Source organism: Gymnoscopelus microlampas (assembly GCF_963454915.1).
Source record: "Gymnoscopelus microlampas genome assembly, chromosome: 9".
Lineage (NCBI taxonomy): Eukaryota > Metazoa > Chordata > Actinopteri > Myctophiformes > Myctophidae > Gymnoscopelus > Gymnoscopelus microlampas.
Genome location: NC_139946.1, coordinates 41,642,672 through 41,931,029, shown reverse-complemented (window position 1 = coordinate 41,931,029; position 288,358 = coordinate 41,642,672). Strand labels below are relative to the sequence as shown.

General features: G+C 41.9%; 6 protein-coding genes across 17 annotated transcripts; 3 read left to right on the top strand and 3 right to left on the bottom strand.

The window, feature by feature from the left end:
- Positions 1-37,026: 37,026 nt before the first annotated feature.
- Positions 37,027-51,651, bottom strand: cherp (calcium homeostasis endoplasmic reticulum protein). Of its 3 annotated transcripts, none has more exons than XM_084066700.1 (20): positions 51,498-51,651; positions 49,446-49,619; positions 48,055-48,093; positions 46,096-46,262; positions 45,702-45,839; positions 45,393-45,544; positions 45,126-45,237; positions 44,898-44,987; positions 44,147-44,378; positions 43,728-43,891; positions 43,004-43,267; positions 42,360-42,573; positions 41,988-42,229; positions 41,417-41,550; positions 40,805-40,891; positions 40,549-40,695; positions 40,008-40,160; positions 39,694-39,788; positions 39,327-39,536; positions 37,027-37,826 (listed from the first exon to the last, which is right to left on the bottom strand). In XM_084066700.1, the coding sequence occupies exons 1-20, from the start codon at positions 51,520-51,522 to the stop codon at positions 37,789-37,791; spliced, it is 2,877 nt and encodes a 958-aa protein (XP_083922826.1). In that variant the 5' UTR covers positions 51,523-51,651; the 3' UTR covers positions 37,027-37,788. The 3 variants fall into 3 exon arrangements, with proteins under 3 accessions (XP_083922826.1, XP_083922827.1, XP_083922828.1); XM_084066701.1 differs by having other exon boundaries at positions 39,351-39,536; XM_084066702.1 differs by having other exon boundaries at positions 39,351-39,536; positions 43,013-43,267.
- A 4,092-nt stretch (positions 51,652-55,743) lies between these two features.
- On the top strand, positions 55,744-66,400 carry LOC311052657 (eukaryotic initiation factor 4A-II-like; the record flags this gene model as incomplete). 2 transcript variants are annotated; one of them, XM_084067735.1, is made up of 11 exons in its annotated part: positions 55,744-55,772; positions 56,589-56,637; positions 58,866-58,998; positions 59,535-59,686; positions 60,331-60,499; positions 62,549-62,658; positions 63,710-63,853; positions 64,610-64,747; positions 65,133-65,222; positions 65,433-65,512; positions 65,708-66,400. In XM_084067735.1, 11 exons carry the CDS (start codon positions 55,744-55,746, stop codon positions 65,850-65,852), a joined length of 1,239 nt encoding a protein of 412 aa, XP_083923861.1. In that variant the 3' UTR covers positions 65,853-66,400. The 2 variants fall into 2 exon arrangements, with proteins under 2 accessions (XP_083923861.1, XP_083923860.1); XM_084067734.1 differs by having other exon boundaries at positions 56,577-56,637.
- Positions 66,401-67,374: 974 nt separating this feature from the next.
- On the bottom strand, positions 67,375-72,678 carry rfc4 (replication factor C (activator 1) 4). 2 transcript variants are annotated; one of them, XM_084066637.1, is made up of 11 exons: positions 72,538-72,678; positions 71,410-71,534; positions 71,064-71,142; positions 70,662-70,741; positions 70,350-70,469; positions 69,869-70,012; positions 69,656-69,776; positions 69,372-69,497; positions 69,062-69,142; positions 68,770-68,883; positions 67,375-67,983 (listed from the first exon to the last, which is right to left on the bottom strand). In XM_084066637.1, the coding sequence occupies exons 2-11, from the start codon at positions 71,523-71,525 to the stop codon at positions 67,888-67,890; spliced, it is 1,077 nt and encodes a 358-aa protein (XP_083922763.1). In that variant the 5' UTR covers positions 71,526-71,534; positions 72,538-72,678; the 3' UTR covers positions 67,375-67,887. The 2 variants fall into 2 exon arrangements, with proteins under 2 accessions (XP_083922763.1, XP_083922762.1); XM_084066636.1 differs by having other exon boundaries at positions 71,410-71,530; positions 72,529-72,672.
- Positions 72,679-95,491: 22,813 nt separating this feature from the next.
- mcf2l2 (MCF.2 cell line derived transforming sequence-like 2) lies at positions 95,492-219,848 on the top strand (the record flags this gene model as incomplete). 6 transcript variants are annotated; one of them, XM_084067837.1, is made up of 32 exons in its annotated part: positions 112,796-113,045; positions 123,325-123,408; positions 128,068-128,182; positions 130,281-130,371; positions 131,161-131,280; positions 134,113-134,229; positions 135,586-135,735; positions 136,886-137,010; positions 138,027-138,141; positions 140,440-140,559; positions 140,912-141,103; positions 141,436-141,627; positions 141,715-141,892; positions 142,363-142,466; positions 144,240-144,328; positions 168,961-169,027; positions 171,264-171,379; positions 175,263-175,332; positions 176,399-176,491; positions 177,004-177,096; positions 178,611-178,733; positions 180,694-180,774; positions 180,945-181,085; positions 182,866-182,958; positions 183,980-184,058; positions 188,227-188,272; positions 191,562-191,659; positions 203,388-203,459; positions 204,601-204,711; positions 205,340-205,449; positions 208,198-208,313; positions 215,510-219,848. In XM_084067837.1, coding segments are annotated over exons 1-32 (3,327 nt in total). In that variant the 5' UTR covers positions 112,796-113,020. The 6 variants fall into 6 exon arrangements, with proteins under 6 accessions (XP_083923965.1, XP_083923963.1, XP_083923964.1 ...); XM_084067839.1 differs by lacking the exons at positions 112,796-113,045; positions 215,510-219,848 and adding an exon at positions 95,492-95,676 and having other exon boundaries at positions 208,198-208,317; XM_084067838.1 differs by lacking the exon at positions 215,510-219,848 and having other exon boundaries at positions 131,161-131,274; positions 208,198-208,317.
- Positions 149,370-150,942, bottom strand: b3gnt5a (UDP-GlcNAc:betaGal beta-1,3-N-acetylglucosaminyltransferase 5a; the record flags this gene model as incomplete). Its single annotated transcript, XM_084067846.1, has 1 exon — positions 149,370-150,942. The coding sequence occupies one exon, from the start codon at positions 150,940-150,942 to the stop codon at positions 149,734-149,736; it is 1,209 nt and encodes a 402-aa protein (XP_083923972.1). The 3' UTR covers positions 149,370-149,733.
- A 4,510-nt stretch (positions 219,849-224,358) lies between the features above and the next one.
- ect2 (epithelial cell transforming 2) lies at positions 224,359-283,826 on the top strand. 3 transcript variants are annotated; one of them, XM_084065691.1, is made up of 26 exons: positions 224,359-224,712; positions 226,508-226,674; positions 227,956-228,032; positions 232,598-232,687; positions 234,281-234,454; positions 236,679-236,768; positions 237,976-238,083; positions 239,664-239,737; positions 240,547-240,677; positions 241,909-242,024; positions 244,099-244,161; positions 245,112-245,334; positions 249,588-249,715; positions 253,188-253,307; positions 253,840-253,908; positions 256,780-256,890; positions 257,970-258,066; positions 259,365-259,446; positions 260,714-260,792; positions 261,811-261,930; positions 265,066-265,204; positions 265,908-266,062; positions 267,747-267,854; positions 273,120-273,248; positions 277,535-278,274; positions 282,260-283,826. In XM_084065691.1, exons 2-25 carry the CDS (start codon positions 226,542-226,544, stop codon positions 278,234-278,236), a joined length of 3,318 nt encoding a protein of 1,105 aa, XP_083921817.1. In that variant the 5' UTR covers positions 224,359-224,712; positions 226,508-226,541; the 3' UTR covers positions 278,237-278,274; positions 282,260-283,826. The 3 variants fall into 3 exon arrangements, with proteins under 3 accessions (XP_083921817.1, XP_083921818.1, XP_083921819.1); XM_084065692.1 differs by lacking the exon at positions 232,598-232,687; XM_084065693.1 differs by lacking the exon at positions 277,535-278,274.
- Positions 283,827-288,358: the final 4,532 nt, after the last annotated feature.

Here is a 288,358-nt window from a genome sequence, read left to right as displayed (position 1 = left end):
GTGTGTGTGTGTGTGTGTGTGTGTGTGTGTGTGTGTGTGTGTGTGTGTGTGTGTGTGTGTGTGTGTGTGTGTGTGTGTTATTGTTATCATCGTAGGAATCATAGCTTGTGTCCTTTCGGCCAGAAAGTGTGGCGTTGCTGATCTAGCCATGCTGATCTAGGTTTAAAGGGATAGTTCACCCAAAACATTACTTTTTTTCTCTTGATTAGTCACCCCATGGAGACTTGAATTGATGGATATTTTTTAGTTTTTGTCGCATTCCTAAGCCAATAATTTGATGACCAGCGGACTGGTAGGCAGCGGTTCCGGTAGGAGACACAAAGGAGACTCTTTGTGTCTCCTATACCGGAACCGCTGCCGGTCATCAAATTATTGGCTAAAATATAAAAATATCCAGGAAGTCAAGTCTCCATGGGGTGACTAATCGATAGGAAAAAAGTGATTTTGGGGGTGAACTATCCCTTTAAATCTGGACGATTCTGTCTTTACACTCTCTCTCTGTCTGAGACGTGAAATAAAAAAAAAGCATGAAAACAAAGACACGTGCCCACACTGTCCACATATACAGCAGCATCTTGGACAGCCTGCAGCGGCTTCTGTCAGGACAAGAGTGAACACCAGCGCCTCCTATATGTAGATCAGTGGTCCAGCAGATAGTTTATCTACCATGATGTTGAGAGGTTTAGAGCAGGGGTCTTCAACGTTTTCAGGCCAAGGACCCCCTAGAGAGATGAAGCAGTGACCCCCTACTCTATATTGTATAAAATTGTGTTTCAGATTATTTTATTTTTTTTACTTAGTCTGCTATTTTTTCCCCTCTACACCATAGCCTCTTTGCCAAAAAATAGCAGATCTACAAGCTCTCAACGCCTCGCAGCGCGAGGCGTTGAGAGCTTGTAGATCTGCTATTTTCAGCTAATATTCCCCTCAGAAAAGGAATTCTAGGGTTCAAGTGGTTAATGTAAAAAACCTAAATCCTATCACACAAAGATTTGGCGGACCCCCTATAGTAGCTCTGAGGACCCCCTAGTGGTCCCGGACCCCCTGTTGAAGACCCCTGGTTTAGAGTTATAGACCCTTGGACGAGTCAAAATGATGACCCGAAGGAAAGCCTTACTGTTGGTCAGACTTGTACAGTAGGTTTACGGATGGACTGATGCGTCTGTTTCAAATAGCCTGTTAACATTATTGACTTAAATCAGTGGTTCTAAAACTAGGACCCATTTGCCGCAGACCCCCATCTGAAAATATTTTGTGCCAGGGACCTCCAAAAAAAGGAGGGAAAAAAAACGAAAGAAACGTTTTCAATACTAAAAAAATATATATAAATAGCAGATCTACAAGCTCACAAAGTGCCGCGTCACGATGTGTAGTGGACCTTGTAGATCGGCTATTTTCAAATAGCCGACCTATACTGTATAGCAGGGATCTTCAACGTTTTCAGGCCAAGGACCCCCTAGCTGAGAGAGAGATGAAGCTCTATATTGTATAAAATTGTGTTTCAGATTAAACTTTTTTTGTTTACTTGGTCTGCTCTTTTTTCCCTCTACACCTATACCTCTTTGCCAAAAATAGCCGATCTACAAGCCCACAACGCCTCGCAGCGCGAGTCGTTGTGAGCTTGTAGATCGGCTATTTTTTGGCTAAAGTTCTCCTCAGAAAACAGATGCTAGGGTTCAAGTGGTTAAAAAAAAAAAAAATCATATCACACAAAGATTTGGCGGACCCCCTGTAGTAACTCTGAGGATCCCCTAGGGGTCCCGGACCCCCTGTTGAAGACCCCTGCTGTATAGAGCTAAAGTGGTTAAACTCATTTTGATGCTGTATTCACTCGTTTTGCTAGGGACCCCTTGGAACCTCCTCAAGGACCCCTGGGGGGTCCGTGGACCCCACCTTGAGAACCAGTGACTGTCTGGACAGTGGACACGCATTGACGAGGAGAGGAGGGGCTCTTAGTGTATTTTTTGGTTACCATGGGAACGATAGGAGTACTTATTATTTATGCTACGTGACAGCCCTTCAGTGCCAAAGGGAAGGGCCACACACACATGGCTCAGTAAACAATGACACAGAGCCACTGCTGAGGGGACCTTTACACCAAGAGATAACATCGTGAAACATTAAGATAGTGATGTATTTTAAATGAGAACCAACACACACAGCTGTGAGGGCTCGTTGCCAATCTGAAACGTATCTGAAGCTATGCTGAGACATAAAGATAAGAGCAAATCCATAAATAAATGGACCGCCGTTTAATAAATCATTTACCATATGACTCAAAAAGCAGGTTGATGTTATACTGGCTTTTGTGAAAACCTGGCACGGAACGCAAGAAAAAAAAGACTTTTCTTTTTCTTCATACTGTATCCTGTCCAAACCCCAAGCTTTCCAAAATAAAACATTGAGCAAAGATTTGGCTGCGAGTATGAAAATAGGAAATGTGAGGACACCTGTCCGAAGACATGTGTAGGTCAGAGACCTGGCTGAAAAAAGACATGAATCCTTTTCCTCCTCGCTTCCTTGCGTGTGTTTTTTTTAACTGTTGGAATCCTAACATTAAGCCTTTAAGACCGGGAACGCATCTGTGTCAATATGTAGATTTCTTTGGCTATTCAAAAATAGCAGATATACAAGCTCGTAGCTTGTATATCTGATATTTTTGGTGTTTCGTGAACATCTGTGCAAATCTTTGAATTATGTATATATATATTTTTTTTTAAGCAAACATTTGTAACTCAAATCTTTGCTTCTGGAGATTCTACAAATGTCTTCTAAATCCTGCAGTTTTTTGAAAAACGTATGTTTATATGTCAAGGACCCTCAAAATTATCTGTATTTAGCCGCGGACCCCCATCTCAAAATATTTAGTTCCAGAGACCCCCATGAAGCAAAGATTTGAGTTAGAAATTTTCACTTTGCAAACATTTTCAAGATTTTTCAAAAATGTGCAGATCTACAAGCTCAAAGAGCGGCATTCGGTGCCGCACTATGAGCTTGTATATCTGCTATTTTTGAAGTATAAAAATATAAAATATAAAATATGGATAAAGTGGTCACACACAGATGCGTCCCCGGACTGAATGGATTAAGTCTTACAGATGGCTTGAGGACTTTTTTTTTTTTACAAAAGCCAACTCTCTACACACTGTTCTCTACAGCACATTAACATGCTGTAGAGAAAAGGGGGGATTGAAACAATGTGTTTGGATTGTAAAATGCATTATTACGTTGAACAAGGCTCTCCTCTCAGGGCAAGGCAGGGTTTAACAACTAACAGTTTCACAAAAAGGTCTGCCGGTTACAACTAACCTCTCATTTATTCTGCAGGGCATTTTTAGCAATCACAGAGCAGGTGCATCATTTTCATATTTCTCTGCTGATGTGCTTAACATATATAGGCTACAACGATGTGATAACAATGCAGCATTCACAAAGGTTTACTATTGTTTACATAAGAACAAATGCAGCTGGTTTTCACATAATGTTCCCAATATAAAAAAAAAAAACCCTATGAGATTTATATAGCTCATTGTGTGAGATTCAGCTGAGTACAATATGCTATTGACTGTGGCACACTTTAATGGAGAGCCACGGTCTAAGGAATGTCTGGACACAGTACAAACCACTTCTGGCACTGTCTTTTTGGTGGTGTGTGCGCACGTGCGTGCGCGTATGTGTGTGTGTGTGTGTGTGTGTGTGTGTGTTTCAACAATATCTGTGTGGTGCGGTTTTGTGTCATTAAGTCAGGGAGACCCAATGCTGTGAAATCACTTCCTGTGACACATTCCAGCATTGGCTTCCCAAACACTGTCCATTGATAGCTCAGGATGTGAATGAACACACACACACACACACACACACACACACACACACACACACACACACACACACACACACACACACACACACACACACACACACACACACACACACACACACACACACACACACACACACACACACACACACGCACACACGCACACGCGTATCCTTACGGCACACATTCACAATGTTCCCCAGCAAGTTTTGTTTTTTCACATTGAGATTACCTAACCAACAGATCATAATGAAAGTAAGCCTGTTCTGTAACTGTTAAAGGAGTAGTTCACCCAAGAAAGTACTTATTTTCTATCAATTACACACCCCATGAAGCCTTGAATTCATAGAGATTTATTAGTTTTTGTCACATTTCTAAGCCAATAATTTGATGACCGGCGTGTACACAAAGAGTCTCCTACTGAGTCTCCTATTGACCGATGACCCGGTCATCAAATTATTGGTTTAGGAATGCGACAAAAACAAATACATCTCCATGAATTCAAGGTTTCATGGGGTGTGTAATTGATAGAAAATATTAAAACGTTTTGGGTGCACTATTCCTTTAATACTGTCGATCCATTTAATCAAAAGGGCATTCTTATTTACTAGAGTGAGAGGTGAACTACACCTACGTCACACGCCGTTCCGACTGATATGCCCATATATGGAGATCTCTCATGTCATCAGTATATGCCCATATACGGGCTTTTCCACTTTTGTGCCCATATTATGGAGCTGACTGGTTTGTTTGCGCCTGATGCCATGACAACGCATTGAGGTCAGACAACACACAACATATGTGGGCATACTGTAGCTGCATTGGGAACTCCTTATATGGTTATGGATGAGTCATGGTGACATGGGCGTGACGTCAGAGGTCTGCCCGCCGGCCAACCAGCGTCCTCACAATTTTAATATAGGATAGGATACAACTATCCACGTGGGAAGGAAGTAGATTTCCACTCTGTTAGTATAATTTATCTGAATGCTAATTAGATTGCTATAAAAAGACCTCTGTCTAGAACATGGAAATATTTAGACTGAATCAGAGAGTATGCATAAATGTTCCCTCAGAGAATAAACCTTTATCACACAAGTTACAGAGTTAAATCTTTCTCAACCCTTGTAGTAATGACACCGGTGCATGATGAGTCATGACTAATTTAAGTTAATATCTTTGCACTAATGGCATGCGTTCTAATCAGCCGGCCATACCTTCCACACCTTGTCTGCGTCTGACTCCCACGCCACGTTAATCTGACAGGAAACAATACAATGCTAAACAAAAGAGACTAATAAATTGTTACACAAGTTGCCTTAGAGTCTGCTGTTTGACGTAAATCATAAAAGCAGTGTTTCTTCAGTGGTGGAAAAAGTACTCAGATATTTTACTTGAGTAAAAGTATCAATACTGCAATATAGAAATACTCCGTCACAAGTAAAAGTCCGGGATTCAAAATGTACTTGAGTAAAAGTACAAAAGTATTGTTATCAAAATGTACTTAAAGTACCAAAAGTAAAAGTACTAATATGTTTGAAAATAGCAGATCTACAAGCTCACAACGCGTCGCGATGCATTGTATGGATGCAATAAAATAAAAATAAAGTGAGATGAATGAGGCAGGCTTATATTTCCTGATGCGTACATTCAGTTCCGTCATATGCAAACTATTCTTAGTGTACTGTGATAGACAGACATACTGTATGGATGAAGGATTTAGTCTGGACAGTGGGGCAGATAAACACATACACACGCGCAAATGCACACACACACACACACACACACACACACACACACACACACATTAGGTTTTAGTTCAAAACAAACAAAAAACGCAGTAGAAACCCTGGGAAATATCACTCAAATTCTAACCCATAAAACTACTTTATTGGTGTTTAACATATTCATTTCCTACAGGGTAAATAATGAATGATGACATACAGAACTATAGGCCTAATCCACGATATATAATCTTACATATAATATAATATATAAACCTCTTATAGTGATCATGTCTCTCCTGGTCAAATTGAATCACTATAAGCGGATATTAACCAAAAACATGTCTTTCCTTTCCTATATGTCTCATGCAGAATTGACATTTGTTTATTTATTAAATGACTAAAGTAATGAAAGGCACAGCTATTTACTCGTCAGTCCTCAAGCCACTCATGGTGTGACACCATGTCAGCCTCAGCAGCCTCCCTGTATAGTTTAATATACACCAATATTCTGTTTTTAAATAACTCAGACCAGCCTATGGAAACTTTGAAAACGTCGTCTCCCAGGCTCACTGCCAATTCTTCTGCCTTTTCCCTCGCCAAGGGCCCTCTCTCAAGGGGGCATTACGTGACCGGGCATTATCAATCCACTTGAACCACAGGTGCTTTCCTCATGCACATTCATTGTCTGCATCCATCACTAGCAGCCATGACTGTTTCTCGTTGTTTGAGTATAGACTTCACAAGGTAGCCTGAGGAGCACCAGGTTTCACTGCTGCAACTCCTTGGCTTATTTTTGACAGTTTGTCATGAGCTTTGATTAAACTATGTTTTCCCCCCATCAGGATTTCAATGAGCACATATGGCAAAGTATTATGGGAGTAAAGAAAAGAACAGAATTACTGTCGTTTAAAAAAAAAAAAAGGGGTGCTCAGTGGAGCACATATCTCTGCCAGGCAGGGTAGTCTACCCAGGGCTGTGTAAGTCGTAGGATGGAGCTTTCAGGACCAGCTGTTCTATGACAATATGGTTAGAATGTTCACGTGTGGCAACCCCAATGGACAGAAGTGAACACTTTTGGTGGTGTGCTCTATTAGAAGTCCCGCAACAGGCAATTCCAAGTTGAGGTTGACTGGATGTTGGGTTCGTGATATTTGGTATTTTTTGTAAAACAGCCCTCTCACAGGCCCCTCTCACTAATTTTGGGAGCAAATACAGATAAACAGTATGAAATATCAGTCTGGTCCATCCATTCTCTGCTGTTCAACCATCACTACTGGGTTTGCAAATGGTAAGTCTCGCTAACAAAAAAGAACAGAGAATTACACAATTTTTAGGACATTGCGTTCTATCACATTATTCACCAGACTGTATGAAATGATGCTGCAGTGGCACCTGGTATTATTAAACAACTTATTGAAACAGGGAAGTGGCTTTTTTTCTCCACAATGTTTTATATCTCTGCTGTCCAGCAGGAACCAGCTAACTCCAAAATGTTCATTTTTCAGGAAATGACAAAAACAAAACAAAAACTGGAGTTTTGTTCATTGATAAGCTGAATGGACCTCCAAGCTCACAATGAGGTTGGAGGTCAAAAGGGGGTGGAGCCTGGAGTCAGCAAAACCAGCTAACTCCACCCCCCTTTGGTGGACTTAGCTGGTTTAGCAGAAAGTTTGAGGATACAATGGAGTTAGCTGGTTTTGTCAGAGGCGCTTTTTGATACTTTTCATTGGTTCAATATTTTTTGTATCAACAGACAGACGTAAAGGGTGTTCAATAGAACTGATTTATGGAAAAAAAATGTAAAAGCGTCAAAATGGAGTTAGCTGGTTTCTGCCGGATAGCAACGATATGTACTTTTAATTATATAAGTAGAAATTGCATTCCATGAAAGAGGGGGACCCAATGACGCATACTAAAAAAAGAACAGACCTAGTATAGAGACCTGGGGGACTCCGGTCAACAAAGTATATACCATAGGGTTTATAAGGTTAAAGGAGGGTGCATGATCAGGTACACATACACAGTAAAGTCCTCAACTGTAATTTATCCATTTGTAACTTTGAGAGGAAATAGGGCAGGGAGAAACAAGAGGTCAGTGTAACAGATATGAAAAGAGAAGTTCTTGCCCTTGCACATTAATCTCAAAACCAAGAGAAAATGGCCCTCAATGTCAGAACGAAAGCCTTATTTAATCAACGCGAAGAGCCAAAAACAAGAAACCACTTAAGCATAATTTATGCTTTATCGGACAATGGTGACGCATGGCGTCGCGTTTTTCGCTTGTAAATCAGCCCACCGTCTTGCGACCAAGTATAAATTAGGCTTTACAACCCCCAGGGGGTTCACACCCACCCACTCTAAAACCAACAGATGAAAAGATAACAAGAACTAACAGCTCAGAGAAACCCAGAGCAGGGATGGAATCAGGAGATGACCGAAAAACTCCACAAAGGTGAGAAAATCAATAGGACCAGGATTCTCCTATGGAAGCTGTGTGGATCAGTGGTGGAAAAAGTACTCAAATTCTTTACGGAAGTAAAAGTACCAATACTGCAATATAGAAATACTCTGTTACAAGTGAAAGTCCAGAATTAAAAATGTACTTGAGTGAAAGTACAAAAGTATTGGCATCAAAATGTACTTAAACTACCAAAATTAAAAGTAGTAAAATGTTTGAAAATAGCATATCTACAAGCTCACAACGCGTCGCATTGCGACGCGTTGTGAGCTTGTAGATCGGCTGTTTTCAAATAGCCTAGGTATAAAATAGGGCTAAACTGGTTAATGTATGTTTTATAATGTCATAATTTATATCTGCAAATTAACTAGTTACTAAAGTTTTCAAATAATTGTAGTGGAGTAAAAGTATAATATTTGCCTCTGAGATGTAGTGGAGTAGAAGTAAAAGTACTGAAAATGGGAAATACTCCAGTAAAGTAAAAACTCCTCAAAAGTGTACTTAAGTACAGTACCTGAGTAAATGTACTAAATGTACTTTACACCACTGAAGCTGTGTGCCTCCAAAAGACATGAAATCCAGAAAAAAAAGGAGTGAGTGAGAGAGCATCTTGGGGCATGGTGGGTGACGGGTCTCCTCATAGCAGAGCAGAGTGTGTTTGTACTAGAGAGGAGGTGGGTTGCCCCAGTGCTATGCTTGGCACTGGTGCTGGTAAATAAACATCTTAAATGGACAATAAATGTACAACAGGAAAAACACGCGCGCGCACACACTCACCCACCCATACATACATACATATATACAGTACATACACAGTTAGGTAAACACACAGACACACAAACTCACAGACACACACACAAACGTACAGCTGGGTTGAGTTTAGTGGCTGCTTCCCTGGCCAAATTCTGACTACTTGCTTATCTTTTAAGGAATCTCAGAGTTTAGAGTAAGGGTTAGCTTGACATCCGTACACACACACACACACACACACACACACACACACACACACACACACACACAGGTGTCACAGAGAATATGAGAGAGAGAGAGAGAGAGAGAGAGAGAGAGAGAGAGAGAGAGAGAGAGAGAGAGAGACTACAGACAAGTTCAAGTAGACAGAATCGTCCAGATTTAAACCCAGATCAGCATGGCCTGTTAATGGAGACCGTTCCAAAGCCACACTTTCTGGCTGAAGGAACACTAGCTATGATTCCTACGATGATAACAATAACACACGTATACACACACAGACAGACAGAGGTTTTTTTTTTTGTTATGGAAACAGAGCTATGTGTGCTTAAGGTTAGGCAGGGGAGTGGTGAAACAGCTCGCCCCTAAAGCTCAACGTATCTGGATTTCATTTGCCTTAAATCAGATCTGCTTTAAGAGCAATTAGAGACAGAGCCCTATGGCAGGCTGGTGTTTCTGAGGTTGCTAGGGGCGACCAGGGGCACTCTGGAAACAATAGCACAGCTGTATAGTAAAATGTGCTGGCATATCTGTAATTCAGCTAACATGCGAATGTGGGTTTCGAAAAATTACCTGCCAAATTCTGTTAAGCGTGGGCTGTTGCATGCCAGATACCACATATTGTTGTTGCACACACACAGTGTCACACACACATGCTTATAGAGAGACACACACACACACACACACACGCACGCACGCAAGTCGCACACATGCAAGTGCGTGCGCGCATGCACGCACACACACGCACTCACGCACACACGCACACACACACACACACACACCAATTCCTTATACCACATGTCAACTGAAACGCTTTTTCTTTTCTTTTTTTTTCCATAAAAGTTGGATCCCAAATGCATTTCTTTGTAATTAACCAAATCCTTTGCTTCAATCACTGGGCTGAAACATTGTTCTCATGTTTGTTGAAAGTCTATCAGGCAAACATGGAAAAAATGATTTGCACGAATCAGTCAATCGTGAAGTGTGAAATGCGAAACATAACATTACCGATGCCAAGAATGTGCTTTCATTCAGTCTGTATAACTTTAATAAACTCTAAATTCTTGGTAGGTTCTTGAAAGCAGAAATAAATTAGGGTCAATACAAAAACACGCAAGGACAACACGTAAAGAAAGTAATTTACATGAAGTTAAGGACATTCTATTGTATACAATCACCAGCAGCCTGCCCTGCATGCCATTAATCTTCAGGGCATTTCTGCAACATTAGGACTACAGGACATCTCATTAAAACCCTTAAAAACTGTCCCAAACACTTGTTTAAATTTTTGAACTTCAAAGTTCACCACACACCACCCTGAGTGTAACAGGAAATATAGGGGAGGGGGAGGGGGGTGGGATGAAAGAAGGGGGTGGCATGCAATAACGTCTTGAACTGGATTCGAACCCATGACGTATATACGGTATATGCCTTGGCCTGTTGGTCGGCTAGGACACCCCAGACTGCTCGTCTATTTCTAATTGCAGTGTAGCGTGCCGTACACACTTCACTGGGCCAGACAATGAATGGACTCAAACCCCCTCCAATCCCTCCAACCACAGCATTAACTGCGTGTCCTCTAACCATCAAACACAGCGGCGGGTTTCCTACAGGGCTTTGGAGACGGAGGGAACATGAAAGGGAGGAGAGGAAGACAGCTGAGGTCCCCACTTCTCCTCTGGATGTGGTAATAGATGGGTAGGGCTGATGGGTGCTGGTAATTGGTAGGTTGGTGTTTAAAGGGGGGTCCTTCAACTGCAAAACCTCACGGGAGGTCTTTAATTTACACGCAACTACCATACGCCCCTCTCCCCCTCGCTCTAAGCACAAGTCGTGTGCAGTGCAGACGTGTGCGTGTGTGTGTGTGCGTGTGTTTGTGTGTGTACACTGAGCGAAGACTACGCTTTCTTCCACAATACAAGTAATTGTTAATACACATATGCACATACAGACACATGATAATATACGGGCATGCAAGCACAGTGCTGAGTCAAGCTTCTGATCTGGGCAATGTCACACAACTATACACACACACACACACAGTATGACATGCCACACGTTTCCGTGGTCCACAACTGAGTCTCAATAGTTCAGGGGTGAAGCCACAGGTTCATCGGGGTGGCGTCACCATGTCACACCACACACACACACACACACACACACACACACACACACACACACACACACACACACACACACACACACACACACACACACACACACACACACACACACACACACACACACACACACACACACACACACACACACACACACCCACCACTGTCTGCCACGTGCCATCACTAGCAGTATGCGGGCCCATTAGGGGGCTGAGCCACATCAAAGCTAGAGGCCCTTGCAGTAAATTTGACAAAGCTGTTCAGTTGGTCCCTCTAGACCGCTGCATTGTCTGGCGATTTCAGTGATAAGTGCGTTCAGGTTTTAGCTTAACGTTTCACTAGCATAAAGGAGTCATGGAGTATAAGCTGTACATGAAAAGACTATTTTTTTGGGGGGGGGGATTTATTTTTGGCATTTCTATGCTTTATTTCAGAACAGGTCAGTAGAGAGACAGGAAGAAATACTGGGTTTGAGTCGAAGCCGGGTCCTCCTGCTATCTAGGGGCATATAAACAGGGGTGCACATAACTTTTTTGGTCTAGTAGTGGTGCCCTGTGCTGCTTTTATCCGCCAGATTGGGACGTTCACGGCATATTTTGCACCATCACGGTGCGTTCATCATCGGTGACGAGTGCCTGGAGAGTCGTGCGACTGACTATGTCAGGATTCGAGGCAACACTCACACAATCACGTGCACTGCAGCATGCGTCCCCTCCACCTCCGCCCCATGGGTGTGTATTGTGTATGGGCGTGCATCACCGTGCATGTGTGAGTGTGGCTTCAGGAAGTAAATTCCTAGCCTCGATCTCCAGGCTTTTAGTTTTTAGTTTTGCTAAAAAATAAAAGCTTGGAAATTCCTGTCCCAGCTGTTGGTACGCAAAAGCGCCTCGCGTTGTCTGATGTGCCGCGCATTATTTATTTTGGGTGTGCACCGTAATATTTAACCAATTCAAAGTATTGACACGAACCTGTCACTATATAAATAATAATTAACTAAATAAATAATTGCAACTGCGAAAGTGCAACAGTTGCAATACATCCATAATGGGCGATTTGGAACCCCTGAAGGGGTTACATGTCGGCTTTCCGACATGTCGGCTTTCCGACGGTTACTAACCCTATACCTAACCCTAACCCTAACCCTAACCGCACGCGGAAGCCACGTAGTCGGAGTAGTGGGATGTCGGAATGGAAGGCGGTAATAGTCCTCATTTCACTATAGGTTCTTAAGATATTACAGTCAAAAACAGTGACTATTTTAGTCTTGTTAGCGTAAATCAACACGCAACGCAAAAAAATCTGCTCACTTAGTTTGCTGGTTTCTGGCATTTAGAGAGTGATAACGTGTGAAGGAACAGAATAGCATTCCCCCTGTAGATAGAAAGGTGATGTTATCCCGGTGTTGCGTTCAGGCCTCAGGCATTCCACTACAAACATGGAAAACAAAACTTGGCACAGAGAAGAGAGCATGCATATGAGGAGGTATCATCTTTTAACGCCTTGTCAATCCTACTTCATAATTAGCAGTGATGTGATCTTCAATGTGCCGCGGGTTTTCCACCAACAGATTATATCCTGTTCTACTCTATTTAACACTTTGATCATGAAAATAACATGATGGAAATAATTAGCTTGTGTTCTAAAACTCAGGGGCTCCTGTTGTTTGAACTGGGTGAACGAAACACAAGCTACGCATTAATGAATAAAACAACTGACAAGGTAAACTGTGAACTCTGATGAAACTGGTGATTGTTTCCTAACCTTTATGTTTTCCACAGATGCCTTGACCTTCCTCATCATGTAAAATTTAGATTTGTAGGTGTCATATGATGTCCAGCCCAGGGGTCATCAATATGTCCGTACACGGACAAATGTGTCTCCGCGGCAAAGACTTGGTCTTGTCCGCATGTTTTCTTCAGAATATGTGACACTTATTTACTATGACACTATGTATGGCACAGTAGGAGTCCACTAGTACTAGTGGTTCTCAAATGTTTTATTTATTTGCAAGGACCCCCTTAACCCATTAAGACCTGAGGCCGATTCTACAAAATGTATTTTTAGAATGTCTTCTAAAAACTGTTTTTTGAAAAGACTTATGTTACTATGTCAGTGGTTCTCAAACTTTTTCATGTCAAGGACCCCAAAATGTATATGTATTTGGCCAAGGACCCCCATCTCAAAAAATGTTGTTCCAAGGACCCCCAGAAGCAAAGATTTGAGTTACAAATGTTGGCTTGAAAAACTATATATTCAAAGATTTGCACACATTTTTACGATTTCTCAAAGAAATAGCAGATATACAAGCTCGCGCTATGAGCTTGTATATCTGCTATTTTTGAATAGCCAAAGTGTAAAATAATGCTTTTCAGCTTTTCAGCTTTTCAGCTTTTCTCCCGGTCTTAAAGGGTTCCATTTGAACACTCTCAGAGTTACAGACCCGTTTTGGTCATTCTGGTCTAATAGCTCTTTATGTGTTTCTGGTAATATTATCGTCCACTAATTTTGTATGTCCGTGGGGAAAAAAATGAATTTCGACAAAAATGTCCACCACACGCCAGCATGACGATGAACCCTGTGTCCAGCAGTTCAAATGTTACGGCATGTCAGAAGAATCGACAAACTGAGATCACTGTGTGTGTGTGTGTGTGTGAAGCAAAGTCATACAAAATAAAACAAATAATAAAAATCGATTTCATTCAAACAACATGTTTCTTCGATAACAACTCCCAACAACAATCTAACAAGGTATTTATCGCCTCCATATGCAGCTATTATGTAACCTGCCGTCACCATGCACTCCACTGTGTTCTTGCAGGAAAAGTGCAATGAAGCAGGTTTTGTGTCTAAAATACAAAAGCACGTGCGTAATCATTGGACGAGTAGTCGAAGAGGACCTGTTTTCCCCAGCAGACCGTAGAGAGAGCTGGAGCCATGGCAGATTTGCACAGGATTAAAATCGCTAGCAAACCCCAGCAGAATTACAGATGACTAGACATGTCCAGGTAATAGCTATAGTTCCGCGTGAATAGAACTATAAAGCTGTATACTGACAAACTAACCCAATGTAAATACATTTCTAAAGGGTTTTTATTTTGTGTTTGTAAAGCATAAAAGGTCCCTGAGCTTGACGAATTAATGGGTCGGCAAATATTTCACATCAAATTATTAATTTGGTGGTGCGTCATTCATCATACAGGTTGATGCTTTTATTTTTGCGGTGTAACCACCAATCTCATTTGAAACATAATTACGTCACTTTATCGCCGTGTAATATTTGCGCTCCGCGTGGAGGCACATTACTCATGACACAAACAGCAGTTTAAATAAGCGCTCCATGTGTAAGGACTTTAAGGCTTCTAAAAGAGTGATGATATATCTGATACCTAAAACTCACCATAGCAGTGATGTTGCCACCTAAGCCTCTCAGGCGACAGGATTAGCACAGGGATTATTACACTCCTGTGATCATGGATATGTCTGTTGGGTAACAAAATATTGTGTCATTCTAAATACTTATCTTGACAGCAGAGTATGTGTATTGTGTTCAGAACATGAGTTTCACAATAAGACTACATTTTAAGCTTTCAGGAAATTGACACTTTTAGACACTGTACAGTATACAGATCAGACTTCAAAGATGGTTTGGAGATATGAGCTGCAACAGTGGTTCTCAAACGTTTTCATGTCAAGGACCCCCAAAATGATGGGGTTTTTTTTGGCTGCGGACCCCCTGTCTCAAAAAATATTTTTGTGCCAGGATTTTTCAAAAATAGCAGATCTATATCTGCTATTTTTGAATACCCAAAGTATAAAATATGGTTAAAGTGGTTCAAATGATTGTAACGCCATATTAAATCATTTTGCTGGGGACCCACTGGTACCCCCCCCCCCAAGGACCCCTGGGGGTCCCCGGACCCCACTTTGAGAACCAATGGGCTACAATACATCAGAGAGAGGTACTGGCAATGGAACAAAAAATCTGCAATGTAAAATATTCAAATGACACAACACAAAGCTTTGTGCCTGTTTGCATGAGAAAACAGAGTCACAACTTGTGTGTTCAAACTGTTCATGGAGCGGCAGAGCAACAAGAAAAGTTTGTGAGCACAAAAAGTAATTACTGTATAAGTACAGGAAAGTACCATAAAATAAAACAACATGTTGGCACCTTTCTCCAGTAATAACCCTGGGTCCTACATCTCTTTCATATTAACAATGCTTAGCCATGGCCATCTGCAGAGCTGTAATGTGTCCAGTGATCCACCCACTCTTAAAGCCCTGACCTCCCCGGTATGAAATCTATGGTCCGCATAATATTCGAGACATAAGTCATCTAGCAGACTCACTCGCTGCTTATTTTACTAGATCTTATCGAGTGCTTTAAGCCAGAGAAAGAGAGAGAGACAGAGAGAGAGAGGGAGAAAGAGTGAGAGAGGAAGAGTGTGTGAATCCACACACACACACACACACACACACACACACACACACACACACACACACACACACACACACACACACACACACACAAGAAGAGAAGAGGAAAGAAAAAAACTATGCTATGTATCCTATTCATCCCGTGAGTCTCTATCAGCCCCAGAATTCCCCTTCTCACATGTGTGAGCATTCCTAAATCATTCCTTGGCCGTGCGCTCTGGCAGCAGCCCCAAGACGAAAGGTAACATAAACATTTAGGAGCGGGGCCGTGCACGGCCGTGCAGGGGCTAAACGCACGTGGGTTCCCTGTGGGCTTGCCTACATTCGTCATTCGCTGACCTATGAGCTAGGGATAGGTCATAATTGCTGGCAGGAAAAAGAAGTGGAGGGCCTTTACTGTGCTTTATACAGACTTTCTCTCTCTCTCTCTCTCTCTCTCTCTATCTCAGGTTTTCCCTGCTCGTTAAATTTGGATGTGTTTTTCTGGCCGTATAAGTGAGAGTGTGAAAGGCCCGTCTCTATTATACTTCATGCTTTGAGTGTTGTGATTGTATGAACGCCAAGCCTCATCCTGGATTATGGCTTCTGATGAGGTTCCAATAGCTTAACACTTCTAAATGTGTTCCTATACTTGATCATCCACACTGTCAAAGTGTCCCCTAAATGTTAATATTAGAGGGATAGTTCACCCAAAACATTACTCATCAATTAGTCACCCCATGGAGACTTGAATGAATGGATATTTTTGTCGTTTTTGTCGCATTCCTAAGCCAATAATTTGATGACCAGCGGACCGGTAGGCCAACCCGATCTGACACGACTTAGTATACATTGCACGGAGGTGTCATTCCGTGGATAGACAACTGGAAAATCCGTGCATAGCCGCCTCGCATCTCCCCCATTGTGACTAAACCATTTCGGAGGCGCGCAGTCTCAAGGGAACTGGAGCCACGCGAGGGACCACCGAGCGAGCTAAAGCGAACCAGTCACCGTCCCGAACGTTGCGACGTTCCCTTGAGCCTACTCAGCGCCGTTTGAGTTATGTACCGATAGGCACAGAATCGTATTTTTTTTGTTGTGGGGACTGACTCTGCTTCCAGGGTTTTTCCGGGTTGCAACTGCTTACGCCCACCGCGGGACTCGCCGTACATACTGTAAATGCACAGATTTTCAGGTTTTCTAGGCGACTATGCACGGAATGAGGTGCACTGGGTCCGTACAATGTATACTACATTCTGTGAGATCAGACTGGGTATGCAGCGGTTCCGGTAGGAGATACAAAGGAGACTCTTAGTAGCTCCTACCGGAAACCCTGCCGGTCATCAAATTATTGGCTTAGGAATACGACAAAAACAAAAACAATCACACCCAGTGTGAAGTGGGCGGTGTGGTCACAGTGGTCATCACAGTGATGGAAGTGATTCACTTAAAAAAAACATATAAGTGTTTTTTTAAAGTGCATAGTCCTATTTATAGGGCTATGCACATGTGTCATGTGTTTCTAGCCAATCACAGTCCTGAATAGAGTCATGGTGGCCAATCACAGTGCAGGGTTAGGGGGGTACAATGGTGGCCAATCACAGCGCAGGGTTAGGGGGGTGCAATTGGGTCGATGTCCAAACCTCACTTATAGGGGCGGTTGCACCGCCCAAAAATATCCATGAATTCAAGTCTCCATGGGGTGACTAATCGAAGTAATTTTGGGGGTGAACTATCCCTTAACATAAGCCAAATGCTGGTCTTGCTGTGGATGCACACATTCTACAGACTACCTTAAGAGCCAACATAGTGTATTCAGTCTATTCTTAAAAGGACTAAAACAGTTATAGAAATGTAATTGTCAAGTGAAATAATGGGTGCACTTGCTACAATGGCACCACAAGGGAAAAGGTTTCAGTTTCATGTTCTGCCTCTGGAGGGAAAACCCTCATTCTCTTTCTGTCCATGGCTGAATCCTGCTCTCCTTGTCTGTTTGCCTCTCCTTCACTCCTTAGTTTCCCTACTTCTCAACATCTTTCTCTCTTTTCACTCCCGGCGGAGCTTCAGACCTTTTCCCCCTCCTGTGTTTTTTATTTTTCTCTAACGTTATTATCCTTTCCTGAAGCCTTGCAAAAGATTGTATCAATGTCAGAGAGTTGCAGCATCATTCTTTTAACTGCTTCAGCATGTGGCGAAGAAGCTAACAAAATGATTGGCCCGACTATATATAGTTAAATAACCACACACACAACAAATGGAGCTGGCCGCTTCTTCAGGGATTTGAAACCTGGATTTAGGCAGCCATGCTTAATGATGGCTCTTGACTCAACAGATATTGTTAGAGAAATCATTTCAGTTCGTTTTTTATGTCGTTAAGAGTGAATTACATGAAGTCAGACATGAAGTATAGTTGGATTTTACTGTCGAGTCAGTTTCCAAGTTCACTTCAATTTGACTTTGTGAGATAAACTAGAGCCTGAGCGTTGTTCTTTAAGCCTCACGTAGCTGGCTGAAACACGATTTGAAATATTGAAGCGTTTGTTTTGGCTGGGCTTAGAGAGAGGACAGACAGGTTTGCTGATTTCAAACCACTCCATTCAGAGTCTATCGCGTAGGGGAGGAATTCTCCATGAAATACCATAGTCATGACCCAAGCATATATACAGACTATTATACTTGAAATCCTTCAAAATTTGATTTGATCCCTTATCCTACTCTCTCGCTGACCCACGTCAGGCCCTGACCATCAACAAACACTGAACCTTGACCTTTGGCCTGCAGTCTGACATGTACAAAGGGAGACACAATAGGCCCACTCAGTGCACCACCCTCTCCGTGTTCCTTGCAAATCCAAACAAAGTCACCCTGCAGTAAAAAAAAAAAAAAAAAAAAAACCCTGTCTGTGGACTCAGGAGTAATGTCTTCCTCTGCCTGATACAAGGAGCAATTAATAGACCCGAGACAAAACCCACAGGCTGATCCAGTGCACAGTAAAATCCTCAGTGTTCATTTCCCTCTGAGAGAGTCTGCAAAATGTAACCAAAGGGACCCCCGTAAGGAAGGGTCCCTTTGGTTACAACAGACTCTCAGAGATACATCTGGATAAATTAACAATGCATGGGGGCTGCCTGTCCAATGATGAGATTGTGTGTATACATGTGGGTGTACTTAATACACACGTGTGCATATGTTTATGTATGCCTGCACATGTGCAAACATACTGTACTGTGTCCGTGCGTGTGTGTGTGTGTGTGTGTGTGTGTGTGTGTGTGTGTGTGTGTGTGTGTCTTTGACAGCAAGCGAGTACTTATTTGGGTGTGTGCGTGTGCGTGTGCGTGTGCGTGTGTGTGTGTGTGTGTAAAGCAAAGCAAAGTTTGTTGTTTACCCAGGGTGTCGGACTAAGTACGAAACTTGTTTCCAGCCGGACCCTGCATGGAAGCCTTGCTCAAGGGCTATTCAGCGGTGATTCATGATTGATGTGATGAATTGGGGAATCGAACTAGGGACCTTCCGGTATCAAGGCCGCCCCTCTAACCACTAGGCCACCGCTGCCATTTGTGTGTGTGTGTGCGTGTGTGTATTTGACAGCAAGCGAGAACAAACATGTATGTAAACTTATTTGGGTGTGTGCGTTTGTGTGTGTGTGTGTGTGTGTGTGTGTGTGTGTGTGCGCGCGTGTGCGTGTGTCTTTGACAGCAAAGCGAGTACCTAAGCCAAGAACAACGCTATTGCCTGTCTGCTTCCTTCCTGCCAATCAGGGCTTAGAAGGGGCGGGTCCTCCAGTGATAACCTTCTCAGGAAGTCCTAGAGAGCTGCCAGTAACCACCATTATCACTGGCACAGATGTTTGGAGTCAAAACAATGTCAAACAATACGATACTCCGTCCAGTGGTTTAGCAATACTGACCCTGAGTGGCTGGCTGATGATAAACCTATACGGAATATAGAAGAGGGGGAAACAAGTGCTTGACAGAGGGAGAGAGAGAGAGAGAGAGAGAGAGAGAAAATGGGTGTTTTGTGTGCGTGTGTGCGTGTGTGTGTGTGTGTGTGTGTGTGTGTGTGTGTGTGTGTGTGTGTATGTATTTCCTTACCTCCATTCTGATGATGTACCTGACCCAGGTCAGAGCCTGGTAGCCTCTCTTCTCAATGATCTTCGAGGTAACGCACCTGTCGAAACAAAACAGGGAGACAAAATGAGAGGGTCACATTCAGCACAGCAAAGCTCCTATAACTTTTAACTCCCTTGTGTGTTTCCTACATTTACGAGAGCCTGCTGCAAAGTCCTGGCAATCATTGCATTAACCTTTGTGGATTCGTAACCATTTCTAAGGTTAGAGAATCACATCTGAATACTAACGCGGGGGAACATAACACCATTACACTATAAATTTGTGTTTCCCATCGTGGTTGCAAACTGCATGTGCATATTTCTGCAGTGGTGTAAAGTAACTACCGTAAGTATATTTACTCAAGTACTGTACTTAAGTAAAATTTTTAGGTACTTTTACTTTACTGGAGTATTTCCAATTGTCTATACTTTTACTTCTACTCCACCACATCTCAGAGGCAAATATTGTACTTTTACTCCACTACAATTAATTGAAAACTTCAGTTACTATTTACTTTGCAGATATAAATAATACTATGTAAAACATACATTTACCACTTTAGCCTTATTTTATTTTATACATTTGAAATTAGCTGATCTACAAGCTCATAACACGTTGCATTGCGACGCGTTGTGAGCTTGTAGATCGGCTATTTTCAAACATTTTAGTAATTTTACTTTTGGTAAGTACATTTTTATACCAATACTTTTGTATTTTTACTCAAGTCAAATTTTAATTCCGGACTTTTACTTGTAACATAGTTCTTCTACATTGCAGTATTGATACTTTTACTTAAGCAAAACATTTGAGTACTTTTTCCACCCACTGCATTTCTGAGATTTTGTATTTCAACTTCAAATTGGTTTATCGTGTTGAGCAACAAAGCTTGATGCCAACAGGAACTGCTTGCAGAGAGTAACTTTCCCACAGAGAGTGAAAGGGCAGGACTCAGGGCTGGTATGAAGAAGTGGTGAATATGAATAAACCAACAGAAGGAACTGGTACTTCTCAATATGCTGGGAAAATTTCATGTCGGTGTCCTCTTGCAAAATCCAAAGTGAACAGCTAATGCATTCAACCCTCACATGGAATACAGCCACCAATTGCATAATAATCCATAACAGATTTTTTTTTTTCTTAACAAGATGCACCAAACCACAATCTACATATTTCAGTGTGAGCTGAGAGTAAACAGCCCAACGCTCTCCTGGGTGTGTAGAACCTGTCTCTATAGACCCACTGTTTCCCAAACAGTGGATCGGGACCCATCTTTGAGTCGTCATTTTTAATCATACATTTTTATGGGTCGTGAGTAAATATTTCCCTTTTTTTTCCAGTTTCCTTCTGAAAAAACTGCTCTAGACCAGGGGTTTTCAACCAGTGGTCCTGGGACCACCAGTGGTCCTTGAGGGGGTTCCAGGAGGTCCCCAGCCAAATGAATAGTTAGGAACTAAATTGACCCTTATATGTATGTAACTCTGAGAGTGTACAAATTTTGTACACTCTCAGAGTTAAATGAACACTGATGATGGTGATACAATGTTGATTGGGACCCCCAATAAACCTAAATGGTTGAGTCCCTGGCATATCTTTTCAAATAGGGGTCCGTGGGCTAATATGTGTCAATTTGGGGGTCCTTGGCGCGAAAAAGGTTGAAAACCACTGCTCTAGACCACTGTTTCCCAAACACAGGGTTGCGACCCATTTTGGGTAGCGGAACTGTTTTTTGTCAGGGGAGAAGAATATAATCAAAACATTTTCAAAAACATTAAAAAATAGCAAATCGAGGCCTGGATCGCTGGCGTAGCGGTCCAGGCACCTATAGGCTCAGAGTAGCCTGACAGCGTGTCGCGGGTTCGAGACCCGATCCCGACGGCCTTTGCTGCATGTCACTCATCATCTCTCTCTCCTAATTTCCTGTCAGCCTACTGTCCTGTCAATAAAGGCATAAAAGATTAAAAAAATAAAAAATAAATAGCAAATCGATAAGCTCCCAACACGTTAAGATGCAAAATGTTGTTATCTTGTACATCAGCTATTTTCACTATTGTTTTTAAACAGGGCTTAAGAAGAGATTAATTCATGATGAACGTATTATTGTAAGTTTAGAAATGTTCTCCTTTGAACATGCTGAAAAGGTTTGGGAACCCCTGCTCTAGACCAGTGGTTCTCAAACTTTTTCATGTCATGGCCCCGGATAGTTGTGCCAGGGACCCCCAGTGGCAAAGATTTGTGTTAAAAATGTTCGCCTTTTAAAAAAAAAGATTTAAAGATTTTTTCAAACATAGCAGATCTACAAGCTCATAGCGTGGCACTGAGTGCTTGTATATCTGCTATTTTTTAATAGCCAAAGTATAAAATATGGATAAAGGCCAAGGGGTTAAAGTGATTGTGACGCTTTATTAACACATTTTGCTGGGGACCCCCTGGTATCCGCCCCAAGGACCCCTGGGGGTACCCGGACCCCACTTTGAGAACCAAACGCTCTAGACCTCCATGCCAAAGCCGCAATGCCTTGAAAACGTCACCAATCACACTAAAAAAAACAACAGAACAGAAAATAATCAAGACGGCTTAATCATAAGGAAAGGGCACAGCCTCAGACCAGCTAAAAAAGCAAGAGAAACATCTTTAACACTTTAAAAAGGAAAAAGCGACACAGAGAGAGAGAGATAGAACAAACACAAACACCAAAGGAAACGGAACAATAAAAAAAACAAAAGATAAATATACAGAAACCAGAGAAGGGGAGGGGGGGGGGGGGGTGTTGGGTGAAACGGAAATCTTTGCGTTCTCGAAACTTCACCGGAGAATAAAGCCTCTAAGAGAAGAGTCGTCTCTTGCCAAAGAAATGTCAGCAGTTACACCAAGGACAATAAAGCCAACATACCGTCGATACAGAGAGCGTAGAGGAATGGAGGAATGGGGGAGGGTGGGGGGGGGTGGGGGGTTACATCCTAAATCTTCACCGAAGATAAAACGTCTGGTCTGAGACCGGTTCGGTTCAGGAAGTTATGGCAGTGGAGTGATGTGACAATGTGTATGAATGGCCTCGGTACTCTGACGGCCCTAACATATCACATAAATATAGTTGATATTTTTTATCCGTTCCATATGGAGGCAGATGATTTTCAGCCCTGGGGAGCGGAGCTCCTTAACCCATTCAATCCGGGAACGCATGCTACAAATGTCTTCTAAAGTTTTCTGAAAACCGTATATCAGTGGTTCTCAACTTTTTCATGTCAAGTGTCATGTAAATTAGATGTATTTGGACCCCCAACTCAAAATATGTCGTTCCAGGGACGCCCAGAAACAAAGATTTCAGTATCAAATGTTCGCTTTAAAAATATATATATATCTTCAAAGATTTGCACAAATTTTCACGAAAAAAAAAAAAATAGCAGATCTACAAGCTCATAGCGCGGCACTCGGTGCCGCGCTATGAGCTTGTATATCTGCTATTTTTGAATAGCCAAAGTATTAAAATATGGATAAAGTGGTTACACATAATGTGTTCCCGGTTCGAATGGGTTAACGCAAGGGGAAACATCCATCTCGGCACTAGAACGTCTTAAGAAACGCACATAACAGGCAAAATGAAGGACAAAGAAAAAGAAAGAGGAAGTCCGATTTGCTAGGGGACATTAAGTTTATAAATTCAGCCTAAATATACGAGAAGAATCGAGGCCTGAATGTCACCGTGAGATTCGCAACTATTGTACCAGAGCTGAATGAGGCGAGCGGATAAACGTTTGTCTGCATGTTGCTGCAGCTTTGGCTGAAGTTCCTAGGGGGACAGTATAGAGTATCATATCGTATAACATTGAGACGAGTGATCTTTGTGTGTGTGTGTGTGTGTGTGTGTGTGTGTGTGTGTGTGCGTGTGTGCGTGTGTGCCGGTAGACTCGGTACAACCGCATCACTGGACCTCTCCTTCGAATATGTTTTGAGTTTGACTGTGTCAAGTGTCACATCCATAAATAAGTCATGTGTTGACTTAAATTTCACAAGAACCAGTAGACACAGAAGGCACTTCATAGATACGAGGGTGTCTGGGCCTGGATTTTTGAAGGGACTGAAGCTGATCTGGCCTGCGTTCAACTGTGCCTCAAAGCGACAGCCGGGGGCCTTGCAGCCAGATGTCTAGAAACGCACATCTGTCACTCTTACTATCTGAATTAATCCATTTAGACCGGGAACGCAGCTTTGGGCTTTGGGCTATTCAAAAATAGCAGATATACAAGCTCATAGCGCGGCACCGAGTGCCGCGCTATGAGCTTGTAGATCTGCTATTTTTGAAAAATCATGAAAATGTTGTGCAAATCTTTGAATATATACTTTTAAAGCGAACATTTGTAACTCAAAGCTTTTCTTCTGGGTATCACTGGAACAACATATTTTGAGATATTTTGAGATATTTTGAGATATTTTGAGGTATTTTATATTTTATATATTTTATATATTTTTTGTATTTTTATATTTTTGTATTTTTATATTTCTTATGTAAAAAAAAAAAGAAAATAGTATTTAGAAAACATTTTTAGAATCGGCCTCAGGTCTTAATGGGTTAAAGCCATGCAGGTTATATGGATTGGTGATAGAAAAGGACAACATGGGGCTAGCTAAACAGAGAGGGGTGCGCAGTAAAAATCCTCAGTGCTCATATATCCACCCGTATGGGTCCGTTTGGTATACATTTTGTACACGCTCAGATTTAAAGCTCAGAATATGACCGTGTGTTGGCAGCATTCCCCCTTCCTGGAGACTGGAGAGTGTCTTTTATCCAGGTATATTAGTACAAGGGCCATAGAGGGGGGGATGTAGTCACATTTTTAACTCAAGAGTATGTAAATCTGTCAGCGGTTCTGAAATACAGACCCAATCAGGGAACACCTTGACACACCGTCCATACGCCAGAACGCATAACTCTACGTGTACTAGGTTGGACTCGACAAGGTGCACTGAGAGTGGCGTCAATCAGCTGACTACCACTGAAAAGAGTGGCGGGGGGGGGGGGGGGCTGTACACATAACCCTGTTAAATGAGGTATAACACACACACACACACACACACACACACACACACACACACACACACACACACACACACACACACACACACACACACACACACAAACATATGCACACACACAGTTGTTGTGAAGTGAATGGGCATTAACGTAACGGATGGGCATTGAAAAGACACCATAATAAAAAATATATATTTCATTTAATTCGGTACGCATGCGCACATATTACACACAGACACAAACAGACGTACACACAAACCGGTATAGAGCAGACTCATGCACTCTCTCTCTCGTAAATACACACATAAAATGAAGAATTTACACACTTTGCATGTTAATTGATCAAATAGACACAAGGTACAGGCACACACAAAACAAATAAAATAATTCACAATGAGTTGTATAGACAACTCAGTTAAGTAGATGAAATACTTGAATAAAAAGAGAAAGGCTGCCCTATGAAGTCACGCACACACGCGCAACACACACACACACACACACACACACACACACACACACACACGCATGCACGCACACGCGCACACACACACAGGCTGCCCTATGAAGTCACACACACATACACACACACACACAGTGATGAGATGATTATATGATCCCTATGAAAGCAAAAGACTTGTGAAGACAGAAGTTGAGTTTATAGGAAGCTAGTGGAGCTCTGCCTGTCAACATGTCTTTGATTCGCTCGACAAGAGAGAGAGATCATGGCCAAGACGCTAAAACAGAAACACTACTAATCCATGAGCTCTATCAGCCAAGGAACAATGACACACTTGTTTCAGTGGCTCTAATGACTGAACACCATCTGCCAAGGCTGTGCCTTTTTTTTATTATGTTTCACCTATAAAGCATCTGCTTATGTTTATATCAGGAGAGGGTTATGCTAACTCATTAATCAGGCCCAATGCCAGACGACTGAAGATGCCGGGAGCGTTTATTTCGTGCGATTTCATTCGCATTAATTAAAACTGCTGCTTATGTTATGAGTACATCCACACTGAATGGAAATATTATGCTGCGATAAAGCAACACATTTATTTTTTCGAAACAAGGTTGATTTTTTTTACAGCGATTAAACTCATCCAACTGTTTCAATGAGGCATCACCAAATTAATAATTTTCGTATAGTCGCTCCTGGTGTAAAGTAAGAAAACGTTAGTGTGTGTATGTGAGGTTAATGACTTTAATCAACTATTCAGTTTTCTGGATGGTCAAAAAACATAAAACTCTTGACAACATAAGAAATAATAGGAACAATAAGACATCTGGTTTGTGTGCATCAATATGATGTTCATTTGTGATTCCATTGTTTGACCCTTGCTCATGTCACTTAATGTCCCACTTATAAGAACCCAGATATGATGCCACCCTGACTCTGAGAACCTCAAATGACAAAGCTGAGATACAGTACTACTAGCACAGATACTGAGTCATGCACACATCACATTAAATCTAATAAAAGATCTCGACTCCCTACCCAAACTCAAAACTAACCTAAAAGAATGACTGACCTTAAAATAAAATGAGCTCTATGCACACCAGCTATTCACCTGTTTCCTAGGCTGTGAGTTTTCCACTTCCTGTCGATTTGATCCAATGAAATCCAATGAAACTGGTCAGATGACCAATGATATCCAATGAAATCGACAGGAAGTGGAAAACACACAGCCTAGGAAACAGGTGAATATTGGAAAAACTTTGGGCCCCTTCAGTACTTCCTTCAAGGGTGTTACCAATGATACTAATGAAGGCTCTGTTCCATTTCTGATCAAACAGAGTCAGGGTGCTGATATTGTGCATGTTGGCTCACTCTGCTACACCAGTGGGTCTCAAAGCGTGGTCCAGGGACCCTCATGGTTCCTTGAGGGGTTTCCAAATGGACCCAAGGGTTCCATTTGTACTCTCTCAGAGTTATGGGGGTCCTTGAGATTAAAATGTGTCTGAACCACTGTGCTACACTACTGTAAATGGAGCAGAGCCTTCATTAGAATCATGGGTAACACAGGAAGAGGCCCAATTTCTTTCCAATATGGCTGCTGTGCATAGAGCCTATTGAGCAACTCCTAGGTCGTAGCATCCTCTGCCCACCACCCACACCCCTCATTTCTTTGTAAATATACCTTTTGATGCTACAGGGTTTTCTACAGATATGTATATTGTATTCAATTGCATGTATTACTGATGAATTGAGTACAATGGACCACAATGGAAAAAAGTTCCCTGGGGCTTTTTGTTTTCCTTTTAGCATAACCTTTGAATGTACTGCCTGTACTATTAGCAAACTTGTTAATAAAGTATTCAATCAATCAATCAATCAATCTTGTCCATTTTCACACAGCTCATCAGAGCAAAATGTACTGCTCTTTTTCGTCTCATGGCAATATTCTGAATATTGTTTATTATTCATATTTATGTATTCATATTTATTCATATGTATTATTCATGTATACACCTAAGACAGGCGGCCTCTGTGGGTAGCTTTAAAGCACAGCTTTAAGATTTAAAAATCAACCAAAAAATCAACTAAAAGCAAGAGTGAAGAGGTAGGTACCTCTTCACTCTTGCTTTTAGTTATTGCCTTTCGCTATTATTTTAATGTTGTTTTATGCTTTTGCTTTTCTTTTTTTGCTTTATTGTGTTAAATTAGTTGCAATTGTAATTGTATTCTTGCTCTGTAAAATACTTTGAGCTGCATTTCATGTCATGAAAGGTGCTACACGAATAAAGTGTATTATTATTATTTACAAGGACAGTATTCAAAAGATTGAAACACAAACAGCTTATCTCAAATGAGATTTGAAATGACACGAGGAACTGCATTTTAATGAGCAGGCCGTGCATGGTGGTGCACAGTAAGTGCACAGAGGAGTTGGTGGGGAAATGGGAGCAATTTCCTAGATGAACAGATGAATGGATGTATGGATGGATGGATGGATGGATGGATGGGTCCTGATGTGGCTTCAAACATACTTCCAGCAAGCAATAAAAACACTCATACGTGCGCACACATAATCACACACACACGCGAAACTTAACCCACTGAGACCGGGAAAGCATCTGTCATTTTTTTTATTTGAACCACTCTAACCGTTATCTTATACTTTGGCTATTCAAAAAATAGCAGATATACAAGCTCATAGCGCGGCACTGAGTGCCGCACTATGAGCTTGTAGATCTGCAATTTTTTTGAAAGATCGTGAAAATGTACGCAAATATTTTAATATATATTTTTAAAATGGAACATTTTTGACTCAAATCTTTGCTTCTGGGGGTCCCTGGAACAAAATATTTTCAGATGGGGGTCCGCGGCCAAACATGAAAAAAGTTTGAGAGACACTGATATTATAGCAACAAACATTTTTTCAAAAAATAACTGTTCGGATTTAGAAGACATTTGTAGAATCCCCAGAAGCAAAGATTTGAGTTAAAAATGTTCACTTAAAAAAGATATACATATATTTTTAAGCCAAAGATTTGCACAAATCTTCACGATTAAAAAAAAAAAATTGCACATCTACAAGCTCATATGAGCTTGTATATCTGCTATTTTTGAATAGCCAAATACATATAAGAATGACACAGATGCGCTCCCGGCCTTAATGGTTTAAACCGCTCCTGTGGTAAACTTGCCTTTTCTATCGTTGAGGGCTGTGGCGAGCGAGTGGGGGGTGGGGGGGCTTAATGCACATCTGCCCCCATTTGTGGATGGTGGCTGCATGTACAGTATGTGTACTGTAATGTGTACGCTTGTGTGCATGGGTAATAGCCCCTTGATACACTCTCTGATATACTCCCCTGTATAATTAACAAACTTACTTTGTGGTTCCTCTGTTTTAGAGGACCAAAATATACTGCCTGCCTGCACCGTACTGAGTTTGTGTCTAAGTGTGTGTGTGTGTGTGTGTGTGTGTGTGTGTGTGTGTGTGTGTGTGTGTGTGTGTGTGTGTGTGTGTGTGTGTGTGTGTGTGGTGGTTGGGGGCACATTGAGGGTAAATAGCCTAAATTCATCATAATGGCAGCAAAACATCAAATAAAACTAAGGAGAGACTGATCTTTATACCTCTAGCAATATCCACTTCCTCACTGCCATGCATGTGTGCGCACACACACGCGCACACACACACACACACACACACACACACACACACACACACACACACACACTTACGCCCCTCTCCCCACATAGTTAAATGGCATGCTCCCTTTAATAAGTACAGCCTGCCTAAATGCTTCCCTCACTCAGGAGTTGCTACCAGATCTCTGTGGCGTGAGTGAGTGCGGCAACGTGTGTGTGTGTGTGTGCGTGTGTGTGTGTGCGTGCGCACGCATGCTTGTGTGTGCGTGTGTGTGTAGCTTCACAGTGGTCTATATCTGCTGGTTCAACCACGGGGGTCCTAGCGGAGTTCAAACAGTCCACGAACACACCACAGGCAAAGAGGTGTGTGTGTGTGTGTGTGTGTGTGTGTGTGTGTGTGTGTGTGTGTGTGTGTGTGTGTGTGTGTGTGTGTGTGTGTGTGTGTGTGTGTGTGTGTGTGTGTGTGTGTGTGTGTGTGTGTGTGTGTGTGCGTGTGCGTGTGCGTGTGTGGTACTAGTAAGGACCTTGGGGGTCTTGCCTCAGGCCACATAATAGCTCCTCATCACTAGCTAGCTGCCAGTAATAGCAGCCCTCGCAGCGGCTAATGGTAGCATCTCTCTAATGATGTCTCCATTGATCCAAGTCTACAGAGAGCTATTCTGAGAAGGCTGTGGCTTCTTGCCACCCGCTTTCTGCCTCTTGTCTCTGTCTTTACAAAGTGCCATGACTTGAGGCTGAGCCACTGAAGTGAGTGTGGCCGGGGTTAGAAGTGGATCTGGGGTTTGAAGAATGGCTCATGATAATGATGAAAATGCAGGGCCTAATTGAAGGCTTCTCTACTATCTTTGGTTTTGACAATGTGTCCTGTTGGTTGCCATTTTGCGGGCCGCCCCATAATCATTGAGTGAGTCCCTAGGATTTCTTTCTAATCTGTTCAAAACCAACCGAAAGACAATGGCAGTCCTGTTATCTGTGCCCAAGTCGCCAAACTTAGAGACTAGAAATCATACTTGGCCCGTAAGAGCACGGCAGCAAAGGGGTTTCTAACCACAGAATTTTACACTTAACACACTTAAGCCCTATATATGAAAATAGACGATCTACAAGCTCAAAACTCGTCACGATGCGATGCATTGTGAGCTTGCAGTTCGGCTATAATTAGCTTCTGTTTTTTTTTTATTGTAAAAATTCTAAATTCTTTTTAAACTTTTTGAAATCTTTTGGCACTAGGTTGAAAGTCACAGATCCCACTTTATAACCATGTCGGCCTACACTTGCACAGCTGTTTCACAGTAGTGACCTCATACCCAGTCCATCTCTCGCCCAATCGTTTTCCTCTGAGGAAGACCTCACTAAATACAACTAAAAGGCTCAACCATACAGTATAAAACCCTTTGCCTTCCGTCAGTTTACTAATTCATAGTAGATTGGAGTGGATGACTACTAGACCGATATCTAGGCTAAATTGGGCCCTTCACAGTGGTCAAACTTTTTCATGTCAAGGACCCCCAAATTTATAAATATTTGGCCACGGACCCCCATCTGAAAATATGTTGTGCCTGCCAGGGACCCCAGAAGCAAAGATTTGTGTTCAAAATGTTCACTAATGTTCAAGATTTTAGAAAATATCATATCGGTGCCGCACTATGAGCTTGCATATCTGCTATTTTTGAATAGCCAAAGTATAAAATGTTAAAGTGGTTAAAATGATTGTGATGCTACATTAACTACTTTTGCTGGGGACCGCCCTAAGGACCCCTGGGGGTCCCCGGACCCCACTTTGAGAACCAATGCTTTAATTGACTTAATGTTACATCCGGGGTGACTCATTTTCCTTTTCATTCAAATTCATAATGAGGGCAACTACAAACAAAGTCAAAAGAGACATCTGGATCCCCACAAAAGGCATTGCATTTTGTATTCCATTACGTTGTTCTAAATTTGTATAGGTCGTCTGAACTTTGCATTGTGTTTCCACTCTCTTAGCGAGGAGTGGCCCTGTGGACACATCGCTACCTGCTGGGGTTGTAAAGTGATATTACCAGTGTTAGGGAACTGCACTAAACTTTTCAAAACAACACTTTCCCAACATTTTTATCGGGCTCCCTCAACTCAGAAGTTAACAACCAATTTTCTTACACCCCCGAGGAGCTTTCAGAGTTTTCCCTGCCAATTATTCTCCTAGGCATCCTTCCAAAAATCTAAATGTAAAATATTAACACTCAAACATCCTGTATTCCCCCTTGAAGGGGGGAATATGAATCATTTACAGCATTATCTGTTTTGTTTTTTTGTCTGCATAGGACACTTTCATGGGTTCCAATGAAATGCTTGTGTGTGGTTGTAAGCGTTCTCATTCCCGTGGTGTTTAAGTAACTAAGTACATTTACTCCAGTTTTGAGGTCCTTTTACTTTACGGGAGTATTTCCAGTTGTCTATACTTAACATCTCAGAGGCAAATATTGCACTTTTACTCCACTACAATTATTTGAAAACATTAAGTTACTAGTTACTTTGCAGATTATTACATTATAAAACATACATTAACCACTTTAGCCCTATTTTATACGTAGGCTATTTGAAAAATAGGCGACCTACAAGCTCACAAGCTTGTAGATCTGCTATTTTCAAACATTTTAGTATATTTACTTTTGGTACTTTAAGTACATTTTGATACCAATACTTTTATACCTTTACCTTTTTTTAAGTCAATTTTGAATTCCGGACTTTTACTTGTAACAGAGTATTGATACTTTTACTTAAGTAAAAACATTTGAGTACTTTTTCCACCACTGTCTCATTCCCTCGGTGAGTTGTGAAATCCCTTCCCCTGTGTTGAACCTTCCACTCCTGCTCCCCTCTCTCTGAAGCACTGTGTTTACACCTGGCTGGCTATCACCTCGGCTGGCACACTTCCACATGTGCTCCCAATGATCTCGTTTAGACCTTGACTGATCATAATATACTTCTTTACATGCAGCTCTGTGACTTTTTATTTTGAGGACAAATATCCTCGCTTTTTACCAGTTCATGTTAATCAAATACAAATACAAAAAGTTTGGACTTTAGTTGGTAAACACTAAATCTGTGTGTGATCTTCAACTATTTTTTCTGGTTTTGTTTTTGTGTTATAACAGGGCCATAGAGAGCTTTGTGTGGCGAGGCTGCCAATGGTGGATTTAACATAAAGATTGTAGGTTTGATGACTCTCAAAGACCCCACAATAATCTTTATTGGTGAACATGTGTTGGCCATAAAAACACTTAGGTGGGCCATCTGAGAGGTTACAATATAACTGCTGCATGTGCTGCTGCTGCTGCTCTCCATCTATTTGTTTTAGAACAGCGCCACCCTGTGGCACTATTGATCGCCACAGAGGCAATTACACTAGACAACAGCATCCCCTACTGGAGAACAATGGAACTGATCTGGACCTGGATGGAACATTTTACAGTGGCCTCGGAATGTAACAGAAGTGTTAGAGATCCTGGATTGTGAAGTCTCTTTTAAATGTATTTCAGAGTTGATTATTTGTAATAAAAAACATTTACTTAAGTACTGTACTTAAGTACAATTTTGAGGTATTTGTACTTTACTTGAGTATTTCCACTTTCCAATACTTTTACTTCTACTCCACTACATATTGGATCCAAATATTGCACTTTTACTCCACTACATTAGTTTGAAAACTTCAGATACTAGTTACTTCGCAGATATAAATGATTACATCACAAAACATACATTAACCACTTTAGTCCTATTTTATACCTGGGAATCGTCTTTTACTAGGAGTAGCACCCATACCTGGACACCAGAAGTAGTGAAGTAGGGGATCTCAAACTTGACACTGATAGGAGGCTTGCCTTCCTTGTGCTCTGCCTCGACACTGGGCAGGCCAAAGTGGGCTCTCATCAAGTACTCCTTACCACCCTGGGAGAGGAAACAGAACAATAGAAACACAGACTTTACAGCTGTGTGTTTCATATCCAGCAAAAAAATAAAAAGGAGAATATGTGAACAATAGCACTTCAAAAGACTTCACGATTTGACCACACACACACACACACTCACACTCACACTCACACTCTCACACACACACACACACACACACACACACACACACACACACACACACACACACACACACACACACACACACACACACACACACACACACACACACACACACACACACACACACACACACACACACACACACACACACACACACACACACACACACACACACACACACACACTTAATTAATTATGATTAATTCATGACCAATAAACATAAAAGCAGCACATGACAATAGAAAGCACACATAACTTACAGGGTGTGAACATGATGCCCCATTAAGACCTGCGGCAGATTCTACAAATGCCTTCTAAATCAGTACTTCTCACAAAAATGTTGAAAAATAGCAGATGTACTGTGAGCTTGTACATCTGCTATTTTGGAATAGCCAACGCAAAGAAATGACACGGATGCTTTCCGGTTTTAATGGGTTAATGGAATAAATGAACTGGACAGTGTTCAGTTCCATTCCCAAGTATATATAAAAGGGAATAACATTGTGTTTGTTGGTGTTTGTGACATACCAGGAAGGACTTGATAGACCAGATGATTTCACTGTTCTCTGGGATCCACTTGACGCTACCCACAGTAGTTTTACATTGTGGTGAATCAGCATGATTCAAAGGGCACTGGGATGTGTATCTCTACATTATTAGCTGTGGACCTCCTCTTAAACGGAGTCCTAGCCTGGTGGAGGAATAAATAGAAAGAAGGAGACAATTAACAGAAAGTATAAAATAGAATCAAATAATGGGAAATTGAGGAGGGCAGAGATAAAGATAGAAAGAGACAGTGAGTAAGACATAGAGCAGGGTAGAAAGAGCATTGGCTATCTGAAAACTCAAAAAAATCAACTAATGATAATCAATAGCTGATTTTACTGAGTGCTGAGGGGTTTACCTTTATCTGCTGTGTGAGTGTTTCTCTATCACAGACTCGATCCAGATCAGTGGCTTCACCTGTTGACAATAAGCATTGACAGGCATGCCTGAAGTTATAACCTGCTGAGAATGTCAACCACCATCACCACTGCCATCACTGACAGAGAGGTGAATTCAAAACTATTTCAAGAAGTCAGCAAATAGCAATACAAGCTATGACATGATTTTTAGAAAGTGTATTTCAAATATTTCATGACATGCAAAGCACTAAATACAGTGACTTGTTTATCCGAAAGAATTATGGATTCCCACTACATAGCAAAATTCTGTATATCTTTCACGATGCTGGTCAAACTAGAAATAAACTAGAAAATGCATTACGGTTGTATGCCTCTGCCAACCAGTTGAAGTTCATTGAAGTACATCCATGTCTGGCAAGAAGACTATAAGTATGGTGAAGATTTTGAAGGAAATTAATGAAAGTTTAAAAATGAAGTTAATCTTTTCGCACAATGCAAGTTGTCACTAATATCGACATGTATGAAATGTGTTTTGTGGGGTCACAATGACTTTGACCTTTGACCACCAAATTCTAATCAGATCATCTTTAAATCCAAGTGGATGTTTGTGCCAGATGTAATGTAATTCCCTCCAGGTGTTCCTGAGATATGGGATGGACGTGAGGTCACAGTGACTGTCACCTTTGATCACCATAATCAAATCAGCTAATCCTCCAGTCCAAGTGGATGTTTGTGCAGAATTTGAAGGAATTCCCTCAAGATGTTCCTGAGATATTGCATTTACAGCGTTGGGACGGCTGGACGTAAGTACGTACAGTACGTGCAAAGTGAAAACACTATGCCTCCAGCCACAGCTGTTGCTGGCAGAGGCATGAAAATAAAACAGGATTCCTTATTAATGTGCGAGGGATGCACTGATCATACTATATGACAACAGATACTGATTCAAAAGGTCTGTTATTTGCCAATAGTCTGTATTAAAGTACCACTTCACTCATTTACAACCTCTCTGCATATAATTGGTCCGTACTAATACTCATTATAAGATGACACCATTTCTGTCTACTCGTGCTGTGTCTCAGAGGAGGACTGGGGACAGGACAGTTAAGAAATCTTAAATTTACCTAGCCTACCAGTGACATCATCGGTAGGTTTGGCCATTTCAATTCTTTTTTTTTCATTAGTTTTCTTATGAATGCAAGAAAAATAGCTTCTAGACTATTTCAGCGTGCTAACCTTCCAGGAAAATAAAGGCTGTAGTTTCGATTAGCTTTGAGGTTGAGAACCACTGAAGTAGAGGATCTCAAACGTGACACTGATAAGAGGCTTACCTTTTTTGTCCTCTGTCTCCACACTGAGCAGGCCAAAGTGGGCTCTCATCAGGTACTCCTTTCCAGCCTGGGAGAGGAAACAAAACGGAAATGAATGAAGTAAAAAGAAGAAAAATAAATTAAATGAAGCAGGTTTCACCAGCAGTTTGACATTGTTAAACAACAGCTTAAAATTAAAATACTTTTAGCTGGGCTGGTAGTTGGTCAGGGGGCCTATGGATATCATAGGCCCCCTGACCGTAGTTAGTTAGTCAGTCAGTAGCTCTTGTAGATAGATAGGCCGAAAGACAAAATAAGTTGCCTATTATTATTATAAAGTGACATGCAAGATTCTGGAGTTCAGTTGTTGCTGTTTGTGTTTTGATGGGGAATGGGGATGTTGTCAACACTGAAATACACAGTAATATCCCCTCTGTCATTAGTAGAACTCACTAAATTGTATCAACTGAGAACATTGAACATAAACAAACTTTATTTCTAAACTTTATTTCTAATGGGCCCTGCTTTAGAAAACAGTCATAACAGCTGATAAAATGGCGGGATAAGTTGCAGGCTATTTTGCGTTGCCTTTTACCTTGCCTTTGAGGTCGAGCACAATCACATACGCACTTGCAGACATTTTTGGCCAAAAGCTCTAGTCCAGCTAACGTTCTGTACCAGAGCTAATAGGCTCTATGCACAGCAGCCATATTGGGAATGAATTGGGCCTCTTCCTTACTTCCTTCACAGGTGTTACCAATAATACTAATTAAGGCTCTGTTCCAGTTAGTGTGGCATAGTGGTTGTCTTATTTTCAAGGACCCCCATAACTCTGAGTGTACAAATGGAACCAAATGGACCCTTACGAGTCCATTTGGTTCCATTTGTACACTCTCAGAGTTACTCACCCACCATAAGGGGCCATTTGGGAACCAAAATGGAGTGTTTCTAGTGAGCCAACATGCACGATATCAGCACCCTGACCAGAATGGAACAGAGCCTTTATTAGTATCATTGGTAACACCTATGATGGAAGTTAAGAGGCCCAATGTCTTTCCAATGTGGCTGCTGTGCATAGAGCCTATTGCTGTCGGTGTATATTACATTTGATAAATTATCTACAAATAAACGTACACTGGCCGTTAGGCTTTCATGGGCTTATTTAGTTGACCTTGTATTTAAACTGTACTTTCATGTGCTTTACTTTTAAACGTACACTGGCTCTATTCTACAGTACTCACCCTGGTGCAGAGAAGGCGCCAAAATCTTCCTTGGAGGGCGCTGATGTTATCAGAGCAAGCAGGCAGGCAGCTGTGTTCCTCCACTGACCTCTGACCAGGCTCTTGGCACGTTCACCAATCAACACCAAAATAAGTGCTCGACTTTCGTCAGTGGACTGGACTTCAGAATAAGAGCAGAGCTGCTGACGGTAATAGTAGCTCTCGCATTAAAACGGTATGGTAATAGCTAAATGGCACACATTTCCCCCAATACATATTAGAACTACCTCAGAACTGGATCAGGAATGTGTTATAATGTAGCTTGAAAGGTTCTGGTCCAACTACAGCATTAAAATAACTCCTAACGCTATGGACCAGTGCTAGTTGTAATGTAGCCTAAACGATGAATACAAAATTATACATTGGTCAAAATGTAAAATAAATACATATAAATTGTAGTCATTTGTGACAATGCTAAATGAATGGATGACGATTACAACACGTCCACAAGCGCTTCAACCTTTTTTTAACATTCTTTAATATGGAAACTTATTTGGAAAACAAATCTCCCTAGTCCTACACATGTGAAAAATATCTGCTGTGTGTAGAGCTGGCCCTGAACAATGTGGTGCCCTTACTGCCCTCTGCTGGTTCAAATTGTAAGCTATGCAATGAGCTGGAGAGACAAACACAAAGTTGCACACAAAAAGAAAAGAAAGTCAGCAAAGAAAACAATTCATTTTTAAATGTTATAGGGTTTCAAGGAAGACAAACATCTCTCAAGGTGTTCAAATTCCTTTATTGTTCTGCATTGTGTGGTGTTGTGACAGGGAAACTAAATTGAAATACATTTTTGCCTTAATTATGACAATTTGTTTTCTGGGATTTGTTTTTTTAATATATATTTACAAAAGCTGAGTACTACAACTAAAAGACTTTCACGTCATGAGAAGAAATTACATGAAACAGTATCACAATTATTATCTGCACTGAAAAAAGCAACAACATTCAAACTAAGACATGTCAGCCTAGCCCCTTCTTCTGTGATGCTAAATGTTTCTCTTAATGGAACAAAGTGAAAAGAGAATTATGAAAAGTGAAAAGAAAACCAGATTATAAAACCCTTTTAAATAGGGTTAGGGGGTCTGTTGTAAACAAGAAAGAAAAAAAAACCTATGTCCAACACTTAGCAAGGAGTGCTGTGTTTCACTGTGGCTCATGTGTACAATGCACTACATTCTACTAGTATGAATGGCATTTCATCTGCAATACTTATGCCAAGTGAACATCAAAACCTTTCACTGCCTGATTCAGACATGCTCATGTTAAAAAGAGATTAAAATAAATCCACCTCGTTTGGGAAACTCTTTAAACCTGCATAGAGCAAAAAGACTAAGAGTCTTATTGAACTATTCCATTGGTTCCTTATCAAACAAAGTTTCAAAGAATGAGTGGAGCGCTGGTGTTTTGTTCAAAAATTGACGGTGAAAGAGAAATTTGGATCCGGGTGAAGGGGTGTGGCTTGACACATGTTGATGACATCACTCTGCAGGAGGAGCCTCCGTAGGTTCCCGATTCACTGCAGCATAAAAGAGAAGAAATTATTACTGTCACACAACAGTAAGTTGTGTTATGATAGGATTATTGACATCCATGAAATCAAGTAAAACAATAGTAATTTCTGAAGAGTTTTCTGGCCTCTTTTAACTCAAATTACAGGTCTTATTAATTATACATGTCTGTAGAAAACCTATTTTAAGTTGTGCTCGTATACTGTACATTTCACATTTAGTTGTCACACCCTGCCCTCGTAAAAAAAATATCTCTATGTAAATAAAGACATTACAGAGGCAATCAAACTGAACAGGGAGTACAGAAAGTATGGAATAACAGCAACGGATGGGTTAAAGCACAAAGGGAGCAACCATTTTTAAAGGATTTAGAAAAATAACATTTTCTCTGCTTAGTTTTTTTCTGTGAGAACAAGCTATATTCAACAGCCAATAACTAAAAAACGGAGTGTCGCGTGACACACTGTTTTTTTCTCTGATGGAAGCAGAGACACTGTGTCGATCGTCCTGGAGCGAAATATTCTGTGGCTCTTAGTAAAAATGCTCAAAAACGCTGGCACTGGCTGCAGACTGTTCTGAAAAACTCTAGCAGTGAATGAGTTAATGGCTACAAAAATACAAAATAAATCATATTACGTACTTTAAGGTCAAGATTTGATTAATTTGTATTATCGATCAATTATTTATTCTAAGTTATCTATCGATAATATTACATTTTTTTAAAATCAAATAATGTGGATCTTGGGAACGACATGGCTCCAATGTGGATCTCAGACTTCATGTGGGCAGCATGCAACGTCAGTCATCTATGATGCATGACAAAAAATGTGGGCACGTTTTAAGCCCGATTGGAGCTCCACTGATGTCCATTATGAAATGAAAGTTAAATATAAAAAAAAAACATAAATCATATGTGGGGAATGGAGATACTCGTGTGGCCTACTGGCATAGTATATTAGAATGTGTGTATATGGGTATATGCGCACATTCGGGTGTACAGTATATCTGTGTGTAATAGTGTGTATAGTATGAAGACATGAATGTAAATATTTAATATTTTCGAGTGTTCAATTATTGCGAACAACGTAAGTAGTCTTGAATGTAAGTACGAAATGTTTTGAGTGTTCATTCAATATGAACTTTAAAGCAACATATGTGAAGGATAGGCATAAATAAGCTTTGAGCTTCAGCCTATGCCTTTTCGATCAACCAGAATGGATTATTGGAGTACAGTGTGTTATGTTTTGTGATGCTGTTGATGTGGATCGAAATAAACTAAACTAAGTGTGAAAAATAAATGTGGCGCTGATCGTTCCAGCAGTTTGCGAGATCAGCTCTAGACAGACACCACACACACGCACACAAACCAACCCCTCTTATAGACAGCTAGCATCCAGCAGCGCCATGCCGTAATAACTGCTTGCCAGTCTAAAAAGGCAAAGCTGTCTTACCTTCAGCTGTACTGTTTGTATGCATTTACTATTTTAAAGCTACAATAGAAGAGTTACCATTACCAGGTGCAGGTGCTATACCTTCCTCCCGGGCTTTCATGCGGGCCACAAAGTTGTAGCTTTTGTTCCTGCGGTAGTTCTCATAGGGGTCGTCTAGTGATACCCCGACTCCTTTATACTGGTCCCACTTGTCCCTGATATCTCCCCCCTTGATGGGGTCCTGAATGCCCTGCTCCTTCGCCCCCAGACCACCGGAACCACTCCAACCTACAGACGACACATACAAGAGAGGGAGACAAAGGGATCTGATCAAAAAAAGGCACATACAACGTTTCGTTTAGTGCGGTTGAGATTTCCCCAGCACTCAAACGGGAGGGAAGGCTGAACCTCAAAACACACACACACACACACACAAAGAGCATACCCATCTTCATGAGCAGCTGATGGCCTTTATTTTCCTCCCCAAGCCTTGAATCAGGAGGAAGCTTAGGGGGCGCTGCGCCAAGTCCTGATGTGGTGCTGGAGGGACATGAAACAAAACTGGTCACTACTTAAGAACAATACATGTAGTAGGCATAATACCGTATTTAGCAGACACTTGGTCATTTAAGCTTACAAAGTTGAGTCAGGAAGTAAGGTGAACAAAGTTAGGGAAAGGAAGATGGAGACGGAAAATGAAGAGGTGAATGAGAACATGAATCGTATGAGAAAAAGAGAGAGAGAGCGACAGAGACTTACGGAGGAGATGTGCTACGTGACTTGGCTCCGCGGCGTCTTGGAGTCTTGGTGGGCGAGCCCTTGGTGTTGGTGGGCGTGTTGGTGGGCGAGCGAGAACGGGAACGGGATCTGGAACGTGAGCGACTACGAGATGATCTGGATCTACTCCTGGACCTAAAGAGATAAGAGAAAATATTGACATGCATTATTTCTCCAGTACCTTGGTCGCACCAAGTAAGAGCAAACACTGCAGGTGCAACTGTAACTGATTTTCTTTGTACAGTGGATCATATTTTGCCATTTACTGAATGACCATTATAGTCCTATGGAGCTAAATAGGGAGATCATAGCACCAACAATGCAGTGGTAAGGGATAAAGCAGGGTGCTAATGCCCGCACCCTGCAGTGTTTGGAGCTCCTTTACCACTGGGATCACCAATACGGTACTAAGCGTAAGCACCCATGGTACTATGAGTAACCTTTATATGCAAGTGTCCCTCAAAAAGCATTCATATGCAGCATTGACATGCTTGAGAGCACGTGCGTGTGTGTGTGTAATGACCTGGATCGGGAGTAGGAGCGTGATCGGCTGCGCGAGCGAGAGGAGCGTGAACGTGACCTGGAGGACTTGGAGGAGCGAGAGCTGGACCGAGACGAGGACCTTCCTCTGCTACGAGAACGACTCCTGGACCGACTACCTCCACGCCCACTAGAGAGAGAGAGAGAAGCATGGAGATCAACAAAAACTCTGAATTGTTGCCTCCCAGAGCTAATAAACAAACGTATGTGAGTGCGTGCGTGTGTGAGTAGAGAGTTACCTGTTACGCTTCTCTTGTCCCTTTTTCCTTCTGGCTCTCATCTTGGCTCTGAAGAACTCATACAGGCCATTCTGCTCCCAGCCCTCACTGAGGAGAGGTGCAAATCCAACCAGCTTTATAAGCCCACTTGTCTAACACAACACTTTAGTTGGCTAGCGATACTTCAAGGGATAGTTCACTCCAAAGAATATTTTTCCTATCGATTAGTCACCCCATGGAGACTTGAATTCATGGATATTTCTTTGTTTTTGTCGCATTCCTAAGCCAATAATTTGTTGACCAGCGGACCGGTAGTCATCAGTTTCGGTAGGATACACAAAGAGACTATTTGTGTCTCCTAGTGGAACAGCTGCAAATTATTGTCTTCGGAATGCGATAAAAACTAAATAATATACATGAATTCAAGTCTCCATGGGGTGACTAATCGATAGAAAAAAAGTCATTTTGGGGATGAACTATCCCGTTAACTGTTTACGGAAATCAGCTCAGCTGTGGTCAAAATGCCCTATATATATTCTGCTTTCTACAACTAATATAGTATATTGCTTATGTTTAATTACAAATGATTTAGATTAGTCCATACTAAGTAAGTAAGTAAGTGTGAATGTGTACCTGTTGCGGGGCCTGTCATGGGACGGGGGACTGTAGAAGGCCTCTACTGCAGCTAGCAGCCTGTCACTGGGGGGCATGGGAGGAGGCAGTCGAATGTCTTTCGGATCCAATGACTTGTAGTCATTATCCTCAAGCTGAGCAACAGGAAAGAGGAGAGAAGATTATCAACACTAGCTACAAAACCACATGCTGATTATTAGTTTATCGTTTATATGAGACACCAGATCTCAACCCATTCTATCCGGGAACGCATCTGTGTCATTTTAGCTATAACCATAATTTTATACTTTGGCTATCAAAAATAGCAGATATACAAGCTCATAGCCCGGCACAGAGTGCCACGCTATGAGGTTGTAGATCTGCTATTTTTTGGAAATCTTTGAAAATCTTGTTCGCTTTATATTTTAAAGCGAACATTTGTAACTCAAATCTTTGCATCTGGGGGTCCCTGGAACAAAATATTTTGAGATGGTAGCCAAATACATATAATTTTGGGGGTCCCTGACATGAAAATGTTTGAGCACGACTGATATAGATTTATTTTTTTCAGAAACCTGTGCAACGGGCTTACTTTAACCAGCGGAGCCATGAGGCCGGCCGGCAGATCAAAGTAGGGTACGTTGGGCACCAGACTGGGGTCGTCATGGGCCGGGGGCTGCTGTCGATGACGCATGTGGGGCGACTGGCCATTGAAGCCATGGGGTGGCGGGCCAAAGTCTTGGTGCTGGTTTCCACCCCAGGGAGGATGGTCCGGGCCCATGCCCGGGGGAGGAAGCCTTTGGTTGGGATGGTGGTGGGGTGGAGGCCCCATGTCTAAAGGAGGGGGACGTTTGATAGGACAAGATAAAACGTAAATTACAGCGAGTAACACTAACGTTGACTGATTTTCAAAAGATACTGGAAAATAGTAAGAGGAAAAGTATAGTAAAAAAGTTCCACTTGCCAACTTCACCCTCGCCCCCGGGATATCCCCCCTCGGCGTAGTCAAAGCGACCGTGCGGTGGGTACGGCGGCCTGTCAAAGTGGTGTCTGGGAGGAAAGTCGTCTTGCATGAAGCGCGGCGGAAAGCGTCCAAAGTTGTGAGGCGGTGGAGGGGGCTGGTTGAAGGGAGGGGGCTGCTGGTGGGGAGGGAAGGGCCCTCTGAAATGGGGAGGCCTCTGTGAGAGAGGAGTCAAGAGTTAAAAATAAAATACACAAAATCACTTTTTGTTTCTTGTATCACGAAACCACAAGTATCACATTTATTGATCTCACAAAAGATCAATAAATTAATTTTTTGAATGAGAGTTGACTGAGGTCTGAGGCTGACTGTCCAATACAAAACAAATGAAATAAAATAAAAGCCTGGCATGTGTTGCACTGTGGCAAATAGTAGTATTAAATTAGTAACATTTCTCAGATTGTTCACTGTCTATGCACACCAAATATTATGCTGCACATACTATTTGTAATCTCAATTGTGTTGTGTAAATGTTATGTGCACCAGCTTGCCAAATCAAGTACATGTACAGTAAATGTAGTTGCTTAATTCTAAAATCACAAAATTGTGTTGAAAAAGTAGGGCAGAACGAGCCAAGCCAAACATACACCACTTGCCTGCATGCGAGGGGGGAAAGGAGGTTCCCTCTGGCCCCAGGGTGGGGGCTGGTCCCCCCATGGAGGCTGCTGGTCATACTGAGAGTTCCAGGACGGGGGACCCTGGTCGGAACCACCCGGCCCACTCCAGGGACCTCCTTCTCTGGGCGGACCTCCGCTCCAGTTCCCTTGGTCCCTCTGATCGTTCCACATCCCCTCGTGGCTGTTCCAGGGTGGGCAGCCAGGGGGAGGCTGGTTGGGGTCAAAGTTTGGAGGCTGAGGAGGAGGAAACAATTATGGGTTAGGCAGGTCAGAGGAGACCGACTCTGTTAATGAGGTCACAAGATGCAGTCCAACCAGGACAACATATGAGAGTGCAATTAACGCTAATTTCTAACTTGGTCTTCAGACAAAAAAAAAGTGTTTGGAAGGAAATGCTAAATGGTGGAAGATCTAGTCAGGCAGAAATCAGTGGGGAATTGCATCATGAAAAGCAAGGAATCCAGGGGGAAGACGTTTGTTATTGTACAACCTACGGTTCAAGAGTTATAGGCCAAAACATGAAGCGGGCTAGTAAACTGCCACCATGAGGCTGGTTTAAAACATTTCGGGTGGAGGTTCTTCCTTGGCCTACTGGGAGTGTGCATGCAATGTTTCACGACAATGAGACGGCATTTTTGTGTAAAACAGGCCCCTCCCGCAAACTTTGGACACTCTGTGTCACAACGCTACTTACCGGCTGGTTCGGATTCCAAGGTCCCATGTGCTGGGGGTCATACCAGTTAGGCTTAGAGGAAGGGATGTCTGGGGGCCCACTTGTGTTGCTGGGATCCTGCTGTCTAGATGAACCCCCATCATACTCCCCTGGAGGAGGGACTGACATGGATGCCTTCACATCTCCTGTTCACAGCACACACAAATACACAACACAGCGTGTACACGCGTGGGTGCACACACACACACACAGATGATCAGAAACAGACAGGATGTGGAATTCCGCAAAACTGGTGGTTAAGAAGAAAATCATCCTTTAAAAAGAACATAGCGTGTGCGTTCGCCACCACAACTATTAACCCAATCCATCCAAGGGCTGTGCGTGACACTGACATTCTATTCGCGCTCTAAATACATCCATGCCGCTCTGTGTATTCTCACCGGCTTGCGTGGTCATGGGCGAGGGCTTTTCAGCCTCAGCGGCGGTGGCAAGTTGTTCCACAGCGGCGGCTTGCGCTGCCGCTGCTGCCACTGCCGCCACTGCCGCCTGCTGTTGCTGCTGCTTCAGGGTGGCCACAAACTCCTCGTGCTGAGTCTTCAACACCTGGATCTGCTGCTGGAAGGCCAACTGGACGGGCTGCACCACCGATGCATACTCAGTTATCAGAGATGCCTAGAGAGAAGGACACAGAGAGAGAGAGAGCTATATTGACTGAAAGGGTAGTTCTAAGTGTACTTGAAGTACTATTATTGAAAGCTAAAGTGAGAGTGTTAACACATTCCCCCAATTAAAAGATTGACGAGAAATTACGCTAGAGGGCGCTCTTCCGCAATCTATGAATGATCCCTTGATTGCAAGAGAAGAAATGGACGGACATGACATCATCCCAAAAATATTCACTTCCGTCCACTCCTATGTTCTTTTTTTTATGAAAACAAGCCATGTTCAACGGCCAATAACAGAATGGACTATCGTGGTAAAAGTGTTTTTGTTCCGGTGGATAGACGAGACCCTCCCCCTCACAGCCTTTGTTTACATCCGTGTCCACAAGGTGACTTCCGTGGCTCCCCGTGGATCGTCAATATAAAAGGTAAAAAACACTGGCAGTAGCAGATTAATTAATTAATTAATACCTGGCAGAGAATGTGTTAATAGGGAAATGGACATTTCCCAGAATCTTGGTTCTCTCACCTGGTACTGGCCCAGACCCAGAGCTGGGCTCTGGAGCTGTTGAATTGTCACGTCATCAAAGTAGCCATTCTTCTCCCAAAGCTGCAGCAGCTAAGAAGAATAGAGGAAAATCAGAGAGGGAACACAGTAGAATGCATAGCTCTACAGTGCATGGACACTTCAAATCGAACCGTTGCGATTATGTGGTCGAAACACTAACTACCCGTGTGTGGTTGTGTATGGAGTTACCCTGGTAATCTTCTGTTGCTTGTCTTCCTCTACGGCGAGGAAACTGGTACAGTAGATGGGAACCACCACCTTTTGCAGCGCTGCCAGCAAGTCCCGTTGCTGCTTCCGTTGGCTGGAAGGGCATTATCAAATAACACTCATTACAACATAATTATACAATGTGGCTAACTGCTGTAGAAAAACAAACAGCTATTCTGTTTGATTCCAGGTTTCTGTGATTGGGAGAAGACAAATCTATACTGACGGAAAGATGTTTTTTGCATTTACCAGTGATGGAGGACATCATTTGTCAGATAGATGAGATGCAAGCGGAGCTCAAAGTGCGCCGAGTCAGCGGTAATGCGGTTGCGAAGGTGTGCCGTCATCAACTCACAGTGCGCTGGCGTCTTGGCGTTGGTGAACATCCAGTTTTTCCCACCCTGAGATCACACAAGACACGCATGCGTCACAGACAGACAAACATATTGCTGCATATAGAGAGAGATCATTAAAAATGGGTAGGTTTCATTTATTGCATGTGAACCTTATAGATTATATATAGCTGAAGGTGCTCTTTAATATCTATTGTGGGCTTACAGAGATGGCATCTTTGGTACAGGTGTCTATGATGGGTTGCAGCAGGTTGTCAAACTCTGTGACATCCAGTTGCGTTTCCAACAGCAGTTTCTGTGTCTGCTGCTCCATGGCCAGAGCTATAGCTGCTGTCACTTGCTCCTACAGGATATAACCAATCGATAAATACATCAAAGTCATCATATCAACCGTTTGCCCATTTGGGTCACGTTTCACTGCTTGAAAGAATATGATCTATTCTGTCAACAGTATTTATGTTTGTCAATATGATGTTTAAAGTCTGACAAGCAATAATTTTTTTATGGATATGATATACAGCTTGACAATTCCCAGGTATGCTGAGAGACAGGCATTAAAATAAATGGGCTGATTCTCGGCAGGAAGATGTCCTTTCTACCTGTCTGAGAGTGAGCAGATGTTGTTCTTGTTGCTGGAGGTTCCATTCGCTCTGCTGGACGAGTTCCTCAATGGAGGGAGTTGCAGGGGGCGGGATTGTGGGCGTGGCAATAATGGGCATCGGTGGAGGGACATCGACCACTTCTTTAGCACCTGGGTTGTACATGTCTGAAAAACAGCAGTAGGCAGGCTTAGTCTGTCATTGTCTTGTTAGTGGTTAAGATTTCAGGACCAATATTCAAAACCTTGTGTAGGGGTGCTGAAGTAATGTAGATGCCACAGGATTATGTTATATCATGTCATGTTATGGCCATGTTGTCTTGTCAATGGCCATACAAGCAGCTTCAAATAAAATTCCCCAAAGTAGTCAATAATAGTATACTGAATACACTATACAGGCTTACATAGGGCAAGTGGAAGACATTTACAGGAGCAAAGCAGAATACTGATCTAAGAGATTTCATTGCATGCAAGCAATTTAATTGTTTTCATTCTTGAGGACTATACTGAAAGAAAGAAAGGGTTTTAAAACCAGAACATGTGGATTAGACCAGTCAACTACAGCTGGGCTGCACAATTACAAAAAAAGGACGTGAAAATCGCAGGCTACTGCAGTTTCCAACTTATGAGATGATTCAGTCTTTATATTAACTAGACCGGTGCCTTTTGGGTACCAGCCTACTCGGGAATGATTCAAGTTGGGCACGATGCAAATAGGGGATGTAATGTATGCCCCCATCCTGTTACGCAATACCCGTCATACCCGTTGTCAGAGAGTACCCATTGTAACCGTCTGTTTGTCCGTGTCCCATATACTGACTGTGAAAAGTCGACTGACTAACTAATCAAATGGCAGGTGTGCTAATTTGCCATATCAAGTTCAGGCTGGGGTTGCCATGGCAATCAATTGGCTCATTTGGGCCACAGGCCTTTTGTACAATTGCCGTTATCAGTCGGATTGGCAGTTCTGGACAACCGCTTATTCAACCAATTCCGCACCGTGCACTCAACTCCCTGGGGTCGTCTGCGACGTGGGTGCCGAATTTGAAGTCGTCGGTCAAATTGGTTCACGAGATACGTGAATTACAGACGTACGGACGGACATACATACGTCTGTACGTAGTGTAAGATTAGCAAGCAGAGAAAACTCCTGGGCCCCTATCTTGTGCGCCGCCTTATCACTTATCCCTGAACGTATTAGCCATATTTTACCATTTTGAAAAACATTTTAAAATAGTTCAACTAGCCGATCTACATCGACACATTGTGAGCTTGTAGATCGACTATTTTAATTATTTTAAAATGTTTTCAAAATAGTAAAAAAATGGCAAAAGAGTTTAGGGATAAGGGGTGAGGCGGCGCACAAGATAGGGCCCCTGAGGTCAAGCCCCGATACACAGTAAGGTACGGGGTATTTATTTAAGTCAGAGGGCCTAAAACAGAATATGAGATGTTTTTTTAGATACATGCAGTGCATTCATATTATCTAAATTGTGCAGCAGTTCACTACAGCGATACTGTGTCCGAAGCAACAAGAAACAAATCAGATTATTATGAATCAAACAAAGCCTTGCTTAAACAAAGGTCACCAGCTTCCCTTGTCATTTGACTTTGCTCAGCACAGGGATCAAACTTTGAGGAATCACGCATGAGGCATTCAGAACAACAGCAGCACATTCTTATCAGCACAATTAAGAAGATATCCCTAAGATATCTTCCATCACGTCAAAAAACAATATATATATATATATATATATATATATATATATATATATATATATATACACACAAACCTCCCAAAAATAAATTAAAACATGAAACGATGCAACGGAAAATGAACAAAATAAAATGCCTTCAAGCACAGGTGTGATAATGTCCAGCAAATATGTGCATAAAACACACTGTGACTTTCCATGTGTAATTCAAATTCATCTTGTGAAAACTGGTTCCCAATAAATACCTTCTGACTTATATTCCTCAAGATCGTGGGTAGAGGGATCTATGTGGAGAGAAGCAAACTTTAACGCATTTCAGTGGCATTACATGAGTACGGTCATAACACTATGCCACAGCAGGATTGCTAAACAACCAGTCCTCAGACCATTATCAGTTACAGTACACAACCTGAAAGCTTAGCAAGGAATTTAATGGATATTGATTGAAGCACAGGTGTTTTAAGAAGGGTTTTGTTTCGTCCCACAATCCACTTTTCAATTCTTTCATTTTTTCCCCATTGTTGTTGTCCTTTTACACCTATAACACAGTCTGCTTGGGTGTCTGTGCACATAGTATTCCTACATTCATTATCCCCACAGACAGAGCAAGCTTAGCTAGCACTACAGAATCTATGCAGGACTACTGGCCTGCTCTAACTTGATGATAGCTGCCTGTTTAAGCATAGCACGTCCGATCCCATATTGTGCAGGCAATGCTGGAATCTATTAAGAGAACACAGACAGAAACATAGACAGGAGAAGCCATGTGAAACCTTTTTACGACAACTTGTTGTGGAAAGTAGGCCAACAACAGCCAACTTTCAACAACAAGGTCAGATAAGGCGAGCCTTCAATCTTGAAGGCTTGTAGATCATTTGAAAAAAAGAACTGATCTACAAGCTATGCAACGCATCATTGGCTTGTAGAGCTGTTAGTTTTGGAAAACAGCAACTGTCGTCCAATGGAGTTTAAATTAAGCTTTTAGATTCCCTTTGACTGTGGCAAGCTCCATTTGGTCCTGTGGTGAAATAAATGGCTTGCAACAACACACAGCAGCTCTCTTCTGGGCTGTTATTCAGCTGCAGAAGAAAGTGGAAGTGTATTAGTAATATGTCACACTCGCTGCTGCAGCTGGTGTGCTGTGCTAGATGAAAAAATATATATAAATAGAAATGCATTTGTAATAACATGAAAATACTTAACACCCTGAAACTGAATTTGCATATTTTTGGACAGTTCAGTCTAGAATAGATGAATGAACATCTAATGATTTCCCAGAGCTCAAATCAAGAAGAATGCAGGTCTGTACTCTGATCTTGCTCTTGCAAGGAGCTCTGAAAAAGAGCAACTGCTAAATGCCTACATCAATTGTCAATTGTAATTGGCCAGAGGGACAGAATCAAGGATGATCTGAAAAAGAGACGGGTACATATTTATGTTTGGACAGTCATTTTTGGTTGGCAGTTCCAGGTTTAACTCTGGCTGACATCACATGTAAAGCTTTGATTCTTTAGTTCATTAGCTTTGGGAAATCATTATTCATTATTACACTAAATCTGACTGAACTCTCCAAGATCATATGGATATCGTTATGTGAATACAGTTTGGGGGCAGACTTTCTTTTTTGACTACATACGCTGCTGTTGCGCAAAAACAAGCTTGCACTTGTAGTAACCAAAGTATTCCCCTCCAAAGAGAAATGAGAACTTTGGGTTGTCCTTCTGTTTCTCCATCGTCATCTTCTCAAACTCTGGCCCATTCCGCGCCACGAACTGGGCCAGCTTATCAATGACATTCCTCAGCTCTTGATCTGCACAGAGGAAACAAAACAAATTGTAAAAGACAGACACAATCGCAAATGGCTGTCCTCCCAACTATCCTTTTACCTAACAGTCAGTGTTTACTTACTCCCTCTAAATGCCTCTGATTTTCAAAGTTGGGTACTACCAGTCTAGTGTAGTTCAGTACAGTACTTGTGTAAATAAATACTCAATAACATGGGGTGTGATAAGGTCATCAACCTTAAGTTATCACACAGCTGAACTTACATTATACATTATCACCTACATAGACAAATCATTATATACATTACTGTTGTGATAGTGTGGTGACTCTGTTTATTTACTTTTTACATAAGCTTGTTTTGTTTATTAAGAGTCCAGGTGAGCATGAGGACTAAAACTGGATGTCCATAAATTAAATAATTCCTAACAATTTCATTTAACAAATGTTATACTTGGCAAGTGGAATGCTGCAACCAGAAAAACAAACACTAAAATAATGCATTATTGGACGTTAGCCTTGGATCAAGATTATCATAGATGTATTTTATCGATTTTGACATTTGCATACATGTAAGCTAGACTTGATCAAATACATCTATGATAGATATAAGTCTTGATCCAAGGCTCTCCTCTATTCGGGATATCCTCGGTGGTCAATAGAAGGAACACACTGAGGACTCTAGCAGGAGCACTCATCCACTTCGACCATGCATGCACCTCTTGTGGTGCTATAGCTCCATAAAGAACCTCTCACTCCGCTATACAGCTCCGAAGCGGAGTGAGAGGTTCTTTATGGAGCTAGTGGTGCTATGGTATAGCACCACAAAGTAATTAAAAACAAAACTGCAGACCTCTCAAAAAACAAACTGGTCAGGCTACTTACTGCCTTACATCTAACACTCATCTAACCCCTGCTCACTTTGCTACGGTGGGATGGCTCAGGGTAGAGCACAGAGTACAGCAACTTGCAATGGGCCTGGTCTACAAGATACACTATACCTCAAACAAAGACACACACGCATGTACCTGTCAAAATACTTCAAGAGTGTAAAAGACACACACAGGCAAAACACCAGAAGAAGCCCCACTGATCTCTTAACTGAACCAAGTTTCGGCTCAAACAAGGGGTTAACTTCGTTCTACTGCTATGCCACCAGAATGTGGAATGCCCTACCAACACTCCTAAAAAAGTGTGAATCCTTACTCTCCTTCAAAAGCGCTCTCAAAGAGCACTTCCAGATAGATGGATGCAAATTGAAACTGGACCCTGTAACAAGTTTAAACTTAAGTCTAAACTTATCACTGGAAATGACCCCCCCTACTGTTTACTATTTGATTGGTTGAATACTTAATTAACAGTATGCAAAGACAAACACAGGGAAGTACAGTTCAAAACCAGGTCTGTTTTAAACCCAATAAAATGTTGCATATTATTGTATATATATTGCTGGTCTTAAAATGTCTGGATGAATTGAATACACAGGACCTGAAGTCTTATCTGGGTCATGATCCTTTTAGCGTTCTTTTGTATAAATCTGTGCCACCGTGCCTTGTTTTTGCAAACTGTTAATAAAGTAATCAATACATTTAAAAAAAAAGGCTAATTGCGCGCAGTGTTGCGCACTTTAAAAGGCAGATATACAAGCCTCTCCACGCTTCGCTCAGCGACGAGTTGTGATCAACAGCAGTGCAAGCTACAATGTGTATAAACTATGGCGGTACCAACGTAATGTATGTGAATGAATGGATTGATTGATTAGCCAGTTAGCTGACTGCACTAGCACTGCGTGCGTTCAATGCATTCACATCCACTGTTCCAGTTAGCAGGATGGCTAGCCTTGCTAGCTAAGCTAACGCTGAATGGGACTCTAACAACAACGTTACTAACGGTCCGCTCTGCTCACCTTCTGGGGCTGTAGGGATGTCCATGTCGGCCTGCAGTTACAGCTGAACCCGCTGAACGTCAACAGACTGCACTGATAATGTGATAAATGTCACTTATTATGGGATTTAAATATTGTCCCTAGAAATATGTCCAACATTTCCAAATGAAATGTATGTACTCCGGAAGTGATTTGTTTGTGAGGTGGTTGGACTTGGAGATGGTGGCAGCGCCACCTGTGGTCAGGCGGAGAACCAATGTTTTTTCGTTTGTTGTGTGTTGGCTGCATGGCAGTTAGCTAGCTCCGTTCCGTGAGCAGAAATTGGACTTCCGGTTTTCGAGCTAGCAGAAATAAAGTTTCCGGTTGCCTTCAAAATAAGATCGTGAATTTTTATGTTTTTTAAAAGACACAAATCTAATTTGAAAATACATTTATGATGTATGCCTTTTAAATGGCTCATACTAAAACACTTCTAAGTGGCAAGTTTAAAAAAAAAGACACAATTATATTTAAAAAAAAATATTATGATGTACATGTACAGTATGTCTTTTTAAATGGCTTATACTAGATCACTTCTAAGTGCCAGGTTGTTCCAGTTTGAAATTGGCTATTGACCCCCATTAAATGTGCACTTAGCACTGTTTTGCACTTTAACTGGATATTGATTTGTGTGTGTTACATATATGTATTGTTTTTGTATTGTTTGTCCATTGTTGTAATAATGCTGACTCTAGGCCAGGTCACTCTTGGAAAATGATGATGATATAATATTGTTTATTGCAGAAGCAAATAAACAATGATAAAAGAGACCACAAAATATGCTACAAATAATAATAGTAGATAGTGCAGTTATAGTCCAGTGTCCACTATTGTCTGATAATGGCAGAAAAGGGAACTTTTCTGACCTCTGACCTCACTGGACGGCCCGCCACACTTTTTTTTACACCTCTCCCGCTTAGCGGAGAGTGTGGCAGTGTAGAGGGGGACTCCCCGAACGTGTGTGTATGTCACAAGTGCTGGCATCGGCAGCCGTCTCCGGTCCAGTGTCCACTATTGTCTGAAAATGGCAGAAAAGGGCACTTTTCTGACCTCTGACCTCACTGGACGGTCCGCCACACTTTATTTTACACCTCTCCCGCTTAGCGGAGAGTGTGGCAGTGTAGAGGGGGTCTCCCCGAACTTGTGTGTATGTCACAAGTGCTGGCATCGGCAGCCGTCTCCGGTCCATTGTCCACTATTGTCTGAAAATGGCAGAAAAGGGCACTTTTCTGACCTCTGACCTCACTGGACGGTCCGCCACACTTTTTTTTTACACCTCTCCCGCTTAGCGGAGAGTGTGGCGTTGTAGAGGGGGTCTCCCCGAACGTGTGTGTATGTCACAAGTGCTGGCATCGGCAGCCGTCTCCGGTCCAGTGTCCAATTTGTATAGGCCATGCAGTCCTTTGAACAGCATTTATCCATTTAGATAATGTTTTAATGTTTTAAAAAACGTTTTTGTCACACAGAAACATAATATGTGTTATATAGCTTCGTTTAAATGCTTAATTTATAGTTTTAATGTGCAAATGAACCGTTTTTCAATGATTTTCAATGGTTTCTTTTTACTCTAGAGGATACTCTTATTCTGAAGAGATCGTCAACCGGAAGTTTTATTTCTGCTCCGTTATTTCTGCTCACGGAACACAGCTCAGTTAGCTCTGGTTCAGAGCGTTAGTGAGGTCCCTCTAACTAACGGTCTGAACCAGAGCTACATGGCAGTATACAGTGGTGGGAAAAGTACTCACGTTTTCTTACTTAAGTAAAAGTATCAATACCGCAATGTTGAAGTACTCTGGTACAAGTAAAAGTCCGGAATTTAAAACTAGCAACTAACGTTTTCAAATAATTGCCTCTGAGGTGCATTGGAGTGAAGATTGGAAATACTCCAATAAAGTAAAAATAGCTCAAAATTGTACTCAAGTACAATATTTGAGTAAATGTACTTAGTTACTTTACACCACTGCTTGTAGTGATCATGATAATCAGCTTACCAAGGGTTATAGTTTGTATATCCACATTATGAGAGTGGGATTGGGTTGTCCGGAACAGGAGCAGTGCTGTGCTGTCTGGGAAACTGTCCAAAGTCCTGCTTAAGTACCAGACCTGTAGTTTCTGCTAGACTTTTATCCGCCCTTGCCTAGACTTAACCCTACTGTTGTGTTGTTGCAATTCTTTATAATTTATTTGTTATTGTTGCCATGCAAATGTTGAGGAACCAAAACCAAATTATTTCTATTCTTGTGTAGGATAAAAATAAATCTTGAATCTTCTAACATTACAACCTTTTCCAATTTGTATAGCTCCATCCAAGTGCCAACCCTAAACCCTCCTCTAACACCCTTCTAACCTATTCAATTTCTAACACACAGCTCATTCCCTGTTTTATGTTTTAAAACCCATTTAAACTCACTCATAAACCTTGAGGTGCATTGTTAGCATTCACTGTACAACATTTACAGATGCAATTTGCCCTCCATAATGGTTCCTACAACACGAGATGCTGTCAGAAATAAATAGGCCTACAGACAGATGTGATATACTGTAGGCCTACAGACAGATTTGCACAATTTACCATCTCAAACTAAAGTAATATCTGTACATTGCAATGTAATATGTAATAACATAATAATAGTCTCTCTTCCCACATAACATGGAGAATTTCTAGGGGCATTTTAGTGATATATTCAGTTAATACTGAAATAGATATGGTACACTACAATTTGAATCATAAAGTTTTGAAAAGATAAATTAAAAAAAGCTCTGATTTAGGGTCAGTTTAAACTTTTTTTCCTTTCTTTAGTAGTGATAGAGTAGAAGTAGTAAGTAAATGTAGTAGTGAAGCAGTGAATTTAACATCATGTGTGTTGAGTTTTGAACTTTTGGATGAAGATATACCATCATATACAGTATACAGGAGTGGTTTTCAAAGTGGGGTGTTCCAGGGGGTCCCCCGCAAACTTATTTAATACAGCATCACAATCTTTTTAACCACTTAATCCATTTGGCTCATCATTTGGCTTGATTATTAATACAAAACATACATTAATCTCTTCAGCCCTATTTAAACGTTACAAGCAATGTGATTGTGATGGTTGTGAGCTTGTAAATCTGCTATTTTCCAAAGATTTGTTTTTTACATTTCAGACATAACTTGTGAAACGGGACATTCTGCATAATGAGTAGCCTACTTTTACTTTTGGTACTTTAAAGTATATTTTGATGCCACTACGTTTGTACTTTTACTCAAGTACATTTTTGATACTGGACTTTTACTTGGAACAGAGTATTTCTCCGTTGCAGTATTGATACTTTTACTTGGAGTACTTTTTCCACCACTGCTGACTGCCCCTGGTTTGAGTTTTAGGAAACCCCTTCACAGCTTTATTCCACTGAGCTATAAATGCTCCCTGTTCTATTTTACTGCAATATCCCTCCGCCACGGCATGTAGTTCTCACACATAAACACACTTTTAGTGGCTCTTCAGCAACATTTTGGCTTGCAATTAAAACTACGAATTTCATCCTCCACCAAAATAAAAATATTTTCGAGCTATATGTGTTGTTTGTTATTTATTATTACGCCTTTGTTTACCGGAAACCTAGCCATGGATCACACGACGGTCGTCTGTCACGACCGTCATGGATGAACTTCAACTTGGTGTTTACACTTTTTTTCTTTTTAACCCGTACACCTACATAAAAGTTAACATTTCAAATATAAAGTGCTTATTTTATGGGTGCAAATGTTGCAATTATGAACGGGTTCTCAAAAGTACCCGAATCTTCCGTATTATTCAATAAAAAGCATTTTAATTGCAATTGGTGGCCATTGTCTCATAGAGTTATAATGTATCAGAGTGCAATACACCTCCCAACCGATGGGGTACGTAGTTGAAAGCATAGGAAATACAGAACAAATGGCCACCAATTGGATTACAATACTTTTTATTGAACGACACAGAAAATAATGGTACTTTTTAGGGTTCGTACATAATTGTATTATCTATGGACATAGGGTAAGGACTTTATATTTGAAATTTGAACGTGTATGTTGATGTACGGATCGTAAATAAAGAAAAGTGCAAACACCAAGTTGAAGTTCATCCATGACAGTCATGTTTCAGGGCTACCGGAAACCGTAGTTCCGGTTGGTTGAGCTGAAGTGCCTGCTGTGCGTGTGAAGGATGTGCTTCCTCTTTAATCGGGCTCTGTAGCTTCGGCCAGGACCATGTCAAGCGATTCTGCGGATTACAACAGGTAAGTAAATAAAAACACAGCATAATGCACACATTATGATGTGTTTGCATTAATACTATCACAGTGAAACAGTAGTGCTGTGCTCATAACGTGTTTTAAGGACCATGGACAGTAGCCAGGCAATAACATATTGTATTCATTATTATTATTGTTATTATTATTTGTATTTATTCAAATTATTATTATTTTTATTTATATGATTATATTGCATAAATACTATCACAGTGAAACAGCAGTGCTGTTGTGCTCATAACGTGCATGATGCACAAACACTGTTTTTAAGCACCATGGACAGCAGCCAGGCAATAACATATTGCGTACAGCTTGTTAATGTAGTGCGTACTGCTGTCATCTCCTTAACGTTAGTTTACATTCAGCCTGGTTCTCATAGAAAAGATGAAGAGCTTACTGAAATGGAGAAATGTGTGAACTGAATCTTCCTTTCTCTCCCTTTGATCTGCCTTTGTTTTGTTTTTTAGTTTTTAGTTTTTTCAGTGTTTTTTATTGAGGTTCTAACAGTTCACATTCGTTGCAGCATACAATTTGTGTAGAACCACCCATTTTTTAACACAATCTGCCTTTTGTCAAAGTTTATTCCCCTCTGTCTACAGCAGTGTTAGGTCATGGTAATGTTGGGCTGTGGTGGTAGGAGGATCTGTCAGTGTGTGTATCGTTTTAATGGCTTTTTATGGCTGCTAAGAAATTCATAAGCCACTGTTGGCCTGCCCTGCAATGTACTACAGTCTGTACTGTATGTGTCCAAGCCTTTATGCCACTTATGTTCTTGTTTGTTTGTCCTGGAAGCTCTAAAGACAGAGACCATGATGGAGGCCCTGATGGGATGGAACCTGATGGTGTCATTGAGGTGAGGCACAACAACGTACACTCTTGTAAACATCACATCTCAAATGTAACATTTTGTGATGTTTAAAGTAATGGAAAATGAAATTATATTGATATACAAAACAAAATATAATTACAAAAGATTGTATTTATCATGAACCATATGATTTTGTACTCAGCTCAGCTCTTTGGTATGAAACCAGTTATGCAACTACCTGGGACGTAAACACACATATACAGTATACACACACACACAAGTTCACCTTCTGGGTAGAATGCAGTGTACTTTTCCGAAGCAGAGCCCTGAAGAGCACACCTGCACAAACTTGTTATTGCTTACCCTTACATGCGTGTGTGTGTGGGTGTGTGTGTGTGTGTGTGTGTGTGTGTGTGTGTGTGTGTGTGTGTGTGTGTGTGTGTGTGTGTGTGTGCGTGCGTGCGTGCGTGCGTGCGTGCGTGCGTGCGTGCGTGCGTGCGTGCGTGCGTGCGTGCGTGCGTGTAGTGTAGTGTATATTATACTGTATATATGACTAGCTCGAACAGACGGTGCGTGGAAATGCTGGTGAACTACAGTAGTATATATTGATTGTTTGATTGACTCTATCACTGATTCAAAGATCCAGTGCAGAAATCTAGGGCCAATATTTTATTTTGTTATTTCTATTATTATTTATATTGCTTTGGTACTTGATTCTTACTCTAACCTCTCATATGTTTAATTCTCACTATTGCTGCTACCATGACATCTGAATTTCCCTCCGGGGATCAATAAAGGTTTATTTTATCCTAGTCCTATACTGCCCCTGGGCTTGACAAACACGACTGTAATGCACCAGGATTTGGCGCAGGTGCGATTCCCCTGATTGCCTTCTTGGCTGTGGGTTGTCAGCTACAAAGTAGCAGAAGTATCAAAAAACACCAAAGGAAGTGGAAAGAAATGGCACTACAAATGAAGCCTTCATCAGAGCTCTGAAGAAGGCTCTGGCTGAAACACGTTAGCCTGATGTAGCATAAATAAAAAATGTGCATCTGAGTCATGCTTTTTCATTTTTAGGGGAATGTCTCTATTTCCACTTCTTTTGGTGATTTAGGGTTACTTGTTACTGATAAATCTATAACTTTTACTCCAATTCCTTCTATATATTATGTTTACACATTTCACATTTTAAAGCCACTCTTATAGCATACGGTATGAATATTGCATCACAGCTACAGAATAAAACCCATAGTGTTAATTTAACTCAGTGAGAGTGTAGAAATGTTACAAAATACACTCAGAGTCACAGATGCATAAATTACCTAATGCTGAGCATTTTACTGAGTAGAAGCAACACAGGTAAGCAACTGGCTTAATATTATTAAAGTACTTTTGTAATATGCAATAGTTTTCTTCTTAAATTACTAGAGTAGCCGTGCAGTGTGTGTAAGAAACCAGTTATACATCCAATGTAAACACGTCGACACACGTCTATACATGGGGGGATGAGAACCAAGCCCTGAAGCTAGGGCCTTGCCTCCCAGGGAGCAGCCCTTACAGAGACATTGACGCAAATTAGACCTTCACAAATAATGTCTTGTATTTGGTGTTATGAGATGTTCGCATAGATGATGCTAAAATTATTATATTAAAATACTTTGAAATGTATGGTCCCTAATTGATTTTTTTTTACCAATTAAATGATGGGGTAATGTAGATGAAGTGCAAGATAAAGTTGAACATGGATTTTCAACCTCTGAAACTTGCACTGTACAGAAGGACACTTGACTTGATACAGTATCAAGTGGCTGTCCTGTTCTATACACCGTAAAATCCTCTTCATTTAACTCTGAGTACAAATGTAACCAAATGGACCTGAGTTACAAATGGATAACTTAGTAGCCAACACCCGCTGCCAACAGCTCACCTGCCACCCTAAGCCCCCAAGAGGCGGTGGGGGCAGTAGCATGCCACTTGGACACAGGCCGGGGTCTGATCAGCCTCGGTCGGGATGCCTGGTGGATTTCTGTTGCAAGACCCAAAACACCCAGTGACTCCAGGAAACAACACTGATGATGTGTCCAAGTGTGTGCATCAGTAGATGTTTTGTTAACTTTACACTGAGGATTTACACTGGGAGATAGGGAGAGAGATTTTCTATTTTATCTTTTAATTTATGTATGGATCATACATAAGGTTTATGATTGAATTCAAATGTGAACAGATTTTTGGCCACTGGACTTAAACATTCTGTGTGTATTTGTATTTTTCAGAGCAACTGGACTGAGATCACAGACAACTTTGATGACATGAACCTGAGGGAGACTCTGCTCAGAGGTATCTACGCCTACGGTTTTGAGAAGCCATCAGCCATCCAGCAAAGGGCCATCATTCCATGCATTAAAGGTAAAGAAACATGTACAATACATTGTTCAAATGCACATTGAGCATTCAGGTGGAACTGTTGTGCCAAAAACGAGTAGTGAGCAATGAACTGAGGCTAACGCAGCATTAACCTTTACACACTGGCACTAGAGATTCAGTCTTAACTGTGGCTGGTTGATGAACCACATCAACCCTAGTGTGCCTTTTCTGGGTCATGTCATAATAGATGAAGATGTATTGAAAATAGCAGATCTACAAGCTCACATTGCGATGCGTTGTGAGTGAGCTTGTAGATCAGCTATTTTTGGCAAAGAGATTTTGTGTAGAGGTATAGATCTCTGAGGTATACTTTACCATCTTTTGGGAATTATCTCGTGCATAAAGATAGTTCAACTGTTTTCCATCACTCCAAATGCTAGTACGCCTGAAACATGCAGTTACTTGCAAAACCTGCACAGAGAAATGTTTCGTGTTGGCTTATCCACACCCGTTTTGTGTTGGCTTATCCACACCCATGGTGATTGTTGCTCTATTCATTCCCCCACTCCACTCCCAAGGCTATGATGTCATTGCCCAGGCCCAATCAGGAACAGGGAAGACGGCAACATTCGCCATCTCCATCCTGCAGCATGTGGACATTATTGAAAAGGACAAGGAGTCCTACACGCAGGCCCTGGTCCTCGCTCCTACCAGAGAACTGGCACAGCAGGTAGGCCACAGCATCACTCAGTTAGGCACACAGATAATAGCACAACGGATAGCCTGTCTAAAGGCCTCTATAGACCAACGTGTCATCACTCATCAGGCAATCAGGCCGCCGAGGAGCGTCTTTTTGTGCAATGTGTCCCACTCTGTTTGCGATAGTCAGATATTAGCCAGGTCAGATCTGCTGTTTGAGTATGTTGAATCAGCAGCAGAGCTTCTCAGAAAGGGAAAGCATTTCACCTGCATTGGCCCCTAAAAATAGATATGTTCGAACCATAAAAAGAATTTGGTCAGCATGTACCCAAGAGAGAGAGAGAGGTAAAGTGAGGCAGAGAGTGAGGGTGAAAAGCGAGAGAGACTTACAGGAAATTGACTAGGGCTGTTTGAATGAAATTCGGAGTCAAATATAATTAGAATCTGAAAAACTCCTCCCTTTCTTCATAATTATGACAACAGCAAAAGTGAATATATGTAACATAGTTTACTCTGTCGCTACAATGTGGACCTGTGGCTGTTTTAATAAATATATATATTTTTTAAACAACATTTCTCTGGAATTTCTGCTTTTTTGCTGTATAAAAGAATTACCAAACCGGGTAATCGTATCCAACCGAACATGTTTATATTGTTTGTTACTTTATATCACAGATTCAGAAGGTGATCCTAGCCCTGGGTGACTACATGGGAGCAACATGCCATGCCTGTATCGGAGGAACCAATGTCCGGAACGAGATGCAGAAACTTCAGGCCGAGGCACCACATATCATTGTCGGCACACCTGGGAGAGTCTTCGATATGCTTAATAGGAGATTCCTCTGTAAGTTCACAACCAATTGAACTACATAACACGTACGCACGCGCATGTGGGCACACACACACACACACACACACACACACACACACACACACACACACACACACACACACACACACACACACACACACACACACACACATTGAATAAACATACAGTATAGAAGTTAATATAGTGTTCGTGTAATGCCATTGTGATATATGATTTGTTCAGTCAAAATGCTTTTCTTCAACTAATCTTTTTTGTCACACAGCTGCAGTCATATTGTATGTTTTAATTGTGCAAAGCAGGTAAAATGATGATGCTGAAACAACACATAAACGTCTGCTTCTGTACGAGTGGGTGAAACTGGCAATGAAGAGGCTAGAATAAATATACCAAGGATTTGTTGGTTGGGTCACTGTCAATATGGAAGTGCTTCAGATTCGTTGGGCCCTTGAACCACAAAACGTTCTGGCTCTGGCTTTACGTTATCTATTGCTTGAGCTCGACGCCTGTTCTGTATGTTTTGATTATTCTGGAAAATATACCTGGCCTAAGACAATGTTAAAAACATTTAAGACATGCTGATTCTCTTGTGAAATATTTAGCTATACTATATGATATCCAATCCAATCCACTTTATTTATATAGCACATTTTACAACGCAAGGTTACCAAAGTGCTGCACAGAGTGCTGCACACACAGTGATATAAAATAATTGAGGGTATGAGTCAACTACTTTTTATTTTATATCATTAAATGATATATTACATATATGTAATGTTGTAATGTTCCATTCGGCACCCTAAGAATTGATATAATATCAATGGGGAGGTCCCTGATGATTCCTGTCCCTGCTCAAAACAGGCAACAGCGCCAAACACAATGCAAGTAGGAATGTGCATTTGACCACATTTTCTTGTTTGAAAAATGAAATCTATAATGAGTACTTGATATCTTAACAAATTAGGGAGCCTTCTCACTATACGCCACTTCACAAAGTGGTAGTTATGATGATGTTGATTAAAGTGACAATATATCATCAGTTAGTTAGGCTATCTGTTTATCCATGGTCCATCAGTTTATCTGCCCTGGTAACTATTTAGTTACATTTTCAGCATGTTGGTAGCCCATATTTCATTGTATTATTATGCACACAGTAATATTCTCCAAGATGCCCCACTTATCAATGGCTTTTTGCAAATATTCAGCAATGTTTGCTGCTGTATGCCGATCCATGTGTCAATATAGTGATAGGTGATTCAGTATGACCCTGTAGTAAGAGAAGTCCAAGGTTCTGTTGTTATTATATCTTAATCCATAGCACACATCCACTCTGTGATTGTTTTCCTCTAAGGGACACTGTACTCTGGCTCTTTAAGATCCACCAGATTGCCAACACCCTTACCCACAAAGCTTTGAGGATGCATGCTTTGGTTACCGCGTTTTAGAGATTAGCTGGGTAATGTACTCTGTCCTTGCAGACTCACATCAGCACCAGAATGTGCTTGTAGAAGACTTGTTGAGAGATTGCCTATCATCGCCGTATGTTTTCTCTAATATTTTTACTAAGGTTGTGAACGAGTACTTGAGTTCTCCCACCAATCTGTTGTAACGGAGTAACATTTGTTCCAACTGAGGGTTTCTGTGGATCATGGGGAGACTTTTAAAGGCATGCGAAATTGATACACTCAACTCCCAAAACTGATGAGTATTTCTTTTTAATCGATTCGGTAATGGGTAATAGAGGGAGCAGTCTTCTAGATCCGCCCGGTACTAATTTACACTTGACAATAATGACACACCCATTATATGCCAGTATTTTGGGGGAAAACTGTGTACACAACTGTAGAAGACTAGGAGTCACCATACATCCTACTTTAGTACCCATTGAAACGTTGAAACGTCATCCTGCTCATGTGGTGACAGACATTTTTTCAGTTGAATAACATAGAATTGTATTCAAGCCAGGAGTGTGTGGCAAGTGACTTTACTTGAGAGAGATGACATTGGGCAAAATGCAGTGCAGCTGGTTACCAACAAATGGTTTCCTCTCATTCTATTGCTCAGCTCCTAAGCGGATCAAGATGTTTGTCTTGGATGAAGCCGATGAGATGTTGAGTCGAGGATTCAAGGATCAGATCTATGAAATTTTTCAGAAATTGCCAACCAGCATCCAAGTGAGTTTGGTTTTTCACTCAAGTTGGATTTTCCTTTATTTTCCCTCTTTCTTTTTCTAGCCTTCTTTTTCAGCCTGTTTATTCATAGTATTGGATGGGGGCTTGAAATGGGCTTTGTCGGTGGCTGCATGATAAAACGTGGGGAATAGTTCCAGTTGTATTTCCTTTTGAAAAGGCGGTCCTGGATTTCAGTAATGTGTACGGATCTCATTTGGGTCTTTTGTGTTCTGAAGTAGAAGAAGAGTTGGCTGTGACACTCTTTCTTATGCTGTCTTCTGCTATTGTGGTGATTGTTCATGGGATTCATAAAGAAATGTTGCAGAGGAGAACGAGCATGGGCCATTGTGTTCCTCTTTTGTTGTTGGCCTCCACAACAAGCTGTCAATGTACAATATGTAATTGAGATTAAGGCATGCCCATGAGTTGTGCTCATAAGTTGTTGCTGTCCTTTTTATGGGAGAATGCTGCTCATTTGAACTATTACATTGCTATGCTAAAGTAACGTCTAGTCAGTTTTTGTGAACTCTCCCAAAGACAGAAGCCAGTTGACAAGAGCTGGTGATGTCAACAAGCTATTTCACCTGAATGTGCTTGCAGGTTAGCATGTGATTTTGGGAAGTAGTTGATAAAATTGGACTATCTCAGACAAAATGAGTATTCTACAGTACAGTGTTTTATTTGTCGCATTTTTTACAGGTGTAAATATTTACTCCATGGAATAAATGTATATTTTATGAGTGCCCATGTGTCATTGTAAAACGAAATGCATACACAGTATATCAGTCCTACATATCGGCATAGGCCATTATGCCTGTATATTGGTCAGGCTCTACGACAATGTTACTGCTGGGAAATGAGATCCATGTAGCGATGGGAAGTTGCTAACCATTTAGCCTATCATGCTTTCTGTGATTTTCATAGCTCTACATTTTTTTTGTTGAGGAGTACAACCTCCTTAAAGAGGGGAAATGTGATTGCTAGAACAATTAAAGTCACTGGACTTTAGCATAGTTCTTTAACGGTCCTAATAAATCCTGTGGCTGTCCTCTAGGTGGTGCTGTTGTCAGCCACAATGCCTGCTGAGGTGCTGGAGGTGACCAAGAAGTTCATGAGAGATCCCATTCAGATCCTTGTCAAGAAGGAAGAACTCACCCTGGAGGGAATCAAGCAGTTCTACATCAACGTCGACAGGGAGGTGAGAAATTATAAAGGAAGCAAGGAGGGAGTGGAGGATGGCTTTTTAAAGAACAACGAAGAAGACCTTGAGGAAATTGAGCAGTTGCATATTATTTGTTTATTTGTTTATTTAAACGGATCCCCATTAGCTGACGCCTTAATGTCAGCAGTCTTCCTGGGGTCCAAAACATTAAAATACATTGACAAAAGTATATAAAAATATCACAGTCTATTACAAAGAAATACTAAAAACAGCAACAACAAAAAATACATTTAACAAAAGTCGAGTATCACATAAAAAGAGATACCAGCAGGGATACAACAGATTTAAAAAGTAGCACTATCAATCTGGTATGTAAGAAAATATGTTATTGTATGTTTTGAGTGTACAGTATATGAAATCGAAGTTTCCTTTTAAAACAGGACTTTACCCCGGTGTTATGAATCTCACTTGGAAAACTATTCCAAAGTACAATTGACCTACACAATTTGCTTCAGTAGAGATGAGGTGGTTATGTTCAAGCCAACCTTTGATATGCACTGTCTACAGTATTATGTGGGGGAGATACTGTGATACTCTGATACTTAGATGGTTATTGATTTCAATCAGACAACAGTGACCTTCCTGTTAAAGCACTCTGCTAAAGCCATTCTGTCTTGAATCGGCCCTCATCAGTCTGGCCGGTGGGATAATGCCAGTATTAGTACACCAAATTGCCAGATCAATCTGGCAGTCAGTAACGTCTCTCCCTCCTACATCTGTGTTTATTACAAGGATTGGAAGCTGGACACTCTGTGTGATCTGTATGAAACGCTGACCATCACCCAGGCTGTGATCTTCCTCAACACGCGCAGGAAGGTGGACTGGCTGACAGAGAAAATGCACGCCAGGGACTTCACCGTCTCTGCACTGGTGAATGATATTCCTTATTCCGTATTCCTTATTCTTAGTCCCTATTCTAGGCATGTCATAAAATGTCAACATTCGGTGAACATTTAGTGAAAATAGCTGAAAATAGCTACAAGCTCACATCCTGTTGTGAGCTTGTAGATAGGCTATTTCCAGAGAAGAGATTTGGTGAAGATAAAAAAAAAAAAAGGAGGGGACCAAGTATAGACCCCTGGGGGGCACCGGTCATAGGGTTTACGTGTTTAATGTCAGTTTCAAGTCATACTTTAGTTTCAATTTTAATTATGTCTGTTTGCTCCCTGCCAGCGACGGTGCCTAGTGCCAACCATAAAGCTATAGAGGAGCACATAATAAACTTAAGTCAGTAACAATGATGTTGTATTCTCAGCATGGAGACATGGAACAGAAGGAGAGAGATGTGATAATGAGAGAGTTCAGATCCGGATCCAGCAGAGTCCTCATCACTACTGATCTGCTGGTACACTTCTGCTGGATTCAACTTCACATACACAAACACATACAGTAGTGTTTGGGCTGCAACACACAGATTATGAAGATTCTCTAAAATTGAAACGTGGACATACATACATATACACATACACGTATAATTTGCTCTGCATTTTAAACGTGAAGAAGTTAGAAGATCATATTTTCAGCAGTCCTAATGTTATATTTGGTTTGTGTGCAGGCTCGTGGCATTGACGTGCAGCAAGTGTCTTTGGTCATTAATTATGACCTCCCCACAAACCGAGAGAATTATATCCACAGGTGAGGTGAAATGTTTACATTCCATTATGAGAAAAAAACCTACATCTACAATAGTTTGGTCTGTATTTCTGATCTCTCTCCAAACACAAATAATAACTACAACAACAACAAAAAAGATTGGTCAGCTACCTGATTTACATAAGTTATGTAAATGTATTCCTAAAATGACTTTGGTTTTCCTCCCCTTCGTGACAGAATTGGACGTGGTGGCCGTTTTGGTAGGAAGGGAGTCGCCATCAACTTTATCACTGAGGATGATCAGCGTGTACTACGTGACATCGAGACCTTTTACAACACGTCTGTTGAGGAGATGCCGATGAATGTAGCCGACCTGATTTAGATGTCGACTCGATGAGCTGTTGTTTATTTTGGTTCCTTTTTGAATGCGGCACCCACACTTTTGCAGAATATACACAAGCATTGTGCTTATCTTATTGGAAGCAACTTATTGAATCTCTTTTTGTCTGAAATGCTGGAAGAGGATCAGAATTTCAGATACTGTCTCAGCGAAGCTAGCGACTGATCGTGGCAAGCTCTGGTGAAGGTGCGACGATAAATGTGTGGTTGTCTCTCTCCCCAGGTTTATTACAGAAGGGAATAGGACTCATTTATAAAGGTGATGGGTTCTCACTGTTGGTTCTCTGTTATGTATTCTTTTCCTAGGCCAATACAGGCACATACAGTAGACATTCTCTACCATTTGATAGCTTACTTATGGACTAAAAGATACAAATGCTGTGTGAAGTCAGCAGATTATGTAAAGCTGACGTATATAAGGTTATTATAGGAAAAAGGGGTCAGAAGCAAAAATGACCCCTTATATATTCAGCACTTTCTCATTGATACTTTTGTTTTGTGTGCAATGTATACAGCCTATTTAATCTCTTTTCCAAACAAATGGGGACCGAGTATTTATCTGTGACAAGCGTCTCCACAAAAATATAAGCTCGACTTTGAATTGTATTGGATGGGTTTGAAAATAAAAACAATCATGGAATGTGGTTACTTATTTCTCTTTCCTGTCTCAGAATGTCAATGACATTTATAATGTGACTACATTATAAAACACACACAATTCACACTGTATTATTGGTATCCTGGGACATCCTCATGGACATGCTAAATAGGCTGGTTAGAGATTAATTTAATAAGCCATGGAAAGTTCACAGCGCAAATTAACCTAGCCAGCCATCCATGGTCATAATTTTTTTGTTCTCTAGGCCAGTAGTTCTCAAACGTTTTCATGTCAAGGACCCCCAAATCAATACCTAAATGGAGGCTAGGGACCCCCATACACCATTTGTGTTGTAAAACATTCCACTTTTAAAAAAAAATCAGATTAAGTCAGATTTTCAAATGTATATGGGTTTAAAGTGGTTAAACTTTAATGAGTAAAGATGCTATATTTACTCATTCTTCCAGGGACCCCCTGGAACACCTTCAAGGACCCCTGGAGAACCAGTGCTTAAGGCTATGTGTCTAATGTGAAATTATCAGGATTTTCTTTTCTCTAGTCTATGTGTATAATCTAATGTGACACAATTGTTAAAAGCTATGACTCAACATAGACAAATACAGGAGTGCAACTATCTTAAATGCTATTTCAGTATTGTTCGGTACTTGTTTAATTACAGCTATCTGTATAGTAGCCTAACACTTCTGAACTAACAGAGGACAAAGATGGGAAGTTTTAATCGGTTTCAAACTCCAGTTTCAGAGCAATGTTTTGAAGGACTACCTGATGAGCATTAATTAATTTGCTTAATGTATAATTCTGAGAAACTTTGAAAACGGATTTAAACCCTAAACTTGAATAATGATTTGCTTAACACTGACAGAGGAGACAACATTGACAACGTAGACAACGTAGAAAGGATTTTATAGGCTACTGCCCAAAATTACAAAATAGTGTACAATGACTTGTTGGTCAACAGTTACATGAAAAAGTACAGCAACATTGGATTTATTACTGATCAGAAGGCCGATAGGGTGATGGTTAAATTGATAATTTAACATTTAGGTCTGTCAAGTATGAAAAAGCAATGTTTGTCTTGAGTAAACACAATCTGGTACTGTTCAAAGAAACTGACCGGTGCCTCCGATCACGAGCCAATTAGCTAGCCAACAAGCTTTGCAGCCAATTAGCTAGCCAACAAGCTTTGCAGCTTGTGGTACCAGTTCTAGTTGGTGAAGAATCACTGTGGTATACAACTTTGTTCAGTTTACATATTTTTTGTATATAGTATACATTAAGATGTAACACACTGTTGTTTATGATGGAATCAAATTAGGTTTTTAAGAACAGGCCCAATGTCTGGAAGTCTTCAGAGGTACGCTAGGAAATGTGATGTTGGCTTGGTCGAGACAGGAGTGTACTAGTTGTTCTGGGAGGCCTGCTGCATGATGACAGAACACAGACTCAGCATCTGCAGGTACTCATCTGCTCCATCTGCTAGGCACTTATCAACCTCCTGAAACAGAGAGAAAGATGGAAGAATGAGGGCAATGCAAACCAAGTAAGGATTCAGTTACAAGGAAGCAGCCCACCAGATGAACAATATTTTATATAATTCATTATGTAACACTAAAGCCTTTTTAAACTTTATCCCCACCATATCCTCCTAAATGGAAATGGATTTTGCAGGCCATCATGACTTGCCTTCAAGGTATTTGCTGACTGTACAGAACAAGAGAAGCTAGTTGACGAGAAAGGGTGCGTTATATGAGAAATAAAATTGAAGCAGAGTCATACATTTCCAGGACAGAGAAATATGGGGGTGATCTATTTTCCGAGGAAAACCTCATTGCACTTGTGACCAAATAAGGCAAGAAAATGTGACCAAAATGTGGTTATTGCCAGGTCCACCACAAACTGAGTTAACCTTCCAAAGTCAGTGGCACAAATTGGCACAGCCTGGTAATCCATCTCTGGATGATACTAGGACCGGTATTTTTCTGATTTCAAGCTTTCAACATTGCCCTTTACAGCCATCTTAAAATGTGAGCATATGGTCAATAAAGGTAATTTAATTACATTGACACGTATCTTTTCATTAGACTGACAGGCGACAGCCTGGACCAACACTGACGACAAATAGGGATGTTTTCAGATTTTGATTGTTGGTTATAATTTAGTAAATCTTTGCACTGTAGTTTTGATCAGACCAGAATACTCACTGCCTTGAACTCAAGTCAGTAAAATAGTTAAGTTAAAATATTCAGCACTTTGTGGGCAGAAGCACTATCAAAATACCTACCGCCATCTTTTCTGCGACAGCCGACTTCTGCTTGTCGTTCAGGTCTTGACCTATGACCGTCTCATGGAGCTGACCCAGGATCTGACTAGCTGCATAGCCTTCATCCACCATATTCTGTTGCATCGTGGAAGAGGTGAAGCGACACATTATAAAGAAGTAAAGAGAGGGAAATGGAGGCAGACATACAGTACATTAAGATAAAATCAAGAAAACAGTAAATAAAAAGTCAGACTCAATCTTCACCACAGGAATGACATTAAGAAGTTAGGAATATGAATAGATGGGTACTTACTCGCACGGCAATCTCTAGCTTCTCAAACGTTCCCTTGTAACAGATCTGTAACAAATTGTCAATCATCTTGGGAGGGACTACCTACAGTATGAGAAAGACGAATAATGATTAATAATTGATTGAGTGTTTGTGTCAAGGTTTTGAGGATCCATGCCATTTGCCTAGGGATGACACCAACAGGGCCAGGTCATTTTTTTTTATTTGGCATAAGTAACAAAAAATAAAAGTTTACAGACAGAGTGATAAAACATGTTTTAGAGGCTAGTGACTACATCCTAGATCCAGTACTAGAGAAGTAGGTCTCACCCACCCCAGCTATCTCGATAATAGCACTCTCTGTGATCTCCTTGTCCATGTTGAGACGAGCCGCACTCTGGAGGAAGGTGATTGCTTTTCGTAGGTCACCTTCCGACACTTTCACCAATGCTGCTATTGCCTGGAAGAGAAAGCTAGTCAGCAGCTGCCACTGAATTATTACATAACCAATGTAGCTTTTTTTCTCTTTTATTTGAGTACAAAGACAATATTAATCTCTCATTGGACATACTACATTCTCCCTGGAACAAAACCAGGGTGGTGCAGTGGTTAGGTTACCTCTGTGGAGTATTTAAGGTTCTCCTTCTGACAGATGTCCAGCAGGCGCTCTTCTTGGATCTTATTGGCTAGAGGTTTAAACCGGAACTTGGAACATCTGGAGGTCAGCGGCTCAATGATCCTAAGAACCACACAGTCAGAGACACAATGGTTAGCCACAGTAACACTGAGGGCTGCGTGTGCGTGTGCGTGTGTGTGTGTGTGTGTGTGTACCTGCTAACATAGTTACAGATGAGGCAGAAGCGTGTGGTACGTGACTCCTTCTCCATGGTTCGTCTCAGAGCGGCCTGGGCGGGGCCCGTCATGGAGTCAGCCTCATCCAGGATGATGATCTTGAAAGGAGGGCATGGCTTTCCACTGGGCAACAGCAACATAACAATATGAACATAAATGCATGACTGCAACAGCTAACAAAACAAATATTCAATTGTTGAGTGTAAGGATGTAAAATGGTTATTTGATCATTCACATCCAGTATTTGATTTAAAACAGAACATGTAAGCAAAGCATGTCACAATTTAGTCATTATCTCTTGTCTGAGTTGAACATGCTTTTGGAATTCACAATAACAGTACTGTATGTGTTTTCAATCAAAAGATTGCTTACATTTTTACCATTAACTGTTACTGAATTCCAATAATTTCCCATTCCTCTTAGAAAAGAAGATTATGGCATATTGGATACCGGTACTCACTCTGTGCGTCTCCCAGCCACAGTGAGCTGAGCGAACCTCTTGACCTTCTCTCTGACCACCTGGATCCCTCGTTCATCAGACGCGTTCAACTCCAGCACCCTCTGTTTGTAAAGTTCTGGACTGGAGTGGAGGGACAGAGAGTGGACTCATGGACAAGAACAAAGACATACTGTACAGAGCAAACCACTCCAGCTCCACCACTCTGGATCAGGACAACTAAACAATCCCTGAGATTATTTAGAAGTTTTTTTTTTTTTTTTTAGAGCAAGTCCACGACAACATAAACAAGTATCATAACAGAACAGTCCTCACCCGTAGAGTTCTCTGGCAGCTGCTAGGATGGTAGAGGTCTTTCCTGTTCCAGGTGGGCCATAGAAAAGCAGATTTGGGAGCTGGAATTACAACACAAACCCCTATGTATTAGTGTAAGTGGCCAGCCATAACTATGGATGTCAAACACGTCAGCTGTTGAAAGGCTTAACAAAGCCATCAAGAAACATTTCTAGAGTTCAAGAAACACCGATCCCAAAGTAAACTAAAATGAAACCACTTGGAATTGGTTATTGCGTGGATAATGTACGTGACAGGAACATTTCAAAATCAAGAACGATGTTATTTGATTAGCTAAAGGTTTGCTATTGGACAATAAAGTCCCAGTAAATGTAATGTTTGTGCTTCCCAGTAAATGTAATGTTGGTGCATGTAAATACTTACATCTGCCCCTTCCAGTGACTTCTTCAGTACTAATATCACCTCTTCCTGAAATGCCACTTCATCCACACACTTCGGCCTGCTGGAATGAACACAAATAAGGTCCGTCAGTAATAACATAATAACAATATGCAGCCAACAGTAAGAGTTTCAATGAAAATGAATGTAAGCATACTACACACAGAAGCATACCACTACAGACCATTATATGAACTAAAGTTTAAGTACTTCACTTTAGTACGGCAGTTTGATTTCGCCATGCAGTAATTACAGGAGATAGCAATTCTAAATGATGTGACCAGCCTATTTTGTAGGCACTAGGCACTGTTGTTAACTTGTTCACACTTACTATTTCTCCACCCAGGGGACAGGCTTGGCTTTCTTCTCTGTGCTGGTCCCTGGTGCTGCCTTGTCTTTCTGAGGTTTAGTGGCTTGGACAGATGCTCCCTTTAAAAATGCCTGCATGGCTTCTGTCTAGAGAGGGGAGCAACACATACACCAACAGGCACTATAGATCAGGATATGATATCACAATAACAAGGCCAGGATTTTCAACCCTTTTCATATCAATGCCATTATTTATTCAGCATTTGAGCCACAGACCACCATTTGATGAGATTTAGACTCTCAGACCCAAAGACTTAGACTATTTCGTTGTCGTTGCATAAGATTTTGTCCACAATTCCATCACGCTGTATTGATGTTGGCACCAATAGGCAAGACAACAGGCAAACGTTGATCAAAATAACAATTCTTCTACATTCTCTGATTGTGTAGACTTCTTGTTAATTGGGTAATGCCAGATGTTTAACAATAATTGAACTCTTGAGAGTGTAAAATTATTTCATGGTTTAATTTTACACTCTCAAGAGTTAAAGATCTTCGTTACCAACTCTGCATCATTTAGCTGGGGACCACCTGGAACCCCCTCAATGACCACTGGTGGTCCCCGGACCACTGGTTGAGAACCACTGCCGTAGAACATAAGCAGTGTATGGAATATCGGCCATTCTAGTGCTATGTATGCATGTGCTCTGTCACAGAGCCTCTGTGTAGGACATCCTACTACGACCATGTAATCCTGATGTTGAGTTTGGAGAATCAATCAGCCTTCAAAAAACATTTGAAGGCTCAATGTCGCCGTCTGGGTTACATAACTTATGTAACATAAGTAAACACTTAGATAAAACACAACACAGTGCCTGATAATTAAATGACACCATAGTGTTATGCGATTGGTTCTGTGCAAGTTAGCTTCTGCAATTCCAGATTTACCGCAAGTAAATAGCTCTTTTCTGAAAGCCTGCAGAGTAGCCGCGGAATGTATTTGATTTGATTACCAAATCGTGGTTCATATGGTTGTCTATCCAGCAGTTTTAGCTGTCATAAAATGCACCGCATCGCGCCAGCTAGTTAGCGACCACATACAGTAGTTCAGAATCTAGACGCCAAAATACGGACTGTATACTATACTTACTGATAATAATGAAGGCAACCCGTGATGCGAATAATCCGTTAGATCAGTCAAATGATATGATTATTATTATATCACTTCTTGGGACGAATATATCCAACACAGTACTGTTGTTGACATGTGAAACTGCACAATGATTTCGCGCCCTGCCGGAGAACATAACTTCCGCTGACGACATTGTGTTTTGTCCAATCATAGGCGCCGGGTGCTGAAACTGTCCTATAGCTCCACCCCTAGCTCTGGTCCATAGAGTTAGAAGGAGTTCTCCTATAACGCTGTGTTACTTACGAGCCGTTGCCCGCAACCCCCGGTAGCGCAGGCTACGCAGCCTCTCGTCTCTAAGATGTTGAAAGCCTACTTTCCTTAGTGGGAACACTCTGAGCCCCCCACCTTACGTCTAAAATACACTTTTGTGGCCAGAAAAGAAAATATTCCACCGGATGGAAAACATGTTTTAGTTGCTCCACTGCGTCCCCTACAGGTTTGGTCAATAGAATTTGTCTATTGACAAGATCTGTAGGGGGCGCAGTGGAGCAACTAAAACAACACAGGGAGCCACTCCACCCCCCGCCCCCTCCCATCAACCCTGACCTCTCATCCTCTCGTTTGTTGTGGCTAATCTACGTAATAGGTACTATGGTGTTTTTATTTCTATTTTATACATTTTCCATTGATTCACTTTCTTTAATGCGTTGAATTCGTAGAAGTCAAAGGACTAGTTAAACAAAGAACGACCAAAAAAGAAGCTAGACAGTGAAACAATTAAGATAATAATAATTGTTTAATTTATCAACAAACAAAAGCCATGTGATGTGAGTCTTTGGATCATGGTGTGGTGATGCTCTGTTCTGTGGTTTGTTGTTGCTGTGTCTACCAGCTGTCATGTCATCGATTCGATGAGGTATGTTGGAAAGCCTTCAAGTAATAGGCCTAATCTAATGCTTAATTTATAGGAAAATAGCAGACCTACAAGCTCACAACGCGTCGCGTCGCGACGCGTTGTGAGCTTGTAGGTCTGCTATTTTCGGTGCGCGACACCGCTCGTACGACTAAATGTAAAGCAGGCTTATAAGTGGTTCTGGCAGAGCAGAGAGGATGGACGCAGATGTCTCCTGGCTAATGGTGGTCCGTGGTGGTCCCAGGGGTAATAGAAAGATGATAATGCCCTGGTCTCGCATGAAAAATGCGGAACAGAATCACAGGAGTTGGTTCTGGTTGGCCTGCTCTGTGTCTGACTGAGAACACTGATGAATGAACAAAGGCAGACAAATCAACAAAGAGAAAGAAGAGGAAAGGGTGGCTGGTGGTATTGTTTTGTTTAGTGCGCCATGAGAATAATATTAGTGATGGTGGTTGCATTCAGTGTCTTTTTCAAGGGCGATAATAGCCTACAATTGACTCTAAAGTTGCTGGTTATAAATGTAAGGGATATTTCACTTGCTAATGAAATAAATATAAAAAATATTAAAAATGAATGGAAAAAGTAATGGAAAAATCACTACTTTCATTACTTTTTTCATTTATTTTTTAAATGTTTATTTAATTTAAAAGTGAAATCCCTTTAAGTCATTGTGTTGATAATTGCTGATTTACAACAGTATAGGCTGACTGGCCTGATACATTCTAACCATGATGATACAACAATAACTCATATTCTGTGTGTAGAATTATATAGTTTCAATAGAATTGGAATAATATATACCTCTAATTCCATTCCATTGACAGTTTGGCTCCAGGCACCAGGTTTTCTCAGTAAGACCTATTAACCCCCCCTCCCTCTCCCTCTCCCTCTCCCTCTCCCTCTCTCTCTCTCCCTCTCTCTCTCTCTCTCTCTCTCTCTCTCTCTCTCTCTCTCTCTCTCTCTCTCTCTCTCTCTCTCCCTCTATGTCTCTCGCCCTCCCTCCAGGCAGGTATAAGCGCCCTGTGATTCGTTTCCTGGTTAGTGACTCAGCTCGTCTATCAGAACAAACAGAGCATCATCAAAGCGACAGTGGTACCCTGCCCTCCTCCCTGAGCCAGAGGAGTCTCCCTCTGGTGTGTTATTGACTGACACACACAAACAACAACAGCAGCAGCAGCTTTTTATTATACATTTCCCATTTGTGGAGAAGCAACCTTTTTTTTTTTTTTTCCAAGGATCGTCTGAGCTCAAATATTGCCTGTGGAGTACATCTTTTTCTATTTGTAATGTAACAAAAAAGGTGTATTTTGAATGGAGCTAGAGTAGCCAATTTCTGGCAGCATCATGGAGAGGATTGCCTGGCTGGCTGACTGACTGACTGACTGACTGTGGCTGGCTGACTGATGACTATTGTCTGTCTGTCTGTCTGTCTGTCTGTCTGTCTGTCTGTCTGTCTGTCTGTCTGTCTGTCTGTCTGTCTGTCTGTCTGTCTGTCTGTCTGACTGGCTGACTGACTGACTGACTGACTCACTGGCTGACTCACTGGCTGACTGATTGGCTGACTGATTGGCTGACTGATTGGCTATTTACTGACTGACTGACTGGCTGACTGACTGACTGACTGACTGACTGATTTGCTAGCTGGCTGGCTGTGGCTGACGGACTTATTGATTGGCTGCCTGTCTGCAGGGATGGCTAATTGGGAGTGGTGATGCTTAATTGTGTTTATTTGGATTTGGAAGGAGTCCTCCCCTAGGAAGAGATGTGACGTAGGACAAAAGATAAGGGAGTGAAAAAGAGAAAAAAAGACAATAAAAAAAAGTCAAATTAACAGAAAAGAAGGAAGTGAAGAACAGAGACCATACTAAAAGTGAACTGGAAAGAATAGAAGTGAATGAACGAAGAGAAATAAGGAGAAATATTGATTGAAGTGGAGAGGAGACCAGAGAGGAGGCGTGGTAGAGGACGGGGGAGAGCGAGAGCGAGAGAGAGAGAGAGAGAGCGCGCGGTTAGAGCGGATGCAACACACACACCCTGAGATGCTGTGCTGGCTGCGAGAAGACGAGATGTCGGTCCAGGAGCTGCTTCAGAGGGTGGAGTGTGTCATCACACATATCGGTAAGTCACCTGACTGACACCTGCCCACATCCATGGCTTAATCACCTCATCCTCCCTGCGTTTCTCTTCCCTGCTTTTTTATAACATATTTATTCTAAAGATTAGATTAGATTTTCATATCACGTTCAAATGTTTTGGCGACTGTGGTTTGTTTCCACTGAGGGGTTACTTTACTGGGAAATCATACAGTACATTTCATAGTGAATCTTATCTTTCTCTGTTGGTTTTGCAATGGAATAGTTACAGTTTGATTGTGTCAAACACAATGTGTGTGTGCGCGTGTGTGTGTGTGTGTGTGTGTGTGTGTGTGTGTGTGTGTGTGTGTGTGTGTGTGCGTGTGCGTGTGTGTGTGTGTGTGTGTGTGGGTGTGCCGTGCATGCGAACGCACACGCGCTTGCATGCCTGCGTTTGTGGGTGTGTAGTGGAGGGTGTTTCACAGGACATTGTCAAAGTCACATAATTTCTCTCCTCAGCACCATGGCCTGAATAGCGACATGTGGAGGGCTATGCTCCACATGGGCAGGGATTTATAGAGAGTATGCTATCAGTATGTAGTTAGGGTATATTTGTTGGGCTACCATCCTCAAATAGTGTTAAATGACTGCTTTGCAGTGGTTTTCTCAGATCTTCATCACAGTAGCCCGGGGGTGGCACAAGGTCACCGGTGTACATGCATGGAACGCCAGTGAATACATGATGAAATGACCTTTTGGTTCTGCAAATTGCCCTCTTTACTGGGATTTTGTATTTGTTTATGTTTTATTGCTTTCACAGAACTAAGAGCTTATTAAACCAGGATTATGTGATTGAAAAATGTAATCTTAATAGGTCTTCCTTACCATTAATTATGTGTCAATTTAAATGCTGTCTCTAAAGGCACACTTATGAATGGTCATTAAAAAAAGCTTAGTTATTTGATCTGATGATCTTGTAAATATTTCATGGAGTACAATACATTGTTAGTCATTACTAATACTATAACCATGCTGAGCTGCAGAGAGAACAAGCGGTGCATTTCTAAACTCATACTCCCTCCTGTTATACTGCATCTACCTTCTTTAAATCCTGCTATCTCTACCTTTGTTACCTGCATGTCCATCCTGCTGTCTCTACCTTCTTTACCTCCTTTTCCATCCTTCTATCTCTGGAATTCTTTAACTCTGATTCCATCCTGCATCCTACTATCTCTACCTTCTTTGCTTTGCACCAACTCTTCCCTTTTTTTTATATCTCTCTTTCTCTTCTCCTCCAGACATCTTATTTCCTCTGCTTTTTTCTTGTATTTAAACATCCCCCTCTCCCATTTTCCTTCATTCCCTTCATCTCTACTCCATCTTTGCCCCAATCCCTCTTTCTTTCCTCATCTCAGCATTTCTCATTTCTCCTCCATTCCCTCTCTTCTTATCTCCTGTGTTCCTAATGCCCCCATTCCTCTTCTCTCTCTTTCCCCACCTTTCTTTTCCGCTATTTAATGTAATCCAATCTAATCTTATTACCCTCCCTCCGTACCTTCCTTTCCTGTGCACCCCTCCCTCTCTCCTCACCTTCCGCTGTCTCCACCGCCCCATTCCCCTCTTCCAACATCTCCTCATCCCTTCTTCCTCCTGCTCTCCACCAAGTATCCAGCGTCCGGGTCCTTCCAGCGTAGCAGGGAATGTAGGTTATTGTGCCACGCTGGAGATTGTCACAGAGCAGAGCCTCCATCATTGCACTTCCTACAGTCGCAGAGGGGGGAGGGGCACGGTGCAGCGGGTTGCCATAGAAACTGCATCAGCCTCTGTGAGTCCGAGCAGGCCCCGCATTGATTCATTGCAAGCCCAGCCTCGTATGGGATGGTGTGTCTGCTAGGGTACTCTGTTAAAGGGGGCGGCAGTGGCTCAGGAGATCCCGGAATCCTTCTGGCTTAATGTCCTTGAGCATGACAGTGAACCCACACTGATCCCTGGGCCCTTTTCAATAGATGCCCACTGCTCTTAATAGTTAGGATAGGTTGAATGCAGAAGACAAATTCCAGGTACAGTATCTGCACATGTCATGTACTTGGCCCAACAACAACTAAAGGTGACACAATCTATTTACAAGATGTGGGCTCTCATCCCAGCTTTTCATTCAGTTTCTTGCTAATAGTACATGTAAAATGGTAAATGGTGCATTTATATAGCGCTTCTATCCAAAGCGCTTTACATTGATTGTGCCATTAACCCATTCACACACACATTCATACACCGATGGCAGAGGAAACCATGCAAGGCACCAACCTGCTCATCGGGAGCAATTAGGGGTTCAGTGTCTTGCTCAAGGACACTTCGACACTAACTCTAGGGGAGTGCCCCAGCCCGGGATCGAACTGGGAACCTTGCGGTTTTCCAGTTCACTCTACCCGGCCACTCTACCCCTGAGCCACTGCCGCCCCCATGTAAGTTCTTCTCCTCTTTCTGAATCACATTGTCTCACTTGCTGTCTTTCTCTCTTTATTTATCCCTCTGCCTATATTTCACGCCTTCTGTCCAACACATTTGGGGCCAAAAATAATGCTGTTATTACGCCAGCAGGGTGCTCACTTGTTCACTCAACTGAACTGCTTACCCAATTTATTTCTGTGAACAACCGCAGCAAAGCTGCAGGGTCTGCTTTCTCCAGCAGTTGCGAGAATGTCCTTTCTGTAGAACACCAGCACAGCTAAATGCATATAAGGGAAATATTGATCTCTATGCATACCTTTTCAATTCTAAAGGTTGTTTGAGTTTAGTGGACTTGGATACACTTGCAATTCTGGTCACTCTATTGAATATAAGAGGTCTGTTTCATTGTCTGGTTGGAACTTCAGTGTCATGTTGCATGGAGAGGGTTGTTGGTAGGCTGACATGATGTGATGTAATCGATCTAATTGTCCATTCTCCTTGCTGTATCCTAAATCACTGAAGACACATTGTGGGAAGCGCTCCCCATGTCAATATGCAGCGCACGTACGCACGCACGCACGTACACACACACAAAACACATACTGTACTGTACAAACTCATGTTCTTTCCCAAGAGCTCAAGTGCAGTAGACCAGTACGTTGGCGTTGAGAGCTGCTGTCAAGAGACATCACTTTTGTACTCGGCAAAGTTAGAAATCTGTATCTGCTTTCTCAGATAGCTAAAAATATAGCTAGAAATATCATATGTCTATATTCCATTTCTAGCTTGTTTCTGGCTTCATTGTTTTTACAGTGTGGCTCTGCAAGAGAGAGTGACAACTATACTGTATGACAGGGTCTGTGTGTGTGTGTGTGTGTGTGTGTGTGTGTGTGTGTGTGTGTGTGTGTGTGTGTGTGTGCGTGCGTGCGTGCGTGCGCACGCGTGTGTCTGTCTGTCTGTCTGTCTGTCTGTCTGTCTGTCTGTCTGAAACTAAAAACTTTGTATGTACGCTCCCAGTAGACGGTAGAAGTACCTCCACTACTCTAGTATTTAAGTGAAATATAAAATATTAATTTTATAATGGAAGTCAGTAGGGCTGAACCCTTTTCCAAAGTTTGAGTCATACGTCATAGATATGTTATAGATTACCAAGATCCACACTGGAGCCCTGCTGTTTCTGCGTGGATTCCAAGATCAACATCATCTCCTAGTTTTTGTGCATGAGCACATGAAAGTAATGAAAGCACTGCAACATGGCTTTCAAAAGCTGGCTTGTGTGGGAGGATGATAAGGGCAGGTGTCAGCTGAATAAAGCAAGATTTATGCTTAGTCATGCAACATAGCAGATTTACAAACACATTGCGTTGTGAGCTTGCTGCAGGGCACCATTACGGACTATAAATTAGACATAACTCAGGCTATGGAGTTATCTTGATCAGCACTGCCACAAGGGGGAAAAAAACACTGTTCATTTGGATTACAACCAAGGAGTTCTCTCAAGGAAATAACTTTCACTGGCCCTATTTCACTATTAAATAACTGATCAAATCAGAGTTTGCCTGGAAACAGTAAAATAACATTACGTACTGGAAGCTGGGGGAACAGAGAAGTAAAGAAGCAAGATAAGCATACTGAGGCTATTCAATAATGGAAAGTATTTTATCAGAGTCCTGACTCAGCATACAATACGCAGAGTATTCTTATTTTCTTCTTCTTTTATTTCCCTCCCCAATTTAGTCGTTGCCAATTCAATTCCTCCATGTGTATAGACCCTGTCACCGCCAACTCCTACTATTGCTCTGGGGAGGGTGTCTAGGGGCGGCAATGGCTCAGGAGGCAGAGCGGCTGCTTGGGAAACAGAAGATTACGAGTTCGAACCTGATGGGCTCCCAGAGAGTTAATGTCATACTAGTGTCCTTGAGCAAGACGTTGAACCCCTAATTGCTCCCGATGAGCAGGTTGGTGCCTTGCATGGTTTCCTCCGACCGTCTATGGGTGAATGTAATGCACTTGGATAAAGGCGCTATATAAGCGCTATATAAGCGCTAATATCAGTTCCCCCCGCCACCTCTATATCAGTGGTTCTCAAAGTGGGGTCCGGGGACCCCCAGGGGTCCTTGGGGGGGTTCCAGTGGGTCCCCAGCAAAAGTAGTTAACATAGCATCACAATCATTTTGATTACTTTAACCATTTATATGTTGGCTATTCAAAAATAGCAGATATACAAGCTCTGTGCCGCGCTATGAGCTTGTAGATATGCTATTTAAAAAAATCTTGAACATTAGTGAACATTTTTAACACCTCCCTGGCACAGCATATTTTCCGATGGGGGTCCCTGCGGCCAAATATTTATCAATTTGGGGGTCCTTGAAGTGAAAAGGTTTGAGAACCTTTGCTCTATACCACTAAAGTCAAGTGAAACCTTACAGCGATGTGACTCACAGCTAGAACCCAATCTCATCTGCTATTGTTAGCTGATGATGACATCATATACATGACACAAACATGGATATATGACTCATTTACCGTAACATCTGTGTGTCACAGTAATGCAGCAATTCATCATGGCACGCAGCTTTTATAGATGTCAAATTCAAAATGGCCACTATGTCCTATTGAAATCTATTGTCAGGATGATTAGTGCTGACACCAATAAATCAGAGCTCATTGCTGGGAGGGACAATAGTATTCTTGTTCAGTTCAACCTTCTTTGAACTGAGCCTCCCCTTCCCTCCTAAGCCTGCGTGGACCCCCTACACTAGTGGCAATCAAAGGAGGGTGTGTTACTGCAGTCTTCATGAGTGACCCTCGGAGTTTCCAGTGGAGAAGGTCAGGTTCTAGTGCGGCTGGAAGCAGAGTGTTGCTATGTTTTGTTGTTGCCCCTAGTAACTGATGGAACACAGAAGAGGACAATGCCTCTTGTGTCCACAGGGAAATTGTTCGGACATAAACATGCTCCATATGGACATATAGGCATATAGGATATTAATAAGAACAACAGCCCCATTTCCTCAGTTTGAATGAACAGAATGGTAATGCAGTATTTATAGTAAATTATCAGTGAGAAGAGATGTTGCCAGTGAGTCAAGATGTGAAAATACAAGTTATATATATATATATATATATATATATATATATATATATATATATATATATTTTTTTTTTTTTTTTTTTTTTTTTTTTTTTTTGAGTTGCAGGAATATATTTGTTGTGAATTCGTTTGCTGTTAGAAAACCTTCAAATTGGCCCGCTCCGGGCACCTCGGTTACAATGTAGATTGACAGCGCGTCACAAGTTCGAGTCCCGATCCCGACGGCCTTTGCTGCGTGTCACTCTCCATCTCTCTCTCCCCATTTCCTGTCAGCCCACTGTCCTATCAACAAAAGAAAGCCCAAAAATCCATCTTAATTTTTTTTTTCAAATTAACCAAATGAACCTTAGCATCCCTATTCTGGACATGACATAATTGGTGAACATGTCCGGAAAACAGCAGATCTACAGGCTCACAGTGTGTCGCAACACGTCACGTTGTGAACTTGTTGATTGGTTAGTTTTGGTGCAGAGAGAAAGAGGAGGAGGGCAAGTACACACCCTGGGGGACACCTGTCAACAAAGCATATAGGGTTTAAGTGGTTAATTGCAGACATGAATAATGTGCTGGGTAGGGGCTTATATTCCCTCTCCTCTATAGCACTGGTTAGCTGTACCAGAGTTGACTGACAGAGTGAATGAAGGGCAGCCGTGCAGCATTGCAGTCATCCATTCTAATGGGACTAAGAGGATTATTAGCCCTGCCAGCCACTTAGAGAAACATACATCTGACTGACTGGGCGTGGGTGCAATTAACGTAACCAACCACTGTGTATGATTTGTTCATGTTTAAATTTGACATAGGCTATACACTACAGTGCATTCACAACTATTTACTATATGGCTAATAGAGATTCTCCCACAAACATACACCCACACCCACTGCAAGGAATGGGGGGTTGAGAGAGAGAGAGTGAGAGAGAGAGAGAGAGAGAGAGAGAGAGAGAGAGAGAGAGAGCACAAATAGGGCTTGAAAATGCATTAACATGTTTGGGTAATCGGTGCAGTATGTTGGCTTCAGAGGCATCAAGTACTAAGCATATTTTCAACAGATGTGGGGAATCTGCTCTGGATGCTATGTCAAAAACATAGTCTCCACTCTCTACAACATGCAACATCTGTACGTGTGTGTGTGTGTGTGTGTGTGTGTGTGTGTGTGTGTGTGTGTGTGTGTGTGTGGGTGAGTGTGTGTGTGTGTGTGTGTGTGTGTGTGTGTGTGTGTGTGTGTGTGTGTGTGTGTGTGTGTGTGTGTGTGTGTGTGTGTGTGTGTGTGTGTGTGTGTTGTGTGTGTGTGTGTGTGTGTGTGTGTGTGTGTGTGTGTGTGTGTGTGTCATGTTTGCATTTGCATGCTTGGTATGTGGGCACACGTTTTTTATATCCTACTATCCTACTATAATTCTAGTAACCTCTGTAGTGGTAGGTGAAGCTACCCGGTTCTCCTCAGTGGCTGGACCAATTGCTCTGATTTTGCACACAGCCATTGACCATTACCATCTGAACTTAACTGTGAAGCCCGTTTTTCAATTTCATCAAATCTCAGCTTCTTATTAGCGTTTATGTGTCAAACAATGTCGCCTCCCGGGTTGCCAGATCATGTGCGCATATCCCCCCACGGATGCGTCGACCGGGTATGGTCTAGTAGACTAAATTAAGGCAGACATTTTACTAGCTGTCCTTCTGTCTCTCTGTTGAGCAGTTGTATCTCAGACATACAAGTAGGATAAAGAACTTTGTTGAGACACTGTTGTCAGGATCTGAAGTCAGATTCAGATTATCCATAATCTGTCCTACAGCGATCATGGTTTAGATCCATAAATTGTGTCAACTACACCAATATGGTCACTGTATCTGTGCTCTGTTTTCTGTCAGCTGGCTCAGCAGTCTGTTGTCTGCAGCCTTCAACAGGTGACAAGTCACTGTCTGTTACAACTGTCATTAACAGACATGCATACTCTTTGAAGGAATATACCAGAGGCATAGTGGGGTACTTTAACCTTTTGACATTTTTCTTTACTTCAATACTATCGGAAAAAAGGTTTTACATTTTCTTCCACAGAAAGACATAAACGATTTGATCATTTCCAGTCTAATGGGTACTGTAGTATCTCATTATCTTGTGGGTAGTGATGCTTGTAGGTGATAATGGGAGGAAATGTTATAGAAATGCTATATACATCACCTTTCAGTAAACTGCAGTACTAAAGCAATTTAGTTTTTGCTTATACTAGTTCCCTGTTGGCAAAAATGACTGGCACGTGTTCAAAATGTCTTGCTACTAGTGACATTTATATGAACAAATGTACTGTTAGTGGAACATATTGTTCAGTCGCAATACAATAAAAAAACACTTGAAACTCATTCAGTTGCTGCATGCCAATAAAAGTGACTATTTTGCCCAATATGTTTCGGTTTAAAATGATCTTTCGTTAGTTAGTAAGTAGAAAACAAATGCTTTGGTGATTATGGTGAGCCAAACATCTTGTGGTCACAGTGAAGTAAGACACAGATTGTATTAGTGGTTCAGGTCCATTCTTATGTAATAACTGTAATAACTGCAATAACATGCGGGCCCTGTGGACAGATTGATTACATTTATAGACCTTTGTACAGTAGCTCTTGGCACAGACTGAAATAACTCATCCGCAGTTATGTTAGTACAACAGCTAAGAATGTGTGTATCTTTTGTTGTATTATTTCTGGCAGTAGTTGACACAGCAGACACTGAGAACTTAAAAGTAGTGCAGTGTTTTTGTCTCAGACACAGAGGTTAAGGTGTTCAAAGAGAAATACCAAACCTGCGGTGTGAACAATGGGAAGGTCAGCGGTGCGAGCTTTTCCAGCTCATCCTCGTACCCAGACAGCTGGGACAGATGGCTTCCTTCCTGTTCACTTCCTGGTTCACTGGTTACATCATGTCGACGAAATATCACTCTTGTCGTGAAGCAACAGGGCACAATCATAAAGATTCAATCCATGGCGATAGATAGCTGCCACACTCTCTTGTGTGGTAGCTATATAAACTACAGTATATAGTCTAACATTTTGAATTAATATTGTGGTTCATGCTTGTCTTCCAGGGGATATTGTATCTTTTCAGTAAATTGAGTGCCCTTTGTCCTTATTTATTGCCAGGGCTATTATTTGCACACCAGTGTACACTCCCAGTACTCTCCCAGTATTTTTGAAATGATGTTAAAATTGTCTTCTGTTTAAGATATCATCTCTGTCAGGCGGAAATGACCTTTGACATTTAGATCGTGTCAAAGGTCATGTATCACCTAGATACAGGATCTGACGCAAAGTTTGACCTGATGGTCAAGTTTCAATTTATCCCCTGAGCAAGCAGGCAGGCTCTATTAGATCACTGGTAAAAATGTCAGCACTTGAGCAGGAAACCGGGTTCAAATCCGGGGTAGAAGAAGAACGTTTATTATTTTTAATGCACTTTATTCTACTTCTATGCTCAAATTGTCTGCGCCAGGCCGAAATGCATGGTCGAGACTATGTTTTGCACCCTGTCTGTCCGTCCGTCCGCCCGCCGTCCGTCCGCCCGTCCGCCCGTCCGTCCGTGTGTGTGTGTGTTTGTCCGTGTGTGTGTCCGTCTGTGATCAGCTAATCTCCGGCATTACCACTTAAGCCCACTTAAGGCTTGACCAGGCTTGACCACCACCAGGCACCACCAGGCCTGATTGGCTAAGATTGGCTTCCAAAGTTTGCAGGAGTTCTCCGTTTTGAACAAAATGCCTCAAATCATGAACACAGCGTGCGATTTCCGCAATTTTTTTATATTGCTCCTAAAACTTTTGTCCAAATCAATATGCAAATCAATACACATTTTCCCTGTAGTCAAGTGATCAAGACGGATCCGTCAGATTGGCGAATTCCGAACATTGCTGGCCCACAATAACCTACCTGACCTGGCGGAGACCTGTGCTCCGAGGAGCACTTTTTCTAGTTCTCTATCTTTTAACTACATTGATGGGCCTGCACAATTAAGAATTTCACCCATGTTACTTATGTGATGTGACAATAAAGTTTGATTCTGATTCTGATTCTGAAGTTACATAGTGACGCAGCTTTAACCCATTAAGACCGGGAACGCATCTGTGTCACTTTTTGATTTGAGCTAAAAAGCATTATTTTACACTTTGGCTATTCAAAAATAGCAGATATACAAGCTCATAGTGCGGCACCAAGTGCCGCGCTATGAGCTTGTAGATCTGCTATTTTTGAAAAATCATGAAAATGATTGTGTGCAAATCTTTGAATATATTGTTTTAAAGCGAACATTTTTAGCTCAAATCTTTGCTTCTGGGGGGTCCCTGGAACAAAATCGCCTGACAGCGATGTATATATATATATATACAGTATAACACATATAACACATGTTGCCTGCAATGTTTTCCTGCATGTCAAGACGAGGGCTAATGATAGCAGGTATTGTTATTTTCGGTCTTTCCATCGGAGCATACATCCCAACAAGTATGTCCAACAACACAATGCCCCTCCATAACTCCCGAGTGTGACAGCCCTATGGCCGTTGTTTTCTCACCCAGAACCCCACTAGGCTTTGTTGCTATGACGTCAGAGCCGTATTCTCTTCTCCTCTTCCTCTTCCTGTCTCCGTTACGTGAGTAGGGGGTTCAGGAGGGGAGCGGGTCTCTCTCCATATCCTTCGGAAAGTGTTTGTCTTTCTTTTTCTCTCAGCCCTCCGTTACTTGGACACGAGCCCATGCAGCTGACCAGCCTGAGTCTCACCAGCTTATCCCATTAAGACCTGAGGCCGATTCAACAAAATATCTTCTAAAATCCTAACAGTTTTTTGAAAAAAACGTATGTTTCTATATCAGTGGTTCTTCAACTTTATCATGTCAAGGACCCCCAAAATGATATGTAATTGGTCTCGGACCCCATCTCAAAATATTTTGTTCCAGGGACCCCCAGAAGCAAAGGTTTGAGTTCCAAATGTTTGCTTTAAAAAAAAATATATCCAATGATTTGCACAAATTTTCACGATTTTTCAAAAATAGCAGATCTACAAGCTCATAGCGCGGCACTCGGTGCCGCGCTATGAGCTTGTATATCTGCTATTTTTGAATAGCCAAATAAATCTAAAATGACACGGATGCGTTCCATGTCTTAATGGGTTATGCCGCTTGTTCTCCGCTGGACCAGGCTGCTCCCTAGTAGCAGCAGTACAATAGAACAATAGCGTTGACCCTACTGGGCCAAAGAAGGAATTCATTTGAGGAGAACTCATTTTCTCAGGACAGTATAAAGGTCTTGCTGGACTGCGTCCTGAGAGATTTAACAAATGCCACACTCTATTCGGCAAGGGTCAAGGGAGTTTCTGATGCAGTGAAGGGTGGCATTTAGACAAGCAGCCGGTCTCTTGAACCACTGCAGTGATGAAGGTCACCACGTCAGGCAGCAGTTCCTCTAGGCTAGTTACTCTCAACCTTTTTTAATTTCAAGGACCCCAAGTCCATAACCAAGGTGGTAATATAAATAATTAAATGATAAATTGGTTGTGGTTAATATTCTGAAGGAATTGCATTTAAAATCAGTCATTGTTTTTAGGACTTTAGGACGAAAGGTATGGCCAAGACTATGTTTTGCACCCTGTCAGTCCGTTCGTCCGTCCGTCCGTCCGTCCGATTGCAGTGAAACTGTGCACACACACTCCCTGGATGCCAGAGCAGAACCTCTGCCCCAAAGTTTTCACATGGGCCTGTTACAGCGCCACCAGGAGGCCGAGTTTTGCAAAACATTTTTTTTTTGACAGTACTTAGATTTTGTCTAAACATCATGCAAATCGGTACACATTATCTCTATAGTCATTAAGCGAAACCGGTCTTTCAGATTTTTGAGTGGTGCCAACCACTCCTACATTTGACTTTGTCCGTGTGTCCGTATGTCCGTCCGTCCGTATGTCCGTCCGTCCGTATGTCCGTCCGTCCGTCCGTATGTCCGTCCGTCCGTATGTCCGTCCGTATGTTTGAGCACGGCTGATTGGTCAAGCTTCACGTGACACGTGACAATATGTTGTCACGTGTCACGTGACAACATATTGTTGCTGATTGTTGCGGATGCAACCAGTTACACTTTCAAAGGCACCACTCTCTTCACACTGGGTGTGATTTTTCATATTCCATCCTGATTGGCTAGGATTGGCTTCTAAAGTTTGCAGGAGTGGCGAAACATTGCACGCACTTTCGCACTACGTTGAGGAACAAATGCCACACTTTTAACATGCCTTATTATAGCGTCACCAGGAGGCCGTTTTTTGCACAAAATGTTTTTTCTTCTACAAATTTGTCCAAACATCACAAATCAGCAAATCGGTACACATTATCTCTATAGTCAATTGATCAAGACAGATCCATCAGATTTATCATATTCCATCCTGATTGGTGAATTCCCAACATTGTTGGCCCACGATAACCTACCTGACCTGGCGGAGACCTGTGCTCCGAGGAGCACTTTTTTCTAGTTCTAAATCATTTTATGCTTTATTTTAGAGAGAGGCAGAGAGACTGGAAAGGCAGGAGAGAGAGAGAGAGAGAGAGGGAATGACATGCAGTAAAGAGAACAAGGTCGAGGTCGGATTCAACCACGGGTCAGCTGCAGGAAGGACTACAGTATAGTCTTATTTATGTGGTGTGCGCTCTTACTCTGTGATCAACGAGGGCGCCACCTAAAGACTTTTCTTTTAAGCGGATACCTTGTTCTGGAGTGGCACTGTGCAATTATTTTCAAGTCAGTATTATTATGATTCATGGCTGTGTCTAGGGAGGAGCAGGAGGGAGCCGTTTTGTGGGCGGCCCAAGGACACGGTGAGGAAACATATGAACTGCCTCTATTCTCCTTTGCTGTCAACTTGAACCCGCTGACCCTGTCTGTGCTTTATTGTGCATGCGTGCGCACACACACAGACATGCACATACACGCCACACACTTATGCATATATAAGCATGTTTTGTGTGTCTTACATCAGTGGTTCTCAAACCTTTTCATGTCAAGGACCCCCAAATGGACACTTATTAGCCCGCGGACTCCCATTTGAAAAGATACATTTTAAGGACCCGCAGTTTGACATGCATTAGGGCTACGGACCCCCATTTAATGGCATTTCTATCTCTGGGACCTCAATTCATGTTGTACAATAAATGTTATCTTACATAGCATGTGTTGTCTTACATAGCATGTGTTTGAACTACATACCTGTACTTTTACAGTACAGAGTACAGTGTGTACATCTATCTTATTGTTCTTTGTGAAGGAGCTCACATTGGTATGTGCAAGAAGAAATGGAGGCTTCTTCGTCAGTTTCTTTGTACAGTAGAGTACAAGACGGACCACTAGGATCAATAGCACTGCAGATTTCTCTCCCAAAACCCCAAATCTCATCATTTTTTTGCAGTGCTGCAGTCTCAATAGGCCATATTAAGCCCCCCTGGGTCATGTGCAGAAAATCTTGTTTATTTCCTTATGCTCTACGCAGCAGATTCAGTAGAGGCAGATAGAGAGTATAGAAATATCTCTGTCAAGAAATACATTATTTAAATTGTCTACAGCAGTTTCAGAAACATCCCTTGTTCCTCTCCTCTAAGGTCAGCGGGTTGCTGGTGACCAGAAGGTTGCCGTTCATTCACACAACGAATGTGATTACATGCAGACTGCATGTTGCCTAGTACCTCATCGTCCAGTCTTTTTCTGGATTAGCAGTTATAAACATAAATTTGATTCATTCCCCATGGGATGTCTCTGAGATTTGGTGCTTCACAGCAGTTGTCCCTCTAGTGACTGTCTGACTGTGACTGAACACAAACCAGAAAACAACAGCTGCTCTCATTAGACTTGTGGGAACATACTGATCATTAACCACTTAAGCTCTCGTTGCATGACCAATAGCGGAAATACCCGATCTACAAGCTCATATTGTGTCACATCGCAATGCGTTTGTGAGCTTGTAGATTGAAAGTGGTCAATTATTCAAGTCGTGCTGAAAGCATTTTTTCTATGTACTGTGTGAGCATATAATAGTGTTGATTTCGTCGACTAAAACTATGACGAAAAATGTTCGTCGACTACCTTTTTTCACTGACGAAAACTAAATAAAAACTAAGCTTTGATGACTAAGACTAAGACTAAATATATTGACAATTTCGTCAACAAATAAAAACTAGACTAAAATGTTAGGGAGGGACTAGTGGAGAAGAGATCCAGTAGAACTAAAAGACATGTCATTTTATGTTTGGTTGCGCTCGGGGGTTGCGCTCTGAAAATAGCAGATCTAAATGCTCACAACGCGTCGCACTGCGACGCGTTGTGAGCTTGTAGATCGGCTATTTTCAGCATGCAACCAAGTGTAAAATCAGCCATTACGACGCCGTCAAGGCACCGCCAAAATACACTTTAGTCGACTAAATCAACTGTAGATTTTGTCGACCATAATTTTATGATATTTAGTCGACTAAAACTAGACTAACAGTAAAACATTTCAGATGACTAAAATATGACTAAAACTATTTTATTCAAAAGACTATGACTAAAACTAAATCAAAATGTGCTGTCAAAATCAACACTGGCTTATGATATGAGTAACACTGTTTATGAGTCAACACAGAAGGTTGATTGAAGATGATGGCGCATTAGAGGTGTAATACGTGGGTGAGAATGTGAAAGGAAAAACATAACAGACAGTGTGTCACGTGTGACACAATAGACAGTAGGACAGGAAGCAGAGTTTGTCTGGATCATAACGGGCTTGTGTCTTTAAATAAGTATTTGGCCCGCTTCCTGTTTAGAATAGAGAATAGAGCTGGCCAAGGCCCTCAGTGATGTCACCTCTGATGTAACTGAAGCCTCCTCCCTGCACCTGATATTGAGCATATACAGATCAGATAGCCAAACACATGGTTTTCGTCGTTGTTGTTCACTTATTTACTTGCGTACTGCTGTTAGAAACAATGGCTTAGTTAATCCATTAAGACCGGGAATGCACCTGTGTCATTTTCAGATTTACTTGGCTATTTGTGAAAAATTGTGAATGTTTTTGCAAATCTTTGAATATATCTTTGAATATTTTTTCAAGTGAACATTTTTAACTCAAATCTTTGCTACTGGGGGTCCCTGGAACAACATATTTTTAGATGGGGGTCCGCGACCAAATACATATCATTTTGGGAGCCCTTAACATGAAAAAGTTTGAGAATTATAGTACAAATAAATAAATAAATAATTGATTTATTTTTGTGGCATTCTTGGAGGGGGCGTGAAAAGGTATTTGAATTGTTGTTCTGTTGTTTTCATGTTTATTTTCATGTAAGATTTCATACTCTGCACCAGGCGTGGAAATCCCGGGGGGTACGCTCGCTTCAGATTGGACGGCCCCCAAGTCATTTAGAATAATAAAAATAAATGTTAAAATAATTAAGACTACTTATTTAATAGAACCTGAACCCACTTATGCATCGTAAGTAATTAATAATGAAGAATTAACATAACACAGTGTCAAATTAGCTAGATTAGAGGAAAATGAAAAAGAAAACCTCAACATGTTGGCGTGAAGCGCACGGGGGACCCCCTCTAGCCTCAACCCAGATTTGCACCGCTGCTCTGCACCCCAGTTTTATTAAGTTGGTTGGTTGGGAGGGGATCCGATTTGATAAGCTTGGCTCGATTGACCGACTTAAATAAACGGACCTTTGCCTTATTCAAAAAATGTTTTGTGGACCTTTGTAGTTGAGTACCCCTGGTTTAAAATAATGGTTATAGCTAAAATCTAAAATGACCCGGCCTTAATGGGTTAATAATGTTTCGTCATTTAAATGAGCTGTATTTACTTAAGCTCACCCTGTTGTGAAGTTTTTACTTGCGTTATGTAACAGTTGTTTATATGACATGCTCAAGGGGACTCCACCTCATTCTGGAGTACTCTGCTTGCTTCCCACCCTTCATCAATGCGTGTAGTCTCTCACCCGCTGATTTTTCAATCTCAACGGATGACTTGAATCAAAGAGCTCTGGAATCCTTTATTGCACCTAATCATTCAATTTGTTTTCATTTACATCGACGGATTTATGCTTCCACCACGACCAAATGTTGTGTGATGTGCGAAAAATGAAAATATGTTAAAATGCGTCTGGGATGCGTGTGGCGCTGCTTACGATGGCGTGGTTTTAAAGTTTGTTATTGGCCCACTTTCTCTCGCTCTCTCTCTTTCTGATGACTTTACCAAAAACACATGCAGAGACTAAAGAAAAGAGGGGCTGGTCATGGAGAGAATTAACTGCTTTAGACCAAGGGGGAATTAGAATGCAAAATACATTTTAACTTTAAAAAACATTGCCAGCTGTTTTACAAAATGTTTCCAGAGGCTGTGTTAGTCCAACTACTTCATCTCTGGCATAGGATGGGACTGAATCTGTCATAGTCATAGACCTGCCATAAAATCCTCCTAATGGGAGCAATTCGTTGTGTGGATATTTCTGCTCTTATTTACAAGGTATTTTTACAGCGTGGCTTTGCAAGAGGCTAGCCACCTATTAAATTAAAGATCAGGATTACTGCATGTTTTTTGTGAGGGTACCTACCTACCCTAGGGGACACGGGGAGAACATGCAAACTCCACACAGAAAGGCCCTTTCGCCAACCCCACCTAGGGTATGGGCACTGATGACGTGGAGGAGAGAACACGCCCCCCAGCGCCCACAGCGTCCCCGGTGGGAATCGAACCCAAGACCTTTTATAGCTGTGAGGCGACAGCGCTACCGACTGCACCACCGTGCCCATTTTTGGCCTTTTTATGCCTTTATTATTGATAGGATAGTAGGCTGACAGGAAACGGGGAGAGAAAGATGGGGAGTGACACGCGGCAAAGGCCGTCGGGATCGGGACTCGAACCTGCAACGCGTCAGGCTACATTGTAGCCTAGGTGCCCGGACTGCAACGCCAGCGATCCGGGCCCCATCGATTTCACATGTTCCTGCTACGATGGTAGACCACAGTTATGGCATGTCATAAAACATTAATAATTACACTGAAAAATACTGACCGGCCAGACAAAAAAATCATGTCTAGACATAACATATTGACTGAGAAATTTTAACCACAGCACACCCTTTTGAATCTGACTCCCTATTGTTTTACCATTCTATAAAGCAGTGGTTCTCATTCTCAAACCTTTTCATGTCAAGACCCCCATTGGCCACGGACCCCGATCTGAAAAATATTTTTATGCCAGGAAGGAACCCCCATACAGGATTTGAGTTGTTAAAATAGATCTGCTATTTTGGGAAAATAGCAAATACATTTTGCCGGGGACCCCCTGGAACCCTGCCAAGGACCCCTAGCGGGCGTCTTTGAAAGCCACTGCTATAAAGCCACTGCTATAAAGAGTGATTTGTGTGTGAAGCAGCAGTGGATAGAATGGCAACTGTAGAAGCAGCAGGAGTAAATAGCAGGGCTAAATATATAACCTTTACAATTACTACTACAAAGAGCCCTGTAAGAAGATTAACTACAGGTAGTAAGTAACCCGTAGAGCAGATAGAATGGAAAAAGTCTGAAGAGGTTGTGTGTGTGTGTGTGTGTGTGTGCGTGCGCGTGTGCGTGTCTGTGCACTTTCAGATTCAGTCTTGGACATAATGCCTGATTTATAGTTTCGGTGCAGGCACTGAAAATAGCAGTTCTACAAGTTCCAGCAGCGCAACGTGTTGGCAACTTGTATATCTGTTCTATCATCATTAAGGTATCAACAATTATCTTGTCTCATATTACGATATCGATATCATTGTTCATTGTTCATTGTATCATTGTTACTTGAGGATATCTGTTTTGTCAGAATTTTTGGATGAAATGGATTAGCAGTGATCGTTCGCGTTCTTAACCTTTAAACCCTTTAGTTGGCCAGGTTCGGGGTCCCTCAGGGGTCTACGCTCCTTTTTCCCCTCTACACCAAATCTGTTGGCCGAAAATAGCCAGTCTACAAGCTCACGTGTTCTGTTGCAGTGTGTTGTAGATCTGGTATTTTTGCTGAATGTTTGTGCTAGAATAGGGACGCAAGGCTTCAGTTGCAGTTATATATATATCCCTGCTCTTTATCCTCATCATTGCTTTTGCTTGAATATTCGGTCCCCTTGGATGTAGGGTTACCATAAGTCTCAGCCATACACAGTAAAATGTTGAGTATTCATTTAACACTCATGACTTTACAGCAGCACGCACGCGCACGCGCACGCACACGCACACGCACACGCACACGCACACGCACAGACACACGCACAGACACACACACACACACACACACACACACACACACACACACACACACACACACACACACACACACACACACACACACACACACACACACACACACACACACACACACACACACACACACACACACACCCAAAGATCAACAATAAGGAGATGATTTATTGAGGAAGAAGCTCTATTTTCAGGGATAGCCCTCTGACGCAGGTTGGCTTTAAGAGACTCACACTGGCTTGTGTGGGTTATGGAAGAGGAGGAGGAGGGGAGAGAGAAAGGGTGGAGAGGGGAGTTTCCCTCCCCTGGCTCCTATAGAGGAACCAGGGTGACAACCTCCCATGGAGACTAGGAGTGGAGGCAAGGAGATGCTTGAAGCACATGAATTCCTCACGGAAAACAAAGACAGTAGCCTCAGTGCAAGATGGTCACACAACTGTAACTCATATTCATGGCTTGTTCCCACAGATAAGATGAAAAAAGTAAATAAAAGCATTTCACATTTTTCCTCAGCTGGTGAGAACGAACCTAGCTTTGCTGTTTTAGAGTTTGATAGCCAGTGACAACATCAGAGGCCTTGTTGTGGGAGAGGAGGAGGAACAAAAAGGAGAGTTCCTTTAGAATTTAGAATTTTTACGCTCTCTGAGAGTGAAATGAACACTCAGAATTTCACTGTACATAGCTCCAGGGTGATTGCCGGAAATTGTTTATGTCACTGATTCTCAAACTTTTTCATTTCAAGGACCTCCAGTTTGATACAATTTGTATCTCTAGGACCCAAATGTACACTACGCTGTAAACTTTTATTTAACTCTGAGAATATACAAATTTAATTTGTACACTCAGAGTTACAGACCCTTAAGTATCCATTTGGTTCCCTAAATAAAATTTGTCCTTCAGCTGGGGACCCCTTGGAACTCTGCCAAGGGCCCCCTGGGGGTCCCCGGACTCAACATTGAGAACCAGTGGTTCAGTGGGAGGATGAGAGTGAAAGAACAGAGAAACAGGGGATGCCATCAAAACAGCCATCACCATGTGTGGCTCAAACCAAAGCCATTTAAAAGCTTGTGTGGCATTTCCCTTGCACCTCTCCTGTTTCTCTCCAGAGCATAACACCGATTAAAACTTGAAAGAGTCCAAAAGAAAGGAGCGTTAGGAGGAGCTTATAGAAATGAAGGAGGTGGCTGAGGGATGAGAAGGAGAGGAAAGGTGGGAGTAAGGGAGGAAGATGTAGGAAGTATAGGAAAGGGAAGTCCCCCCAGAGCCAGAGCGAGGCATTGTTGAGGGGATTTGTGTAAACTGTGGCAAGGTCTGCCTGAGCTGCTCAACTGGTCACAAGGCTGGAACTCACACACACACACACACACACACACACACACACACACACACACACACACACACACACACACACACACACACACACACACACACACACACACACACACACACACACACACACACACACACACACACACACACACACACACACACACACACACACACACACACACACACACACACTTGTGAGGACATCAACATTTTAGGGACAATTTTATGATTGATTTATGATTTTTTGGGGGCATTTTTAACCGCAAGTCTAAAGCCAGAAAATAGTCGATCTACAAGCTCACAACGTGTCGCTCTGCGACACGTTGTGAGCTTGTAGATCGGCTATTTTCCGGTGTTTGACATCGCCGCAACAACTAAGTATGAAATAGGGGAAAATTGAACCCCAACCCCCTAAACCTAACCTCTAAATGTCTGATCCTAAACCTAACCCCAACCTGAATCTTTTTCTAATTGTAAACGTATCTCAAAAAATATTTTTTTCAACCCATAAAATAACAATTTCTCTTGTGAGGAACACACACACACACACACACACACACACACACACACACACACACACACACACACACACACACACACACACACACACACATAGTCACACACCCTTTCTTTTCTCACACTCATGCACAGACAGACACACGTTCTCCATCAGAAACGCCCCCAACCCCTGTCTTTGCACCCCCCCCCCCCCCCCCCCATCTCTCTCTCTCTCTCACACTCACACACTCACTCACACACACACACACACATTCACACACATACTCAAACAAAGGCACAGAGTTGTCCGGACAGTGGTGTGTGGGAGTATCAAGGAGTCTTCTTGAAGAGTGGACGGGTTGTTTTCGTGGATTTAATTGGAGTGTTTGTTTGTATGTGTGAGTGAGTGTGTGAGTGTTATGCCGCCGTGCGTGACAGAGTGGACATTCCTTTAGCCGCGTGGATCGGCTCGTGGATTGTTTTGGACCCCACGCTGCCTGGAAAGCAGCACCATGGGATCAGTTATGTGTAAGTGTCTTATTATGCACTCCTTAATGTGTAAATGTAAAGGACATGTACGGTATTTTCATGAATTTAATATGTATGCTTATTTTAAGCAACTGCCATTGTGTGTTGTGTGCCACAGTAATGTTACATTATACACACTGGGATTCATAGAGCACATTTCATACAGTGTAAACTCAATGTGCTTCACAAAAAAGGATAGAAAATATGTATACACATTAAAATACATGAGTCTCTCCCAACTACATCCATCCACTCATTTATATGTAATACCTTGATTACTGGGGTAAGAAAACCCTATAGTCTATAACAGTGACAGTGTGGGAAAACTACAGTACACGTACAGTATGGGTTTCAAGCAATCTGCACAGCAATGATTTAATTTGATAATACAGGTGTCATGTTTTAACAGTCTTCGTAAGAGTTTGTGGGCCGTCTCTTTCATCACCTTCGTTGGCTTCCTTTGTAGTCTACTGGCATCCTCAACATTCATTCTTTCCTATACTGTCTATGCCAGGGGGTCTTCAATGTTTTTCAGGCCAAGGACCCCTTAGCTGAGAGAGAGATGAAGCAGGGACCCCCCACTACATATTGTATGAAATTGTTTCATAGACAGCTTGACTTGTTTGACAGCACTGTCATCAGTGTATTTTTTTGTATTTAAAACTCTCAGTACTTAGTAAACTTGACCTTAGGTACCTTAGGCTCTGTATTTCGTCTGCTCTTTTTCCCTCTACACCAAGTCTCTACACCAAACCGAAAATAGCCGATCTACAAACTCACAGCTGTGAGCTTGTAGATCGGCTATTTTCGGCTAATGTTCCTCTCAGAATATAGGGATGCTAGGTTGAAGTGGTTAATGTAAATAAAATAAAAAGTTCCTATCACACAAAGATTTGAAGACCCCCCTGTAGTAACACTGAGGACCCCCTAGGGGTCCCAGACCCCCTGTTGAAGACCCATAGTCTACTCTATGCTATTTCCGTCTTTGTGTCAGAAGGAGGCTTTTGGTCACTGATAGTTCTGATGAAGTGTTGACAGCTAAACAGACAATATGAACAGAGAGGCTGATTGTACAATGCAGTCAAGCTCTCTATCAAACAGGACCATTGTCTCTTTTGATATTGCTCAAGTTTGCTCACTGATGCTGAGAACTGCTGAGTTTGCTTGATTCAATTCTGTAACTCAGTGAATTTGCTTAATTATTTGTTCATGTGCACAAAAACTACAGAATGTTATCGTAAAAACAGTTTCATATACGTGAATTTCTACTTCAGTTTAATGTTAAAGTGTCGCGTTGCAACTTGTAGATCTGCTACTTTTGATACTTTTGTGTGAAGCTGTTGTGTGATCAAGTAGTAGGGCATTCATTTACGAAAAAGACCAGGGCAGGAATTTCAGGGAGACCACGAAGGCCATGGCCGTCGTTGCCCCTCAGTTTGGCCTTGTACCCCTCAAACAAATGGCATGCCCTGAGGCCACAGTGTCCTTAATGCCCCAGCTGACTGTACCACTTTCTCCTCTGTCTCTTTCTTGTCAATATGTAGACACCAGTGTCGCTTTCTTGTCACGTAGACACCAGTGTCTTTTGTTGAGATTCTGAATTCTTAACTCCCCTGAGTCCCCATCTTTAAACAAATCCAGTGACTTTGACTGGTGCAGGGCTGAGCATGGATCAGATTGTAAATACCATCATTTCTTTATTTCACTGCAGATAGTCCACATATTACATTTAAAATCATCCTTAACCCTTAAATTCAATTAATTCTTTCAATGGATTAAAATCGTGTTTTATTTGATGGCCTTCTTGCCCTGGCATTTGGCCTTTGTGCCCTCAAAAATGGACAACACCAATGGCCAAGTGCCTTGCCCCTAAAATGACGAAATTCCATTGGGATGGACTAAACAATATAATGTTCCTATAGAGGATATACCGTATTGTACTTGCAGTATCCTGTACATATGTACAGTACTGTATGTACAGTACCATATCTATATCTATCTATATCTATATCTATATCTATCTATATATATATATATATATATATATATATATATATATATATATATATATATATATATATATATATATATATATATCCTGTTTACTGCTCGCTTAAATCGTTTTTCCACTATTCAGTGCAAAAAAATGTTTATTAGAAGGACATGAGGATGCATGCATATGAACAGCTGTGATCTATTATGCTGCTTTTATGCAGACACTCAGTATTGTGCCCATATATTTTGGAGTAGTTACAGTGTCTGCCTCAGAAACCACATGTATGTCTGCTGGTTTGACAAGGAATTTTGCCAGAGCCCTGTTTCCTGTGTTGCCCTCTCAGGTTTACCATTGTCTCAATAAAAGGGATGTTCTTTCAGTCACTACATCTAAAATAGAAGGTGAATGAACTGCATGCTCTCCTTAGAAAAATAAAAAGAAAGAAACAAATCATACATATACATATACATCTCATTTTGTAGTGAAGGTGAGTTCTCCATTCAGATTTTGAAAGTGAATTGGTCATTTCCATCTGCATGAAAAACAGAAACTAAAGTAGCCTATAAGACAAAAGAATGCTAACAATAAAAATAGTAATAACAATAATCTGTTGTCAAAGTGTAAATCAGGGGTTGGCAAGCTAGTTTGGCCTCTCAGCCATTTCTTCATCAGCCATCAGATGGTGGGCCAGAACATAATTACGAGACAAACCATCTTACACAATGATAAATATATGAATTGCTATAAAAGTTAATAAATAAAGTTTTGTGTGTGGAATAACTGCATACTGACAGAACTATGTGTGTAATCAAATGTTACTGGTGCAGATAGAAATCATTTTGTGTAGGCCACACATAGATGTTGCACTTTTAGTTCATTCATTGTAATTATTTTAAAAGAATATTTTTAGAAGAATATATCGTACTCTCTTCCGAAAAGAGATAAATAAGCTCTTTCATAGAATAGAGGTCAAGGTCACTTCTTAGATATGGAAAGAAACAGTGTGAACTGTGGAACACATGCCTGACATTCACTCTCAACATGGATAAAAGCATTCTTCAGGTGGGGTTAGATTCTCTTTGATGATATGGGACAGTCAGTATATTGTTGACAGTCATGGCCCACGGGCCGGCTATTAATTACCACTGGTGTAAATACTGCAAATATCTTCCTGTGTTGTCATGGCAAGTGTCTAGTAAATATCAACAATGCAATGCACTACATACCGTTACAAGCTCTCTGCTACTCATCACTCTAAATGGTCAGCATTTCTATAGCGCCTTTATCCAAAGTGCTTTACAAAGTGTGTGATACATTCACCCATGCATCCACACACAGACAGAAGGCAACCATGCAAAGTACCACCCAAGTTGGAAGCAAAATAGGGTTTCAATGTCTTGTACTTTGACACAAAAGTAAAGAAGATCAGGGATTAAACCAAATGGCCACTCTACTGTACCTCCTGAGCCACAGCCGCCTGTGTCTCCTTTGTTTGCTTAATGTTTAAAAAGAAAGAAGAACACGAGGAACAGTGTCAGCTAAAGTTTTTAATGAAGAATTGAGGGTTTTACCTGATTTTTCCCCCATTGCTCTTCAGAAATTAGATACACTTGACAGTGGTAAAATTAGCCACCTGAGGACTGACTGAGACTGAGTCATGTTTGAAGCTTGATGGGGGGGATTGGGGTTAAGTAGTCTAATAGGCTTGTTGTCTTCTCTACGTAGATAGATTATGACGGAGAGAGTGTGAGAGAAAGACAGAGGACAGAGAGAGGTTAGAGGCACCTTGCTGGTTCTGTATAGGGACACATGCAAGAACCACTGCAAAGGAATGCCTGGAGGGGAGAACAGTGTTTGACAGAGTGTGTGTGTGTGTGTGTGTACAATGGGGTCGTGTGTATGTGTGTCTGAAAGGCACGTTTTTGTGGGAAAAGTGAGCACATGACTTTCGTAGTGACCGGAATTCTGGCAGAAGACGTCCAAGAGCGAGAAGCGGACAGAGACGGATGGAGAAAGGGTCAGACAGATCAGAGACAGGGTCAGCAGACAGAGAACGGAACAGCTCTGAGAGAATGAGAGGCTGACATTCCTGCCAGTCTGTTTGAATCTCTTCTTCTCTCAATCCCTGTCTTGTCTGTCTGCCAGTTGCACTTACTTCAGTCCAGTCCATAGGTCACCAGCAAGATATATCAGGGTTCTCAATAGATCAACAGGCAGATAGATGGAATGCTTGGATGAATCATGGACACTGAGTTGCTAGTGCTTCGTGACGGGATGGATTCTATGGGCGGGCCAGAAAATGGCACCCTTCCAACGCGCTGTCGCTATTGTGGGGAAGATGCACGCGGCTACTCAGGCGTGCGGATCTCACCTGCAGAGATGGAGTCCTACCACCACTTCCTGGCGGTGTGTCAGGAGACAGAATCTGCTGCGGAGAGAAGAAGTATGTTGTTGTTGTGCCTCCATCCCTCATATAGCCACCTTCCCTTCCTAGTCATTACCTCCTCTCTTAACCATCCTATAAAAATTACTTCCTTCAAACATCAAATAGCAAAAATAGCAAATTAGACCCATGTAATGTGCTCTCATTCTTACTGTAATTCAGCAACAGAGAAGGAATGTTTGCCTGTTGGAAGCTGGGTAAAAAAAAAGAAGAAAGAAAATAATCTAGAGAAAGGGGAGGTGTTGAAGGTGAAAATGAATCACCATCTGTGTTGCTGTTAGTGAAGGCCTATTTAAAAGAAAAATAACCTAAGTTGCATAAGAGTGCTATTAGTGTTTAGTTTTATACTGTGTACTCGAGGGAAATTATTGGAAACATACATCTTACATTCTTTTAAATGTATGCAAATAATTAGTCAAAAATCGGTTTTGTATAAGCATTGTACTTATTCTGAACTAGAACTACTGTAGTTCACTTTAAAATACATATGATCCAGCATCCAGTAATGACATATAAACAACAAGTAACTTGTACAGTACCATGGCCAGCGCTGCTTTCTGTAATGCGGCTGACCTCGTCATGCGGTAATTTTGCAGTGAATTGTTGTGGTTCCTTCGAGATTGCTGTCAAGTGGGAGGTCTTCATTGTCAGACAGTGCCGTCAAGCGCAGCTGGAACACAGATCGTATACACAGCTACATGCAGTCCATACACAGCTTTGATCGTGACATGTAAACAGAGTGTGTATGTGCTTGTTTTGTTTCCCTCTGGGGATGTAACGTAAACCTTTAGCGTGAAGTGAAGTGGCAATAACATTAACAGTAGACAGACAGAGGACTGTGACTTCCTCTATGCCCGCCAAGACCCACTGCGCTCCCCTGGGGCAAGTTCAAAGTCATATTTTTCCTCCCAATTTAGTGGTTATGCCAATTAATTCTTCCCACTGCCGTTTGTACCCTGCTGGCTCACCTGCCAGTGACGAGGCCCCCACTGGGAGGATGTACACTAGCGCCAACGTTCTACTCGTCTCGTTAGACATTCCCCGCTGACAGGTGCTGCCACAGCCCGTAGGAGTACGTGCAGCGACAAACATAACCCAACCCGCCCCGGGATGAAACCACACCAAAGCTAGTTTTAGGGTCTCATCGGCATGTTTTGTAGTGTTGTTTAGCAACATGTTTACTTGACTAAAGGCCTTTGTACACAGGGTGCGATTTTCCGCACGGAAAAAACGGACAATGTCATTTTTTAAATGAACACATGGTTCTCAATGGCCTCATGCACACCGGCTCCGAATTTACCGTGCGGCGATGCAATGCGTTTTTTTTTCTTCAATCGAACCCAGTTCGATTCGTGCGTCTTTTCGCATGTGATAAAAACGGTTTGACTAATCGCACCCTGTCTGCAAAGGCCTTCACAGTATGCAAAAGATTTGCCTATACCTCTATCTCTGTCTCTCTCTCCCCCATGCTCCCCTGCTGCATAAGAGTGATGGTGTCTGAAAATGAGCTGCCCAGAAGCTGTGGTGCATTGACAATCATTTGCAAATCTTTTTTTATAGCATCTTTAGTGAGAATTAACAGCCTGGCAGACATACAGTGCAGGCAGACATACTGTATAAATGAAGTATGTTTGTTATGCTCTATGTCTCTGGCAGTTTTCCCAAACTTTTGGGTCAAAATTTACAATGCACGATACATCAACCATGTGCCTAAAATGTGTCTACAGTACACATTCACTGTGTGAGTGTACTTACGCATACTGGGATAGGCTACCCAATTGTTTACAAGTTGGCTTTTATTGGCTTAGGAATGCGACAAAAACAAAAACATCTGTGAGTAGCCTAATCGATAGGAAAAAAAAGTCATTTTGGGGTTGAGCTATTCATTTAAGAAACAACAGTAGACCAAACACTGACCAAGCGAGATGAAAACAGTAGCTTGTCATTCATTACTGGTGGGGCTAGTGGGCTACACAGGCCAGAGGTCAAAGCTCAAGATAGGAGTCTGGGTGGTTTTGTGGTCTTTGAACTGAATCAGCACCAGCTGTGCTCCAGCCCAGTGTTCAACAAGCACTGTTTAGAGGGAATGAGGTGGCACAGATGTTACCCAGAAACACTCTGCTGTTTAAGAATAGCGATTCTTGGCACGGGTAGCTATGCATTTTATTTTATAGGATGGCCATGTCGGTCGGCCGGTCTGCTCCGGCCAACTCTTTGAACAAGTTATCAACTACTGGCTGGCTTGCCATGGAATTTGCTCTGCCTGTGCACCTTCATGCACCCCTTAGGACAAAATGTCCACTTGCACACAAGATATCTCCACATGGAATGTGTGGATTACTATTACACTTGCTGCATGCATTCATGATCCCTGGAGGATGAACCCTTATTGTTTGAGTGACCTTTCATCTTGTGCAACTCTCAGGCCAAAATATCAACTTTGCATACAATATATTATCTAATTGCAGGATTAATCATATCAAAAGCTTTGTTTCAAAAAAATCTAGGGGTTGCTACAGTAGTAGGGCTTTTTTACTCTTTGGTGTTGTTTACATAAATGCAGTATTTGGACAAAGCCAGGACTCCCTTACATGATATTCATTGAAGTCAAAGAAAAAAAAGGTAAATAAATTTAAATACAGTAGCTATGTCGTATTCAGCTGTGTGAGTTCCAATGTTGACTGGTTCCAGCTGTATTCAGATAAGAGATGAAAATCTCCACTGCAGCAGCAGGCACCACCATACCAGAAAGGGCGATAAAGAAGAGAAAAAAAAAGACATATGATCTTAAAATAGACACTCTAACCACGTGTTTGTCTTTCCAATATCAGAGGAAAACTGCAGATTCAGTTATGCTTTGTTGTTCAAAGTGCATTAAAATGAAAGAGCACATTGATTGAATCATTAAGGGTCAGATACAGTTAGGCGCTAAAGCTAATGTGGTGTGAAACAAATGGCATTCCTTTAGATGGGAATGAAGCAGCATTCCCTGCTGTCCAATTAACAGTTAAATACTTCTTGGAATTCCGCTCAGGAAAGATGTGGACATGATTTCTGCGAGGCAGCGACTGACTACCAGGTAACAGAATATGCCACTTCTCAGGAAAGGCCCCATCATGCAAATTATAAAAGTATTTTTTCTTTGATCCAATAGAATAACCAGACATGAGAGAGACTTGTATAAGAGCATTAAAACAGCTGTATAATTATTTTTAAGAGCAATTAAAAAACGTTATAATAAATATTCATGGGGGCATAGTGTACCTTCTTGCACTACTGAAAGTCAGTTATGTTGGCTGCATGTACATTCTATAGGAGCTTTTCTTGGTAAAAGATAACATCACTATAATCTGTTTGGTCTGCACATGCCTTTGTTAACCCCTATGACTACAGTGGTCAAGCCCATGCATGTTTAGGTTCATGCTAACAAAGGGCACGTACAGTATCCACACAACCTCCATGGAAGAATAATAATAATAATAGAGTGTTCGTGTGTGAGTATATTACAGTATTTAGCTTTTTCAAGTTTTTGGAGACACAGTTGTCAAGTCCATGCCTGTCGGTCCATACATGCCGTGTAGTGATAATGACAATGATATTGGTCATGAAGGTGTGTGTGTGTTAGGTGCGCGCGCGTGTGTGTGCGCGCGTTCAGCCCTGTTATCAGCAGATAAATGTTCCTGTCGATACACATCCTCCGATTGTCCTCTCTCACTGACGCCTTCTTCCTGAGAACCAATAGGAAGCCCCCTTCCCCTGGACCATGAGGACGTCGACCACCCAAAAATAACACAAGCTGTTTACAATGTGTGCATGTGCTTGTGTGTGCGTGCGCGTTTGTGCGGGCGCGCACGCGCATGTGTCTTCATAATGGGATGGCACATCACCCCTCATTACATTCTCTAACTGCAGGTACAACAGTCTGTGTTGTTCTCTCTGAGCTTGTTTTGAGCACACAAAACGTTTTCTAGTTAGATGTTGTGAAGAAGACAGTTAGCTGCTGTAACGCTACAATTTCCCTTCTGGGATTAATAAAGTATATCTCATCTCATCATCTCATACCAGTGCGTGCGGCCACCTTTTTGTCTCTTGAAGACTTGTCTTTTATGAATGTTCTGCCATGGGCTGGCACCGCTACAAGGACTTTGGTGTGCGTGGCATTCCTGTGCATAGTGTTGGGTCTAGTCTGGATCCGACCGTAGCTATAGCATCACATTGTATCAGACAGTGTTTTGAGCACAAGTACTTCTCAAATGGTGTTGCACACCATCGTTGCCTGAGATTTCTAAAGAAATTCAATGCACGCACGTGTGTGTGTGTGTGTGTGTGTGTGTGTGTGTGTGTGTGTGTGTGTGTGTGTGTGTGTGTGTGTGTGTGTGTGTGTGTGTGTGTGTGTGTGTGTGTGTGTGTGTGTGTGTGTGTGTGTGTGTGTGTGTGTGTGCCTAGGAAGGACAACTACATATATACTAAATTCCACTCATCTTGGGTACATTGGTGTATACCAAATGTGTGTGTTTTTTTGACTGAACCTGACAAGATAATGGTGTTTGCAGATGTCAGTGCAATGGCTGTTTCTCCTGACTGCTGCTGCCCATATGTTGCTCAGTTGCAGGTTATTACTCCCCAAGGGACAAGGGGAGAGCTGAAAACGTCTGGCCCTCTTCTAGCAAAACACTCCCCTCTCTCTCCCTCTCACCCTCTGTCTCTCTTTTATGAACTTCTCAAAGAAAACCATGCAGCGGCGCCTCTCTTATTCTACATATTTATTTTATTCATTTCATCTCTCCTCCATTAAACTCCTCCTTTGGCTAGCAGAGGTATAATGGTGTTTATCTCGTTGATATTCATATTAGTGATTTGATTGTGCTCCATTGTGTAGTTGATACTATGATGTGTAGTTGTGAAAATGCCCTGTTGTTGAGCGAGAAAAGAACAGTGTTGCTAGTTTATAACTGAGTTCCCCCCCGGCCGACACACGCACGCGCACACGCGCGCACACACACACACACACACACACACACACACACACACACACACACACACACACACACACACACACACACACACACACACACACACACACACACACACACACACACACACACACACACACACACACACACACACACACACACAGTAACACAGCAAGCTCAAAGAATGCATTTAGTATCAAAGGAGAATGTTTGTGCAGGCTTGTCTGTATGGGTATGGCTAAAGATTCACCCCTGTGTGTGTGTGTGTGTGTGTGTGTGTGTGTGTGTGTGTGTGTGTGTGTGTGTGTGTGTGTGTGTGTACGTGTGCGCGTGTGTGCGTGTGTCTGCAGCTAATCTCACATACTACCATGCCAATCAGCGTCATATTTCTTGTGTAATCTGGCAGCAGGCCAATTCTTTTTCTTCTCAAACATTACTCATCATTACTCATGTCATTAATCAGTCAATGACAACTATATTGTTTTTGTGAATTAACAATCTCAGAGCAATCAGAGATTGCTCTGAGATTTGTGCTCTACAGAGCACACCTCTCTGTTATCGTATCTGTGTGCGCACGCTAAGGTCTAGGGCAGGGCTCTTCAACGTTTTTCAGGCAAGGACCCCCTAGCTGAGAGAGACCCCCTCTATATTGTATAACATTGTGTTGCAGATTAAACTTCTGTTCTTTTTTCCCTCTACACCTATACCTCTTTGCCAAAAATAGCCGATCTACAAGCTCACAACGCCTCGCAGAGCGAGGCGTTGTGAGCTTGTAGATCTGCTATTTTTGGCTAAAGTTCTCTTCAGAAAAGGGATGCTATAGGGTTCAAATGGTTAATGTAAAAATGAATATCATATCACACAAAGATGTGGCGGGCCCCCCTGTACTAACTCTGAGGACCTCCCTGGGGGTCCCGGACCCCCTGTTGCAGACCCCTGGTCTAGGGTGCTGATATTGCTGTTGTTGGTGCAGGTCATAGGGTTTTCAAACCTTGCAGGCTTAGTGTTTTATAGTCACATGTACCTACCACACACAAACAGCACTGTGTGTAGACCTATTGATAGTAAGGGGAGGCTTTGCCCCACTAGTGCTGTTCCTGAAAAGGTTCTTTTAAGTGAATCCGTTCCACTTGTAGTTGTTAGGGCTAAAAACATCTAACGTGTCAATTTTAAGACAGATTAAAGGGGTTTTACAGTGTTGCTTTTCCAGGAATATCTTTCTTTTCTCTTGTGTTCTTGAATAAAATGTTTCAAATGTCAAAGAGCTATAATACCCTTGCTAGGCCTTTAGTGTGTTCATACAATTGCTATAAATGCATACTTTCATACAGGGGTGCAACAGCTAATCAAACTAATCGATTTAATCAGTTATTTAAAAAAAGATCATGATAATAAAATAAAATAATCGATCCCTGTTTTGGGCATGTCATCATAATTATGTGAAAATTAAAAAAAACTTCAATAACTATCAAAACTGTGAGCTTGTAGATCAGCTATAGAAGAACCGCCATGACTTTGACTCTTTACAAATCTGTTTACAAATAGGTATGACAGAAGTCCCGCCCCCTATAGACACTCTCTGCTTTAGGTCGTGACCTGGCAGCCTTTCTCCTAGGCAGATGAGTAAGGCTGGGAACGAGGCTAATCCACTCTGGCTGCCATGTGTAACGTGCATGGCTGATTATTAAACTAGCCAGTGCTACGTCACTTTGGTTTGTGCTCAGGGACGACATGATAGGCTCTATGCACAGCAGCCATTTTGGAGAGAAATTGGGGCCTCTTCCTACTTCCTTCACAGGTGTTACCAATGATACTAATGAAGTCTCTGTTCCATTCTGGTCAAACAAAGTCAGGGTGCTGATATTGTGCATTTTGGCTCACTAGAAACACTCACGCTACACCAGTGGGTCTCAAAGTGTGGTCCAGGGACCCTCATGGTTTCTTGAGGGGGTTGCAAATGGCCCCTTAAAAAGGTGTTTAACTCTGAGAGTGTACAAATGGAACCAAATGGACCCGTAAGGGTCCATTTGGTTCCATTCGTACACTCTCAGAGTTATGGGGGTCCTTGAAATTTAAAAGGTTTGAGAACCACTGTGCTGCATGAAATGGAACAGAGCCGTCATTAGTATCATTGGTAAAAACCTGTGAAGGAAGTAAGGAAGAGGCCCAATTTCTTTTCAATATGGCTGCTGTGCATATAGAGCGTATTGTGTTAGAGTTGTGAACTTCTCACCTCTGGTGCAATGTCCTCTCCACCGCTCAGGTCAAACAGAGAGCGGTGATTTTAAATGCTAGAGGAAAGGAGGGGTGAGGTTGCCGCTGGACATATCTATATTCACTCTACTTCCATCCGCCGTTTGACCTGAGGTGTTCACTAGGGGCGTGAATAGTTCAACCAAAAATTACTTATTTTCTATCAATTACACACCTCCTTTGAGTCTCCTACCGGATACATTAGCATCTTTCCGTCGGTAATCAAATCATTGGCTTAGGAATGTGACAAAAACAAAAACAATTCCATGAATTCAATGCTTCATGGGGTGTGTAATTGATAGAAAATTAGTTTTTTTTTTTTGGTGAACTACTCCTTTAATCGAACTAGATTTAATCGATTATTGAAAAGAAAGATTTAAAAAAAGAATAAAATAGGGAGGGGGAGGGGTGTGTGTGGAGGGATTGCTTTGGCAAAAATAATTTGGAGCAGTATGACAGATATTTTGGGGCTTTTCCTGCCTTTATTCATGGTTATTACAGGGTAGAGAGACAGGAAACAGGCAGAGATAGTTGGGAAGTGACCGGCAGCGAAGGTCCGGTCAGGTATCAGAGCCTATGTGTGGTACGTGCCTCAACCACTATTAGCGCCCCCATATGACTGTGTTTTGAGCACATTTTAATGTTCTCAGATAAAAATTGTGTCTGTTATTTCAGTTATTATAATGAATTAGTTGTACTTTTTTTCTATCATTATCAGCCACAAGAAAAAAACGACTGACCTGAAACTCACCCATTAAGCTTTCTTTATTGAAACAAGAGAGCACCATTAACCTGGCTAATAGTTCCCATTCATTTGATTAAAGAACGCTAATAATAGTGTTTCTGAGATGTTAACTGAAATATCAATACAAAACACGATTTAAAAATAAATACATTAAAACGATCATTGTATAATATGACAATGGATCAGCTTCATGTGACAGTCAGTTCTTATTGAACAGTATATTGAACATTTCCAGTAAATCCTCAATATTAAAGGTAGGGTAAGTGATATTTTTGGGTTAAAACAAAAAGTATTTTGTTAAAAGGTTAAAGCACTATATTCTAATAGTAATCATTGCTATAGAGTGTTTGTTCAGTAACAGGAGTCTCCCCGTCTCTCCAGCTCTTTAATAAACAGAAAATGCATTTTCCGGTAGGTGTCAAAATCTCAGCCAATCAGGAGAAAGTACCCATTTTTAAGCTTCATTTTTATAGTGTTCCAGTTCCAATTTTGTCTGCTCATTTCTTAGTGTCATCACTTCCAATTTCACTTGTTTAATCTATATCCTGATTGAGTTCTCTGTCCTGATTGGATAAAATTGGAAATTAAACTGAAACTAAAACGAAAATGCATTTTCTGTTTTATAAAGAGCTGGAGAGACAAGGAGACTCCTTTTACTGAACAAACACTCTATAGCAATGAGTACTATCAGAATATAGAGCTATTTAACACTTATTTTAACCAAAGAAAATCACTTACCCTACCTTTAACATGCGCTTTGGGCCAGTCTCAAGATAGAGTCTCCATGATGTGAGTGCCCCTGTGTTATGTAATGTATTAACACACACTCTATTGTCTGTGTGGGAGGTCTACTCTAGATGGCTGCTGCCAGCAGAATAGAGGCAAGGACTGTTGTTCAACTGGTACACATACACTATATAATCATATCCTGTTACCCATGACCAGATATGATCTGCTGAGCTGAAGCAAGCTAGGGCGCACTTTATCCTATTCCATTCAGCCTAAGCTTAGTTTCCATGGTAATATAACTATTCTGTTTATTCATATACTGTAGGTGTTCTTGAGCAGGACATGGGTACTGTATGTACAAACAATATATTCTGAGTAAGGGATATGAACCACTATCCTAAACAGTGAACATAGAGTGAACACATTGATTTAAAGTCACGTGACAGTTTGTGACACTGTTGCAAGCAATGTACTGCGTCTCAAAACCTGGTCCATGACATGTATCATAGATATAATGGCGATCATAACCCATTTTATGGACTCATTTCATGGGCAACAGTGTCCAAGTAGTTGCTACAACTAGAGCCTGACCAATGCCAGATTTTTGGGTCCTAGACTACCTACCCATTATTGATATTTTGACTGATAGTTGGGATAGTTAGTTAGTTGTCAACATTTAATAATAATAACAAGCAAGCCTTTTATGGTTATGGGATCAAGACACCCTAACTGCCCCCCCCCCTCCGCAATCCTCTGTTGGCAACACTCAGCAGGGTGAAGCTGAAACAGAATTTCCCCCACGAAATGAAATAGGTATCCAAAAAAGTATATAAGAACCTCTTGTACTAGAAATGAATTGATAACAGTGTCTGACTTCTTCAACCATTTCATTGCATACAACCATGCACGCACGCACTCGCACACGCACGCGCACGCACACACACACACACACACACACACACACACACACACACACACACACACACACACACACACACACACACACACACACACACACACACACACACACACACACACACACACACACACACACACACACAGATATACAGGTAGAGACAGAGAGAAAGTTCTGCTTTGCTGAGAATCTGACAGGATGAGAAATCCACATCATCGCCCTGCCCTGCACAGTTGCTGAGGTTACTGAACCTTTTATACCATTGTTCAGTGAGCCACGATGGCTTAGTGGATACTGTACACTGATGTTATTTTTACCATGACTCAGAGAACTAAAGCAATGAGCACCTGGGTCAATAAGATCATATCTACACTCTGCACAAAAGCCCTCTGCATCACTTTTATTTGTTTGATAAGCGACGCCTGCTTTTTAAACATTTAAACATGGCTTGAAGAATAATTTGACACTCACTTGGACACAAATTATTAAGCTAGAAATAATGTTGAATCCATTGTCCAGTTTCACAGTGAAGCCTGATTCATACTTCATCTTCAGGGACGTGCACAGATAGACTCTAGGTGGCGCTCACCTGCCCTTTGCCCTCTTGACCAGAAGTGCCCTTTTGAAGTGTGCCCAGTTTACAGCAGGGGTCTTCAACAGGGGGTCCGGGACCCCTAGGGGGTCCTCAGAGTTACTACAGGGGGTCCGCCAAATCTTTATGTGATATGATTTTTCTTTTTACCATAACCACTCGAAACCTAGCATCCCTTTTCTGAGGAGAACTTTAGCCAAAAATAGCAGATCTACAAGCCCACAACGCCTCGCGCTGCGAGGCGTTGTGGGCTTGTAGATCGGCTATTTTTGGCAAAGAGGTATAGGTGTAGAGGGAAAAAAGAGCAGACCAAGTAAACAAAAAAAAGTATAATTTACTTGAGCACCTGCCCCTCAAAATGACTGTGCACGCCACTGTTTATCGTAAAGCGTAGTTGTGTGCCAATCTACAAGCTTGCGCGCTATTTCCAGTGTGCGACTTCGTCGTACGCCAGAGTATAAATCAAGAATTAAGCATGAGCAATCAGTCAACTGATGCTTGATGAAGCTGCCACTCTGTGTAAAAAATGCGGACACAATGCAGTCACATTTGTAACAAATGTCATTGTGTGTGGTAATGTGGTTATTGTTGCACTTCGTTGTCATCACTCAGGCCAGCCTCTTATGCATGTGTCGAGTGGAATGTGCCAGAGCCTATAAAATAATAACGCTGGATGTGTGTTGAACCAGCATGCTTTGTGTCTTTGTTTGTATGACCATTGTTTGATGTCTCACATCATGTCAAACAATATGAAACCGCCTTCACTCAAACTCCCTGTTTCTGAACCCTGCATATGAGAATGTAAAAAATGTACATTCACACACAAAACACACACACACACACACACACACACACACACACACACACACACACACACACACACACACACACACACACACACACACACACACACACACACACACACACACACACACACACACACACACACACACACACACACATTGTTATTCATACAATGCCGCGCAGATTTGTCAACTGTGTTTTGGGAACTACTTCCTGCCAGAGCATAAACACTACAATATTCCCAGACAGAGGTGTGTGTGCGCGTGCGTGTCACAGTTGGTCTATGTGCTTGTGGGTCCCCATCAGTCTCCACCTGTGTCCATGTATGTCCATGTATGTGTGCCCGTACGTGGGTGTGTGTGTGTGTGTGTCTGTGCTTGCATTTGTTGTTATGAGAGTGTGTGCCTGCGGGTGTGTTGTCAGATCATTCCATCTCTGTTTTTTATATGCACAATGCATTCACCCACTAACAACAGAATGGACGTGATATGAGATGGGACTTGGTTTCAAATGAAGGAATAGGGGAAGAAGAAAAGAGAGGGAAAGAAGAAATATTTGATGGAACAGTGGAGAGGAATTGGTGGAGAGATAAAAATGAGCAGAGAAGGAAGGGGAAGGATGGGAAGGATGGGACAGATAGGAGCGAAAGAGAAGAGACATGAGTATGGAGAGGACTCATATAGCAGCCCTATACGAGAGTGACAAGAACAGAGATGAGAGGGTAAGGAGGAGGTATAGGAGACAGTGCAGATGATAGGGGGAGATGGGAAAGGACCGCAAGAGAGAATGTCAGGGAGGTGTCACAGGATAAAAGAGAGACCAGACAGGATAGTAAGGGGGGAAAAAGGGGAGGAGGAGGTGAAGAGGAGGAAGGAGGGACTGGGAGGAGAGAGAGAGTAGCCCTGTCTGACACCCAGAAGCCTCATAGTTCTCGACTTGGCCAAAGAGGTGATTCCCCTTTTGGCTGAGCAGTAGATGTTTGGTTTCCCGTATGGGAGACCCGGGATTGAATCTAAGGGGTAACATTGGGGGCTCGTCCGGGATCAGGTTTCCTTGAAGGGTGGAGGTCACAGAAGGATGTGTGTAGCAGAGTAGCTCTGCCTGATGCCCAGAAGCCGTCTTGCATGGCAAAGTGGCTCAGTGGTTGATGTTTGATTTCCCAAGCCGGAGACCCCTCAAACATGTACAACTGTGCAATATTGGAAGTTGAAAGTTTTGTATCAGATGAAAATGTGACTTTTTATTTTCTATAAATATGCAATTCACACGCATGCACACACGCACGCACGCACGCACGCACACACACACACACACACACACACACACACACACACACACACACACACACACACACACAGTCTTAGTTTCTACCCTCTCTCACTATCCCCTCCTACCCTGGCTCCTGATTGGCTCATAGCTACTCATGGTAGAGCAGAGTGGTGTTTCACTACAGCTGGAAAAACTGACCACAGATGCACACACACACACACACACACACACACACACACACACACACACACACACACACACACACACATGCACACACAGCAAATGCCGAAGCCTCAGCTGTGTGCATGTGTTTGTGTTGTGACACCGAGCAAGGAAAATATGAGAAAAAAGTCTGCCTGCGTCTGAGAAACTGCAGAAGCTTTGTGTGAGAAACTTTGCGCGTGAGAGGAGGTGGAGGGAGAGAGAGAAAAATAGAAAGGCAGAGTCTTGCGCTTGCCTTCTGGAGACGCGTTAATGATGAAGTGGCTGTTCTGGACAGAGTGGTTTTGCTGGGGGAGGTTTGTTTTTCCTTATTGGTCTGGATCGCTGTGAGACCATAATTAATCTGGATTACACTTTCTGTTGTTTTTCTGGGCCGTGTGTTTGTAGCGGAGAGGAGTTAGGATGAAGGGAGTCAAGCATGTCATAGGTAACACACACACACACACACACACACACACACACACGCACACACACACACACACACACACACACAACACACACACACTTTGCCTGCTTGCACTTGCATCTCTCTCTCTTTCTCTCATATGCACTGTACAATTCTCAACCACTTGTAACTCAGAGAGTGTACAACGGGGTCCATTTGGTTACATTTGAACACTCTCAGAGTTAAATTAACATTGAGGATTTTATTTTGTATAACAGTGTTTAGTTGTTGCATCTACAGCAATACCAGAAGCAGAATCATACACACACACACACACACACACACACACACACACACACACACACACACACACACACACACACACACACACACACACACACACACACACACACACACACACACACACACACACACACACACACAATCATACATGTGTCTCTCTAATAATTTATTTTTCTTCTCTCTCTGTGTGAAACAAAACACACTCTTCCATTGTCCCTTTGACTTTGGATGGCTGATAGTGCGTGCGTGCGTGCGTGCGTGCGTGCGTGCGTGCGTGCGTGCGTGCGTGCGTGCGTGCGTGCGTGCGTGCGTGCGTGCGTGCGTGCGCAAGACACACAGTCACGCACACACATATATTTGTTGTCGGCCACTCTGCTGCCAGGCTACTGTAGACATGTTTCCATTTCCCCAGTCTTCCATTACAACGTATCACTGCTGTGACTTATTCCACCAAGTATTTCCTCTCACTTTTAAAGAGCTGCGGTCGGGACTTCAGTTTATTCATCACGTTGTTAGCACATAATGTGGAAAGCTGACAGAGGACATCATTATTGACATGGCCAGTCCTCAGGGACTGAGAGTGACCATGATGTCCTGCCCAGTTTTGTCCAGTGGTGGAAAAAGTACTCGAATGTTTTACTTGAGTACAACTATAAATACTGCAATGTAGAAATACTCTGTTATAAGTAAAAGTCTTAAATTAGTACTTAATTTGGTGCAAAAACAGTGACATTTGTAGAATTAGTTGTGCCTCCTATGGGTGGAAGTGAAATCGCATTGGCTCTGCGTTTATTAGTGGCCCCTCAATGATACGAATTTGGGAAAGATAAGACGCTGTGTTCATGATTTGTGCAATTTTTTGCCAAGCGGACCCTCCCACAACTTTCAGGAGCCAATCGTAGCCAATCCGAAGGGAATATGAAGAATCTGACTGATTCCTCTTCATCACATGACCAAAGACAGAGTGTGTGCCGATTTGTGTGAGTTTTGGACAAAATCTGTAGGAGTAGTAGCAAAATATGTGTTTTGAAGATCGGAAAATTGAAATTGGAAAAGGGGAAAGTCCAGGGAAAAAATATTTTTGTTGCTATGACCTACGGTTCAAGAGTTATAGGCCAAAAAGTGAATCGGCCTGTTTTTTTAATGGATATTGATCATTGTATGGATAATTTTCAAAATAAAGTTTGGATCCCAAGGCTAGAATCCATCAGTACAGTAGGTCCTAAAGAAGCCTCATGCAAAATGTGGAGCTTTTATCCGCTTCGTATCGTTAATCTTGCTAAGGTACTCCACTATACAGGAGACTTGAAGCAATGCAGGCATGGTTGAATGTAGAGGGTGTCCCGGCTGGGGGCTGTTGCTACTGGGGGATGTAATTGGATGATAGTGGCTGAGGTACGCTGGGTTTTCATTGTGTTATCTACTGGAGCTGGAGGGTCCAATGTCTTCATTCAGATGAGTATCAGGGTAGAACAAATCATATTCTGATGTCTACTGAGGAGGGATTGCTCTATTGTTTAGTTGTTGCATTCACAGCAATACCAGAAGCTGGTTTGGGTTTGTTGTATGTCATGCTCAAGTGCTTGCCAATGGTAATCAATGTCAGACACACATAGACAGAGACACACAGAAACACACACAGAAACACACACACGCACGCACACACGCACACACACACGCGTGCCCACACGCACACGCGCACACACACACACACACACACACACACACACACACACACACACACACACACACACACACACACACACACACACACACACACACACACACACACACACACACACACACACACACACATAACTGAGGTCTGCTGTAACAGGGGTTGAAGAGGTCAGTAAAACTGACTGACTATGGTAGAAACCTGATCCTTCAGTATTTAGAATTGGCTCCATCAGTATTGTAACCATCTATCATTCAGACAGACAGACAGACAGACAGACAGACAGACAGACAGACAGACAGACAGACAGACAGACAGACAGACAGGCACAAGGGTTGAGATTTTAAGTCCCTGAGGAGGATTGCTGACACATCAATAGAAGAAGACTAATCATGACTTGGCTGTTGTCCTGACATGCGGTGTCAGGTCAGAGTGTAGGACTGTGACAATGGACCAGTGGTGGGAGAAGTAAAAGTAGCAATACACCACAATTTAGAAATACTCTGTTTTTACTTGAGTAGAAGTGCAAAAGTATTGGCATCAAAATATACTTAAAGTACTAAAAGTAAAAATACACAATTTTGTCTGCAATGGTTTTCAAAATCATTTGAAGATCTACAATCTATCAATGCAGATCAGCTATTTTTCAATAGCCAGATTAATTAGTTAATGTATGTTTTGTAATAATGTAAATCTGCAAAGTATCTAGTAGCTAAAGTTACTTTCCACCACTGCAATGTAAGTTGGGATGGGTGACCCATGTAAATTGTATAGTAGGCTGTAAGGAAAAGTGTGTTAGATTTCACAAAGTATTATTTTGTAGCAAACGTTATTAGGTTGCTGCATTCAATTACTTCCCAAGGTTAGGGTTTTATCTGTTTGATAATATCTAATGTCAGACGCATTATATCCCTCTGCTTAATACTCAAATTTAGAGCAAAGTGTATACTTGTGTATACTAGAGAGAGAGAAAGAGAGAGAAAATACCTTCTCTGTGTTACTGTAGCAACAGAACTCCTGTCACCTGGCACTACTTGGCACAGAATCAACCATTCTGTGTGGCAGAATCTAACAGAGGTAATCCACAGATTCCTTCCTTGAGCCCAGTGCACTTCAGTGAATGGTAAATGGCCTGAATTATATTTATAGCTTGTTTGTGCAAAGCGCTTTACAAAGTGCGTTACATTCATTTCACCCATTCAGAGGTAACCCTGAAAGGCACCAACCTGTCCGTCATGAACAGTTAAGGGTGTTTTATGCTTCACTGGTTCTCAAAGTGGGGCCCGGGGACCCCCAGGGGTCCTTGGGGGGGTACCAGGGGGTCCCCAGCTAAATTAGTTAATATGGCGTCACAATCATTTTAACCACTTAAACCATATTTTATACTTTGGATATTCAAAAATAGCAGATATACAAGCTCATAGTGCGTCACTTCGTGCTGCGCTATGAGCTTGTAGATCTCAAATCTTTGCTTCTTGGGGGGGGTCCCTGGCACAAAATATTTTCGAGATGGGGTCTGCGGCCAACTACATATAATTTTGGGGGGGGTCCTTGACATGAAGAAGTTTGAGAACAACTGACTTAGTTGCTCGTCGGTGTCGTGCACTGAAAATATCTGATCTACAAGCTCACAATGCGTCACAGATGCTTGTAGATCGGATATTGTCAGTGTGCAACACGGAGCACAACCAAGTATACGGTATATCAAGCGTTAGAGGTTCAGTATCTGGCTCAAGGACACTTCAGCACTTAAGCAGGAGGAGCCGGAGGAGGTCAACCGCTGTACCTCCTGAGACACTGCAGCCCCATACAGCAGTCTCTCTGTTTCCTAGAGCATTGGTTCTCAAAGTGGGGTCCGGGGACCCCCAGGGGTCCCTGAGGGAGTTCCAGGGGTCCCCAGCTAAATGATAGATTAGGCACCAAATGGACCCTTATGGGTCTATAACTCTGAGAGTTGAACCAAATGGACCTAACGGGTCCATTTGGTTCCATTTGTACACTCTCAGAGTTAAATTGACATAGATTTTACAATATAAATTGCGGTCCAAGTGATAGAAATGCCATTAAATGGGGGTCCGTAGCCCTAATGCATGTCAAACTGGGGGTCCTTGAAATTAAAATGGTTGAGAATCACTGCTAGAGCCGTAAAAATCTTCTCTTATGGGGGTCCCTGGCATATCTTTTCAAATGGGGGTCCGCGGGCTAATAAGTGTCAATTTGGGGGTCCTTGGCACGAAAAAGTTTGAGAACCACTGTCCCAGAGAGCCTCTCGATGTGTCAACGGACGTGTTTGGTTTTACTTTTGGCATACTGTGCCACAGTGTGACACTACCAAATCATGTTTGTCAGTATTGATGTAATCTCTCAAGACAGATTCAGAGCTCCACAGCTGAATCTGTCGGCAACTCCCATTACAACATGTAGAGTTGTTATTAGGAATGAAAACAAAGGAGCACCACCGGAAGAGGAGGGCTGAAGGAGAGTAAACGGGCCGACATGTTTTTTTTGCTGATGGGTTCCCAGATTGGTATGATGATGTAATATTGCTTTGGAAGATTACGAATGTACAGTTACAGATCTTTGAAAGCTCCTGCCTTGCTAAGCACCCCCTTGTGGGCCTCCAGCTAGGAGCAGAAAACGAATGCTATGTACTGGTTGCTATGCATGTATGGAATTCCCTTAATGGGAACAAACCCCATTTGTTTGTCTGGGGAGGGTGTAGATCCCCACGTCTCACACCCATGGAGTCACCAGTCGCTTCTTTTAACCTGACAGTGAGGAGTTTCACATAAGGAGGACCGTCATGATTTGCAAAAACTGGCCAAAAGCAGAATACAACCTAAGGCAAAGTCCAAGTGTGTTTATTGAAACAAAGGGTGGAATAGGGGAGATAGGTGGTGTCGGCTGGGAGTGGACATGGTGAGCAGGCCGAGGCTGGTGGCAGGCAGGCAGACAGACAATGGAGCAGGTTAGTATGGTCACTGAGGCAGAGGAGAAAAGAGAGAGTCAAGAGGAGCTCAGGTTTCAAAAACACTAATACTGGGATTCAGTGTATACACTAGAAGTTTACTGGCAAGAAGTATTACCAAACACAGGAGATTGTGAAATTATCTGGCAGTAAATACTGTGGAGGTTGATGAGCTGATGACAGGCAGGTGAGGGAGATGAGGGGTGTGCCAAGCTGGTAGCTGGAGCCGTGCCTATGCTCAAAACACACGCCCACTCTCTAAGACAAACACTGACAGAGACTGTGACAAGGACATAACGGATGTGGAGGAACACGCTGTCGTCCCCAGTTCTGCTCCCTGCTGAGTCTCTAGAGCAGTGACAGAGAATGCCCTCCCCACCCGGCTTTCCACCCACCACGGTGCCTCTCCGGCCAAGCTGGAGGCACCCATGGTATACAGTAGAACCCCAGTCTCCGCATTGACAGGCAGGTACTTTATGTAACATCAAAGTATAAAGTACACAATGACTATCAGCGAGCCAGTAGCTAATTTGACCTCTTCCAAATGTACTTAGCATGGATTGCTAATGTTTCCATCCCACATCAGGTGATCCCACCGCGCCCATCAATGTGTTTACATTGGAGCGCCTCCGCCGATGTGATGGAGCTTGACATAGTGCTTCCTGGATCTCAGGCTACGGGCCGCTGGGCCCCTCGGCGTGTTCTAAAACAGTGTGTGCCTGACCCTTGAACATGGCCCATACATTATGTCTGCACCACACCTCTCTGCTTTGATGTCTCAACAATACAGAAACAGAACATCCTCTCAGCTGGAGAGCTACTGTAGGCTCCTGTTGCATAACTCTTGATGTATGTATGGGGTGTTCCTGGACATCAAATGCCATATCCTTCTTTTTGTGCATTGTGTGTGTTGTGTGTACAGTATACCCGCTCCTTTATTTATTGTGCTCTTATTACAACCTGATGCTTAAGGAGATATCAGTGCTTCTGTCAGGATAGAGATAAGCAGCACTAACATGCTCTTGGCGCAGGTTATCCTTCCGCTGCCCATGAAGAGGTGTGTGCGTGTGCGTGTGCGTGTGCGTGTGCGTGTGCGTGTGCGTGTGCGTGTGTGTGTGTGTGTGTGTGTGTCCTGTCTAAATGTTGTACTTGGACTTGACTACTTGATATTGGGCGTGTTACATAACGGCTCACACCATATTACAACACAAACACGCACACAGAAATGTAATGGAGAGATGCCATGATGAACATCATTGAAATGCACAGCTACAGTATGAGATAAACCCAGATCGTTTATGCTTTTGTTCCCATAGTGCTTTTCCCAGCATATTCCAGCCCACAGGGACAGCATATTATATAGATATTATATGTGTGGATGCACAAGTTTATTGAAATTTCATGCATACAAAACAAGGGTATAAACAGACCTAACATATACCCCCCCCCCCAAAAAAAAAAATATATATATACAAGCAAGCACATAACAGAAAGCAATCATACAATAAATAAAACTGAAAAAAACGTATCCCACCACCTATCCTAGGACCAAGAGGAATGTGGGTGAAAAAACATAGATACAGATTTACCCTGTGCATGCACTGTCAAAGACATATCAGATCATATACAGGGTTTTGAGGTTAGGTTTAGGCATTATTTCTGTGAGGTTAGGGTTAGGGTTAATGGAATTGTTCACCCAAAAAATTACTTATTATCAATCAATTAATGCGTAAAGCATTGGTCCAACAAACTATTTTGGCTTCCACTTTGACTATTCAAGCTGCATAAGTAAAAAATAGTAGTTTTCAAGGAGCAATACTTTGATACAATGCAAGAAGGTGGTTTAAGCCGACTCGGGTGCTTGGGCTTTCTAACAGCACAACAGCGAAGTAGAAACCTACAAGACCCTTTTCACAGCATACATTTTGATGTGTATTCACAGCTGAAGGTAATAACTTGAATTGTGGGTGTTTGATTTATGTGTTTCTGTGTGCCAGCGTGGACAGCTCCTGTACGGTTAACTTTATGCTGACACACAGAAACACCTAAATGAAACACACCCACAATTAACCTTATTACCTCCAGCTGCAGTGCATTTACCTGTCAAAATGGCTGCTGTGTACAGGGTCCTTACCCACAATGCTTTGATTGATGTTCCTTTCATGGTGTGAACAGCATGTTTTCTTTTTTTTTTTTTACACACCCCATGAAGCATTGAATTCATGGAGATTTTTTTTGTTTTTTACGCATTCCTGAGCCAATAATTTGATCACCGGTTGTATTTCCGGTAGTACACTCAAAGAGACTCCTTTGAGTCTCCTATCGGATACATTAGCATCTTTCCGCCAGAAATCAAATTATTGGCTTGAATGCGACAAAAACAAACTCCATGAATTCAATGCTTCATGGGGTGTTTAATTGATAGAAAATACGTTTTTTTTTTAGTGAACTACTCCTTTAAGGTCAGGCATAGTTTTAGTGAAGTTAAATGTTAGGGTTTAAGCGCGATCAAGGCGAAACACCAAAGAAAGAGGGAGTCCCATCAGATCATACCCCTAAGCTCATCTGCAATCCGAGACCATATAGAGGCCCATCACATAGTCGATAATTCTAGATATACTGTCTGGTAATGTGAGAGCCCATTGATGGAAAAGCAATGACGCAGTTGATGGGAAATTGTTTACCTGTGTGGGGATGGGAGAAATGATTTTAGTTTTCATGGTATTATTATTGCACTGTGTGTCACGTGTTCTAAAAGGCTGTTTCAGAGGCCTTTCCTTTCCCAGGCCTAGGCAGTGCTTCATGGCGGAAACAGGGCTATATTGTGATGGTTTCTGTGTCAATAATATCCTTGATAAGGCAGAGCAGACTCAGCAAGACTGGTCCTTGACAAAGGCAGTATTAAATAGTACCTCTGTATTCTGGTTTTCTATCAGTAGTTTGGTCTTTCTCTCTCTCTCTCTCTCTCTCTCTCTCTCTCTCTTCCGGTACTGTATCTCTATTCCTACTCCTCTTATCTCTCTTCCCAACACTTCTCTCTTTACTCTTGCCACGTGGTTTCTATCTCTTTTTTTTCTGTCTTTTCTCTTTCACTCTCCCTCTGTCTTTTTCTATTTCTGCCCTAGCTGCCACCCCCAGCAGGGCATCTTGTTCCTTGATAATGAAGTGTATAGTCTGTGTTAATGGCCGTCTTTATTCTCAGACAAAGAGGGAGGATTGTTCACTGGTTACAGCTCCAGGGGCCATATTGACCCAATAATCATTAATGCAGGGTAGGGCTTATTGAACACACACAAAACATGTCTTGGTCTAGTTGCCTATATGTCAAAGCCTGTTAGAAAAGGGCAAAGAATAGATTACAGTCCATGACTGGTCCCACTGTACATGCCAGTGTTTCCTCAATGACATTGCCTCCATGACGTGGAAACTGCATTCAGACCACATTACACTAAAGCTCTTTATTTCTGTAACACTGCTATGGGAAGTCTTTCGGTGCTCGTTGGACTTTTAAGCCTGATTTAGGGCACGGTCACACATTACAGCATGATGTCAGAAACAGACGCGTCCCGTTCACTTACATTCTCTATAGGAGCGAAGGGGTGGAACTTCCTGTTACGGCGGTGGAGACAAAGATCCTTAATTTAGGAACGCCATACCATGCTTCGCCAATACGTAGGCGAACAGAAACTTCATAATGAAATGGTACACAAATGGTCTCCCTGCCCCCCATGCCCTCATCTTCCCCACCCCATTCACTACATTGAAATTAAGAAACTCACGACTAGTCACTTCTGGTCTCCTTAAGGGGCGGGCACCCATAGATATAGAAACCTAGATACCTCATTAGCCTCTGTAGTTTGTTGGAGCGACCTGTTTCGTATGGTGGCCGCCATATTTCCGGGGGGCACGGGCACTGGCCAATCACAGCGTGTTGACTACTGGCCAATCACAGCGCGTCTTTTCCAGGACTTGTCAGAATCTTGTTGTCCCGCCCCCACCTGCCTCTGATTGGCCTACTGAACACCCCCTTCTGTAACGCACGCGGAAATGTCCAGTTGCCGCCCCGGAAGCGGAAGCGCGCCCGCCATACAGACGCTTCACAGCCAGAGGAGGCGTCTACCTGTATATGTCTATGCGGGCACCTACGTCACACAGATACAGGAAGCCAAGTGAAGATGGCCAGCCTTAATTGCTTTCCTATTGTTTGTCTTTGGTGGAGTTCAACATTGCTGAACTTTGACCGGGCATCAACCAATAGGAAAGAGGTGGTTGACACCACTTAGCTGGCTTTTCGCTTGTACAACATGGGTAATTGACACATTCGACACCTTGGCATGCGTTGGTACTCAACTAGTACTCCCATATGGACACAAACTGTATGTGTGACCGTGTCTTCGTTGTGCGACGGGGGTCGCGTGCCAAAAACAGCAGATGTACAAGCTCACAATGCATTGCGATTAAGCATTGGTCCAACAAACTATTTTGGCTTCCACTTTGACTATTCGAGCAGCATAAGTAAAAAATGTAGTTTTCAAGGAGCAATACTCTGATACAATGCAAGAAAGTGGTTTATGCTGACTCGGGTGCTTGGGCTTTCTAACAGCACGACAGCGAAGTAGAAACCTACAAGACCCTTTTCACAGCATACATTTTGATGGGTATTCACAGCTGAAGGTAATAACTTGAATTGTGGGTGTTTGATTTATGTGTTTCTGTGTGCCAGCGTGGACAGCTCCTGTACGGTTAACTTTATGCTGACACACAGAAACACCTAAATGAAACACACCCACAATTAACCTTATTACAGTACCTCCAGCTGCAGTGTGTTTACCTGTCAAAATGGCTGCTGTGTACAGGGTCCTTACCCATAATGCTTTTATTGATGTTCCTTTCATGGTGTGAACAGCATGTTTCTTTAGTCTTTGTTCAGTGTGTGGAAAGTCATTGTCATCATTTGTACTTTGGTGAAACATTGACTCTTTGAACATTGGGTTCTCTGGTTTTCTGAAAATGTATAGTTTGTGTGCCTCACATCTTGAGGCATCGATCCAGCACAGTAAAACCCATCATGTTAATTGAATGCTAAAGGGTGTGATGCCTCATCACTGTTCTATTTTCCACTATCAGAGTTAATTAACACAGTATTTTACTGTGCAGTTATGAGCCTAGCTGATCTCTGTCTTTTATTTTTGTCTGTATGTTTTCTCTTGGTTCAATCAGTCTATATACATCTAGCCAGGCTCTTTTCTTGTGTTACGCCTCAAAGTGGATTATGCAGCAGGACACGAGTAACCTGTTGTGTCCATCTGTGTGGCGTGCCTCTCAGACTGTGTGTGCCTGTGTCTAAGTGTTCTCTTTGTCTCCTGTCTTAGATGAGATTATGCAGCAGGAGATCAGGCCCCTGCTGGCTGTCGACATCATAGAGCAACTGCATCGCCAGTTTGCCATGCTCTCAGGTACGTAAACAAACAGCCCAATCTTCCCTGTGCAAGCTCTGTTCTCCACATTAATGTCATGGCACATATTGTATAACAATAACCAGTTTTAGTGTTGATGTTAAACACACTCTTCCAATCTCAATATCATTTTCATATCTGAGTATTATTTCACCAGAACAGTTTTATACCTTGCATTCAAGTGTGTCTCTACATAGATTTTTTCCCCCATGCAAAATACAGATTGACACTTTTTAATAGTTAATATCTGAAAGATGACCATACCATACCAACTGGGACTCCAGTCAACAAAGTATTTAGGCCGGGTATAAATATTGTGGTTAAAGGTATTGACCACTAGAAGAGGCAACGTCTACCTAAAGTTTAACCAAGACTTTTATGAGGTGGTGCTCTGTATTTTTATTTATTTTTAAAATATATTGTTGGGGATTTTTCTGACTTTTATTTATAGTTTGTAGTAGAGATGGACAGGAAACAGGGGGAGAGAGATGGGGAGAGACATGCAACAAAGACCGTCGGGAACAGGCCTCGAACTCGCGGTGTGCTGTCAGGCTACTTATGAGCCTAGGTGCTCGGACCGCAAGGGCAGTGGTCCGGGCCTGCTCTGTATTTCATGACTGCAATCGAGGAACGGATATGAGCAACACGGCTCTTCGTTTTTTGTATTAATACTTGCGTCACTTAAGAGATATCAAACAATGATGTGACGTACTGTAGATAAGCTAGTGAGGAAATGTGTAATTGTTTAAGACAGTTCCCCACTTGACACTAGAACTTAACTCAGACGTGTGTCTGTGTGTGTGTGTGTGTGTGTGTGTGCGTGCGTGCGTGCATGTGTGTGCACACACATCTACCTTATTGGGTGCATTAATCATGAATGTGTTATCATCATGATGTAATTTATTAACAAATGAGGTGTTTCCTGGCAGACTGGCAGATATTGAATCCCTGGGATTATCTTCCCACGTGTGTCACCTCACGGCTGGGTTTTTACCCTGACATCAAATTGAAATTTAAACAGGATGTGTTATTGTTCAGTTGAACAATAATATCACAATAACTGTTTTGTTGCAAGTGTTGCTCGTAAACCAGCAGTGCTGTCCGTAACTCCGTATCTGGAGTTACAGCATGAAATATGAATATGAATGCATTATTGTATGACTCATCTGATGTCAGCCAGTGAGGAGGTATTGGTAATAAATTGTGATGTGAATATTGAGGTCCAAATGAAAATATCCGCTTGTCAGATCAAATTCAACCAAAATTGTATATACTGTTTTTATTTTATTTTCTAATAAGAAAATAAGAAAAAATGTCTAATAAAAAAATATTATTTAAGACTGGCTTTTCTTCACTTGGTAGTTGGTAGTATGAAAATGCCAGTGGCATGCAGACAGTCCTGCAGAGTCCCTTCCGCTGTTCCAGATGTGTTGTGGCAGCGTGGCATGCTATATGGCAGCGGTGGTGTCATTCTTCAGGGATTCCTGTCATTCCGTTCTTCCAGTGTTTTAAACCACAGAGAATCTGACCTCTCTCACACTGGGCACCCCAGAAAATCCATGTCTCAGCAAGGCTGGCCTCTAAAAGTTAAAGTTATGCAAGTTTTACTGTGGGGGAACAAAAACTTGTGCGCTTGCTGTTGCATGAGGGTGACACGTTATCCTTACTGGGATGTGGGTCTGTATCAGCCTGGATATTTTGGTATTTTTTTCCTTCATACATCATAAAGCCTGATGTGCAGAAAAAAACATATCTACAACAGTGCTGATTTCGTCGACTAAAACTATGACGAAAAATGTTCATCGACTACCTTTTTTCACTGACGAAAACTAAATAAAAACTAAGCTATGACGACTAAAACTAATACATTGACAATTTCGTCAACAAATAAAAGCTAGACTAAAAAGCTAGGGAGGGACTATAGAGAAGAGATCCAGTAGAACTAAAAGACAAGTAATTTTATCTTTGGTTGCGCTCGGGGGTTGCGCTCTGAAAATAGCAGATCTACAAGCTCACAACGCATCGCGTTGCAACACGTTGTGAGCTTGTAGATCGGCTATTTTCAGCATGCAACCAAGTTTGAAATCAGCCATTACGACGCCATCAAGGCACCGCCACAATACATTTTAGTCGACTAAATCAACTGTAGATTTGAAAAGTTTTAGACTAAAACTAAATAAAAACATTCTGTCAAAATCAACACTGATCTACAAGCTGTTATTTTCAGCATGCGACACCGTCATACAATTGATTGATTAAATACTTTATTAACATGCTTATTAACAGTACAGGTCATACAGTCAAAGGTTTTGCTTCCACCAGGGCCTTGTTTGTTGTTAAAGTCTCACTATCTATTTTGGACCACCTCCTTAAGGCCCCCGCATGGTACCAAATGAGGTGATCACCCTATCACCTTTTAGGTGATAGGGTGATTTGATACTAGGCGCTCATTTGATACTAGGCGATCACCCTCTCACCTAAAAGGTGAGAGGGTGATCACCTCATTTGGTAGCATGCAGGGGCCAACTGCTATTATTGGCTGGTCCTTATCAAATGTGAGAGCTTTCATAGACTTTTACGGAGAATTTAATTTGGCCAAGATTAAGTAAGAATAAGATTATTATTTTTTACCTACCTTTTACATAGGTACTTGTACGTATGTTTATTACACACAGTCTTCATATTGTTCCAGTGATGTCAGTCTAATGCACCAGCTCTACATGGTGGGATTAGAGTCACATTACAAGTGTGACATATGGACCACTCACCTTGTTCTGACATGTGATAGGTCAATATGACATACAGCATGCTTCAAGGCCCTGCTGAGTCCTAGCCAAGCTTTATGACACATATGTGGGACCATACAACATGTCCCAGCCCCCCTCCTCTCACTGCAGATATAGATTTTCTGCCTACAGTTAGAAGCCTGTGAGACGGGAGGTTGGATAGAGGCAGCATACTGTCGTGACTCGTGTAAATCCTCAGTGTTCATTTAGCATGTGTACACTGAGTGTACATACATGTATGTAAATACGTATGTAATATATAATAAAATGTAAATTAACGCTGAGGATACATTTGTACTGAGTTACACATGGATAAATTAACTGTGTGTGTGTGTGTGTGTGTGTGTGTGTGTGTGTGTGTGTGTGTGTGTGTGTGTGTGTGTGTGTGTGTGTGTGTGTGTGTGCGTGCGTGCGTGCGTGTGCGCGTGTGTGTGTGAGAGATGAGGAGGCGTACACAAATTATAATAGAAGTTTCTTTTTGCTTTTCAAGTGCTTTTATTTTATTCAGAAATATTTATTAAAGGATCCCCATTAGAGACCCCATGAATGAGCCTCTAGTTTTCCTGGGGTCCTAAACAAAGCAAATACAAATGTACGACTAAGAAATACTGACTGAGACAGACAGATGCTAAGTACAGTGAACCCTTAAACAGGGCCCTCAAGTCAGCCATCTAGTCTATCACCAAAATAAGTGGAGAAAGGTGGAGAATTATATATATATATATATATATATATATATATATATATATATATATATATTCAAGTAGTGAAAATAGCCATGTTGTGAGCTTGTAGATCTTTTGTGTGACACTCTTGTGTGAAGAAGTAGGGCATTCATTTACGGGAAAAAAAAAGTTTTGATTTATTTAGGCTATTTTGTTATGTGTGCGTGGTATTTGATCGAGGAAACATAAACCATTTGTACCCTCTCAGAGTTATGGTGGTCCGTGGTCTAATGCAGTGGGGAACGGGGACCCCCAGGCCAGGGCCCTATATACAGTACATCAGCTATTTTCAAAGAAATCTTGAATATTGTTGAACTTTTTAACACCACAAATCATGTATGGGGTCTTTTTAACACCACAAATCATGTATGGGGTCCTTGGCTACAAAATATTTTCAGATGGGGGTCCGCGACCAAATACACCTTAATTTAGGTGGTCCTTGACATGAAAAGGTTTGAGAACCACTGTATTAGCTAGTAACGTCAAAACTTCCTCTGAAACATGTGTATATTTAACTCAAGGCTGCCATCTAGTGGATATTTTTGGGAAGAAGAGTATAGCAAATTTCTAAGAGGCATATTCACATCAATTGTTTGAAACTATTTTGTATGTGACAGAGAAATGAACACTGGGCTTGTCATTAGGCAAGATTAGCATCATATATAGTTTTGTATTATATAAAGTAGGTGTGGGTTAAGTCATGTGGTTTAATTCAACCAATATTCTGTAGATCTTTATAACCCAGATGATAACCTACAGTAATAGGGCTGTAGTAGTTGATTGAACGAATTTATTTAATCGTGGAATGAAATAATAGTTTCTTTGGGGGATCGATTAATCAATTAAGTGAAAAAGTAATTGATAGAATAATCTCTCAGAAAATAGACAATAGTTACAGCCTTACAACCAAACCATTTTTATCTAACATGTCTGTTGTCCAGATGAAACTTTGAAAAAAAGTGAAACTAGATGTGATAAAATTATTCTAAAAAAATGGATTGCAGATTCTCTATACCAATCCTGTAGATATCTTGCACACTCTCAATCTACCATCCGACAAAAATATTAAGAATGACACTTTTGAAAAAGAGCGGCACATTTCAAGGATTGTAGACATAAGTGAACAGTATACCCTCTGTGTGTTGCAGGAGGGCGAGGAAAGGATGGCGCCCCGATCATCACCTTTCCTGAGTATTCTGGCTTCAGCGACCTGCCCGATGAGGACTTCATTAACGTGGTCACCTACCTGACCAGCATCCCGAGGTACACACACACACACACACACACACACACACACACACACACACACACACACACACACACACACACACACACACACACACACACAGACACAGACACAGACACAGACACACACACACTTGAAATATGTATTTATGTCCACATAAAAAAACAAAAGCACAACTATGCCTTGTACAGCGGACATAAACACAGACAATAGGAAAACAGCCAGTTACAAAGTAAAGAACATTGTTACAATACACACTTGGTTGGCATACTTGTCAGACACAGCAGACATCAATCATGGATAAAGGAAACAACGCCTCCTCCAAATTGAGCGGCTTCCTATAATAGCTGATACTGAGCAGTACCTTGCTACAGTAACTGTTTGGCCCTCCTTTTGGAGAGGCTGGCCATTTGAAGGCCCCTCACAACCAACTTGTGCCCTAGGCTACCAAAGATAAAAAACCAAAAGTTTACATCTGTAGCCAGCTAGCTGTGAGATGGTCTGCTTTAGCAGATGATATTTTAGTCTTTGGTTAGAAAGGCTTCCTCTAAGCTTAAATCAAAAGTACAGCCAACGAGAATGAACACCTCCCCATGGTTTTCATTAACAACAATGACATCAGGGGTGTTAGCTGAAATGTTAAAGAGCACAGAATCATCATTACACAGGCTAAACCTGCTCGGCATACTTATATAGCATGATGGAGGACCTGCAAATGGAAGAGATATCTTTTTATATCTCAGCTTTTATTGCTCAGTCCATTGTTGCCGCTGCCTTTGTTGTTGTGCCCATAGGAGGCGACCTCGGGCATTAGTCAGTGGAAGTTGGTGTTCCGTTCCACACACAGTCATAGTTGCTCTGACAGAGATACTGAGGTCAGATGTAAAATCCTCTGAGACAGCCACAACTTCATAGTTTGACCCTGCCCACTCAAAGGTCACTTCAGCCCAGCAGCACAGATCATTTAAGTCTGGCCAGTCTGACCACACAGAAGCCGGGTGAGCGACTGTCCAGCTTTCCACAGTGGGCCTGTATGAGCACACACAGGCCCACTGCCACGTATGCACTTGGGTGTGCATACACGTGTCCGAATAGCATTTTTATCTCCACTACTACGCATATATATCTAATAACTGTCTTGCTGTGTTTTTTTGTTTATATATATATATGTTTATATATATTACAGCTACGCTAGCTGTAATATAGATGTTCTGGGTTCCATTACCTTGATGGACTCGTTTCCAACAAGCCTGTAAACCACTTGGGAACAGCGGGGGTCGGGGAACAGGTTAACACTTTACCTAAGAACACATTACATGAAAATTTGACTTTATAGTATTAAAAGTAACACATTATTGGGTATTATGTGAAATGACGCATCACTTTCAGTAACTCTTTTTATTTATAGTTCATGCACACTCATGCAATTATGCAGTAATGCAGTTATATCTATCATTTGCTATTTAGACTTTTCTTCAAAATATATACTGCACCAATAGAGGGTGCTGTTTGTGTTTCATCATAACATTGAATAGTAGTATTCTTCCCTGTTACATTTAACCTACCCTTGTCGATTTAACATTATGCCTTGTCTTTTCATGATTAATCTGAGGGTGTTTTGTGAAAGTAATGCAAACGTAATATAATAATATGGTCAAGGCAGATGGCAGCCCACCCTAGTGTCTGGTTCTTCTGCCTGAGTTTTTCACTTGCCACGGTTACATAAATGATTGCTCAGGGTGGGGTGAACAACATTGGGTCTCTACTCTAGCCTATATTTAAAGTGTCTTGAGACAACTTGTTGTGATTCAGCACTGTAATACAATTGGATTGAATTCATATTAATTAATATATATAACATACTTTATTACTTTAATTGAAAGTATACAGTAAAATCCTCAGTGTTAATGTATAACCAGCGACATTACAAATAAAGCCCTTTCAGGTTCATGTAGTTTAAATTGTACACTCTCACAGTTAAATTACTACTGAGGAAATTTATGATGTAATAACTAATGCAGTATGTAGTGTATACTACATTTTGAAAACCTCCCCAACATCGTGCACACACACAGAATAGTACATGGAATAATGTCCACTTTCTCATTTCTCTAGCCTTGATGCAGCCAGCATTGGTTTCGTCATTATCATCGACCGACGGAAGGACAAATGGAGCTCAGTGAAGGCCTCTCTCACCAGAATAGCTGTAAGTACTGCAGGCAAGCCATTTGCTCCTAGCATTACAGCCCCTATGCAAATAAAGCCAGCATCCTGGTTTATAGCCAAAGGGGACATCAATCTGTCTGTGTAAAAACAAGTACACTATTGACAGATGGGGAACTGGTTAACTGACCAAATAAATCAGTGACAGTCTAGATGGAAGAAACTGGTTCCAACGTGCCTTAGAGTTTTAAACAATATCGAACAACAACGGCTGTATTATCTACCCTGGGCTTTTAATATTGGGTGTCAACAGGACTCCAGTAACAAAGCCACTACATCTGGCTGCTAAAGAACAAATCTATATTATTGGATCTCACATGTTTTCTATTAAATTAATTATTTATTCTCACTTCCCATTCAATCACACAGGCTTATTAGACAAAATGTTGTTTTTGGACAATTATTAAGTGTTACAGTCAGTCTGGTGTGCATTAAAGAGCCTTGAGAAGGATTTGGTACAGTAACAAACTTTGAACATCCATTTATTCTGAGAAATCTGACATCCTATTTTTATCATTCCTGTTACGTTTGGTTGTAAGGATAAAAATTGTACTTAGGTGTTTATAACACTAGAGGGCAGTACAAGTGAACGTAATAGTAGTACAGAATGATCCTGAAATAGTCATTTTAAATGCCAGTCTGAACAATGGTCCCACTCAGTGTAATGTAATTATGAACTATGCCCAGTGAGTGTAATGATGTAATTTGTGGCGATGCCCATGGCAAAGACTTGTACTGTATGTTAAAATCCTGTGTGTGTGCGTGTGCCCAGGGGGCGTTCCCAGGAAACCTGCAGTTGGTGCTGGTTCTGAGGCCTTCCAGGTTCTTCCAGAGGGCAATAGCTGACATTGGCATAAAGCTCCACAGAGACGACTTTAAAATGAAGGTACCGGTAAGCATGCTTCAGTACCAAACATGAAACCACACCTCTCGTCTACAGCTGTGTTTGCATGAAAACATCATTCCGTCTGTCTTTTTTTAATAAAAGTCAAGTTCCATGACCATAAGTGTCAATATATTAATGTGAGGTGTTTGTTTGGTCCTATGATGATTGTGGTTTTCATCGTGATTGCCCTACAACAACAATAAACTGTTTTCTTCATTTATCACTCATTAACTACCAGTTTGTGAGAGATCTATCGGCCATATCCAAGGCATAGTTATACATTCTTAACCAACTATTAACAAACATTTAACAAGCCATTAGTAACTCATTAACTAACAGCTTGTGAATGATCTATTAACTAGTTATAACAGATAGTTATTCTAAAGTGTCACGGTAGATCTACAAGCTCACTACGCGTCGCGCCACATACATTGCCCTCTATTATACATTTTTAAGTATAAAAGAGTGCTAAGCAGCTTGTTAAATGCTACATGCCATTGTGTAAACGATCCCAATATTCCCCTTCCCTTGCCTGATGTTTTTTTTGCAAGCTCACTGTTGTAACAGAACCTCTAAGGCCTATGAGTGGAATTCCGCTTCCACGTTCTGAGAAGGTGGCGTGGTTCCATGTATTGTCTATGGAGAGAAGCAGGGGTGTTCCTAGGATCTTGAGAGATTAGGGGATTAGCCTGCGACATTAAGGCAGTAGTTCTCAAACGTTTTCATGTCAAGGACCCCCAAATTGATATGTATTTGGCCACGGACCCCCATATGAAAAGGTAACTTTTGTGCCAGGGACCCCCAGAAAAACACAAAAAAAGTAAATGATTCAAAATGTTCCAAACATTGTCGATATTTTTCAAATATATTCGCAGCACGACACGAAGTGACGCACTGTAAGCTTGTAGATCTGCTATTTTTGAATAGCCAAATGGATAAAGTGGTTAAAATGATTGTGATACCATGTTAACTACTTTTTCTGGGGACCCCCTGGAAGCCACCCAAAGACCCCTGGGGGACCCCACTTTGTTTGATATTATCGTTTAAACTTTTTTAATCTTTTGAAATGTATGTAAATATTTTTTATGTAGGAAACGAAAACAACGGGATATTTACTCGCGACCAATGAAAATTGGTCCGTGACCCCAAACACAGGGTCCTGACCCACTGTTTGGTGTAAATGATCTCTGTATGACATGACAGAGTCACGTGCCTTGTGGTTCACAACCTCAGTGTTAAAACGGAACGTCTAACGCCGTCTAACGCCGTCTAACGCCTGTTCCCTGTGGACACAGACCATCTGCTGCATGCTGTGTAAAACCACGCCTTTTAGGGGAAATTGGAGAGTGAAAAAGTCTCTCATCACTTCTCCATTTTCAGTCCTTGTGTGTTCATGTATATTGTGTCCTTGTGTGTATAATGTATATTGTGTCCTTGTGTGTACATGTATAGTGTGTGTGTGTGCATGCATGTATTTGCCGTCTGCTGTGACAGATGCTGTTACACCAGATGGCAAGGTTGAAGTCGGTTCATTTTCTGTCAAATCAATGGATTTGATTTTTGTTTTTGTTATAATACCTGACATCCAAAATATATATTTTTTCTCTTTCCCTGGTGTCTACCTTTCGGAGCTAAAGTACTTGGCATAGTTCACAAACCGTGATGCCAAAAATGTCATGAACTGGCTCACATCATGACAAAAAGGGAGACGACACACAGGATTAAACTAAACGTTATTTGAAACAAAAAAAAAACAGGAACTGTGCATAAAATATGAGATGTGAACAGTCAGTGGTATCAGTAGTGTAAAGTGTATATGGCTGTGTGAATATGTATTGTATATGCGATTGCAAAGCAACTGAACTGAAACCAAACAAAACCAAGCAATGTTGCCTGTGTATAGGAGAGAGGTAGTATGGCCTTGGCCAGCCTGATTGTATACCCAAGGGAATGATTGGGACCAGGTGTGTCTTATCCCCAAGACGCATCCCAGCAGGCTGGCCCTCTCCTCCTACACAGGAATAGAGAAAAACAATTAGAATCAAACCAACACACATAACCCATGGGATGGGTTATCAGGATTACTGAGGACCCAGTTAAAAGGGAAGGAAAAATAAAAAAAATGTGTTGATATTCCTGTCATACTAGACAATCTAGGCTAATTTGCACTGTAGTGTAACTGGTATGTTAAACTGAAATGCTGAGCAGGTACTTTCATAGCAACACTATCAACTGCCCCATGGTGTGAGCTTGTACATATGCTATTTTTGCAGAATGTTGACCTTTTTCCCCCCTAAATGTTCACATTTTATGACATGCCCAGAGTAGGGAACACTAGGGTTCATGTGGTTTGCATTTTCACCGTTATGGACATGCAGTGTACTGTAGTGTTAGGTGCAGTGAGTGGGAGGGGTTGCTCCCGGGATAACAGGATTTTCTTATTAGCCTCCAGAAGGATTTAACAAAGCATCTATTATAGCAGTGGTCAAGGTCCATTATTTATTCTGCATTTGAGCCACGGACCACCATTTGATGAGATTTAGCCTTTCAGACCCAAAACTTAGAATATTTTGTTATCGTCGGATACGCTCTCAAGAGTTAAAGATCTATAAGGGGTCCATTTGGTTACCAACTCCATCATTTAGCTGGGGACCACCTGGAACCCCCTCAAGGACCACTGGTGGTCCCCGGACCACTGGTTGATAACCACTGTATTATAGGAGTTGGCCACTCGAAAATCCCAAACATATTCCCATTGAAATCCACCCTCCAGCCTAGATAATTTCCCAATGGATAGTTGCTACAGATCCTGTGTGTTTTTGTTTAATATGTCTTCAGATTGTGATGCTGAACTCGTTATCAGACCTGCACGGCTACGTGGATAAAGGCCAGCTGACCTGTGAGCTGGGAGGAAACCTGGAGTACTGCCATAGTCAGTGGATACACCACCGAACTGTGAGTAGCAGGGTGTGGGCCATGTTTTTAACATCTTTTTGGGGACCAATGAGCATATTGATATTACTATGTGCAGGGCCAACACGTGAATCTGCCTGTTACAGTGCCACCATGAGACTGATTTGAAAAATGTCGGGTGGCATTTCTTCCTTGGCCTAGTGGGGATGTGCGTACAAAGTTTCACGGAAATCGGAGGCTGCGTTCATGGATCGAATGCCCCCAGTTAAAAATCACTAAAATCACTATATCGATAGATATACATGATTTTTTTTTAAACACTCATCTTTTAATTATTATCATTACAAACTAATAAAATAACCCTTTTTGTAAAAAAAAAACCGAAGTTGTCCTTTAAATGCATGCATTTTCTTTGGGTGGGGTTATGGTTAAGATTAGACATTCACAGGTTACTGTGAGCGGTTAACCCATTAAAACTGAGAAAGCATCATTTTAGATTTTAGCGTTGGCTATTCAAAACTAGCAGATGTACAAGCTCACAACGCGTCACTTCGTGCCGCTCTGCGAGCTTGTACATCTGCTATTTTTTTACATTTTGGAAAGATCTCGAAAGTGTGAGAACTACTGATTTAGAAGGGTTTAGGTAAGGGCTGGTTTCAGAGATAGGGATTTTGAGTGTGAAACTGCATTGAATAATGGAAACGACAGAGACTGAGAGAGACACACACACTTTATCAAGCCTGTCACCGTTAACACACAGGAAATGCCTCGAGGCAGCTAGGGTTGCCTTGAGGCACCTAGGTATGTTTGCACAGGGTGGGTGTGTGTGTGTGTGTGTGTGTGTGTGTGTGTGTGTGTGTGTGTGTGTGTGTGTGTGTGTGTGTGTGTGTGTGTGTGTGTGTGTTTTGATCCGTGTGTATTTGCTCTGCCCCAGTGGTGTAAAGTAACTAAGTACATTTACTCAATTTGAGGAATTTTATACTTTACTGGAGTATTTCCAATTTTCAATACTTTTACATCTACTCCACTACATCTCAGAGCCAAATATTTTACTTTTACTCCACTACAATTATTTGAAGACTTTAGTTACTAGTTACTTTGCAGATATACATTATTATATTATAAAACACAGGCTAGGCTATTTGAAAATAGCCGATCTACAAGCTCACAACAAGTTTTGTACAACAAGCTTGTAGATCGGCTATTTTCAAACATCTTAGCACTTTTACTTTTTGTTCTAAAAGTATATTTTGATGCCAATACTTTTGTAGTTTTACTCGAGTAACATTTTGAACACAGGCCTTTTACTTGAAACAGAGTATTTTTATATTGTGGTATTGCTACTTCTACTTAAGTAAAATATCTTCTTCCACCACTCTGCTCTTCTCCCCCATGCAGGCCATAGAGAACTTTGCGGTGACGGTGAAGAGCACGGCTCAGATGTTGCAGAAGTTCGGCACAGACCTGGCAGAGACGGAGCTGCCCAACGACGTCCAGTGCACCAAAGACCTGCTCAGCACACACACCGACAAACACAACAAACTAAAGGTATAGCTTCTGCACACAAATGCATGCTATGGAAACCTTGTATGTCCAAAAAACGTTACTTTTCAGGAAATGGCATGGAAATGGTCAGAAGCGGTGAGAATGGCTGATCTATAAGATCGTAGAGCTTGTAGTTCGGCATTTTTCACTACTTTAGCTTGACACAAAGTAGGGCATTAAGCGACAAAAAAAACATTGAAAGATTAATTATGGAGATACAAGGTTTCTGCCCGACAGCGACGATTTGGTGACACAAGACACAGTAATGTATGAACAGTGAACACCCACGTCAACAACAGCCACCCACCCATGTCACCCACGTCAATGTACATCAGCATGACTCGCATGCACACACTGCCATAATTGCCACATAAACGTAATGCACATATCTGTGCTGTATATGTCTAGTTGTGACTCAATCTCTCTTTTTCTCTCCAAGTCAATTATAGACTATAACAATATGGGAAATACTTTATCTATGATAGCTAACCCACACCCTGTAAACTTAATTACCTCTAGGAAATGATACTACTGTGAGCATTTCCTCCACTGCGCTGAGGCAGATGATTGCACCACGTTCACCTTAGTGTTACACTCTCTATTTCTGTTATTTGTGTTTATTTGTCTTTGGTGTTGTACAATAGATCTATTGAACTGTTGCCATATCTCCCAAATTATTCCTGTAATTGGAGTTGCAAATTATAATTTCACCTGCAGTTTCAAGGAATTCAATACTTTACATGTTAGTGTGCTGTACATGCACACACACACACACACACACACACACACACACACACACACACACACACACACACACACACACACACACACACACACACACACACACACACACACACACACACACACACACACACACACACACACACAGAGTAAAATCCTCACTGTTCATTTATCCATTTGTAACTATATTGAGAGTGTATAAATGTGACCCTTATGGGTCCATTTGGTTACATTTCTCTCAGAGACTGTACTGTCCACACACACACACACACACACACACACACACACACACACACACACACACACACACACACACACACACACACACACACACACACACACACACACACACACACACACACACACACAGAGCCCTGTAATTGATGCTACTAATATTCCCCTGTGACTATAGGATGAACTGAAGCTTGCGTTGAAACAAGGCACAACTCTGCTGGGCTGCATCAAGGAGCAGGCCTCCAAGTCTGAGAGCCACAAACTCAACCCAGATGAGATGGAGAACCAGACCACAGTGGAGAGGTGATCTATATTAAGTATTCTACACAGTAAAAATGTAACACTGAATGTACAAAATGTAACCAAATGGATTTGGTTACATTTGTACACTCAGAGTTACAAATGGATAAATTAACACTGAGCAGTTTTACTGTGTGTGTGAATCATTCATTCATCCCTTCTACCGTATGGCCATGAAGGGCTCATAGGTCATGCAAATGCAGACGTCCCTACCAGCTTATAAAAAACACCAATTACAGCTCAGGCTTGGCTGGGGGGCTCCAACCAACGTGATTGGCAGTTAAGCCCGGGAGGGTTTGCTGAAATCTGAATGGGGACTCAGCCAAAATGAGATAGACACAATAAGGCAAAGACAGCAGTTCAGACAGAGTTCAAAAGAATGAGCGATTATATTTTAGCACTAAAACAGGAGACAAACTTACAATTCAATACTGGAGAGAAATGCAATGGGAATACCCCGGCCTCGCCTGGCTCGCAGAACACTAACTGCTCTCGGGCTTATTATGCAAGCTACCCCAATGGCTTCCTGCATAGTCATAAACCCTATGTTTTACTCTCTCTCTCTTCTTCTCTCGAAGTATTTGGCCGTGGGCCCCCATCTCAAAATATTTAGTTCCCGGGACAAAATGTTGTCTTGAAAAATATCTATATTCAAAGATTTGCAGATTTTTTTCACACAATTTAAAAAAAAATAGCAGATCTACAAGCTCATAGCGCGGCACTCGGTGCCACGCTATGAGCTTGTATATCTGCTATTTTTGAATAGCCAATTATAGACTATAACAATATGGGAAATTGGTATCTAGGGGAAATAGATGTCATACTGAAATCCTTACATGTCCTACCCTACCCGGGATTTGTCATATTGTTATACAGTATAGTTATATTGTATTGACATACAATTGACATCTCAAATAAGTTTCAGATTGCAACTTTAAACAATGCGTGTGTGTGTGTTTGTGTGCTTTTGTGTGTGTGTGTGTGTGTGTGTGTGTGTGTGTGTGTGGGGTATACTGTAGGCTCCTGGCCCAGCTGGACGAGACAGAAAATGCCTTTGAGCAGTTCTGGTCCAAACACCATCTGAAGTTGGAGCAGTGTCTGCAGCTTCGTCATTTCGAACAGGACTTCAGAGAGGTGGGTGTACAGTGCATGTCCAGATAGATTAGATTATTGTCCCAGAGGGAGATGTGTTTGATCCAGTAAGGCTTTCATGTGTCCCCACATCAATGACATCTCCATGCCATGCAGGGGTGTAGCCATAACCTCAGAAGTGAGGGGGACAGATTGTTCAGGAGCAAGATGATTTTTTTCCTTTTTATTGGATGATTTATCGAAAAATCCTCTCCCATTCAATTTTAATAAACATAAATCAACAGATTTCAAATAAATGTAGGCCTATTCATCATAACTAAGTGCATGCACACTGTCTACTACGGCATCTTATTTGTTTGGCATAATATTCATGGCCATGATCTGCTGTAATTGAAGCCCAACCAAATGAGTTTCTGCGCCTCTCTTTAACCGCGATGAATCGTTGAGCAATCTGTCTCCTATTTGCGGCGTCCAGTTTTATCTTTATGGATATGACATACAGTGAAACTGTTGTTGAGTCAAGACTGTGTCATTGTGCTTCGGAGGCAGGTTTTTATTACCTCCAAAGACCACTAAAGCTTCTTTCAGCCTCAGCAGAAGAAGCAAGGCACAGTAAAGGAGCAGTCAAGGTTCTTCTCGCACAACTATTTCCACTTGCCCTGTTATTAGCAGCAACCTAGCTAGCTAAATTGTGTGATGGATGAACCAAATCCTTAGCTACAAATTAGTAACCACTTCATTCACACCACATAAAAGAGTCCGTATGTTGTCAGTAGAAATATGTAATGCCTCTGAGGCTTACATTTCCTTCCCGTCCATGAGCACACACATCCCTGCTGTGAAACCTACTCAAAGCTAAAGTTTGAAATGCGCTTTATTCAAAGCAGAGGTTTGATGCGTGCTTACTCAAAGTGAAAGTGTGTGTGATGCGTGCCTAGATGGGTCTGGGGGGTGCTGTATGTCCGCTCTGTGTAGAAGGCTACTGGCTGTGCCATTACATAGACTTTCTTCCAGTGCGTAGGCTGCATACTCAAAGTGAAACTTGTGAGGAAGAAATGACTGGCTGCTTATATCTAACCTTTATATTTTACCATCACTTATAATACTTCTACAATACATTATGATATTTCACAGCTTGTAAGAGCCTAAATGTCTCCACTAGGCTACTGTAGCTATTGTTTTGGTGCAGCCTATCTTGTTATGGTTCAGTTTGTCCTTCGGGCAGCTACAGTATAACTATGATCTCTGCACTGTGCTCGAGGCAGAACTACCGTACCACTGACATGAGTGTTAATGTACTTCTGACCATATAATCATGTAACAGAAAGCAACCACCACCACCTAGAATATTGTCTCGACTCTTATGTGCCTTATCGATTGCTGATTGAACCAGAATTCCACGACGCATGCCTATACTCAAAGTCAAAGTGTGTGTGTGATTCACGCCTAGACTAGGGGTACTGAATGCCCTCTCTGGGAAGAAGGCAGTGGAAAGGGTCAACGGGCGAATTCCTCTTTTTCTACATCACTGGGAAACTCCAATGGGATGAACACTTCAACAAAGTGGAATGCCTCTTATTATCTCAGGCAACTGAAGAAGCTTGATATGGGCCCCAAGGTTCTACAAAACCCACATGTACAGGAAGAAAAAGTCTATGATTTCATAATGACTCAGAGTAGCCAGTAGCCTTCTACCCAGAGAGGAAATAACCCTCGAAACCCGCTAGAGGTTCTGTCTTTTTCCTGCATGCATCCTTGTGGATCTGACATGTGGAGTTTTTTCCAATGAAGTTCTTGCATGTGAACCTGCCAATGCATTGCTACTTTATGTTTAACCTTGTGTACATACAGTATGTATATATAAATACTGTATGTAGACAAACTAGACATCTTTTGTTCTTTTTTAAATGGTTCTTTACCGTTTTTATGTTCTCCTTCTCTCTCTGTCCCAACCCCTTTTGTCCTTCCGAAAACTATAAAATGAGAGCTTGCACAAACACGAATTTCACCCACTTCTTTGCACCTGTAAACCTGTAATGTAAAGTTGATTTTGATCCTCCTCACCTTTTTCACCCCTAACCGGTTTGCGTGCCTGAATGCTCTTGATACCATTCCCCTATCCTCTGGCTCTCACTGTCTCTCTTTCATTCTCTGGCTCTCGCTGTCTCACTTACATTCTCTGTTAATCTCCTTCTCTCTCCACCTTCCTTCGTCCCCTACATTTCCATGTATCTCCCTTTTTGTTTCGTCCACTCTGTCACACGTTGTAAATTCTCTCTCTCCCTCTCTCTCCCCCCCCCCCCCCCCCTCTCTCTCTCTACCCTCTCCCCACATCACCAGGTGAAAGTGTCTCTAGACACATTAATGGACGGTCTAACCAGCCATTCAGACATCGGAGATTGTGTGGCGAGGGTGGAACATCTACTCAAGGAACTTAAGACCTTGGAGGAGAAAGCACAGGTTCAACACACATTATTTATATTACATTATTAATGTATTTTAGTTGTTGCCGTTTATAAACTGAACATATTATGACATTATCTTATATTTGTCCCTCAAATAAAATTACCAGAACAGATTTAATCCACTATGCTTTACAAGAAATTTAAAGATCACATTTCTACTCACAAATCTACAGCAGCATGCTGTTTTCTGAGGACCATCTATTGCATATATAAGCGCTTTGAAAATATATCCAGAATACTATCAGTAAATATGATGTGATATTGTAGTTACTCACACCCCTCCATTAAGTGGTTGCTGCTGCTGTTCTATTGTTGAAATGATTATGTGCTGTTGTCTACCCATGCAGTCAACCCTGGAGAAGGCTCAGCTCCATGCGTTGCACGGCGACCAGCTGATCCAGAGCAACCATTACGCTGTGGACTCCATTCGACCCAAGTGTGTTGAGCTACGACGCGTCTGTGACGACTTCAGCAACGAGGTGAAGAAGCAGACCGACGTCCTGTCCAAGTCCCTGCGGATACACAGAGGCATAGATAAGGTAAGAGAAGCCACGCAATGTTTCTGGATTTGTGGGATACTGCTTCACTCTTTGGCTCGTGGGTGGTTTCTGGGCGGCCATCGGCGGGTGGGTAGAGAGGCCGTCGGGTAATCGGAAGGTTGCCAGGTTGATCCTCGGCTCCTCTACTCTGTGTCAAAGTGTAACACTCATCTGAGCCATCTGAGCAGCCTTTTGCTGGGTGAATGTAGAAAAAGTTATTTTTACTCTCCTTTACTGGGCACCAGCATTTTCCTTTACTGGGCACCAGCATTTCCCTTGTGACTATACACTCTAAAATAAATGTTAATTTAACTGTATGTCTGCCTGTACAGGTGAACCAGTGGTGCGAGGCCGGCATCTATCTGCTGGCTTCCCAAGCTGTGGACAAGTGTCAGTCACAAGAAGGGGCGGAGTCGGCGCTGGCAGACATCGACCGCTTCCTGGAGACGGCCGAGCAGAACAAGCTGACCGAACTCAGGAACATCCATAACCAGTATGAAGTTGTGCTGTCAGAGGAAGTGAAGGTATAACACACAGACACAGACACACAGGCAATGTGTTAAGCATGGATGATGTGCCTCAAATGTAACGTGCCCATGTCTTGATTGCAGGCTGGCGTCCTGAAGGCCTTGAAGAGGCTGGAGGATGTACAGGAGATGTTTGAGAAGCGCCACGTCAGTCTGAAGAAGCTGTCGGCCAAACAGACCAGGCCCGTCCAGCCTGTGGCTCCACGGCCAGAGTCCTCGCCAAAACGGCCCTCGCTCAAGAACCCCGCTAGGACCCAGCAACGTGAGTCCCAACGTTCTAATGGGAACGTCCTGTCCTCAGCTGTGTGTGTGCGTGTAAGACAGACGGAGAGAGAGAAAACAAGTGAAAGATGGGGGGGGGGGGAGAGAGAGAGAGAGAGAGAGAGAGAGAGAGAGAGAGAGAGAGAGAGAGAGAGAGAGAGAGAGAGAGAGAGAGAGAGAGAGAGAGAGAGAGAGAGAGAGAGAGAGAGAGAGAGAGAGAGAGAGACGGACAGGACTTCAAGTGCAAGTTCAAGTGCTTTATTGCCATTTCTATATACTTGCAATACATACATTGCAATTTGAGTGTTTCCCAGAAAGGTTAGAGGCAATGAAAACAAGATTTAAAGCAATTAAAAAAATCATTATCAAAACGAATACAGCGCAACAAGCACAGATGGCAAGCATCAAGGTGCTTCATTAAATGCCACCAAGTAATTTTAACATCACTTCTGTGCTCTTCCTACACTTTAGCTCTCGCACGCAGAGCTTCAGACGGCACCAACAGCAACAAGCAGCCAGCTGAAACGGACCCGAACAAGAAGAAGATCATACGCAAGGCCAAGGGAGGCATCAAGGTACTGCCATCTTCAGTCAGCTGAAAACTGGTTTCTTCATGTGCTGACGGGTAGTCCAGCATAAGACAAGCGATAGGGATAACGCGTCGATGTAATTCAAATCTCTTGACAGCTTATATATACACCTAGCCCTGAAACATGACTGTCATACCATGACAGTCGTGGTGCCATGTCCCCCTGGGTTTTCGGGGAGTTCTATTTGTTGACATTGCCAACTCTCACATGTACATAAACGTTCAGATTTCAAATGCTTACCACCGAGCCACGGATGTTACCTCGCGATGCGGACCACATTAAGTACCCGTATCCCCCGTATTGTTCAATAAACAGCATTTTAATCCCATCGCCGGCCATTTTTTGTTGTTGTAATGTATCAGAGTGCAATACACCTCCCAACCATTAGGTGTCGCATGGTTGAAAGTATCGGAGAAAATTTGGAGAAAATGGCCGGCGATCGGATTAAAATGCTTTTTATTGAACAATACGGGAGATACGGGTACTTAATGTGGTCCGCATCGCGAGGTAACATCCGGGGCTCGGTGGTAAGCACTTTATGTTTGAAATCTGAACGTTTTTGTACATGTGAGAGTTGGCAATGTAACAAAAATAAATAAACCGATAAACCTGGGGGACATGGGACTATGACGCTTGTATACAAGCGTCATGTGAACCATGGCTAATATACACCAAGAGAGAGTTTACTTTTCTTAAATGGTTAATCCACAAGTAGCTGTTAATTTATATCACTGGGTATTTTGTGTGTTATAAGTGTGCTGCAGCTCCAAGACACATTTCTCTTATCTGAGATGAATAAAGTTAACCTTTACTTTACCTTTATTGCTCGATAGTTGGCTAAACACAAGTTCAAGTCAAATTTACTCCATAGCTTATGACATACCTTTGACACAAGCTAGGATTTGCCTTTGATATTATTCATTGACAAGTCTTTGGTTGATATGGTGTTGACAAACCTGTTTTGTATCTGTGTTAATGATCCAGCTGTTGACATAATGTTATTGGTGTTCACTCTCCATTCCGACATCTCACCACTCCGACTAGTGGCTTCCGCGTGCGGTTAGGGTTAGGGTTAGGGTTAGGTATAGGGTTCGTCAACGTCGGAAAGGCGACATGTCGGAAAGGAGAAATGCACCCAATGTTATTATGTCATGCCTGAATGAATGACAAACAGGTTAAGATGAACAGATAAAATACTTGTGTATTTGTTTGTACTTGTGTTCAAATGTGCTTTGTTTCCTGTCCAGATCGAGTTGAACATGCACTAAAGACACAGAACCCCTAACTAGATTAGTTGCTCATTGTCTGACAATAGAGAATCCTTGATTGTATAGTGCAGTTTCCACTTGTATATCTGAAGCCTACTGCAGTATGTGTGTGTGAAGAGGGGAATGAATGAATAATCTATGTATGGCCACAATTAGTGTGTGTGTGTGTGTGTGTGTGTGTGTGTGTGTGTGTGTGTGTGTGTGTGTGTGTGTGTGTGTGTGTGTGTGTGTGTGCGTGCGTGCGTGCGTGCGTGCGTGCGTGCGTGCGTGCGTGCGTGCGTGCGTGCGTGCGTGCGTGCGTGCGTGCGTGCGTGCGTGCGTGCGTGTGTATTATGCAAGTTCAACGTAGAGTAACACCGCCAGTGTTAATTTTCCCCTTTATACACACACTAAATGACAGTAAGTGCACTTGACTGTGTAGTGGTAGGTTATTGGCTTGCTTCCCCAATTCCTGTGAGGATCACTAATAATGTAACCTTTTGTATCACAGATCGAGGTAATGCACGAGGCAAGCCAAGGAGGCTCCACCCATGTGGTACTGTCTAACGAGACAGAGGAGGTGCTGTCCAACAGACGCAGGTAAGAACACAACACAGGCCTGTGTCTCCTGGGAGAACGCTGCAATGCATCATGTCATTGTTGCCGGGCGGAAAAACTTGTTGCGTGTCCAAAATAACTGTTACTTTTCAGGAAATGGAAAGCAGAACATGTGTTCTCCAGTGGATCCATTGTAATGGTTTACGTCACAAACAACCTTTTGTTAATACTGTTTTTGAATTAACCCATTAAAACCGAGAAGGCATCTCGGCACTGAGTGCCGCGCTATGAGCTTGTAGATCTGCTATTTTTGAAAAATCTTGAACATTTGTGAAAATCGTTGAATAGATATATTTTTTAAAGCTAATTTATTTTACTAAAATCTTTGTTCTGGGGGTCCCTGGAACAATATATTTTCAGATGGGGGTCCGCGGCCAAATACATATAATTTTGGGGGTCCTTGACATGGAAATGTTTGAGCACCACTGATATTATAGCAACATAACTGTTTCAGAAAACAGTTAGGATTTAGAAGACATTTGTAGAATCATATCTCAGGTCTTAATGGGTTAAATGTTTATAAAAGCCACAGACAGACGTAATCACTTTCAAAATGTGTCCAAAGATTGCTAAAATATCTTGCTTTGTGTCGACACATTGCAAGCTTTTAGACCTCCGGGTATTCATTTACCAAAAAACCCATAAAAGTTGAAATTGAAACATGGAGATGAAGGTTTCTGCCAATAACATCGATATGCAATCTGATCATATTGATCTAATTAGACATCATAAAAATACAACAGAACAACTGCTACCAATGCTGTGTAACATGAAAAAACATGTGTTAAAAACATGTTGACTTGTGGACGACATGCAGTACAGTAGGACGGGTATTTGGGTTTCACTATCATTATGATATCAGTTACCGGTGCTAACACCTCATAGGATTGGCTGTGACGGACAACCTTCAGACACAGGTGCTGTAAACTGTTTGCACCTGGGTGTCTAAGTACATGCATTCCATAACATCAGTGTGGAATTTAGCCATGTCTAATTCTATTCTGCAAACGGGCTACTGGTTGGGGCAAAACAGAATGAATTGATGGCTCTAAGACTGCAGGGCAGCAAAACACTTCATCACTTAACTTCACAAGTTAGCTATTATGGTAGGTAAAGAACCTAATGTTTAACAAGAGAGTATTCAATCAGGAACCTTTGCTCAAATAAAGGGTGTTCTTGAAGTACATACAGTACTTACGACATCATGGGCCTAGCCCCTGTGGCTCTCTATGTCCTCTCTGCTTTGTCACAATTGTATACAAGGAAAGACTGGGGTGTGAATTAAGCACTGCTCTATATCTTACTCTCTCTGGTGGGCAGCTTCAGATTTAGGTGGTACACTGCAGTGGTTCCCAATGTATTTGCTCGGGACCCAAAAGAGACATTTAGTGTTTTCCTGGGACACAAACTAGTGAAAATAGCCGATCTAAAAGCTCACGCTACTTCTTAAAAGTTTATTTTTAAATGTTTGGAATTAATTGGATTTCTGTTGAAAAACGTTTGGCATTTATTTTTAATTTCTGAAAAAGTTTTTATTTATTAACTTTTTTATGTTTTGAAATATATTTATAAAAAGGGATATTTACTCACGGCCCAGTGTTTGGTTAACACCGGTATACTGTAACAAGGCCTAGACAGAGCTAAGGAATAAACGATAGGGAGCAAGTAAATGATATCTGCATTGCACTGAAATGAGAATCAGCTATTGTACTCTGAGTAACTTGAGGCAACATCAAAACAGATCCATAGGTGCACACCCACGTCCGGGGGTGGTGTCATTTCAAGTGGGTCGAAATGGTTTATGCCTCGCGTGGTTTAGATGTAGGCACAAAAAAACACATCCGCGCTGTGTGTGTGTGTGTGAGAACTGGTGAGCCTCTGACATAGACATTCCATTTACATCGTAACAAGACATGGATATAATTATAGCAAGATATAATTAAAAAATTAAACAAATTATATGAAAAAATTGCTTCTGAACTATTCAATTAATTGAAAAAGTAATCGATAGAATAATCACTACTCTTCATTTGAGGGCACGCAAAGACTGACACAGCGTAGCAATGCCTCACTAATACTCCCAAAAAGGTTTTCTTACATGAAATGTAAGAAACTATTAAAGTTTAAAGAAAGACCCAGAAAAGAATACTAAGTAACGTCATTTGAACTTGACTCCTGGTAAAAGACGAGAATGATTGATTTCAGTGATTTCCGAGTATATTTTTACATCTACCAGTTCACATGTACAGTACACTGAATATTCTTAACGGCCGTAGTCCTACACATACTTTGCATAGCTTAAATTAAATTGAACTTGTGGCACATGGCCAGTAGTGAAATGTTTCCACGCGAGCACCAACAACCGGGACACACCAGGAGTAAACAAATTCCTCATAAGGTCATGATGGTAGACGAGTTGGCCTGGTGCTGGTGATTTGGACTGTCTCAGCATTCTTTATCCAGCCACAGAAATAAGTGGATATAAGTGGATACAGCAGAGAAACAGTGAGGCATAGACAAAAAAAGGGGCTTTTGAAGAGACTTTGGGTGGAGAATTAAAAAAAAGAATAAAGAGGTGGAGGGAGGAAGAGAGACAGACTGGGGCAGAGAGAGAGCACAAAGATAGGGAGCAGGCGAGGAGAACAATAGCCGAGACGAGAAGATGGCAATGCATTTTTTGACAGCCCTCGCATGCCAAATTCTCCCCAAAGATGATTCTAGTGTGTTACCGCCAGGCATTGAGTACCTCAAGAACACACGGTTGTACTCTAGTCACTGCTGAGAGGAGAGAAAAAGCAATATGTGAAAGAAAATAATCTGAAATATCTGGGCAATATACTGTTTACTTGGTGCATCTTTGATGCAATCTTCAAAATAAGAGCCGATCACAATGCGTCGCAACACGAGACATTGTGAACTTGTAGATTGGCTATTTTTGGTACATGACACTGGCGTACAACTAGGTATAACTCCGGCTTTAGCATTTGGGTTAAAAATGCCCCCAAAAAGGTATACAATTGCCACCCTAAATTGATGATGTCCTCACAAGTATGGTAATGTGTGTGTGTGTGTGTGTGTGTGTGTGTGTGTGTGTGTGTGTGTGTGTGTGTGTGTGTGTGTGTGTGGTGCTACTAGTCAGAATTAGAATTCACTGGCAAATTCTTAGAGGGCAGGAAATGGTCTGGGACAGAGCGTCTGATAAAGATGAAAGGAGCAAGAGGGAAATGGTGGTTTTCAACTGACTTTGCATTTGGGAATGCAATTTACCTCAGCCGTGAGATTGCAACGCAAATCAGATAATTCTGTGTTTGTGCCAATAAAAGAGCAGTACGCAATGACCGTCACTGAGAAAATAATCACTGAGACTTCCAGCCCCTTCACACACACACACACACACACACACACACACACACACACACGGGAGATGCAACCCGTCCCACTGAAAATGCAAATAACAACTTGCAAGGTTTATCCATGAGTCATGTACAGAATTCACAATTGGCAAGGAGTTCTTTGATCTGCCTGCCTTTGCCCGCGTTGACAGTGACTGGCTCAGTCTGAGCTCATCTGAAGAGTACTGTAGTTCAAATGTAAAAAGAAGAAAAAAGGAACCCTATGAGCTTTTATGTTCTGTATTCAACTTTCTTGAAAGTTTCTTCAAGTATCAAGCCCGCTACAACCTGGCGTTCCTATTTTCTAAAATCTTATTACAGCCAACATTTTCAAAAATGTTCCACTAAATTTACAAATTGCGAAAATAGCAGATCTACAAGTTCACAACATGCCACGATGGGGCGCGTCGTGAGCTTCTAGATCGCCTATTTTCGCTGTGGGATGCCGCCTTGTCACGATAAAACGAGGATTAAGTGTTTAAATTAACACTGAGGATTTTATGTGTACAATGTTAATACTTAAAAAGTAAAAGTAAAAGAGTTATTCTCCATTTTAAGTATTTTTCCGTTCCAAATGTGAATTTGGTGTCAGTCAAACCACATGGCCCTGGCTTCTATAAACCTGTCTCTCTGGGTAGCATTCAAGACTGTTTTCCCATCATCTGGCATCATTTAACCCGTGAAGTCATGCCGGATGTGGCATTTCTCTCAGACTGGCTCTGGTTCTCTACAGGAAGTGTCTGCTACCGTTGCTGTTGGGAGAACTGAGAACTGAAATCAGAGCTCAGCTGGACACCTTCACCGTTTTATCAGCTCTCCAAGTGGTTTTAAGACCACCCAAATGGCAATGTCAGCAGTGCAGCACTGCGAGCTGAATAAGTCGGTCTCTCTCTTACAAATTACCTCTAAATGTATTCAGAAGTTGCGACTTAATTCCCTTAACAAGAGAGAAAATATCCTAGAGATTAAACAATGACTCAATCTTCCAGACTTGTTCCATTACCCTGTGGTTGTCCTGTCTGCTTCGCCACAGCAGTGATCATTACCGAGGAATCTCTCTCTCCACAATTAGAGGTTTTATTGCAAGAGAGTGTACACTGAATTCTGAGCTGTATAGTCTGGAACCCATGATATAGTGGCATTCTAATCCTAAACAAAAAATGACTGCAGGCAATTAAACATGAATAGATGTATTTAGCTCCTGATAAAAAGGTGTATCTGACACATGATACGTGCCTTTTCATCAGTGAGCAACCATGACTACAGTAGGGCTGGGTGATGTGGCCCAAAAAAAAACACTATTTTTTAAACTTTTTTTTTATCTGCCTGCCTTTGCCCGCGTTGACAGTGACTGGCTCAGTTTGAGCTCATCTGAAGTACTGTAGCTCAAATGTACAAAGAAGAAAAAAAGAACCCTATGAGCTTTTATGTTCTGTATTCAACTTTCTTGAAAGTTTCTTCAAGTATTTTTACCAAAACAATATCACTATTTTTTTTTACCAAATACTTCTATCGATATTGTGATAAACATATAATATTGTGACGATAACAGGAAGTTTTGTACAAAATGTTGTATTCTACCTATCAATTCATTTATTTAGCAGTCAGCACTTAAAAAGTTATACGGTGTGTACGTTTGTGGACAAACACGGCTGATGTAACCCGAACCTGTAAACGGAACAGGCTCAACGGATCCACACCACAGAAACAAATAGTAGTTTCCACGCATGAGTGAAGAACAGGCAGGTGCTTTTGTGTGCTTGACAAAATGGCTTTAGTCTTTATTGCGACAGGGCAAACACACAACACCAGCAGCAAACATTGAACTATAGCAGAGGGGGAAAAAGGAAAAAAACACTTTCTAATGTATTTTGGGCTCAGTTGATTGTGTCTGTGTGTGAGTATTATTATTTTCTCAGCTTGTATTTGTTTGATTGTGTTGCAGTTCATCACAGTTTTAGTTAATTAGTCCCAACATCTCATTGACAATCCATTTCACCTGAAGGCTGCCATACAAGAATAGGTGTTTTGGTAGTACGGCCGACATAGCAGCATCACTCTCACTGCCGTGCAGTAGGCCCTGTTAATGAACCCAGAGGACAGGCCACGGACCGCGGGGTCCGTCGCCGCCCGCCACAGCGTGCGTATATCCTTGGCGTGTCCGTGCGACGTGATCATGCGATTGTAGATGCACTGGTGGTACGGGGACTTGCCCTCCCCCGAAATGTACACGTGTTCCTCCGGGGAGACCCCCATGGCGTTGGCACATATCCCCATGAAGACGTCGTCTATGTACATGGAGGAGTTGAGGAGCAGAGTGGCCTGGTAGATCTTAGCGGCCACGTCCCCCGACACCACGTACCCGGCGCCCGCCGTGTAGTCCGGGTAAGAGGGCCAGGGGTACAACTCGTAAGGAACGTGATATTTGCTGTCTTTGCGGCGATTGGGAGGGGCTCCCCGGTGCACGTGCCCCACCCACAGGTCTTTGGCCCCTGCCTCTGTGCTAAGGAGACCCCGCAGGTACTTGACCAGGTTGGGCATGTGTACGAAAATGTCGTCGTCCGCCGTCATGAAAAAGCGAGCGTGGCGGCAGTGTTCGTGGGTCCAGTGGAACTGGAGGATCAGTTTGGTGGTCAGGTTGTGGAAAGTGTCCGCAAAGTCCTGCTGAATCAAATCTCCGTACGTCTGATCCTCCCGGATGAGAGCCCTCTGAACCGCGGACTTTTGTCCCGCGTCTGGGTGCACGCCCAGGGCAAACACCACCCTGACGCTCTCACCCGCCTCCCGCCAGACATAAGTCTCGTTGCCCCACGTGTCCCTGATCGCCTGGCGCCGCTCGAAGCCCTCCGGCGAGGATTTCACAAACAGAACCAAGAGCACGTCGTCCCAAGGGCGTCCGCCGCCACCGGTCCCGCACTTGTCCGCGTGGTTAATGAGGTAAGGGTAGCTCACCGCCCCGTCGCCGCCCTCCATCACGGGGCCGGCGTTTCCACCACGCCGATGGTACGGGTGGGGGTTAATGGCGAGGGAGGTGTTGATGAAGTCATAGCTGTTGATCAGGTAGCGGTAGGTGTAAGACCTCACGTGGCTGACCACGTGGTGGTCCAGCTGTTCCCAGCACACCATCACCACGCACAGCAGCAGGCCGGTGGTCAGCAGCTGCACGCACTGACACTTACGGATGCGGCGGAAGTTAATGAACATGGCTGCTACCGCGCCAACGAGCCACAGGCGCTGTTGGCGATGTACCTGCCCTCTCCCGTTCTCTCAGTCCTTTATTCTTATTTCACTGCTTTTCGTCTCTTCTCTCTTCCTCGTCAGCTTTCTTATTGTAAGAGTATTTAAATTCTTCCCTCTTTTCAGTCTGCTCCGCTTCTCCTCCTGACTGTATGTCCTTACTTTATCTTCTTCTTACCTAGCTTATCTATTTCCTCTCATACATATTTTCCCGTTCACTGTATTTTCTATCTAGTCTCTCTCGCCTCACTCCCTACTTCATCCTCCTGTTGTTTGAGGTGTGTTTGTTCTGTTGTTGTCAAGTCCAGTAGGCCTTTGTCAGACTTTCCAGCAGACGTATGGCTCCGTTACTGAGCTTCCTCCACTCTGTCAGTGAGAGTCTGTGTTCCCTCATAGTGATTGGGGCTGGAGTGAAGGTGCGCCGGTGGGGAGGAATAAAAATCCCAAACCCAACTCGTACTGTATTTTCTTCAGTTGACAAACGTCATCATCATCCCCCTGCCGTTACTCTTCCTCCTCCCCCGTGGAACCAGTTTACAGTACTTCCCCTGATTCTCCTCAGCTTCTGTATTTGCTCTTTCTGTCCTCCTCCACTCCTTCTCCCCTCTGATCATCAGCGTGTTGCTAGCGGTGGCATGGTGTTAAGACCTCATTGGATCTGTGGATAGAACAGAAGAACAGACAGAAGAACATTGAGAATGATGCACTGTAGGAATTGATTTCATATTTCGGTTAAACATTTATAAGTGGAATAGCACTCCATTTGAGAAATAGTACCTTAACATCATTGCTACTGTATATAGTAAGCACAGATGAAGGTTTGTCTCTGTCATACCATACATACCATTTCTTTATCCATGGAGCAGAAAGAGTTTTTATCCATTCTAACATCATAAACAAGTGACGGTCGCACAAACGTTTCGGCTATCCAGCCTTCATCAGTGTGTTATCTAACATATGGCTTTACTGTGTTGCTCAAGTTTACTAAAGGTTATTGGACAGTTGAAAACCAAGGAATTTTGAAATGTACAAAAGACCATAACTAATGTATAAATTAAATGTTATCCCATTTAACATCAAACATGAAAAAACATTGTCTATCATGGTCTATGAGACCAGATCTGTTTCTTCTCCACAACAACAGAAATGGTAAACGTGCAGGGCAGGGCATGGACAGTAAATGAGCGTGGCTCCTAAAGTAGACCTAATGTAGTAGACCAGTGGTTCTCAACCAGTGATCAGGGATCTAGGTGGTCCCCAGCTAAATGATGGGGAGTTGGTAACCAAATGGACCCGTCCCTTATAGATCTTTAACTCTTGAGTGTAAAATTAATTTGAATTTCATTTTATGCTCTCAAGAGTTAAATTATTGTTAAACATCTGCATTACTTAATTAAATAATTGTTATATTGATCAACGTTTGCCTGTTATCTCTCCTATAGCTCTAAATCGGAACCTCTCCCTCCACTGGGAGAGGTTCCAAATGGGGTTATCACTCCTATCGGTACCAACATCAATACAGCATGGAATTGTGGACAGAATCTTATCCAACGACAACAAAAAAATATTCGAAGTTTTGGGTCTGAGAGTTAAAATCTCATCAAACGGTGGTCTGTGGCTCAAATGCAGAATAAACAATGGACCTTGATTGAAAAGGGTTGAAAACCATTGTAGCAGACTACTCACCGAGAAGAAACTGTTGAGGAACTATTCAAACTATTCGACTCTGGAAGTCAACTGAGGGCAAGCAATGGCTTGTACTGTAACTGTGGTCCTGTGTAATTTGCATGCGTTGGATTTGCAGAGGGTGACCCGTCGTCACATTGCTTACAGTCTACTTTTAGTTTAATGTGTCAACATTGGACAGCTGACTTTCCTGAAATAGCCCACTGTGTTAGATTGTCGTCGGACCAGATAGGCGAAGAAATGCCCCCCCCCACCCCCCCAGGGGAAATAAACCTGCTATCTGTCCCATTTGGAGCTGCGTGAGTCTGTTCATCAACGATAAGCTATCTGTTCAAACGTTCAGAAAACACACCACGTGTGGGCGCACACATGCTCGCTCTCTCGCTTTCTCTCTCTCTCTGTCTCACGCTCTCTCTCTCTCACACACACATACAAAGAAGTTGCCACAGTTTTTGATACAGTGAAATATTGAAAAGAAATTTACTTGATAAATAAAAAAAATTATGATGAGATAATAAACAAATGAAAGGGTATTCGGAAAATACAGAATTTCTGTGGTTTTCTAATTTCTATGTATTTATTCCCGTTGACAATCTCCTCCTGAATATTGTCCAGTTTATGATAGATATTATTTACACAACTATTTCTCTTTTTGTGAAGGCAGATTGTAAGAGGTACGGTGCCACTCGCTTTAGTCTTAAATCCACCCTTACGGGTTACAAAATAATAATGTTATGTATATACGGCTGACTTGGGCCCTTTCCCAGACCTTGTGCTTCCTCCAGTATGTCAGACTTTTTGATTTAAGCTAGCAACAGTTTACCCAGTTGTAGAGTGCTGACCACACACTACGATGCTTCATGAGCCATGTAACTAGTGGTCTAATAAATAGCCAGTGGAAGACTTTCAATTATGTATTTTACTGTAGAACATTGAGTTTACAGTGTTTTTTTCCGTGTACTCATTCAGCAGTGGTGGGACACTCAGTAACACTGCTGAAACCCATCTTTTCCCCCGTAAAATATAAACACATTGTAGGTAAACACAAGGTCTGTGTTTAGAATCACAAACAATTCTATCATGATTGCGTATTCAAATAAAAATCGTTTAAAGGACAACTTTGTTTTTTTACAACCAAGGTTTATATTTTAGCTTGTAATTAAAGTAATTAAAAGATGAGTGTTACATTTTTTTAATTTACTGCTTTCTATAGTTTTAGCAATTTTCGCGATATTTTTTACAGTGTGTGTCTAGTGGGCGGGGGCATTCTGTCCGGTGGTTAAATATGTCTTTTTTTACACAATAACCCAGCGTTTTCTTTATTAGTATTTACAGAAGCTTGTTTCTAGCCCCCAATAACTCACATCTGGTCATCAAAGACCACAGGACCTTTTTTATTGTGTAAAAAAGGCATATTTAGCCACCGGACAGAATGCCCCCGCCCACTGTAAAAAATATCGTGAAAATTGCTAAAACTATAGAAAGCAGTAAATGAAAAAAAAATAACACTCATCTTTTATTTACTTTAATTACAAGCTAAAATATAAACCTTGGTTGTAAAAAACCAAAGTTGTCCTTTAAGGATTGCAAGCTGGTGTCCCTGTTTGTGTTCCGGGGTTAAGCCATATTTAAGCTCCGTCACTCACACCAGTATGTTGCTTATCTAAAATAACAAATGTTTAAGCTAACAAAACAATGCATCATGTTAAATTAGGCTTTAAGGCATGTGAAACACAATGTTAGTTTGTTTGTTAAACGTGAGAAGTTTTTCATCCAAAAGTCTAAAGAGGAAAGTTGACAGTGAAAACGGAACATTAAAATAAGAATGGAAAGAGAACTGTGTTCATCGTTCCCCATGTCATAAATGCAAAGACATTTATATCCATATTACTTTATTTATTCAGATGATATAAGAAATTGTTAATATATATATATTATCGCTGGCAGGGTGTATTGCCTGCCACTGCTTTAGGGTTTGGGTGTGCGAATTAAACGATATTACCCCCAACCACAATATCCTGTTGTGGTCCTGGGATATGCCACTCATAACATAGTTTGCTATGTCCTGTGTGTGACTCAGTTTAAGGCTGGATTAATGTAAATGCCGACCCAGCGCAAAGCATCATAATGGAGGGGCTTTTGCACGGCAGAGACCCTCACCATGAAAGTTGCTGATGTCTGTATAACGTCACACAATGGGCTGAACACATTTTTCCACAGCATACTTTAACTGAACACGGGGGTTACCCAACAATGGGCCGCACTGACATGCTGCTAAGCCCTGCCGTAGAGAACCGTCCTGTGACTACAAACAGCATGAGACCATCCACTGTCTGGCTATCTCTCCCCGGATAGACCGCTCACTGTGGAGCCAGCCGTTTGAATAGGCATGTGTTTGACCGGAGGTTTTCATAAATGATATCATTATGGGGAATGCTGATGCACACGTTTTGGCTGTTGGTGGTAAATTTGCCTATGCTGCCCAGGTGCAGCAGAGTAGCCCTGCCTGAAAACCAGAAAACCCCCTTCGCCCAGGGAGAGTTCCCCATTTTGGAGGAGCGGTAGATGTTTGGATTCCGATGCGGGAGACCTGGGTTCGAAACTAGGTTGTTACATACTGTAGGCAGGTATCAAGAGTGCTATTCATTTCTATTCATACTGCACATACATACACACACACACACACACACACACACACACACACACACACACACACACACACACACACACACACACACACACACACACACACACACACACACACACACACACACACACACACACACACACACACACACACTACATCTAGACAGACACAGAAGATTCGTTGCTCTTATAGTCTTATACTATTTCCTACCTTCCTTCTGGCTCCGTTTCATGTGACCTACTTGATTTATTGTGAATATACCCAAGGGCTTCTAGCTTAGAACGTTTTGTTACAGACACCAAAATAACAATATGTTCAGACTGAATTGGTGTGTTCCATGCTATAAGAAGGAGCAAACAAATTCAAATGGAATTAATTTAAATTTGATTCCAGAGCCACATAAAATGTGCTTTCTTCAACAAGTCGCACTAATAACCACTTCTCTGTTGTTGATTTGAATGAAGAAGTGTCAGACTCAGGTGACCTGGGTAGAATGCCCACTAGGATTAACCACTGACAGCCCCTTTATTCTCTTTTTGAATTCTAGTTTATAATCTACTTCTAGTCACTTAATTTAACTGACAGTGTACAAAATGTTCCTTTCAGGTCCATTGTGTTACATTTGTCCACTGTTAGAGTTACACATGGATAAATTAACCATGAGGATTGTATTGTGTATCTTGTCCCAGAAACCCCATGTGAGAAGACTTGAGGACACAATCTTTTAGAGAGAGGATCGAGGGAAAATGAAAACAATCGGCTCAATTAAACGATATGAATTGGGTTAAATACTTATACTAGTCAAATTCAACTATCCCTTATTAAACTCCACTCAATCATTTGAATGGAGCATAATAGTTGTTTCCATGGGTTAGCCGAAGTGTGAGAAATCTCAATGGTTTAGCATGCCTTTGTAATGAAATATTTAAGGAATGTAGGATATCTTTGTCATTTATATGGGTAGGTTTACAGACAGTGATAACTGAGATTGTGAAAGAGAATGAACTTCCAGTTCTATTTTAGTAATCCAGTCAGTCCACTACATTTGTGTCTTTATGTCAAAATACCGTATGTACCTTACTGTCTAGCTTATGCTATTTGTGGTTTGTATTTACTACATAAGCTCGGCTTCCACCTGTGGCCAATCAATTTATACTTATACTAAAAGACAGTATAAAGTCCATAGATAAGGCAGTATATATTATGCAGAAGAGGAACTACTGTATGAATGGCCATGCAGCATGCTGCTAAACCACCTGATCCCAAGATATGCTCATTGCTCATCAATAAATCACTTTTATGCTGTCTATAGGATCACTGTCTCAGAAAAGGACATTTTGACAATTGATTCTTTGATACTGGATGTGGAGTCAGTCAGTTCACACTGCATCAACTGTTATGCAGTTTACACTCAACACCCTGTGGATGTTGCTGAGTGTTTCCCTCTCAGCAGGGCTGTATTTAGCAAGCACATGTGCCATGAAGTTAACATTTTTGCTCTCTAGGTGCTAAATTGTCGATGCTACCAGCTACTGCGCTAGACCAGTGGTTCTCAACCTTTTCAGGCCACGACCCCGCCCAAAATAATCATACTTGAACTGGGGACCCCACAAAATAATCATATTTGAACTGGGGACCCCACAAAGTAATCATATTTGAACTGGGGACCCCAGAAAATAATCATATATGAGTTGAGGCATTACATTTAGTTTGACTCGGTTCCGCAGTGAAAATAGCTGATCTACAAGCACACAACGCCTCGCAACAGAAGGCGTTGTGTGCTTGTAGATTTGTTCTATAGATATCTTCACAATTTTTGCCTCCGTCTTATATCATTTGACAATTTAGCCAATGTTTGACCAGTTTTTATAGTATAGTTTGCTGATTACTTCTGATGCAGTAATGGTCTTTTTCTTTTCTTTTCTTTTTTTTTTACTTTGTCTTAAAAGTCCTTAAATTGTCACTTCACTGTCATCTGAAGACCCCCCCCCCCAAAAAAAAAGATCATATGGGGGGACCCCCCTGGGTGTCCCCCTCGGTGTCCCAACCCACAGGTTGAGAACCCCTGCACTAGACAAGCAAACATTGTACCTCTACCAACCAACCAGTTTTATGAGTGAAACACAGCGGATAGCCTAGAGATTGAATTTGCTGATAAGTTTTCATGAAAGGGTGTTGTCCCTCTATCTCCCTCTCTCTCCACTCATAACGTCTGTGCTGAGTCTAGGCATGGCCTTAGAGAGGCCATAGCTGTAAAACTAAGTAAAGGTTGTGTGAATTCTGTGCTGCTGCTGGCTTTGACAGCCGTTCGACATGCAGAGGCACAGTGAGGAGGGTTGTGCTCAGGGAGTGTGTTTACCTGTCTGTGTTCATCATCCTCACACTACCTTCCCCTGTGCTGTCCCTCTTTCCCTTCACACAGTTCACACGCCCAACTTTTACACACACACACACACACACACACACACACACACACACACACACACACACACACACACACACACACACACACACACACACACACACACACACACACACACACACACACACACACGTGTGTGTTGCTTACCTACCAAGCTGCTTGCTGCAGTTCCATTCCATATATTAGAAGGCAGTTATACACTCTGTTGAACATATCTCTCTTCTTCTGTAAATGGGTCACCATGTCACTGTTTCAAGCTGATAATCCAAGCTTCTTCGACCATCATTCTCTGTTAGTTTCCCCTCAGCAGCACCAGGAAGAAGGACAGCATGTTTCCAACCAAACTGTTGCACTCTCTGTCCTTTCTGGTCTCTACTACCAGAGAGAGAGAGAGAGAGGAGGGGGGGGTGTAGGGGAGAGCTAGAGAGAGAGAGAGAGAGAGAGAGGGAGGTGACAATTGGGAGGAACCATTCTAGTTGAGAGGGAGGACCTACCCCTTTACCTTGGCCTGCCTGTCAGTGTCAGCAGCCCCACCCCCTCCTCCATCTCTCCCTCCCTCCTACCCTTTCTATCCCCCCTCCCTGTGCCTGGTCATCCAGCTAGTACAGTACAGGAGAGGAGGGGAGTGGTTGGCTTCTTTCTGGGAAGTTTAAGAGTCCGTCTGCAGTAGTTGGGGGAAGGGTGAAGGGTTTTTCCACTGGGATAGTGATTAAAGACTCACTAGGAGTACTTAGGTCTATTAAACCTTAGGGACAAACACAGACTGAAGCGTGTCATTCATTCAGTCGACACAAACAGAAGCCATGCAGAAGCCTACATCAGGGGAAATATGTATTAGTATTAAATGGAAGGTTATCTGCATTTTTGGACATTTGACATTTACCTTGGCTGGCGATAAAAAAGCACAGCTGGACTGCCCAAGGGTTTTAATAGGCAGGGGCAAAACCTGTTGTGAATAGACTGTGCTTGTACCCACATTAGAACACCAGCAATGGCCAGAACATGCAACAATATGATTCATAGTTTTAATAACAGGAAGGCATAAATCATTGAGATTCTCTCTGAAAGAATGAAATTTTACAGGTGAATTTCAAAACTTCTTGTTGTGAGCAAACCGTTTTTTGCCAAGGGCAATAAACTAGGAGACTTTGGAATGTGTGTGCCATCTGAGCTACATCAGGTGCTGCACACAACCTATGCAATAAAGTCATTAAAGCTGGCTGTTATCTGTGTGTGTGTGTGTGTGTGTGTGTGTGTGTGTGTGTGTGTGTGTGTGTGTGTGTGTGTGTGTGTGTGTGTGTGTGTGTGTGTGTGTGTGTGTGTGTGTGTGTGTGTGTGTGTGTGTGTGTGTCACGTGCCTGTTCATGTGTGCATATGATTATATCTATATTTGACTGCCTACACACTGCATGTTGTGTGGCTGTAGTCTCTCAAGGCGCTATCTCTTCCACAATCTTGAAATGCTCCAGAGATAGTCTGTAATTCAGCTTGAGAAGCAGAAGCTGTCATCTTCCACCAGAAAAGCGGAAGGTATTCGACCAATGTTTGACACAGTGTTCACAAAACAAATGAAAATACAAATACATTTTAACCTCATGAACCCTATTATCCCTATGCGGGTCAAACATTAAGGTGCAAATATAAGCTCACAATGCGTCGCAAGCATGTAGATTGACAAAATACTAAGATATTTGGTATGAAGTTAAAAAAGCAGTGCCTTCTATTGGAGAGTTGCGTCAATGAGGGGGCAGAAAACAGCACCGGTCATGTGGTTCATGTAAACTTGAAATAGTGACAAACGCTCATAGACTCCAGTGCATTCCGTAAACTTCAGGGCTTTGTCACTATTCGGCTCCTCCCGAGCCGCAATTGGACTGGCCCGATGAAGTGAACGGAGGTGACGCAACTCTCCTTAAATGGCTCTGGCAAAGATTTGCACAAATCTTTTCAAAAACTAGCAGATCTACAAGCTTGTAGCGCGGCACTCGGTGCCTCGCTACGAGCTTGTATATCTGCTAGTTTTTTAATAGCCAAAGAAATCTAAAATGACACAAAATGACTTAAAGAGTCTAGGGTGGCTGTGTGTGTGTAGAGCTACCGACAGTGCATATAACAACCATACATAGTCAGGTAGTGCTCAACACAAAACTCAGCCCACTGCTTCTGTGTACATTCTTGGCTCTAACAAAGTTAGCAGGATGTGGTTCAGTTACAGCCAGTTACAGGCCTCTCTCTCTCTCTCTCCCTCTCTCAGACTTTAGTCCCCCGCCCCTCTACCCCACTTTCTCTCTTTACTTCCTCCATATTTTTCCAGCCTTGCCCCCTCTGCTCTCATAACCTTTCCCTCTATTGCTTGCTTTCTCACTCTCTTCCTCTCTTTCTCTGTCTGTCTCTCTCTCTGCTTTTGGCAGTAGTTGCTTTGTCAAATATCCAGGGCATGTCCATGGCTTAATGTCGTAAACTAAGCTGTCACAGTAACAGTAACAGACCAGTCGGTGGGAACTAGGCCAGGTTTTTGTTAATCTAAACAGAATCTGTTGAGAATTTGACATAAACTAATCTTAAGAAGTCATCCTTCTCCTTTGCGTTGGAACATGTGGTGTCAAGATGCCAGACAGTAGCCACACGCGTTCACACGTGCATGTGATGGATGCATCTAGACAGAACTTTATTTCACATTCCTAATACCCACATGAAGACGTGCAATGAAATCACTTGCAATCATGAAGAAGGCATGTATACTCAGTGGTGGAAAAAGTAAAATTCAAAGTCACATTTTTAAAAGTAAAAGTATCAATACTGCAATGTAGAAATACTCTGTTAGGGTGCGGTCCCACCAAAACATTGTTGTCCGCTGTTTAACTAAGGTTGCGCGCGGCCACAGTTTTTTTGCAGCCAGCGCATTCTAAGCTAGAAAAAGTTCTCCTCGGAGGACAGGTCTCCGCCAGGTCAGGTACGTTATCGTGGCCTCCTGGTGGCGCTATAATAGGCCAATGTGAAAAGGGTGCCGTTTCGTCTTAGGCCTTTCACGGTAATCAGACACTGCATTCATGATTTGAGGCATTTTGTTCCAAAAATGTGTTTTGCTAAATTAGACCTGCTGGTGGCGCTATAACAGGCCAATGTGAAAAGGGTGGCATTTCTTCCTCGGACTAGAGGGAATGTGCGTGTGAAATTTCATGGAAATCGCAAGCTGCGTTCATGATTTGAGACATTTTGTTCAAAACGGTCCAATCCTGCAAACTTTGGAAGCCAACCTAATCCGGATGGAATATGGGAAATCGGACAGATCCGTGTTGATCACATGACTATAGAGATACTGTGTACCGATTTGCATGACGTTTGGATAAAATCTGTAGGAATAATATAAAAGAAGGGGTTTTGCACAATTCGGCCTCCTGGTGGCGCTATAACAGGCCCATGTGAAAGATTTGGCACAGAGGTTCTGAATTGGCATCCAGAGAGTGTGTGTGCACAGTTTGGCAGCGACCGCGCCAACGGTGCCGGAGATTAGCTGCTCGCGGACGGACAGGACACACGGACGGACAGGGGATAAAACATGCTCTCGCCATGCCTTTTGGCCTGGCGGAGACAATAAACCTAAATAAACGGAGTGACCCACCTGTCACTCACTTTCAGGACCCTCCCATGCAACAGCTACAACCAGTTGCTTACACCACTGGTTATTGAATGGGTGCACCTCCACCACATGCACACATGCACTCGTTCATATACAGGCCGGAACCAGACCCTGTGTGTAATAATCTACATTCTCTATCTTTTTCGTGTGGGATACTGTATGACAGATGGCTCTTCCTATATGGGAGCATCCGATGCGTTTGATTTGAGCTTTATTGACCTAATAAAATGACACCGTACCTCAAACAAGCTCTCGGCCACATCCCGGTGGGCTTGTGATGGCACATAAAGCTCAAGAACCTCCGAACTCATACAAATGGCCACATTAAAGGGACCATTAACATCTGGAAATGTTTGCGTTGACCAGGATGTGTGTTTTATGACTTCACACAGGTCTTCCCCCCCTCCCCCCCCCCAGTTTGGCAGGTAATGTATTGTAAATTAAATATATGCTATGTTATACAAAGCACCTCACAAGAACTGTTAGAATGGATGCTTCCAGTGGGAATTAAACCTCTAACACTTATTGTGTTTGTGGAATATGCTCTGCACTCCAAACATTGGAACTACACCGGATGTGTGTGCCCTTGTTTGTTTTAATCTGTTCAGAGCCAATTAGCAGCCAAACGACGATGACAAAACAGTGGCTACATTTTTTTTTGAGAAAGCTTAGTGTAGCGTCCCCATCACGCCACGACTTCCTCCACTGAGAGAGCTAGCTTCTTTGGCGCAGGGGGTTGTTGGCCGGACTAGTGAGCCCGTGGGTCATGCGTTCGACTCCGGCTCCGGGCGTTGCACTTCTCGGCCGTTACATTAGCAATACTTTACTTACTTACTGTAAGTTACTTAACAACATTACTGTAAATCTTTAAGAGAGAGTTAGTGAAAGAAAGAAAGAAAGTGTTAGTGTCGAAGTGTCCTTGAGCAAGACGCTGAACCCCTAATTGCTCCCGATGAGCAGGTTGGTGCCTTGCATGGTTTCCTCCGCCTTCGGTGTATGAATGTGTGTGTGAATGTAATGCACAATCTATGTACTGTAAAGCGCTTCGGATAAAATCGATATATAAATGCACCATTTACCATTTAAGAAAGAAGGAAGCAAGTGGTTAGCAGAGGAAGTGGGAGTGAAACCACAAGATTATTTAGAGAAGCAATATCACTCACACCAGGTTAAGGGTCCCTAAAAAAGACAACGCCCAGCTTTCCAGTTGACTACCATCACATTTCATTAGTCAGCTATGTTGGGAAAGCGTATGAAGGGATCCTAAGGGATTCCCCTCTGGAGGACACGTTTTCCAAAACTTCCAACATGGTTGGCACTATTCCACAGTATGCAATAGCACAACACTCTCAATAACAAGCCCAAAATGGATGTTCAGGCTGTTTTTATTGACTTCTCCCATGCTTTTTTCACACATTAAAGCTCTGTCAGCTGCTTAATACCTTGGCCAACATGTCTGCCAGACAGACGCCCCCCCTCTGGCTCATTGTCAGAGGTGGACAAAGTACTCAACCCCAATACTTGAGTAAGAGTACAGATACTCCTGGTCAAATTTACTCCACTACAAGTAAAAGTAGCTCAGGCAAAATGTTACTCAAGTAAGAGTAAGAAAGTAATTGCTTTTAAATATACTTAAGTATTCAAAAGTACATGCTTTTAAAAATACTTAAAGTACAAGTAAAAGTCCTTTGAAGTCCTCGACTACCTCGAGCACTGTCCCGTCGGCAATGGCAATGATGTCCTCTGTGTTAAATACCAATACTTTAGTTTTCTTGTTATAGAGCTTGAGGCAGATCTTCCTGCACTCCATTTCTACTGCCAGTAGTAGTTCCCTTACATTCTCTGCTGTGTCTGAGACTCAGGTAATGTCATCTGATAGTCAGTCATCATGATGGGAGTTACTAGCTTATCAATCAATCAATCAATCAATCAATCAAACTGTATTTATAGAGCACATTTTCACACAACCTTAGTTGACCAAAGTGCTGCACAGGTAAAAGAAAAGCAATACATCAAATCAAAGAACAAAAACACAAAAACAAAAACATGTATAAAACACATAACATGCATGCATATAGGAGACACAGACATAGAGCGAGATTGTTCATTTACACCTACAGTATGTACACAGCAGGTAGAAAACATTAGAAAGGAGTTAAACTAGGAATATTTAGGAGTGGATGTTGTTAAAAGCCAGGGAGAAGGTGTTTTTTTTGTAAGGACTTAAAAATCTCGATGGACTTAGCAGATCTGATGTGGGCCACCACAAAAGCGCGGTCAGCTTAGTCTTCCTCGGGACCAGTGTGAACCCCAGTGCCTCAAAAGACAATTATTTTATAATGAGGAAATAACAGGAGTCACACATGAGTGACACATCGCTGACAAAGCTGCACTCAGATCACATTAATTATATTCCAGTTGTTAATGTACTTTGGTGGTAAAGACAATCTATTTGGTACAAATTCTCAGATCCAGGGCCATCAACTGTGACCTTTTTGTCAAGATACAATAATATTCAGCTTCAACGATAAGGACATGGAGCTAACTTTAAACTGCCTATACAAAATGCATGCATACAGGTGACATAGAAAACAGAACATTCTCTCTGTTCAGTGTATGTTTGTGCAGAGACCTGCAGACATTAGCGCCAATCCTGTGGGTGCCGGGAAGCCCGAGCACCCGATGAGAAAGCAGAGCACCCACAGGAAATGTGTCGGTCGGATGACTATTGTGTGATGCTTTGTAACGTGCACAGGATGCATGATGTACCTGCTCTGATACTGTGTGTTGTTGTGAATAGATTTCTGTCATTCAAACTCTCTCCCTGTAATCTGCAAAGTCCTTATACCAGTTATGTTTTCATCATCAGCCAATAATCAAATTGTATGACTTGAAATGTAGTAAAAAAAAAGTCCTTTTGCACACCTACTGGTGTTTGCACACCTACTGGTGTGCAAAAGGACCGCCTACTGGTGGGTACAGGTGCGTAGGAGCAGGCAGCCAGTGCATGAGACAGGAAAGAATGATGATCGTGCACACTGTCTTCAAGTGTTTCCAACTGACATTCATCAGGTATTTCTGATTATGGGGTTAAAACTTGGTTGATGTGTGTGTGACTTGCTGTTGAGTACCCTACCCACCCAACATAAATCGGCATCCATGCCCGCAGAGATGGTGGTTGCAGAGAGGCAGGTGTTGTTTCCTCTCTCTCTCCACATCCTCTGCTCTCGTGAGAGCAGAGGATGTCAAAAGACCATACCTACCCACATGCACGAGAGCAGAGGATGTTTCATATCTGCCCACACGCACAACCGTTAACTTCACCTTGTCAAAACAAGATGGCGCCGACATGCACAGCGGTGAACTTTACTTCACCCTGTCAAAACAAGATGGCAGACAGACAAGTCGACTTGCTTGGTCTCCACACAAACAACCTTTGATTTCCTATACTGACACATCAGCTCACAATTCATGTCAGATCCTGTGTCTTGGTGAGACATGACCTTTGACACAATCTAAATGTCTCAATAGAAGAGCAGGGAGACAAAATATAACCGCCCCAATTGGATAAGTTATATTGTATTAACCTACTCTACCATACAGATTCGACAAAATGACATTTCATTCATTAAAAAAAAGTTACATAGTGCCTCTTTAAGTAGATCTCATAACTCTTGTTTCAGAGAAGTAACTCTCTGAAACCACCTGCACTGCATGCACTGATGTGCTTGTAGAACCACTACGTTATACAAAGCCTGCAGAAACACCTACTGTATACAAATGAAAATAGAAATGACTGAGGAACCAGAACTAAATACTTTTACTCCTATACAACCATACAATATGTAACAAAGAGGCGAGCGGAGAGGGAAGCCAGAAACATGCTAGTGTGAGAGCAGAATTGTGGAAAAAAGAAACAGCCAACCTAAAAGCACTCAGTACTTTACAGCCTTCTTAAAATATTTGTCTCGGAAATGTACTCAAGTAAGAGTAATAAGTGTCAAAGAAATCTAATACTCAAGTAAAGTACAGATCCTCAGAATCTGTACTTAACTACAGTACTCAAGTACATTTACTCCGTTACTGTCCACCACTGCTCATTGTTAGGAGCTATCTGACTGACAGAGAGCAAACGCTGCAGTGGGGGATCCTGTGTCCCTGTGTAATATCAGTAGGTGTCCCCCAGTGGGGGCTATTGTCCCCACAGCTCTTTATTCAACACCTGCCTCCCTCTGTTATCCCTGTGAAATATTTAGATTGCATGCACACAGAGCTCCTGATGTGCAGTGGCGGAAAAAGTATACTCACATGTTTTACTTAAGTAAAAGTATCAATACTGCAATGTAGAAATGCTCTGTTACAGGTAAAAGTCCGGAATTCAAAATGTACTTAAAAATACAAAAGTATTGGCATAAAAATGCACTTAAAGTACCACAAGTAAAAGTACTCATTATGCATAATGTCACGTTTTGAAATGTAAAAAGATCTTTTGAAAATAGCCGAAATGTATATGGCTGAAGTGGTTAATGTATGTTTTGTAATAATCTAAATCTACAAAGTAACTAGTTACTAAAGTTTTCAAATAATTGTAGTGGATTAAAAGTAAAATATTTGCCTCTGAGATGTAGTGGAGTAGAAGTAAAAGTACTGAAAACTGCTCCAGTAAAGTAAAAAACACCTCAAAACGGTACTTAGTACAGAACTTGAGTACATGTACTTTACACCACTGCTGATAGGGTCTTACTCTACTGTACCTGATGACCCGACCCAGAAGGCCTTGGATTCCGCGGAAGAATGAGGACAGGGAGTTTTCACTGGAGTATGAATGGAGCTACAGTAAGAACATGGACGTGGTAATTAGTGCCAGGAGAGAGAGAGAGAGGAGAGGACAGTATCCCCTCTCCACCGTCTCCAATAATAACTGGACAATGAATAAATAGAGTCTCTACACCTCCTTCAAACTGCTCAGGGCCCAGATATCAACTCAAGATGACCTGTCATGGGATGGCCCACATCAATTATATAAATCTCAAAGACACGGCCAAAAGATCTGCTACTTTAGTGTTGCCAAAAGAGCAGGGGCTCCCATGTGATGTTTTAAAACAAATTCATTTGACGTTTGTTCTCCCCAATTTTGGAGCATGTCAGCCCAGTTTGGGTGTGGGCTGACAAAAGGCCTCTCCCGAGGAGCTGGGGAGAGGGTACGAAAATGATCCTGCAGGATCATGTGATGAGGTCACCCTGTGCACCCCTCGCCAACATCCTCAATGACAGTTAATCCCCCCCTGTATGGCATTTTCTGCCTGCTGCCCCCAACTTCCACTTAGCTGCTTCATCGTCACAGGGAACACATAGTGAACATGAGCAAAACTAAAAGACATGAACTTTCTTTCCTTTCACATGCTCTTGAATTGTTTTAAGATTGACTTTTAATTTAGAGTTCATGTTTACTGTTTGCTCATCTGCTAATGATGTGTTTAAGGTGTCATAAGTTGTTGGATCTTGGACCGATGCTGGGTTATTATGATGAGAGGGGCATCAACTAACTACCTGAAATATACAATAATTCATGAATTGAATTGAAATAATTTCATTATGAGCAATACATTAATTTGGTTTAGCGATGAATGGATCTGCCTTTTGGTGCTCTAAGCATGTAACATGTGTAATAAAAATAAAACCTATCAAGAACGGAGAGAACGCTGTAGGAGGTCTTCTGAATCCACTATAGTACATTAGAGCATATCCAAAACAACAGGTGGTAGCTGGGGTGGTGGTGGGTGAATCTATAGTCTTGGTTTAGCAAGAATAGATTCTTGTGGCAGCATCATTACACCAGAGCAATCAGGCAACTGAGCAATGCAAATCTCCCTGTTTACTGTAAATGATTCAAAACTATTAGTGACGTATGTGTTTTTTTTTAGAACAGACGTGTGGAACTGAAAATAACTGAAACTTGCTCTGCTCATGTCATGCACTGATCATTCTTTCTCACTTCTTTTAAAAAGTTGAAGTGTGACACACTGACACAGTGTGACAGCCTGGTTTCTTTTCTTTTGTCTCGTGGTGCCATACAGACATGTCTGTGGAAGACAAAACCAGCAATTAAAAAAACAATGGCCCTCGTTTATCAAACTTGCGTGCGACAAAAAAGTGCCCTACAGTCATTTTAATGCAGCTCAGCATCTATCAATTTGACATGAGTATGGCTGTAGACGACATAGATAATCAAGTCTCACATCAAGTCTCAGCTGGCGTAGGTAAATGTTTTTCTGTGTGGCTTTGCGGTGCAGCAAAGTCTGAGAATGCGATAGGCATTTATAAACATATGCAGCCACATATTCACCTAAAACATGTCCAAATGTTCTATTTTGTAAAGGCCTAGATCTCACATCAACCCTGTCCTGAGACGATTCCTGCGTCGGATCTGCACTGGTGTCTACGTTAGATTGATAAATGAGGGCTGATGGCACAATTACTCTGAATGGCTCACAGGCCAATGTCCTCTCGATGATGGCGTAATTGATAGGCCGCTGTTATTCAAAATCAATCATCAACCTTTTCACATTGCTGTCGTTATATTGGGACAACTTTAACATCAATCATTCATATCTGGTTCTGTATGCTGAGATTGTATTCTGAGATACGCCATTTAGTGGGTGTAAACCACCCAGCATGTTGCAGAGAGTGACGTGTGTGTGTGTGAGTGAGAGTGAGTGTGTCTATCTCTCAGTCTCAGTTCCTCTGTGGTTGGGCAGGGAGGGGTGTGATGGAGGCCACAGTTCTGGTAAAGAAGCTGTTCCTCAATAGATTGGTGCCGGAACGCAGTGGTTCAAACAGTATATAGTGGCCGGGGTGTGTGGTGTCCCTGATAATGCTGCTATAATAGCCTTCTTCCTCAGTCGACTGGTGAAGATAGTGTCCACTGTCCAGGTTTGGGAACTCCATTTTGACAGCGAGCTGGTCTGTCTTGACCACACAATGCTGGTCCTTTGCTTGGTGGTGGTGGTGCAGTTTGTTAGGGTGCTCTCAACTGTTCTCTTGTAAAAATGTAGCAGACGTTTTTGATGGCTATTTTACATCAGTTGGCCAGGACCCTGTTTTGCTGTAAAATATTCTAAGAACCTCAACTGGGCCTGGCTAAAAGTGTGCCAAAAGCAGAAACTTTTTGGTCATAAAATGAATTTATTTTTGAACTAAAGAAGAATATATCTTTTCACCTTTGACTTTAGCCCCAAAACTGATTGTGGACCAACCTTAGTTAAAGATGTAGATTCACAATATGTCTTTAATTCTTACATGGCAGGCACCAGCACCATTATGGCTGTGTACTGATGATGAGGCAAATGTCCTCGCTTATTCATTTAGAGAGCATTATACCCACAAGACAGATTTCTTGTTTATGAAAGTGGATACTGATTTATTAGTCTGTTTGCAAAATGGATCCACTGGACGCTTGCCCTCTCAATTGTGTACAATCTCGCTGAATAATATAATTGATCATATTCCATGTTTTTCTTCATCAGAGCCTTTCTCTCTTCCCTTGCATCCCTAACTCTCCACCCTTGTCTCTTTTCTCTTTCTTTCCAGACACATCATGACGGAGCTGATTGAAACAGAACGGCTGTATGTGGAGGAGTTGCAGAGCATCATGGAGGTGCAGTATATCTGCTGGCTGTTGTTTTCTAAAAAGGACTTAACCTATGACCTCTCTTACTGTAAAAAAAAAAAAAAAAAAGAGAAGCTGGCTGAGTAGTAGCATATATAGTAGCAGCATATAGTATCATGCATCATCATTATATTTTTTTCAGATTGGCCACCAGGAGGCGGATTTTTGCAAAACATTTTTTTTATATTATTCCTACAGATTTTCCAAACATCACGCAAATCGGTACACAGTATCTCTATAGTCATGTGATCAAGATGGATCTGTCCGATTTTTCATATTCCATCCTAATTGTCTAACATCGGCTTCCAAAGTTTTGGCAGGATTGGTCCGTTTTGACCAAAATGCCTCAAACCATGAACGCAGCATGTGATTTCTGTGAAATTTCGCACGCACATTCCCAATAGGCCGAGGAAGGAATGCCACCCTTTTCACATTGGCCTGTTATGGTGCTACCAGCAGGCTGATTTTTCTAAAACACATTTTTGGAACAAAATGCCTCAAATCATGAACCGATTGCCATGAAAGGCCTAGGAAGAAATGCCACCCTTTTCACATTGGCCTATTATAGCGCCACCAGGAGGCCACAATAACCTACCTGACCTGGCGGAGACCTGTGCTCCGAGGAGCACTTTTTCTAGTTTACTTTGGACTGTATGTGTTTACACGTGAGGAATGCACTAATACCACTCTCCTAACGGCCGTTGTGTGTCTATGCAGAACTAAATACTACATGAAAGGCTTGTATGTGCACATTGTTATTGACACACACCAACAATGAGGCACATACCAGTAAAGCAATTATTCTATACGAAGCCGATGGCAATGTACAGTAGTGCCATAACAGTTGCAGCAGAACCAGTACTTAGGACTTTTTACCCTTTTTAACTTGTGCTGTTAAGAGAGTCAGCTAACACTTGCTTGTGTGGGGAAAAAAACGATAACAACATAGAATTATGGGTCTCTGTGTGGTTTTCTGACATCCTGGGTTTTAGCATGGGGAAATTCTTAATGGGAATAGGCTCTAGTCCAAGCCACAGTACCACTGTTGGTGAATCCCTGACATTAATAGCCCTATTGATTTCCATTCATTAGTAGGAACATTGCATCTCGCGAATTACAAATCACCCCTGCATCTCACATCACCACAAATTCTAATTCCTCACAATATATGAACTTAATTTGAACCCAATATTCCTGGGTGGGTTGAATATGCATACCAATTGTCTATTGGGTTATGAGGCCACACAAAGGTTTAACTGACTGCACACCTGCTAAATAGATGCATTTTCATGTATTGATCACCAGGAAATGGGAGTCGTGCACCATCAGTGTATATTACTCTATAATTCATGCTTATTGCCTACAGGTTCCTGTCTTTTTCACACCAGGGTCTATTGAGTTTATATAACAGAGCTTTAGAGCCCGCAGACAGTTTTTCAAGACCCACCCAGGCATTGGAATGATTAGTGAGACTGTTTTTTGCTGTCTGGCTGTTTTATTTATGACTGAAGTCTGGTATGTGCCTTCTTTTTCAATTCAATGTCCCACATTTCTCCAGCCCCGCGTTCTCTATCATCTCTCCACCTGTTTTCTTCACCCCTTGCGCTTTTCCTCCTCCGCCCCACTCTCTCTCTCTCCTCCGTCTCTCCTGCGGTACTTTCTCTCTCTGACGGCCAGATTCAGTGGTGGAAGAAGTACTTGGATATTTTACTTAAGTAAAAGTAGCAATACCACAATATAAAAGTACTCTGTTACAAGTAAAAGGCCTGTGTTTAAAATGTTACTTGAGTACAAAAGTATTGGCATTAAAATATACGTAAGTACCAAAAGTAAAAGTACTAAAATGTTTGAAAATAGCAGATCTACAAGCTCACAACGCGTTGTGATGCGACACGTTGTGAGCTTGTAGATCGCCTATTTTCAAATGGCCTAGGTATAAAATAGGGCTAAAGTGGTTAATGTATGTTTTATAATATAATAATTGATATCTTTAAAGTAACTAGTAACTAAAGTTTCAAATAATGCAGTGGAGTAAAAGTACAACATTGGCCTCTGAGATGTAGTGGAGTAGAAGTAAAAGTACTGAAAACTGAAAATACTCCAGTGAAGTAAAAAATACCTCAAAATTATACTTAAGTACAGAACTTGAGTAAATGTACTTATAGTTACTTTACACCACTGCTTATCTCACACACCCCTCTTCTCTCTATCTCTCTTTCCCCAGGGTTATTTTGCAGAGCTGGATAACTCTGAGCTCAGCCATCTCATCCCCCCCTCGCTGGAGAACAAGAGAGATGTGCTGTTTGGAAACCTGCCAGAGATCTATGAGTTCCACAATAAGTACGGGACTTATTGCCACATACTGTCTTACAGATACACTATTAATGAGATTGATGTCAGGTTTAGAGGACAGACAAGACACGGGGTCTCAGGCTTTAAGAATTTCCCCCCAGGGTTAAATATTCAGCTGCCAAAGAGTTTCATGTCGAAACGCGACTTTCTGACTTTTTGCAGACAGAAATGAATGATCTGTATGAAGGAATGCATTGAAGTCTTATCATTTTTTTGCCCCAATGATCCTTAACTAATGCCTGAGGACTTCTCTGAACAAGATCAGAGGATGTCTGCTGATTGTAATTCTCCAGCGTCATCAATCTGATCCTTTCAGGAATGACCATGTCAGTGATTTTTTTTCCATGAAATCTTTTCCTTTTTCTTCTTGGGAATTTTCTTGGAATCAGAACGTCATCATCATTTGGGCCATGTCAGCAAAAGAAATAGCCTATCTACAAGTTCACAACGTGTCGCGATGCGACACGTTGTGAACTTGTACATCTGCTGTTTTTGTTGGACACCCATCGTAAGACGGCACTCAAATTAGCCATGAGTGGTCAACAGCAGTGGTGGAAAAAGTACTCGCATCTTTTACGTAAGTAAAAGTATCAATGTAGAAATACTCTGTTACAAGTAAAAGTCCATAATTCAGAGTCTCTTGAGTAAAAGTACCAAAGTATTGGTATTAAAATGTATGTAATGTAAATGTATTTCAAGTTTTGTAATGTGTAATGTATACAAATCTCTTGAAAAAAGCAGATCTACAAGCTCAAAAATCATCAAAAGTGTACTTAAGTACAGTACTTGAGTAAATATACTTAGTTACTTTACACCCACTGGTCAACAGTAAAAGCGGTGACTCAAACCCGTGTGAATGGTAGAATGTGGGGCAGCAGTGTCTCAGGAGGCGGAGCAAGCCGTCTGGGAACCGGAAGGAAGGTCCTCGGTTCAATCTGCGGCTCCTCCCCGCTTTCGGGTCGAAGTGTCCCTGAGCAAGACACTGAAAGCCTCACTGAGTGCCTGAGGGCCCCATGGGTCTGCTGCACCAGTGGTGTAAAGTAACTAAGTACATTTACTCAAGTACTGTACTTAAGTGCAATTTTGAGGTACTTTAATTTTACTGGAGTATTTCCAATTATCTATACTTTTACTTCTACTCCACTACATCTCAGAGGCAAATATTGTACTTTTACTCCACTACGATTATTTGAAAACCTTAGGTACTAGTTACTTTGTAGATTTAGATTATTATTACTAAACATACATTAACCACTTCAGCCCTATATATATATACATTTCGGCCATTTGAAAATAGCCGATCTACAAGCTCACAATGCGTCGCGATGCGACGCATTGTGAGCTTGTAGATCGGCTACTTTCAAAATGATTTTATACCTTTCATACATTTTGAAAACTTTAACTTTAAGTACATTTTGATACCAATACTTTTGTACTTTCTCAAGTACATTTTGAATTCCGGACCTTTACTTGTAACAGAGTATTTTTACATTGCAGTATTGATACTTTTACCTAAGTAACACATGTGAGTACTTTTTCCACCACTGGTCCGCACACTGCTCCTAACAGTTAGGAATGAATGCCCCGTGGGGATCACTACAAATACCCTTTTATTTGTATGCGTGTAACCCTTCCCACCACCAGTAAATACTCCCCTATCTCCCAGCTTGCCTGATTAGATAAGGGGTTAAAATGTGTGTGTTCAAGATGTAATAATGCGGCTATCTGTTTTCCAGCCGAGTGTGTCAAACTTAAAGGGATAGTTCACCCCTCAAAATGTATTTTTTTCTATCCATTACTCACTCAATGGAACCTTGAATTCACGGCGATTTTTCTCCGTTGAGTCTCCTACCGCAGACACCACCGGTTCTCAAATTATTGTCTTAGAATGCGACAAAAACAAAAAAATCTTCATGAATTCAAGGTTTCATGGGGTGTGTAATTGATTGAAAATAAGTCATTTTTTTGGGTGAACTATCCCTTTTAAGTACATCTACACAGTTTATTATTTAGTTCACCAGCTGCAGCTGGTGCAAACCAGCTCAGTGGCCTAACTGGCCTTGTGGTTTAGAGAGTGTGTCTGCCCTGAGATTGGGAGTCCAGGGTTCAATCAAAGACTATAAAAAACGGGATCCAATGCCTCCCTGCTTGGCACTCAGTATCAAGGGCTGTCCCTGCGACGTACTATAGCATCATGTCCAAGGGGTGTGCTTGTACATCATGGCTGGGGGATGCACTTGTACATCAAGCTGCCTGATGCTGCAGAAACAGGAGATAGGCTCCTGATGCCCTATGGGCCACATGGCTTGGGAAACCGTTCCCAAGGCTATTTACTTACTGCTGCAATAACAACATTGACTGAAATTTGACATTCTTTGTACATTCTACTAGAGTACTCACGCTATTTTCAGTGAATGGCACTCTTATGAATTTGTTTTTCTCTAGTTAGCACAGGAGATGGATAGGAATCCCAAAGGATAGTAGGATAGGATCAATTATTCAGGTCTAGACAGCAATGAGAAAATAACCAGAACTCTCTTTGGACCAGGCAGGTGATACTATTGTTGTATTAAGCCGGTCCCATGAGTTGTCCTGCCTCTACAAATCACCAGTCAATCTATCAATTTCTAGACCTAAACCTCCACTTCATAGTAGCAACTGGGGAGAGATCCCCACGGACGAGACACATCATACATAATACAGTACATTGTTTTGTACAGCGACATCATACATTATACAGTGCAGCGTATCGGCTTTATATCTCCAAGGCAGCGTGTTGTCATTATATCCAAAGCAACCGCCTCCTATAAGCATTGTCCTGTAGGTACACATTGCATGCAGGTCCACGACCGCAACATACGATATACAGCACATCATCTCTACATGGTTCCCAAGGCATCAACGTCCTGTGATAGAAAACTATTGTCCTGTAGGAACAATGCATGTAGGTCATGTATCATGGCTGCCTTACGATCACCGCTCATAGCTGGTGTAGGGTTACTGTGCGTGTGTGTACGTGTGTGTATGTGTGTGTGTGTGTGTGTGTGTGTGTGTGTGTGTGTGTGTGTGTGTGTGTGTGTGTGTGTGTGTGTGTGTGTGTGTGTGTGTGTGTGCGCGTCTGTAGTGAACTTGGTCTCATACATACACAAACGGCACATTCATGCATGCACACACGTGCAGATACTTAGATGTGCACAGTACATCTATAGCAACGTGCCATGTGCATTCAGCCTAGTTTTAGAAGGATCGTGACCACATAATCTATGACAACTTAATCACTCAAGGCAGTGGCGATGAATGAGCACATTGAGGCATCACATGTGTCTATGTGCTGCAAATAGTCTCCTCTTGACTGATTAGATTGGTCTATACTGAAAATGTGTGGAGAGTTGTGGTGAATTTAACCCATCTATGCATCTATATACTGTACGTCTTCTAAATCCTAACCGTTTCCTGAAAAACGTATCAGTGGTGCTCAAACTATTTCATGTCAAGGACCCCCAAAATGATATGTATTTGGCCGCGGACCCCCATCTCAAAATATTTAGTTCCAGGGACCCCCAGAAGCAAAGATTCCAGTTACAAATGTTACAAATATATATATATTCAAAGATTTGCACATATTTTCATGATTTTTCAAAAAATAGCAGATCTACAAGCTCATAGTGCGGCACTCGGTGCCGCGCTATGAGCTTGTATATCTGCTATTTTTTAATAGCCAAAGCATAAAATAATGGCTATAGCTCAAATCTAAAATGACACAAATGCGTTCCTGGATTGAATGGGTTAATAAAGAACATTATTGTCAAATGCAAATCAAGGTACTGTATTTGTAAATTAATAATTGTTTCTGTTTCATTTGCATCCACAGGACATTTTTGAAGGAGCTGGAGAATTGTGCAGAGAAACCAGAGCTGGTGGGGACCTGCTTCCTGAAGAGGGTGAGCAACACTGTGAATTTACTAAAGCTATATAAGCCACTAAAGGTCGCAGTTTACCGTGTATTTTATAATGGCTGAGGGGCGTAGGTAGACATGAGGCGCAGCCGAGTTCCTCCGACCCGCTCAGCCATTGTAAAATAGAGGTCAATTGAGACCTCGCGTGGCTTATTGATTTTCAAAAAATGGTTACTAATTTGGCGACATGAAAAATCATAGACACGTCCCAATTAAAACGGTTCTTAATAATGATTCACTACAAGAACAATTTCTACAAACCAGGAAGAGCAATCTCCTGAGAGACTAGTGCCACTCCAATTTACAATTACAATTTAGGCATTTAGCAGACGCTCTTAATACAGAGCGATTTACACTGAGCAGTTTACACTCCCTGCCTGTTTACTCAGCCAGTCCATTGAGATGGCTGTGTGCTAGACGTCAGCTTTTCCCAAACAAACACATAGAGAAACTGTTAGCTCAAACTATGATATTCGATAGAAATTCATAATTCTTTAACGCTAGATTTAGCTACTACGTCTGTGAACTTAACGTGTAAACTGCTAGCCTAGCTGCTTAACATAGGCACCGAGACTCGAGCACAGATATGTTTTGCGAGGGATGGGGAGCGCTTGTTTTCCTTACAAGCCCCGCCCGACGCCCCTTAGTCACTCTCCGTCCTACACGGGCGGTGCTTAGAAGCCCGGGGCTTGTAAGGAAGGAAAACAAGCGCTCCCCTTACCTCATTCAGCTACAGATACGCTGGAACACTGTAGAAACAAATAACGCGCCTGTGATTGATATAAGCTGATCTACTGTAAGGAGAAGATGATAGTGTTTTATCACGTCTACTAAACAGAAACCAGCCAATGAGAATCAACGATTGGGACTATCCGTTTTAGAAAGTTAATTTAACTCCCAAGAGCGTACAGAGCGTCACCGAGTTACAAATGGATAAAATAACACTGAGGAGTTTTTGGTGTAGCATGGGAGCAGCCGACTGTAACAGGATTGTGTTTGTAATGTTTCAGTTCTCCTGTGTGTATTAACCACCTCCGTTTGTGTTTGTCAGAAAGAGGAACTGCAGGTCTATGAGAAGTACTGTCAGAATAAACCGCGATCTGAAGTACTCTGGAGACAGTGTGGAGACAGTCTCTTCTTCCAGGTAAAACACCAACACAACCGCAGGCTCCCACAAGCACACATCCACCGTATGAGGTTCTGTGAAAACCACGAGGAACCACAAGAATCTGAAGGAGAAAGAATCTCTGCACTCGAGTTTTTGGATCAGCATCTGTTAGCATTCAATAATCTGGAAAGAAAGAAAGGAAGAAAGCTTCAGGCTAACCAAAGTACTGTGTGTATTTAAAGCTACAATCCATAAGATTTATGTCCTTCCTGTGATTCGAACCCTGCAGGTCTCCCATGCGGGAGACAACATTTCTACCACTGAGCTAAGATAGAAAGACTTGCTTTCCCCGTGAGATTCGGGCAATACCACAGTATCTGACCTCAGAATCAAAATTTCTCAATAGAACCACCTCCAACCACTGCACATGCACTAGTTATATTGTATTACATACTCTGCCATACAAAATGTTGGTTAAAATAACATTTTATTCACTGGGTTGCAGCTTTAACAATGTCTTTACATACGTGTGGTGTTTATGACCACAGGAGTGCCAGAAGAAGCTGGACCACAAGCTGTCTCTGGATGCATACCTCCTGAAGCCTGTGCAGAGAATCACCAAGTACCAGCTAATGCTCAAGGCAAGTATCTGCTGTTACTTACACTGTCACAGATGTCACTACTTACAGTAGTAATAGCATAGTTATGTTTGACAACAAGGTTTTGTTCTGAAAGCTCCCTGCTTGTCCACGCAAGTATGCATGGGAGCCAAAGGCAGGGCGCGCAACAACCTTGTACCCCCTAGCCCCACAGGTAGGCTACTACAGAGCAGAATGCTACACATCCATGTGAGCATGCAGGGGAGCCGAAGGCAGGGCACGCAGCAGCCTGTACCCTCACTGTGTCGCACTCCAATGGCGAATGGCGAAAATGGCTGATCTACTGTGCAAGCTTACAACGTGTCGCATTGAATATAGTAGCAGATAAGTTAGTACTTCATAAGTGATGAACAAAGCACAAGGAGCTGGTGTTGTGGTGGTGATTATGTTCACAACAGGGTTAGTAGACCAGTTAAATACTGACTATTTTGACCGCAAACTGCAAGCTGTCAGAGGTTTCCCATGCATATTCAGCTGAAACAGGTCAGCTGAGAGATGTTTATTAAACTTATCAGCTGATCAGCTGCTGATCAGCTGATGACTGATCATCTTGACTACATACAAATACTTCTGTATTATGTAATGATAATGATATAGCAATAATTCACTTCATTTTATTGCACCTTTCAAAAGCAAAGTTGAGCAACAATATCCAAGCCCCCCTTCTCCTCCCATGTTTATTTTTGTCAACTTGCCCTGCTCAATCAACACATTTGTGAACATGAAAGGTCCAGCGTATCATGGGAACACACACACACACACACACACACACACACACACACACACACACACACACACACACACACACACACACACACACACACACACACACACACACACACACACACACACACACACACACTATCACTTCCTCTTACACTAACAGTCAGTCTCTCACTCTCACTCAACCAACCACAACCACTCACTCACTTAAAATTGGTCTATTCAAACCAGTATTATCTGACTAATGATATCTACATTGTGCATGCTGAAGTGGTTTCTGTCCAACTAGTTTAACGAGGAGCTGAACGTATACAATCTACTTTAGTACTCTCACTAGTCGGTTTCTTGCTGATTTTACTCATGTAAGTCTAACGGATTGCATGTGTGCAAGTGCATCAATATTTGCACTCAATAATTATTTTATAGCAAAGCTGTCACACTGTAGCCCTGGGGTGAAGCTGGAGAAAACCACTAATTGATGATAGGAACTAGACCGTATCACTTGCTATTTCAGACGGCAACAAATGAGTTTACAAAACGAGATCATGAGGAATAAGGCAATTCTATATTTAATAAATGAAAACATCTTTTGGGACAGCCAAAAGATTAAAGATGATTTATTTTGAAGCTAGTCGAGATAATTACTGAAAAGCCAGTTGTCTGGCCACTTTCTCCCTTTGATGTGAGCACAGTATACTAAGCATGTTGTTGTCTGATAAAGCCCACAGCAATACACAAATGTATCATTATTCCCTTATTCCCTTCCCTTCCAGGAGATGTTAAAGTGCAGTAAGGGAGAGGGATCAGTTGAACTGGAGGAGGCTCTGGCTACCATGCTGGACATTGTGAAGTCGGTCAACGACTCCATGCACCAGATAGCCATCACTGGCTTTGAGGTCAGTATATCTACTGTATTAATCTATAAAGTGTGTGAGTGTGTGTGTGTGTGTGTGTGTGTGTGTGTGTGTGTGTGTGTGTGTGTGTGTGTGTGTGTGTGTGTGTGTGTGTGTGTGTGTGCGTGTGCGTGCGGATAATATACCCAAATACAGTATGGAGATGACATAATAGCACTGGCCTCCAAATACTCTGATAACTCTGAGAGACAGAGAGAGACAAGAGAGAGGTACCATGGTATTCATCATTGCGTAGAGGACTGATGCCGCTGGGCCCGATGCTGGTTATAGAGAGCAGCGAGAAATGCCTGGGTGATATGTTTACAAAAGCATGCATCATTCAAATGATAAAATGCCAGCTACTGGACAAAAGAACACATGAAAACAAACACTGGTTCATATGCACCAGAGGGAGGGGCACTAACTGCCAGAAAGGGGAGGGGCACTAACCACCCTTTTGTGAAATGGGTGCAATCCCCTTCCATATAATAGAGTGAATGTGAGTTTGACGGGAAGATTATGTTACACGTTATGTCACACACTACATACAACTGCTGTATCTGGCACGGCCTATGTCAAAAATTGGATTGCCTCAATCCCACTTCATGTAGGATTGGTCTACCACTCTGCACAGTTGCACTTTCAACACGACGGAAACAATATTATCCATTCTGTGTAGACATTACATGTCTTTTGTCTCATGACGTCTCTTCCCAAACTCATTCTCAAAACTGTTGTCAGTAGCCTAAACAGGTAACACACCTGTACCATTGATATTCTTCTAAGGCCATTCCAGTGTTAATTCATAACCCTGGTAATTATTTGTTTTGGCTCACAATCACAGCAAAGCTACGTTTTTATTTGGATTTCTCACATTGCTCAATGGTAGATATAGGTACAACACTCACTGACAAATCTACCATTGAAAGGAAAATACCACTCGGTTTAAAGACAGATATCAGGGTCACAGAGCATGCTGTTTGAAACTGTTCCATGAAAGAGCAATCTGCATCAGGGTGTTATATCTTGGTATGAGGCTCTTTGGTCAGTGGAAAGATGTAGTTCTTAACCCATCAAAGTGTGTATCATGCATTTAATTAGTCGCAATAATTAAATTAGAGGTTTGGGTGTGTGACTATCTCAGACGGAATCTGTCAGTTTAGTCATTGGGTGTAATTGAAATGACAGTGTGCCGAAATGCTGGGGGGAAAATGATCTACTTAGCAAGTGAATTTATCTTGCATTATCAAGCTTATTTGGCGATATCTTTAGTCAACGACACGTGTCTGAAGTTTTGTTTAGTCTGATTGTTTCAGTTAAATAAACTTGCCTTGAAACTGTCAGCAAACTGATAGTATCACAGGATGCCCTGAAGGCTGAGCGGAGCCATTCCGGATGATGATGAAAGAACACGTTTAGCCATCTTTGAAGGTCTGGGTCACTGGGCCTAGTTTATGTTTATACTGTCATGTTGTTGTTTTTTTCATTTTGAGTGTGTGCGCATTCTGACATCCCGTATTTTCATATGATATAGGAAAATACAGGTTGTGACTTCATGTGTTTATATAAGGGGGTGTTTTGTAGTGGACCTTGTCTACCTTTCTCTCTCATTTTGTGTGCTAATGCAGTAGTCCTGCCTGATGATTTAATTTACCGGTGATCTAAAAAAAAACTATTTGGGTTAGCAGTTGTTAGCTGTCTCTTTGTTTGTTTCTTGGCTTGTTTTCCCACTTAGGGGAAACCTCTCTGAATCTAAACTGTAATTAGGTCTTCGCTACAATTTAGGCATTTAGCAGACTTAAAAACAGATAAAGAAAGTGTACTGTAGACATGAACTACATAGACATGATGAAGCAGGGCTGTGGAGCTAACATGGATGAACTGTAGACATGAACTATGTAGACATGATGAAGCAGGGCTGTGGAGGTAACATGGATGACATGCTGTGTGTGTGTTCCAACAGGGAAATCTGAGTGAGCTGGGGAAGCTGCTGATGCAGGGATCTTTCAACGTGTGGACGGACCATAAGAAAGGCCACAGCAAGGTAATACTATCTGCCAGACCTATACTGAACTTTAAAAAGGCTTTCATTGTCACTTTATTTGTGAAGCACAATGTGGATAGATGGATGAAAAAGGATACGTAGATGAGTACGTACTGTAGATTCATTGATAGATAGATACATTAATTATTGGGGTGACATGGTGACTTCAGGTGAAGGACCTGGCGAGGTTTAAGCCCATGCAGAGACACCTGTTCCTGTACAACAAGATGCTGCTGTTCTGTAAGAAACGAGAAGAGACCACAGACGGGCATGAGAAGACCCCGTCTTACAGCTTCAAGCACTCTCTGAAGGTCAGTCACAACTTGCGTGCGTGCGTGTGTGTGTTTAAAAGTGTACATCAACAAAGTAGATCAACAAGAAACAGTGATTATTACCCAAGGGAACCCTGTTATTATTCTTTTCATCTTATCTCCAAAACAACACACACACACACACACACACACTCTCTCTCTCTCTCTCTCTCTCTCTCTCTCTCTCTCTCTCTCTCTCTCTCTCTCTCTCTCTGAAGGAAACGGGAAGTTGTGAATATACATAGATGACAGGACAGTAAGCCCTGTCATCTACGTATATTCACAACTTCCCGTCAAATTCTCAAAAGCTGTTTAATCAACCATGTCCTTATACCCCTTACCATCATCACTGATACAGTGATGATGTTGAGGTTTAGGGTAATGCAGAAACGGTTGATTAAACAGCTTTTGAGATAACGAGTACATTGTTGAGTGTATAGAGGGAAAAATGGAGCCAGCGCTCTTTTCAGGCTGCGTTTATGAACTTTGCTGCAGTGTTTTGAGTCACTGAAGAAATGCATGACATTGATGGGCCTTACTGGAGAACGAGGTGGGGGAGAAAACGCAAGCTAAATGACGAACAAGCAAACAAACAGATCATCCCTTGTGACAAGCCGAGTTCTACAGCCGCACCGTAGTGTCACAGTTTAAGTCAAACTAAAAGCATTATCGGTGGCTAACGGCATTAGCTGTTTCTCATGGCAAATAAACAAAGGCTTCTCTTTTCCGACAGTGTCTTGCTGACATGCCGTATCTCTGTGTAAACAGATACAGCTGCATAGACGAAACCTCTGGCATAGTGATGAGGGTGGAAGTGAAAAAGTAGCGAAAGAAGTCAAAAGATGAAAGGCGTTTTGTTAAAGAGGGGTTGTACACACAGAAAAATAAGTGGTTCTTAGTGGTTCTTTAAAAGGCTATGGTTCCACAAAGAACTATCAACTACTAAAGAACTATTTGATCTAGTGAATGGTTCTTCGTGTTCCTCATCTAGTTCTAGAGATCCTTTTTTTGTCAAAGTTCTTTGAGGAACCATGTCTTAATAGGCAGACATTCATTGAAAATAGCAGATCTACAAACACATGTCAGCCAGTTGATGGAGTTTATAAGGTTTAAGGTTTAACAGTGTGTACTGTATGTACAAAGTATGGGTATGTTTGCATACCACGCAATATGCATACAATACTTGAATGAATATTTATTTTTTATATATCCCTGTTTCTCTAATAATCATTAACACTCACTGGAGCAAGTAACAATGGACCACAATGGAAACAAACCCTGGCCTGTGGCTTTTGTGTTATCCTGTTAGCATAACCTTTGACTGTATACCTGTACTGTTGTTAATAGGCTTGATATTAAAGTATTCAATCAATCAATCAACATAATGAAATATCGTTTGATGTTTCTCCATCTGAGAGGGGGAAAAAAAGGATCAACCTCAAGCTATAGTTTGCTTGAATGTTACTCAGCTGTGAATATAAGTGATACTAGTCGGAGGAGAAGGCTTTCAGACATTCGTTTTATTTGTGTCTAGTGGAGGACAGCAGAAACTGAGATCAACATGTCGGTCATTGCACAACACAACTGTAATGCGCATTGTTCACATCCTCTTGGGAAATAACATTTTCATATTTCCAAATGAGATTGCTTCATGGTTTTGATAATTACCAAAAACAATGGCGATATTCAACCTACGTTAAGCCTTCACAGTTCATTTCTGAGAGTGTAAAAATGTACTCAGATTGACCCGTATGAATCAGTTAATTATCACTGTTTCCAGATGAGTGCTGTGGGGATCACAGAGACCATTAAAGGAGACATCAAGAAGTTTGAAGTGTGGTACAACGGTCGAGAAGAGGTCTACATCATCCAGGTACTGCATTGGTTCTCAATGTCGGGTCCCCGGAGACCCCCGCCAAGGCTCCTTGAGGGGGTCCCAGGGAATTCCTTGGCTAAATAATTGATAGTTAGGAACCAAATGGACCCTGTAACTCAAAAGAGTGTACAACTGGAACCATTTTCGGTTGCATTTGTATACTTTTAAGAGTTAAATTTACACAGGGTTTTACAGCGTAGATTGGGATACCAGAGATCATAAATATTGTATAAAACTAATCCTCATTTTCATTTCAAATCCTTGAAATGAAAAGGTTTGAGAATGACTGAGATACTGTATGTCCGGCTTGTTCTTGCCTCCATAGATTCCATCTACTGTAGTATACTTTGAGAAAAAAAGAAGTATTCAAATAACATGTCAGGTGTTATTCCCTACTAAACAATGAACGTGTTGGAAAGTGTTAAAAATGTGTCAGACAACATATCATAACAGAGAATATCAGGAACAATGCATATACATGAAGCATAGCGTTAGTTCATGCAGGACACAGAAGTCTTGCACGGCCTCAGCTGTAATCGGCTGTCAGTCAGCTGATGTGAACATAATAGCCTCCTATTCCCCATTGACAGCTCTGCTGGTCATTACGTCACACATTCAAACTCCAATAACAGCTCACGCCTTCACAAAGAGGTCCCTTTAAATACGGCTTTGCATTCACTAGGTCTCTGCATGTATTGCTGCCTGGTTCACTGTATTCCATTTGTTGCAATAAATGGTTAAATCTACTTTGTGTTCCTGACTGAACTATACATATCTATATATATGAAAAAAAACATTACATGAACCCAATACAGTAGGTCACAAAGTCACAGGGACCACTTCTACTCATAGCCTCTGGAGGGCAGTGTTGCACCACAAAGCTGACCAACTGAACTCACACATGTGAGCGAGAATAACGTGGCACTGCTCAGTGTAGGTGTTGAGTTTGACTTATTTTATGTCTGTCTGTGTGTGTTTGTGCATTTGTGTGATTTGTATATCGTGTATCCATCTACAGGCTTCCTCTATGGATGTGAAAACTATGTGGGTGTCTGAGATCCGGAAAGTTCTAACGGGCCAGCTTGAGGCATGCAGAGGTAATGAACGCGTGCACACACACACACACACACACACACACACATACACGCACACGCACGCACGCACACACACACGCATACACGCACACACGCACACACACACGCACACTATTTCCCTCTCCCTCCTTTCATCTTTATCAGACTCTCTGTTTCCTGCCCTCTAAGAATTTGCCAGTGAATTCTAATGTGACTAGTAGACACACACACACACACACACGCACACGCACACGCACACGCACACACACACACACACACACACACACACACACACACACACACACACACACTTAAACGATAATATCTAACCTTCTGTGTACTCTCGTGTAAGAACTTAGTTTATCTCTTATATCTAATATTGTCTCCTTTCTACAGGTCTACATAATTATCTGTTAATTGATCCATCTGTCTAGACACATGCCCATCTGTTCATCCATCTTTATACAGTATCTTTGTGCAGGTACATACGTGCATTGAGACATACAACACAGTACTTAACGTGAATAACAGCATAGGATACATTCGGGAATTGAGACGCTTATAAACGTTCCATGAAAAAGGCGGCCTCTCCTTGCACTGAGCGCTAATTCCTAGCAGTGGAAAATACAACATTCTCTCAGACTAAACATTGAATGCAGAAAGGGGGGGGGGGAGACATGCTTGATTTATTACGCCTTGTGTGCAGAATTTCCATATTAGGAACCGGCTTTTGTGTTTGCACAATGGAAATTGTCACGTCACCCGCATATTTATCAACATTTTGGAGGCAGCCGCCATCACTGTCTGGAGACACGCTTGGCATTCTATTGTACAAACCGTCAAGTCAGGGAAATTGCATTTGCCATATTGTTTGTGAAAGTGCACAGAGAATGTAGAAAAGCATAATTTCTGTTGTGGTAATCACGTTCCATCAATCGTTTTCTCCTCCAGGTTATGGTTGAATCTTTGCTAATAGGATGCAGGCGGGGGGGGGACACGTCCCTGGCAGAGACAAGTGTTCCCAGTTATTGTTCACACTTCAGAACTGACACATGCTTGTATTGTGAAGAAGTCTTTGCTTCCTTTCGGTGTGTGTGAAGCCCTTTTTGACCATGGTCTGTTGAGCTTCCCAGCCATAGTTTGGCTGATGTGTATGTGTGTGTGTATGCACACGCGCGCCTGCACACTGCACACCTGATATCAGTGTTGATTTTGACAGCAAATTTTGATTTAGTTTTAGTCATAGTCTTTTGAATACATTTATTTTTTAGTAGTTTCAGTTTTAGACATATTTTATAGTCACCTAAAATGTTTTAGTTTTAGTCTAGCTGTCGTCTAGTCTCCCCTCAGCTGAATCTGTCTTACTCTTATCTACGTTTCACATTCCTCATCTTCATTCCCTCCCACTCCATTATACTTTATATTCCTTTTTTCTCCCCGTTTTTGTCCTTGCCACTCCTCCTCCCTCTCTCAGCTCTCCTCTCTTCTCTCCCCCTTTGTCCTCTCCGCGTCTCTCTCTTTCTCTCCTCTTCCCTCTCTCTGCCCTCCTCTCTTCTCTCCCCCTTTGTCGTCCCTGCGTCTCTCCCTCCTTCTCCCCTCATCCCTCTCTCTTTCTGCCCTCCCCTCCCCTCTCCTCTCTCCTCTCGCGGGCATCTCTGTCTATCCTATCTCTCTGCCAGTAAGCATCAATCGCCCACTGTTCCACTCTGTGGATACTGACTGACAGGAAAACAGCCCTCTGTGCGCCACACACTCTGCCCAACCGACAAGCTCTCCGTCCGCACGCGTCACGCACATGTGTGTGTTTATGTGTGTGTGTGTGTGAGTGCGTGCGTGTGTGTGCGTGTGTGAGTGGACTAACTAATGACACTACAGCCCTTTTAGGAAGTCTGAAGAGGGGAGTCTGGAAGCTCTGACAGTACAATGTGATGTGTGTGTGTGTGTGTGTGTGTGTGTGTGTGTGTGTGTGTGTGTGTGTGTGTGTGTGTGTGTGTGTGTGTGTGTGTGTGTGTGTGTGTGTGCGTGCGTGCGTGCGTGCGTGCGTGCGTGCGTGCGTGCGTGCGTGCGTGCGTGCGTGCGTGCGTGCGTGCGTGCGTGCGTGCGTGCGTGCGTGCGTGCGTGCGCATCTTTCTGTGTGGGGTCTGTAAATGTGATTTATACCCATGACTCTGTGTGTGAGGAGAGGGAGAAAGTAAAGAGAGGGAGAGTGAGAAAAGAGAATGAAATTTGTCTGGGAAAAGGAGAAGGAGATTGAAAGTGTTGAGAAGAGCACTGGAGAATGATGGGGTGTGTGTGTGTGTGTGTGTGTGTGTGTGTGTGTGTGTGTGTGTGTGTGTGTGTGTGTGTGTGTGTGTGTGTGTGTGTGTGTGTGTGTGTGTGTGATAGATGCTATTATCAAATGGCTCTAATAGGCAGCTAAACGAAAGCAAGTAATGCTAACCTGAGCAATGCAGGATTTTCCACCTGATATTGTGACAGCCGGGTGCTTGTTCAATACAATTCAAACTCCTGAAACCCAGGCTGTCCCTTTTGACAGTCTGGCATTGATGTACGCCATAGAACCAATAGAATATGCTGTTGGCATGAAGTGCCGCACTCAACACTCAAGTCACAGTGCCTCCCACTGCTCTCCACCAAGGTCCTCGTAGGCTAGACGTGTCGATCTCAATGTAGTCTTGCGTGGCCGGCCCTGCAAACCACTCTGAATGGAGCTCCAGGGAAACTCACTTTGGAAACAGTGGATACTGAATAGTATGAGCAAGCAGCTGACTCATTCTGGCGTGACTAAACTGTGATTGAGTGGTGACGCAGTGCGTTTAGGACCAGAGTCCTTCTGCGTTTAACCTAACCAGGTCAACCAAAATTCGATCGAAACAGCTTCATCATCAATCAGCAAAAATGGAAGATAAATTCATGAAAACATTCCCTGACGTATATGCACTGCACAAAATGGTGTAATTTAAAGACATCCAAATAATACCTTGTTTGAGGAAGTTGGAATGATTATCGATAATCGCGATTTTTTTTTGGCTTGTTTGCCAGCAAGCTAAGGGAAGAGCCTAGTTTACCAAACCTTGCCGACTTCTAACCGACCGATGTATATAAAGGGTGAAGGAGCGCTCCATTTTATTATTTTTTCTTTGGGCCAGAAGGCATAACTTACAGTAGTCACCATGTTTGTTTCACTGGGTGGTCGTGTTTTATGCAGACTCTATCGATGTGGCCCAGCCCCATTGTATCCACTTTTCACTTCAGAATTGCGCCCAGTTTTCTGAGAAAGCAAGCCTTGAATCCTAAGTTAATCTGAATTTGAATAGCCTTTACATAAATAGATCCATGGTAGGAATAGGAATGGAGAAAAAAAAGTCTGTTGAGCTGAATAGAATATTTTGAGTCTGCCAAATGCTTCCCTCCTGAGCCTGTATTACACAGACAGTTTCAAACCAAATCAATGACAGAACTTGCTATCTCAGGTACGTACTGTTAGCTCTGTGGTTTGGTTTGTAGTTCCTTAGTGTCTACTCTTATCTTTACTAAATCTCCCTCCAGAGATTTGTTCTCATGCAGCAGAAACCTCAGTCGGGGTAAATACTGTTGACGTTTCATTTATGAAGCTTGTTGTTTAGATATGAGTTGATATCCCAGGCTGCAACTGTCGTGAGGGGAATATATTGCTTCTTCGTCTTCTCTTTTTACCGAGTCACAAATTGATTTCTTGCTGGTGGTCAATGAAAGCAGCATACTGGCTTTGAAGCCTGTAATATTTTAGCCATTGAAATTCTTCATGGTATCTGGTGTCTGCTGTCATTAGTCTGGACACTGAAACTCAAAGTTTTGTCCTGCAAAGTGGCATACCAAAGCATCTACCAATCATGGTTGTTTGTAACTCATGCCATTTTAAAACATTCTTGTCATTGAATATGGATGTTCATTCATGATTATACTGTTCAGCAAAATCATGACGCAGGCATCTAGAGGCAATGGTGTACAAAACTTCAAATGTATTATTGTACCAAATCACCAGACACTGAAGACACTTTACCTGTAGAGCAGAATGATCTTTCCCTTGAAGTCTTGCAGAGCATGACACTAAACCTCCCGTAGGGCTGATCCGTAACTTAATGAAATAGATGTTAAAACAAAGAAATGAAAACATGATCTAATACTTTGTTTTTCTCTGATGTGTTCACAGAAGCCAGTCAGAAGATCTCCGAGGGCATCTATAGTGGACCAATGAGGCAAGGAACTGTATTAAATCTCAAAAATCTTCAAAAGTTGAAAAAAAAGGCTAAATGTTATTTTAGTCCAGGCGGACGGGCGAGAGTTGTTCGGATATGCGGTTGTCCAGAACCGCCGATCCAACCAATATGCCCATATATGGGCATGCCAATATACAGGGTATGGGCATACCTGTATACTGACATCAGGGATATATGGGCACAAAATACCGCGACCGGGATATCCGGTCGCAGTATTTTGGCCTGCTTAATTGTGGCCTGTTGAATGTGGCTTGTTTTTCCCGCAAAGCAACAGAAATGGAGATAAAGCCATTTTCTCACAGGAAGTAAAGGGAGTTTTTTTTCTCAAATTACATCAGATAATCTGTCTGTCGTCATCTGGCAGTGAAAGCATCATTCATAGGATGGCAAAAGGCGCCAACTGGTGGAAAAACAGAAATCTCGATGGTGGCAGAATCCAATGAGAAATCTTGTCGTTGACGAAGAGTTCCCGCTGTGGGTGTGTCTTCTCCTCCGCATCATCAGCGCCCATGTCCTGGGTGGGGTTGGCGAAAGGGCCTTCTCTGTGTGGAGTTTGCATGTTCTCCCCGTGTCTCCTAGGGTAGTTAATACCCTCACAAAAACATGTAGTAATCCTCCCCCATGACAGCCGGGGCGCCTGATGGAAGGGAACTGGTTGGAATAACGTGTTCCTTCCACGCGCTATGTCCTACCGGGGAAACTCCCCCCTGTCAGGTGACAAGAAGGTCAGTTGGCTCTCATCCATTGAAGGAGGTATGAGCTCGTCCCTGGGCTCCCTAGGCTGTGGGGGGAGTGAAGCGCCCAGGATCACTCAATTAAACCAGGCGTGGTCTGATGCTGATCAAATACATTTTGACAATGGCTTTCAGTGTTCTGATTCTGTTGGAAGTCATGGCTCTCAGTTCCCACCTGAGGTCATGTGGAAGTTCCGACCGCTCCACATGGTACTGAATAACCGCTAGCTTACATATCGTCTTCAGACTAGGACTCAAGTCTAGGATTTGCAGGTCATATTCATATCCACTAAAGAGGATGATGCGATCTCCCACCATGCAACAGCACCTGCAATGAAATGGACGCGGTCCTTTCCCCTTGGGCTCAACCTTCGTCCAGGAAAAGGTCTCTGGATTGAGTATCCACAGGCAACTTGAAGTCATTTCCTCGTTTTTAACACTAGCAATTGTGTACAGCTGTCCGTTGTAGGCAAGGGCTGAATTTCGGAAGTACCATCCTGTAAGAAGCTGTGCAGAAGGTGTGCTCAGCCAGCAGTTGGTCTCTGTGTCAAACACTCTGATGGTGTTGTAGTTGTCCCACTGGCGCCCCTCATAGCCCCCAATTACAAACATCTTTGACCCGATGATGGTGGCAGAGTGACATATTGAAGCATGTGGCAGAGTTCCTCTGGTGTTAATTAAGGACCAGACCATCGTGGTGGTGTCCAACATGTATGTGTCATTAGTAAGTCCAGTCTTCCAGTGGTGTCCTCCATGGATAAACATGACCTTCCCCAAGACACAGGCTGAGTGGTTCCTCCTCTCCCCTGGAATAGTCCCTGACACCCTGGGTTCGAACCATCTGTGGGCGTCGACATCAAATGCATGAAGCACGTTGCAGTTAGGAAGACCCCAGATGTAGACGATATCTTCTATCAGCACAGCTGTGTGGCCCTTAACCTTGCAACCTTGCCCCCTCCCGTCTTGGGAACGTCCAGTTTCCACCGAGGTCAACGACCTCCAGCTTAAAGACACTGTGTTGAAAACGTGGGCACTAAGCACAGTCCTGTTGTGATGATGCTTCACTTCAAAGGCATACACCTCGTGCTTCACTGCAGCAGCACTGTGATCTAGTGGAGAACAGTCCTCTAGTCCTCCGTTCAAATTTACCGTCCAGCGGAACATTTCTCACACTGTAAATCTGTGCAGACGGGCCCCTGAACAACACACTGGATTCCTAATGTGCGCGTTTATCGCTTATATTGCTTCAGTGGCACAAATGTAAAGCAATACTTGGCCAATCCACAAAGCATGATATTCTCAGCCTCTTCGACCCTGATCCTTATATGGGCATCTTGTATATGGTCTCTGTCGGGTGGGAACCTCATACGTCCAAAACTGTTACTTGTCAGGATTCCAATTCAAAAGTAGCAGATCCACCAATTTCCAGCTTGTGGATTTGCTACTTTCGGGCATTAATTTATGAATCTGCCAGAGTAAATAAATAAATAAATCAGCCACTGCCAGCAATTTTTAGTTTTCCTTACCTTTTCAACTAGTCACAGAATAATTATCTCCAGTATGATAAATCCCCCGATCGTTGCTAAACACGGAGGCTTATGTGCTTCCGCAGAAAAAAATAATAAAATCATCGCGAAACCCCGTTCGATAGTTATTGGCCGTTGAATATAGCATGTCTCATCAAAAATGCAGAGGAAATCCAGGGAGGCGGGAAAAAGGCATTTTTCCAAATACACTAACCAGGAAGTGAATGGTGGAGGAGATTTTGCGATCACGTGATCTCCTGGTTCTGTATGTGACTGAGAATGTAATGGTCACTCATATCTTAGCGAAGAACGCCATCTAGTGTAAAAAACTAAACATACAACATGCGTTCAAAAGACGTTGTTGGCAGTCAATGAGTTAAACATGAGACATTAACACATTGGACGCCAGAGGTTAATCTCATAATGTACCTACCAGTGCCAAGCTCTTTTTGTTGTTTTTTTGTTTTTTTCATGTCGTCATAGCCCCCGCTAAATCCGTTTAAAATCCGCGTTCATTTGGTTCGACACAAACACGGGATCCGTGAAAAACAAATACAAAAAAACCCGAGCCGATCCGTGCCGCCATTTTGAAGTTACAGGCGAGAACGTTAGACAGGGCGATGCGGTGAGGAAAACCACAAGGGAGATAAATGGATTCTAAGCTGACGCCCAGACAGGAAACGGATGCGAGCGAAAAAAACGGAACCAGTTTTATTTCGTTTCCGGTCGGCCCCGGAACCGGAAATGGGTCGAAAAAAATTCCGGAATGTGCACTTTTTCGATTTAACATGGGAAATGCGAGTCGCGTAGATCTACGCGACTGGCACACTGCGGCTTTAAATCGTTTGGCGTAGATCTACGCGACTGGCACGCGATGTGTTAACGATGATTCAAACCAAATTTGGCGCTTATGATAACAGATGATGAACAAGACCTGTATGAATGAAAGTGTTTTATTTTTTCACTCCGACCCTTTCATTGGCAATGACTCCCTGTTTGTTTCAATAGGAATGTACGTAAGATGGCACTGAGGCAGTCTGATTCGTCAAGTCCAGAGACGTGTTTCAAGAGAGCCAATCCCAGCCCCAACATGAGACAGAAGAGAGGTGAGCGGTCATCACATTTTTTGAAAGGGAAGTTCCACCAAAACTTTGAGTTCTTTGAACATAGATAGACCTGGTCCTAAAATATCCAAATTTCTAATTATTACTGAAAATTAAATTACATTTAAATATTTATGTTAGAATAATTAAAATAAATATAGATTTATTTTGGTGAAAATCCATGACCCTTGATCCACACCATGTCACCATAACCCTTCAATTAACTTGTGATTCCAAGCAAGAAGAGAACAGCCAGAAGAAGAGTTAAAATACAGAGCCAACGATTTCCCCCATGAGCAACCGCTTGGCAATGGCGGCAACTCCGGCAAGGAAAAACTCCCCTTTAATGGGAAGAAACCTCTAGCAAACCTGGCTCTAGGACAGGTTGACAGCCATCTCTATGGTCACAAATGACACTGGTCCACTCTGACACGCTCTACTATCTGTGCCATGGTGTTTATAAGAGCCTCAGTTCTCTCTCAACAAGCAAACTGTGTCTGTGACCGTCTGTGTTACAGATACCCCCATCTGATCTTTCAGTGTTCACTGACATTAAAGGTATGAGAGAGACAGACACTGATGGACACATTGGACGGATGGACACACACATTGCGAACATTGATTTGTGAACCACACACACACACACACACACACACACACACACACACACACACACACACACACACACAGACACACACACACACACACACACACACACACACACACACACACACACACACACACACACACACACAGAGCGTCACAGTCACCAACTCACCATCAATACCATGCATAGACCCATGCACACAAAGGCCAGCTGCAGCTAAGATAAGTTTTCCTCAACACATGCATGCACACATACTCTCAAATGCAATCTCACACACACACACACACACACACACACACACACACACACACACACACACACACACACACACACACACACACACACACACACACACACACACACACACACACAACCAGATTTGCTACCACAGTGGAGGATGAGATAGCAGGTCCGATTTCACGCTAGTAAGAGCTCCTTCGTGCCGCTTCCCTGCGAGTAGCAGTGAGAATAACCACAGTCTATCAGTTAGCACCATCTTGACCGTGTGTTTGTGTGTGTGTGTGTGTGTGTGTGTGTGTGTGTGTGTGTGTGTGTGTTGAAGTCAAGGCTGAGTGAATGTGACAAGAGCACCTCAGTCAACTCCCACAGTCTCCAGTGGACACCTCTTCTTTCGTTCGTTCTTTCTTTCCTATCTTGTTTTTCTTTCTTTCTTTCCGTCCCCATTGCAGTCAGAAATGCAGACTCACGCCCTATTACTTGTCTGCCATAATCTGAAGACTCACCACTTGAGACTCCCATTACACCCACGAGCACTCTCCCTATTATACCCCTTCCTGCTACTTTGTCTCGATTGATGCTAGCTGTTGACCAACTATGCAGACATATGTTGGTCAATCGTTCTCATGTTTTTGTTACGTAGGTTTGTTTTTCTTGACCACAATTTTAAGAATGTAATTGAATTTATTTAAGCAGATGCTAGGTTCGTTGTTTACCTGGTATCCTGTAGTTTCAATGTACAGATTGTTATTTAGAGTAGTATAGACTAGTATATTGTTTAAACAGATGCTAGGTTATTGGTTTACCGATCCTGTTCCTTGAGGCACTACACTGTCTCACTGCATTCTATGTACCTATGTGATTATTTACCTTGCTTTATTGTAGGTCGCTCTCAATAAGAGCGCCTGCTAAATGCATTAATTGCAATTGCATTGGTTTCTTCCTTCTCTGTTTCCTTCCCTCCATTCCCACCCCAGTTCAGTTCAGTTCAGTTCAGTTTATTTCCAGCTCTTTTGTACAACAGAAAGATACATATACAAGTGCATTAATGCAAATTTGAAAATCCAAATCACAAGAAAAAAGGATGTCCAAGGCACAAGTTTGTGTACATGAAGTGTCCAAGAAGCTGGAAAAGGGGACAGGGAGAAGCATAATGCTTATCTAGCCCTTCCCCTGGCTCAGTTTGCAAAAGGAAATAAATAAGAAATAAGGTACAGTGTTTGCAACACAATTCAAATGAAAAGAATAATATATAATATATACCTCCATTCCTTCTTCTTGCCCTCTTTCACCCCACCCATCTTCATCTCCTCCTCTCCTCTCTCTCTTCATCATCTCCTTCTCCATGTCCCTTCAACTTACATTCCAGATATATACTTTTTTTGCCTGCCTGTGTGAAAGTTGTAGTTGATATCTGTGCAAGAAAAACATGTTTTTTCTTCCAGTGAATCAACTAAACTTCAAGTTCGCTTTGTCACATCACAAGCTTACAGGCGTAAAAGAGTGGGTGAAATCCTTTGGTGCACGAATTGTAGTTACATTTGAAATAAGAACGAGTAAAAGAATATTAAATATCAAAACAAATATCAAATGTACATAACGTTCGTAATAAAGACTTAGATCCTTAGTCATTGTCGCTAATAAAATACATCAAATAGTAGCAGATATCAATGTATAAAAGAAATATGGAATAGGAGTCTGTAGTCATTTATACTGTACATAAAGTAATAGTATCAATTTAATAGGAGCCTGTAAGACTGACATGGCCTGATGGCCTGGCTATAGGGAGACTGTCCCTTAGTAATTTGAAACCGTGATATCGCCTGCCTGACAGTAGCAGCGTGAACAGATCGTGGCTGGGGTGGCACGTGTCTTAGACTTAGATGATCCGCTTAGCCCTCGCTATGCACCGTTTGGTGCATGTCCTGGAGGGAGGGAAGCTTTGCCGTCCGCAGCAGTGCAGTTCCCATACCAGGCGGTGATTTTCAGGACTCTCCATGGTGTTACTGGTAGTAGAACATCCTGAGGATGTGGGGGCTTGTGCTGAATTTCTTCACCCGCACATACACACGTTGTTGTTGGGCCTTTTTTCACCATGTTCGTGGTGTGTGTGGCCCATGTGAGTTCGTCGGAGATGTGTACACCGAGGAACTTGGAAGTCAGTGGTTAATTGAAAAAAAAGTATTGAACTACTTTAACTCTCTTAACTCTCTATTCTTAGTTAAACGCTGCAACTGTATTTGGACCGCTTTTTCCCTCTACACCAAATTATTTCGGCAAACATGAGCTTGCAGATCTGCTATTTTTGGCTATTGTTCCTCCCAGAATATGGATGCTGGGGTTCAAATTGGGGTCCAAGCACCCTCAGTGTTCCTTAAGGGGGTTCCAAATGCACCCTTACAGTTTATTTAAGTGGTATTAAATCCACTAATTTAATACCTCTGCACTCCTCTCTCTCTAATGCTCCTCTCCTCCTGCTCTCTAGTCCCATCTCACCCTCAGTTTGTGTGATGTTCGGCCCACTTCTCAATCTGGACTGAAACCACGGGGGGTTTGGTAGTAAGATGATTGTTATTATTAGTTCAAAAATTGCACTGGTATTTTAGCTCAGCTTGATGCTGTGGGACATGGCACTCACTGATGTTGCTGTGTGCGCAACTGCGTGCGCGCCCACACACACACACACACACAAACACACACACACACACACACGCACACGCACACGCACACGCACACACACACACACACACACACACACACACACACACACACACACACACACACACACACACAAACACTTCCTTTTTAACACCTCACTGTCTGTCAGCTGCTTCTCACTGATCAGACAGGTACTCATGCATATACCGTATGTGCATATCATCACATATGGTACACACCTTTCCCCCGATATTCCCTTAATTTTGTTCAGCATGGATGTCAGAGGTTGCCAGTTAGGAGATGTAAGGTTGCGATGTTGTTGACAGAGCATTTTTTCCCACTGTAATAGTAAGACTGCGTCCTAGTACAGTATATGGTATGTGTATGAAATGTTAGAGGGCTTAATTATTCATAAATCTACCACAAAAACACATAACATACGTTTTACATAACGGTAACAAGAGAGTTCTGAAAAGTGGACCAGACGTGTGCTTTTATTTTGAAAATATAGAGAGGAGGCTCCAGGCTGCATCCTTACTCTTCCTGTCTGGAAAGCGGCTAATCAAATAGCTGATTATGACAGGGTAGCAACCACGTAGCACCCGTTAATTCTATATATGGAAAATCCCGAAAAACAATCTAACTAGCCGTAATACGTTTTGTTTTTGTGCTTTTAGCACAAGCTAGTTTGGTGTTAGGCGAGCCAAACATAGATTACATCCCATAGCCTGGAGGGGATGACTGCTCTGCAATTGGCTAGTTCGTCGTTAGGTCAACCAAGGATGGACTTCATCACTCATCATTTGCATTTATAGGTTTTGCGCCTACGGTCCATACAGAAATGTATAGCAGCCCAATTTCGTGTAGGAAATCAGTGCGGTCCCCATGTTTAGTAAGACCTAAGCATGGAATTAAACCCAAATAACTGCCATTGGTACAGAAAGTAGATAAGTACTGTATAGTAGACTCTGTGTCCCTGGTGATCTTTCCCTCCTCTCTCTCCCTCGGTTTCTCGTTCTCCCTCTCCACATCCTTCCCCGACCGTGTCATCACATTGCATCACCCTGAACTTTTCCCTATGTCTGTCTCTCTCTTTCCCTCTCCACCTCCTCTCCCAACCCACAGAGAACCCTCCCTATATTCTCTGTGTTGGAGTGATAATGATGATGGTGGTAATATGGGCAGTTAGAGAGCTAATCCGCCACAGGGCAGGAGACTGAGGGCTGTCCTTGAAACACAAACTCCTCATAAAGGAGGATACATCAAGCGTCTGAGAAAGAAAATCAATCACACCTGACACATTATGTGGCCACCATGGAGAGTAAGGCCCCAGCTTATAAGGCTATAAGGCTTATAAATGGCCGGCGTGGACGGAATACACTGGGACATTTTGGATGTTTTTTTTAATAAACACAGCTGGAAACACTCAGCGTTTCCCCCGTGGCGGGGAGAAGGCACTGAACCTCAATATAGATGCATGCCAGGACTGCGACTCAATAGCAGGGGCAGCAACTTTGTTTTTTTCTTCTTTTTGGGAGGCTTTCATGCCTTTTTTCAATAGTCAGTAGAGAGTGACGGGTAAAGTGGAAAGAGATGAGAGGAATGACAGCAAATGGTCCTCCCAGCCCAGAAATCAAACTGCGGATTTGCTGTTAGGCATCAGAGCCTATGTAAGCACTTTTGGCTATCAGGTTTGGCATTAAAAGGGTGGCACTGCTCTCTCTCCACATTTCCTGTCTCTTTTCTCACTGTGTCTCTAATCTCATTAAAGCATAAAAATGTAAAAGAAGGGTGCCAATATTTTCCATAAAAACACAAGATGTCACTGACTTACCATAATGATTGACTATTGACTATTGAGTTTATGAATGGACTATTACATTTAGCTCTCAGATTAGCACCATTTATATTTTGTCAAAGGGGGCATTAAGGTGCTTGAGTGGTGCCATGGTAAACATCCTGCCCCAGAGACTAGCGGTTTGAATCTTCCGCAGCACATACAGTATAGCATGGCCGAGGGAAGCTGGGAGGCCATTCTTTATGCACTGCACTACCGACTCCTTTAGGTTGGTCTGGGCACCTGTCACCACAGGTTCCTCATATCGGTTGTTTTTCCACATGTGCTACGTCCTCCCATTGAAGCTGCTTTCTGGCAGGTGAAAATAAGTGGCTGGCGATTCCATGTGTATCAGAGGAGGCATGTGGTTTCAAGATTACACGTGTGCAATCTTGTGTGTGGGAAAATCAGGAAAATGGCATAACGACTACATTTGGAGAAAGGGGAGAAATTGCAACCAAAAGGGGACTTCTGTATCCCAGCTTTCATCTACATCTCTACAGTGCGTGGGTGTGTGTGTGTGTGTGTGTGTGTGTGTGTGTGTGTGTGTGTGTGTGTGTGTGTGTGTGTGTGTGTGTGTGTGTGTGTGTGTGTGTGTGTGTGTGTGTGTGTGTGTGTGTGTGTGTGTGTGTGTGTGTGTGTGTGTGTTGCTCCTCTGAAGTCCAGCATGGCTTTCAGTCGACCCATTTCCAAGTGTTGGATCTACTGTTTTGAAGGGCACAGACACCATTCACAGCAGTGACCCAGGTGTCTTTTCCTCCTTTTCATGAATAGATGAAGGCCTATGTGAGAAGCAACCTTTCTAGACAAAGCTTTCAAGTGTATGTTTGAGAAACTTGGATGAACACTCTGAAGGCTTCACACCTGGTCTTTTCTCCCCAATTAAAGTCATGTCCCCAATTCCCCCTGTCACTGCCAACACCTACATGTTGGTCTAGGAAGGAAAAGTATAGACAACCACATCTCCACACATGGAGCTGTCAGCCGGACACACAATTATGTGTTGTGTGTCCAACCTGTTCCTTTGGCTGAGAGAGAGTTAATGCCCCATTTTAGGCTCTGTGTTTGTGCAAACATTGTTTACAATTTAACAAGCCGACAGTGTAGTCGGGAGGCTGAATCTCGAAATTCACTCTGCCCTTCAACCTGCCTCTCACCTATTTGTCTAGCCTGAATTTCCATTTTGTTTCCCTTCATTATTCAGTCTAAAAGTGCTCCCATTGCTGCTGTTGTCGAAGATGGGCCTGCATGGTCGAAGAGATTTCAGAGAATTCAATAAGTCACCAAATTTGGTGTAACACTGAAATCCCAGATTAATTTGCTATTTCAGTAGACTGTGGGTTTTTGAACAGCCTGACACTAATCCTGAATTATTCCTGGGGAGTCTTTTTAAAACCGCTTCAATAGCAACATCAATTATATCGGCAAACATGACCGCTGCATTGTTGTTTTAAACTGTCTCGGGCGGTTTAATTCCATCACTGCATTCAAAGGATATACACAGGATGACAGCATCATCACTGATCAGATCCTGAGATCACAACAAAGAAGAATATTTTAATTGACATGACTAGTGATTCAAGGGCTGGAGCCAGGCAACTGTTTGTGCACAGTTCATAGAGCACATACTGTACAGTTAGACCGACTGATTAACTGACTGACAGACAGACGGATGGACCGATAAATGGAGCAGAACCAGTAAATTCTTTTTTAGAGCACCAGCACCCCAGAACTCATGGATGGAAGGAGTTGCAGAAGGCGAGGCAGTTGTGCAGGCTATTTTGGGGGAATAAAAGTTTCATGGATGGGTGGATAGATGAAAAGTTTAAACCAATGAATAATTGGTCCTCTCTGGTTCTCTATTTTGTTTCCATCTTAGAACAGCATCTGTTGTTGTTTTGTTTTTTTGCAATGCTGCATCATCTGTACAGCGGTGGCCTGCCTTAAACTTGATTTATACTTGGTTGTGCGTTGGTGTTGCACACCAAAAATAGCAGATCTACAAGCTCACGATAGCTACAGTTTTCGGTGCGCGACACCCGCGTGCAACAAAGTATAACGGGGCTTTTTTTCTTACACATGACTCACATCTCCGAGCTGCACTGTGGAGAAAAAGTCTGCTACTGTTACCCAGTTATACTGGACCAATTGAATGTTCACTGGTCTATGATGATATGATAATAGCTGTTACAATAGGGGAGAGCATCTCTCTTCTTCATGGCTGACGTCCAGATTACACCACCTGTCTACTGATTTAAACCAGCCATTTTTCTGCAACATACCGACGCTTTGCGTTAAGTGGCTTATTGTGCCTTGTTCCGTCAAGCACACTACTTACCTTTTCCTTTCATTTGCTCCTATACTAAACCTCTCTCCCTCTTCCCCTCTCAGCTGACGCTTCATCCAGCCAAACGGCTGCTAACGCTAGGAAGCGCTTCACCTTGCAGGGACTGTCCAATAGGAGGTCTCTCCCCGCAGGTAACGCCACCTCAACGCCACCGCCATGCAGTGCCACACTCTTGATCATCGTTTAAATCCCTGTCTATCATCATCATCGTAATTTTCGTCTCTACCATTGGCACCGTTGTCAACGTTTCATTCGTCATCTTCCTCTTCGTCGTCACCATGAATGTCACCATGGGTCTTCACTGTCATCGTCATCATGATCGCCACTATCCGTGTCAGTTTTGTCGTCGTTACGGGTGACATTGTTAATGCTTTTACTGTAGAATCACAGTAGATCAATTATCATCGTTGTCGTCATGTTGAGAATGATCACTAGCCTGACACCCAGCCTGAAGTTTCATTTCGTTTCACTCCATTATTCAGTGTGAAAGCCTTCTCAGTGCTGTCGCTTTCCGAGATGGGGGCGTGGCCAAACTGGGACTCTTTGACGATTGGTTCATACTGGATCATCCCCATCCCTATTGGACCGGTTAGACTTTCAAACCGAGAAAACCCTGCCTTCGACAGCGTCACCAGACCACTGAATCGCCAGAATATGTGTTTTAATGGCCGTGGCTATAGCGACTCAGGGGCTGGAGTCAGGCTAAATGATCACTGTCATCTCGATGCACCTAAAATTTTTAGTTTTAACTCGTTTTTGCTGGTGACTTTCAAGTCTCCCATCTCTTGGAAGTCGTCCTTCCCGCGGCGGTGTCCTCTTTCCTCAAATACTTTGAGGTCTCATTGTCTCATCGTGCTGCTCTCGCTGTGTCCCAGCGCCTCGTGCGTCTCACCGAGATAAAGGCCACGTCTCGTCTTCCGCCCTCCGCCTCGCCATTCATGCGTTATCTATGTATGTCAGTAATGTCTATTTGCGACCAATCCGCGGCCACCGAACCTGCAATTTAGGAAAGAGACAGAACATTGAGAAGAGGTAAGGTGGAGAGAGCGAGAGAGGGAGGATAGCTGGGCTGGGAACAGCAGGGCTAAATTCCCCAGCACAGTGCCGCGCTAAATGTCAGCCGCTAATATTCAAGCCATCTTGACATTTTGGATGCGTATTCATTTTTTTTGGAGGAGGCCGTCCTTGATTTTCCAGATACCACCTTATGTTGTAGTGGTCACGCCAGTTCTCAAGCCAACATGGAGCCTTAACCCACTAAGTCCGGGAACGTATCTGTGGCATTTTTTTTTTTTTCTTTGGCTATTCAAAAATAGCAGATCTGCTAAATATTTTCAGATGGGGGGTTCCGAAGCCAAATACATATCATTTTGGGTGGTCATTAACATGAAAAAGTTTGAGCACCACTGTTGCTATGGCAACATAAGTTTTTAAAAAAAAAGCAGTTAGAATTTAGAAGACATTTGTAGAATCCCTAGAAGCAAAAATTTTAGTTACAAATGTTCGCTTTAAAAAATATATCTTTGCACACATTTTTACAACAAAAACCAACAACTGATCTACAAGCTCATAGCCCGAGTGCTGCGCTATGAGCTTGAATATCTGCTATTTTTGAATACCCCAAAGAAATCCAAAAATTACACGGATGCGTTCCCGGTATTAATGGATTAATGAGACAGTGAGAGTGGGGGTGGAGTGGGGGGTTAGGCCTCGGGCATAGCCACAGCTAGGGAAACATTGGGGTTTATTGTTTCATTTCACTAAACACGGGCAGATGAATCACTGGCAAACACAACATTTGTCTTTAACTGGAATATACACACGCATGCAAGTGCATGTTTAAAGAAGATGCAACAAGTCAATTTCTTTGCTTGAAGAGATGCGCACACACTCATATGAGCATCTCCTTCGCTGTCCGCCGCCAGATAGAGATCAATGGCGGTCAATGGGCAGGTGGCGTCGCCATGGCTGCTTGCCAATAAATAAACTTGCCATTTAACAATGCTCCTCCGTGCGACACTGCCTCTCCTCTCCTCAGAGCTGCTTCTGACCCAAATCGATAAGTGCGGTGGTACTTGTGTTGGATTGCTGAGGCGTATGGATCGGATTCAAGTGCTACTCTGTCTAGTTAGGCCGGCACTCGTGAACACAAGTGTGTCTTTTCACAGGGAGATGGGTGGATGACACATTTCTGTCCTCAGCCAATAAGCTTCTCTTCTGAACTCGATGATGAAGGAGTGATCTGGTTCTTTTGGTTGCTAACTTAACTTAACTCTGCTCTTATGCTCTCTGCCTGTCCTCCCCCATCCCCTTGCCCCTCTCTCTCTCTCTCTCTCTCTTTCTCTCTCTGTTGCTTCTTCCTTTGCTTTATATACCTTTATTTTATTTTGTTTTGGATCTGCTTTTCCTTCCTTGGTCTTTCGCTGTGGCCTTGATGGCCCCCCTCTTTTATGTATCGCTCTCTCTCTCTCTCCCTCTCCTTATCTGGTTCTCTCTCTCTCCTCCTATAATCACCTGCTGGCTGCAGAACCTGCTGCTAAAGAAACAACAGTCAATCGTCGCTTCTCTCTTGCCTCCTCCCTCACCTCCTCTTCCTCGTCCTCCTTTGCCACACGACGTGCAAAAGGTACCAGGGCGTCTGTCCTGACCCCCTCCCTTAATTTATATATCTATTTGTCTGTCTCTCTCTCTCTCTCTCTCTCTGTCTTTCTATCTGTCTCTACCTCTGTCTGTTTCTCTCCAACCCCTTCCTTTCTCTCACATTCTATTAAGTTTGTTAAGTTTGTAAGCTCACACGAGCTCACATACACGCACGTTGTTTTCTCCGTCTTCATTTCGAGCTTATGTAACACGTAAAACAACCTTGAAAGTAGTTGCTTAAGCCAGTAAAAATTACGGACTTAATTTATAATATTACTACTATAGTCTAAAGCCCATTCAAACTTAATCATTTCACTATAGCTTTAATATGGTGTTTTTTATTAGCAACACTGTTTCTGTAATACTGTCTATTTTGGATGGCCATGCCAACAATAATTTGAATTGAATTCAGTAAACAGAGAGAGAGAGAGAGAGAGAGAGAGAGAGAAGCAATTTTCTCATTAAGTCCTCGCCATTTATTACGCTCTTGAAATGTATGAGATGCGTTGAGGAAATCGAGGCTTTGCCGAAAAGCGAAACAATGTAGCAGAAAGAAGAAAAAAGCCCCACCACTGAATAGACACAACTGTTCCCTTTTAAAAGGCGGCAGCAAACGAAATAGGAATTTTGATAAGCTGACATTTGGAACGTGGGGTGACATTCAAAGCAAGTGCAATTTACTGTCAGAATACAGATGAAATGTTCATTCTAACCGGGGAAAGAAAGAAAGAGGGGAGAAGGAGAGAGAAGGAATTAGAATTATTGAACTACCTTTTATTTTTTCCTTTTGTTCGTTCTCTTCCTGACAATCACATGCACTTCAACTACCTGTGACCATTCTAACATAACTAAACGTAGCTGAAAATTCATTGTCCCTCTTTTTTTCTTTTTCTTTTTTTACCTGTCCACCTGTTTTTCTCCTGTAAGACAGATTTATATCATAGACTTGTCATTTGGTGAATGCCTTTATCTACAGCGCCTGACAGTATCACACAAAAAGACCTTTCCCTAGTAATGCACATGACATTCTTAAATATTGGTATTGTTGCTACAGTAAACTCGTACTTACTGTGCTGCCTATTGAACCTCCAAATAAACACATTGTTCCACATGTCTCTAATAACTTTTTGTGATATATTTATGAGTACATATCTTTGGTTCTGAGATTTTTGTTTACTTCGTATCGTGATGGTTTTTGCCACCTCCATTTTTCTACCCTTTCCCTTGTTTTGTATCATATTAAACTACTGAACCGAACAATGGAGGATCAATAGAGTTTTCTATTATCTCTTAAGCTGTCTTTAAGTTGCAATGCTGTTCATTTCTTTCTCTAAACACTTGTCTTCTGATGAACTCACTAACTCTGATATATAATCTGGCTCCTTGCATGCGTCTCCTTCACCAGGTCCCCTGTCTACTAACATTAAGCCCAAGAGACATGAGATAAAGAGTGATCCCACTCCCTTCGGTTATGAAGGTACAGTGGCATGTGATGCACAGGCTCCTTGCATGCTCAGTTGGCCTTCATTCTGTTGCTTGGTAAATCACGAGATTGAGTGCTGTTTTGGTACAATGTGCACAATGAATACATACATACATTTTTAACTCAAATCTTTGCTTCTGGGGGTCCCTGGAACGACATATTTTGGGTGGTCCTTGACATGAAAAAAGTTTGAGAACCACTAATATTACAGCAACATAAGTTGTTTTTCAAAATGTGTGAAATCCCCAGAAGCAGAGATTTGAGTTAAAAAAAATCACTGTTACAAAACAAGATTTTCACAAATTTTCACAAATTTACCCCCCAAAAAATAGCAGATCTACAAGCTCGCTATGAGCTTCTATATCAGCTAATTTTAATATCCCAAAGTATAAAATAATGGTTATAGTTAAAAAAACAAAAAACTAAAATGAGACGTATATGCATTCCCGGATTGAATGGGATAATGGTGATCAGTGTTGCTTGATAATGTTATTGCACGTCTATGTGTGTATGTGAGTACACATTGTGAATGGCATGTGAATGGGTAAGTTGTGTGAGAGTGCTCCCATGTGTAAGTGTGTTTCTCAGTTTGTGCTTATGTTGTACTATATTTGTAATGTATCAAGCAAGCTCACACACACAGTGTGTTTTTGATGCGTGTCTGTTGCCTGCTCTTTTGTTGTGGTCTTGCTGTACAGGTACTGTACCTGTCATGTCACATGGTGTGCGTTAAATGCAAGCGTAGCATGAGTATGAACTACAACGACCACTGACTGCCTGTCAAACTGCTTGGGTTTTGGTGTGTTTATTTGTGTTGTTGAGTTGTCGTTTTTTGGCGTGTTTATTTGTGTTGTTGAAGTGTGGGTTTTTGGTGTGTTTATTTGTGTTGCTGAGTTGAGTTTTGTTAGATCGTTATAACTCTCTCCCTGGTTGATTTCAGTTTTAGTCGAGCCAGTTGGATGATGGCTCTCTTGTGTCAGACTGCTCCAGAAACTGTGTCAGCAATCAGCATGTGGAATGCATTGTGGATTTGTTCGCCGTCCCGATTGCCTGTTTTTGTTGTCGCTGTTACTGATAAGAGATGAAGTTGTAACGGTGGAGCACACCGATGAACAGAGTGTCGCTCTCATCCCAGATACGTTACGTGGTGCTATGGCCGCGGTGGCGAAACGTCAAAGCCTCGCTAGTGCTACCCCTGCCGTAATCAGCAGCAACGCTACTGTCCCAAGATCCACCTCCCAACCAGGTAACATCCAGGAGAGGAACCTCATTACAGACCATGAGTGTCTATTTTGGTGGTATTTTGTTTTTCGTTTGCATGATTGTAAAATGATGATGCTTTGAGTCTCACTTGTGTCGTCTGATCTGTAAGTTGGTGAGATGAAGGAGCGTAATTTGATTGATTGCTTGGTGTGTATACATCATAACAGCGTAATCAGCTCTGTTTGATCTACGCTCTTCTTTGTAATTGTGTTCATATATGGAAACCAAAGGGGCAGACGTGTTGTTTTTTGTGCATTCTGTACAGTCTGTTGTTGGCATTTTACTTTTTGAAGTGCACTCGATCGTCTGTGTTTGGAATTTTCCCTGGAAGTATTTTTGATGAATAGTGCTGTTAATCTGCGACGTGTAGTCTGTTTGGAACTCTTTAACATCTGTTGTTGTAAAAATGGCTCACATCATCTCGCTGATGCATTCAAAAAGAGAGCTCAAAGTGATTTTTTAGCTTGCATTCAAGCACGCCAGCTTGGAATTTGGTTCACTTTGCCTAGCCTTTGGAAATCTATTCTGGTGTAAAGTACCCGGCCGTGTGCTGCTAGCAGCAAGCAATATTTCCAATTCCAACGTATATTATGTGCTTTGTCTTCCTTTAGGGTGGAGCCAGCGACGTCTGCCTTCCATGGACACAGAGGACTTTGAGACCATCCCCTCCAGTGCCGAGGAGCTGTCCAACTCCTCAGAAGAGGAAGGCAGCAATAAAAATGTAGGTAACTCAGATTAACAGTCGCAGCACTACACAGTGTATTCCACTTCAGCTGGAAGGTTTTGTTCCAAACCCAAACTAGGCCTATAAAGAGCAATGGGTTTATTTCTATGGGCCTGAATAAAGCTGTAACTAATTTGACTTATACAATTGTTACAGTCTGAATAACGGTACTTTTGAACCAGACAACAACTGCCATCCATATGGACGCGAATGGATGACTCTGCACTTTAACTCAAACCTTTTCATATCAGGGGCCCCCAACTTGACACTTATTAGTCCGCGGACCCCCATTCGAAAACATATGCCAGCAGGGACCCCCGATAAGAGAAGATTTTTACGGCTCTAGCAGTGATTCTCCATTTTAATTTAAGGACCCCCAGTTTGACATGCATTAGGCTACGGAACCCCATTTAATGGCATTTCTATCTCTGGGACCCCAATTTATATTGTAAAATCAATGTTAATTTAACTCTGAGTGTACAAATGGAACCAAATGGACCCGTTAGGGTCCATTTGGTTCCATTTGTACACTCTCAGAGTTATAGACCCATAAGGGTCCATTTGGTTCCTAACCATCATTTAGCTGTGGACCCCCTGGAACTCCCTCAAGGACCCCTGGGGATCCCCGGACCCCACTTTGAGAACCATTGCTTTAAGGTGTGACGCCAAGTCTCCAAGTCGCGGTGTCCTATGCCCTATAATAGGGCGTGGTTTCCCTGCTGCTGAAGCCAGCTTGTGGGCGTGGCTTATGTAGTTTTGAGAAAGTGGAGTGCTGAAGAGCTTTGTGTGGAAGCGGTCTATATTAAAACTATTAATATAATATAGTACAACCAAAAATAGTTTTGTATAACATTTAGGCAGAAAATAGGCCATGTGGCGCTCGCCACTCGGGTGGTACAGCGGTAATGTACTTCCACCCGCAAACCCAGGGGTTTGAACACTATTAATGTGTGTGTATGTGCTATACTGTGTATCTTGTCAACGTGGATGGATGGGTTTTATAAATGTTTTTATGGCGTGTGGCTCTGCAAGAGGCTAGCCGAGGGGGTTGTGTGTATGTGTCTCCTGTCGGGAGCTAATCTTGCAAAAACTGAACCGTATGTTTCACAGTATGTCTGCTTTTATACTTTTTGAAATATTTAACTTTCATTTAATTACGGAAGTCAATGAGGCTGTGATCGGGCTTCAAGCCTGGCCCACCTTTGAAGTCATACATCACATATATGTCAGATGTTTGACATCACAGGCTGGCTACATGAAGTCTGAGTTCCACATTGGAGCCATGCCATGCCTATAGGGACCTCCAGATCCACACCATTCAATGTTTTTTATGTGTGGGTGAAGGGAGATCTGATGAGGTGGTGTTAAATCAGTTTGTAAATATGTTTGTTGTCTTTTAATGTGAAGCGCATTGAGTTTACTTTGTTTAAAATTAAATTAACTTGATTTGACTTGACTTGACTTGACCCGAACGGAACCAGCCCAGTCCATCGGTTAAGAAACCGGCCATAAATGTCAAAGGAGAGCCATCGCCGCCCCTCTCTCCCATACAGCTCAACATTCATCCCCTTATTCTATGTCCATTCATCCTTCGCTCTCCTCTTGTTCCAACTTAAATCCCCGTCCAATCCCCCTGAAAAGAAGAAACCCTCTAGCAGCGTAATTATTTCCCAGCACCGCTCATCTCGTTAGCGCCGCGCGCTGACGACTTGACATTTAAGAGAACGAGGGAGGAGGAAGCGGAGGAGAGGAGGATTATATGGCGGTGCGAGTCTATTGGGTGTGCGTCAGGGTTTCCAGCACCATTATAATCCGTGTGATGTACAGTACAGTACCGAGCTGGGGAGCATGTTCTTTAAGCCATTCGATCCGCGAACGCATCTGTGTCATTTTAGATTTTTTAGCTATAACCATTATTTTATACTTTGGCGAGTGCCGCGCTATGAGCTTGTAGATCTGCTATTTTTGCTAAATCTTGAAAATGTAAATGGTAAAAATAAATGGTAAATGGAGCATTTATATATAGAGCTTTTATCCAAAGTGCTTTACATAGATTTTGCATTACATTCACCCATACACACACACACCGATGGAGGAGGAAACCATGCAAGGCACCAACCTGCTCATCGGGAGCAATTAGGGGTTCAGCGTCTTGCTCAAGGACACTTCGACACTAACTCTGGGGAAGCCCAGGATCGAACGGGGAACCTTGCGGTTCCCATCCGGCTGCTCTACCGGCCACTCTACCCCTGAGCCACTACCACCCCATGTGTGAAAAAAAACTTGTGCAAATCTTTGAATATATATATATTTTTAAAGCAAACATTTGTACCTCAAATCTTTGCTTCTTGGGGGGTCCCTGGAACTAAATATTTTGAGATGGGGGGGGGGGGGGTTCACGACCAAATACATATCATTTTGGGTGGTCCTTGACATGAACATGTTTGAGAACCACTGATATTATTATAGCAACATACAGTACGGTTTTCAGAAAACTGTTAGGATTTAGAAGACATTTGTAGACGCATTCCCGGATTGAATGGGTTAAGGGAGGCAGACATAGAAGCCTGACACACATGCTGGTTCCAACTTGCACACAATGGTGACAAGCACACACACACACACACACACACACACACACACACACACACACACACACACACACACACACACACACACACACACACACACACACACACACACACACACACACACTCAAACTCTTTTTTTCCCTCTTGGTGACAGGGTGACAGTGGTCGTTTCCGCGTGCAGCTGACCTACGAGTCTCGTGCAGCCAGGGACCTCTCTCTGGAGTCAGGTGATCTCGTGCAGTTCCTGGAGGAGGCGGAGAACGGACACTGGTGAGTTTTCTATTGGCTCAGCAGCATTGCACTTTTAATAGAAGTCAATCAATCAACATGGCCCCGCCCCACTCTCAATACTCCCATATCAGCTTAGCACTGCAGTTCACACAGTGGCAATTAAGCGCGTTTGCCATTTGCTCATTAGTCATACTTTGTTCAAAGGGAATTGTGGGAATACCATTGTGTTGCCGCAACGCGTAAGGTGTATTTTTTTAAATTCTTGCCATGCATTAGCCAGACTATTAAAGGCTTTTTGATTTTTCCACAAGAGTGCCTTGGTCTCCCCTTTTTCTGTGTACCAGTTTGTTCCTGCTAGATGGCACAAGATTGCCTAAGCCTAACACTAATGAAGTAATATCAGTATATTTCATTGGAGATATACTGTATGTTGTTGAAGCCCAGCTTCCGATAGCAATAGGACCACAGTTTTGCCCTGACTATATAGGACCAATGCTGAGAAACTAAAGTTGGTAGTGTTGGCTCGGAAGATTACGCCTACATACTGTGCAAAACTGCAAACTGCTAGCCTTCAATTGATATAGTCAGTCAGTCAGTTCCCGATAAATTATTTTTATTTCTTCTCTCCTTTTTTTTGTCCACTCAACTTATATTCTACTTTTATCCATTGGAAGTTCAGCTTGTTAAATCCCATTCATTTGATTCTCACAGTTGGCCGTCTAATGAAGTGAAATGTGTCTTGCTCATCATCAATAATAATGAAGTGGGGTTGGTTGAGGACAAGAGGGAAGGGGGAAGCGTTTTGGGAGGAGGTGGCATCCAGACAGAACGTCTAAACGTCTAATTTAATTTAATTCTAACATGGCAATGTTTGTGAGGAGTCGTTGTTGTTTGGAGTGGCTTTAATTTATGTGTACGTTTATAAAATCTGATTTATTTATTATATCATTACGAGGAACGCCATTAATTCCCCAGCCACAATCACCTCCATTAAAAACTGAGTAACCTCCATTAAAACTGGGTCACAGTCTATTCCCGTTATAGAGAAAGCTGTGGAAAACGGGGCATCAAGGCCATGTCATTCTTTCAGTTCATTTACAGTGAATGAGGTAGGCTCTCAAAAGAAAAAAAAACTAAACAGTACTGCAGGTGGGCAGTCCAAATAAGGTCAATTTGACAGTTAAGTCCATGCCCATTGACTACTTGGCACACCTAATAACATTCCAAACAGGCTCCCAGTAAATGCACTGTTTGCCACCTATATATATATATATATATATATATATATATATATATATATATATATATATATATATATATATATACACACATACACACACACACACACACACACACACACACACACACACACACACACACACACACACACACACACACACACACACACACACACACACACACACACACATACAAAATAAATATAAAAAATGAAAATAAATCACTACAGTGTCGAGGGGTTCAAATTCACTGCAGTGCATCGCATTGGCCACTGGGGGTTCCTCTCTGGCATGTGAGCCAGCTGCCAGTAGGGTTCAATAGCAGTGGCAACACAGAAATGTGTTGGGGATTAATTGGCATAATTACTAGAATGGGAGAAAAAGGAGTAAAAATAATACATACAGTATCTAGTGTATTTTCTCCGCAGACCCACAATTTTCAAAGCACTACGCCTGCCACATGCCACCGGGTTTTCCATCCTGATGAATTCTTCTACATGCAAGTTACGCTCTTTTGATTAGCTGCATCCCTCTGGGACAGTCACACACATGGCTGATGATCCACCGTAGACGCAAATCACCATTCTATGATGATAGCTTTCTCACAGGGGAGCAGGGGAACGGTGATTTTACCGGTAAAACATTGTCATTGTTCTCTGAAATAAAAGGGTAGCTTGCAATAAGGAGGTCACATACTTTTATATCCTAACTTCGTCACTCTGGTTATAGGATTGTAGTTACAGTACAGCATGACTTTACTTTATTTGTGTATTTAGACGGGCAGAGCATATTAATTTACCTACATAATACATGTGTATTTACATAATAATACATGTAACATAACACACAGGATTTAGCAGTAACTAATTTTCATCCGCAGTCCCCACATAAAACATAGAACAAGGAACAATAAAATACATTACGATACAACAGGGCATACAGAAATGAAATGACATGACATTCATGGTTCCTATAACAATTTCGAGAAAGGCGAGAAACATTAACATTAAAGTCATTTGCTGCAGTTGCTTTTATGAAAAGAGTTTACAATAAGAGCACAAAAATAACATAATTTTCTTAACCCATTAAGACCGGGAACGCATCTGTGTGTCATTTTTAGGTTCCTTTGGCTATTCAAAAATAGCAGATATACAAGCTCATAGCGCAGCACCGAGTGCCGCGCTATGAGCTTGTAGATCTGCTATTTTTGGGGAAAAAAAACGTGAAAATATGTGCAAATCTTCGAATAGAAGATTTGTAACTCAAATCTTATTGCTTCTCGGGGATTCTACAAAGAGTCTTCTAAATCCTTAAAGTGTTTTATGAAAAAACTTATGTTGCTATATATCAGTGGTTCTTTTTCATGTCAAGGACCTCCCAAAATGATATGTATTTGGCCGCAGACCCCCATCTCAAAATATGTTGTTCCAGGGACCCCCAGAAGCAAAGATTTCAGTTAAAAATGTATATATATATATATATATATTAAAAGATGTGCACACATTTTCACGATAAAAAATAGATATAAATAGCATATCTACAAGCTCATAGCGCGGCACTAGCTTGTATATCTGCTATTTTTGAATAGCCCAAAGAAATCTTAAAATGACACGCCAGCCGCCAGGAGAAAGACACTATCACATGCACATTGCCAGTGCACCCCAAGACAGTTTAACAAAACCTTTAACATAACCATTTGACGTGAACGCATCAAGAACTCCCAGACGTTCAAATATTACATCCTAAAAATGTGAACGCATTTTTACATTCAATACTTGAGATGAGTTATTTAGCACACATAGGCCTACTTTAAACTTGAGCAGAATATGGAATAGAAGATGACAACTTTGCCAAATGACAAATCTATCACGGCAGCTTCCACTTTGCTTTCCTCTCTGTGGGCCTTATGCATTAACTTCCCTGGTTTACAGTCCATATACAGTAGAGGCTGGCTCACATTAATCAGTGCAGCCTGAGAGGGGAAATTAGTATAGCGAAATAACGACTCTGCTCTCTCTCTCTCTCTCTCTCTCTCTCTCTCTCTCTCTCTCTCTCTCTCTCTCTCTCTCTCTCTCTCTCTCTCTCTCTCTGCAGCGATTAAAGGCTCAATCCCCCTCATTTGGGATTAGAATTTTGTTCACCATAACATTACCCTGATAAAGCACTGGGAGATATTAACAGGAAACAAAGTGTGACGAGAATGGTCTACACTACAGTCTAGAATTCTAGATCAATGAGAACACAATGCATTCGGAAGAATGATAAATAGGTCCGTTTTATTCAGCTCATTGTTCCTCCATCTCTCTACCCATCCTTTGATTCACTGAAAAAAAAGTGGTTATTGGCTTGCTAGGAAAGGGCCTTTAGAAGCCATGGTGAGAGCAACTGAGAAAGAAGTATAAACAAAAGGTGTGTGGGTGGGTGGGTTTGGGGGGGGGGGGGTAGAGAGAGACACGAGAGGGTGTTTTGTTTTGGTTTCATTCTCAGCGCATTTGGTGGTGAATAATAACCCTGTTAGATAAAAGCTGCACTTAAAACCATTTGAATATCCTCGTTTTTCATCAGCTCATACATATTTCATGTGTTAAAACCGTCTTCCATCATCTTCATCTATGGATTTTTGGCACCAGAATACCTCACTCACACTCATCTCCGCCCGCTGTCGCCTTCTTCCTCGCTCGAGCAAGATGAGGAATTCATAAGTTCTTCGTTTTTATTCATGTTTTTTTTACGTCAGATGGGAAGCGATATAAAGCTGTATTGCACTTTACATCAGCATTGGATGCGGAAGACTTTTGTGCATGCGTGCGTGTTTAAATTCAAATCAGGTGCCAAGTGTATATGTGACAGATCTTCTGTACGCTTGTGAATAGCCTACTTATTTCCATGGTGTGCATCTGTGACGCTGCTGACAAATTTTCACATCCAAGTGTTGATTCGTCTGCTAACACATCGCTCCCAAGAGCACGCTCCACCTAGGAAGTGTTTGTTTCACACCCACAACATGCACTCTATCACACACACGCGCACACACACACACACACACACACACACACACACACACAAAACCCAGTGTCCCTGGCTGTCCCCGTCTGTCCCTGTGGGCTTTGCCGCTGGCAATTTACAGTATATTTGCATCAGGGCCCAGAAGGCTTCAGCACATGCACCATGTGTCCTGCCAACAGAATACATCAGAATATGAATAGAATAAAGACTTGCGCGCGATACTCTGATTTCAGTGTCTGGCAGAAAGTTTCTTATCTCCACAAAGCCAACTTCTTAAGGAACTGAGAATAAGTGTATGAGGAGAAGAAGAGTTTTTAGATGGGGAAAACCCCCCACCCACCCACCGAACTGAATAATTTCATCTGAATTTTCAATAGTTTGGCTTCAGTCCAGGCTTGTGAATGCTCCATGTTCTTGTGTGTGTGTGTGTGTGTGTGTGTGTGTGTGTGTGTGTGTGTGTGTGTGTGTGTGTGTGTGTGTGTGTGTGTGTGTGTGTGTGTGTGTGTGTGTGTGTGTGTGTGTGTGTGTGTGTGTGTGTGTGTGTGTGTGTGTGTGTGTGTGTGTGTGTGTTATTGTGAACTAGGGTGTGTGCCAACTGCAACCCAGTTCTGCTAAATGAGTTGTGCCAGTTGAGAAAATGTCTCTCAGCCTCTCACTAGAAAGCTACATAGAAACTTCTGAAGTTAAATCACGAGAGTCGATGAGAAACAATGCACTGATTATCCGCGCTATTACGCCGTCCCACCAGAATAGAGTACATCATTTACACTTGTCATCATCAGGTCCTGATTTTAGAAAGTAAGATGGGTGTGAAGTACGTCGGCGTTCTTCTTGTGATGCACTGTCTGGATGTTTTATTTCTGACAGCACAGCAGTCACGCTAGCACTTCTAAATTACTGTTTTTGCCCACTATTATTTTCCATCAATGATATTGGTTAGATAAGAACTTTAATGTATTTTGTTTGGGGTGGTTTAGGAAATCTTGGTAATTACTTTTTTTCAAGGCTTGTTAAGAATTTCAATTTGCAAGGCAAATCAATAGTGACATGACCAAAATAGGGAAGCTGGGTTGAAAGGGGTCAAAATGACACAATAATGTTTAGTAGAACAATGAAATGAAAAAAACGTTTATTTCATTTATTTTTGTCTCTCCTTTTCACTTGGTTCATTTGGTGCCCCCTGGCAGCCCATTCTTTCAAAACCACTGCGTTAGATAAGAACTAAAAAAAATGTCATCTTAAACAACGATAATTGGAAATACAAACTGTGTTGAACTGTTTTATTTAATATTACATATTTTCTTCAGTAAAAAACTTTCAAAAAGGAACTGCATATTCTCGCACACTTCTATCAATTCTCTGTTTTAATCGTCAACACTTTGGTCAGGACCTTCAACAGGACATCTTATCATGTCCTGATGAAGGTTCTTGTCTGACCAAAACGTTGACAAATATAACAGAGACCAAGAGTGTGCAGGAACATGAACTCATCATGTCTCACGTTTGGAGATAAGCGAGTGACACATTCAAGTCGTTGGGTCGCATCATGTATGCATTTTTGTTTCATTCTCTACGCTATAGCGAAGGAACCTCCAAAACAAACATGTGTTTCATGTATGTTCTCTAGGCTAGTCAAGAACCTATTAACAGAGGAGACAGGGCTGGTCCCGGCCAGTATACTGCAGACAACATCTGACGGAGGTCATTCATTAAGTAACAACACTGGTATTCCTGACTAACCACTGGCAGCCTTGCTACCGCGCACTCACTCACACCCACCGCTCCCTCAACTCACTCCCTCATCTCACTCATACTCCTTTTATGAGCGAGTTTGTGCTTTGGTGACAAAAAGTGTCTTGCGGCACGTCGTCCCAACAAAAATACCGTATTTTCAACTGCTTTTGTGACATTGTTGAAAATACGCCTGTAACAGTGTTCAGCCTATATCGCATGAAACTTTGCTGATGTGTGTATAAATCAGTCTCAAACTTCCTCGCGCTTCCTCATGGCAGTTTGGGCTGGGAGCCGCGGAGGGATTAGGTGGGCCCGCTGCTTGGGGAGAAGGGAGTGCGGTTGGATGGATTCGGGGTGGATGGAAGGATGGAGCGGGTGGGACTGGAAAAGCTTTTGGCTGTGGAGTTGAATAAGCAGAGCATGATGTCACTCACTGCAGCACGATCACCTCCCTCCCTGCCCTGTTCCTCCCTCTCCTTTACTCACTCTCTCTCTCTCTCTCTCTCTCTCTCTCTCTCTCTCTCTCTTCCACACTGCTCTCCCGCTTTAATGTTTCACTCCATCCACCCTGTAGTGTCTGATCCCTCTCTGCTTAATCTCCTCATTTCCACATCAGCTTGAAGGCTGGTCCTTGTGGAAGTGTTTCATTCAGAGCCTTCTTTTTTTTATTATGGAGCTCTGTTCCTCTGTAATACTAGTATCTTTATTTATTTCTCAATTTCTTTCCCCCTAATTTAGTCTCATGAACATTTGCTTTTGCCTCTTTCTCTTTATTGCCCTGTCTTCCTCTTTCTCCTTTTCACCCCCTACCCTCCCCCCCCTCCCTTTCTCTCCCGCTCTAAGATGTTTTCATATTAAGAGGGGCAGAGTTCCATGCATTGGCAGTTGACTGCAATATTTTGGCTAAGTGGAATCCATTTACAAACAGCCCCTTTACCTTTCACTTTTGATTGCCCGAGTCTGCCTTCGCTATAATTCTTTATGCACTCCACTGACTGATATTGATGTAGATATTGAATGTCTCACTATTATGTGCCCTTGTTTTACACTCCTATTAAAGCTGCATTGTTTGGTCTGTTATGTTTTATTGGCATTGCAGCCGGGCTGTGCAACCCTACCTTAAACACACTGTTTGAATGCCCCAGTTTGCCTGTATGCCTTCATGCCCATTTGCTTGGCAACCATATATTACTTGTATTGCCAACTGCTAATTGGAGTTTGTCATTGACTCTTGATGTTTCTTCTTTTTCCTTGCAGATATCTTCAGTGATTTGTGTACGGCGGCGCTGTCAGATTCAGATGACAATGAAGCCAGCACCTGGGGTGATGTGTCTCAAGACAGCAGATAAACATGGATGCAATTGTAGATAACTGAGTTGGAAGACAAACATGGTTGACTATGGTTTTTCCACTGTATTTCTTAATTTAACTGTAAACATGGCCAACTATTGGAGTGTTCTTTTTACTCTAATGGTCCATGTTGGACTACAAAGTTGTGGACTATTGTTTTTCTACTGTACTTCTCCATGTTGGACTACAAACAAAGCCAACTTTGATAGTTTTTCCAACAGTACCCTTTCTCAATGGACTGCAAACACGGATGACTGTTGTTTTCAACTGCAGTTTTTCACGACTGACATGTTTTAGCTTTTCTACGAACCCCCTGGAAAATGCTGGAACCTAAACATGCTTGAATTCCACAGTGGGAAAGCCATATATGATTCACAGATCAAAGAACTACCAAGTACCCGCTGTGGAGTATTTGCACAGAGAAATGGCACTTGTTATCAGACACGGGTGTATAGGGAGAACTTCAGATCCCCATGTGTGATTTAATTCAGTTTATTCAAAAGACTACACATGCTATGCCTGAGTGGCTATGTTCTGTACCTGAAGAAATCAGATAGTGTCTGAGTTGGATAACACTAAATGCACATCCCTCTAGTTCACCGGTAGGGAACTAGGGCTCAGCTAGGTGCCTTTTGATGCTGCTAAGCTGAACACTTCAGACGAGATATGTGTGTTTCTAGCCCTGCCCTGCTTCAGCTGCAGAAGACTTTTAGGACTCGGACGATTAAAAATGACTTGATAGATACCGATTGCCATGCATGCCATCAGTACCACTGACAAAGTCTCTCGTGGGCCCCATCGTATTGCCATACCGCACATGGTTGTCAACGTAACACCTGTTCTTAAAACTGTGTGTGGGGGGAGTTTTTTTTTTAGGTCTCGGTATGTCAGGAATACATATAATTATACCCTCAGAAATGTGACCATTTTATATGCAGAGGTCTTAAATTAGCTGCAAAGATTAATCATATACCAGTGATGAGTTTTGCTTTCACGCCAGTAATTTTATTTTATAAGAGCAGAATCCCTGCGGTGCCTTTTTGCTGCACGTTCACCCTGCTCAATGACCTCTCATGAATAGAGAGGTGGAGAGGTTGTGTCCCTGAACACACACAAACACACCTGTTTTAATTACTTATCCTCTATAATTACGCCTGACAAGAGCACAGCACAGCTATTATGCAACTGATTAATTATACAAACCTATAAATATAGCGTCTGGAGTGTACTGTAGGCATGTTGCAAAGGCTCTTTCCCCTTTTGGCATTTGCCGTTAAAGGAGTAGTTCACCCACATTTTTTCTTATTTTCTATCATTTACACACCTCATGAAGCCTTGAATGTATGGAAATGTTTTTGTTTTTGTCGCATTCCTAAGCCCATAATTTGTGTGGTCATCAGTCTCCTAATCTGCCAGTCATCAAATTATTGCCTTAGGAATACAGAAAAAAAAAATCCATGACTTCAAGGCTTCGTGGGGTGTGTAATTGACAGAAAATAAGTAATTATTTGGGTGAACTACTCCTTTAAACTGATATTCAGAATTCATGTTCACCTATAAATACAGTATTGTGGTAGCTGTACCTGTCCTGATGATTGGTCTCCATCAAGTCAACCTGATCCTATAGTTTATTGTTCTCTGTCTAACTGACTGACAGACGCGTCACACTGATTGTATTTTGATCTTCAAACCCCGCTGTAAAGCTCCTTTTATAATCCATCACATGACGGTGATGATGCATTGATGCATGATGCATTGTTCGCTTGAACAAGTGACTGTCGTACTACAGAGTATAAATGAAACCTTAATGAGTCTGCATACTCCTAGCTGCAGCCAGGCTAGGCCATCCTGCTGAATCCAAAGTAGTAGCTGAGTTTTTTTTTTTAAAGAAACACGTAATCTGATTGATCGAGAACAGGGAGACGTTCCACTCCATCCAAAAAGACCCTAAAACCAGTGCTGAGGTTGTAGAGATATTGGAAGCAGAAGCTATAGCACCTTTTGTCATTAGAAAATGTCAATTGAGCAAACAAACCATTTCTTTGATGAATCATATTTATGTACTCTTGATATCCGAAATGATGTTCTAAAAAGGGTTAGGGAGCTGTTTGATATGTGATAAGGGGGTGTTTTTTTTTTACACCAACTCGGCTGTTTTTTTTTTTGTGAACAGAATTGTGTTTTCACACTTTCTGCGAGAGGAAAATATAACGTTCTTCAGATCATGGATACTTGATGATCTGAAGGGAGGGTGGAAGAAGAGATTATTTCAAATGCAAATGAATATGTTGCATAACGACACAGTTGCGCCATTTTATGTGACATTATAATTTTTCAGTATTTTAGAACGATCAGCCATGTAAAGATCCATTCCTGTATGACTGCTGTGTATTTGTATATTTTCTGCTATTTACATATATTTGACATGTGCCTCTTTTCTGTGCATCGCACCTTATTTTTGAAGGCAGGTCAAATGATAAGAAACATCCACGTCATGTTCCATTTGTAGCGTTTTAGGTTACAGATCTCTTTCTGCAATTACACTGTAATGAGACGACTTACTAGTTTGCTACTCAAAAGGCTTTCCTTCACCAGATCCTGATAATATTGGTCAGATCTTTTGATTTTTTTAAAACCACTTTCAACCTGGCGTCCCTATTTTAGGCATGTCATTATGGGCAATTATTTTCTTTCTTTTCTTTTTTGCAGAAATGTGCAATAATAACATAAATAACAGATTTACAAGCTCACAACAGAATTGTGAGCTTGTAGATTGGCTGTTTTCACTATTTTGGCACGACGCATACTGTACGACAAAGTTTAAAATAGGGCTTACAGTAAATGGTTGCTATTCGAGCAAATCAAGTGCCCCATTTTCTCACTTTGTATAGTAGTATGAGCTTCATCAAACAATGATTTGCCAACCATGTCCATGTGCACTTTCACTGTAATACAGGGTGCTGTCATTTAGATTGCCTGTATCGGAAGGCAGCAGTCTCCTAAATAACACACATCCGCGTTTCTCATGCATTTAACATGTTGTATATTTTGTGTATCCTAACGGAAATGAAAGTCAGATTGTATCTTTGTAAAGACAATTCTATTGCACCATACTGCATTTTTAATCATCCATTGTTTCATATTTTAGAATGTATTAAGTGTGTATAAACTACAGTCTATCATTGTAATGTACATATTTATAAGAGTTCACCTTCTTTAATTGTGATAATATGCATTCATAAACTGATTTTGTTTTTTAATATATCATTTGACACTGTTTTCAAACTTATAAAGAAAAGCATGAATATTTCAGATAGCATACGGGCATACTTTAGTTTGAGTAAAAGGTCCTTGTTTATATGACCTTGTTTCTCAAACTCAGGGCTGGGGGCCAGTCATGTCGGTCCATAGAATAATGATGTATGGTCCATACTTATCTCCTCAACACATAGAACATCCTCTAGTGTTCTCTGACATTGGTTTTAAGTGAAGCAGTCCCTAATGTTAAAGTATTATTAATTGCTATTCCCCAAGACGACACGGTCCAGAAACCATTTGCAGGTCCAGAAAAGCAAACGTTAGTGACACTCCTATATGCAAAATTATAAAGGTTTGAATGCTGTGTAACCTGTGCTGTGTTTATTTCATGTGCATTTCAATACCTTAACCATTTAGAATTTCTTCCACACTGATGCAATCACGGAGCAATCCCTTCGCATCAACCTTAGAGTTCTTTTTTAGTCCGTTTTGTAGTCTTGTCGCCATGGACCAATGAATGGGAGGCAAAAGAAGGGATCACAAATCAAAATCTTGAATGTTGGGTGCCAGTAAGATGGTGAGAAAACATTGTCAGTTTGCCATCAGCTGAAAAGAGAGATTGGACCCTCAGGATTACTGATGCTCAGCGCTGCAGAAAGGCCTGGAGACTGAGAAAAAAACGTAAACAGAAAAACCAAGTGATCTTTTTTCACCACCTTGCTGTGTTCTATATCTCACAGACGAGACTTGTGTCAAGAATAGGAAGGGCATTCAAACGAGACGTTATTAAAGTCTGCGCCAGCAGGCGGTGAATTCACATGCTGCCACAGCGAGCTCCGTGACTTCTCCCCACTGCACCCCACAACCAACCCCCTGCATCCCGGCCCCGCTGTGCCACAGCTAGTTTTATGATGATTTAAGACTGTATTAAAATGAAATGTAATTATTTGAAAGAGAGAGAGGGGGGAAGGGGGAAAAACAGACTGTATTCTTCACTGCTGCTTTTTCTTCCTGTGGACAAGGCCATCAAAGTGATGAGTGTAAATGACTTTCTGTACATTCAAGTATGTGATGAAATACATGCATTTTGAAAGGCCTTGGTGTATTTCTGGTCTTATGTCAGTGATCAATGGCTGGCTCAGGTATGGTGGAGCGGTGCCGCCGCCGCTGCGTCATTATAATTCCAGCCAGGCTTCTGCTACTCCTTCAAGGGGAAGGAACAAGCTATTAATGTTAGACTTAAAGCATATTCGCTCTGTCTGTGACTGGTGCTAACTTTTTTATCTGCTTCCCTCTGTGCCCAGATGAAATCATAATTTAGAGACAGGAGATGTGTGTTATAAAGTTTTAAATGCTCCAGATTGGCTCTTCCAGCCTCAGACACCAGTGACACACAGATGAATTAGGGTAACTTCTTTTTTTAATTGGAGATGTCTTAGAGTTGCTGACTGAACAGTACTCCTCATTTTTTAGAAGCAGCTTCTCTGACTTAACCCTTACCCCAACTGACCCTTATACCTTTCAATTACACCTGTCATTTGACTTAATTATGTTTTAGCTTTTTTAAACAAACACCGAATGCTTTTAAAGACAAATTGCCTCTCATGGTCTAGTCTGATATGTGAGCTTTATGAAAATTCCTCAAAGTGCCGCAGAGCTTCTGCCTTCATCCACTACTCTTGTAATTTTTGAGGGCTTCACTTGAGCTGATCAATATGTCCATTGGAGACGAGCTGTAATGATATATGTTTTAGACAAGCTCTCTGGTGACCTTATTGTCCTTGGAATGAGAGGGTGCTTTGTATCTAAGAGAAGGGCACTATTTGCCAGTTCTGTTATCATTTCTGATGTGATTTCTGACTGCCGGGTATGTATAAGTGGAGGCCTTTTCTTAAAGGGGGATGGTGAGCAACAGTATATTTTTGAGGTGAATGGGGGGTTAATGATGTTTGAGGCCTTTTGCAAAATGTTGATAACTGCTGCCAAAGCTGAAATGAACACAAAGATAAGAAGAGATTATCGTTGTGGGCGCCCGCTGGCCTAGCGGTCCAGGGTGCATACCACATATGCTGGAAATCCAGCTTGACAGTGTGTCGCGAGTTCGACTCCCGATCCCTACAACCTTTGCTGTGTGTCACCCTCACCCCCCCCCCTCCATCTCTCTCCCCATTTCCTGTCAGCCCACTATCCTATCAATAAAGGCAGAAAAATATCTTTAAAAAAAAAAAAGAAGAGGTTAGCATCATGAGGTAAACAGTGGCACAACATTTTTTACGTAAGGGTCACCAACAACAACACTCTCCCGATTATAACTGAAGCCCACCCCTGTGTCCCACCTGCCAGTCCTTCGTTGCAGCCTCCGGTGAGAGGCTGCAACCATCAACCTGGCAAGGAAAGCACAAGTCAACTATGAAGAGGTGGGGCCTGGCAGACAGCGCAGCATGCAAGTGTGGCGAGCCTAAGCAGACAGCAGAACGCATAATCACCACCTGTCCCCTGTACAGACAGAAATTATAATGTTCTTATTTTGTTCATGCAATGTGTGATGAAAGCACTGACTGCACTGGTAAGAGACCCAATTATTCAAATAAACATGGAATAGACTTGGACTGTCCTTGCTGCATTGTACAGCCAGTATTATGTGGCTGACTTGCCAGTCTCTGGGTTTTCTTCAGAATATGTAGGAGTCCTACCTATTCTGAAGAAACCTACCGTATAGGACACTGATTTAATTAATGCAGAAATAGTATCATTTTAAAATGTGTTGCACATTGGCATAGACACTATGGAACATTCGTTTCTAAAGATTTAGGGCTTGGCCTAATGGCCTATATGTGCCTGTAATATTTTAGGTATGTGGCAAAAAAAGAATTTGACGAAAATGTCCATCACAAGCCAGCAGCATGGTGATAACCCCATGGTTTTCTCTCCATGTTTAGTCTGAACTGCCAGGTGATTCAACTCTGAAACTCCAAGCTGGCAGAGGTTGACACGCATATTACTACTGATGGAGATTTGAACAAGATGTCCTCAGAGGCTGAAGACCCAATCACATCCCCAGTAAGGTGTTCTGTCATTGTTTCCATCACACTGCTGCTTCTGACCACCTCCACACTGCAGCCTACTGCCACTCTTAAGCTCTCTTGCCAAACACACAAGGGGAGAGGAAAGTGGAAGTATCGTTTAACATCACATCAAGTCGGAGATATTCACTTTGAGTTGTTTCTGTGCCATCGTACTCTTGGTGGCTGCTTCCATCAGTGGACTGAACTGTCCTCTCTATTTTCAGACGTAAGTGAATGCCTGACACCTTGCCCCCCACAAGCTGCAGTCAACAGCTACTACTCTGCTACAGTGAGCAATGCACACGGACATGGCCACCCAGTCTCATTCAAACATTACTTTGATGTTAGAAATGGTCAGTCAGTGTCAATATAAGACATTTTCAGTTCAAAGGGACTTCATGAACCTGAATGAGATTACAACCAAAGCATTTCAGAACATCACAAAAAAGTACATTACACTTAGATCAGATGTAACTTACAAAGAAATAACAAATAAATACATTCAGTTAACTCCAGAATTAGCATAGAATGGGAATAGGAGAAATCAAAACGCGTGCACGTGCACATGCACATGCGCACGCACACGCACACGCACACGCACACGCACACGCACACACACACACACACACACACACACACACACACACACACACACACACACACACACACACACACAGGCATGCTTTTGGCTTACAGATATATATCAAATGTCCTAGTCTGAGAACATTTCTAAGAAGTTCTGATCCTATTTGACATGGTCAAAGTTAGAGTCTGTGACAATGACCTATTTAGTATCCCATCCAGCCGTTAAGTGTTCTTCACTGTGTAGAGATGAACACAATCTACGTAGATCCCTGAACACGCATTGATTGATTAATTGAGGTCTTTATTTACAAGAATGCATATAAATGTACACACACACACACACACACACACACACACACACACACACACACACACACACACACACACACACACACACACACACACACACATTCGTGGATATGGCTCACAACGCCGATCGCGAGGCGTTGTGAGCTTGTAGATCTCCTATTTTCAAAGGTTTTGCCTCTTTCTTATAATATTTGACAATTTGGCCAATGTGTGACTAGTGTTTACGGTTTGTTGATTAGTTTTGATGCAGTGATGGTCTTTTTTTTCCTTTTTTTCAGGAGGTATTAAAAGTCTAATTGTCACTTCACTGTCATCTGGGGACCCCCTTAAAATCATGTGGGGATCCCCCTGGGGTCCCGACCCACAGGTTGAGAACCACTGGTCTACCCCATGAATGAACAGCCGTTTTGTTTAGTGGTGCTGTGAAACCCAAGGCACACACACAACCCCATGCTTTTCACAGCTGCTGTTTTTGCTGTTTTCCCTGAAGCCCCATATAAATGTGTTTTTTTTGCATTTGAAAGGTTGCAGGCTGACAATTTGGCAATTTAAATATTATAATGTATTATTATTATTATTATTATTATTTGTAAATCAGTGACATAGTTGTATTACTATTAATTAGTTTTATTACTTTACGTTCACATAATCTCAGACATAGTTTGAGATGACATGAAATACTGCACCTATGCTGTTTCATTATTTTCATAGCAGTGATATTGTTGTTTGTGTAGTATGTGTACCACTTGAAAATACTTTATTCCCTCCTTTCACTTTAATAAAGTACCTTACTACTTTTATTTATTTATTTATTATATGGGTCTTGGTCTAACCATTCTTCAACTCTTCTTTCTTGCATGTTTATTTCCAGTGGGGTAAAGTAACAAAGTATTTTCAGAACTTTTACTCCTACTCCACTACATCTCAGAGGCAAATATTGTACTTTTACTCCACTACATTTATTTGAAAACTTTAGTTATTAGTTACTTTGTAGATTTGTATTATTATTAGAAAACATTCATTAACCTTTAGCTATTTGAAAATAGCTCAACTCGTCGCACTCGCAATGCATGTGAGCTTGTAGATCTGCTATTTTCAAAGGATTTTCATACATTTAAAAAAATTGTGATACAGAATGAGTACTTTGTACTTTTGGTACTTGAGGTACATTTTGATACCAATACTTTTGTACTTTTACTCAAGTCAATTTTGAATGAGTATTTCTTCATTGCAGTATTAATACTTTTACTAATAAAAAAGTACAAAAATCTGAGCACTTTTTCCATCACTGTTTATTTATTTATTACATGGGTCTTGGTCTAATCATTCTTCAACTCTTATTTCTAGCATGTTTATTTTTTTTCTTTTTTTCTTTCTCTCTCCTTATTTTTTCTTTTTTTTATGGTGCGCGCATCATGGTTTGAATAAACGGACCAATCAGAGGCCTCCGCCTTCCGCTTCCGTTGAACCTTCGTCCAATCAGAGCGCAGCCGCGTTGTTTGCCTTGCATTTTGAATTCAGAGTGAAACAGGCTGCAGGAGGAGAAGCATTACTAATGCCTATAAACTACCAGCTGTCAACAAACTAGCCTACTTTTATCTCAACAAGGAGATGTGAGTTCATAATGCGATGAGCGCGACGTATATTTACATCATAAGTTAGTTGTTAACGGATAAATGACATTATCTGACGTTGACGAAAGTCATTTCCGAAGCGTCCGTTGAGTCGAAACTGAACCGAGTTTCTGGCTAATTATTAGGTCGTTGGCTAAGCTAAGCTAAGCTAGCTGGACAGCTAAGCTGACTAGCTGGTCGACCAGCCAGTGAGTGTAGCTCTAATAATAATAATAATAAGGTTGGATACTGTCTGTCTACCGGGTCATCAGAACACACGGTAAGTTGGGTTTATTTCACATATGACCGGTGGCAATGCTGCGTTTTAACTAGTAATGTTTCAGGACTAACTTTTAACCAGTTACCAGTGGATTTTAAAAATAGCCGATCTACAAGCTCACAAGGCGTCCTATCGTGACGCGTTGTGAGCTTGTAGATCTGCTATTTCCAAAAAATGTCTATACTTTTACTTTTGGAGCTTTTTAAGTATATTTTATTGCCAATACTTTTGTACTTTTACTCAAGTGACATTTTGAACACAGGCCTTTTACTTGTAACATATGTAACACATTAACTCCACAGACAAAACTGCAGTTTAAATGCAACACTGCATAATAAACAGACTCCTCCAGAGTCCACATTTGGGACTTTTCTGTCCCCTGACAAATTCAAAATATATGTCAGCAAGCAGCACTTGTATTTCAATTAGAACAAAATCAACATCTTTAATCAATTCTTGCTCTTTTGATCTTGCCCTGCCCCTATGGTGTAGCACGTTGGTTCTCAAAGTGGGGTCCGGGGACCCCCAGGGGTCCTTGAGGGAGTTCCAGGGGGTTCCCAGCTAAATGATAGATTAGGCACCAAATGGACCCTTATGGCTCTGTAACTCTGAGAGTGTACAAATGGACCAAATGGACCCTAACGGGTCCATACAATATAAATTGCGGTCCAAGTGATAGAAATGCCATTACATGGGGGTCTGTAGCCCTAATGCATGTCAAACACGTAAAAAATCTTCTCCCTGGCATATCTTTTGAAATGGGGGTCCGCGGGCCAATAATTGTCAATTTGGGGGTCCTTGACATGAAAAAGTTTGAGAACCACTGGTGTAGCATATTTACTGTTGGAGGAAAATGCAATATATAAGAAATATAAGTATAGGTGTGCACATTTAGAATAACATATATTCATACTGTATTATTTTTTCTTTTCTTTTTATAAATTTAGAATAGACAATTATTTGTACCCCCCTTTTCTCCCCAATTTAGTCGTTATGCCAATTAATTCATCCCCACCCACATTTCTGTGTGTTGTCACTGCTGTTGTATCCTACTGAATCACCTGCCAGTGAGGATCCCCCTACGGGAGGACCGCCCAACACTCCCTGCTGACAGGTGCTGCCCCAGCCCGTAGGAATACATGTAATGACAAATAAAAAACGGGGTAATTGTGTTCACATTGACGCCCGACAAAGCCGGATGCATCACGGTGGATTCGAACCCACAACCTCTGTGGTGGTGTGGTGGGCAGGGACTTTACCACTGTGCCCCCCGAGCGCTGTAACATACTGTAGATGTATAATATAAATATATAATTGTTTTCCCCTGAAAGCCCCTATTTCATGTTCTATAGTGTATGCGTGTAACAAGTTAGCACTGTTACAGGAACTGCTAGATTGGATTTTAGCATGACTTTCTACAGAGAAAATGGAAAATGTATTTACTTAGGCTTAACTGCACAATGTCGGGGTATTTTGCTTGCCTGCTTTTGGATTTACCTACAGGGGCATTTGCATTTCTTGTGATTAAAAGTTTAAATTAATTTACTTTATCCACATTGCGCAGCTTTGGCAAAGTTTGTTTAGTCTGCAAAAAAAATCTAATTCTTTCCACTTGATTTGTCAGACTCGGGCCACATTACTTTTTTTTTGTCATGCAAAGTTCTTTTTCTTGCCTCTGGTTTGACAGTTTTCTCCCCTCTCTCTCTCTCACCCCTCTTCTCTCTGTTGTGATGCTTTCTTACTCTTTTATGCCTCTTGCTGTGCTCTCCGTGTCTTTCCCTCTAACTTTTGATAGCTTGGACAGTTTGGTGCCTCCTTTGGTCCCTGTCATGGCTGACAGCAGCATAGTGACTTTGGGGACAGCTCGGAGTCTGCTGGTGGATTCCTCGGTCTACGACTCAAACATTGCTGAAACCACGAAGGACCAAGAGTTTCTGGGCCTGGCATCTGAGGACAATGAAGGTTAGCTTGGCCTCGTTGGCCTCGTTACTTATTCTCTCCCTCTATCCTAATTTTCTCCTTTTCTTTCATGAAAAAGGTAGAATATGTTCATGAATACACAGAGCAGTAGTGTGCAAACAATCATTTGCCTTTCTTTCCCAGTATCACTTGACTTGCCTTTCACTTTTTGTTCATGCTTACTCTTCTGCAGGCTGTTTTCTACCTCCTTCCCTGCCCTCACTAGCTTGACTGACACTCCTACCTGAATTTTCATCTTTAATGTTTAAATGGGAAGGGCAGGCCACATGACAAGCGATGTCACATGCTGACCAAATGCTGATACATTTTGACTATTGATGCTAGGTAACTATGTCAGTATCTGGTCACATTGGCAGTGAGCCAGCTCGTCTTAAAGTCAACTACTTACTGTAACAACAAATATTTTTTTCTCACAACCTGAATCCACCAGCCACTGAAACCACCGGAGGGGAAGCTAATTTCACGGCCTGCCCTCTGTATACTATTTACCACTCCACCTCCAGCTAACCAGCCACCATCCTCCTTTCTCTCCACTCCTCTCCTCCCCATTCCATCCTCAACCTTTTCTGACGGCCTCCTTGCTACTTCAATCAGTGCTACAGGCTTATTGACTGGCCCTTACCTTAGGCTGTCAGTCAAAGAAGAAAGCCTGATATTTTTTGTTAAATAAGATAATCGATTAATAATATCCTTATTTTGGGCATGTCATTATAGGCGAAAAGCAAAAAGTTAATGGCTGGTGAAAATAGACGATCTACAAGCTCACAGCGTGTTGCGATGTGACGTGTTGTGAGCTTGTAGATCTGTATAAATAGATAGCACTTAGCTGGTTAATTGATTTGTTATCTAAAAAAAAACCTGCGCTTCTCGATCATTCAAGTAATCGCAAAAGTAATCAATAGAATAATCGCTAAGAAAATCTATAGTTTCAGCCCTACACGTGTTTCTTTCTTGCCTTGTCGTCTCCGTTTAATTATTAATAAGAAAAGTAGAGTCTGCTGCACTTAACACACTGGATCATGCTCCCATAGTTAATCTATTGCATTACAAGCAAGGTAATGTGCCGAGCATTTCAACGCTTGAACTGCCACCATGGTGGTAAACTAATAAATTAACTGTGTGAGCATGATCCAGTGTGGGGATTCTACTTTTCCTATTTGATCATGTTCTTCAGTCCAGCACCTGGGATTAATTTACTCTTTTGGATGTGCGTGCCTTGTAAACCTTTTCTGTGTTTAATTGTCTCCCCCTTCGTTCTCTCAGACATGCTGCCCAGAGTGACCAGGGTGGTGCTTGTGGGAGAAGCGGGCAGGAATGAGACGCTGGTCAAAGCGATGCAGGTACGTTATTCCTCTATTGGACAAGAAGGTCTGCTGTGGCCCACTGCTTTCTATTAACATGGCAGGCCTCTGTATGCTGGCCTTGTCAACACTGCTGCTCTGAGGGGTAAAAAAACCCCATCCCTTTAGATTTGAGAAATAGGACACTGAGCCATCAGTATCCCATAGACCCAGTCTATGGCCCAGTTAGACCATATAGCGTTTCTTTTGGTTTATATTGTCCCAACTTTAACATGATCACAGTGTTTGGGGAAAATGATGTAGAAAAAATATCAAGTCATTATTGCTTCTCTTATTTAACTTAATGCTAGTAATATTACCACTACATGTAAACAAATGTGTACGTGATATATTTTGTTAAAATATGTGTTAAATAGCTCTATATTACAATAGTACTCATAGAGTGTTTGTTCAGTAACAGATGTCTCCCTGTCTCTCTATTTCTTAAATAGATGAAAATACATTTTCAGATTGGATACCAATTTCATCCAATCAGGAGAGATAACTCATTCACGATACATTATAAATAAGTGGCATTGGAAGTGATGAAACTAATGAATGAGCAGACAAAATTGGAACTGTCTGGAAAGCTGATAAATGAGCTTTATGGGTTTCTCTCTCCTGACTAAATGACATTTGTAACCACCTGAACATTTACTTTTTTTTTACTAAAGACCTGTAGAGACCCCTGTTAGTGAACAAACACTCTATATCAATGACTATGATCAGAATACAGAGCTTTAACTTAAAAAAAGAAACAAAAAACAATTTATACTTGAAAGACATACATTGTTTTTTAGGTTTTATTTTTGATTGCTCCAATTATTTAAGTATTCTGATGCTGTTGAAACTTAATTTCACTCGGCTGCTTAATTTCTTTATATTTTAAACATTACTACTACTAAATGTGCAGACTATCCCAAGCTTGAAAAAGGTTATTTGGGACAGATCCTCGAATTGAGCAGGGGACTGCATTGAGAGGAGTGCATAGCTCAAAATAGGCACTTGACTAGGATTTGTGTCCTTTGGAGGACAATTTATGACCTGAAATGAGGGGAAAATACGAGCTCTGTTAAACTAAGGGGAAAAAATGCACATTCTCTTCCTTCGCGACACGCACACACCTGCCTGTAGAGATAAACTGGGTTAAACTTCATAACAGCGTCTGGGTGTGATATTTGGCACCCTGTGGAGCTTTGCCAGAATGTAGTAGACTTCAATTGTAGCTACTGTACTTCTTCAAAATGGCTGTTTTTTCTGCTGGCTGTGCCTGGTCTGTGAACCTCCCCGCCATTCGCTACCCCATGACTTTCATATTATCATGGTATGAATGAGGGAGTTTCATGCTCCTGTGCTGGCTAGAGGGGTGCTTTTTTGTTAAAGGGAGCGCTTTCAAAAGTGAATTCCACCACCCAGACCCAACCAGCCTTTAGGAGATGTTAAGGATAGATCTAGCTTTAGAGGATTTCTGACTTCTGTGCATAACAGAGTTCTTTGTAGTGTTAGTGCTAGGGTATCCTTGGCCAAGGTTCATATTTTTGACAGAGCTCAGCTAAAGGTGCACGGCGGCAGTGGACTGACTGCCGTTAAAGCCCAAATCTACAGTATAAGTTCCCAACTAGTTTGTCTCCATCTCCCCCCACCCTAACTCCACCTCTGCAATGACTTAAGAAAACTTTTCATATTATCATCACAGTATGAGGCAATATTATCCGCTCTCCTGCACTGGTTAGAGGAGTTTATTTTTTGTTAAAGGAAGGGATTTCAAAGGTAAATGCATCTTATCTAGTACAGATTTGTTTTATTTCTTCATCCAACCAGCCTTGGAGATGTGAGGGATAGATCTGTGAGCCAGCATCTTTAGAGGATCTCTGACTGTATAGCAGAGTTCTTTGAAGTGCCTTGACTAAGGTAGCAGCACACTCAAGATTCATATTGTTGATATAGAGGTATTTCGATCTATCAAGTTTACCTGCTGTATGTCAAGCCGATGATTGCATTTTGTACCGTTTCAGGAATGGCGGCTAAGCTTTTTTTTTTGTTACAAAATCAATTAATTATCCAGTGTAATTAATTTTATTTCCCCACATGTACTTCGAATGCATAAAAAAAAAAGAACATTTCCAACACTACTACTCTGTAAGCGTGCGTAAAGTCCTTGAAATAGGTAAGGATAGGATTAACAATAAACATGTCTGCCTAAAATGAAATTCATGTGCGCAGTGGCATCAGATGCCACTGTTTTAGGTACAGAGTCTTTGAGAGAGAGAGAGAGAGAATCCACCGTGGTGCATCCGGCTTTGTCGAGCGTCTGCACGAACACAATTGGCCCGTGTTCGGGGGAGGGAAGCCGGGCGGGGAGGGTGATATCGGTCATTGCACGTACTCCTACGGGCTGGGGCGGCACCTGTCAGCTGGGAGTGTTGGGCGGGAGGAGTAGGACGAAGGCTCTACGTCCTCCTGGTGGGGGCTCCTCACTGGCAGGTGAGTCAGTAGGATACGACAGCAGTGACAACACAGAAATGTGTGTGGGGAGGAATTATTTGGCATGATTAACGACTAAATTGGGTAGAAAAGGGGTAAAAAATAATTGGCCACTCAATTTAAAGAAAAACTAAAAAAAGAGAGAAATACATCGGTTGATATCGGCCTTCCTGTTATATATCGGAATCGGTATTGGCCTTGAAAAATCTTAATGGATGACCTGTGGTTGTTGACAAAGCCCAAACCAAAACTACTGTGATCTGCCTGTTGTCTGCTGCTTTGGTGTCTGTCCCCTACCACCCCCCACTCGTCCTCCTCTGCACTGACTTTGGAAGAGAAGATTAGAATGTCGCCAGACTCTCTACAGAACTTGAGTTCAGTGTTGTGAGAGGGAGGGGGGGGGTAGCAGGCAGACTTTTTCTCGATGAGATGAAATGGGAATAGGTTACACAGCCTTGTGGCATCATCACACACTTCTATGCGATATGCTATGCACATTTTTTTCCTTCAGTGTCTGTTTTTTGAGTAGCAGCACCAGATGAAGGTGACCAGTAGTGCTAAAAGTACTTTTTTTACTCAAGTAAAAGTATATATATACTCTGTTACAAGTAAAAGTACCAGTATTCAAAATTTACTTGAGTAAAGGTACAAAAGTATTGGCATCAAAATATACTTTAGTACTAAAAGTAAAATTACTCATTATTTACCATGTCCCATTTCACAAATTTACAAATGCTATTTTCAAAGGATTTTATCCTTTGAAAATAGCAGATCTACAAGATCTGCTATTTTGTAGATCGGCTATTTTCAAATGGCCAAAGTATATTATAGGTCTGAACTGGTTAATGAGTGTTTTACAAAGTAGCTAAAGTCTTCAAATTATTGTAGTAGAGTAAAAGTTAAATATTTGCCTCTGAGATGTAGTGGAGCAAAAGTACAGACAATTGGAAATTGTACTTAAGTACAGTACTTGAGTAAATGTACTTAGTTACTTTACACCACTGAGGGTGACTCGGAGGTTCATTGTCAGACTGAAATGCTGCAAGGACGTCCGCATCCTCGGGCCTCCGGTGCTCCCGCATCATGCACTTCTGGAGGAGGGAGGCTGCTTTTTAAAAAAAAATCTCTCATTGCCAATCTGCAGTGCTGCTGTGCTGCATGCAAAGACATCCACAGACGGATCTGTCAGCGGTTTCCCCGGGATTGACCAGCCATCGCTTGGTCACTCCCTCTGGGACCAAAAAGAGCACCAGTCTCTCTCCTCTTGCCTTTCAGGCATTGCGGTGGCGCTGATCTCTCCTCTCCTCCGCTTATCCCTCCTGAACCCCGTCTGTCTCTCCTCCACCCCAGGCCAGCCCACAGATCCCCTCCCTGTTACGTGTTCATTTGTCATGCTTTGTCACCGTGCTCTATCCCTCTGTCCTGATCTCTTTAACCCATTGAGACCTGAAGTCGATTCTACATGTCTCCTAAATCTCAACAGTTTTCTTAAAAACGGTATGTTTCTATGTCAGTGGTTCTCAAACTTTTTCATGTCAAGGACCCCCACAATTATATGTATTTGGCCGCAGACCCCCATCAAAATATTTTGTTCCAGGGACCCCCCAGAAGCAAAGATTTGAGTTACAAATGTTCGCTGTAAAACAACATATATTCAAAGATTTGTACACATTTTCACGATTTTTCAAAAATAGCAGATCTACAAGCTCGTAGCGCGGCACTCGGTGCCGCGCTATGAGCTTGTATATCTGCTATTTTTGAATAGCCCAAAGTGTAAAATAATGCTTTTTTAGCTCAAATATAAAAATGACACAGTTCCAGGTCTTAATGGGTTAATGCTGTCAATCTATCCCTTCCCCTACTCTTTATTCTTTCTCAGTCTTACCGTTCCACCCCTCTGGCTTACACTGTTTCAGACACTCTCATCCCTCGCTCTCTCTACGCCTCCCTCCTTCCCCCCTGCTCTCCATCCCCTGTCAAATACACGTCATCCCCTTCACTTTCTTCCTCTCTGTTGCTCTTTCCATGTCTCTCTTTGGTCCAGTATTTGATGTCTAGCTCCTGCTGCTTGGTTTTTACAGACCATCAGAGAGATGGAGGTGCCGGTGGTAAAGATAAGAGGCGAGCCGGACAGCGAGCAGACATTGATGATAAAATCTATAGTCAATATGGTACGGTACCTGTATGTCTGTCTTTCTGTCTGTCCAAATGACTTGATTCCGGATGGGACCACCGCTGGGAAAATGTTGCATGAGTCTTAATTCACACCGAGCTCTCTGTTTCAATCACTCACCCGCTGTGCATGATCACGTCACGGATGGTGTGTTTAGTGGGTAAATTACTCAACTGTGTGAGTAAGGTAATGGTGTGTTGCACTCAAATGTCAATGCTTCTAGCATGCCGTCAGACCTCTAAGATAGATCCATGTGAAGAGATTTAAACGTAGTTTTTTATAAAGTGATTATGACAGAACCTCAAGTGAAAAGTCAGTTGAAGCTCGGCTCCGGACAAGTGGTCCTCACACAAGGACGGTTTCTGAAAATGTATCATTAACAAGGTCTGAAGGCATCTAACAAGCTTTAATTGTTCTTTTCCTTTTTAACATGCAGCCAAATGGATGCTAACAATATGAATATGATGTATGTGATTCTAACGTTTGTGTGTGTGTGTGTGTGTGTGTGTGTGTGTGTGTGTGTGTGTGTGTGTGTGTGTGTGTGTGTGTGTGTGTGTGTGTGTGTGTGTGTGTGTGTGTGTGTGTGTGTGTGTGTGTGTGTGTGTGTGTGTGTGTGTGTGTGTATCACACCATCACTGCCTCTCTTCGCCTTTTCTTTGTCCTCTCTAAATGGTTAACGGTCTGCATTTCAATAGCACCTTTATCCAATGCATTTTATAATGTGCGTCAAATTCACCCATTCTCACACTCTGTAATCTGGCGGAGCTAATTTTCCTGAGGTAATTTGTTTTATGATAAGTTATAAGTTTACAGGTGGCATGTGAAATTTAATTTCCCCCTGCCAGCAGGGTCAGCTCTGTCTGATCGCTGCCTGGCAGTTTGTTGGTGATTTAATTTCTGCCCTCTGTTATTAAAGTCATTGATTCAAGGCAAGCAACTCTTGTTTCTCTGAATCAGAACAGACTCTGATTCAGAGTGACACTTAATTTCATCTGAGAGGGCAGCACAACACTGATCGTTGCATTAGGCATTGACCAATTTCATCAGGGTGCGTATGTGTGAGTGAGAGAGAGAGGAAAAAAGAGAATATGAATGTTCAATGTACATGTATTATGGGGGAGAGAGAGAAAGAGAATGAGTGTTTCTTCAAAGTATTTTTTTATTACATTTTTTTCTTCTCTACTTTTGTGGAAAGCCTTCTGTAACAAAACTAAAGGAATACTCAGACTTTGGCAATTACGCTTTTTCAACTTACTGTTGAGTGAACAGATGGTTCAGTATGTACAGACTCCATTATGCGGCCAATTATTGAATTATACATGACACACAACCTTCCTTTAACAAGCTGTCAGTAGTAGACTCAAATATAACTTACAGAAAATGTGTATTTGCCAAAGCACAGGTGTATTCTTTTTGTGACTTGTCTGTGACACTAATACTCCACTGACACCAGTTAATAGCTCCTTGCAGTGTGTGGCTAAAATACAGATCAGTATGTGTTTTATTTGTCACTGATAGATGTGTGTGTGCATGCAGGAAACTTTGCACCCTTTTCATCTCCTTTATCACTAGTTCTGCATTTTGTTTTCAGGACATCAATGAATGCATGCAGACAGACAGCATCCAGGAATTTGGAGACTCTGTTCAGTATGAGACCGTCTTTGTCCTCGCAGACTTCGACTCTCCTGACTACAGCGACCTCTACAAACAGGACAAGCGCATCATTGGACCTCCTGTGCTGCTACACTATGCTGCCAAGGAAGAGGTGGGTCCTGGATTGACTGGTCTGAGAAATCTAGTACTAGTAAATCAGCTGCTCTCAGAGCAGCGGTTCCCAAACTTTTTTTTGGCTGCGCACCCCCTGTTACTTCCCGACCTAGCTGACGCACCCCCCCCCCCCCACACGGAAAGGAAATATATGCACATATATGAACCTGAATATGGAATATATGCAGCATATATTCTGCATATACTTGCCATATATTGGCATGTATGTTCATACATTTAAAATAACACCATAGCACCACCATTAGCCTTTTCATGTCACGCACCCCCTCGAGGGCACTCGTGCACCACAGGCGGTGTGCACACCACACAGTTTGGGAATCTCTGTCTTAGAGGATAATAGAAAAAACATAGTCTGGCGGAGACAAAAATATATAAATATATACAGATTCAGATAGTAGGGTTGGGCGCCCTTATTGGGGGTGGGAGCAAGTGGGTGAAATGTTGTCAAACCTACAGGGGTACGCCGTCTCCCTTCAATTTCTCACCAGCACCTCACCAATACAGGTGTGCATTCCCTCTATGCTTTACAGTATGTTAACACCCTTCCAAGGCTGCTAGCTAGCACCAAGACATGGCCTTGGCAAAAAGCCCACTCCAGCCATCTGTTAAAGGAGGCAGAGCTTGCTCCAAATATCACAAATATTTCATACAGCCAGCTTGCCTTGCGAAATGTTGATTCTATTAAACTGCATCTATTAAACTGCATCTAATGAATCCGAGTGGAAGGCTATCCCTCTGAATTCTGTTATCACCACTTTAAACAACATTGTCGTAAACTGTATTGGGAGTGACATTTGCAAATTAGATGCTCTTTCAAATAGCATAGTATAGGTATGTAGGCTGTGTGATAATTTATGTAGGCACCCTTCATTGCAGTTCAGTGTGTTTTCAATAGTCAGACTATTCACATGGATACAATGTGCAGCTGGGAGAATGGATTTCTAACAAATGAAACCCATATTTTGTCAATTAGTCATGGATTGCCACAATGGACGGATAATAATTTGCAATCAATTACAGTGAAAAGGCCTGGACCAACGGTCAGCATTGGCAGAGGTGTCGGCAATCAGCGATCATCTCAGATTGCCAATTCATGATGTCATCGGCAATTGGCAATATTCCAATAAATAACTGGTATTCGTGGTTGCCAGAGGTTTTGCAACCAAGGCTATGGCTTGCTGCCTGAGCTTATATGCTGTCCCTCGAGGCACGGCATAACGAGGGCAACAATGAATGCAGAGGAATAATTTGCTCATCACATTAGCATAGGCCTCATTTATTAACACGGCATTTGATTAACACTTTCGGATTAACATAATGTCATCACGGAACTGTCCGGCAAACATGGTAGCTTCAGGCAGCTAGCCTTGCCATTGTTGATTCACAGCTATTATTCTGTGAACACTACAGTTGAAGGTTGCGGTTTGCTTTTGCCCGAATAAACGTCAATCAGCCTCAGACAGACAGACGCACAGGCACAATGGGTATTGCATAACCGGTTAGGGCATGCACTCCCACCCCAACTTGAATCGTTCCCAACATGTGTGGTCCCCGAGTAGTACATACTGTGTGTGTGTGTGTGTGTATATGCCGTATGATAGGAGGGGTGTGTGTCTTTGTCAGTATGGAATAACAGGAGACAAAGTCAGGATGCAGAAATACATGACTGTCCAAAGTCATGATGACAGAGAATTCCCAGCCTCTCCCTGTCTCTGTTGTGCTGTCTGTCTGACGGAGGGTTTAGATACGACACTGATGTCTTCAGTGAGCAATAGGCCCTGTCCATTGCTGCTATCAACAAGACTTAGAGCACTGTGCACATTTATCAATACAACACACACACACACACACACACACACACACACACACACACACACACACACACACACACACACACACACACACACACACACACACACACACACACAGTGACTGCAGCATAAAGCATCATTACGAAGTATAGTTGTTGATAACGGCAGGGAGAAACAATATTAAAGCATTTTGCTGTTTGTCATCCATATCGGGCCATTTATCTGTTCTGTTTATTTGCTTTACGCCCTCTAGCCAGGCACAATAAAGTTAGCTTTAGTGTTGCCACTGTATGCTGTTTTTGTGCTGTTGGCTCACCCCAGGTTGAACAGACTGTTGCCCCCCTCCTGTGATTTCATATTTGCCCTGATTATTGTTATTTGTCTCCCCAGCCACTACCATTCTCTTGCCGCCCCCTGTACACCGCCAGCATGCTGAACCTTTCTCTGTGCTTCACCGGGTTCAGAGACAAAGAGAAGGTGGTGAGTTAAGTCCAGTCTCCAGCTGAGTCATTGTACACTGTGCTGTGTTAATGGCATTAAAAAAAAGAAAATGAAACATTAGCATTAACAGAGATGCACCATGGCATGTTTAACCCATTCAATCCGGGAACGAATCAGTGTCATTTTAGATTTCTTTGGCTGTTCAAAAATAGCAGATTTGAGTTAGAAAAGTTCGCTTTAAAAGTATATATTCAAAGATTTGCACAAAATGTTCATGATTTTTCAAAAATAGCAGATCTACAAGCTCGTAGTGCAGCACTTGGTGCTATGAGCTTGTATATCTGCTATTGTTTAACAAAGACAACTTGTTACATTTGGTGCATTATGGGCCCTGCCCCAAATGTCATCCTTGAGAGGAACACTTGTGTGCATCTTGTTAGATGATGTTTTGTTGTCGGCTTAGATTTATGTTAGTGCAGTAGTTCTCAAAGTGGGGTCTAGGGACCCTCAGGGTTTCTTGGGTGGGTTCTAAATGGACACTTACAGGTCTGTAACTCTGACAGTGTATTATTTGTACACTGTCAGACTTATGGGGGGACCTTGACATAAAAAAGGTAAGTGCACTGTAAGTGTACTTAACCCATTAAGACCGGGAAAGCATCTGTCACTTTAGATTTTAACCACTTTAACCATTATCTTATAGTTTGGCTATTAAAAAATTGCAGATCTACAAGCTCATAGCGCGGCACTCATATCAGCTATTTTTTTGAAAATCTTAAATTTGTTAAAATCTTTGAATACGGTATATATTCTTCTTTGCTTCTGGGGATTCTACAAATGTCTTCTAAATCCTAACAGTTTTTTTTAGAAAATAACTTGTATTGCTACAATGTCAGTAGTTCTCAAACGTTTTCATGTCAAGGACCACCCAAAATGATATGTATTTGGCCACGGACCCCCATCTCAAAATACTTCGTTCCAGGGACCCCAAAGAAGCAAAGATTTGAGTTAAAAAAGGTTTTCACCCATTTTCACGATTAAAAACAAAAGATTGCAGATCGACAAGCTCGTAGCGCAGCACTCAGTGCCGCGCTATGAGCTTGCATATCTGCTATTTCTATAATAGCCAAAGACATCTAAAATGACACCGGCGCGTTCCCGGGATTGAATGGGTTAATGAAGTGTCTACTGGGTGCACATTTTCCTCTGGTGCTGAGCGTGTCTTTTTTTCCTGTGTTCCTTGTAGAGGAAACTGGTAAATGTTGTCCATCACATGGGAGGGACCATTCGGAAGGACTTCAGCTCCAAGGTCACTCATCTCATCGCCCACTCAACTCACGGAGAGAAATACAAGGTCAGATGAACACTTTTTCAGTGTTTCAGTTTGTTCAGCGTTTTCTTTCTTTATAATGACATGACATGGGAATTTTGTTCAATATTTCACTACATTATGAAACAGGTGTGTGTGTGTGTGTTCATATTACTTCATATGTGTTTTGTGTTTCCCCCGCAGTCTTTAGTTGTGAGATAATTAGCTAAAGAATATGGGAAATGTGTTGGAAAAACTGGTCTGTGTGTTGCAGTAAGCACTCTACTTGTACTCTAGATCATTGGTTCTCAACCTTTTCAAGCCGCGACACCCCCAAAAAATAATCATAATGTGAACTTGGGGACCCCCCACCCTGATAAGCGCTTGGACGTGTAGGAGTCGATGCATTACATTTAGTTTGACTCGGTTTCACAGTTAAATATTGTGAAAATGGCTGATCTACAAGTTAGTGTTGCGAGACAAGGTGTTGTGAGCTTGTAGATCAGCCATTTTCAAAAATGTTGCCTCTTTCTTAGGTAATATTTGACAATTTGGCCAATGTTTGATTTTTTTTAAGAATAGCTTGTTGATTAACTTCTGACAAAATTCAGAGGTATTAAAAAGTCATACACTACACACTTATCCTGTATGTTGTTTTTTGGAAAAACATGTTCAGAACCCAAGATATGATGATTTGAAGATTTGCTGCTCCATTCACTCTTTGTTTAACTTCTTACTGAAAAAGGCTGTATCTCGGCTCCTAAGCTGGGCACTGAATAAGTTAAGAACCACTGCTTTAGATGAATACTCCACAGCCTTCTTCTTTGTTTGTGCAAACTGCTTCATATTAACACATTTGAGATCAGCTTGAATTGTGTTGTGCCACCGTCTCTGTAAGTGGTAATTCAGTTCCCCGGTTGGATACTGTTAACGATGGGTTCGACGGGCTGCTTCTCGTTCTGCCTCAGACACGGATAGAAAGATCGATAGATGATGAATTGATAAACAGATCGTTTTCATGCTCTCACTGATTCTCTCTCGTTAAACACAATTCTCTTGTGCTAGCTATACCACACAGCGCGCAATGATTTCGGATTTGCTTTTAGCTTGCTCTTTGTTTGTTTGCTTCCCTTTTGCCGCCCACATCTCTGACATCGTGAACAGACAGTGAAGCTTTCGCTCCTGCATAATGGGGAATGAAATGTTTTTTTGACAGGCAGTCCTAACTGTTTTCCGTATGATTTGTAAATGAACCGGAAAACCGCAGCCATTTGAACTGACAGGCTTCTTTTTCTAATCTCCTGTTCCTCCTAAAGTGGAAACTGTACCTGTCTGCGATTATGAGTCACACAGCAGCCACAAGTAATGGAAACGGATTGTTTGTTACGCTGCGAACAGTGATAGGAATGAGTTTAGTTTATAACTTGTGAAACTTTGCGTTTGTTTGTTTTCCCTCTGTTAAGATTGTCTTGCTAACCAGCGACTTGTCCTGTCATTGTTTTCACTGATCTGACCAATATTGTGTTCTCGGGTTTGCCTTTCTTGTTTACCATCTCTTCTCTCATCTGTTCCTCTCTGTATTTCTCTCCATCCCTGTGTTCCATTTCCCTTCAACTTGCTTTCAGCTGGCAGTGGTATTGGGGACACCTATCCTCACTCCGTCATGGATCTATAAGGCCTGGGAGAAGAGGGATGAAGTGTAAGTCCAAAGTCCACCACGCACGCACACACGCACTCAGTCCCTTTCCCACATTCTATCGGGCGACACCACTCCCAAAGTGGTCGACATCACTTTGGGAGGATATTCTGCTGTGTGTCAAACAGAGTGAACTATAATTATATATGTTGTAGTATGACTATTGCGAGAAATTATTGATCGTTTCAGTGAGAGATACAGTTGTACCGTACTACAAAGTAAAATTAGCCCAAAATATCATCCATCCACCCAGTCCTCAGACTTCGATTTGCCCATGGTATCCATTTCACCGTGTGCATTTACATTTGATTGAAATGTCACTACAGTTAAGACTATACAAGGAAGCTTAGCATTAAATATTACATTACAGTCATTTAGCAGACACTTTTATCCAAAGCGACATTAAGTGCATTCAACATAGGTAGGGAACAAAACTACTAATCACCAGAAGTATTAAGTGCATTCTCTTCTAAAACAAGCAACTAAGAGTATACCTAGCACTAAGGTAAAAGTGCAATATATCAGCTACCTACTTGATAAATTATATGCATAAAGCGGAGCCAAATTACCTTGATTTTGTAGTAAAAGGTACTAGGTATCCCTCCGAGTCCCAATCTCTACTGCTCTCAAAGAATGAGATAGATTGTATTCTTATTCTTTGAGTTTGTTTCTTTGTGTCAGTTGTCTTTTTTTTCCTTCATCAGTTGCAGCTGGTCTAAGACATATGCCTGTGCTCAAAGCAAACACTCACAGTAATTCATGCTGTTTTTTTAATGTGTTTTTTTTTAAATCTCTCCATCCATCCCCACCAGATCGTTTCATGCAGGAGAGAAGGAGTTCCGTACAGAGTTTAAGGTGCCTCCGTTCCAAGACTGTGTTCTGAGCTTCCTGGGTTTCTCGGAAGAAGAGAAGGCCAACATGGAGGAGAGAACTCTCAAGCATGGTGAGCACTGTTCCTCCTCCTCATTCCATGGTCGCCTGCTGTGCTGAGCTTTGCTCACATGATGCTTACTATAGTGCTGTAGTGCAGTGTACAGTCGGGGACCGATTTGTTTTGTATGGGTCCCGAGTAGTGTATCACCCTTTTCCTTTTACTATTTTTTTAAATTATTATTTCATAAATTAATAAATAAAATAAATGTTTTGTTTAAATAGCTTGTAGATAGTCTATTTTCACTATTTTGGGTCCCGGGCAGACGGGCAAATTTCTCTTTTGGGTCTTCAGCTAAAAAGTTTGGGAGCCAGTGCTATAGTGAATAGCCATTTCTGTTTGGGAGGGGTGCCACTTATTCGAGAACAGAAAACCTGTGGGGGAAGATGTGAAGTTTTTGGAGGTGTGTGTGTGTGTGGAGGGTGTTATTTTATCCAGTATCTGAATGATCTGGATCGTGCCAGACGTAACCTACAACTGTTGCCGATAATTTGATATTTTTCATGTTTGATCTGGGATTCTTCTTCTCCAGCCACTTGGTACACCATGGAAAAGATTTTATTTCTCTTTTGCCTGGCCAAAAAGGTCTGCAACGTTTCAATTTCTCATTGAAAAATCGTGACAATTTTACACAGCTACATATATGAAAGATAGAGCAGAAGTCGTGTTAATTGGCTTGCGCCCATTATGACCTAAGACTGAATCACGTATCGGGCTAACTGGATAATCGTTAATGTACTTGTGGTTTATTACACATGTAGTTAAAAGATTTTGTCACTGCACCATGCTGGGCATACAACACAATCAAATTCTAAATTTCAGTTCCTCTAACCTTGATTGACGACTCTATGTTCATCACCAGGGTCTCTAATATAAATTGAATTGCTCTCTTTAATCTACTTGCAAATACATTGAGAGTTTATATTGGGTATCTGTAATATAGGCCTATGTTAATCTTTTATCAATATAATCTTTGCGCAAGGCCTTCTCTTTTCAGTGAATGTGAGTGAATAATCCTTTTGCTGTTGTGTGGGTGTAAGTTGGGCAGCTTTTTATAATTTGTTGTCCTTCAGTGTTGGTAGGACAACAATTTGGGACACAAACCATTTTATTCTGCTGTTGAGAAGATGATTAAACCAACTTTGTTTCCCCTCTTCTGTACACTGTTTACTGTATGTCTGAGGGTATGCTATCGATGCCTTTTTAACACGTTTTTGTGTTATTCATCTTTTGTGTCTTCAAGGTGGGAAGTACCTTGAGGCTGGCGACGATAAGTGTACCCACATGGTGGTGGAGGAGTGCTCTGTGAAGGAGCTTCCCTTCATTCCCTCCAAGAGACTCTTTGTGGTGAAACAGGAGGTATGCTATGTTTTGATTTGAGTTTTCGAGAGCTTGGAGTGCCCACAGCCTATTACATTTTTGATTGGTTCATCTAAAGTTTATTTTTTGTTTCTAACCATCATGGATTTAAACCATCATTGCATAATGTATCTTGAACATATGTGGGAGAGTTCCAACAGTGCCATGGGCTTCTACTGAAATGTTTTCCAAAGGTAGTTGGTGTGTGAGCTGCTGCTGTTTTTTATTTTTAGATTATATAATGTCTAGTTGACTAAAAACAACGGTTTATCAATGTGTATCAATGTGGAGGGAGATGTTAAAAACATGTTCATGCGCATTGAACTAGTGCAACCCTTGGATCACAGTAGCAGTACAAGGCTTTTGGCAGCCATGTACTACAGTATTACCAGGCTTCAGATGCAGTTGAGGGTTCACTTCATTACCACATGGCACATGATAAACAGTACAAATCTGTTGTTCATTTATTCATTCTCAGATTTTACTGATTTTACTGTGTAGTTATTGAAGGAACAGCTGCCCTACCAAGCCACAGAGGGACTTAGTTTGTACAGTCAACCTTCCAGTCATAGACCTCTTGTTGATAATTGATATCAGTAATTCAATTGAAACCCACCACCTTGTTGAGGTTTGCATCTTAACCTCGAAGAGTCTCTAACCTTGGGTTAGAAACATGAATGTGGCAGGGTGAAGGCACCCATTCCTCTTTTTACTGTGGTCAGAGGTAACTAACAGTGCAATAGCTGGGAAATCTCCAGCCTCTGTGCTGTTTTAAAGTTGTGTTTAAAGGAACACAACTATTTCAAATAGTGTTCTTACTTTCCAAATGATGAATGGACATAATAATGGATGTGACATCAAGTCCACTGGACTGGGTACTGTTGTTTGTTTTTCCTTTAGGATGGCCATTTCCCTTTGACACAACCTAAATTCATTTCAAAGAGGAGATGATCATTTCCCTGCCTTTTTCCTGCTGTTTTTACTTTAGCTGACGATTAAGGACAAATAAGATGGCTGTTAACGTGCATGTTCTGGAGGGAAACAACTTGTGAAAGCCAGTGGTGGAAAAAATACTCAAATTCTTTACTTATGCAAAAGTACCAATACTGCAATATAGAAATACTCTGTTTTAAGTAAAAGTCCAGAATTATAAATTGACTTGAGTAAACGTACAAAAGTATTGGCATCAAAATGTACTTAAAGTACCAAAAGTACTAAAATGTTTGAAAATAGCCGATCTACAAGCTCACAACGCGTCGTGATGCAACGCTTGTAGATCGGCTATTTTCAAATAGCCTATGTATAAAATAGGGCTAAAGTGGTTAATGTATGTTTCATAATGTCATAATTTATATCTGAAAAGTAACTAGTACCTAAAGTTTTCAAATAATTGTAGTGGAGTAAAAGTACAATATTTGCCTCTGAGATGTAGTGGAGTAGAAGTAAACGTATTGGAAAATGGAAATACTCAAGTAAAGTACAAAGTAAATTGTACTTAAGTACAGTACTTAAGTAAATGTACTTAGTTACTTTCCACCACTGGTGAGAGGGGGATATTATAGGGCAGTTCTTCAAGCTACTTGATGCACCTCAGAATCCATGCAGACAGGCCATCACTACTAGTGCAGATGAAGTGGAGTGCGGTAGTGTTACCACAGCTGGTAGAGAAGCTTGACGTCCCAATTATCAGCAGAGTACCATCTTGACATTTACGAACATGGACCTAAATCAGAGTAATTAGTTTACTCCGAGGTCTCACTACAAGCATACAGACAGATGGAGAGGAGCAGGAAAACATTCTGTCTTTCACTTAAGTAGAATGTTAAATGATCATCTGATCAAGATTCTCTTTAGGTTAAAGCCCACTCAACACAGCCTCTGCCCTCAGCTCTACCGCCGCCTCTTGTGTAGATTTAACTGAGGTGGAGCGGAGCCCTACCTGTGTACTCTCAACCCTGCAATCAGCACAGTAATATCTTTATGCTATTCCATGGCCTGACTGTTTTATTTGGTCATAAGATGATGTTTTTTCCCTTCAAGATCTTAAGATGATGTTTTTCCCTTCCTGATCTAGTGGTTCTGGGGGAGCATTCAGATGGATGCACGGGCTGATGAGTCCATGTACTTCTATGAGAAGGTTAGTACACAAATAATACAATCTATTCTATAAAATAGAAGGGGTATGTGTGACCGGATTATGCCCATATGTTTAATTTGACAGGGGAAATCCCATTGAGATACAATATCTCATGGAGCCCTGTTTTGGGTAGCAGCAGTACAACGTTGCAACTTAGGCAACAATTTTAAATAAATTAAGAGCAAACGGCATCATAAGGCAAGAGAAATAATTGCACACTTTAGGAATTAATACAAAAATAATACCTTTAAGTAGGGAAGCAGGTGCACTGTCTGGAGTCTGCCATCAGATTGGACAGTAACATTTTAATATAGAGAACTGAAACTGGAATTACACCAGCTGAAAGTAATTATCTTGATTAAGTTGCCCAAATTCTTGATTTCAGTGAATCTTTATTCACTTTATTTTGAATGTATAGAGCTTATTACTTTATAGCATATTAGTTTGAATGGTAGGTAAGCATGTTTATTCCTATTTGACCTTGTGAGGGAGACGGGACACAATACAAACACTGCACCTGCTCTGAATGGTATAGGACAGCGCACCGTGCAATGGTGCCCCAATGGAAACAAGACCGCAAGGACTTTTTGGGTGTTATCCTTTCAGACAAAGTGTTTGACTGTACTCGTGCTGTTTTTTACATTTCTGTCTAATAAAATATTCAATCAAGTACTGCTACAGATGGAGGCATTGACACACACCGAGACAGCCACAGAAACAAATTTGACTGCTGACAATGATGATTTTCAGACTGATTCTTAAACAAATTCACCGTAGTTATAATTTTTTTAACCTATTTCTACTGTACTTGTAACAAACAAAATTCACCTGTAGGTTAGCAAGGCAAGCCTTTACTTAACAACTCTTACATATCCGTACCAATCTCTGTTTCTCTCCGTCTCTTTATGTATCTCACCATCTCTGTCTGCCGTTTTCTTGTCCTCACTCAGTCTACCGACAGTCCGACGATGAAGAAGGCTGTGTCCCTCCTCACCCTCACCACGCCCAACAGCAACCGCAAGCGCCGGCGCCTGCGTGACACACTGGCTCAGCTCACCAAGGAGACCGAGATCTCTCCCTTCCCTCCGCACAAGAGGCACTCGGCGGAACACTCTCTGTCCATGTCCCTGCTGGACATCTCCAACACCCCTGACACATGCAAGGGCCTGGCAGGTAAGGAGGGCTGAGACCACCTGGTGCTCTGCAACACTGCACATGTCCGACACATCCCTGACACATAACGGGAGACCCTCGCAGATGAGATGTAGCCGATTGAGGGAGAGTTATACGCAGTGGAAAAAGTACTCAAATTACTTAAGGTACCAAAAGTAAAAGTACAAAAATATTTGAAAATAGCAGATCTACAAGCTCACAACGTGTTGTGATGTGACGCGTTGTGAGCTTGTAGATCGGCTATTTTCAAATAGCCTAGGTATGAAATAAGGCTAAAGTGGTTAATATATGTTTTATAATATAATAATGATAATTTATAAGTAACAAGTAACTAAAGGTTTCAAACAATTGTAGTGGACTAAAAGTACAATATTTGCCTCTGAGATGTAGTGGAGTAGAAGTAAAAGTACTGAAAATTGTACTTAAGTACAGTACTTGAGTGCATGTACTTAGTTACTTTACACCACTGGTTATACGGTAGGTCTTTCTGTGGGCTAGCTTTTTAGAGGGAAAGGAAGGGGTTGATGGGCGCAGCAGAGAAAGATGGACTACTTGACATGTTGAAGACATTCAGGGGACTGATAGTCAAGTGGGATGGGACTGAGAGAGTGTGCAAATGGAGAGAGACTATAGTTCTGGGGTATTACTCGTGAGCGCTCTGCTTGACGTGTCGACGCGTTCAATACAATGAGAGAAACAAGGCAAGGTCCTGTCCAGGTGAGGAGTGGTCTCGCGAGCCAGACTGTTGTCTCCCACAATTTTCAAATGCTTCCGTCTTATTGCCTGGAGCACGGAAGCTCTGAAAATGATCAATGCGATAAAGCGGATGTGAAGCCTTCTCCCCACCTCAGTTACGTCTTAAACAGTAGCACAAATGTATCCCAATACAAATCATTTCTTACATTTTCGAAAGTATCAAATTGTGTTTAAGTGATTAAAGGGGAATATCACTCATTTTCAACATTGAACTATGTCTTTATACACCTTAGAGCTGTTGTGTGGAAATAAGAAAAAAAGTCCCCCCCCCCATTCTATGTTGCCTAGAACTGGATAATTGATTGAGGTCATGTGATCAGTGACATACCTCAATCAATTATCCAGTTCTAGGTAACATAGAAGGGGGGGAGCTTTTCTCATATTTCCACACAACAGTTCGAAGGTGTATTAAAGAAATACTGGTAGTTCAATGTTGAAAATGAGTGGTATTCCCCTTTAAACAGGACAATATCACGATATTATGACAACCAAAATCCCAGATGATATCTAGTATCATATCACAATATTGATAGAATGTTGATATATTGCTAAACCCTAGCTGGAAGGGACATACTCAATGGTGTGCTTTCAATGAGCCTGCTGCTTGATGTCTCCATGCAAGGCTGTGGCAGATTCTCTAGAAACCTTGTCGGATAGAGGGGTGTAGAAAGGGCAACAAATACAATGTACCTTTGGGCTGACTGCATGTCTTTGCTGTGCTGAAGACTCTGGCTGGTGAGGAAGGAGAGGTTGATGTAATAAAAGACAGCCTTCCTCTTTAAGCGAGCCATGTTTTAAAGGATGGGCGAATAAGCCAAGGAAACGGATGAGGCAAGAGTGTAAGGCAGAATGTGACACACAGAGTACTGTTAGTACTTAAGTGGCTACTGGCTATCGTGGGTGTGCAACATTGCCAGGCCTAGACGGCCTTATTAGAGACCTCACACTGGCCAACGCTGACAACCGGATGACTGCATTAGCGGGGAGAAGTGTGCCCTAATCAGCCTGCTCTGACAGGCGGTGCTGGGCAAAGGGTCCCACTTCCCACAGTTTCTCAGTCCTGGAGGCGTCGGTGACTGGCAAGTAACCGTGTTAACAAAGTTAACTTAAGAGGCCGCTTGAATTAAAGCTAACCCCACATTACAATGCAGCATTCATCAAGGAAGTATTGTCTGCTGCCTGACCTAGCGACCACTCGTACACATGTACTGTAACTGGTGTGCGTACTGGTTCCCTGACCCTGAGTTTGTGAAACTCTGCTACTTGTTCTGTTGCCACAGGAAGTGTCAGTCTAGGCATAGTTACTTACACATCAAGTAAGTAGTGAATGTAAATTGGGGTGGGGGGGGAAAGGCCTCTGAAGTATTTCAGTGGTTTTCAAACTTTTTGGCCAAGTCAAAATCTCAAGGCACACCTGTATTTATGTATGTATTCATAGCTAAAACATGCGTTGTGAGCTTGTAGGTCAGGTTGATATGACGCCAGATGAGGTATTTGCCTCTGTATTGTTGGGAAATGAGTCTGCGCAAATACTGATATAGTTAAGAAAAAAAACATATTGTATAGTAGGTTGTATATATTGCAATAATGTGTGGTTGTTATAAAGTCCTAAGGCACACCTGGACTTGTCTCATGACACACCAGTGTGTCTTTGCTCACCGTTTGGAAACCAATGAAGTAGATATTGGTGCCTCAGTTCTAGTTCCCATCCCTACCATGTATTTTTAGAATGCGAGTGCAAACCAAAACTAAGCCTCTTTGCCAAGCCATTTGTTGACAGTGAATATTGTGGGTAATATTCACTGTCAGTCTATATTTTTTTGGCTCTGATATCAACCAACTAAAAACTGTCAGAATGGATCACCGCAACGCTAACAAGCATAAAATGGAAAGCAGTGTTGGCTAATTAGCTGTATCTTCCAAGTAACCAGATGGACTGTGGGAAATGTCTGGGGTGCAGAGGCGTGGCGTGGGGTGAGGTGATGTTAACCAAGTTAGTCGTGAATGACGGAAACCATTTACTACCACCATCTTCTCCTGCTTCCAGTCTTACATAATTTAATTTACAGTACTTTAATGAGAACTTTTCCTTCTTTATGCCATTATTGATAGGATAGTAGTCAGACAGGAAATAGGGAGAAAGAGTGACATGCAGCAAAGGCTGGCGGGATCGGGACTCGAACAGGTGGCGTTCTAGGCCTTTTCTTTGCTCATGCTAGGCTTTTGGAGCCTAGATGCCTGGGCCGCTTACGCCAGCGGTCGAGGCCAATGAGAACTTTTCTGACAGTTAAAATCCAGTGGTCTCCTATAGTACTCCATTCGGGCCACTCTTTGTTTTGATCACGGGATGAACGCCTGTGTGTCGTAGAGACCAGCGTAGAAAACAGCACAGCAAGGAAAAAGACAGACAGGAGGAGTAGGACAGACTGGGAGGAGTCATTCGGTCAACAAGTTGACCGACCGTCGTACAAGCACTCCGCGGCAGCCAGAGGAGGATATGCATAGGAAATCTAATCTTAAAGGAGTAGTTCACCCTAAAAAATACTTATTTTCTACCAATTACACACCCCATGAAGCATTGAATTCATGGAGATGTTTTTAGTTTTTGTCGCATTCCTAAGCCAATAATTAGATGAGCGGTGGTCTCTCCGGTAGGATACTCAACTACTTAGCATGAATGGAAACAAATTAGAATACACAATTTAGGTATAAACGCAACGTCAATCTGATGGGCAATGAAAACCAAGGAAAGGATGGGTAAATATTGTGTTGAAAGGCTGTAAGACTGCATGATTTCTCCCGATCATTGCAGCTTAAATTAAAAGTATAATTGTTTTCATTTGATCATGTCAATCATTCTGACAGCTGAGGCACAACACTTCCTAGATGGTTCATTTCCCTCCTCCATATAATAGACAGACCAGAGAGTGATGATGATATTCTCTTTGGAGTAATGAATAATTAACTTGAGTACAAAGCATGTCCAAATGCAATTTGGGACCATCTGGGATAGAAATGTGCCATCTTGGAAGCAATGTAGACGTTGCTGTATTGCCCTCTGCAAGCATGGACATGGGCATGCGAGACAAATTAGTCTGCCAAGAAACGGTGGGAACACATGAACATGAGTTCAATTGTGTAATGTCAGGTTTTCATGAGAAAAGACAGACAGGTCTTGGCTCCTTTCCCCCCTACACACACACACAGTCCATTGCACTTTATTGCACCATCTCACAGGAGTACCTGGCATCTCAAAGCCCTGTGAAGATACCGATTTGACAGGGTCCTCATTAACGCTACAACTATAAATGTTTGCATTCAATAGTTCAGTCGGGACAACGGAAGAACATAATGTCACACACACACTATGCTGTTCTACAAGTAGGTGACGCTGTGTGTCACCTGCTTCCCGTTGTCGTTTTCTGCACGTTTTCCTCTGCACGCTGTTGAACATTGTCTCTGTCCATCTTCTCCCACGTCGTCATCTGTCCTTCCAGAGAGTTCCAGGCCGTCTAAGAGTTCCACTCCAGCTCCACCGGCCAAGCAATCTGCCAGGTGGCAGGTCTCCAAGGAACTCTATCAGACTGAGAGCAACTACGTGGATATTCTGTCCACCATATTACAGGTGGGCCTTGAGTGTGTGTACTGTATGCGTGTGTGTGTGTGTGTGTGTGTGTGTGCGCGAGCGTGAGTGCATGTGTATGCGTGAGCGTGAGTGCATGTGTATGCGTGTGTGTCCAGTTTGAACATTCTTACCACTGCCTCACAGGTAGGCCAGTTGGTTGCCCATGACAACAGTGTGTCAGGCTATGCTACTGTCATTAAGGGTGTGTGTGTGTGTGTGTGTGTGTGCGTGCACACATGCATGTGTCCTGTCTTATCAGCTCGGTCCCAGTGGTGAGGCAGACAGCTGACCAGTGAGGGAGAAAATGGCCTGCCTGACCGTCTCCCTTCTAAAAGTTCTTCCTCCTCCACTTTTCCATGTCTTTCTCTCCTCCAGCCCCCCCCCCCCCACCTGAATATGTCAACATCTGCCTCCTCCTTATGCCTTCTATACTTTATGTCTCTCTCTCTCCTCCAACATTCCTTTCTGTCACTCTGTATCTTTCCGTTTTTTTTTTCTCCTGCTCTGTGCCCTCTTGAGGATTCCCTTCTCTCACTGCTTTCTCTTCTCACCATCTCGACGGCTCCGTTCTGTAATACACTGCCTTTACACACCAAGCAACTTTATCTAACCACTTAACCCATTAAGACCGGGAAAGCGTCTGTCATTTCAGATTTTAACCACTTTAACCATTATCTTATACTTATGGCTATTCAAACATAGCAGATCTACAAGCTCATAACACAGCATTCGCGTGCCGCGCTATGAGCTTGTAGATCTAGATACATTTTTGCAAATCTTTGAATATTTATATTTTTTGAGGATTCTACTAATGTCCTCTAAATCCTAACAGTTTTTTTTAAAGCTTCTGTTGCTATAGATCAGTGGTTCTTTTTTTCATGTCAAGGGCCCCCAAAATGATATGTATTTGGCTGCGAACCCCCCAGATGCAAAGATTTGAGTTAAACATGTTTGCTTTAAAAAAAAAATATATATATTCAAAGATTTGCACCAATTTTCACGATAAAAAAAATAGCTGATATACAAGCTTACCTGGTGCCGCGCTATGAGCTTGTATATCTGCTATTTTTGAATAGCCAAAGTATAAAATAATGGTTAAAGTGGTTACACAGATGCGTTCCCGGTTTTAATGGGTTAAACCCTAGCTTCCCTATCAGAGGTTGCGCTAGAATTTTAAACTGCCTGCCACAATGTCCGGAACTTTGTTTATTGTTTATTAAGGATCCCCATTAGTCTACACCGTAGTGGAGACTATTCTTCCTGGGGTCCAGGCAGAAAACATCACAATACAAATCATAAAATGCTGTACAACATAATCAATGTTGGTGAACAAAGACACACGCTTGGAGAACAAAATTCACATCAACAGTAAAATAGAAAAACAGAAAATACCAAAAATAATTCTAAACGGCTTTATCTTGCACAAGCGGATTAATTGGCTACATTTACAGTTCACACATATTGTGTGTGGGTGCATCTGCATTCCCTAATGATTTCTAATCAAAATAATGCATCATTAGTTTAATAGAACACATTCTCTTCACAATAATGAGCAATCAAAGGGTTCTGCACAAAAAATAGGTACTTCAGAATAATGCTTCATAATGTTGATTGGCTCAGCTAGGCGGCAATAAATCTAAATATACAGTATGCTACTCGCAGGTTATGGTGACATAACGGGCTATTTAGTCCTAAGTGCTGTCCATGCGTCTGGTTACGGACCGCTTCAGCATAGTTGATTAACCCATTCAATCCAGGAACGCATCCCTGTCGTTCTTAGATGTCTTTGGCTATACATAGCAGAGCATAGCAGATATACAAGCTCATAGCGTGGCACCGAGTGCCGCGCTATGAGCTTGTAGATCTGCTATTTTTTTAATAGCCAAAGGTATAAAATAATGGTTATAGCTAAACATCTAAAATGACACTGTATGCGTTCCCGGATTTAATGGGTTAAGAGATCGTGTTCAATCTCCTCATTGAGCCTTTCAATTCAAGTGGCAACGTTTTACGGGATGGGAACCGTGTATTCCATATATCCTTTGTGATTAGCGCTGTGGTTTCTTTCACCTACACTTGATGCAACCTAGCAGTCACAGAGATACTATAGTACAAGTAACAAGCTGCTGTTAATTCTCTTTAACGACCAGGATGTCGGGAGGGGTTTATATTTTCCGGCCTTTCTCATAAAAAACAGGCCAAGTGAACATTCAGTGAAAATAGGTGATTTTTTGGGGGGAAAATAGTAGATCTACAAGCTCGCAACCGGTTGCAATGTGACACGTGAGTTTGTAGATTTCAGTGAAGAGATTTGCGTGTAGAGGGAAAAAAGGAGGGGGGGCAAGTAAAGAACCCTGGGGGACTCCAGTCAACTAAGCATGGGGTATAAGTGGTTAACTACATTTTCATACCATAAATCCTCTTTCTGTGGGGGCCTTGAACCAGCAGGCTACATCACCACCACACACCACCATTAACATTCAGCTTAAAACTGTTCCACTATCTCAGATAGCCTCCATTTATCAAAGGAAAACACTGCTAATGCCTTTTTCATAGTACCACATTTATTTAGGGTAAAAAAAAAGAGAAGACACGATAAGCCTCTATTGCTGCCGCCTTTTCCTATTTCATACAGTATAGCTGCCATCTAATAAGGAAAAATACAGCAACGGCCTATGCCATGTTGATTAAGTCAAGTTTTGTGGTGAAGTCATTTGCTGCTAAGGTGTAAAAACAGAAGAGTTTCATAGCACTTCCTATTCCATAATAGCAGCCCGCCAAGGGAGGAAATGTTGCAAAGCAGCATTCAAATAGCAGAAAAAAAAGAAAAGAAAATGGATATAATTCATTCAAAATTATATAAAAATCCGACCACTCAAAAATATACTGCAATAGACCGAAAGTCTGACTTCAATATTTTAACTTTTGCAGTGCCCCATCATAGTTTTACAAACCAAACGAATGAGCACGTCAACTTTCAGCTATTCTCTTAATTCAAGGGCAAATGGTATTGATGCCAAATATCTCCCTAATGACCATATATAGCTGTTTTCCCCTTTTGCATCAGAAGATGCCTTTATAACAAATTTCACAACTTAAAATGTAGGTTAACAATGGTGTCAGCTGTGCATGCCTGCTGAACACAGTCAGGGAGAGAGAGAGACACACTGAAGAAATGGCACACGCACACCTATGATTCGCCCACAAGTTCATGCGCAACAGAGTGGCACTGTTCATGTCTGATTAACAGCAACACATACTATGATGCGTGCGTATGCGTGCACGCACACCGGACGGGACAGAAAGAGGGGGAGATGCAGTTTGTCGTCAGTGTAAATATTGTTATTTCTATGTCACGTTGGACAGATATGGGGGCCGCTGTAATTAAATTTCCCAGTCCGCCCCTGTACAAACATAATTGACACAAGGAATTAACAATCATCATCCTTTATTTTATTTTTTTCCCCCCAAGCTCTTCAAGGTTCCGTTGGAGAAAGAGGGCCAGGTGGGTGGGCCTATCCTGGCGCAAGAGGAAATCAAAACCATATTTGGCAGTATCCCAGACATCTTTGAGGTTCACACTAAGATAAAGGTAAAGTGAGCTTCAACATTCAAGAGGTTTTATTTGTCATATGCTCATCACATTTACATCACATTTATGGGAAGTGAAATGTAGAGGTGGTTTACTGTGCTAACAATGACATATATATAAAATATAAAATACAAGAAGGTAATGAGAAGTAATAAAGTGTTATGTGTAGAAACATTTAAATAACCTTAGCAAATAACCTGTGCAGTAAAACGGCATCAATATACATATTGGTGTAGATTATGACCATAGATGAGCATAATAGAATTTGGAATTGCCAAATAGAGGATATATATATATATATATATATATATATATATATATATATATATATATATACAGACTTGTTTTTTTGGGGGGGTGGGTAGCGAAAAAGGAAATTTAGTAAATGGAGTAGCGTGACTTGACAGGAATTTGGGAAATTACTATGTTGCTTCCTACAAATGTATAATGTGATCCAGATATTGTGAGGTTATTGACGATGCGTTGTTGTGTGAAGATGTATTCTTACGTGTTATTTTGTTCACGTCATCAGGCCGACCTGGAGGAGATGCTGACAGACTGGTCTGAGGATAGGAGTGTGGGAGACATCATCCTCAAATATGTGAGTGAATGAATTCCAATCTCTAGTGTTGGGGGGAGGAAACCTTTCCCTTGATGAGAGGTTTGTCTGCATCGTTGTTGGAAATTATTATTATTTAACACAAGGAGTGCAGCTAACTTAAATATAATAAAAAGACAATCTGTAGTATGATAGTGTGTTAATTACAATATAACTCTAACAACTGTGGTGGTTGTAGTTGGTCTCCCTGTTCATCTATAGAGAATTTAGATCCTGTGGTGAGGTAGGACCACTGCTGGTTGAACAGAGGTATTGCATGATGGTCAAATCGCAATTTATCCTCTTCTCAAATAGTAGAAATGTTTGCTTCCACGGGGGACCTGGGTTCGAATTGAAAGTTATTAGTTAGTAATTGCAGCTTTAAAGGGTAAGACCACTTTGGTAGAGGTTTGGGTTGTGTAGTTACCTTGCCATGATGTAACCCCAAAGGTGGGCAAGAAATCAAAAATAATTGCTCCATTGATTAGAAATTGATCATTCAAAATATGCTCCTCATTGACTTACATTGTACGTTAAAACAGCTCTCAAAGTCACTCTTTTAGCACATAAATGAACACAAACATAGCTGATTCAGACAATATAGAGCATCACCAAACCCAGTACTGTTTGTTTTTTAAATAAAAATGTCAACTTCCTGTTGCTTTTACTATTTGAAGATCTGGATCCGGATCCGCGGATCCAGTCCAGGTTTTCTACTTATTAAAAATGTCAAAATCAACAGGAAGTTGACATTTTTATTTAAAAAACAAACAGTACTGGGTTTGGTGATGTTCTATATTGTCTGAATCAACTTTGTTTGCGTTCGTTTATGTGGTAAAAGAGTGACTTTGAGAGCTGTTTTACCGTACAATGTAAGTCAATGAGGAGCATATTTTGAATTATCAATTTCTAATCAATAGAGCAATTATTTTTTATTTCTTGCCCACCTTTGGAGTTACATCATGGCAAGGTAACTACACAACCCAAACCTCTACCAAAGTGGTCTTGCCCTTTAAAGCATGGGGAACCACATACTGTACTGTACTATCTTTTAGTCAGTGTCGAGAAAGCTTTATGAAAATTGGCATGCAAATATTAAGGGTTTAAAACATTTTTTTAATTGGCCATGAAATAGAGGACAAGCTGGAGAGGGGAAACAAATTAATTAAAGCTAGTCAAATAAATACATTTTAGGTCAGATATATTTTATGCGAAGATATAACTAGTTGTTGGACTCCTTTTTGTTTTCAATCACTAAATTACACAATTGTATTTTATTTTAAAATCTGCCATGCTTGCTCTGCAATGCTACATTTGTATGATATTAAGTATACATTAAATTGTTTTATTTTTTAGTTGAGAAGCTATCAGTCCATTTTTATACCACGGGTCAAGACTCGAGAGTGTATACTATAGTCTACTACATGGAAAAAATAAATTAAATTCTGCTATATTCAGCTAGAGACCCATCAAAAGACATTTTTATTTATGTCTTTGAATCTTATTATGTTTGAATAAAGGCTTAAGTCATTACAGAGCCTGTAGTCTGATGGACAGGAAATGTATTGTGGGAGAGTAGCATTTTCTTTTTCTATTCCTGAGCTAATTTGTGGTAAACATGTTTTTTGTTCATTCTTTTGCTTCGGCCAAAACTTGCGCCTAGATCTTCATTTTCCCTCACTCATCTCTGTCCATTATGGCTGCAGGGGTACACAAAACTGCAGCATACTTTTGCATAAGATGCAGCTCTCTACAGCTCATAGTTTTTAGTACATTTTTAAAAGAAGCGCATAAGAATGGAAACTGTTCACTTTTATCTCACCCAGCCTTGACAAACATATTTTTCTCATAGCATTGATATAGCACTAGACTCTAGAGAACAAATTAAATGAGGTGCATGGCTGTGGGGTGAGGTCTGATCATGCAACACAGCAGGCCGTGTAAAAAGGTTCCTTGTGAATTTACCACTGACCGGGTTCACCCAGGGGTCTGTACTTGGTCCACAATTATTTTTTATATCATACTGCACCAGAACTCTTTGCCGAAAATAGCCAATCTACAAGCTCACAACGCGTTGCATGAAATGTGTTATACATGTGCTATTTTTGCAGAATGTTCGCCTGTTATGATGACATGCCAATAATATGAATTCAAGGGTTCACGTGGCTAAGAGCCTGTAATCTGACAATTGACATCATGGCTTGGAGTCCTTTTAGCCAATTGTATTGCTCTCTTGCATCCAACTTTTTTTATAATGAAGAATAAACCATAAATATGTTAAAACATTTCACATTTTCATAAATTCCCTTGCACTTAATATTTAAATAGTTGCTGAAGGCTAAGTGACATTTATTTCTTTAATGAGGTTTGTAATATGAATGCGTGTTGCTGGATGTAACCACTTCCCTCCCGTAACATACAAACATTCCATATGAGGGGTGGTTCTCCACAAAACACCTTGGGAGTACCAGTAGTACATGTACTGTACATTTTGACTATAGTTAGCCCAGTTTGCAATGAGAAACTAAATCTGGCAGTGTTATTATTGCTGTACTGTTTCTATTGAACAACGCATTCAATTGTGTAACTCTGTGGGTAGCATATGCCACTCAAATCCATATTCTCTCTGAGCTACACTGGGAATGAAGTCTAACCCTCGCAATGTTACTGCCATGCTCTGTGAGGTAAGATTAGTATTTTCTGGGCGGTGATGGGCTAGGCTGAAGGAGAAAAAAACATGCAATCACAGAGTACTGCACTGGCTTTTTTAGGAAGTATAAGATAACCTTTTCCTGTGTAGAGGACCATATAAAATAAACCCACTTTTCTCCCTCTGGCTTCTCTCTCTAACTCCTGTATCTCTCTTCTCCCCAGTCTAAAGACCTGGTGAGGTCCTATCCGGCTTTTGTTAACTTCTTTGATATGAGCAAGGAAACCATTGTCAGGTGTGAAAAACTGAAGCCACGCTTCCACGCGTTCCTGAAGGTAGGATCTGTGTTTGTGTGTGCAGGCATGTGCATAGGGATGTGTAGGGGCACAATTGTGTTACTTGACAAGCATGGTTACAATTTAACGTAATGTTTCACCCAAAAAATCTGTCGTTATCTACACCCCCTTATGCCACTTAAAACAGATGTTTCTTTGTCAACACCAGGAGTTTATCGGCAAAACTTTGCGTTAGTTATCTCCATACATAAGTCAATTGTGACATTTAGAGTTAAAACAAAATAGACCTTACATTTACTACAGTCCATACAATATAGCCCAACTCTTCTGAAGCCAAGCAATCGCACGTTCATCTTTTGCTCGACAAGACAGCGTATCCTCTCAACCCAAGGTACCAAAACGGAAGTCTACATGACACAAATGGAAATAGTTCTGCGAGACCTTGGTATGCATAAGAGTCAACTTTGTAAACATTTTGTGTTTGGATTCAAGTGTGATCTTTTGACTTCAGAAGACCAGGATTATGCTGCATGATCTGTATGGAATATTTTCTTAACATTTTTGTAACATAAGACTCAACCGGTCCAAATCTGAATTTAGGATCCTAGTCTTGCGTAGTCAGATGATTAGATATTGCTGCGTATTACTGATACGTCAGGGGAAATCTAAATTAAATGAATGGGCACCGGACAAAAAACACCGGACAAACCGACGCCCACTGCTTTGGAAATCAATCCTTATACCATCCCATATAAAGTACCGGCCCAACAACTTTGCATTGGTTTTGCTTTGTTTTTTCTCCCGAATAGTTTCCACCTACTTTTAGCCCATTCACTGAATTTAGATGTCACTGTATCAGTAGATGTAGATCTTTGATCGTCTGGCTTCGCAGACTATTAGGACCAATCCAACGAACAAAGCGTGAAGTTCCGAACCATTCAGCTCAGCTATACGATAGACTGAACACAGGTTGACTACCAGCCAACGTAGTAGAGGGAGTTGACTGACAGGGAAAGATATTATTTGGCTGGGGGCAATTTCATGCCTTGGTTATCATCCACCGCCACAGTGTTTGTATCACGGTTCTCTCTCTCTTTCTCTCCCTCTTTTTCTTCTAGATCAACCAGGGCAAGCCTGAGTGTGGCAGACAGTCCCTAGTGGAACTACTTATCAGACCTGTACAGAGATTGCCGAGCTTGGCCCTCTTGCTCAATGGTAAAACAGACACGTAAAGAAAGAAAGATGCGCCATACGTTACAACCATGCACACCCAAACCTTTTGCTGCGCCTTGGGCACAAGACATTTCCTAAAGAAAGTCTAGTGAGATGCAAGACATGTTCTTGATCCCAAATTGTTGGTAACTGTATCTATAAATGCACAAAATCTGTTTGTGGGAATCTGTCCTTCACGTATATCGAGGACGCCCAACCGATCGACTTCAAACTCGGCACGTGTGTCAATGAGGCATTGACGGAGTGCGGTGCCCGGCGTGAGGTGGTTTGGATCGGCAGTTATTCAGAGCCACCAATCCGACCAATACGGGCATAAATAGGCATACTACAGATGACATAAGGGATCTCCATATACGGGTATTAATATATGGTTAGATAGAAGATAGATGAGTCCCTTATCCTCGTAACTTGAAAGGGTGTGCCACACACAGTGCCAGTTGAGCCTAACTATACTCGTGGCCGTTCGGCACCGGCCTTCTCGGGAAAGATGAAAATTGGAAATGCATGCCCCACCCAGTTTAGAAATTCCCGTTGCACCCATTGTCAGAGTACCCGTCTGTCTGTCCCGTTTCCCTTTTATGCCCATGTATGGAGATCTCTGTGTCTGTCTCCCTATGTCCCTTTTTATACCCATATATGGAGATGCACTTAGAAATCACCGGAGGTGGTTATGGGGTGGGTATGGGGCTCGGTCTTCAACTCACCCGGGTCTGTTCGGGTTGGATTTCAAATGTCAGGCCTGTTGATAACTGTTATTAAAACATGTATTATAAATGATACAATTATTGTAATTTAAATCCTATATTATACAACTGTAGAATTGAATAAAACCCAAGATAGTTATTTTGCACAATCATGTCGGCATTCAAATATTCGTAAGAGTGCTCTTGAGTGTACGTAGATTCTGTTCATACCCAATAATTAATCCCAAGTAAGAAAACATTGTGAATATCAGATTCTTCATTAAAACTTTAAAAACGTCTTCTTACAAATAGTTGTGAATGAGGCCTATCATTTTTCTGGTGCAAAACTCCATTGATCGTTTTGCACTTCCCTGCTATCAAGAGTTGTCTCCCATCTTGCAAGCTGCTGCGCTCCGTCAATTCTTTTTATATATACAGTATTTTTTTGCCCTTTCAGTCGTAAGAAAATTGTTCATCTCTGTTCCTTTTATTGACTTCTCCACTCGATTTTATTCTCTTCCTTCTTCACCACCTCTTCTTTCTTTATCTCTCTCCTTTGCTGTCTCTTCATCTGCCCCTCCCTCGTCCCAACATTAGACATCAAAAAGCACACGTCGGATGACAACCCAGACAAAATTACTTTGGAGAAAGCCATCGACGCCCTGAAAGAAGTCTTGACGTAAGTTACCATGACCTTATCCGTCATGTCTTGGCTGATGGTTGAGCATCATTATTACTATGTCCGTTTCTCAATAACTGTACTTGTGGCAGGCCAATTACTGTCTATTTCAAAAGTTTGCATCTAGCCAAGTTCAGTCCAAATGTTGCGTTGGGTGACTTGAGTGAACCTGGGACAGCCAAATATCCCAGAATGCATTTCCACCAACCAGCAGCAAAGGCGGAGGAGAAAACCCACTCCATATTTGAAATATGAATGTTGTATCATATAATTTAGTTTTAAGATTTCTTTTAGGCAAGAATTTAGTTGTTTAAAGGAGGAGTTCACCCAAAAAATGACTTATTTTCTATCAATTGCACACCCTATGAAGCCTTGAATCCATGGATTCTTTTTTTTGTTTTTGTCGCATTCCTAAGCTAATAATTTGATTCCTGTCTCCTACCGGCTAATGTATCCGGTAGGAGACACAAAGTAGATTATTTGTGTCTCCTACCGGAAATACACACGGTCATCAAATTATTGTCTTGGGAATGCCACAAAAACAAAAATAAATCCATGAAATCAAGGCTTCATGGGGTGTGTAATTGACAGAAAATAAGTCATTTTTTGGGTGAACTCCTCCTCTAAACTTCAAATCTCTGCTTATCCAGATGAGCCTTCTGGAAAACGTCCTTTGACCTTTCTTGACTGAAACAAACACCACTTTTTTGTCTGAAAAACACACCTCATTAGAGCAGCGAGTGATCTTGTGACCTCAAGTACACTTAAGTTGACAAGCTTTTCTTGAGGACGCACGCCCGTTCTTTGCGTTCTTGGTATTGAGAAACAGTCTTTGGACATTGTTCTCAACTCATTCTTGTACTTGGCTGGTATTTACCATTTAAAGTTATTAGCGGTATATAGAAGCAAAATCAGATTTACAGTTGTAGGAGGCTGGTTAAAATGGAACCAGCCCTGCTACGAATAGGATGGGGATAGGAATATATTCCTTTACAAAGTCCGAATAAATATCCCTAGCTGCTTTAACCAGCAATTACAGCAATTGTTTTTTTTGTTAAGTGAATGGCCATAATTTTAAATTGTATTGCTTGATTTCCATGTTCTTATTTCTCACTGCACTTCATATTTTATACTACATGTTATATTTGTATTCTTTTACTGATATTTTTTTCTTGAGTACTTTGTAACTTTCTTTTGTGTAAACCTTTCCTATTCGTTCACTCCCTCTTTTTCACTTCCATCCTAAAAAATGTCTCTCTTTCCCCAGCCACATCAATGAGGACAGGAGGAAGACAGAAGGCCAGAAGCAGATCTTTGATGTGGTGTATGAAGTAGACGGTGTTCCTGTAAGTTATAACATTATTGGATTGCTTCCCGGGCTCACAGACTTCGGTTCATTTTAGGTGATAAATGTGCCATACAGTTGCTCAATCTTCATTACATCCGCATAGACACCTACTAGTTTAAAACTTTATTTTCAATATTTGGTAAGTTCCTTTGAATATATTGAAGTCTGTTGTGTTGCAGTCAATCATCCCCCTCTCTCTTCTTTTTTTTCTTCTTTCATTTTCAGCACAAATAGCGTTTTAGACAGCATTTCTTCATAAAAGGTGGATAGTGTGAACATAGCCCAAGTGTAAAAATCCTTTGACTGAAAGCAAGTTGACCGTGACTATGTCCTGAACAGGGAGTACAAGTAAACAACGATGCACTTTGTCATTAAAACGCTCTTTCCGGAGCGCTGCTGTTTTTAGATGCTTTTAAGAGATGTGAATCTGTTACCTGACTAGACTTGGCCCTTTCCTTTTACCATATATCCCATTATCCCTGCCCTAATCTTCTTCTGACCGCTTGCCCTGTTAACACGTTCATTGCCAGGTATTAATTAATGAATGAATCCGCCACTGCCAGCGGTTTTACCTTACTTTGAATCTTTTTGATGCTCCACAGAAAAAAAGAATCAACCCGGATGTAAACAAACGATGTCTCAGTGGAAAGACCAGTCTCTCTTCTTTCCACCGAAAGAAAAACATTGTAACCGCTATCGTCCGTTCTGTAGTTATCGGCAGTATCGGCGTTTTCACCAGAAACAACTGATCAGGAAAAGAAATCCGAGATACATGTGTTTTTATAAATCTGATAACATTGCAGTGGACCGGGTGATAAAAAAAAAGTAGCTAATTTCCGGGTCTAAAACATGATGACGTAAAATTACGTCTTTAGCAGTCAATGTGTTAACTACTTCATCCCTTTCCTCTTTCATTTGGTTTCTCTTGCCGCTTCTCTTTCTATTTCGATGACCTTCTCCAATTCTTGCTTTCCATGTTTTTTTAAACCTTCTTTCTGTTTGGGACTCTTCCGCAGGCCAACCTGCTGTCCTCTCATCGTAGTCTGGTCTGCCGTGTGGAGACCATCGCTCTGGGAGACCAACTGTGTGACCGTGGAGAACAAGTTACACTCTTCCTGTTCAATGACTGCCTCGAGGTAAGACTCTGCACAGACACACGCACATACGGACAGTGGTGCTAAAATAAAGTGTCTTATCCCTCCAGCGTCCCCTCAAGCAGCCCGCTTTCAAGATCGCTTGTTTCATATTCACCAGTGGTTTAGAATTCCGGACTTTTACTTGTAACAGAGTACTTCTACATTGCAGTATTGATACTTTTACTTAAGTAAAACATTTGAGTACTTTTTCCACCAGTGATAATCACCCATATTCCTCAGTACCAATAGAGGGCGCTCAGCATTAATGCTGCGACTCTGCACTGTAACACTTTGAGCCTCATTCACACAGGCACTCCCGGAGGTGTTTTAAGAGAGAGAGATTTATTCACTGAAAAACAATTAATTCATTTTGCAGTTTTATTAGCATTTGAGTTGGAAATATTCACTGAATCGAAATTCCGGGATCAATGGCCCATGAGCGAAACATTGTTAAAACACAAACAATGACAACCTCTAGTGAGAACCTCACTAGAATAATGTTACAAGTAGGTTAAATTATGTTAAAAGTTATGTAGCCAGAAAGCTAGACTTCATTAGAACACTGCTTCTTCGCCTCTGCTCCTCACTCATTATGAATATCTCAGCGGCTTTAAGATGCTTTAAAAAGGGGAAATCCAGCGGCAACAGCTTTGTTGGAGAGAGAAAAGGTGAATAATTTATGTGGACAATTTGTCGTTGCTGACACAGGTTGTGTGTTTGTGTATGTCTTAATTAGCAAAAGGCTGGCATTAGAACAGGATAAGCATTCAAGAAAGAGATGGGTGGGCTGATTCAGGAGCATCAGCGTCGCCTCTTAATGAGCTCTGTATCTGTGTGGCACATGGACAGAACACACACACACAGACACGCACACACATACACACTGTCACCGAGAGCATGCCATATCCAAATGTATGTACAGGAATATTTGTTAGGCCTGCCTGTCACAATTATTAGATAGTCGTCTAATTATTTGAGATAATCACAATAATTTTGCATAATGGTCATAACCGTTTCCATCCTGAAAGATTTTCACACATTTTCAAATATTAGAAATAGCAGATCTACAAGCTTCCAACGCTGTGACACTGCTCTGAGGAGCATGCAAGGGATTTTGATGTCATATTATTGTTATGATTATGCTTTATTTATTTAGGTAGAGGCCATGAAAAATTATGCTTTATTTATTTAAGTAGAGGCCATGAAAAATGTTCCTTTACTTATTTAGATAGAGGCCATGAAAAGCCCTTCACGTTTTCTTGTGCCAATTGAGCAAATTGCCCCCCCCCCCAAACACATTATTGTACCATTCTATACATGTGAAACCATACCACATATTCAGAGATAGCAGCACACATCCGTGAATCAATAAAAGCAGGAGGAGGTTGGTGGAGGGAATTTGCAGCGACTTACCACTTCAGTGACTTGAGTGATTAGCAGAGTGAGAGTGTCAGCTTGAAAATACATTGACTTCTCTGAAGGTAATTGGTAAATGAGAGAGTCAGCGAGTATGATCGGCTGATAAGCTTGTCAAAGGGGGTCAACAGGGCTGATGCACGCACAACTTCAGTGCCCTGCCTGAACTAACGTAATGTTTCATTCATATAATACTATGTACATTTTGAATTCCTAAAAATCTCTCCTTCATAGTGAAGTCCTCAGTATTAGGCCTGTCACAATTATGACATAATCGTCTAATCGCAATTATTTGAGATAATCGCAATTATTTTTGCATAATCGTCGAAATCGTTTCCATGTTGAAAAATGTCTTCTCAAATATTAAAAAAGCAGAAATAGCAGATCTAGAGGCTTACAACGCGCCATGCGCTGTAAGCTTGTAGATCAGCTATACATAGCTGGGATTTCAGCTATGTATAAAAATATTAAATATGTCAATAATTTCTTTGTATATTTAAGTTATTTATCTGCCCTATGCCAATTCTTTATTACGAAGCCTAAAACGCTTCATTATGTTCCAATGTTCAATGCCAAACACACAATTAAATCCTTAATCGCAATTATTTGAGTGACAATCGTCAAATTCAATTTGTAATCGTGATGGCCCTACTCAGTGTTAGTCTAACTCTGAGAGCGGTGTGTTTGTGTGCTTGAGACTTTCATGTCGCTCTGCCCAACTGCCTTTGTCTCCCTAGTCCCTACCTGCCTGCTCGCCTCTCGGCGCGTCATTCTCCCCCCTGTCTGAAAAGACCTTTACACCAAGCAGCTTACCTTCCGTTTACAGCATTGGTGAAGTTCGTTTGACATTGAATGATCAGTGATTTTCCATGAACATTACACAACATTGCATAGCATATTCGTCAAATGGTACAAGTGTAAGCTAAGCTTCAGACTTCCAATTGGATAAGTATCAAATTAGAGTGTCATTGACGTGTAACTTGGTGTAATACTGGGTTTGGAGGAATAACAGTATCCTAATAAAATACAATTTTAACCGGTTATGTTAATTGGGATTTCATTTACTCAATCATGATAGAATTTTTTGTTTATCAGATGATCTGACATAACAGGAAAGTTTATAGGTATTTGTCAAATAAGGGAACACTAACTCATCGCCTTTACTGATAAGACACAGACGATCATGCTTACTGTTGTGCTTAGTATCTTGTTTATTTTGTTAGCATTTTTTAAGACTAGTATGAGGACACGATGAGGACACCTCTGCTTCACCTCCACATTGGATTCCTGCTGTTCCTGTAGATACTCCTGCACTTTCACTTCACACATGACTTGAGCAGATTCGTTCGCTTCTCCTCCAACTTGCCGGATCCGCCATTTAAATAACAATATGCCAGGCACACCTGAAGGCAATGGGAGATGACACTCTTGATTGGTTTAATTCATGTTGTGTCTAAAAGGCACCCATGGCTAATTAAGAGATTAAATATAAACCTTGTTATGTTGTGCCCAGATAATGTGCTGTTTTAGCAAAAGTGGAGTTGGACACACTCTAAATGCAATTCCCTTATAGATTGCTTAGGGCCTTAGAGTTAAATGAACACTGACGATTTCACTGTGTAAGGAAGTACGTAGATTCTTTTTTGCACAATGTTTCTGAGTTTGTGTCCATGTAGCTGAACAAGGATGTCTGAATCCATGTTTTTTGTTTCTGCCCAGATTGCCAGGAAACGTCACAAGGTGATGAATACTTTTAAGAGTCCGGTAGGTCAGGCAAGACCCCCAGCCCACCTCAAACACATTACACTGATGCCTCTGTCTCAGATCCGGCGAGTACTGGACCTGCAGGACACAGAAGGTGAAGACACGCACGCACCTACACACGCACGCGCGCACACACACGCACCCCTCACCCCCACAGATGGTAGAGTCATCTTCATAACTGCAGGAGGGCATGCATGTTTTGAAGTGAGGACGTTGTGTGTCTGACACAGTTAACAGTGACTGTCTGTTTGCAGCACCTCCAGCTCTTTGACAGGGACAAACACTCACTGTCAGTGTTCACTCTGGGTGTTTGGAACACACACACACACACACACACACACACACACACACACACACAGAAACCTTCTTGCAAACACAATAATCCGACACAGCAAGCACCGTGTGTCTTCAGAGACAGAAGAGTGATGTTTATGTTTGGATGAATGGCTCAATGTTTTATATTTCTGTATTAAAACAACAATAATTGACGTACTCTGTCTGCTGCCTTCCCTCTGTTTCTCATCTCCCTGTTTTTTCACACTTTCCCTCACTGTCCAACCAGTCTCTTTTCTTTTAATCCTTTATTTTGGACTTTTCTCTCTCACTCGGCATCACTGTTTTCATCTGGTTTTGTATCTCTCCCTCAATCTCTTTATCCCTCTCGCCTCCTTCCCACCCTCTTCTCCCCACATTGTGCATTTCTCTCTTCACATCTATTGCGGCGTCTGCACGGTAAAATAGAACCAAATGTGCAATCTTGGGAGTTAAATTAACTGTGTTGTTCCTCTCTACTCCAGACTGTGTGAATGCATTTGCGCTGGTGGTGCGTCCTCCTACCGAGCAGGAAAACCTGTTGTTGAGCTTCCAGCTGACGGCAGAGGAGACGGTCAAGAGCACCTGGCTGCGCTCGCTCTCTCGTCACGTCGCCAACACGATCTGCAGGGCTGATTCCGTGAGTATAAACACACACACACATAAAAAATACCCAGATGATAGGGTTGGAAAATACAAATGTAAAAAATCCATTCTTAAAATATAAGTCAGTATTATTTTACAAAACAGGATTTTTTTTATTGGTTTTCTGCAATTGTTGATGTTGGCAAATATAACCTTCCAGTAGACAGTGACACATCTCTTCCATTTGTTATCAATAAAAGATAATGGAAGTAAATGAATCTCAATGCATCGCTAATCGCAATAATCGGAATATAATCGAATCATAGTCCTCGAATCGGAATCGAATCGTCATTTCCTTAACAATTTCTGCCCCGACTGCAGATCCATCAATTATATCATGTTATTTAGATTTAGAAACAGATCAAAGGGGAAAATATGCAAAAACTGCAATCGTTAGATGCTGGACAGAAAGGGGAGTACCTCACAATGGAAATATTTAATTTCTATTTTATGTGTTCAATAAATTACTTGAATACGAGCATACCAAGGAGTTACAAGTACCAGGTACGACGTAGGAGCAATAGAGACTCCATGGTCTTTGTCAGCAGCTGCAGAACAGTGAAAGGAATAATAATGTTGCAAGTGAATGCATTTTTCTGCCCTCCCTAGAAAACGAAGAAGTCTGGCCTTGGTCTTGTCATAACCTCTCGTCGGTTTTCGACCCTTCCCAAAAAAGCAACTACAAAGGCACAAATGCCTGAGCCTCAGGCAGGTCTCGTTACAAAATAGTTCCCTGGGAGTGAATTAAATGAGAAATCTAGCCACGTTTAGGACTGGTGCTGCCTCTAAATCCGACCAGTCCAAGTAAATGAGCGGAAGCTTGAGGGAAAAAGGATGGGGGAGGGGTGGGGGGGGTAGAGTTATGGTAGCCAAGTTGTAATGGGCCAGCTAAGCTTAGCTGTAATTGAGTGGTCTCGACCGACACATATAATTCTGTTCATAATTAAAGAGCAGCATGATCATCGTCAGCTAGGAAGATCTGGAGGCGAGGCCACCTAGTTGTACTCTACGGAGTGGGCAGCAGGGGGCGATGTTGGCCTCTGGTCTGCCTCCCAGCACACAGCTGCAATCCTAATGCTGTTTTCACTGGGTCAGTGCTGCACTGTGAATACCAACGAGTCAGGACCACGCTTGTTAATAGTGGACTGCAGAGAGAAGGGGAAGAAGGCTAGAGAGCGGGGAATAAAGACTGTGTGTGTATACAGTACGTGTGCCGCACATCCCTCCTGACTGTTAATTCGGAAGCAAACTCATGTTTTCGTCAATATAGACCAGTGGTTTTCAACCTTTTTCATGCCAAGGACCCCTAAATTGATATACATTTGGCCGCGGACCCCCATCTGAAAATGTTTTGTTGCAGGGACCCCCAGAAGCAAAGCTTTAAGCTAAAAATGTTCGCTTTAAATATATATATATATTCAAAGATATGCACACATTTTCAAGATTTTTCAAAAATAGCAGATCTACAAGCTCAAAGCTAAGTGGTTAAAATGATTGTGATGCTATGTTAAATAATTTAGCTGGGGACCCCCTGGTACCCCTCCCAACAAGGACCACTGGTGGTCCCCGGACCACTGATTGAGAACCACTGATATAGACTACCGTGTGTGAATTCATACTCATGATGATAAAAGATTGATCACCCGTATTTGATTGTGTTGTTTGTGTTCAAACCCCAGGAGGACATGATCCAGTGCACTGATCCAGACTCACTACAGGTCACCACGAAGGATATGGACAGCACCCTGAGCAAAGCCTCCCGAGCCATCAAAAAGACTTCCAAGAAGGTAGCTGTGGTGGGGTCAGTCGGAGTCAGATGAAGGCTAAAGCCAAATCAGTGGTCCCTCTCTTTACACCTGTCCAGCATGACTGTGTTTATTGTTCAAAAAATGTTTGCTCTTGGGTGCTCGGGTCACGCCCACCGCCACAGAGTCTAGCGGTTCGAATCCACCAATCCAATAGCTGATTTGGCTGATCGTCTATACCAGTGGTTCTCAACCAGTGGTCCAGGAACCACCAGTGGTCTTTGAGGGGGTTCCAGGTGGTCCGCAGCTAAATGGAGAGTTGGTAACCAAATGGACCCTTATAGATCTTTAATTCTTGAGAGCGTAAAATGAAACCAAATGGACCCTTACGGGTCCATTTGGTTATTTTTAAACATCTGCATTACTTAATTAAAGAATTGTTATTTTGATCAACGTTTGCCTGTTATCTCTCCTATGGTACCACATCAATACAGCATGGAATTGTGGACAAAATCTTATCCAACGATAACAAAATATTCTAAGTATTGGGTCTGAGAGGCAAAATCCCATCAAGTGGTGGTCCGTGGCTCAAATGCCGAATAAATAATGCAAACACAATAGGCTCTATGCACAGCAGCCATATTGGACAGAAATTGGGCCTCTTCTGACTTCCTTCACAGGTGTTACCGATGATACTAATGAAGGCTCTGTTCCATTCTGGTCAAACAGAGTCAGGGTGCTGATATTGTAGACTAGAAATACTAGTGGGTCTCAAAGTGTGGTCCAGGGACCCTCATGGTTCCTTGAGAGTGTGTAACTCTGAGAGTGTACAAATGGAACCAAATGGACCCGGGAGGGTCCATTTGGTTCCATTTGTACACTCTCCGAGTTATGGGGGTCCTTGAAATTAAAAAGTTTGAGAACCACTGTGCTACACTAAATGGAACAGAGCCTTCATTAGTGTCATTGGTAACACCTGTGAAGAATTTTTCTCCAAAATGGCTGCTGTGCATAGAGCCTATTGGCTGTGAGTGTGTATGGGTGAGGGAAGCTGGGAACGACGGGTAGCTAGGCAGATACCGGGAATAATCGTTCACTTCCGGATAAAAGCGCCAAAATTGGTACACATACTCCTTGGGTAGTACTGTTTTGATAAAACCCGTTAGCCACCTGAAAATTCAAGAGGGCGGCCATTTTTCAAGATGGCCGCCATTGAATATACAGTAATATTACATTTCCCAACAAAATCACATAGATACAAGCGCCAAAATTGGCAAACATACTCCTTGGGTATTGCTCTTTTGATAAAAAACAAAGATTTTAAGATGGTGGCCATTTTTCAAGATGGCCACCATTGAATATATACAGTAATTCGCAGTAATTTCACAATAAAATGTCATAGATATGCACCAAAATTGGCACACACACTCTTTGGGTATTGCTCTTTTGATGAAACCTGTTACCCATGTAAAAATTCAAGATGGCAGCCATTTTTCAAGATGGCCACCATTGTACAGTAGGCTATATACAGTCAAATCACATTTAGAAGTAAAATAGCTTAGAAGCAAGCACCAAAATTGGCTCATATACCATTCTTTTAATAACATATTAGCAGCCACCTAAAAATTCAAGATGGTGGCCCTTTTTCAAGATGGCTGCCATTTAATATACAGTATTGCTACATTTTGCAGTAAAATCACATAGATTAGCGCTGAGAGACTAGCGGATCTTGCAAGTGTAGATTACAAGTAGTAATAGCGCCCTGGGATCACCCTTCGTCTAGTCTCTACCCTTCGACCTGTTTGGCTTGGGTAACCCTGCCAGGAGTACAAGACTCCTGCCGACATAGTTCTAGGGGTCATGGAGACATGCAAACTGCCCCACCACGATAAGGTGATGATCCCGTTGAGGCAGGTTTTTTTTTTTGTCTTTTCTTTATTTATTCTTTTTTTATTGTTTTTTATTGTTTTTTTATAGACAGTAGGCCTATACTTATTCGCTTGACCAAATTGTCTGTTTGTACGCTTATTGTCTTGCTGCCTGGATGAGGAAGACACTTCTAAACCTTGCATCTGCAGCTGCACTGTGCCGTGCAGGTCAGACCAAATCTGTAGCATTTGCATCGACCGCAGCACTCCACACTTGGTCAGTTGCTTGCAACTCTCTGCAATGGGTGGGATTTCTGTCCAAAATATCTGCCACAGATCTCCATTCTTCTTCCAGCCCCAGTTGGCAGGATCCTCTGTTTCTGGTTGACTTATTGTTGACTGACTCCAGATACAGCCCGCCTGGTAGGCAGCACGCTTTACATGCTCCTTCAGCGCTGATCGGGTTGGAGGAATGGCTTCATATGGTCTCTGCTTCCGAGCAAACATGTCCAACCTTGCATCATCAACACCTTCAGTTGCGCTTGATCTGTCATACATCATGAGCGAACTCTCTCTCCTCCGTCCTGATACTCCTGGACCTGTCTGCAGCGTTCGACACAGTGAACCATCAGATCCTCCTCTCCACCCTTAAGGGGATGGGTGTCTCAGGCTCTGCACTCTCCCTGTTTGCATCCTACCTGACGGGTCGCTCCTACCAGGTGATGCTGAGAGGGTCTGTATCAGAACCACACAGACTCACTACTGGGGTTCCCCAAGGCTCGGTTCTGGGTCCTCTTCTTTTCTCTCTCTACACTACATCTCTTGGTGCTGTCATCCACTCCCATGGCCTTTCCTACCACTGCTATGCCGATGACACCCAGCTGATCCTCTCATTCCCCCCCTCTGACACACAAGTGGAGGCACGCATTGCTGCTTGTCTGGCTGACATCTCGGAGTGGATGTCGACGCACCACCTGAAGCTCAACCTGGACAAGACCGAGCTGATGTTCCGGGGAAGGGCTGTCCGCACCGAGACATGGCCATCACCATTGTTAATGCTGTGGTGACGTCAACTCGGACTGCGAAGAATCTGGGTGTGACCCTGGACGATCAACTGTCGTTCTCGGCAAACATCGCATCAGTGACACGGTCCTGCAGATTCCTCCTCTACAACATCAGGAGGATTCGCCCCTTCCTCACGGAGAAGGCAGCCCAGGTGCTCATCCAGGCTCTTGTCATCTCCCGCCTGGACTACTGCAACTCCCTCCTGGCTGGTGCTCCGGCATCTGCCATCAGACCTCTGGAGCTTGTTCAGAAAGCTGCAGCTCGTCTGGTGTTCAACCGCCCCAAGTTCTCCCACACAACTATCCTTCTCCGATCTCTACACTGGCTCCCCGTAGCAGCTCGGATCCAGTTTAAAACCCTGGTGCTAGCCTATAATAGGGCAGTGAAAGGAACAGCTCCTTCTTACTTCCGGGCTATGGTCGATGCCTACACCCCTGCCCGACCACTTCGGTCTGCCACCTCGGGGCGACTGATTGCCTCGTCACTCAAGGGTCCTTCTGGTCGATCGACACGGTCACAACTTTTTTCTGTTCTGGCCCCACAGTGGTGGAATGAACTTCCCACTGATGTCAGGACAGCAGAGTCACTGCCCATCTTTCGCCGCAGGCTGAAAACACTACCCTTCCTCTTTGTCTTGTACAAGAAAATGCTACACATAATAGACTTATAACATAGCATGATCCATAATTTAGCAGAAGATTAGGATTCCGAGGCTGATATATGGTACAAGGAAGCCAGTGAGTCAGTCCATGGGTCCAGATTCAGATTCTACATAGTGAAAAATGTATGATTTGACACCAAGATTACTCAAATAGGACATATTTTGGTGATTTTATTCAGAAATGCATTATTAGTGTATATTCAATGGCGGCCACCTTGCAAAATGGCCGCCATCTTGAATTTTTAGGTGGCTGCTAAAATGTTATTAAAAGAATGGTATACGAGCCAATTTTGGTGCTTGCTTCTAAGCTATTTTACTTCTAAATGTGATTTGACTGTATATAGCCTACTGTACAATGGTGGCCATCTTGAAAAATGGCTGCCATCTTGAATTTTTACATGGGTAACAGGTTTCATCAAAAGAGCAATACCCAAAGAGTGTGTGTGCCAATTTTGGTGCATATCTATGACATTTTATTGTGAAATTACTGCGAATTACTGTATATATTCAATGGTGGCCATCTTGAAAAATGGCCACCATCTTAAAATCTTTGTTTTTTATCAAAAGAGCAATACCCAAGGAGTATGTTTGCCAATTTTGGCGCTTGTATCTATGTGATTTTGTTGGGAAATGTAATATTACTGTATATTCAATGGCGGCCATCTTGAAAAATGGCCGCCCTCTTGAATTTTCAGGTGGCTAACGGGTTTTATCAAAACAGTACTACCCAAGGAGTATGTGTACCAATTTTGGCGCTTTTATCCGGAAGTGAACGATTCGTCTGTTTTTCGCCTGTTATCTGCCTAGCTAGGGAGGGTGATCTTTGTTGCTGCACATACTCCTATGGGCTGGGGCGTCACCTGTCAGTGGGGAATGTTGAACGGGAGAAGTAGGACGGAGATGCCACGTCCTCCCGATGGGGGTCGTTGCTGGCAGGTGAGCCGGTAGGGTACTGCAGTGGCAACACTGCAGTACCCTACCCTGGCATGATAACTAAATTGGGAGGAAATTGGGAGGAAAATCTGGGTAGAAATATTTGGCTACTCTATATTTAGAAGGTGAAAAAAGTTCTGGACTAATAAGGTTGGACAAGAGGCATTCTGTGAGTGCTGATATATACAAAATAACAGCAATGTTACTTTTTACTGTAATGTATCACTCCGCTGGCTGAGCCCTGAAGAAAAAAACTTTTTGGCAGAGCTGAATAGACAAAAAACAAAATTTGTTGTTAGCAATCTCACATATACACATCAGAATGTCAGTTATTATCTTCGGCCTGTGTCCGTCCTTCGACCGAATCACAGCCATGCTGAAAATACGGTATAACAACACTCTTTTATGTGATATTTTTTTAAACAAACATGCTGTGGTAACTAGAATTGTGAAGGTTTGTGTGAAGTGCTGGCCTTGGTGGCAGAAGTTGCAATGCAAGTTATTTGAGTTGCCTTTATGTGTGAGATGTGCTACACCAATAAACTTTCCTTGCCTATTGGAGAGTTGTAACCTTTTTGAAATGCAGCTGTCACTCATTCAAAAAAAAAAAAAAGATATTTGCAGCAATGGCCAAAATTTACTATTTTTCCAGACAAAATCTTAGTGATGGACTAGAATACATATACTTAAGCTGTAAGCAAATATACTTATTTGCACAAAGTTTGTAACAACCTGGTAGTGTTACCTCTAGTGGTGACTTGTGTGTATGTGTGTTCCTAGGTCACGAGGGCGTTCTCTTTCACAAAGACTCCGAAGCGTGTTCTCCAGAGAGCGTTCATGGCTGGCAGCACGCCAGACAGCCCAAGGCTGACTTCTGAAAACCGCATCGGCAGCAGCTCCACTTTGGCCGTTGAGTATTTTTTTTTGTTTCTCCCAATAAGTAATCTCTGTGTGTAACTGTGTAACTGTCTGTGTAACTGAAAATAGCACGATCTGACATCAGGCAGCATTATTTGATCAATTTTAACTACGTAGATAAATAGTTTTCTTTCTGATTTATTATAGATCCAATTGACACAGAACGTGCGTGGTCCTGTCTTCTGCTGTTATAATCTTGTGTAATGTAATTATTTGTTTTCCTCGCCTTGCTAAAGGTTTTATTAGAACATTATAATATGATGACAAGATACTCTGGTGGCTGATTTTCTTTGCTCCTGTTAGAACAAAATTGAATTCGGTGATTCTGTATCTTCACCTGTCAATCAATATGTACCACTGTGGCCCTACAGTAGTAGGTCGGTTTGAAGCCAGGCCCAAGGGATTACGTAGATAGCAGTCAAGTCTACCTGTTTATCTGTCAGTTCACCTGTCTCGTCGTCTTTCTGCCTGTCTGTCTGTCCGTCCAACTGTACTCATGGCCATCTGGCTGTGAATTTGGAAACAATAAGGTACAATTAGCGCAAGCTAGTTGTTCCATCTGTCCATCTGTCTTAATTTCCTTTCTATCCCATCCATCCCTTTTATCCTTTTTGAGTCCCATCCAGCCATTGATCCCTGCATCAGTCCATGGAGAAGTGCTTTTCATAGGGTTTCAACAATTTTGATAGAGTTTGGTTGAAAGCAGCCACTGGGCTTTTGGTGTTTGTGAGGCTGGGCATACACTGTAGTTGTTGTTTTTTTGTCATCGTATTATTTGGGTTGGAGAGGATATCTTGAGTCATGTTTTGTGAACACGTACAAACAAGTGAGTCAGCTTTGAATGGACCCCCCCCCCCCCCATCCATCCTAAATGTCTCTTTTTACTCTGTGTTGGCCATTTTGCCTTTTATTGGGTGGCTTTTTAGTTAGGGAGAGAGGTTTAGCAGATAAGTGTTGCTAATTCAATCCTCATTTCTGTTAATGTGCAATATTGCCAAAGTGTCCCACATCTAGGTTGCTTATGCATTATGTATGTGTATATACCAACTCGTTCTATCAAAGCATTAGTTAATCATTTCTAACTACCGCAGAACACTAAAAAAAAAAAAATCCTGCACAAAGAGGCCAAATAAATTAGATTTACCTGTTTAATTAGACACAACGTTTACTGGCCTAGTGGTTGGAGTAATGTTTTAAAATGGTTGTGATGGCATGAGGTCATTCTTATTTGCCCACGACATGTTTGTGCAGACTGTACGGTGTCTTGGTGGACTTGCATGTACAATGATTCTTATGGGGAAACACTTGTGTTGCTCTTTTGTTGAAGACAGTTTTCCAATGACTATTTTAACCCATTTAGACCGGGAAAGAATCTGTGTCATTTTTAGATTTCTTTGGCTATTCAAAAATAGAAGATATACAAGCTCGAGCTTGAAGCTCCTAGTGCGGCACCGAATGCCGCGCTATGAGCTTGTATTTATTTTGTTTTAAAAGTGAAAATGTGTGCAAATCTTTGTGTGTGTGTATGTATATGTCTATATCTGTCTGTCTGTGTTGAATGAGATGGGGGGGGGGGTCTGTGACCAAATATTATTTTGACATGAAAAAGAGAACCACAGCTATATATAGCAACATAAGTATAAACAATAAATAAACTGTTAGGATTTAGAAGACATTTGTAGAATCCCGAGAAGCATTTGTGTGTGTGTGTGTGTGTGTGTATATATATATATATATATATATATATATATATATATATATAAGCAAATGTATATATTCAAAGATTTGCACAAACTTTAATGAAAAAATAAAATAAAGAATGCAGATCTACAAGCTGGTAGTATGGCACAGTCTGCCGCACTATGAGCTTGTATATCTGCTATTGTTGAATAGCCAAAAGTATAAAATATGGATAAAGTGGTTACACAGATGCGTTCCCGGTTTGAATGGGTTAAAATTGCAACATTTCTGTGGAGTACAAGAGTATGCCTATAATTACTTTTGATCGTTCAACCATAACGTTGAAATAACTTAAAGCAGTAACCCAGTGACTGACTTGTACAACACAAAAATGTATTATAAAGTAAAGCCTGTACAAGGGACAATTAAAGAGAATATACAGGTCCACTTGATCATGTTCAAGGGGTCTTGGGGCCTAGTTTATGCATCAAAGATAATTAGCCACATTATTTTGCTGCCCATAGTTCTTAATCTCAGCAGTATAGAAAGTATAAACAAATTAAGTACCACGATGTTACAGATTGTCGTTGTCTGACAGAAACCATGTATCTCTCCATATTTCATCTTTCTATATTTTTTAAAAGTTACAATATATCGTACAACAGTGTCATGTGAGAAAATGGTAAAAAATATCTACAACCTCACAACTTGTCGCAATGTGACATGTTATTATGCTATTTTTGAAAACGCCAGTGGAGACCGAAGGTTTTGTGAAGCACACGGTTGGGGGGGAAAGAAGTACCTCAACAATTTTTTTTTATTGTCCAGGCTACCAGGCATCCGTCATGTTTTTGTCCCTCATAGCATTCTCAGACTTTCGCAAGGTCACCTTTTTGGATTTTGTTTTTGTTTGGGGAATGTGTTTCAGAGTATCTCCTTTGTGGTTTTCGCTACTTTTATCAGAATGGAACAGATGGGTCACCGCTCTAAATATCTGAAGAGAATTCAGGAACTTTAGAAGGTCCCCCCAATTGGCTATTAGGAACAAAAATGCATCTTGGGTTAAAAGGCGTCTTAGTGTGGTGGTGGGTGGACTGAGTCCACAATCTTCTCTCTCACTCTGTACTCTAGTATTTTAGTAAACAAACTCTATTTCCAAATGGCCTATTTTCATCATAGAAATATCCACAGATGGCACCTTTTATTGGTTCTTTCCCAATTAGAAAACTCAGCTTTCAGAGTATCACAGTCACAGTTGTACATTGAAACACAGGCATGCAAACTTGTCACTTCACTCTTTTGAATCCAAAACGGGTCATCTGTGTGATTCGTGCAGATCTGAGGAGAAATTGTGGGTGGGTGGGGATGGTGTGACAAGAGCCTTCCTAGCTTTTCTAACAGTGAGGAGGAACCAGAACTGGTTCCGTCACATTTGCATTGACGGTTCCTGCTAACGATTCCCAGTTTTTTCCGCTGTTAGAAGTCTGCATTCTTCATTTTGTTTCTGTTTGGCTGTGTGCAAGTGACTGCGGCTGCGACATCACCTGCAGTGAATGAAGCAGAGCGTGGATCATTAACTAGACCTGTAAATGAACATAATTCGATATCAAACTGGAATTATTATTAATGAAATAAGCAGCAGTTTATAGCCTAACTAAAGATTTTGCTGCACAGGTTACTTGCAAGATTTGCCTGTGAAAGTTATGAAATTGGCTCTAAATTAATAGTTTATTAATCTAATTAAGCGTCTCATTATACTTTTCCGCTCAGAGTGGGCTTGTCCACAGAAAACTCAACATTTTCTTAGTAGCAGTTAAACAGCATAAAAGACACACTATACTAGAGTCTTATGTTCCGGTACAGTGTTTTTTCTTCCTGATACCGATTCTGATACCTGCAACTTGCATCAGAAAAATCTTTAATATTTTAACAGCTCTTTATTGTTGTATGGCCAGGCTCAGGCTAAACCCTTTGTTAACAAGTACATATAGAGAATGTATGCCATATAACTTTCCTTCTAGTTTAACAATTATAAGAACTAGTCCTTACCCGCCGATGTGCGCAGCCAAATGCAGACTGTTGGGTTATGCGCTCGTATCCATTTTTCAAATATAATACTAAATACATACTAAAGTTGGAACATAACATAGTAGTGCAACATCAATAAAAATGTTTTACTGTAAATGAAATGTGATGCATCATGTGGCATCGGATTGGTGCATAGACTGGCATACTCACCGATACCATGCCTGGAAACAAATGTATGTGATCAATGGTAGAAACATTTGATCATGCCATTACAAGTTCGTAAATTCCCTCAGCATTATCAGTTATTGGTATTTGAATCACTTGAAAAGTATGAAATCATTTGAAGTTTCCTCTTGGAAATCTCTCCCACCCTGTCCTATGTCTTCAGATCTGCATCTCTCTATTTATACCCTCCCTAGTTTTTTATACAGTTATTTCATAACCTCCCTTTCTTTCAGGTTGAGATCGCACCGCCAGAATGATTCATTTTTTCTTCTCGAATCTGGTTTTCCTGCATGACATGTCTGTACCCTCTGTGTTTGTGTGTGCATCTATGTTCTATAATCCAGATGTCCCGCTCTGCCTCTACCTTCAGTCTGAATGATTCTACCAGGAGCAGTGTCATGGTGCAGCGCTCTAACTCTTTGGACCATCCTCCTCTCAGAGCCAGGATCCCTGTCTGTAAACGTGCCCCTTGCAGCCCATCCCCAAGCCCCATGCTTAGTCCTGGCCCTGGCCACAGCCCAAAACCTGACCTTGCCGTCAGTCATCGCCCTCGTTATCATTCTAGCACCAGCTCAGATCCCAAGTCCATTCTCCGTGTTCCTAATGCCAGTGCCCCTTACAGCCCATCCCCAAACCCCATGCTTAGTCCTGGCCGTGGCCACAGCCCCAAACCTGACCTTGCCATCAGTCATCGCCCTCGTTCCAATTATCATTCTAGCACCAGCTCGGATCCCAAGTCCATTCTCCGTGCTCCTACTGCCCAAGCACCTACCTCTCCAGCTCATCCCAGTCTCACGGTCCCTCGAGCCGTCGTCCGTAACTTGGCCCACCCCAGCTCCGCCAACCCTCGCCCAAAATCGATTAGTGCTGCCAACCTAAACCCCAGACACCCGGCTTCTACAGTCTTTCTCCAACCTAAGACCCCAACTCCCCAGAGTTTGAATTTGAAGGGCAGACAGTCATCTGGGATGTGCAGGGACCCTGTAATGAACCTTGACCCCAGCAAAAAAGGTCTGGCCAGTCCCCGAAGAGAGACTAGACTCTAGGCCACTGAGCGAAGCTCAGCCCATGCCAGGAGTCTGACGTGAGCATATCTTTAATATGAGCAAGGCTCAATTGGGAGTGCACTGATACCATTTTCTTATTCCAATGGCTATACCAATTCACGGTGCTAAACTTAAACTAACATCCGATGCCAAGTACCGTTCCAGTCCATACATTTATTAGACAATATACTGTAGATGTGACTGTCAAAAATGGATTTGATTATAAGAGGACAAAAAATATTGACACTATCCATTTCTCCACAGTACTAAAATGTACACAATATAAAATTGAGGTGCTTTGAATTGTTGCTCTTGGTATTTGATTTTAGTGATGGGGAAAGTTCTAATCCACATTGTCTATGGTTGCCATAAGCTTACATTCTGTGTAAGTGCACTTGCTAGTTCCAAATCAAATCCTTATACCATCGCAAGGACAGAGCAGAGTAATAAAGGATTTCTTGTACTTTTTCTCAGACCAAATTAGTAATGTATAATCTCGCCACTGATTGTAATATGGGGACCCACCAGCAATAAGCTGGTTAAGTCAAAAATGGTTGCTTTGTTTTGCTGTGCCTTATACACTTAGGACTTTGGATTTTAGTCTGAGCTTGATTGAACAAGCTTAACCAGCATGGAACTAATTGTTAAACAATATTTTGTAGATTTTAGATTTACATCATTGTTGATAGCCTACTTAGTTGACATGGACTCTATGGTGGAGATTTCAAGGCTTGATTTGGAACAGGTCAAGTTTATGTTTATCCTGTTAAAGCAATTGCCTTAACCAAGTGGTGGCTGGGTATTCACAAGGGATTGGTGTTTGCTGTTAATACTAGGCCATATTAAAGACGGAGCACTGGCCTGGGAGCAGTCTTATGTGCACCTGGGAGGTCTTTGAACACATGGTTTCACATGGTGACATTTTGAAGATCACATTTTTTCTTTGCCAAGTGCTTAAGGCTACTGGTTGAAAAGTTGCTACACGGCCACCTCTGACAATTTCATATGGTATGGTACTATGAATGCTAAGACATTATAACCGACCAATGTTTTTTATTAATTTATTTTACTTACCATTCTGACTGGCGTGTTGAATACTGTCAAAACTAAACTCTAAAATGTCACCGTCTGCTTTTACTTTGAGGCCCCCTTTTAACTCCAGTTGGCCTCTCACTTTGACTTGGGTGTGGGTTTGTGGTTAACTACAGCTATCTGTCATCTTAACCTCTTACAATTATGCTCCATATACACATCAGCCATTTGACCATTCCCAAAATGATTGAATCCTAATCTTGCCCTGTCTGGCATGATGTTCAGGTTTCAAGCAATTAATTTTCTTCCTTCTGAGGATGAACAGCTTTGCTGGGAAGCAGGGATATCTTGCACACAAATTAAGACGGCAGCTAAACAATTCTATAGTGCGTACTGTACCCGCAACCATTGGCACATGGTACTACTTTGTTCTAAAGGGCCCCTTTGCCTGAATTCTATGACTGTTGTGATTAGAAAATACTTTCATTTTGGACGATGCATTTTTTTGTATGCTGAAGCTTGTCAATGGCTTGACAACACGTTAAAGGGATAGTTCACCCAACAAATTACTTTTTTTTGTTTTATTAGTCACCCCATGGAAACTTGAATTCATGGATATCTTTTTGTTTTTGTCGCATTCCTAAGCCAATCATTTGATGACCAGCGGACAGGTAGGAGACATTAAGGGGAGACTCTTTGAGTCTCCTACCGGAACCGCTGCCGGTCATCAAATGATTGGCTTAGGAATGCGACAAATACAAAAGAAATATCCATGAATTCAAGTCTCAATGGGTGACTAACTGATAGGAAAAAAAGTCATTTTGTGGGTGAACTATCCCTTTAAGTCATTCACTGCCATAGGACGACTTTGACGACTTTTTACCAAAGGTCCAGACTGCCAAGGACGACTTGTGGATATTCTGTATCTCGGCTCCTGTGTTTTGCTATTTCCAACGGCGTATAACAATGGAACGGGAGATCGTGATGACATTTAATTTCTTTCGCTGAAGCACAGTGAAACCCTCCGTGATTAGCAACCATCAGGGGATCGATCATACTGGAGATAAATATTCTGTGACTACTTGAAAAGGTACGAAAATCGAAAAATCGCTGGCAGTGGATGATTCATTTATTTATTTATTCTGGCAGTGAATGACTAGAATCAGCCATGTTGCAGCGGGGAGATGCCTAAAGACATGCAGGGCAGTAAACTCCAGGAACATGGGTGTTCACCACTGCCTTACAGAGAGGCACTGGCCCGTGTGTCAGTCAACCGTAATGGGCACACACTGTGTTACACATGCCAGACTTGCTCTTGTCACTTTTTTCCACCGAGTCATCGTATTTTGCTTTCCCTCTGACTGACCACCTCCATCCGATCAGCCAAGCAAACAGTTGTCTCCAGCATCACCGCCCGACTTGGTCTGCCTGACTTGGTTGTGTTAGGCACCTGCATAATGCTGGGCTTAACTGTTGTCACTGCAGGGGTGTCGGGAGAGTTTGAGCTGACTCTTTGGATGAACATTCAGCTGTCAGCCTTGCACTTAATCCAGGAGCCCAACTGACACCCTGGGCTGACTTCTCCACTGCTGTAATAGAAGCAGTACTCCCACTTTGTGTGGATGGGCTTTCCCGTGAGTGATATCTCTGCTGATGGCGTCAGCTACAGCCTTCAGCATCTGGTCATGCAGTAGCACCAGCGAAAGCATCTTTACATTGGTCACAACGGACAGGATCTACTTTGTGACGGAGCTGAAGTTGCCTTTCACAGCTGCCCAAAGAGACATTGTTGGTCTCTTCACCTACCATTGCTTCAGTGACTGTCACTTATGGCTGATGATGCTGATAATGTACAGCACATAAAGCTGATAAAAGGATGCTGTGACAGCATTGTCACCAGCCGATCTTAATTTACACCACTAAACCACACAACAGGGTAGAAGGTAGGTTTTTAGTGTTGAGAGAAAGAATGCCCTAATCGGACCTGGAGACAATATCACTGGAGGCAGGGAATACTCTCTGCCTGTGTGTACGCATGCACTTGTGTCTGTGTGTGTATGGCTGTTTAAAAGTTTTTCAGGAAATAGGTTATTTACGCATGTATATTTTGGCACTCTGAATGAAAAGACACGTACACACACACACACACACACACTGAGATAAGCAAACATTCATTAGCAAGCATGCCTTGTTATGGCAGGTGTGTAATGAGGGTCATATGTGTTAGCATTTTCACCAGCGCTGCCCTTTACCCTGCCTCTTCCCAGGGAACGCAGTGTGTTAATCTGCTTATTCACAGAGCACTCCTGACATTGTCTCTGGTTGCCTTACTGAGGTGGTGTAGGATCGCATGCAATCAAGACTTCCATTCAGTGGATTTCATTAATCTGCTAAAACAAGCGAAGAACAGAGGGCAGAAAGAAAGTGGTTCTGTTGTGAAGGGCTCTTCAAAAGAACCGCTGTGTACACGTGCGCCAGGTGGAAAGCCACTGAAGTGCAATTGTCTTGACAGAGGTTGCACTTTCTTGATTCGTTCTCTGCCGAGGTTTGGCTCTGAAAGCATAGAGGCTGCACATGTGTGTGGCCGGGCGTGCTGCTTAATTAAAATAAGACTGGAGCACATAAAATGGCCTTGTGTTCACAAATTGCTCATGCTCACATGAGTCACATCCTCTCACGCGCTCTTGACAGCCCGCTAAAGCCAACTTGACAATCAATCTTCTCGCAGAAGGCTTTTAAAAGCTCACCTTGGAAAAGTCGAGATATGGTGTGGGACTGTCACATGGCTGAGTCAACCTCTTTCACCTCTTTCTTTGATTCTCTTAATACATCTCTTTGATTCTCTTAATACCTTGATCACATACTAAGTACAGATTCAGATGGTTCAGAAGTACTTTATTCTATTTACTAATTTGTTTTTGTTTTTTTGTTTTCTCCTTTGTCCTTCTATGTCTCCTCTACCGTTCCTTTATTCACCCTCTATTTCTTCAGGCCCACCATTCACCATCTATGGTCAACCTACCGTCCATGTTTGAGAGGAAGTACCACACATTCAGCCGATCCACCACCCATCTTTACTGATCTCCTCCTGTGCTGCTTTGGACGAGCAGCAGCAGGCCCAAGTCCATGGCAGGACAGCCAGGATCATGCATGCTTCCCTGGACTGCAGTTGATTGTAAGATCTATGAACTCTAGAATAAGAATAGTACATTGATTAAACCATATCAATAATGATATAGCAAATTGTCATTTAGCCATACTATTACTGTATGTTGAAGCCACATCAATGATGATATGGCAAACTGACATTTGGCCATGCTGGAGTAATGCACTGAATGAAGTCACGTATGTCAAGCTGATATTCAACTGTGTCAGAGAGGTCATGTTTTAGCTCTCAGAACATATATGCTGCACATCAGATCTAAGCTCAATCTTGTGAGGTCTAGTCCATATTTGTCTTTGCTGTCCGTAACGTGGAACGAAAAATATCTATTCGTCTTATGTCTTTAATAGGCAATCTGGAGCATGTCTCAAACATGGACCACGTTTAACTGGTGTGCCACTGTCGTTTCACTACTATATGGTAAATTCCTGAGTGGTAATTTAACTCTTGACAGTGTTCAAATGGTCCAATTTGAATTGAGTTAAATGAACACTGAGAATTTTCCTGTGTAGTCATTTGCCAAGCCCACTGCAATGGTACTGCGCAATGTTAGTTTATCTTATGCAACATAAAATTGAAGGATGCTCTGGTCTTTGTTGAAGGAATACAGCAACTAGAATTTCTGTCTACCACATTTCTTTGACTGGCACTCTTTAATTTGTCACATGAGAAAAAAACAAATCGTACATATTGACTACATTTCTGGCTACCATTATGCAAATTGTACGTGTTAGTGTTTAGAAAACATTTGAGCACAGGAAGGAATATCTTCAGTTTATTGAAATGTCATTTCAAAAGGTTTGCCAACTCACTCGTGCTTTGGTAAGACAAAAAATTGTTAAAGTACAACAAGTTTATTCCCTTAACAAATGAAGGATGCTCTGCTCTTTGTTCATATGAATATATTTACGATGTTGGCCTTGAATGTTCCTTGCCTTTTTTATTTTAATTAACCATCCCAAGAATAATTAGCAAGAGTTATTTTATATTCACTGACATTTTATATAATATTTTAGTGGTTTACTTACTTTCCCCTTATTAAAATTAATCAAATTAATCTTATATGTTTCAGCTTTTATAAAGCTCCTGTAATGTTTATGTAGGTTTTGATAGAGATCAAGACACAAAGCGGACGGATACAAACTATGGTCTTATACACTTGATATTTAATCACTCTTTTTATGTTCTCTCCCATCTTTTTGTTTGGCCTTTAGGGTTAGTTTTGTTAGTACAGATGCTGAATCACAGTGCATATTTATTCTTGTGGAATAAATGTTTTATTTTGTTTTTATTCTTGTGCTATTTATGTACATATCTTTCTGTCTGTCATCTGTCATGCCTAATTACTTGGTGTTGCATGAGGTTTAATTGTCTCTTTTAATAAATGCACTTCAAAGATAAATAACTCTTTTTTTGTATCATTTTTTTTGTTGTCACATTTATGGTTGAAATTGTATTTTAATGAGATAAGGGACAAAGCATTGAACATGTATTTGTATGTCTTTGTATTACATAAAAAGAAACTACTGATATTTTAATATTTTGAAAGATTATTTAGCTAGTCAGCAAGTGGTCATAAATATCGAAATGCCACAAAAACGTTTTGGAATGTTACAAATGCATACATACACATTGCAAATGAAAGGAGCGCACCAGTAACAAAACAAAAGTCACGTTTTTAATGATGTTTTCCATTAAATACTGTCCTTGATCTTCATTAACTGTTAGATGTAGAATTGCTCTTAGCACCCCCTGTTGTTTGAATGTGGTATTGCAGCAGCAGTAGGAGCATTGTTGCTGTCTGTCCCCCTGACAAATGCTGAAATCCACGCCAAATCGGGTCCACAAATACAGCGACCTCGGAATGGTTGGAGGGGTATTTCTGTCCACCAGAACCTACTCGGCCATGTTTGACATCTCGGGCATACCGAAACTAGGGGGAGGGGCGATTACCTACGATTCTGTCCCTGTCGCGGCGTAACTGGAACGGCGCTGAGTCGGCTGAAGCGGACTTCGCCACGTTCGGCACGGTGCCTCGCGTGGCTCAAGTCCGCTTCAGACTTCGCGCCTCCGGCATAACTGTTTGCTTAACTACTTCCTAGGGGCTGTAGTCTATTCTCACCAAGCGGGGCAAGTTATGCACCAGCTGCTGGGGGCGAGAGTTCCGCTCAATCGGGGCGAGTGGTTCGCCGCTAGGAGTGAGCGTTCCGCTTAAAAATGGGGGAGCGTGCGTTCCGGTTACCTTGCGTGTGTGTGCATATGTCTGCCTGCCTGCCTGTCTGTCTGTCTGTCAATTCGTCTGACCATCCATCCGACTGAGCTTCCTTCTATTTATCAATCTATCTCCTCTCTCCTTCTGCTCAGCCTCCAAACTCCAGCACTATTTCTATTTGTTAAAATGTTTTGTTCGCTTATTAAAGATACTTGTATTTTTGGTTTCCTTCATGGTAGGTAAAATCATATTTTGTTATTGTATTTAGGCGTTTACAGCCATGGGACCACCCTGAGGTCATTTTCCCCTGTTTAAAAAAACAACAGAAAAGAATGCTCTGCAGGTGTTTGGCCCCATCTAACATGAAGCCCAAACATAATCACCCCCCATTCCCGTAACCTGCATATCCCCCACACCCCATACCCCTCAAAAGTGTCAATTTCCCATGTTGTCTTGCCGGCTGCGTGCTCATGTTCTGGTGTGTCAATTCGTTTGACTCGCATTGGAGTGGTTGGCTCACTGAAAACTAAAGGCGAAATGCCAGTGGGGTGAACCACAGCACTCCACCCTTCCACCCCTTCTTCTGGCGTTTATGCGTGTCCGTGTCCAATGACCTTTTGATGAGCTGGGTAGCAGGAAAAAAAGAAGTATGAATCTTTAACGGTGAGGCATTAGGCATAGAAAGTAAACCTTAATGTAGAAATAGTCTTTAGAAACATCTTTTTTGTAAGGGTGATTCAATTTGATTGCTATGCCCCCCACCCCCCCTCACAGTTAAGGCTGCTAGCTCTAGCTGTGGCAATTTTGGCAAATGGCTCTGAGATTATGACAGATTGCTCAATCATGTTCAACAGCATTACTGTAGTATTTAACTTTTAAGTTGATTTGGTACTAGTTTGTATTATTGAGTCATTTTGAATAAAGCTATGGGGGGGGGGGGCATTTATAATTGGAATATTTTTAAGAAAGTCCTGAATCCTTGACAAGGTTGCAATTTTACGTCTCTCATCCTCTCCCATATCAGATAAACTGTTCATCTGAAGCCAGCCATTGGGAGAACACTATCATGGAATATATACCGCATGTGGTTCATACACAAGCAAAACCAGTTAACCGACAGATTTCACCTGGATTCACCTCCAGGTGAATAATATGGTCTTTTATTTATTTGACTTATTGAATCTGCCTCAGTTTACAGAGGGGAGGAGACAGAATAAACAGCGTTGCTGTCCTTTGAACAATGAGACATGGTTCTATGCATAATGTGGCACTGGTGGTGTTTTGTATACTGAGTGCACACACACACACACACACACACACACACACACACACACACACACACACACACACACACACACACTGCACAGTCAGACCTCTGCAGAATGTCCTTTTGCCCTTAGCTTAGGTATAATCGCCTTACCTAGCCCTGTGCTAGATGACTTACCCACACTGGATCAAGGTGTGTTTTGAATAGGGTGCCTTTAATTTTATCCGCATTAGTATTTGTGTCATGGCAGCCGGCTGTATAGAAGAGCTTCTGTTTTGTCCTCTTCACATCCAACCTCTTCAAAGGACTAGAAGATAATCTCTCTCTTTCTCTCCCTCTTCCCCTCTCTCTCTGGATAAGGCGCAGATGTGCCAGGCAGCCAGCTATAGTGTCTGGCGGTAGAGAGGGGCATGTGGGCCCGAGGCGAGGAGAAACTAGGGAATATTCACATTAAAAAGACACTTCTTCATAGAGGACATTCACTCTCTTCATATTTGCCTTTGCCTCCACTTCAAAGTGTCTCTTTGGGGCTTTTCAGGGTGAGAGCTCTGAGAGGAGATGGACCGTTCGTGCAAGCAGAGGCCTGTTGGCACATCAGATCTAAGCCCATGACATGTGCCCAGTTGTTGCAAAGGCACTGGTTATTCAGCCTTCGGATTGCATTAGAAATTGGTGAGATATCTTCAATAGTTGCTCCATAGATAAACATGTGATAATCCATAATATTTTCCCCATTGACCGATATTGTATGGTGAAACAGGTCTCAAAGTCACACTTTTAGCACACAAGCGAATGCATTTAAAACAGAACTTCCCAATTAAAATCAACACAAAGTTGACCTTTTTATTTCCCAAAATATCAAATTTTGGATCTTGGGCTCCAATTTGGATCTCGGACAGCCCGATCAGAGCCAAATGTACTTCCATTATAAATTTAAAGTTAAATATTTTCTTTAAATATGCAAGACTAAAACATACAGGAAATTCTGTGGCCTACTGTACACAAACATTTTGGGGTTGACCACTTTGAAAAATATTCAAGCTGGCTGGCAGTGTGCACAAGAAATTTGGTGATCGGCCTAGTAGTTTGCAAGATTAACTACAGACAGACACATACACAGACAGATACAGTATACCCCCCAAAACATCTATTTGTTAATCATCTCTTGTTAATAAGTCCAGACATAATAATACAAATGTAATCATACCAAACTATGCATGAACTTAACCATTACTAACAGATAGATCTTTCACCTTCAGATGAGCACAACAAAGTCTTTCCTGAAGTGAGAGAGAAGTGATTTAGACCTGTTACACCTATACCTACACCTATTGTTATGCCTTTTAAACTGGGAACGCATTTGTGTCATTTTAGTTGTTGCTGTATATCGCTGTTGTTGGGCAGAAACCTCTTCTCCATATTTTAACTTTTTGAGTTTTTTTCGTAAATTAATGCACTGCTTGATCATACTACAGCATCACAAACAAGTAGCAAAAGTAGCAGATCTGCAAGCTCAAAACGAGCTTGTAGATCTGCTACTTTTGATACTTTTGAAATTGAATCCTGAAAAGTCACAGTTTTGGACACATGAGGTTTCAACCTGACAGAGACGATAGCAACATATTATTTTTGGGAATATTTATTTTAGAATCGGCCTCTGGGTTAATGTCAAAAAGATGTAAACATGTGTTACGGCTTCATTGACAGTGAATGGGAAACCACATCTGTGGTAATATCATCAGTTCCGACTTCCGAGTCAGACCCACCACACTGGTGAGCTCTCTCGAGGTTGTCTCTCTTTAGGACTTTGGATTTATTCCAGAGGAAATCCTGACTCTTTAGCTACCGCCATTATTGCCTGAAATTGAGGCTCTTGCAGTTCATATCCCCAGGCTCTGACCCAATACTGAACATTTCCCCTGGCTTGTTAACAAAACTCCTGCTATACTGTACTATTATATTCAAGTGCTGACCCTGGAAACAGGCCTGTGAACGGTTGTTGGGGAGCAGCTTAGTCACAAGTAGCAGAACAATTACTGTTTTCAAAATCTAGTCACTGAAGTAGACATTATTGTTTTCTGTCTTAATATCTACTAAAGCTATTCACTACATGTGCATTTACCAAGCCCCACACAGCAGAACGAGAAATCTCACCTACAACATTGATGCTGGGTGGTAATACAGTTGAAAGCACAGATTGTTTTTAAGTACGTCGTTAAAGTTGTCCGACTTTATTCTAGCCTGATACTAGCCTGAAGTCCAGTGGTGTAAAAAGTACGCAATTTTTTTACTTAAGTAAAAGTACCAATACTGCAATGTAGAAATACTCTGTTACAAGTAAAAATCCGGTAATCGAAAATTACTTGAGTTAAAAGTACAAAAGTAAAAGTACTCATTATGCAGAATGTATAAAAATGCATTAAAATCTTTTGAAAATATCCGATCTAC

What these genes read in the sequence shown, in the direction of transcription:
- cherp (XM_084066700.1), bottom strand. Translation starts at nt 51,522, where the DNA reads ATGGACATCCCTACAGCCCCAGAAG. An exon ending in TGTTTTTGCGCAACAGCAGC is followed by an intron (nt 48,094 to 49,445) that starts GTATGTAGTCAA and finishes CTCTCCACATAG; the next exon opens with ATCCCTCTACCCACGATCTT. An exon ending in GGACAAGAGAAGCGTAACAG is followed by an intron (nt 40,696 to 40,804) that starts GTAACTCTCTAC and finishes CTCTCTCTCTAG; the next exon opens with TGGGCGTGGAGGTAGTCGGT.
- rfc4 (XM_084066637.1), bottom strand. Translation starts at nt 71,525, where the DNA reads ATGCAGGCATTTTTAAAGGGAGCATCTGTCCAAGCCACTAAACCTCAG. An exon ending in GTCCCCTGGGTGGAGAAATA is followed by an intron (nt 71,143 to 71,409) that starts GTAAGTGTGAAC and finishes TGTTCATTCCAG; the next exon opens with CAGGCCGAAGTGTGTGGATG. An exon ending in CTGTCGCAGAAAAGATGGCG is followed by an intron (nt 67,984 to 68,769) that starts GTAGGTATTTTG and finishes TCTCTGTTTCAG; the next exon opens with GAGGTTGATAAGTGCCTAGC.
- ect2 (XM_084065691.1), top strand. Translation starts at nt 226,542, where the DNA reads ATGGCTGACAGCAGCATAGTGACTTTGGGGACAGCTCGGAGTCTGCTG. An exon ending in TCTTTGTGGTGAAACAGGAG is followed by an intron (nt 242,025 to 244,098) that starts GTATGCTATGTT and finishes TTCCTGATCTAG; the next exon opens with TGGTTCTGGGGGAGCATTCA. An exon ending in AGGTTCACACTAAGATAAAG is followed by an intron (nt 253,308 to 253,839) that starts GTAAAGTGAGCT and finishes TCACGTCATCAG; the next exon opens with GCCGACCTGGAGGAGATGCT.